The sequence below is a fragment of the Dipodomys spectabilis genome, unplaced genomic scaffold (assembly GCF_019054845.1).
Source record: "Dipodomys spectabilis isolate Male_0828 unplaced genomic scaffold, ASM1905484v1 ptg000051l, whole genome shotgun sequence".
In the NCBI taxonomy this organism is placed as follows: domain Eukaryota; kingdom Metazoa; phylum Chordata; class Mammalia; order Rodentia; family Heteromyidae; genus Dipodomys; species Dipodomys spectabilis.
In genome coordinates this window covers 3,016,106-3,304,463 of record NW_024870728.1, presented here as the reverse complement: position 1 = coordinate 3,304,463, position 288,358 = coordinate 3,016,106, and the positions used below count along the sequence as shown (strand labels likewise).

Below are 288,358 nucleotides of genomic sequence, written 5' to 3'. Positions count from 1 at the left end.
GGCATTTTCATTTTTTCAGCTAACCTAACATTCTAGCACATCACCAGGTTCAGGACCCCTCATGGAGGAAGAAAAGACCATTTTTTGTCCCTTTTGCTTAAATCAAAATATGCCTTACAGAGCCACAAAGAAAGGGAGAATCTCGGCTCTTCTATAATGGGATAGCTCTGGGCAAATCACTTGACACTCCTCAGCCTGTCTGTCCTTCTAGTTAGTAGTAACAAAGGGCAGAGGTCAAGCCTCATCCATTCTGGTGTGCTCAGTGTCTGGCCTGATGGGACTGGCATTTGACAAAATGTTTATTCTTAAACTCAGCAAGGTCCCGCATACACCCAATTTCCCTTCTAGTCTATCACCCTGGGTCTACTTGTTCACTCCTTCAACAAACAATACATTCATTCAATGAACAATAGTAATATGATGTTAATTGCTAAGCTCAGGTAGTCTCCAAGGAGCTCAGGTTGTACCTGAAGAACTTAAAAACCAAAGATCTCCATTCTCTCACAGCAGGAAAGACAGATTATAAACAATGTACTCATTAAAAGAATAATGACAGGGGCTGGGAAGGTGGTTCAGTGGTAGAGCGCTTGCCTTGCATGCATGAGGCCCTGGGTTCGATTCCTCAGCACCACATAAGCAAAAAAAGAAAAAAGCCAGAAGTGGCGCTGTGGCTCAAGAGGTAGAGTGCTAGCCTTGAGCTGAAGAGCTGAGGGACAGTGCCCAGGCCCAGAGTTCAGGCCCGACGACTGGACCCCCCAAAAAAAAAGAATAATGACAAGTGTTATGGGAAAACAGAACAGAATAATAGGATATATTCCTCCTGTATCTGTCTATTGTGTGTGTGTGTGTGTGTGTGTGTGTGTGTGTGTGTGTGTGTGTGTGTGTGTGTGTGCGTGCATGAAAATCTTGGAACTCCAGTTTTACTTTTACTATAATTTTGCCTATCACATTGCAATGTTACACTCCATGAAATGACCAGGTTTATTCTTACCAATTCCTATTATTAAAAGTGAAGGTGCCGGGCACCAGTGGCTCACGCCTGTAATCCTAGCTACAAAGGAACCTGAGATCTGAGGATTGCAAAGTCAGCCTGGGCAGGAAAGTCCGTGAGACTCTTATCTCCAATAAACCATGAGAAAACCAGAAGTGGCATTATGACTCAAGTGGTAGAGCTCTAGCCTTGAGCTGAAAAGCTAAGGGACACCGTCCAGGCCCAGAGTTCAAGCCCCATGACCAACAAAAGCCAAAAATAATGAAGTAGCTGAGCCAGGTGCTGGTGGCTCATGTTTGTAACGCAAGCTATTCAAGAGGTTAAGATCTGAGAACTGCAGTTCAAAGCCAGCTCAGGCAAAAAGGTCTATGATACTCTTATCTCCAACTAACTAGAAAGCTGGAAGTAGAGCTGTGGTTCAAGCTAAGTTCAAGCCCCAATAACAGCACAGACATGCCAAAAAAATAAATGGGCTGGAGGAATGGTTTGAGTGGGAGAGTAGTTGCCTAGCAAGCTCAAAGTCCTGAGTTTAATCCTCAGTACTATCCAACACACACCCACCCCCCAACCCTGCACCCACCCACAAAGAAAACTCTACAGTCTCTTTGCTGGGAACAGTGGTTCAAGCCTGTAATCCTAACTGCTTGGGTGGTTGAGAATAGGAGAAATGCAGTTCAACGACAACCAGACAGAAAAGCTCTCAAGACCCCACCTCTACCCGTCGCTGGACAGAATGGAATGTACCTGTCATCCCAAGCAGTGAAAAACAGGACTGGAGGCATGGTTCCGTGGTATCATACTGGTCTAGAACTGTTAGGATCTTAGTTCAAACCCTAGTACCAAAAAAAAAGACATATGCCATATTTTGTATTGGCAAAGTTTAGCATTGTTTAGTCTTTTGTTTCCTATAAGGTTGAATCTGGAGATTCAAACAAATTATGCTGATCATAACAATTTTAAAAGTAGAACAAAAGTTGCTTCAATTACCCTGAACCATATCCAACAGGGAAGATTTTTTTTTTCTTCCAGGCATATCTGAGCTTTGCAAATGTAGCTGAAAAATGGACAAAAGTTGATAAGAATTCTACTGACTGGGAGGGTGAACATGAGAGTTCTGAGCCTGGGGGGAGTCTGACAAACCCCCGCAGAGGAAGACTTCACAACTGAGAGCGAGCCAGAGCCGCAACAGAACAGAATTAAACCCAACCGTATCAGTAAGTAAATATAAAGAAATCATTAAAAGACAAACATCGCCAAACTCTATAAAATACCAAACCCAACTTCACATTCTTTATAAGAGAAGTACCTTTGTAAGATATAAATGCAGAAGGCTGCAGATGCTTCTTAGTGCTAAAGCTCTTGCTAGCCTGTGTGAGATACTGGGTTTTAGCCTCTGTATCCTATGAGTACAGAAAAATAGAAAGTAAAACAATTGGAAAATGTCATATTAGAAAAGTTGTATGTCTACGTCCACATTAGACTAAGTTAATATTAAAGTGAAATTTTTTTAAACCTAGAGCTAAAGAGATGCTTTAGTATGAGTCAACCAATTAACTAGGTAAAGATTGTGATTATAACCTTCTATGCACAAACAAGCACAAAGCAAGATTTTATAGGACAAAATAACTATCCAAATGTACAACCAAAATACCAAAATCACCTATGTTCTCAGGTTATTGAGCAATTACACTAACAATCTATTATAGTAGGAAAATCTTAGAAATGAACAAACCCTAACCAAATCTAATTAATGAATTCAAAAAATGCAAATAAGTGGTGGTGAAAATATTACATTACAAAACATATGTGGCAGCTCTAGCTAAGACTAGAGGAAAAGGTATACCAGTTAGTCATTCACATCAAGAAACTGTAGATACATCCAACTAATTAGTTAATTAATCTCATGAAAGTTGAAAAACATGAAAATAATATAAGAACAGAAATTAATAAAATATAACAAAAGAAGGATCAATAAAATCAAAATGAGCCATCACTATAGATCCTACAGATGCTTTAAAATCAGGAGAGGATGTCACAAGTAATTCGTGTCACTAAATTGGGAAATGTTTATGACATGGACAAATGTCATTTAAAAATGTACCAATTTAAAAAAAATGTACCAATTTGATATTACATAGGCTCCCCCTTTAACTGGTCCTCAGAATAGGTACTAACTTGTAGGTACTAATTTTCATTATGTATATATCATTATCCCATATTTTATCCTCAGATTTTTCTTCTCTGTGTTTAGCCATTATACTTTTGAAATCAAATTTTAATTGTAGAAACATTTACATAACTGGAAATTTTACCACTGTAGTTATTTTTAACGCTCAAGTTCTGTGGTGTTAACTACATTCAACAGTGCGGCGCAACCATCACCATCACCCACCTCCAAACCTGAGTCTACCCTAGCTGAAACTCTGAACTCATTAAACTCCAAACCTCCAGTTCCTTTCCTGGCTTCTACGGCCCTCCCGCGTCTGTTTTCTGTCTCTCATACAATATTTGTCCTTTTGTGGCCAGCTTTCTCCAGCCAGAGTAATGTTTTCAGGGCTCACCCAGGTTGTAGCCTGGCTGAGGTGTTCCTTCCTTTTCAAGGCTCAATGATATTCTGTTGTACGCACAGCCCTCATTTGTGTACCCAGTTATCCATTGACACACACTCACAAATAACACTTCCATGAACCTGACTGTATCAATATCTGTTTGAGTCCTTTGCTTTCACTGTTGTCCAGATATCCAGAAGCGGGATTTTAAAAAACAAGCACATTATTGTATTTCTGCTCTATCCATACTCATGCAGCTAGATAGCAACATCATCCTAAAATCAGTATATCTATTGGCATTTAACTGTAGTTAACCAAATTATTGAACTTTCTGTCTCAGTGATTATGCAAGTTAATTATCATTTTAATTCAGTTTATTCTTATGTTTTTCCTGTAAGTTAAAAAATAAAATCACACTTTCCACACAGCTATTTCTGAGAATATTGGTGGGGGGAAGCATTAAGCTATGCAGAATTGCTTCCAATTAAATGAAAATGATTTTATGAGTCTAGCCTAAAATAAGGGCATGCCCATCTAAGATATATTAGTTTCAAAAAAGATTCAGATGGGAAGAATGATGAAATGGGTGACACTGATCAAAATCCATTGTTTCATATACTACTTTGTTGCACAGCTATTTAAAGACAAAATAAAACGATTCCATGAATATCGTTGGATTCTACTATTTAAGTTCATTCTTCATAGCCTTGAACTGTATTTGAGAGCTTGACTAACATGTTTTCTTTTTACCTGTATTTCACACATGTGTGTGTATGTGTGTGTACTAGGGCTTTAACTCAGGGTATGAAACTCTTGTTTTTTTATTTGCTCACATCTGGCACACTACCACTTGAGCAACAACTTCACATGTGACATTTTGCTGACTGTTCAGTGGTAAGAGTCTCATGGACTTTCCTGCCTGGGCTGGCTTTGAACTGTGATACACCTCAGCTACTTGAGTAGGCAGGATTACAAGCATGAGCCACCAGTACCCAGCTTGTGCCCAATATCCTGTATGGATTTTTTTCTTGTGTTACAGAGATCAGTAGGGCAGAGAGCTGTGATACTATGTGAGGAAGTCCTTGCATTTGTAGACGGAAGATGCAATCTCAACCCACCTACTATATGACTCCAGCCAAGTCACCAAGAATCTTGTCTACTTCAGTTTCCTCACCAATCAAATGAAAGAAATGTAATGATTAAAACACATAATCTAAGGAAAGGGATCTACCCCCAGCTATTCGTGTATAGAAGCAAGCATGTTACTTGAGTCTGAATGTCCATAAGAAGACAATAGAAATCCCCACCCACAGGCCTGTCTTCAGGATTGGAAATGTCTGAGCCCTGGTCAGGAGCTGGCAAATTTAAATCCTGATTCCCACATTTATCTCGTTGGCCTTCATTACCTTCTACAAAAACTCATGAAATAACCAAGGCACACTACAACACCCCTCCAGTTCATTGCACTCAGATGCAAGTCCCCAGTGGAACGAATGAACTCTCCAGACAGTGCAAGGAGCTCATCTCTTCCCCTCTCCTGATATTCCAGAAAGCCGGACATTTCCATGTGACACCGTGAGTGGGCAGGCCTGGCAGAGTGCCAGCGGTGGGGGGGAATGGGGGGGATGGGGAGAATGGGGGGGAATGGGGGAGGGGAATGGGGGGGGGAATGGGGGAGGCTGAGGTTCATTCTGACTCTTCACCTGAGACTATGATTGTGCTGTGAGCTTCTTTGGGCCTCAGACTGGGCGGGTGGCAGAGCTGCCGGCTCATTGGCTGTTTGTTTGAAGGAAGGAAGAAAACTCTTGTGTATGAGGATTTGAACTGAGCCTACAAAACACCGCCCTCACCCTCCTTTCCAAAGTTCATTATCAACACCCCCCCCCCCCACTGCCCAAGCCCAAGCCCTGAAGATATCCACAAGGGTCAGAGTGAGGGGACCAAGGAACCCAGCCGTGGTTGCTAAGCAACAAAGGATCTCCAGCCCTTTCCCCTTGCTTTGGCTCATCAGCAAGTACAGGAGTGCCACCCCCAGCCCACTCATTTACACGGAGCTCATTAAACCTAAGTGCTCTCCATCAATCCACGTGAGAGCTAGTTCCTTAACAAACAAGGCCGTCGGGGTGGCGTTACAGCCCGCAGTCATCACTGGGGAGGCTCTGCTTCTCCCCATGATACACTGTGTGTGCTTGGTGGGAGGTCAGGCCTGGGAGGGGAAAACTGTACAGGGTCTCTGAAGGCTACCTAACAGCCTATCAAAGACCTTTCTCCAGCCCTGTGCCGATTGCCTTGCATATTAGTATTCCAATTTTCCCTCTTCAATAAAATGAGACAATTGAATCATGACATCTAAGTCCAATCCCATTGTTCTAGCAAGTTCTTGATTTTTCCCAGAGGAGCTGGGCAGGCCACAGGAACTAGAATGAGGCAGATTCACCCTGGGGAAGATCAGACTACAGAGCTGTCCAAAGCCAAGGGTGCGCCAGGAGGAAGCCAGGACAGGTGGGGGCCTCCCATGAACAGGACAGGGCGTCAGGCCAGTGACTGACTGGACAGGTCAGCGCACTGGAACTGAAGACAGATCCAGGATGAGGATCTGGGACATTATGTATCCAGATAAGAAAAATAGCAAGAGGACACCTGGCTGGCATGTCCATAGACTGCAAAAACCATCCACAAAGGATTCTGGGGTGCAGGTTGTGTAAGAAGGTAATGCAGATAGAAAACCACCTGGAAGTTCCTCTAAAAGCTAAATTAGAGGGGTTGTAGATGTGTCTCAGCCAATGAGCAAAAGCATCAGATACCAAGTTCACGTCCCAGACTCAGACAAATAAAAATAAAGGGGAATATAGATGACCACACGAGCCAGCTATTCCACTCCTGTGTATATACCCAAAAGAATTGAAAACAGGGACTCGAATACTTGTAGAAATGTTCTTAGCAGCACTATTCACAATAGCTAAAAAGTAGAAACAAATGTCCATCAACAGATGAGTTGACGAATGAGGTGTACATGTACAACTGAATATTATTTAGCCATAGAAAAGAAATGAAGGGCTTGGAGGTGTGGCTCAGGTGGTACAGTGTCAGCCAATGAGCATAAATTTTTTTTTAGAAAGAGGAAATGAAGTATTGATATGTGCTACACCTGGGTGAATCTCAAATAATATATATACAAAGATGCATATATCTGTGTGCCCTGTGAACAAAGCTAAACCCCAAAAATCACATATTATATTATTCCATTTATATGAAATATGAAAAATCAGTAAAGCCCGAGAGACAGAACACACATCTGCAGTTGTCACAGACTGGGAGAAAAGGGGAAAGCATGGGGATTAATTGTTTAATGGGTACAGTGAATCCTTGCCAGATGAAAAGTATATTTTAGATCTAGATTGTGATCAAATGCCCCTGAATTATTCCCTTTAAAGTAGTTACTTTCATATTAGGTGGTTTTCACCTCAATAAAAAAATTAAGATAACACAAAGGCCACATGTATCTCTAGAATGGTTTGTGGTACAGAAAATAGGCCATACAGGATTAGAGAAAGCTTAGGACTCTTTAGGACTCTTTACTGCACGTTGACTATAATACAGATGACAACCACTGGTGCCCTAAACCATAGTCAGGTTTGATTCTAATGCGCTGGCTCAGAGCCCTGAGAGTGGAGTATTAGAAATGTCCATACCAGTCCTCATTTCTGAAGCAGCCCTCATTTGGAGACCCTCAAAGGAGGACTGGTAAGCCCTTCCAAGAACCCAGACTCCTCCTTCTAGAAAGAGACCTGCTAGAGCCAGGAGGGAGTCTCTAGGGACACACAGGAAAGGAGAAGGAAAAAGTGAGATAAAGGGATTGACCAAACCACCCCACCCATGCCCACCCCCTGCTGGTCTCCATCTCCTGGACAGCATTTACTAGGAATCCTACGTGATGGAGACTTTCAAATATATAGGAGAAAAAAACACAAGCATGAGCCAGATGCTGGTGGCTCATGACTATAACCCTAGCTACTCAGGAGGCTGACATCTGAGGATCATGGTTGAGTCTTATCTCTAACCTGCAAAAATCCAGAAGTAGAGATGTGGCTCAAAAAGTAGGATACTAGCATTGATCAAAGAAACCAAAATAGAGCATGAAGACCTAAGTCCAAGTACCAATAAGCTCACCAAAAAGAAAAAAAAAAGCATACTTCCATATAGGAAGATCTGATGGAAGAAAAGATTAAATTCCCATCAACTCTGTCTGCCTAAAACAAACAGACAAACATCTTTCCTGCTAGGCACCGGTAACTCAGGCCTATAATACTCCTAACCATTCAGGAAGTTGAGATCTGAGGATCATGGTTTGATGACAACTCAGGCAGGAAAGTTCATAAGACTATAATCTCCAATAATCATTTAAAAAAAAAAAAAACAGCAAGTAGAACTTTGGCTCAAGTGATAGAGCTCTAGCCTTGAGCACAAAAGCTTAGGGACAGTACTGAGGCACTGAATTCAAGACCTAGGACACCCTCCCCCCCAAAAAAGATACTGAAAAAAATGATAAATCCTTTCCTAAGCATGTAAAATATCTATAGGATATACTAGTCCTCTGAAAGGAAGGGAGCAAGTTAAACCGTGCATGTTATCAACCTGTGATTTCTAAAAATGTGTCTGTATCTGATGACCAAGTAGAACAGAACATAAGACAATTTCTCCTCTAGGAAACAAATAGCTCCAAAACCCCCACCCTGCCCCATCTTACCCTCCCTTTGTACAAGAAAAAAATAATAATATTATTAAATTTACTTTTCTCCAGCTGAGAGTTTATTTTGGGCCTCATAGAAATGCTAATATTAGTTCTCATTTTTCTGTCTCTATTATTTCTTTCATAATGAGGATTTTCTACAGAAATAAATGAATTCCCTTTTGCACAGTCCAAAAAAAAAAAATCCAACGGCCAATTTTCAAGAAAAGAAATGAAGATAGAAGACCACAAAAATCCCTGGTCCGAAGAAACAAGGTGGTTCTCAAGGGAGAAAAGGCTAAAATTACAATGTGGGGATTAAGCCTTGAGGGAAATTTGCATTTTGCTGAATATTAGGCCAATTTTTCTGCCCAAGCTTGGATGAGGGACTTTTTTTTAATCAGACCATTACACCACCAAAGACTTTTAAGAAATGCTCTATTATCCAATAATGCCACTAAAATTAACTTGGTCATTTTAGCAAAATACCAAGGAAGTTATGCCAATTATTAAAGAAAAAAATGTTCACACTAATACTCTTTAGAGTGAGAGAAATAAGGAATTCCAATAAAGTGGTTGCAGTGTTCCAGTCCTAATGAGATGTCAAGACAAATTAAAATATCTAAATGTGATTTTATGTCAGCCCTTTGTATAACAGGCATAAGTTGGAGCTACACATAGTAGTGTACTTTTAGGATCCACACTTAGTACAAACCTGGCCAACATAGAATTCTTCAAAAGGAAACACTTGGCTGAAATCAGACCATACTCAGCATATGGTATCAAACATAAGGACTTTAATTAATGCTTTTCAGCTAAATAAAAACCCCAAATTACAAGTTCCTAAAGGATAAACAGTGTTGAAAATAAGCAAAATTCAAAGGAAAAACTGTGTGTAACATATGGACTACATTCCTTCATTAACAAAGAGCTAGCTAGGCACCAGAAGCTCATGCCTGTAATCCTACTACTCAAGAAGCTGAGATCTGATTATCTCAGTTCAAAGCCAGCCCAAGCAGGAACATTTGTGAGACTCTTATCTCTATTTAGCCACCAGAAAACCAAAAGTGGTGCTGTGGCTCAAGTGGTAGAGCACTAGCCTTGAACTGAAGAGCTGAGGGACAGTGCCCAGGCCCACAGTTCAAACCCCATTACCAACAACAACAACAACAAAAAAGCTATTGCAAATCAATGAGAGCAAAAAAGAAAAAAAAGCTCAACTTGAAAAGTATTAGGCAAAAATAAGAAAAGGTAATTCACAGTTTGAAAAATGCGAGTAGAGGTGCTGGGAATGTGGCTTAGTGGTAGATTGCTTGCCTAGCATGCATGAAGCCCTGGGTTCCATTCCTCAGTACCACATATACAGAAAAAGCCAGAAGTGGTACTGTGGCTCAAACAGTAGAGTGCTAGCCTTGAGCAAAAAGAAGCTCAGGGACAGTGCCCAGGCCCTGAGTTCAAGGCCCAGGACTGGGGCAAAAGAAAAAAAATGAAGGGAAAGGAGGGGAGGGGAGGGGAGAGGAGGGGAAAAGAGAGAGAGGGAGAGAGAGAGAAAGAAAGAGAGAAAGAAAGAAAGAGAAAAAGAAAAATGCATATAGAAGACTAGAAATGTAGCTTAATGGTAGAGAACTTGCCAAGAATGTGTAAGAGTGAGCACTGTAAAACAGACAGTTGAAGATATAAATACATAGATACATGCATAGATACTTAAAAATAATTTAAACATAAAAATGTAAAGAGAACAATAAGATACTATGTTTACCTATCAATTATCATACATGTAATAAAATTTGGAATACTAGTTTTAATGAAAATGTGAGTAAACAGGATTATATGCTGCTAATAAATATGCAAAATTGTCCAAACTTTCTGGATGGAAACTCATCAAAATTAGAGTACATGTACATATTCCTTATGTGCTTCATGTGTGTGGTCAAGTCAACATGAACAAATCTGCTTCAATAAAGACTGAATACATAAGTATTCATACAATGAGAGACTGGGCATGCAGCTCAGTGAAAGAGCATGTGCTTAGCATGCATGGGGCCCTGAGTTTTATCCCCAGCACTAATGGGGAATACAAAAGAAAGTGCTACTCTCCCGTCAAAAAAGTAAGTTTGGACAAACACCAGACACTTTGGACAAACACCAGACACTGGTGGCTTGCACCTGTAATTCTAGCTACTCAGGAGAGGCTGAGATTTGAGGATGCAGCAGTTTGAAGCCAACCTGAGCAGAAAAGTTTTTTTGATTTTTTTTGGGGGGGGGGTCTGGTCGTGGGGCCTGAACTCTGGACCTGGGCGCTGTCCCTCAGCTCTTCAGCTCAAGGCTAGCGCTCTACCACTTGAGCCACAGCGCCACTTCTGGCTTTTTTCTTTTTGCTTATGTGGTGCTGAGGAATCGAACCCAGGGCCTCATACATGCAAGGCAAGTGCTCTACCACTGAGCCACCTTCCCAGCCCCAGCAGAAAAGTTTTATGACACTCTTCTCTCCAAGTAGCCAACAACAACAACAAAAAAGCTAGATTTAGAGATTTGGCTGAAGTGGTAGAGAACCACTTGAGTGAGAAAAAAACCAAGCAAGAAGACGAAGCATTGAATTCAAGCCCCAGTATCAGGATGAAATTATCATCATAATCATCATAACAGAAGTTTGCTTTCTGATTAAAGACATAGAAAAATGATCAAAATTGAAAATAGTTCCAGAACATAATGCATAGATGGCTTTGCCTTTATATAAAATATTTGCATATTTGTACGTCCCTCCCCCACAGTATAACCCGTGCTTTCACTGTATTTGATGTCGGTATAATTTGTGGAGGGGAAGGGGAAAAACAAGTCGTTTAAATAGGGATACAGGTGGACCCATTGCAACAATGAGAAGTACAAGTCGTTATGTCGAAAACAAACTTTACAACTTTGGTGGGGGGGCGGGGTGGATTGGGTGGGGGGATGGGGAGGGGAGGATTAGGTGGGGGGGGCGGGGGAGGGTGGGAAGGGATGGGAAGGGGAAACAAAGGACGAGGCTACAATGCTTGATAAGAAATGTACTCTTTATCTTGCCCATGTAATTGTAACCCCTCTGTACAGTATTTTCACAATAAAAAAATAAATAAAAATTTAAAAAATAAAATAAAATATTTGCATAAACAAAGAAGTATTTATATAGCATTGATATATGTTTATATGAAGACAAGAAAATGTGAAGCTACACTCCAAATGGAAGCCTGACTGGTTCAGGGTATGAGGTTAGCAGAAGAGATGGATGTCTGCCACCAAAGAGCTTTTTCACCAAGTCTTCGTGGGTTTTTAATGCTTTGGTAGTTTAAAAGTTACTCTAAAATGGTCCATGAAGATATAAAACTGTAAGTTTAGTTCCTATTTTAAAATGCAAACTAATAAAATGTGCCTTGTGTCATTATTTGGCCAGAATTTAAGGCACCATTGATTTGCCCTTCAGAAAACAGCCAGGAACTGGAGTAGGGATTAGTCAGGCCTTTGGGGTAAAGTTGTCAGCTTTAGCAAATTAAAATACAAGCTTCCTAGTTAAATTTGAGCATCACACAAATTATGTGCATTATTTAAAATATAAACGTGTGTGTGTATGTGTGTGTGTGTGTGTGTGTGTGTGTGTGTGTGGTGTGTGTTCGCTAGTTATCTGAAATTCAACCCTAACTGAGTTGTATCCTGCAACTTCATAGTGCCAGACTCTTTTTTTTTTTTTTTTTTGGTCCGATCGTGGGGCCTGAACTCTGGGCCTGGGCGCTGTCCCTCAGCCCTTCAGCTCAAGGCTAGCACTCTACCACTTGAGCCACAGTGCCACCTCCGGCTTTTTTTTTTTCCTGCTTATGTGGTGCTGAGGAATGGAACCCAGGGCCTCATGCATGCAAGGCAAGCACTCTACCACTGAGCCACCTTCCCAGCCCAGTGCCAGACTCTTGACACTTGGCTTAGTCCCTGCCCAGAAATTCCCCAGATACTAATGCCTCATCTCCTTTCTCCATTTCAGTGGTTCTTCTGTGAATAGATGGTTTTTTCCTATAAAATCCTTTGAAGTAGTTGTGTAAAGGGGTTTTAAATTCAACATGTCTATTTCTGAGTACAATACATCTTTATTTTTCTCTTGAATTCTTTTTTTTTTTTTCAGCTCAACAGATCCATTTATAAACACAATGCATGAGCCGGGCACCGGTGGCTCATGCCTGTAATCCTAACTACTCAGGAGGCTGAGATCTGAGGATCGTGATTCAAAGACAGCCCAGACAGGAAAGTCCATTCAGAAAACCGGAAATAGCACTGTGGCTCCAGTGGTAGAGCACTAGCCTTGAGCTGAAGAGCTCGGGGACAGCGCCCAGGCCTAGAATTCAAGCCCCACGTCCAACAAAATTAATTAATTAATTAATAAACTGCATCCGGATCAATGCCACCACTTCCATCATCCCCCTCCATCCATCCCAGCCCATCATCCCCTCAAGTTACCCGGTTCCCTTCTCACATATGTACATTGAGTATCGCAACTCTTTTTGCCCACAACTCCTCTCTCCAATCCTGGCTCTCTTCTCCTTAAGCCCTACCTACCTCAAAAAAAACATAGTTTCATCTCCAGGATATTCACTGTCAGTTAATTGTTCAAAGGATTTGCTCCATTCCCATCCATCAGTGTATGGCGTATTTTACTGTTTGTGTATACGTGCATATATTTTCACGTGTTTATATTTTAGACCTTACTTCCACATATGAGGGAAAACATGCCCCCTGAGTCTCTCTGAGCCTGTCTCAGTTCATAATTTTTAGTAACATAATTTATGTCTGTATTCTTCTTCCTGACAGATGAAAGTCCCTTATACATATTATATACACACATGTATACATATATACATACATGTGTACATGTGTGTATATATGCATGCCATATATTATATACATGTATTTGGTGCATATGTGTATATAATACATATATACACGTGTATATAATATACACGTGTATATAATATATATGGCACACATGTATATGTGTATATAATATATATGGCACATTTTCTTGATCCACTCATCCACTGAAGGGCATCTGGGCTGTTTGCATAACTTGGCTATGGCAAATAGTGCAGCAATGAACATAGGTGCGAAAATGTCTTTACTGACTCCAATTTGACAGATTTAGAGGACTCACAACAGCCTAACTGTAGACTTCCAGTAGTTTCAAGACTGGAATTGGGGAGGGGGGGAACAGGGATATTTAAATTCAGTGGAATACAATAGTCTAGAGTCAGACCTGCATGTCTAATAATTCTGCACAATTTTGGACAAAGGTGACAAAATAATTTAATGAAGAAAGTCAACATATGTTCCTGGAACAACTGGGTGTCATATGCCAATACTGAAAAGCTACTGCAAAACTACATGCACACAAAACAACACAATTACTATCTGAAAATAGATTCTATATGCAAAGCTTAAAGCGGGTACTCAAAAGGGGTGGGGTAGAGGGGAAAGAGGTAGATGAATGGAGAGGAGAAGCAGGTGGAAATGAAGGCAAGAATTCAATGTGTATCCTACGAAGTTAAGCAGAAGGAAGCAAGGGGGAGGGTTGGGAGGGATGGGTGCTTCGTCAGACGTCAACTTGTTTGTACAACTGCCTAAAGGTAATACAAAAAAAGAAATTAGCAATTACTGGTTTTTAAAAAACCATGAACATGGGGCTGGGAAGGTGGCTCAGTGGTAGAGTGCTTGCCTTGCATGCATGAAGCCCTGGGTTCAATTCCTCAGCACCACATAAGCAGAAAAAGCCAGAGGTGGTGTTGTAGCTCAAATGGTCGAGCGCTAGCCTTGAGCTGAAGAGCTGAGGGACAGTGTCCAGGCCCAGAGTTCAGGCCCATGACTGACAAAAAATAAAATAAAAAAATAAAAAACCTAAAACAGAGGAAATAGGAGGGAAATTTTTGTCCCCATATTAGGCAGAGATTTCTTAGATAATTCACAAAAATAAGCACAAACCATAAAAGGAGAACTTGGTAAATTACATTTTATCAATATTAAAAATCTACCCTGTAGAGGCCCATGGGGCCTCATATTTTTAATCCTCGTTATTCAGGAGGCTGTGATCCAGAGGATCCACTCCAGGAGGAAAAGCCCAAAGGACTATTTCCAATTAACCAGCAAAAAGATGGGCTAGAGGCCTAAGCAAGCTAAGCAAGAGCTTGAGACCCTGAGTTCAAGTCTCAGCCCTAGCAAAAGAAAAAGGAAAATACATTCGGGGTGCTGGTGGGTCAAGCCTATAATCCTGAATTATTCAGGAGGCTGAGACCTGAGGATCGTGGCTCAAAGCCAGCCCAAGCAGGAAAGTCTGCGAGACTCTTATCTCTAATTAACCACCAGAAAACCAGCAGTGGTGCAGTGGCTCAAAGAGGTAGTGCACTAGCCTTGAGAGGAAGAGTTCAGGGACAGCACCCAAGCCCAGAGTTCAAGCCCCACAACCGACAAGAAAGAAAGAAAGAAAAAGGAAAACACTACCCTTTGTAAGTCTCCATTAAGAACACTAAAAGCTAGGAAATACTATAAACCATCTATGGAATATGTATATGCACAACATGGAGGGAGGGAACTCTTGCACTCATTTGAACAGACAATTCATCAAAGCAGCTGGGATGGGCAAATAGCTCATGAATAGATAGGTGCTTAACCAATAGCAATTACAGAAACGCAAAGCAAAACCACCACAAGGTACCACACTTAGTACAGTAACTAATACACAAGAGTTCACAAAGCTGAAGCTTTGTTTTTGTTTTTTGTTTTTGCTGATGGAAATGCAATAATATCACTCTTTCAGAAAACAACCAGGCAACTTCTTAGCAGCTTCTTAGAAGTTTTTAACATGAATTGGCCACATGACCTAGGATTTCCAGTTAATCCCAAGCATTTGCTCAAGAGGAATGAAAGCATATGTCCAGTATTAAAGACCCATACTCTACGATTACAGCAGCTTTATTCACAAAAACAAACCAGATGTTATCCGTCGGTGAGTGAATGCACCAGTTTCAATTGAGCCATAAAATGGATGATAAGAGAAACCAACTACTGACACCCAGAACCACAGGGATGGATCTAACAGCACAAGATGGAAAAGCATGGGGGTGGGCATATTTATGACATTCAAGAAAAGATAAAAACAAGCTGGGCACCAGTGGCTTACACCTGTAATCCTAGCTACTCAGGAGGCTGAGCTCTGAAGATCACAGTTCAAAGCCAACCACACTTTTCCCTGTGGGCAGGAAAAGTCCATGAGACTTTTTTTTTTTTAATCAGTTGTGGGGGTTGAACTCTGGACCTGAGAGCTGTCCTTGCGCTCTTCAGCTCAAGGCTAGTACTCTACCACTTGAGCCACAGGGCCACTTCCAGTTTTTTAGTGGTTTTTTGGAGATCAGAGTCTCATGGATTTTCCTGCCCAGGCTGGCTTTGAACCGAGATCCTCAGATCTTAGCCTCCTGAGTAGCTAGGATTACAGGCGTGAGCCACCGGCACCCGGCTTCCCTGAGACTCTTATCTCCAATAAACCATGAGAAAAGCAGAAGTGGTGCTGTGGCTCACATGGTAGAGCACTGGCCTTGCACTGAAGAGCTCAGGGACAGCGCCCAGGCCCAGAGTTCAAGCCCCAAGACTGACCAAAAAAATAAAGACAAAACCAGTGTTAACCCAATGAGCTCCCTTCCCACAGCTTAGCACGCTCCTTCCCCTCTCCACAGCTTAGCGTGCTCCCTTCCTAGGCAACACCAGGCCCATGTAGTAAAAGCGGTAAATAATCAGCCTCCAATCCCTTTACCTTGGAATGGCACTTCTCTGGGGCAGCTACCACCATAGAAGGCAGCAAGAGCTCCTTAGAGTGACCTTCAGGTCTGGGCAGCTGCAGGACTCTTATCTACTATTTGGACAGCAGCCATCAATCCTAGTCACCATGATGAAGCCCCTGGCCCGCATGTCCACACCAGGGTCTCCACCTCCTAGCCCCTTCTAGCCCCTCCTAAACCTCCTAGGTTATATAGGTCACCTCAGACAATAGCCAGTGCTGCTTCTCACTTCTCCCCTGTGAGAAGGGAAGGGGTCTCACTGGCCCCTTTCTCGTCAATAATTTCTTTGTTCTCTGTACCTACATGTCTGTGTGGTTTCCTGGCAAAGTCTAAAATACTCTAACACACAGTGACCGAAATCAAACCAGAACCTGTCGGGGCGGGGGCCAGGATTCACTCCAAAGAACAACAGGGCATTTTTTAGTAGCAGTTCTACAACGGCATGTCAAATTTGCACAAATAAATGTTAAAATGGGTGATTTTACTCTATGCAAACTGTACCTAATAAAAAGAAAAGTCTGGGAATCCTTTGTCTCAGGAATAACAGTGGAGATAATTGGAAGTTGATCTTGGGTTTCTTTATATCCTGTCTGTGTTCAATCTTCCCTTCCTATATGGTTGTATTTGATGTGTTGAGCATTTTTATGCCTGTTCAAATACACTCCATACTTGAAAATTAAGTGTGGAGTTTATCTTCAAATGACACCTTATAGAAATCTGACCAGAATACTATAGGTTTTTAGGAGCCTTTGTATCTCAGCCAACGTCCACTGGGCCTCATCAGGCAAACAGCTGTGGCGCCTGTATTTCTGATAGATCCTGAATAGAAGGGCTGCAGACCTTGCCTCTCTAGGGATTACTTTCACTGAAACCCAAATCCTGCTTCGAATGAACTACAACAACCAGATTTGAGTCCCAGCATTCAAATTCAAAAGGCCAGCCCCATGTACTTGGCTTCAGGAGCTTCCGCTTTCTCCAATCATCTTTCTTTTAAGGGCACTGATTTCATGTCTCAAATGCTCTCTTTTTCAAAAGCCCCATTGATAAGTAGCAGCCAGCCATGAGCCATGGGAAAAGGCAAAGGAACCTAAAATAGAGGGTGAGATCACACAGTCTCCAAGACAAAATACCGTGATTAAGACATCCCAGCTCAAGGTGACCTTGGCCCAGTAGACCAGACCTGGGGACAGAAGTTCCTCATGGGCAATCTCAATAAATGCTCAAGCCCCAAAGGCTAATGCTGCTCTGCTTACCCTAGAGAAAAGCAGCTCTCCTCTATTGAAAGTATGTCTCCAGCAGGTGCTGGAATTGTGTTTGCTGCCACAGAACCTGCCAGCTCTGCTTCCATGTGTGTCCGTCATTGTTCTAGGCCATTCTCTCCACAGTCGCTTTGCAGGACAGACAGACCTGACTGGTACCTTTGTGACACAGGAAAGGACCCTTCAGAACAGCAGAGCCTTGCAGGACAGGTCACTTCCAAATGTGTCAATGACCTAGATGATCAGTCTGCACCCTGAGCTAGAGAAACCAACACATGATGACCAGATTGCTCCCCTCAAATGACGACAGCTCCCCCAGAACCCAGGAGACCCAGAACTGAGATAACGACCTGCCAGTCCACACCTGTACCTGGGACTCATAAACTGCCCCCCAATTCTCTCTCTACTTAAACCTAATGCTCACATCTAGCCCTGAAGGTGGCATCTTTCTGTGGCATCATACCACGTAAGAATCTCCTTTCTCTGCCATATTCCTTTCCTAATAAATTTGCCGAAGACCTTCATTTTGAAGGTCTCATCTGAATTCTTCTCTTGCAGGATGCACCGGCCCGGGTAGATAACTATGTTGACCTTCCAGTAACCCAATGCCTTTACGTTCTCTTTAAGGAAGAAAAAGCTGGGGCCGTGAAGGTGGCTCGGTGGAAGAGTGCTTGCCTTGCATGCATGAGGCCCTGAATTCCTTAGCACCACATAAGCAGAAAAGGCCAGAAGTGGCACTATGGCTCAAGGGCTAGGGTGCTAGCCTTGAGCTGAAGAGCTGAGGGACAGCATTCAGGCCCCATGACCAACAAAAGAACAAGGAGGAGGAGGAGGAGGAGGAGGAGGAAGAAGAAGAAGGAAGAAGAAGGACGAAGAAGAAGAAGAAGAAGAAGAAGAAGAAGAAGAAGAAGAAGAAGAAGAAGAAGAAGAAGAAGAAGAAGAAGAAGAAGAAGAAGAAGAAAGAAGGAGGAAGAAGAAGAAGAAGAAGAAGAAGAAGAAGAAGAAGAAGAAGAAGAAGAAGAAGAAGAAGAAGAAGAAGAAGAAGAAGAAGAAGAAGAAGAAGAAGAAGAAGAAAGAAGGAGGAAGAAGAAGAAGGAGGAGGAGGAAGAAGAAGAAGAAGAAGAAGAAGAAGAAGAAGAAGAAGAAGAAGAAGAAGAAGAAGAAGAAGAAGAAGAAGAAGAAGAAGAAGAAGAAGAAGAAGAAGAAGAAGAAGAAGAAGAAGAAGAAGAAGAAAAAGAAGAAGAAGAAGAAGAAGAAGAAGGAAGAAGAAGAAAGAAGAGGAGGAGGAGGAGGAGGAGGGGAAAGAAGGGAGGGAGGGAAGGAAGGAAGGAAGGAGGAAGGGATCTTGACAGGTTCACCAACTTGAAATAGCTATACAGATGGCTGAACGAGCCCCTCTCAAACGTGTTCATCCCAGTGGTTAAGTGGGAGCAGGATAACGAGTTCACATTAAAATAACCAGAGATTACACAACAATATAGACTTTCTAGGCATGCTCAGTCCCGGCCCAGAGGCAGACACTTTGGGAAGGTACAAGCACTTTGAGGATGCCATCAGGACCCCAGTTTCACACCTTGTCTCAGAAGAAGGAGCTGCCGGTTGAAGGGCGGCCAGAGTTTTGCATTTCTCCCACTCAAGAGTCCACTAGGAGGTGCAAAACCTGTACCACTGGGGAACAGTGTCCGGCACTTTCTGGTCTCAGGAATTGGGCATGCATCCCATCTGATGAACAAGAGTGGGGGGGGGGGGGGGCTGCCTGTCTTATTCCTATCTGTGGATTCTGTAGGCTACAAGGCTCTGAGGAGAGGTGGCAGGACTCTAGGGACTCAATAGAGCCTTTAAAAGCTCCCAGGACCCAGCCCCGTGCATGAACCAATTCAGACTAGAACTGCAGCACTCAGGTTAAATCTTCTAGTAAATCTAGTATGTAGCCAGGGTCTTGGACCCATGTAGATGAATCCAAGAGAGAGAAATGAAGGCTTTCTGTGTGTGAGCTGCCATGCTGCGGGGCTGTCCAGGGGGCGGGGAGAGTCAGGACTCAGCAGTTCTGCCTCTGGATTGAGCAGCAATGACCACGGCTGTCTCCTGAGTTGTATCTAAAAATACAGCAAGTGTTTGCTTTGTGACTCAAATGCCCTTCAACTTCAGGCTAGGTTGTCTCCCTCTCTGGGAGCTTGAGAAATGAGGGCACAAAGAAGCACGTTGGATGGAAGATGTGACCCGAGACACTGAAACAAAGAGGCTGAAGATGAGAATACATATTTGTCATCACCCAAGGTGAGGAGGGTAATGTTCCTAAACCAAGAAAACAAGACACAAGATTTCTCAAATATCTTTAATAGCATCAGGAGAGTCGACTGTCACCTTCTTTTCTTCAACTTGTTACAATACTTTTGACACTTTTTTTTTCTTTCAAAGGAAATGTCAAGTCACTGAGAACTTTTCTGCGAAATCATTTATTTCAGGATGGAAGAACTATACGTCTGTAAAAACAAAAGTTTAATACAGTTCATTTCAGCCATTTGTTACACTTATGTCACAGCATAATTCATCACAGTAGAGAGAAAAGACAGTGAGCTCACTGGAGGAAAACAGCCACAAATACTGAATAAATTGGTATAATCATATTTTACACAGAAAAAACAAAAATCCTTTTGTATATCTTGAATTTTTATATCACATTTTAAAATATTTTTCAAAATAGTTTAAAATTCATTCTCATAGCAGGTGTGGTGACACATGCCTATAATTCACTATGAAGAACACTAAGGCAGGAGGTCAGCAAGCTCCAGGCTAGTCTGGGCTACATAGCTAGACCATGTCTTCAAGAAAAATTATTCATTCACACATAGTTCTTAAGACATATTGGAAGATCTAACTTACATTCTCATTTCTGAGTTTCATCATTTTGCTAACAAAAATAAGACAGGCATTACTGTCCTTTTTGAGGGTTTAGGGAGGGTCAATAACTCTCTGAAGGTCACGAAAATTTAATAGAATAAGGAAAGGGACAATATTGATCAAAATGTAATCTACTCACAACTGGCATATTGAATTGAAACTTCTTTGTTCAAATACTTAAAGATAAGAAAAAAGAAAAGCAAGAGAGAGAAGGAATGTCTTTTGACATACAGTTGACACCTGACTTTTTTGCGTGTACTATGAGATGTGTGCATACAAAGTCCAGTAGAGAAGACACTAGACAGAGAACTAGAATTCTTTCTTTGCTGTGTACATTGTTTTGCAAATCTCACGCCTGTAATCCTAGCAACTCAGAAGGCTGAGATCTGAGAATTGAGATTTCAAGACAGCCTGAACAGAAAATCCAAGAGACTCTTATCTCCAATTAATTAGCAAAAAAAAAAAGCTGCACGTGGAGCTGTGGCACAAGTGGTAGAATTCTAGCCTTAACTGAAAAAGTCCAAGCAGTAGTACAAGACAGAAAGAAAGAAAGAAAAGGAAGGAAGGAAAGAAGGAAAGAAGGAAAGAAGGGAGGGAGGGAGGAAGGAAGGAAGGAAGGAAGGACAGACAAACCTGGAATCCTCTGAAGCAGTACCATTGTTTCAAATTAGCATATTTAGTAAGGAGAGAGAATTATGGAGTCAGCTTAATGATTAGCAATAACTAGCACTAAAAGCACTTCCATGAGTGCCTTTTTTCATCCAGGAACAGACATTGACACATTTTTACTATCATTTTGAAGGGTAAGATCCTTAGGGAATAAGCAATGAAAAGAAACAACTGTCTTCTTGACTAGCCAAGAATTAGCATTAAAACATGTCTTATAAACAAAACTAGTGCACATTAAAATAATCCCTGCCTTAAATGTCAGTTCCACAGAAGGAAGCCGTTTCCTGGAGGCCTCCCTCTGCAGAAGAGAATGGTAGGCCCGGTAGTTGTCACCTCTGATATTGGCCCATTCTCCACCCTCACCCCCGCCCAGTCCCCCAACAACCAGAAGAGCCAGAGCAGCCTTGAGGTTTTTCAAACCTATCAGTAGTATCTGCATCTCTTTTACTTGGTGTCCATTTGCTTATCCTTGGTGCCAAGTGTCTTCAGTGAAGACCCAGAATGCCACAGGCTTAGAGCAGGGAAAGGAAGGAGGCTGGCTTGGGGGCTGTGCCATTACCAAGTGGGGCTGAAGGTCCACCAGTGGTGAGCAGACTAGCAGCAGGCACTGGCTTTCTTATTCGCTTGCCTCCTTCTAGGGAAGAGAAGTAGGGCAAGGAGAAGGCAAGAAAGCTGTCTGCGAAGGTAGTTTGAGGATGAGGAAACCAAGACAAAGCAGCAAAGGTAGTTTGAGGATGAGGAAACCAAGACCTAGGCAGCTCTGGTCACCTGACACAGCTGACTGAACTGGAACAGGCCGACTTCAACCAAACAGGACACACAATTCTGCTACTCAGGTGACACAAAAGCATGCCCCAGCAAAGCCAAAGACATTTGCACACACATGGTTACTAAAGTCTGGTGTGTTCAGGGGAGGATTCCACTGGGATATTTCCTCATTCCTTTGAACAAGTAATTTAGGGTTTAACCAAATGAATACCAGGAAGCTGGAACATGTGTTGGAGGGGGCTGTCAAAAGTAGGTGGGCAGATAAATGAGAGGAAAGCTGGCCAGATACCATCATAATATTCCATGTGTATATGTAAAGATGGAGGTAGGCATTGGGGGGAGGGTGGAGTTGGGGTGATGGGGAAGAACGATGGGAGGGGTGACACTGATCAAGATGATCAAGATGAACTGTCCATGTTGAATTGCAACCTCTGTGCAACTAAAGGTAATTTTTTATTTAAAAAAAAGCCAAAGACAACCTCCATCCATTTGAATTCCAACTAGTGGTTTATAGTTTTCTTAAGTTTCTCCAGACAAAAGAAAACCTCAGAGCTATGTTCTAATGCTACCATTATTAGCATTACTGCTGTGTGGTCCGGGAACTTGTGATGCTGTTTAAAAGTCTCTTTCCATTGAGGTAAAATTCCATTTCCAATCTGTCCAGGGAGCCTTAGGTTCTATTCTGGCCACACTGACTTGGCTAATCTCCTTCCCCTAATCAGTAATTGAGTATGTGGTTTTGGTCCTTTGTTTTCTCTTTCTCTCTAACTTCTCTGCTCAGATTGCCTTTTGTGATCCTGTTTCCTGTTTTGTTTTCTGTTCCCCTAGATAATGAGTCTTGAGTCTTACTGCTAACTCATGAAAAATTAAATTAAAATCATTAGGAATCAATTTTTTATGGGCTACGAGGCTCTGAATCACCCCAGTAAGTTCTTCTGGGTAACCAAGTCTGATCTGATTCCAAATTCACTAAGCTTCCCAGTTACAATGACAGTTTGTTCATTCTCTCCAACTCTGACCTCGGAGCAGTCAGTGCTGCTTCCCAGGTGGGCAGTGCCCCCAGCTGCCTCCCGCGCCAGCTACTCAGGGAACCCGAACCCATTCTGAACCACTCGTTCTGCAATATGGATGGATTTGTTCATGACTCTTCTGAATAAACTGCCGATGGCTCAAATCACTATTTAGAACACATCAAAATACTTATGCTGCTGTTAGTCATCTTCCAGGCGCACTGAAGCGCTCTTCCCTTTTTTTCCCCCCAAAGATTTCTTATATCTATTTTTAGAATCATCCCCCTCCCCACCAAAAAAAAAAAATCTGAGTTGTGTTAAATTCCCAATTCAAAGTGATCCTTCTCATTTTCCTTAACCTGGTTTGCACAATCTCCTGTCTTCTGTCCACTCCTATCCAGCCTGGTTCCATTTAAATAAGCTATTTCTTTCTAGGAAGAAATCCAGACATGTTAGTGGAACAGCAGTTTAACCGAAACAGCTCACTTCTTAAAGCAAAACACAGACAAAACATAAAGTCATAGCATCCTTCGACCAGCGGAGGAAATCAGTGCCGGCCCATTGTGATGATTTTTTTTTTAATGTACAGTTCTCATGTTTGCAAAAGCAAACCTATTCCCGTGGTTAGGATGGGCTGAACTGGAATGACTCCAAACCCACTCCTGACGTTCACACAACTCAGCGCCATCGCCATGTCCCGGGGGGGGGGGGGGGGGGCGGTAACTGGGTATCGAAACCAGTTAACAAAGAAGAAGGGAAAATGGGATTCGGGCTCGGAATTGCCTACTGAAGAAGATTCTAGGCAAATAACCAAAAGTCCGTCTGTCAAGGTCAAGCGTTCCCATCTCACTTTTAAATAAAATAACCGCCTATCATATTAAAATTTAAAAAAAAAGATGCTCTCCTCCTTTGGAGAAAGGAGCGGGGGGGGGGGGGGATCCCAAAAGTAACTCCTGGCTGTTTCAAATCCACCCTAAACGTAAAAGAGACAGCGTGTGCCCCCCTATGCGCCCCACGTTCGCGGGGCTTGACTTATTCCTCCCACATCAGTCCCCGACGCGTCCCCACCCCGGGGCGGACCCGCGGCCCGGGTCCCGAGGGGCTTCACGGGCTTCTCCCGGGCGCTCCGCGTCCCTTGCCCTCTATTTTCACGTGCGTGTCTACCAAGGTGCTCCTGGAAATCTCGAGTCCGGGGCAGCTGCCGGCCGCCTCCCATCCCTCGGCCGGCTGAGCTGCGCAGCGCCCCGCGCGCGCCCCGCCGCCGTGCGCCCGGGAGCAGCGCCCCGCGCGAAGGGCGACCGCGGCCGCCCGGACGCCCGCTCCGACGCCGCCCGGGACTCCGGGGCCAGCCCCTCGGCCCCCGCCGGCGCGGAGCCGTCCGCTCGGCCTCCGGCTGCTTTGTCAAAGCCTCGGGCGGGGAGGAAGGGAAGGAGAGCGCCCGCGCCCCCACGGCGCGCCCCCGTGCCGCGCGCGGGTCTCGGACGCCTCTCCGGGAACCCGGGGGGGGGCGACCCTGGGGACCGGCGGGCAACCAGGCGGCGGGGCTCGGCCCGCGCCACTCGGGGTCCGCCGTCGCGCCCGGAGCTCGGAGCGGAGCCGCACGACCCCCCGCCCCCGGAGCGAGAGCGGGCAGCGGAGCCGCCCCGCCGGCAGCGGCTCGGCCGGCTCCATCCAAAGCCAAGTCCGGGGCGGGGTGGGGGGCGCCAAGCCCCTTAGAGGGGAGCAGCAGAGGCGGTCGGCGGGGACCCGCGGGGACCCGCGGGGACCTCGCCGCCCGCCCGCCGCGGCCACTCACCTGGCAGTCATTGCCCGAGACGCCGGCGGGGCAGGTGCAGCTGTAGCCCGGCTCCGCGGCGGGGCCCGCGCGCTCGCGGCCGGGCTCCGAACGCGGGGTGCACACGCCTCCGTTCCGACAGGGCTGCGAGGCGCACGCTCCGGGTGCCGGCAGGGGCGCGGCGGGCACCGGGCTGGCCAGGCAGCCGCCGTGGGGCCCGGCGCCCAGCAGCAGCGACAGCAGGGCCAGCGCGGGCAGCAGCTGCGCGCCCGGAGCCGGGGCGCGGCGGGGAGGCATGGCGGGCCGGGCGGCGCGGGAGCCGGAGCTGGGGCGCGGCGGCGGCCGGTAGCGGCGGTGGCAGCGGTGGCGGCGGCTGGGGCTGCTCGGCAGGACCGGACTCCTCCTGCAGCTGCAGGAACCGTGGTTCCCCGGGCAACCGCGGGCGGGGCCGGGGGCGGGGCCTGGCGGAGGCGGGGCCTGGCGGCGGGGCGGGGCCTGGAGGAGGTGGGGCCTGGTGCGGGGCGGGGCCTGGAGGAGGCGGGGCGCCCGGCGGGAGGATCGAGGACCAGGAGCCGTTAGCCGGCCCGGGATGGAGGCCGGGCCCGCAGGACCCCAGCCCTGCGATCTGAGTCTCAAGTGTGTCCCAAAGGCGGGTCCGGGGCCTGGGCGGGGAGCTCAGCGCCGCTCCAATGGGGTTGGGGGGGGGAGGAAGAAGAGGATGTGGAGGTCCATGCCGACCCGAGGGAGGACTTCAGGCTGCTCGGAGCAGCCTCCCTGCGGCCTCCGGGCGCAGGATCTGTGGGATCGCATCCGGGACCGGCCTGACCTCACTCCCTGGGGGTCGCCCCACCCCGCCCCGCGCGCGGCCCCGAGCCCTCGGAGCTCACTCAGAAACGGGGGTCTGACTGAAAGGGGCCCCGCGGTTGAACCAAGGGGAAACAGGCCCGCGCGGGTGGGACTGGAACCCAGGGTTCACCTGACTCCCGGGCCCAGGCGCCCCGCTCTGGGCTGGAAAGACGCCGCCGCCGGCCACCCGCTCCGGGGTCGGCTCGGACCGCCCCGACCTCCCGGCCGCCGCTGCGGGGCGGCCCCGCGCCCGCCCGCCGGGCCCCGCGCCCACCCCGCCTCGGCCCCGCCGCGACCTCCCACGGGGCTGGGAAGGTGGCCCAGTGGTAGGGTGCTTGCGCCGCATGCGTGAGGCCCTGGGTTCGATTCCCCAGCACCCCATAAGCAGAGAAAGCCGGAAGTGGCGCTGTGGCCCAAGCGGTGGAGCGCTGGCCTTGAGCTGAGGAGCCCAGGGACAGCGCCAGGCCCAGAGTTCAGGCCCCGGGACGGGCAAGAAAGAAAAAGGCGGGCGGGGGGCGCGGGGGCTGAACCTCAGGTCAGAAGATCTGACTCTTTGGCCTTGGCCCTGGGGGCGAGTCCTTAGACTGGAGTCCCCAGGGTGGAGGGGCCAGGGTGAGGGTCCGGCGCCGGCCCTCCCCGGAGGCGGCCGCTGGAGCTGGGGCCCGGCCCCGCTGGAAGCCCGCCGCCGTCTCGGGGGCGCGGCCGGCTCCGCACCGGCTCCACCCGCGCGGGCCGAAACCTCCTCCTCTGAAAAAGTCTGGCGCGGCGCCGCTCGGGCGCCCTCTGCTGGCGGCAGCTCGCCGTTCAGAGAGTTCCCGCGCTTCCTGGGCCCCGCGCGCACCCCGGGCCTGCTGCTGGCGCTCGCTCTCCCACCAAGACACGCACCAATGGAGCAAACGCCACGGGCTTCGTGTGGGTGCGTGTGTGCGCGCGCGTGCGTGCCTGTGCGCGCGTGTGTGTGTGTGTGTGCGCGCGCGTGCGCTGTTCCTGGGCACTGCCCAGGCCCTGAGTTCACACACACACACACACACACACACACCAGAGTTCATGAGCTAATGAAAGTCACATTTGAGTTGATTATGTTTTCACCTCGGCAACCCTGGTGTTGGTGAATTTCCTAACACTTTGCAGTGGCGGAGGGGGGTTAACAGTGGATTTGCCTTCTGGATGCTCATTCCTGAATTTTGCAGATAATGTCTCTCTTTTAAAAGTTGGGGAACTGGTTGCCGGTGGCTCACACTTGTCATCCTAGCTACTCAGTGGCTGAGATCTGAGGATCACGGTTCAAAGCCAGCCTGGCAGGAAAGTCTGTGAGCCTCTTATCTCCAATTAACTACCAGAAAACCGGAAGTGATGTTGTGGCTCAAGTGGTAGAGCGCTTGCCTCGAGCTGAAGAGCCCAGGGACAGTGCCCAGGCCCAGAGTTCAAGCCTCATGACTGACAAAAAAAAAAAAAAGTTGGCCAGGTTCCAGTGGCTCATGCCTGTAATTTCAGCTACTCAAGAGGCTGAGGTGAGAGGATTAAGGTTCAAAGTTAGTCCAAGAGATTCTAACTCCAATCAACCAGAATGGAGATGTGGCTCAATTGATAGAGTGTCACTGCTGGGAGACAAAGATAAAGGACAGCATGAGACCCTGACTTCAAACTCTGGTACCAGGAAAGAAAAAAAAGATTGATGTGAGGTGAAGTCAAAGGTTTGTTAGTGGTCTGGCTGCCAATCCCGTCTTTGAGTTTCTGCTCTGTGTCTACTAGATGAATCTCCAGCCTACAGGAATTCTGATATCTATAGGCACTGATATCAGACATTGATCAGTAGGCAAGAGATACAACTCAGGGCCTAACACTTAGGGACACTGCACAGCCTGCAGTGCTGGGCTCCATAGAAGCTGCAGAGACACACGGATAGAGGCACTCACACACTCTGGATCATGATGTGTACATTACGTGGCCGCTGCAGCTCTCCACCAGTTCAACACCCTTGGATCCAACCAAGCATGGACCAAAGAAAATTTGGGGAACATTTATTTGGGAAAGTTTATCTGTATTAATTTTTTCCCTTTTAATTATTTCTTTTTGTTGTTGTTGTTGGTCATGGGACTTGAACTCTGGGCCTGGGCGCTGTCCCTCAGCTCTTCAGCTCAAGGCAAGCACTTTACCACTTGAGCCACAGCACCACTTCCAGTTTTCTGAATGGTTTATTGGAGATAAGAGTCTCAGGGACTAGGAAAGTCCCTGGGCAGGAAGCCCAGGCTGGCTTTGAATCACGATCCTCAGATCTCAGCTTCCTGAGTAATTAGGATTACAGGCGTGAGCCACCAGTGCCCTGCTCCTTTTCATTATTTCTTAAGCAATACTCTATACTATTTACATCTTTGATATCATGAGTGATCTAGGGATGACTAAAAAATATATGGCAGGATGTGTGTGGTTATATACAAACGAGATGTCATTTAAGGGACTTTAATGTAGATTTTTATATCTGGGGAAAGAGTGGCTGACCAATTTCCCATCCATACCAAGGTCTGACTCTGTGTGTGTGTGTGTGTGTGGTGTGCACGCTGTTTGGATCTCCTGGGTATGTGTGGCGCATGTGTGACATATGGATCACATGTATGAACACGTGACCTGCACGCATGTGTGAATGAATATATGGCATACTGACCATACCTGCTGGATCTTGGTTTGTAAGCCAGGAAGGCACTCCAGGGTTTGTAGTTTGTCTGCTCGCCTGCTTTCTGTGTGCGGTGAATGCTCATCCCAGGTGGCAGCATTTTAGGACATAAGAATGGACAGGACCCCGAAGGCCTTTTCCAAGAAGAAAGATGAGACTTTGGGTTACATTCATCAGCACCCTGGGCTGGGTAGTAGCTGGAGCAGAATGAGATGCCAAAGCCACTAGTTTCCATTCTTTCCTTTTCTTCTTAGTGCTTCTCCTCCATTTCCACAATTCCTGATCTAACAGCCAATCAAAGCAAAAGAAATATAAACGCTAACAAAAAAAGAGAGAAATATAAACCCTAGAAATATAAACACTAAGTGTATGGTCATTTAAAGTGTCTTTTGTATACATTATAGCCACAAACACCATCATGGCTATCTTATTCCCATATTTAGGAGTATCATTATAATTAGTCATTTCAGTGTTTTAGCATACATTGGGTTATTTTATCCAGAGTTATCACTGAGCCATTCCTAAATGCTATTTCAGATAGGTTCACATTTACTTTCTTCCCCCTAGACTTGTTCTGATTTGAATTAAACCACTGTTCTCGCAGCTGTTTAAAATAGTTTTAATTCCTTTTACATTATCACTCTTATATTGATTTGATCTCGGCAGGTTTAAATGAGAAATCTTGAATATAAAGACTTCAAGGAAGCCTATCTTCCCTATATAAATATTTCATAAAGCACTTGAACCACCACCAAATGGAAATCCTATCTTCGAGACTCCCAAGAGCTTGAGAATTATTTTACATTCCATAACTGTTTTTTAGTTCCCACATTTTGTTATGAGAAACGTACCGACCTGGAACACAAAGTCTTTTTGAGAGGGAATCTACTTCAGGCAGGGGCCAGAAGAGACAGAAGTTCCATCAGTTCAAGGCCTGCCTGCCCTCCAGTCCCCTTGGCCACCTTGAACTTAGTGCTGTGAGGCTCTAGTCTTTGGATTTTCCAGAGTAATTGCAACCCCTTCATTGGCTTTGGCATGCAAACTATATCATGCCTCTATTTTCATATGGAAGGGGTTTCCAGTAGTGGCTAAAACAAATTAGGGATTACTCCTGGTGCATAAAAAGAAGTCTAGAGGTTTTGGGCCCAGAGCTGGAAAGAGTCTTCTGGGTTTCTGCTGGGAGAAGCGGCCTGCCTCCAATCCAGGTGTTTGAAATGGCCAAGCCTGGTCACCAACTCTGCCTATGCTGTTGTTTGCATCACCTTCCCCCCTTCTTGAGTAAATGAGCCTTAGTTTTGCTTTGGAAGGACCATTCCCACTGGACTCTCAGTTCATGGGTGCAGATGTACTGTGACCCCACCCAATATGTCAGGTCCCCTGACCCAGACCAGGGTTGCCCAGGTAACAGACTGGCTCAGAGATGGGCATGTCCTCCCTGTTGTATTTATAATCTATGCATGGCATTAACATCAAAACTCAACAAAGCTACCACACTTGTCAAGATCCTTTAACAGAGGAGGGGTTAAAGTGAGTGGGGAAGCAGGTGGGGAAGATGGAGCAAGAGAGAAAGGGGAGGAAAATACATTCCTTATCGGCAGTGTACATTGTGATTGTGGAACCACATAACTTGAGTGTACGGATGGGAGTGAGGAAGATGGGGGGAACTTTGATCAGGATGCCTTGTACTCATAATCTGACTTAGTTAAATAAAACCCCTTTGTACAACTACTTAAAATATTTTTAATATACTTCAAAAAGTCGTGGGGCCTGGGGCTAGTGGCTCATGCCTGTAATCCTAGCTACTTAGGAGGCTGAGATCTGAGGATCACAATCAATACCCAGCCTGGGCAGGAAAATCCTTGAAACTCTTATCTCCAGTTAACCACCAAAAAGTCCTCAGTAGAGCTGTGTCTAAAGTGATAGAGTACTAGCCATAAGCAAAAAAAAAAAAAAAAAAAAAAAAACGTATTAGGGACAGTGCCTAGGCCATAAATTCAAGTGTCAGGACCAGCACGCACCCACGCACGCACACACACACACACATACACACACACACACAATGGAAGGGTATAGTGCTACACATCTGTAATCTCAACTACTTGGGAGGTAGAGGTAGAATGATGGTAGTTTGAGGCCAGCCTGCCCAAAGTTAACAAGACATTATGTGAAAAACCTGAAAGTAAGAAGCTTTAGAGTATGGCTCAAATGATAAAGCGCTTGTCTAACATGTATAAGACCCTGAGTTCAATCCTCAGTACTGAAAATTACAACATAGTTTTAGCAAAAATAATTCAACAAATTATTTTATATATTGGCCATGTAGGATTTATAAGCAGAATAAAAGCACCATTAAGGGCTGGGAAGGTGGCTCAGTGGTAGAGCGCTTGCCTTGCATGCCTGAGGCCCTGGGTTCGATTCCCCAGCACCACATAAGCAAAAAGAAAAAAGCAGGAAGTGGTGCTGTGGCTCAAGTGGTAGAGCGCTAGCCTTGAGCTGAAGAGCTGAGGGACAGTGCCCAGGCCCAGAGTTCAGGCCCCACGACTGTACCCAAAAAAAAAAAAATATCATAAAAGCACCATTAACAATCAGAAAATCGATTCCCCTATATTAGAGTTAAGGAGAAAGGCCACATGGTCTTCTACATAAATGTACATTTTTTGATAAAATTCAACAAATAAACTTTATAGTAAATACTCTTTTAAAAACAAAAAACCATAAGTACTGTTATATTAATATAACACATTATTTCTGTCAAAAAGTTAGCATCAAACTTAATGAGAGAAAAGAAGAGGTCATCCTCTTGAAGTTGAATGTAAGGAAACATTCACCATCATTGCCAATTAATATTGTTCCTGAGGTTTTAACTTACACAGGTATTCAAAGGGAAATTGACAGCTATGTAATTGGAAATACTGTCATTATTATATGCAAATTATATCATTTCATATCTGGAGATCCTAGCCAAAATAAAGATAAGAGAATTCCATGAGAAGTCTGGAAACAAATATATTGATCCCAAAACCTTGGCATACACAAATGACATGCATTTAAAAGATGTGGGAATAGGAATTGCATCTGTATTAGGAAAAAACTAGTGATAAACCTAAAAAGAAAATGGAATACTGACCGAGAAAACCTCAAATATTACTGAAGAACACAAAAAACTTGAACAAGAAGAGAGCATCCTATACAGTTATAAGAAGATTTAACATTGTGAAATATAAATGTGCCTATAAACTTAACATGATAAATAAAATCACCTATTGGACTAGTGGAGCAGGGTATGGAATTAGACATATTGATTTTGAACTTCACAAGAAGAAATAAACAATCTACAGAAGTCAAAAAGATCATGAAAAGGATTAACCAGTATTAAAACATAATATAGCCAGACCCTGGTAGATCACACCTATAATCAGCCTTGGAACTGAGACTGCAGTTCCAGGACAATTTTCAACTTCTTGAGAACAGTTTCTCAACAGAGAGTTGGACATGGCCACCCGCACTTGTTGGTCTAGATATGTCAGTCAGGAAGCCTCACATGGGCAGATCACATCCAAGCATGAGCCTGGACAGGTAGGAAACCCTATTTGAAAATAACTAGCAGGCTGGGCACTAGGAGCTCATGCCTATAATCCTAGCTATTCAGGTTGAAAGCCAGCCTGGACAGAAAAGTTCATGAAACTCTTATCTCCAATTAACCACCAAAAAGCTGTAAGTAGAGCTGTGAATCAAATAGAAGAGGGATAGTTTTGAGCAAAAAAAAAAAAAAAAAAGCTGAAACAGCACCCAGGACCTTAGTTCAAGCCCTAGGATTAGACTGGCAGAGAGAGACAGAGACAGAAATAATAAAGATGTTGGGGGCCGATGTCTCACAACTATAGTCCCAGGTACTGAGAAGGCTGAGATTTATGCAGATTGCAGTTTTAAGCCAGTCTGCTCAGAGAAGTCCATGACTCTCATCTCCAACTAGCCAGCCAAAAGCTGGAAGTGGAGGTGTGGCTCAAGTGGTCGAGTAGCATCCTTCAGTGCAAAAAGCCAAGTAAAAGCACAGGGTCCTGAGTTCAAGCCCCAGCACCGGCACATACACACAAAAAAATGACTGCACAATCTAAATTTATCATATTGACAGATTTTGCCAGGTTGCTATTTTTTAAACCTGTTTCCAGTTCACAGCCCCACCAAAGACTGGTGGAACGCCATGTCTCCCTGTCACCCAGTTTCATCTAACTTTTTCATCTTCGAAAATCAGACACGTGAATACAAAGGTATCTCAGTGCAGTTTTCAAATTTATTTCTCAGAAGACACAAAGGCTAGTGCCCCTAATCCTAGCTACTCAGGAGGCAGAGAGGATCCCAGCAGAGTCCCCACCAATAAAAAGCCCTTTTGGCTTTGGCTTTTTTTTTTTTTTTTTTTTTATGTGGGTGGTGGAGCCTGAACTCTGGGCCTGGGCGCTGTCCCTCAGCTCTTCAGCTCAAGGCGAGCGCTCTACCACTTGAGCCAAAGCACCACTTCCAGCTTTTTCTGCTTATGTGGTGCTGAGGAATCGAACCCAGGGCCTCATGCATGCAAGGCAAGCGCTCTACCACTGAGCCAGGTTCCCAGCCCACTTTAGTTATTTTTTCCAGACATTGTCTCTCTTTTTCCAGGGCCAGCCTCAGACCACCCCTGCTTCTGGCGCAGGTGAGATCACAGGCATATGGCACGGTACCCGGCCCAAATCGTGCTTTTAAGCCAACAAAATCATTGAGCTCTTACAAAAGGGCTAAAAGAAGCCTTCACGTATTTGTCACAAACCTTTTCAAAGACACTGAGAGAACAGGAGGGAGAGTTCAGGTATAATGGCTCTCAAAAGAAAAAAAAAAGAAGAGGGAAAACCATCAGGGAAAACCAAAGCGCTAGCAACCAGGAGGGATTGTCACCTTTAAGAGACCCTGGACTCCAGCTTTCCAGGCAGAGGAACTGAAGCCCTGGGCGCGTGTCACCATGGAACGGGATCCTGGTGTCACGGGTCACGTGACCGTGCATGCGTCAGGAGACCACGAGCAAATCAAACAATCCTCAGGAACAGCTGTGGCGACCAGGGGACATTCACGCCACGGCTGCAATCACTTCTCTTGGTTTGTTTAGATGATTAGCAGCTACACAGCAGCTCAGATCCCATTTGCCACTGAGCTAGGAATTAATAGACACCAGGCGGAGAACGTTTAGATGCACACATTAGACAGCTCATTAGAGGCGTGTGCCACGTGCCCAGCCCCAGGTGAGCTTCTCCTGCAAGCTGCCCAAATGAATGCTCCTGCCTTCATTTCTTTTTCACTACCCAGTATCGTGACGCTCTCAGGATTTTATATCAGTGTCCTCCTTACCAACTATAATGAATTTCAGAAATCAGATCTGCAGAAACGCTTACCACAAGATCCGTGAACCACAAGATATTTGTTTGTTATTCTAAGAGTGGTAGAACCTATTATACTGAATTATGTTTTACCCTCCAGAACCAATTCCAGCACTGTGGATAGAATCATGCTTTGGAACAGAAGAGAATTGGCCTGTTCACGGGCTGTGCCAACAGCCAGTGGCCAGGGGTCATCCCTGAGTGGACAAGAAGGAGGCTGGACTCTGGAACAGGGAATTATGGGAAGCAGAAGGCCAGATGAGAGGCTACAAAAGCTCTTGGACTGGACCTTTCACTTCCTAGCTCAATCCCACTCCTGGAGAAGGCAAAATCTGCCATGTTTTGCTTCTCCAGTATAGTGATGGGTAGAAAGGCAAAGAGTGGCAGGAGTCCTGACCAGGACTTCACCAGAAAGAGACTAGTTACTTCAGAATGCTCAACATATTTCTAAAATATGCAACATAAAGTACTGGGTAAGGGCTGGAGCTGTGGCTCAGTGGTAAAGTGTTTACGTTATAAGCTCAAGGCTCTTAGTTCAAACTCCAGCGCTGCCATAAACAGAGAACCAGAAAAAAAAGAAAGAAAATACTTGGTGGCCATCCCAAGCATACAGTTCTGCTTAAGACTAGATGATACAGAGAAAGATAACCTAAGCAATGACCTTTCTGATTTAAAAAGAAAACAGTAACCATTTTCCCATGGAAATTTTGAGTTCTAGTTACCAAGTAAATGTAATAACAAATACCAAAACATAAATTCATTAGAAATTTAAATTCCAAGTATAAAGACTCTTTAAAAATTAAGAAAAAGGGCTGGGTGCCAGTGGCTCCCGCCTGTAATCCTGGCTACTCAGGAGGCTGAGATCTGAGGATCACGGTTCAAAGCCAGCCTGGACAGCAAAGTCCGTGAGACTCTTATTTCCAATTAACCACTAGAAAACCAGATGTGGCGCTGTGGCTCAAGTGGTAGAATGCTAGCCTTGAGCTGAAGATCTCAGGGACAATGCCCAGGCCCAGAGTTCAAGGCCCATGACTGAAAAAGAAAAAAAGAAGTTTGAATGAAAAGGATGTTCAAATGGCTATGAAAAGGCAAATTAAAGACAGAAGAGATAATATTATATACACATTGATGAGAACAGTTACAATATAAAAGCCAGGCAATGACTGTTGGTGAGAAATTATTTTAGCACAGCCATATTGGATAATTTTTTGGTGACCTCAAAAAACACCAAATAAAAGCATATACTACAATTCGCCATTTTGGGGGTGGGGGAAGTCAGTCATGGGGCTTGAACTTTGGGCCTGAGCCCTGTCTCTGAGCTCTTCAGCTTAAGGCTAGTGCATTACCACTTTGAGCCACTGCATCACTTCCAGTTTTCTGGTGGTTAACTGGAGATAAGAGTCTCTCGGACTTTCCTGCCTGGGCTGGCTTTGAACCCTGATGCTCAGATCTCAGCCTCCTGAGTAACTAGATTACAGGCGTGAGCCACCAGTGCTCAGCCAATTTGCCATTTTTCTCCAAGATTTGACAGTCCATGGAAACATGGATCCCAAAACACTAAAAGGTATATGCTAAATGTTAATATCAGTCTTATTTGGAATAGCCAAAAACTATGGATGGATTATTAATGGATGGATTATGGTACAGTCTTACACCTCCGTGTGAAACATTTATAAAAATGAACAACTACAACTCTATGCAACATGGTTGGTTGTCACACAATACTGAACAAAATACAGTGTGGAAAGTCAGAATAAGGGTGTCTGTGGAAAAATAGAGAAGGTGAGAATAGAGGAGTAAAGCCGGTGGGCTGTGGAGACTGACAGTGGTCCAGTCTATACATGATGTCCCTTTCTGACTGGTCTACTTTTCTCTGGGTTAAATCCTTCATATTAAAATAAAAAGTAGGAAAACCCATACAAGGTGATTTTTCCAGAGCCTGTAAGAAACCACCAGACACTGACAAATTTGTACACTTGTTGGGTCATCAGATCCAATCACTAGATGTAACCCTTTGCCCTGTTTTTATAGCCAGCATGCATTAATTCAATGAAAACTTACAAGACTAGTGTGGTGGTACATGTACGTAATCTTAGTACAAGAGAGGCTGAGGCAGGAGAATTGATCAAGCTTGGGATATATAAGGAGACTTTGTCACAAGAAATAATTTTTCTTTTTTTTTCTTTTTGCTTATGTGGTGCTGGGGAATCGAACCCAGGGCCTCAGGCATGCAAGGCAAGCGCTTTACCACTGAGCCACCTTCCCAGCCCCCACAAGAAATAATTTTAAAAGTAGATAAATGGAGAGAGGGATGGGCTAGCATACTGCCAGAACATGAATATGAAAATGAACAAAAGAGGTTTGTGAGCTCTTAGGGAATTCATTCATTCTGGGGAAGCAAACCAGCTTTCTAATTGTATCCTCTGCTTAAGACCCCACCACACATCTAGGCTTGTTCCTATCATCTGCTTTAGTTCTCTCAGTGACTCAGTCTGTAAGAGAGTAACAGGGCTCGTAATCAGAGCCAATCCAGATGAACTGCCCTGTGCACCCGGCATGCCATCGCATGGTGTGTCCCATGAGGATTCCTCGCGACGTCAGCCATCACTATCCCATCAGGGTATCTTCTTTCTTACTTCACCCAACAATAGAATACCCATTCTTCTTAAGTGTGCATGAGGGGGAAAAAACCCTGGGCTGGCCATAAAACCAACCACAAATTTAAAAAAAGATGAAATCCACGCCCCCACATTGAAGTGAAATTAGAAATCAGTAACCAAAACAATTAGGACATTTACAAATCTGTCGTCATTAAATCGCATACCTCTGGATAATCATGAAGCCAAAAATGAAATTATAAGGTAAATCAGAGAATGCTTTGAGATAAATAAGAACAAAAGTAGATCCTAGGACAAACCCGTAAGAGGAACTGAGAGCAATACTTGGAAGAAATTGTATAGTGTCACCCCTGTATTTAGTAAGAGGAAAGATATCAAATCAACAACTGACGTTCTACCTTTCAGAAACCAGGAAGGGAAGGGCACTCAAAGTAAGCAGAAGGAAAGAAACAGCAAAGATTAGACTGGAAATAATAGTTTCATGTGCTCTCTGCCTCTGAGAAAGTGAGCCTAGGGGAAGAGATAAACATCCCCACAGACACTGCGTTGGGGTGTTGGTGGCTCCGTGGGGGCCAGAGCTGTGGGGTATTGTGTTTTCACAAGGTCTCAATGTTGCAAGGGCATCTGGGTAAGGTGACAGGATCAGCAGGTAATAGAAGATAACGGCCTCAGCAGTGCATTGCCTTTTAGCACAGTCAAGGGACAGACTCTGTGCTCTGATGCCAAGGAGATGTTGCGCCTCAGGGTGTCCCTGTTCTCATTCAAGGCCATTGTCAGCCACTTTCTATTCTGGCCATGGTGAGAGATGCCACCCCATGGGTCCCACGGTTGCATCTGTAGATCCCAGGAGTTAGGAGTGCGTGTGCACCGGGAATTCGGGGGTGGGGGTGTGCAGAGTTCTTGCAGAGGCCATGGTAAAGCCGAGGAGAGAGCCGGGGAACACATGTTGCAGAGAGGTGCAGACTCAGGATGTGAAGAAGTGGCTGGCTCTATCTCCAGCTCTGCCTACCAGCTAGGAGGCCCCAGGCTGAGGTGTCTTGCATTCAAACCAATTCCCACACTCATTCCCTGGGAATGTGAACTGAGGGCAAAGCAGTGTTTGCATGATCCTCTGCTACTGAGAGCTGCCACGTGCACCAGCTTCAAATGTCAGATGTAGAAGACAAAATATGTTTGAAATAAATATATATCGATTTGTTTTCCAAAACAAAAAGTTGTGATGAAATGTGGGGAGGACATTTTAATAAGCAGAGCTTTGAAAGAATGGATTGAACAGGGGGAGAGGGGGATCCTCACAGGACTGGGAAGCAGACTCAGCACTGAACGGCCTCCTCTATCCAGGAATTCCCAGGTGTTTGTGTAGACAGAGCAAGGGCTTTGAGCCTTGGGTTCCCTCATAGCTCTGCTACTTATGAGCCACACAAGCAAGTCTGGGAACTCTTCTCAACTTTTTTCTTCATCTGTAACATGAAGAAATTTGGATCTGACGATTGCTGAGATCCCTGTTAGCTCTAAAGGATAGAGTTCAGAGACGCTTACCCAACACAGGCTTGTTCCAAGCACCACACAGCCTTTTTAAACCACTGGACTAACACAGCGACACCTGCTATTCTAAGCGATCACAGAAATATGTGAAAGGAGCAGATATACCCGGATAAAACAGAGTGTTTCTGAAAGTACTTAACACTTGTATTCAAAATTGACACAACCCAAAAAAGGAATACGATCCAGCTGACCAGCTAATGACACCAAACTAAAACTCCAAGGGTAACCAAACCCGTTAACCAAAAGACTTACCAAAAAAAACCCCAAAAAGCCGTTGAGTGATCCAAAGAACATTTTATCACTTGTATGCACAGAAAGGTCTCTGAATATTTAAATGGGCTTTTAAAATATTAAGCATCTCCCACAGGCAGTGGAAGTGATATATATCTTGTGTCATTATCTCCCCAGGCACGGCCTGCATCTGCTCACAGTTCCCCGCCAAGTTCAAGATCCTTTTAACAGGAGGCTGATCACAGATCACAGTGCTCTTCTATCACTTGCTGTTGGCTGAAGGTAGACAGTGGAGGTAGGAGATCAGCATGGGCAAGGGCTGAAGCGGACACCTTTGGGTCACACGGGGCCTGTGGAGGAGCTGGACATGTGCCTTGACTTCTGCTTCTTCTGAATAGAAAAAAACAAATCTAACTCAAAACATTTTTTTTTTCATTTTCTCAAATTTTCTCAAATGCATACATGAAGCTATTTTTTTTCTTTAGGAAAAATACCAAACCTCCTTATTTTCTAGCTTTGATGTCAAAAAGAAAGATCAAATATTTCTGGTCATCCAGTCAGCTTTCTTCGTTACTGAGAAAAACTGTCAATTGCCTGCTAGTCCTCCTATTGTTAAGCTGAAAGAGCATGTAATTCTACTTGTCAGCTTATTTTTTTCCCACTCAGCAAGGTGTGTGTACATATCATGAGAGAACCATGTCCTTGGACCAAAACAAGCATTAACAATAAGCGCTAAAGATACATAGAGATATCTGTAACTAAATAACATTTGAAAAGAAGAAATACCAAATACCTGCCACAGAGCATAGTGTTCCACAAATGTTATTTTGATGAATTCTCACCACTCTAAGGGGAAACATTATTACTATTCCTTTTTTTTTTTACAAGTGAGATTCATAAAAGGAAAATGTGAAAGGTTAATTTGTCTTAAGTCTCAAACTTAGGAAGAAGTGTGTGTGGGCTGGGGATGTAGCTCATAGGTAGAGTACTTAGCGAGGATACACTGTAAGGCCTTGGATTCAATCCTAACAAAGAGGAGGCGCGGGGGAGTGGAATTGTTGTTTCAATGAGAGACAATCTTAGGAAGAGCACACAGTCCATCCTGCTCCCAGTACCACACTACACAGTGTTATTGGGAAGGCAATGTAGCACAATATGTCAAATCCTTTTATTGGTCAGAAGCTCAACTCAAAATAACTATGTATTTCATGCTTGCTACAAAAGCACTGGACCACGAAGTCATACTCACAGACTTTTCTTTTTTGTGGGTCATGGGGCCTGAACTCTGAGCCTGGGCGCTGTCCCTCAGCTCTTCAGCTCAAGGCTAGTGCTCTACCACTTGAGCCACAGTGCCCACTTCCAGCCTTTTCTGCTTATGTGGTGCTGAGGAATCACACCCAGGGCCTCGAGCATGCAAGGCAAGCACTCTACCACTGAGCCACCTTCCCAGCCCCACTCCCAGACTTTTCTACTCTTTAGTTTGTTTTCAGATAGGATCTTCTATTTTTGCCTGAGCTGGCCTCTGACCACAATTCTCCTCCCTCTGCCTTTTGTATAGCTGGGATTATAGGCACTCTGTGCCCTCCCTGCTTGGAGTTAAAATTTTTAAAAAAATCACTAAAAAGTAACAAATAAAACTAGAAATAGAGTCTGTAAAAGTATTTGCACTCCAACACATTAATGTGTTTCTTCTCTTCCGAAATATATAAGATCTCTACTTATAATTTTGAAGCATAGAAAAAATTGTCTTCCAAATTGATTTTTTTTTGTTTCCCCTGTAACATATCTAGAAATATTGAGGTCTTTTTTTTTTCATTCATTATTTTAATTCCAATGCCTTTTTTTAAAAAAACATTTCTTTGACCAGCACTTAGTTGCCTCCTAACTCCTAGGACATCTTACTTTGCCATGAATGTAAGCTTTCTTCTGGAACAAACTGATTTCTTTACTCCACACTGGCCCAACTGTACTATTTCACAAAAACAAAAGGACCATGTCAATGGAACATTTAGGCAAAGAATGAAGCATCATCTGCGAGGATGGGGGTGGCAGTATGAAGCGGAAGGGCTTTAGTCCATTGCTCCAGGGTCTCCCTTGTATTTTTTGTTGTTGTTGTTATTGTTGTTGTTGGGCTTGAACTCTGAGCCTGGGCGCTGTCTCTCAGCTCTTTGGCTCAAGCCTTGTGCTCTACCACTTGAGCCACAGTGCCACTTCCAGTTTTCTGGTGGTTAACTGGAGATAAGAGTCTCATGGTGGGCTGGGAAGGTGGCTCAGTGGTAGAGCACTTGCCTTGCATGTCTGAGGCCCTGGGTTCGATTCCTCAGCACCACATAAGCAAAAAGAAAAAAGCCGGAAGTGGCGCTGTGGCTCAAGTGGTAGAGCGCTAGCCTTGAGCTGAAGAGCTGAGGGACAGTGCCCAGACCCAGAGTTCAGGCCCCACAACCGGACCCCCCCAAAAATAAAATAAAATAAAAAGAGTCTCATGGACTTTCTTGCCCAGGCTGGTTTTGAACAGCAATCCTCCAATCTCAGCCTCCAGAGTAGCTAGGATTACAGGCAAGAGCCACTGGCACCCAGCTTCTCCCCTGTATCTTTACAAGTCCACACAACTGAGCACATAACTGCACCCATAGTTGTTTCCTTCTTGCCTTCTTTCTAGTTTTTAAGTAGAAAAGCTCACATTATATAAATCGCCTGACCAATAGAGAGGAAACAACAAAATAATCCAGAAGTCATCATTCGCTCCGTGACTATTTGAGTGTTGTCCTAGGCTAGGCGTCATGCCAGGCACCAAAGCTGAGGAGCAAACAGAGCCATGTGAGAGCGTGGCCCCTCTTGTGGATGATAAAGGAGAAGGTCTGACTGGACACATGAAAATATCTGCAGCACATTTAATTTGCACGAGTGTCAAATGAAAATCTCTGTGTAAAGAGGAAAGAATGTCAGACCAAGACCAGACAACCCTCCGTTTCTCTCCCTATTCACTGTATGACAAATGCCACATTTACTCAGTGACTTACAGAAATAACCTGTCGTCCCCGCAGCTCTCCTGGGGGTGTGGTGGTCAGGGAAGATTAAAGAGGAAGATCACAAATTTGTCTTTTTAATTTTTTTTTGCCAGTCCTGGGGCTTGAACTCAGGGCCTGGGCACTGTCCCCGAGCTTCTTTTGCTCAAGACTAGTGCTCTACCACTTGAGCCACAGCGCCACTTCTGGCTTTTTCTGTGTATGTGGTCCTGAGGAATAGAACCCAGGGCTTCATGCGTGCTAGGCAAGCACTCTATTACTAAGCCACCTTCCCAGCCCCACAAATCGTGTCCTTTTACTTCTAGGTGTTTTCCACCACTGAATGTTTTGAGAAGAAAACAGATTTCATATTCTCCATCTACCAGGAATGCTGTTCAGAAGAAAGACAAGAGCATGTGGTGCCCATTATAACCCAGCACTCGGGAGGCAGAGGTTGCAGGATACAGGGGTTCAGGGCAGCCTGGTCCCAAAGCAACAATAAAACAAAAGCAAACAGACAGTAGATGAAATAATCACAACATGATACTCTACTGTTGTCCACTCAGGGTGGGTAGGGGGACCTATTTTGCCCAGTCCATTAGCCTGTAACTCTTAGAGAATGATTTATTTTGGCTTAGCTCTAGAATGTTGGAAACCCTAAGCTTAAATATTTACTCAAAATCCTCAGGAGAGATATTGAACTTCTCTACCGGTTACGTGTGTGTGTGTGTGTGTGTGTGTGTGTACGCGCGCGCGCGCGCATGCCAGTTCTGGGGCTTGAACTGTGTGTGTGTGTGTGTGTCAGTCCTGGGGCTTGAACTCAGGGCCTGAGCTTTTTGCTTAAAGCTAGTACTCTACCACTTGAAACACAGCTCCACTTCTGGCTTTGTGGTAGTTCAATGGAGATAAGAGTCTCACAGTCCTTCCTGCCTCGGCTGACTTTGAACCATAAGCCCCAGGTCTCAACCTCCCCAGTAGCTAGTATTTTTTTAAAAAATTTTTTTGGGGGGTCTGGTCATGGGGCCTGAACTCTGGGCCTGGGTGCTGTCCCTCAGCTCTTCAGCTCAATGCTAGCGCTCTACCACTTGAGCCACAGCACGACTTCCGGCTTTTTTTTTCCCCTGCTTATGTGGTGCTGATGAATCAAACCCAGGGCCTCAGGCATGCAAGGCAAGCGCTCTACCATGAGCCACCTTCCCAGCCCCAGTAGCTAGTATTTTAGACATGAGCCACCGGCGCCCGGCTCCACTGATTACTTTTAAGGCTGCTTTTAAACTGGAGCAAGCAATTATCATGATGATGCCCTCTGACTGTAAATTTCTCCTAGAACTTTAAACTTGGAACTGCTAACACGTGGCAGCCTACCTCAGAGTAACAAGCTGTCTTCTTCATGATACAACACCTGTGTGAGAGGAATGGAGAAAGGCAAAGTTGGGTCTCTTTTGACTAAAAGTAACTTCCTTTCCTTACCCATCTCCTGTACCAGCTCCTAACTTCTGTAAAGTTTTGATTTATTCCCATCTCTAGTTTGGGACACGGCATCGGTCTTCATTCTGCCTGCCTCCTTCCCCCTCTCCCCCCGCAACCCAGGCTGCCTGAAATCCAGATCCTCCCAATCTCTGCCTCTCAAGCCACCAGTACCTGGCCTCACTTAACGTTTTCCAAAAGCCCATTACACAGGCCTGGGCATTGTAATGACATCAGGGACTCTGCCTGGATTCCAAGAGCTGTGTGTTTTGTCCTCAGCAACACTTTGGGAATGGAAGATAAACCTTGGAAGATGGCACAAGATGGGATGGGCTGAAGGGCTGTCTCTTTGGAGCATGTCTATGCCACATGCTCTTTCTCTGTTATATTTCTAAGAAACCCTATCACCATAAAAAAAAAAAAAAAGTCACGACAAAAGCCCAGACTCCTTCATTGTCAAGAGAGTGGGACCAGAGTGTTGTTTAGGCCACTAACTTCACAGGGAATCATTTCAACAACCAGCAGCTGCCCGTGGAACACTGGTGTTTCATTCTGGAGGGGTGTTTTCCGCTCCAATATTCCTTGCTATAATCTTCTTGGTAATAGTGCAAATTCCTTAAGTATCCCCACTGAGCATTTTGTTGTGCCACATAAAGAACGTGAATTCACGCACTTACTCCTGCTAGCCAATGTATGTATTTGGGGCACTTAAATACAAGCATCTTGGGTGTCTATCAAGGTTGCCTTAAGTCCCAGAGATTTTTGAGGATCAAATTTGTATCTAGGGGTCCCTGAAGATTCCTGACCAAGAAGGACAGCATTTCCTCCAGAGCTCAGTCCTTCTCACCTGCAGTGGGAGAGGAAGCAGATGGGGACAGGGAGAACACCAACTCATAGAATGACATCTACCCAAAGAGTTCCCATCCCTCTTTAAAGGAATCCATCTCTTTGGCTTTCCTAATTGTTTCAGAAACAGATTGATAACATCTGTCAAAGGCAGAACAGCTAGCCATAAAAATCAGGAACAGTGGCTTCACAGTGTTGCAGCCATAATTCTCCACTGAACCCCAAGGGCAAATCTCTCTCCATGAGTAAGGATCAGGGACATTTCTTTGTGTCTTTTAATGGGCATGCCTTCAAAATGTTTAAGATTAATATTAATTACCAAAATATGCTTTCCAAAACCCACCCATAGAAGCAAATACTTCTCTGAAGAACACTAATTGTGCATAATTTAATAAAACTGACCATGAAGGATAATGTTGTTTATTAAAAATATAGTCAGAAAGAAGTCAGTGCATTTATGCAGTTACATACATTTTTAGTTTGAGGTTCCGTTATTCCAACAGTTCATATAAATCAGTTTCAAAGAAAAAAAAATGTTTTACACAGGAGATCGGCAATTGGTTATAGGTTTGGTAATGAGGTTTATAGAAAAAATAAAACCATCTCTTTCATTATCAAAGAATACCTTTCTGTAGAACAAATCGCCAAGAACTTTTTCTTGTCTAAGACGTTCTCAGAAAATAGCCAATTGTTTTCTCTTGGTCTATTTTTTTCTTTACGGTAACACCAAGGACTTTCAGCAATTTCTTCTTAGGCTATCATTTACTGTGTGTGCCAGCTTCTGCAGTGTCAGACTTTAAGACTCAGACAAACCATTTCTCAGGGAATTAGAGAATCATGAGAATTTTAAAGCAATGTACTCTTTACAAAAGGGCAAACAAAATGGAACCAGAAACAAAGCCCAAGATAAATTAAAAGATGGTCGTTTTTGTTAATGGAGAATTAATTGCATCCAGAATTCCTCCAAAGGGATTTGGCTTAGGAATGCCCTTTGAGGTGTTCTTCCAACAAATGTCTTTAACTAGTTTTTCTTTGGAATAGTGACATTCCAACTCACTGAGCTCATACCTACTGACAGAATTTAAGAGTCCAACATCAATACAAAATGGAAGATCAAAAACTCACAATTTGCCCATAATAATCCTTATTGCAGAAATTGAAGTTTGATGCTATTTCTTGAATATAAAAGCTGGTGCTTTATTTATCCCTTTGTCCTTCATGCCCAAGATGCCTTGAAGGAAATCACGCTGGACCAGAAGTAGGCAACTTACACAAGCTGTACCACTTTCTGCGCTACACATGTAGCACACGAGCGCCAAACACAAGAATGAACTTCCAGCAGCATCTCACTTCTTCCCACACGGAACAAACTTCTGATCGCCAACACAGGGAACCAGAGCGAACATACAGGAAGAGGAATCTGCATCTGATTCAAGTGGTTGTGTTAGGTTTCTGCTGGGTTGAGCCCAGCAGGGCCAGGGCATCTGCTCCCAACTACACTACCTAGGAATTTATAGTCGACTTCTGAGGCGAGAGAGAGCTTACCCTCTTCCTTCCCTAAGGGCAGCAGCTAGCATGTTCTTTGCATAAAACAGATACAAATTGCCTAATAGTGTTAGCACTAAAACCTCCATCTTAGCAATTAAAGGGCAATAAAATCTCAGTACCCAACTGTCTTGTGTTGAACATACACTAAGAAAATAGTGCTTGTAGATAACGTCTGTGAAACAAATAAATTTAAGGCATAACTGGAGTAACCGCAAAGGAAATACGAACTTTTCCCCCTATGCCAAGGACAGAGTGAACTATAAATTATCATCCAAAAGTCCCACGTATTGAAGAACTAAGTTGAAAACTAAAAGCTTTTGAACATTACTTACTCTACCCACTTGACTTTGAGTGAAAATTCTCCTATGTACTCATTACATGGTGGAATCAATAAGGTCAAATCTGCCAGTGCCACAACATGGGTAAAATAGTTACTTTTAATATGAAATATTTGTTTATACAGTTGACATTGTAACAGAACTGGGGGGGGGGGGGGGGGGAGGTTGAGAATAAAATTCTGTTGTCACACAAAGCCTTTGTACTTATGTTTGTGAAAAGATACCGAAAGTGAAAACAGAAGTTCCGCCACGAATTTCACCTAAGCAGTTCCACTCTTCTAGCTGAAAACGCAGCTCCTTCTTGGACTTCAGAGCAGAGCTGCTCTGCAAGCACAGGGAGAGGAGCTTCCTGCTCCTATTTCCTCCAGCAAGTCCTTCGCACTCACTGGGTTATAGTCCGAGTAAACACAGCAGAGAATGTTCCCATATAAGGCCTTGGAGTGTAAAATGACAATAACCAAAACTAGCGAGGTCATTTCTTCTGGTTGATGGGACAGAGAAAAGGACTTCTATGTCAATTAAGTAAGACTTTGATTTCTCAAAGTTCAATGAAAGACAAATTGGCTCATCTCTCATTTTCCAAGAGATGAAATACTAGAAAATTCAAATTTATGCAACAGGCTTAATTTTGAGCCTTAGGAAGAAAGGAATCTCCTCCCACTTTCTTTCCACATTTTATGTTCAAGTTGCTATGACAAATTGTTTAAATAGAAAAATCAGCCATGACCCTAAATCACGAACACGTGATTAACTTAGAATAACTAGTCATCTACACAGTTGTGTTATACGTACAGCACAGAACTATAAACAAAAAGGTGAAGTAAACTTTATTTATTTTCAGGTAAAAACATTAACCTGATAAGATTATTGCAGATTTGAGAAATCAGCACATAAAACAAAGGGACAGCATTGTTTACAGGTGCTTTTATCTGTGGAGACCCAAGTTGAACTGTTTGTCTCAAGTGAACACTGGGAGAAGATGAGAATGAAAAAAAAAGACCGAAAACAGAGACTTAACACAAAAACACCAAGAAAAAAAAATGCTTACTCCAACAGAGAATGAAAACTGCTTAAAAAACAATAACAACAACAAAACACTTTACATCAATTTTAAATGCTCTGACTGTAGAATAAATACTGGCCAGCTCAAGCCATAGACTTTTGAAACCTACACAAAACAAATTAATGAGCTTTCCTGCCTCCATTCCAGAGGCTGTTGCTGTTGGAATCACCATGTAAACAGTCCTAGTGTGTCACCTGGCAAAAAGCCAGTAATAAACTATTAACTATATTAAAACTAAACTATAAGAAAACTCTACTTAATTACAAAGGCTAAATTATATTGACAATATTTTCAATTCAATTAATTTTAAATTATATCTTAATCTGGGAACATGGGACAACAGAAAAGCCCACACTAATGGAAACATCACAACTGAGTGTTGTTGTGTACACACACACACACACACACACACATACATTCTCTCACACACAAAACAACACAAAACAACACAAAACCCCATGAACTGCACAGACAATAATGAGTCAGAGTCAGAGTCAGGGAGAGAGAATTAGAAGAAAGTGAAAAGCATAGAGCCCATCTACTGAACTACAGTTGTCAAATACATGTGAGCTTTAATTTCTGTACTTTATGTACACGAGCTGTCTTTGGAGAAAACAAAACTGCAGACTTAGCTAGATGGATACACACAGCCCAGAATTAAACTGCACAGCGACATTTATTGTTCAGCCTGGAAAAACATCCCTTTTAAATTTCACACAGCAAAGCAAGTTAAAAACTTCACTCATCAAATAAATGATAATTTAAACAAGAACTTGCTAAAGAAACCTCATCACAACAACATTTTAGGGCCTGATCACTTTAAGTCCATGGGGCCATTAATGAATATCAACCAAGTATCTCTTTTATAATCTGCAAGTCTTTTTTTCCTACAACAAGAAGGCGTAACATGTTTCCTTGACCCAGGTGATACATTTAGAAAAGAAATCATGATTTGTTTTTCTTTTGCTGTAACAGGCAGACACTGATTTCTTGTTGTGATCAGGAAAGATGGAATGACTGCTGCCCTTCTCTCGCTGCTATCAACAGTTTGTCACGCATTATTTCAATGCTTGAGTAGTCCGGCAACTTAAGATAGTTCACACAAGTCATTACAGAAGGTAAGAAATCATCTGGGTTTTCTGTTGATTCAAATGTCTTCCGGACAATAGTCAAAGGTGGATTCAGACTCCGAAATCCTAATGAGGAAAAAAATAACAAAGCTCAAGAAACTTGGCAAATTAAAAAATGTTTCTCAGAAAATATTACACTGCTTTGATGTTAAAATATTAACATAAGCATGCACATACACTAGGATTTTTTTCTTGCTTGGCAACTATACTTGTAACACATTTACTGTATGAAACCTGCTTTTGCAACCATTTAAAAAAATCATGACATAACAGAGGCAACAGTTCTGTCTCCTGGTTTTATAGAAGCATACTATTTTAACTTAATTTTTAGAATTGAATTTTTAGAATCCCTGGATTCTTATTGCAACAAAGGAGCTGATCATCTAAGTCAGCTAAAATGTACAAACAATAAATTTGAAGCAGCATTATATGAGCATTAGTAATTCTATTTTGGTAAATTTAAGACTATCTCAAGTTTTCCTGCCAGTTATGGTCTTACTTGTACTACTAAACTGAAAGCTTAGAAACATCAGAATAATTAAGAGGAACTCTAAGTCAAAAAAGCATCTACACTGTTAGGAAGTTTCTTTGTCTCTCTGTGTCTCTGTTTCTCTCTCTCTCTCTCTCACACACACACACAAAACCATAGATATAACAAACACTAAGCATCAAAACTGTACCCACCTCCAACAGGCAATCGTGGGCTACCAGTCACAAACTGGAGAAATAACCTCTGCTGCTCATTATCAAAACTACTGAGAATCTCAAACAAGAACTTCACCGCCCGACTATAGCAAAAAGAAATAAAGCAAAATTATTTCACTGTATAAGGTACAACCTTTAATCAACTCTGACTTGAAACTGTTAATAACTATATTATCAGTGTTAAATATGGTTACATGTGAACCCCCATTACAATTAATGCGCCATAAAATAAAATTGCTTTTCTTCTGTTACAGCTGAAATCTCTGTGTACTCAGTGGATAAGTAAAATTAAACCTGTTTCACCTTACAGAAATATTAAAAAAAACCTTTGGACCTTTAAAGTTTTAAAAGAAACAAAGTAAAAGGTCTCCGAGCCTCTTTTAGCAGATAAATTTAACAATAGCCCCCCCATAAATTGTGTATGTCCCTATGTGTGCATACCCACGCATCCCGGTGAGTGCACGTGTGCATACGCAGTCACAGGGCTTGAACTAAAGGCTCAGGTGTTGTCTTGAGCTTTTGTACTCAAGACTAGCTTCTACTATTTGAGCTCACTTCTGGCTTTTTGGTGGTTAAATGGAGGTAGGGACTCTCATGGACTTTCCTGCCTGGGCTGGCTTTATACTGTGATCCTCAGATCTTAGCCTGCCTGTCTGAGCCATTGGTGCCCTCCTCCACAAATAAACTTTCATTGTTTAAACACATGCACCCTAGAGGCCAGTGGTTACCTGTCATGAGTATAGCCATGATCAGGCCTGCAGCACTCCATCAACGTCTTCGCATCCCAAGTGTCTGCTTTACTGCCACAGAGGAGCTGATCCAGCTTTGAGATAAAGGATAAAGAATTACCAAAAATAAAGTATCTGTACACCTATGTGAAAATAAAGGCATACTTGTACCAAGTTAACAGTATCTTTCAGTACCAAACCTGCAGTTAGGGATTCTGTCTAAATTATTAGAGTCTTTATTTTCTCTTTAACTGTGCATTAACATTTGCAGGGACTCTATTAAGAAAAGTCTTTAACCTCAAATCACAAGAGTCTGATACAGACCTTGAATCGGATTTTATTTTAACCCTTCTCATTATTTTAGAGGCTTTGAATTGCAAATCTACCTCCAATCATGGAGACTTTATGAATCCTGGCTTTAAAAAAGTGTATACATGGGGCTGGGAAGGTGGTTCAGTGGTAGAGTGCTTGCCTCACATGCATGAGGCCCTGGGTTTGATTCCTCAGCACCACATAAGCAGAAAAAAATGGACGTGGCGCTGTGGCTCTAGTGGTAGAATGCTAGCCTTGAGCTGAGGGACAGTGCCCAGACCCAGAGTACAGGTACCACAACCGAAAGTGTACACATGGTATATACAATTATAGAAGTCCAAAATTGTAAAACTGAGTGGGAAAGGTAAGTGGACAAGAAAGTTAAGCAAATGGGCAGGTCTTATTTTATAAAGACAGGTAGGGGCTTAGTGGTAGAATGCTTGCCTAGCATGCATAAAACCCTGGATTTTGATTCCTCAGTACCACATACACAGAAAAAGCTGAAGTGGCGCTGCTAACCTTGAACAAAAGCAGCTCAGAGACAGTGCCCAGGCCCTGAGTTCAAGCCCCAGGACTGGCCAAAAAAACAAAAGAGGGGTTGAGGTAGGTCTATATCACATGGTTGTTTGCATGAGGACCAACCTAGACATTACAGGATGAATACTGGAAATATTGCTGGACATGGTGGCTTACAATTACAATCCCAGCATTCACGAAACTGCAGCAGGAAGATTTCAAGGGCAGCCAGCCAGTTACACAAAGTGAGACAAATGGCTTTCTGTTCTGGCCTTAGAAAAACCTAACAGCAGTTTTAAATTTAGCCATTTTTCCCCTGATTATCTATTGTAAAAGGCTACAAGTATAAAGAAAATCCAATTTGTGGAAAATGAAGTTTAGTACCTACTACTATGTGCATGATTATGAGGCACCTAACTTTCTGTTTCATTGCTGCTACCTTATGTAATAAAATTGCTATCCTATCCAAGTTTTATAGATCAGTCATTATCATATCAAATATAGTAACTCGGATAAGGTCAAGCATGAAGTCCTGGTCATGATGAAAACTGGGACTCAGTCCTACAAGCCACACTTGCTACTTTCAATTTCAGTACCACAAAGTGCCTACAGGTACCAAGTACAGTACATGCCTAAATAAGCAGTAAATCAAAGTGGATAAAAAATAATCAAGTGGGGTTGGGAAGGTGGCACAGTGGTAGAGTGCTTGCCTTGCATGCATGAGGCCCTGGGATCTATTCCTCAGAACCACATAAGCAGAAAAAGTCTTAAGTGGCACTGTGGTTCAAGTGGTAAGGTGCTAGCCTTGAGCTGAAGAGCTGAGAGACGGCACCTAGGCCTAGAGTCCAGGCCCCACTACTAACTAAATAAATCAAGCTTAAAATGCTAAGTCATTCAAAATTTCCAGACTCAGGCAATGATGTAATACTCTAAAAATAGTATGAAAAAGTAAAATAAAAAAGCTTCCCATAAGAGGAATTTAACACATTTATGGGCCATTCGATATTGGTGAAGTTTAAAAAAAAGACAAAAGATGACTTAAAACACTCAGTATAAATGGTGACAAAAACAAAAACCAAAACCCACACATATCTTTTTCCATTCTTAGATGCATCTATCAACAACCAATTTATACTTCCTTAAAACTTTAAAGACTAACCTGGGTCACAAAATGTTTCATTAAAAAAAGCATAAGCAGCTCTGGTTATCCCATTCCTCATGGAGCAGAATGGGGCTGGGCGGGGTGGGGGTGGGTCTCAGTCAACAGATGATGCTATGTTTTACTCTATCACATGGAGGAGATGCCTAGTTTAATACTGTTTCTTGCTCAGGAAATTTCCTAGTCTTGCTTGAAATTCCCCTCCTGGCTCTCAAACCTCTATGGTTTTGGAACAATGAGGTCTTTGGTTACATAACACTAAAATATTCCATTAAGATAATTACAGGTAAAGAACTAGAAATTATAAGAAATGACTTACCTCCTCTGGGTAGAAGTACTGAAGATGACTGAGTGGGAAAACGGATTCAAATCCATCTCGAAATGAATCAAATTGCCTAGAAACACCTTCATTGAGTGCCCAGAAAATAACCAGCTGCAAAAAGAAAATTATTTTTAAAAACTGAAACAAGATTTCAATTTTTCTTTTTTTTCTCCCCCTCCCCCCCCCCCCTTTTTTTTTTTTACTATTTAATATATAGCAAAATAACTTTCTGGATCACGTTAAAAAGTAACAAGCTGGGCACCAGTGGCTCACACCTGTAATCCAAGCTCCTCAGTAAACAGATCTGAGGATCGTGGTTTGAAGACAGCCCAAACAGGAAAGTCCATAAGACTCTTTTTAATTTTTAAAAATTTCATTGTTTTTTTTAATGTGGTACTGACGAATTGAACCCAGGGTCTCATGCATGCTAGGCAAGCACTCTACCACTAAGCCACATCATCTGTAATAAACTACTCAGAAAAAGTCCGAAGTGGCACTGTGGCTCAAGCGGTAGAGTGCTAGCCTTAAGCAAAAGCAGCTCAGGGACAGAAACCAGGCCCAGAGTTCAAGCCATAGCACAAGCAAAAAACCCCCAAACAAAACAACAACAACAAGAAAATCACAACAAATGTATATGTTATTATTTATTTCCTGTAAAAAAGTGTAAGAGGTCAGGTGTTTAATATGTAATCTGGTCATCAGTTAAAAAAAAAAAAAAAAAAAAAAAACAACTTAAAAGATGTTGCATCTGTATTTGGTATGTTTTAAAACTTCACGTGTATAAAACTTCTCTACTATAGGATCAACACTATCTTACCCAATAAGAGATTTTCTCGAAATAATAAAGTATAATTAATGTATAAAGATTCACAATTAGCAACTGTTAAGTCTTGTTAAGTTCTGAGAACACAAGTATTCTGCAATGTGTACCTCTTATAAATAGGCAATGCCTAGACATGTAGGCACCTGAAACCAAAAGGCAAAAGAAAGCAATTCTTGTGAGTGTGTCCACACTGGGGCTTAAATTCAGGTGCTTTTGCCCTTAGCTTTATTGCTCAAGACCAGTACTTTTGAACTTAAGCCCCAGTTTTACTTTCAGCTTTTTGCCAGTTAACTGGAGATAAAGAGTTTCACAAACTTTCCTGCCTGGGTTGGTTTTGAACCATGACCCTCAAGATTTCTGCCTCTTGAGTAGCCACGAATACAGGTGCGAGCCACCAGTGCCTGGTGATCTTTTTTCTTAAAGTAGGAAAATAAGCTGTTATTATGTTGCATTCAAGTTTGAGTATAGGTTATCCAAGATAATCAACAAACAGCTGGTTTATTTCTAAAAAAAACTTAAAAAGCAATATTGAGTGGTACCAAGGGTGTGGAAGGGCTCAAGTCAAATGACCCTGGCCTGTATTCCACTGCACCAGTGAAATCTCTTTCCTCTCTTTTGCACAGGATACAATAATAGGCAAAATCCCTTATCACCACAGCCCACCTGACCCCCACACAAAGCCATATGGTTACATACTCTTAGGTACTCTTCTAAATTATGGATAGTGACTGGTATATCTTTCCCTCCTTTCTTTAGTTCAATGTTGGGAAACCCTGGCAGCGTGAAATCCAATCCTAGGTCTTCAACTGAGCAGCCATTCATAGTAAGTGTTTCCAATGCATACTGTAGACTCTCTTTGGTCTTTCAGAAAGGAAAAGAAAGGTGTTAGGCAGAAGAATTTACACTCATACTTTTAAGTTTACAAAAGAATCCTAGTACACTTGTTGAGTTCCATTGCTAACTTGTTCACTCATGTATTTATTTACTTTTGGTCAAACTCTATGCGTGAATAAAAAATGATCACAAGTGCCACAGAATCTATTACTGTGAGAAAACAACTAAAGGAAGCATATCTTCCACACTGACAAGTTGTTACTTTGGGCATACAGAAAGTACACAATGGTTTGCATAAAGGTTAACCTGAAGCAAGTGAGCTCCAGAAGCCAACGTTTCATTCATTCTACACTAGATATAAACAAAAAACTGAGTAAGACAGCAAATTGTATAAAGATAGACAATGTACTGTCCAGTCATGTTAACTAACTTTCCCCCTGCAAAACTCATCTAAGGAATCCAAGAAATGCTGTATTATACTACTACTTCAGTGTCTGAGGCATAAGCAATTTGTAATCATACAGAAATGCTATGGTAGAAAAAAGCTTCCGGGGCTGGGAAGGTGGCTCATTGGTAGAGCACTTGCCTTGCATGCTCGAGGCCCTGGGTTCGATTCCTCAGCATCACATAAGCAAAAAGAAAAAAGCCGGAAGTGGCGCTGTGGCTCAAGTGGTAGAGCGCTAGCCTTGAGCTGAAGAGCTGAGGGACAGCGCCCAGACCCAGAGTTCAGGCCCCACAACCGGACCTCCCCCGAACCCCCCAAAAAAAAAGAAAAAAAAAGAAAAAAGCTTCCAAGGAATCCTAAGAAAACCTGAGTCACATCCTGATAATCAATGTTAAATGCAGTCTTTACTACTCACTTTAAAAATGCCTAAGACACAAAGGTAGGATGAAAGAATAAATATGGTTGAAGCAGATTACATGTATTAAAAGCGAACAATGAAACTTGTTGAAATCGTTTTAGAAAGAGGGGAATGGAGGAAAGGAAGACAGAAAAATTGAGATAATTGAAATACGTAGAGAGGGGAGTGGAGGAAAGGATAGAGGAACTGAGATGATTGAAATATTATGGAAATACCGTAATAAAATATGTGTAAGTAACGTATGCTAAGACATAATAGAGGGGGTGATCTTGTTCAAGGTGCGCCTTAGGCATCTATGAAATCATCACAACAGGGGTAGAGCGATTGCCTTGCATGCCTGAGGCCCTGGGTTCGATTCCTCAGCACCACATAAGCAAAAAGAAAAAAGCCGGAAGTGGCAATGTGGCTCAAGTGGTAGAGTGCTAGCCTTGAGCTGAAGAGCTGAGGGACAGCACTCAGGCCCAGAGTTCAGGCCCCACGACCAGACCCCCCCCCCCCAAAAAAAAAAAAAAAAAAAGGAAAGAAAGGAATGACACTGATCAAGACACATTGTATTTTGTATTCATAAACTATGTTGTTAAATGGCCAACTCCTCTGTACAGCTACTTAAAGAGAATTAGTAAATTAATTAATAAAAAACTGTCTTTAAAAAAGAAATCATCACAACACAATTTCTTTGTACTATTCTGAGGTATCCCCTAAAAAGTCTCAGATTTCATCATGGCCTATATATACTAATTTTGTTTACATTAAAGTGTAGGCCAGCCATTGATGGCTCATGCTTGTTAATGCTAGCACTTGCAGGAGGCTGGGGGGTATGAAGATTGGGGATCAAAGCTAGTCTGGGTAGAAAAGAAAGTCTGTAAAACTGGTATCTCCAATTAACAACCAAAAAACCTGGACATAGAGGTGTGGCTCAAATGGTAGTCCTGGCCTTGAGCAAAAAAGCAAAGAGATAGCACCTAGCAAGTCTTTTTGTTATTTAGAAATCTATAATCTATTAATACTTACTGGATATAATCAAAAGGAATTTTAGTTTAGACCTAATGTATTACCTTAAAGGCTGAACATTTAGCTTATTTGCCATATATGAATTCAGGACCTGGGCACTGTCACTGAGCTTAGGCTAGTGTTCTACCACTTAGGCCACAGCTCTATTTTCCAGCTTTTTTGGATTGTTTACTTGAAACTTGCCTGCCTAGGCTGGCTTCCAACCACCATCCTTAGATCTCAGTCTCCTGAGTAACTAAGATTACAGGTGTGAGCTACCATTGGCTGGCTATTTTGAGAATTTTCACTTTCAGGTAGACTCTGAGCCAGGACAACTTGTCCCATGTCTGTGTATTTTATAAAGTAACAGGATAGGTTACTTCAGAATGCTACAGTTTTCATAGTCTGAGCCATTCAGCACAGTTAAACCAACTTCTATAGTGTAATATGTGCTATGCATTTTATATATTTAAACCGATCTAAGAAAAAGAACAGAATAACAAATATCAAAAGGGAACTTGTGAAAAAGCTGTGGTAACATACTATGTTTGAGACAAGGATAACTAACAGAGTTGTACAATGTGGAGAAATTTAGGCTCCAAGAATATACAGCCAGAGTTTGAATTCCAATTGTCCATGTTGTTATATGTGACCTCAGACAGGTTGCATAACCTATGTGCCCTCAATTTCTCATCTGTAAAATCAGTACAGTCACAAGTACCTAGAAATTTACAAAGTTGTCCCATAGTTTATTACTTGTAAAGTACTTTAAACAGTGCTGCAAGTTTTACTTCCTTTTTTCGTCCTGTAACTTAACAGACTATTCTTTACTGGACTGTAGGAAGTTTAAGCTTAAAAAGTTGTAAAGTTTACAATGTGCCTCGTGAAGGTTAAAATGTGTTTTTGACTTTAAGTATCACTATCCCACAATACTGTGTAATTTATGTAATCACTTAATTTCAATAAAAATTATTTTTAAAAGTTGTAAAGTTTAAGCTTAAGCAATTCTAAAACAACCTAACAGATCTTGTAAAAAAAAAAAGGGGGGGGGGGGAGGGGGCTTAGACTCTAAATATTAATTTCTCTTAACTATATTTTCAGTTAATAACTATTAGTTAAGCTCCGAGTTCCAGTGGTTCACACCTGTAATCCTAGCTACTCAAGAGGCTAAGATTTGAAGATCATGGGTTTGAAACCATCCCAGGCAAGAGAGTCTATAAGACTCCTATCTCCAACTCACCAGCAAAAGGCCACAAGTGGAGCCATTGCTTAACCAGTATAGTGCTAGACTTGAGGCAAAAAGTTAAGGGACAGTGCCCAAGCCCTGAGTCCAAGTCCCAGGTCTGGCACCAAAACAAATCAAAATAGTAGGTAATAATGATCAATATGTAAGATAAGCCCCTTACAGATCATCTTCTACCTAATATTAAAAAATACTCTAAAAACCTATCCAGCTCTCTAAACTCCTTTTTGTCTCATGAAGAAATGTGAAAAAATTACCTTAAGCAAAATATCTCAATTTGCTACTCTTACTCTAATTCAGATGGCTTTACATAACCACTCTGTTATCTGCACAAACAGAGCTATTGCCAAATGTGCCACTCTAGAAATAAGTGTTTCTATTAAATTTGGATCGAACCCAATTGAGCTATTGCTAATGTAACTTTTAAATTATAACTCAAGTTTATATAATAATATAAAGCTCAAGATTACAAAATATGGGCTATTTCTAAATGAAGTCACATTTTCTGGAAATAAATTGTCCCAAGAATATAGTTTCAATGGTTCAAATACATGCTAAAGGAATTTAATAGGATTAAGCATCTGTCCATGAAAAATTGAATAAACAAGAGGTCATATTTACGGGTTCAATCAAATGTAACTTAAACTGTTTATTCATCGCTTGGTGTTATTAATAGATGATCTTGTCCATTGGGAAATCATACATGGGACACTCTGTATGTTTCTGTGTGGGAGGGCAGTATAAGGGATTGAACTTGGCCTGCTGCTTGCTAAACAAGTGTTCTGCTGGACCATGCCTCCCAGCCATTTTGTGCTGATTATTTTTGAAATATGTTCTGGTTTCCTGTGAGTGTGTGCCTGAAGTTTAACCTACCTATTTTAGGCTTCTCATTGTATTTGGGAATAAGGCACATGCCAATAGGCCCAGCTTTTGAGTCTCTCTAAGACTTTTCTGCGTAAGACTGGCTTGCAACTGTGATCCTACCAATCTTGATCTCTCACAAAGTTACAGGATGAAAATCAGTCTCAAAACTGTGGAATGGTCTCCAACAGCCATTCTTTTATTTTCAGCTTATAATCCTAACTACTTAGGAAGCTAAGTCCAGCACCTGTTCAGTATAATAGAAATATTGAACAATTTCTTAAAACAAAATACTAGTATAAAATTTTAAACTACATTTAATATAAGCCATCTAACAAGCTTCATCATTCTACAAAATTGAACTGGTCCACTTGTAGGCCTACCTGAGATTTATCTTGTTCCAGTCTTTTCTTCTGTCTGACAATGTCTTCCAGGTGATATACTGATCTGGCTACAACAGGGTCGATGTCAAATAAATCATGTGATGTCAGTGAAGTTTCTTGCCGTAGCATCCACTTATAAAAGGGTAAGCCAAGGGGAAGGTCCACCTGAATTGCAACATGCAAAATGTAGTCATACACAATGAGCTTCTAGATTACCTCAAATCTTTGATGGATACTCAAAAAAGTCATTTGAAAAGGCCAAATTAATCCCCCAAAGATATTTATTTACAAATCATTACTCCTTTTACATGAAATAGAGTCTTAATTTGGAGCCCTAATTATGGTAACAAATTGAAAATAGTAATGAATTAAACATAAACACAGAAAAGAACTTTTCCTTAATGATAGACATATATTCTTCATAATACACTTTATAAGAGAGTCCCTGAAACACTAAGAGGTCCTTAAAGAGATTTAACTCTATTTGAACTAAAGCAGATGCAATTTAATTCCACTGCAGTCTGAATTATTAAATATTCTGAAACAAGTTAAAATGGAGAACTTACTGTATTTAAAATTTAGAAAATTTAACTTCTAAAATAATTGACAATAGTCCATTTTTCTGTTAAAAATAAAAGCTTGTAAATTTGACAGCAAATGAAAATGTCTTATGTATACAGATAAATTATCTAAGAAAATGTGAGAAGAGGAAATAAGAAAAGTCCAGAAATATTCAAACCTCCACAAACACTGATTACTTGGGTTATTTTCACAAGAGCATTCTAATAGAAATTTAATGAGGTAGAGCTACATATGATTATAGCTTTGCTACTGAATTAGAAATGTAATGTGTAATACTTTCAAAATTGTAATTAAAGCAACCCTTAACAATGCTCGCTTCTTTAGACTCTGGTTACTGAAGGACTGGGCCAACGGCTGGAAGCGGCTATGAAAATTCTGTTTTGGGAAGTAGGACAGCCTCACTTCTATCTTTCTGCATCAGAACTGGCATTTTTAAATTCCTAAGTGATTCATACGCACCTTTAAGATTGAGAAGAGTGCTCTAATATACAGCATTGAGTGCAGGAACTGAGGTACTTTCACAGAACATTGTACACCAAAATTGTAGAAAAGCAAACAATCCTAAACTTACCAATCTGAAATCCATGATAGCCTTAGCCATTAATTTTCCTAAGAAGCGAAACTTCATCTTAACCTTTGCGATATGAGCTGGCTTAGCTGTCCTACCAAAAGGAAGCGCAAACAGGCCCTGGAGGTTTTGAATATACTTGGTCCCTTCTTGGCTTCCTGTAAAATGAGCAATTCACCAAACTTCAGATGATATTTCCAAAAACAAAAAACAAAACAAGAACAAAACCTGGTAACTTAGAACATGTAAGAAATTTAACATTGCCAAAACTGGAGAATAGAAGTCCTCTAGAGCTGCAAAGTCTTATCCTATTTAATAAACAGGTTAAAAAAAAAAAGGCTTAAAGAACATGGTCCTATTAACAGAAATTAATTATAATGAGCCTTAATGTAAGGGCCCATTATCTGATCTTGAATAGCACAAATTCAGTGACTCACAAACTCAAATTACCTTTTGGATTGCTAAGAGTTACTTCTTCACCTCTCCAGAGACCCAAGTCAGCTCTCTGTAGTTCCTGAGATACAAGTGCATAAAACTCCAGTGTAGGCCCAAGACCTGTACCAACCTAAAAAGGAACAGAAACAGAATGACTCCCAAATTCTATAAAATCATGGTACTTTTTACCTGCTCTTGTATTAACAATGTGAAAACTAATAGCAAGTGTTTACCAGGAGGCAACAGAGATATTTAAAAAAAAAAAAAAAAAATTTTTTTTTTGGGTCTGGTCGTGGGGCCTAAACTCTGGGCCTGTGCACTGTCCCTACCACTTGGCCACAATGCCACTTCCGGCTTTTTTCTTTTGTGGTGCTGAGGAATCGAACCCAGGGCCTCAGGCATGTAAGGCAAGTGCTTTACCACTGAGCCACCTTCCCAGCCCCTACTAAAATTTTTTGACTGAACATTCTTTCAGTCTTAGCATGTGGAACAAAACTAGAAGCCCTTTTAGTAAAACCGCTAGTCCATGACATATGATATGAAAACAACCAGGGTAGCATTCACAGCCTCATCATTTTTTTATGTTCTAATCAAGATTCCACCAGAATGTAAAAGAAGGGAGAGAGCTAATAAAAACTTCATATCATTGTTCAGTCTGCCAGGGCTACTTAGGGCACTATTTTACCATTATTATAGTTATTGTAAAAAATGACCTACACTAGCCCTAAAAGCTGAGACAGTCTATCAGATATTCAAGACAATGTTGGCTTGGACCTGTTGACATCACTCCCATCCTACTACATTAGCTCCCATATCTTTGTTAGAATTTTACAACAGTAAATGGCATCAAACCTCACAATGAGTGCTTGAAACAAAACTTTGTAGCAAATATTGGTGCTTCTCTTCAGTTCTCCCCACAATACAAACTATAGGAAAATGACAGGGGTACAGGGGGGTAGGAGCAAGCCAAGCTTAAGTTCTTATCATAACCTGGCACTCTGTGATGCCTCCTCTTTTCCCCAGCTTCGCTGACCTTCTCCATGTTCATTTACTTAGTTCTAATCACCTTCATTCTCACGTTATGCTGCTAGAGCTATTCTTCCAAACAGCAATGACTCGCCCTTATGCTTAAATGTTGTCTTTGATTACCCTACCCGCCTGCCTTTGTCTTCATGCTCTATCTTCTTTAACCTTCTCTTACAATGCTTGTCTAGTATTTGTGTGTTTTGCTAACATGTGTATGTGTCTTTCTAAACTAAAAGAAAAGCTCTATAATGATAGGAACTTTACATATATTTTATTATCCTCTGAATCCTAGACAAGAGGAAGATGACCAAGGCAAAGAAAAGTTGTAGTAATGTTTAGTATCCACTAGATGGTGCTTAAAACAAGTTTTCTTCCCTTAACATAAAATTACCCCAGGATAAGAAGGCACTGACAAGTATTTCCTACATTCAGATATTGTTTATTTCTGCCAGTTGTGAGTGAAAAAGATAGGCAAGAGCACAAGGCCCTGAGTGCAAGTCCTAGTTTTGGCACAAAAATATACTGTTATTTCTAAAAATAAAACCGATTTTAGGTGTTTAAAAAAGTATTTCCTTTGAGTCTTTATAGGAGCTTTCTTCTTTCATAGACACTCCATTAAAAAGATAAGCTATTTTGTTTCATTTCTGTTCTCAAAGGAAAAGCATTATTTTCTAGAAACAAAACAAAAACAAAATATGGGGAATTTGTCTTAACACCAAGTCTTTTTCCCTCAAAGCTAACACCTCCACAGTAGAACTTTCTCTATGACAGGTACTACTCCAAGTGTTTGACAGGTTTTATTTTGTTGGTCATCCTAACACTATGAGGTGGAAACAATTATACCCATAGATGAGATGTAGATGTAGACAAGGCCAACTTTTCTGACCTTTACACAGCCAGTAGGTTAAAAACCACAGGCTCCACAGTACATGCTCCTAAACTTCTTCCATCATGTCAAGGAGGCTGGGACATTGGTGGCCTCAATCCCCAGGATTTGGCTAACTTTACAGTTTGAAGACTAGGTGAATTGCTCCCTGCTTTGCTTTACCAATTTATCCCAATTCAAGGTAAGTGCCATTTCTGATCAGACATTTTAAACTAGTTAGGAAGTGTTCATGAAGGCAATTGGCTGGGCCTGATTTGTACAGCTTAACTTGATTCACACCCTGAATGAAGCCCTATGCATAATACAGCCAATACTTCCAAGTTTTGGGAACCTTCTCTTTCCCCAATAAAGATAGATCTTGGAATCTTTTTCAGAGTCAATGGGTAAAACCCACCAAAGAAGTTGATTTCTGCACTAGCAGTCAGACATTGCCCCTCAGAAGGGTCAGTGAGAATTTTCTGAGCCAGTTTACAGTTCATTTAAGATGCAATTTGATTTGAACCCTAAAGGATGAGAGGAAAATTTATTCCCAGAAAGAAAAATGCTGAAATAAAGTAGCATATTTAAACAAAGTTAAGTCAACCAAGTAGGTAAGAGTACTCAGGTCTCTACCCCCATACCAGGGTTTGAACTCCAGGCCTTGTACTTGTTAGCCAGGAGCTCTAAAACTTGTTGGACACACCTAGGAGTGGCCTGAATAGAAATTCTACCTATGGATTTAAGGTACATACCACTATATCGGGCTTATTTGCTGAGATGAAGTCTTGCTAAATTTTATTTCTTCCCAGACTTGAACTGAGATACTCTCTGCCTCCTGCATAGCTGGGACAAGTATGAGCCACTACACCAGCCAGGTTTTGCAGTCTTATGAAGAAGAAATCGGAGTATACACTTAATAGCTACATCCTATTAGCAACAGCCAAGGATCCAAGTAGATTCCAAAAGTCCAAGTTTACTCCAATGGGCAAGGATCTCAATCCAATTTGGCATCTTCTTCCTTTCCAACACTCCCCGAACAGTACTCACTTCTGTTCCTTGACACCAAAGCCTGACTCTTTGAGCCTACTGGAAGATGGTTCCTGAAGCCTCCCTTGACTTCCACTAAGGTCTCAAGTCAAGAGCTCACTTCTTCACCTTTACCGGACATGTCAGAGACAAGACTCCTTGCCCAAAAGCCTCACTCACTAGTTAAACAAGACCACTCACTTGCCATTCTGTGCCCTTGTCCTGTGTCTTCTCCTACAACACTGGGAATTCTGCTAGAATCTGGATCACTAGCATGCAGCATAATTCTCAGTACACAACACCTTTTAGATTTTAATTTTGGTGACTGTATACTTTCTAAAGTTTAACAAGAAGGAAAAATGCCTAAAGCCATGATTAAGGCTACTGGGATAGCAACAGATAATTCTGTAAATTAAATTTCTAAATTTACTATCCATTACTCTGAGTCAAATATTGTTTTAACTCATCACATAAATGAACTCAGCTACAGGTTTGGGTTAGACTACTATCACCCACATTTTATACATAAGAAAATAGAAAGGTAGCCGGGCGCTGGTGGCTCATGCTGTAATCCTATCTACTCAGGAGGCTGAGATGAGGATTGTGGTTCAAAGCCAGCCCAGGCAGAAAAGTCCATGAAACTCTTATCTCCAATAAACCACCAGAAAACTGGAAGTGGCACTGTAGCTCAAGTGGCAGAGCACTAGCCTTGAGCTGAAGAGCTGAGGGACAATGCTCAGACCCAGAGTTCAAGGCCTACGACTGACCAAAAAAAAAAAGGGGAAAAAAAAGAAAGAAAATAGAAAGGTAGCTGGGGATATAGCTTAGTGATAAAGCATTTGTCTAGTCGGAGATCCGAGGTTCAATCCTCCTCATTGGGGGAAAAAACAATGGCAAAACAAAGAAAAACACACATCTTAAAAAAAAAAAAATGAGGATAGGGCAATGAAGTGGAAGCTCTGTTAAGTTTAAGTCCATGTAAGAAGATTTTCATAGAAGTCAGATTCTCCTAAGTTTTGTCTTTGTATTTTGAAACTAAAATGTACAGAAAATTGTTCCTTTAATCTTTTGGAATATTGTCCTGCCTGTTGAAAAGCATCTCAAAAGAAGACAAAGACTAGAAAGTAAAACATTTTAATTCACAGATGACAGGATTCACAGATGAAGGTCAGCTAGCTAACACTGAGTAAATTATACTTCCAGCCTTATGTCTTCTTTTGTAATGTCTGTAAACCAAGAATAACCGTTATATTTTTAAACAGGTGAAAAAAAATCTTGACTAGTACCTTGAAGATGTTGAAAATGGCATGGACTTCAAATTTAATTACTATCAAGTTTCATCGGGACATGGCCATACTCATTTATGTCTATGATCACTCCACACCTAATAAAGGCAGGTTATAGTAATTGTTGAGAGGCTACGTGACCTACTACAAGTTTGAAATATTTAGTATCTAGTTCTTTACAGAAAAGTTTCTCAAGATACAAGAATCCTAAGTCATCTATTAAAATATAACTAGATTAAGTTTATGATTGTCACAAAAACCAAGATATTATAAAATACAACTGTCCATAAACCAGCAACAAACTGAAAATGGAAGAAATAGTACCACTTTCAACACCATGAAACATTTATATATTTCTAGGGAAAATTTAACCTAACATATGCAAGAAAGACTTCTAGACATAAAATATGAAACATAGAAAAATCAAAGCCCTAAAGTAGACAACTACACTATTTTATTTTATTGAAAAATGTCAATTCTCTCCAAACTGAGCAAAATTCAACAAAATCCTAACCAAATTCCTATTAAACTTTACACTGATAGGCGGATTCTAAAATTCACATGGATGTATTAAAGAACTCTGAAGAAAAAAATTGGACGACTCATGCTATCTAATTAACATTTATAATAAAACTATAGTAAGTAACATGGTATAGAATTCTGATAGTAGGATCAAATGGAGAAATCTAGAAAGTAAGCCAAAGAGTCATAGTATCTGACACCAAATAAAAGTGCTGAGGGGAACATAACTGCCTGTGTTTAAAAAAGAAGGGAAAAGAAGAGGGAAGAGGGAAGAGGGAAGAAGAAGGGAAGGGGGAAGGAGAAAGGAGAAGGGAAGAGGAGGGAGGAAGAAGAAGAAGAAGGAAGGAAGAAGAGAGGGAGGAGGAGGAAAAGGAGGAAGAGAAGAAAGAAGGGAGAAGAAAGAAAAGACTCGGGTCTTGATATAGGTGTATGATCCTAGGAGTGTGGCAAGTTCAGTGCCAGTCTGGACTACATGGAGACAGTGTTTCAAACCAAAAGGATGAAGGAGTTAACAGATTGAACAAAAACAATCCTCACCTCCACCAAAAAACACAAAAGACTCCTCTCAAAAAAGGGGGGGGGGGGGGGGAGTTGGGAAGGTGGCTTAGTGGTAGGTTGCCTAGCATACATAAAGCCCTGGGTTCGATTCCTCAGTACCACATACACAGAAAAAGCTGGAAGTGGCTGTGGCTCAAGGGGTAGAGTGCTAGCCTTGAGCAAAAGAAGCACAGGGACAGTGCCCTAGCCCTGAGTACAAGCCCCAGGACTGGCAACATACACAAAGAAACTTAACCCCTACCCCACTCATGGCTATAATCCTACCTCACTGAGGAAGTAGAAAACAGGACATCATGGGTTGAAGCCAGTCCAAGCAAAAAGTTCTTAAGACCCCATATCTTAACTAAAACCTTAGGGTCATGGTTCATGGTTCATGTGTATGCTGCTATTTATGAGGCTGAGAAAAGGCTAAGTGCAGTGCCAGGACAGGCAAAAAAGTTCATGAGACCCCAATATCTCAATAGAAAAAGCTAGATGTGGGAGTACATGCTTTGACATCCCAGTTGTGGTAGGAAGCACGAATAGGAGGGATAACCCATGACATAAACCAGAGCCTGCAAAGACCCTAATTCAAAAATAACCAGAGCAAAAGCTTAAGCTGTGGAGTACAGTACAGTAGCCATGTAGCACGTTTGAAACCCTGAGTTTAAACCCAGTCTGTACTGATACTAAATGGCTCACAGGCTAAGGGTGAAAATAAAACCACAGGAGATAAATTTTTGAAGCTGTCAAAGTGTAAAAGCAGAAAAGAAAAATAATAAACTAATTTCATAAAAATTTAAAAGTTCTTGACCCAGGTTCATCATGTAAACTGAATGTTTATTAACGGTGGAAACAATCAGTTATTGGAGCAGCTTTCTTGATTACTTCAATAATCTTTCAGATTTGTAAAGAAGCCTAATGTAAAAAAAAAGTTCTACAATACAATGGAAAGATATTTCGTAACTGACAGTAATAAAATATTTATGAGTCATTTGAATCCACAAAAGTCAGACTCTTAATTCCATAATTTTTTTTTTTGTCGGTTGTGGGGTATGAACTCTCTGGGCTTGGGCGTTTTCCATGCGCTCTTCAGCTCAAGGCGAGCGCTCTACCATTTGAGCCACAGCGCCACTTCCAGACTCTAATTCCATAATAAAACAAAATGTGAAAAATATGTCAAAAATTTGGAGAATTTTCCAGAGATATATAAATGCAAATGTGATCTATATAATTAGCCATAAGAGAAATGCAAATGAAAATCAGACACGACTGCAAATTTACTAGGAAAACTAAAATTTAGTGTGGCCAGACGCTGTTGGCTCACACCTATAAACCTCAGGAGACTGAGGTGTGAGGATTATGGTAGCGCAGGCAGGAAAGTCTCTTATCTTCAATAACCACCCCAAAACCACAAGTGGAGCTGTGGCTGAAAGTGGCAGAGCACTAGACTTGAACAAAAAAGTCTCAGGTACGATGCCCAAGCAACTGAGTTTAAGCCTCACAACTGATCAAAACAAAAAAGTGTGCATAAGTATGTGAAACAACTGGACAGATGGACATATGGACATACATACTTCAAATGGGAGGAAATGTGAACAGCTTATAAAATTGAAATATATTCAAGTCTGGAACGTAGTTCAGTGTGGAGCACTTACTTGCCTACCATGCACAAGGTCCCTGGGACTGATACTTAGCATTGGAAGAAAAGAAAAATGGAGCTAGGTCTTGATGGCTTGAAGGCAGCAGAGACAGGAAAGTCTCCAGTTAACTACCAAGAAGCTAAAAGTGGATCTGTGGCTCAAGAGGTAGATCCCCAGTCTTGAATAAATCAGTAAGAGAAAAATAGATCAAACCTTAGTTTTTAAGCTATTATTTTCCAAATGGCTTTCAGAATTTCATAGAGACAAGGAACCTAAATGACATTTTATCCAGAGAAAAGTCAAGCTAAAAACCACTGGACCTAATAAGCTCACCTCATTTTCATACTGGATTTCTAACATGGCCCGTGAACTGCCAAGGTCCTGCATTACAGATTCGGCTTGCTTCAACAACTCCTCTCTGTTCACAGTACGCTATGAAGAAAGTAGAGATGTGAGTCAACTCCTCTACCTACATTCACTTTAATAAACTGGTGGCATTCTGTTAAGGACAATATAATTAATTAAGCAATTTGATCAGTTTAACCTCAGATGTTATTAGTAGCTCCATTGCTGCAAACATCGACAGCATCCTTGCATACATGAAGAAGAGCTAGATTCAAGTCTAATTACTAATTTATCTTGAACCCATGGCATGGTTAGAAAATTAAGGTTTCAAAGGAAAAAGATCTCTTTAATTCTATTAAACATCAACATTATCAAGGACTATCTTCATGAAATTTCCCTGGGCAAATTTATACATCAGATATGGTGAAATAGGTTTGATGATAAGTGAGATAGCTGAGCTGGAAACCTAGAGGCTCTCAGCTACAAGGCTCCTACAAGTACTGCTGAAGATGTGCCCTAATGAGATTCGTGAAGATAACACTTTGCTACCATTTCTAAAGCAGGGTAACACTGCTATTTATGGAATCTTCATGGGACGTATAGAGATAGAAATAGCACAATTACTTTTTAAGTATAGCATTTGCTTTTTCATCTTGTTTTCATGACAATCAATTCCCTTCTAATTACAAGAGGTTCCTACAAGAAGTTGGGAGGTAAAAACTGGAAGAGAAGCTTAAATCCTTAGTAAAAAAAAAAAAGAGAGAGTGGAACAGAAAAGTCATCAGTGAAAGTACAGGTCAGAACTGTAGATTGGTGTCACATATGAATCATATGGGCCTTGTGTTTCACAGCCAAACTGTGGAGCCAAGATTAGAAGCACAGAAGATGAAGTCAGCAACACTGGAGCTTCCTGGGATAGAGACTCAAAATATATTCAGGATTCTGTTTCAGACTTTTCTAATGGGAAAAATATGTTAAGGGAGAGAAGTGGATCTGGTTAAGCCTACTATTGCATGAAGAATCAACATCCTTATCATAAGAGTTACAGTAACTAAAAAAAAAACTGGAAACTATTTCAGGAACTAGCGGACTCTTAATAGAGGATTAAAGAAGAATCATAGACCAGTTTCAACAGATTAATAGAAAAGTAGAATTAACACAGAAGTGATAAAAAGAGACAAAATACAGTGGTGACTTACAACTCTAAAACCAACAGGCATAATTAGGCACAGACCATCTGTAGTTTTTCCATTAATTTGAAAAGCTCAGTTTAGGTATTTTTGGAAGAAACTTACTTTTTTTCTATCCAATCTAGGTGCAACTCTGCTATCTTGAGAATCAGACTGGTTGATTTCTGGGTTGGTATCAAGTAATCTTTGCATTGCCCGGTCTCGATCAAATGCAGTTACATAAAAAAGCATTTGCCGGGTATCAAAAGGAAAGAAAAATGGGCTGCAAAAAGATGCAATATTAACTTGTTATCTGGATAAGAATCAGAAGCCATTTAAGAAAAAAAAATCAAAATAAATTACTAGAAACACAATCATACACCACAGCACTTAAAATTTCTAACTGCCGACTAATAAAACTTAAGTACTTCCACATAAAATCTAAATTTTAATCTCCAAAGCCTTACACTTAAATTTATAGTCTACTCAATCTTTAATCTACTCCAAAGCTTTTAGAAAGTGTAACACAATAGCCTCATATGGTTGCTAAAACCCCATACTGCATATACCCAAGAACTAGTTTGTTTCTTCTCAATTTTCCTTCTAGAGTTTAGCATTTGAAGCCACCAAAAACTGCTAAAAGGCAGCTTCTGCTTTTCAAAGAAGTAGCCTTACAGCCCTATGATACAAGGTCTTACTGCCTCTTTATTCAGGTTTTAGTAGATTTTTGACATACACTTCTGTCAAAAGTACTTCCTACAGTGACCTGAATGCTTTCTATTTATTCTATTAACAATGGCAGCAGGCCTGTAATGATATAATCTATGCAAAGAAAAATATCAAATTTCCAACTTTCATTGTAATTAATAAATGAAATGTAAAAATTATCTTACCTGACCAGTGCTCACTGTATATATCAGTGAAAATCTAGAGGCTCTGGTACAAAAGGCTCTGAGAAAAACAGCCTTTTGGAATTCAATTTTATGATTTGATTCCCCATCCCATGTCATGTAGAAAGACATTCAACAGGAAAAACTAGTGCCAGCCTCAACACAACTAATCTGTTTGTATGCTAAAGCTGTATTACATTGAGTTGTGACTGAACATAACAGTTGATCAGGCATAATAAGGATACTTCCGTAAGAAGTATTAAAACCAACATTCACAAAGCCATGAAAGTAACTGTCTTACCAGGTTTTTCCTAGCTCAGTAAGCCATGTTGGGATGTTTCCTGTCATGATTACTAAAGGATCTTGAAGCTGCCTGTTTGCTTTTGCTGTCAATTTACTGTTATTAAATTCACTAGTTGGAATAATCTCCTTGCACATTGCATTCTGTAAAATGTTAAAAACAAGAACAAGTAAACAAGATTATAGTCATAATCTTTTCCTTTACCCTCAAATAGATGCAGAGTGCCAAGAATTCACCTTTTTTGTCTCCAACACCCATTATATATGTCCTCACTGTTGTGTCCCAACCCAAACAACTCTTGTAATAAATGGCTGAAACTACCAACCTCCACAAGCCAATGATATTGCCTCAAGGCCAGTTTTTTTTTCACTTATCTATATAGATTAAATATCACAGGAAATACCAGTTTTCACTCAGCTTTTTACTTCGTCTTAACTTCAGTAAATACAAATTTGGTTAATTTGTACCCTAAAGAAACATTTAGATTTTTAAATGTACCTGAATAATCTTAACTATGATAAATTTATGCTCAACTTCCATCTGCAGCTTAATTAATAGGGTTATAGCTGGACAATGTTCTACAAATAAATCTGCACAAGAATAATGTAAGAATTTTTGCCATGAAAAAAAGAAGGAGCAGAGAAGTTTCCACAGATTAAATACATAGCATATCACTGGGCTAGGATCCCTGAATTTACATGAATCACTGTTTTCATTTTGCATGCAAGACAAGATTCATCAATCAGTAAATAGAAACTTAAACTATGATATAATTTGTCATGAACAGACCATATGGATTTCAGAAGTAGACATTACTCACATCATACAAGTAATACCAGTATCGACTGACAGCATGTAAAACTCTTAAAAGGAGGATCACATCTAATGATGGGTCTTCAAAGGTGATATTTTCAGGTGGCGTGGGAATAAGGTAAACTTCTAAAGGATTTGATACTGATGGGCACACTCCATCTAGAAAACAGAAGATTACATTTTAAATTCTTATCAAAGCTATAATAGCTAAGCCAGTAGAGCCAGTCATCTTATCCCTAAACCAGCAATTATATTTACTTCTTATTGGTAGCATATCAATAGATGGTTTCTTTTTTTATCTTGTACATGAGAAAACCCAAGATTATAAAAGTTTCATTTTCTCCTCATACCCAAATATAAGCAAAAAAACAGATGCTTGCCCTGCACTGGTGGCTCATACCTGTAATCCTACCAATTTAGGAGGTTAAGATCTGAGGACTCCAGTTTCAAAACCACCAAGAACAAGAAAGACTGCAAAATTCTTTTTTTTGTCGTGGGGCTCTTCAGCTCAAGGGGAGCGCTCTATCACTTGAGCCACAGCAATAATTCCAGTTTTCTGGTGTTTAACTGAAGATAAGAGTCTCAAAGGCCTTCCCTGTCTGGGTTAGCTTTGGCTTTGAACTGTGATCCTCAGATCTCAGCCTCAGTAGCTAGGATTACAGGCTTGAGCCACAGGTGCTTGGCAAACCAGTGAGATTCCTATCTCCAATTAGCCACCATAAAACCACAAGTGGTGCTGTGGCTCAAAGTGATAGAGCAGTAGCCTTGAGCAATAGAGCTCAGGAACAGTGCCCAGGCCCCGAGGTTCAAGTGCCACAACCAAAAAAAAAAAAAAAAAAAATCAAACAAAAACCAGTACACTCTTTTACCTCTGGATATATATGCCTGCACTGGTACTGGGGCTTGAACTCAGGGCCTGGACACTGTCCCTTACCCTTTTTGCACAATGCTGATGTTCTACCACCATTTGAGCCACACAGCTACACTTCTACCTTTTTGATTAATTGGATACAAGACTCTCACGAGTTTCCTGTGCTGGCTGGCTTCAAACTACTTCAGATCTCAGCCTCCTAACTTGTAATCCTAGCTAGGATTACAAGCCTCCAGTGCACAGTTCACATCTTTCACTTATATCACAAACAGGCAGTACTACAACAGTCAAGAACAGAATAAAGTTAATCATTTAAGTGGCCTGTTAAAGAAACTTCCTGGATTTTTCATATATAGCCAGCTTGAGCAGGTGAAGTCTATGAGACACATCTCTAACTAACCACTAAAAAGCCAGAAGTGGAGGTGTGGCTGAAGTGGTAAAGTACTAGCCTTAAGCTTTTTATAGAAAGCTCAGAGACAGTGCCCAGGTTATGAATTCAAGCTCCTAGGATGGGAAGAAAAGGGGGGGGGGGGTGTGAGGGGAGGGCAGGGGGAAGCTTTTACATAAAACTTAGTTTTACAAAAAGCAAATTTGCTGCAATGCTCTTATTTCTGTGAAACAGAGGAAAGCAGTGTATGGAAGGCACTGTAATGGGAGGGGGCCCATTAATATAACAACAACCCAACTCCTAGAGTTTTTCCTGGTGTATTGATATTGGGGAAAAGGAAATGTAAATAAAGAAGGAAATGCAATTGCACTCTATAGTTGTTTTTTTTTTTTTGGGTCCGGTTGTGGGGCCTGAACTCTGGGCCTGGGCACTGTCCCTAAGCTCTTCAGCTCAAGGCTAGCACTCTACCACTTGAGCCACAGCGCCACTTCCGGCTTTTTTCTTTTTGCTTATGTGGTGCTGAGGAATGGAACCCAGGGCCTCAGGCATGCAAGGCAAGCACTCTACCACTGAGCCACCTTCCCAGCCCCTGCACTCTACAGTTTTTATATTATCTGTAATCATTTTAATTCCTTCTGCAGCTGATAAATTATAATTATAGTGACTAACAATAAAAATGAAGGACCAGCCAGGTTGCAAATGACCAGAAGTCTCTACTATTGAAATGTTTCATTCTTCATAAAAACATGAGCTGGGCATTCGTCCTCACGCCTGTAATCCTAGCTACTCAGAAGGCTGAGATCTGAGGTTCAAAGTTCAAAGATAGCCCGGGGCAAGTAAAGTCCCTGAGATTCCTATCTCCAATTACCACCAGAAAACCTGAAGTGGTGCTGTGGCTCAAGCTGTAGAGTAGAGCACTTGTCAGGCCCAGAGTTCAAGCCCCACAACCAACAAAACAAATTCTTAAAACCTGAGAGTAAGCAGTTTCCTCAACCCTCTTTACAAATTTAATTGTGTAAATTTTATAGTTTGCTACAGGTTTTCTAAGATATAGTCAAAGACTTTACAAGATTTAAATAATTTAAAAACCTTGAGCTCTGGGCTGAAAAGGTGGCTCAGTGGTAGAGTGCTTGCCTTGCATGCCTGAGGCCCTGGATTCGATTTCTCAGCACCACATAAGCAAAAAGAAAAAAGCCGGAAGTGGCGCTGTGGCTCAAGTGGTAGAGCGCTAGCCTTGAGCTGAAGAGCTGAGGGACAGCGCCCAGGCCCAGAGTTCAGGCCCCATGACCAGACCCCGCCCCCCCCCCAAAAAAAGAACAAAAACACCTTGAGCATAGCCATCTACTTCCCTCCAATCATCATCTTACCATGCCATAACTCATCATGCTTTTTTGCATTTCTGGGGGACGTTTTTGTCGGTGCTGTTTGGGCTCTTCCTCTTTTACCACCAACACAATCTTTATTACTTTCTTCATCCTCTCTTACAGGTTTGTACCTAAGGTGACCAGATAGTATACAAACAAAATGTATTATTTGTTTCACTGTTGCATTTTCATACATGTAGAGTATAATGTGAACAAATTCACGCCCTCCACCATATTCCCTTTCCTCTCACTTTTCAAAATGTTTTTGATTTCATCATGCTGTATGTACACACACACACACACACACACACACACACACACACACGTGTAATTTATTATACAAAGGCAAAAGTCCACATCACAGACTGAACATGCAGTTACCAGAATAACCCAAAAAACTACCCTCTCTATCCTTACTTTGAATTCTGAGAATTACCAATGACACACCTTCCTATAAAAGACTGCACAACCTAGCTATAGCATCACAGGAGGAAAATGTTATAAAGAATGGCTTCGGAAGAATGCCTTCCTTTATAAATAAAGAAATGAACAGGAAATGCAGGAATCTATAGCCAAATGCCTTTAAGGACCTAGAATGCCAAACTTCTTATTATCTACTGAAACATTTAATGGAGAAATTTTGTTTTAATTAGGGACTAAAGTGCATTAAAAAGGCAGATGTAAATTATTATTTACTACTGTCCATCATATGTTTTCCTAGAATTTGAGGAAGCAGGTATATATGTATACAATATATGAAATATTTTAAGAGCTCCTTTCTTCTTACAAATACCAATCATAACTTTAGTATGAATTCTATAACACATTTTCAAAGTTCACAAAACACCAGGGCTGGCAAAGTGACTTAGGTAGATGGTAGAACTCCTGTTTTGCAATAGGACTAGCAACAGGAATGGGAATAGGAATAGGAGGGAGGATTTTCAAACTTGCCATATGGTATGAGTCTTTGTCCAAATCCCAGCTCTCCCTAGAGGATTGCTTTCATCATCTGTGGATTCTCTTTCATCTTCAGCCTGTACACTGAACTGTCGTACTGCCTGATACACAGTCATATTGTATGGTAGCAAATGTTCTCCAATATAAAACTGTAGTCTGTGTCTCACATTTCCTGAATTTAAAAACTGAGCAGCCTAAAAAAGCAAGCAAAATCTATTTTAGCTACTGACATTGGTGTTTATAGAGTTCAATATCACCTGCTGGTCACAGTACAAGAATCCCAGTTAATGTCTGAAACCACAGATAGTCACCAAACCCTATGCATGACAAGTAACTTTCATCTGGTATGCTTTGGGACCAGTATTTCAGATCTCCTCTGCCCCTCCACTGGGTGCTTGTGGCTCATGCCCATAATCCTAGTTACTTAGGAGGCTGATGTCTGAAGATCACAGTTAGAAGCCAGACACCAAAGTCTTTATCTCCAATTATTAGCAAAAAACCCAGCAGAGCTGTGGCTGAAGTGGTAGAACACTGTACTTGAGGAAAAAAGCTCTAGGACAGTGCCTAGGCCTAAGTTCAAGTCCCAGGATTGGCACCAAAAAAGAATATTTGCATACTTATGCATGAGGCAATTTAAAAGGGACCAAGTTTAAACATAAAATTCAATTTATGTTTCATATGCACCTTCATACACATAACCTTTAAAGTAAACTTTATACAGTATTTTTAGTACTCTTGCTTTTTAATGCTACCTCAAAAGGCCAAGTGTGGAATTTTCTGCTTATAGAATTTAGGATATTTTGCATTTTCACATTAGGGATGTACATATATATTATATATATATATACGTAAATGTATGTAATATATTGACTAACATACTTTACAAAAATGATCAGCATTTTATCTTACAAAAATGATCAGCATTTTATCTTACCAGAGATTCGTCTATTTCCTCATCTGATCCATCATCATCACTGTCTTCATCATCTTCTCTTACTCTTCCATACCCTAAATATACACACAGACAAATAAATGTCTTGCAATTGGATAAATGGTTAACCTGGTATTTTACTTTTTAAAAAAAGTTACATATTGATCCACGGAAAAGAAAGACCAAAGAAAATTCTCAAACACAGAGTGTTCTTTCTACTGAAATTCCAACATGGCAAATTAGTTCATCACTCAAATAACCAGTTAACTTATAGGAGAGTCCAACAATGCCAATACATTAGTGGCAGGAAAACAAGTTCCTACTGTGTAGGTTTTATCAGAAAAAATTAAACAGGGTACTAGCCCATGCATTTTTCAATATTACTTTCATTGAAAAGGTATATATGCAAAGTACCTCTAACTACAAGGTATCTCTCAATAGCTTGTACCAACGCCAATGGGTCGATCTTGACAGGTCCACCCTTCCACTGTTTCACATTTGCACAATCAGGATGTCTTTGTAATTGGCATTTTAACTGATGTGTGTTGAAAAATTTTAAAGCCTGTGATCCTCTGTTGAGAGAAAAGCTCAAGATAATTTGCGAAAAAAGGTTAGTCTATTGTCACAATCGATAAAAAGAAAATACACTTCAATTTTCTAAGACACAAAGCTAAACTCTTGTGTCATATAAACGATAGTGCTAGTAACTCAAGTTACTTAATACAGTTAAGAATGAGAACTAAAATGTGAGTGTGGATTCATGCACATGAAATCAATACTTTACCTTTAATCCATCATGGAACCATGTGAGGAGAATACCATGAATTCTGGTATTCATGAAATGTCTCATTTAGGCAATTCTTTGAAATAAGATTTCTTCAACAACTTAAATACACTTCTTTAGTATTTTATCCTTTCTTACAAAATTAAATTTAGAAACAAAAACCCTGTCAAGCGGTGGTGGCTCAAGCTTGCAATTCTAGCTACTCAGGAGGCTGAGATATGAGGATCACAGTTTAAAGCTAGCCAGGGCAGGAAAGTCAGTGAGACTCTTATCTTTAATTACCAAGAAAGCTGGAAGCAAAAAAGCCCTGAGCAAAGCAAACTGAGAGACAGTGCCTAGGTTCTGCATTCAAACCCCAGAATCAGGGACGGACGGACGGACGGACGGACGGACGGACGGACGGACGGACGGACGGACGGACACACACACACACACACACACACACACACACACACACACACACACACGCTCTCTTTTCTGTTTTCAAACATTTCAGCTATAAAATAACCTTCAAATCTACTTTGCTATGTACTTAAAAATATATATAATGGCACTAGGAAATGAACTCATGGTCTCAGCCTCAAATCTACTTTGCTATGTACTTAAAAATATATATAATGGCACTAGGAAATGAACTCATGGTCTCAGCCTCCAGCCTTTCTATGCAGTAGCTATTTTCTGTGTCAGGTCTCACTTATTACCCAAGCTGGACTACACTGTAATCTTCCTACTTGTGCCTGTGTCACTGGACACCATAGGCATGAACACTATGCCTAGCAATTGAGCTTCCCCTGAAGCTGGATAACAGGCACATACTAGAACCTTGCCTTCTTTCTGCACCAGCGTCCTTGGCTCTCCACTTGCCAAGTAGCTAGGTTTATAGGCTTAAGCAATCTTGCCCAGAACTACGCTACATTTTGAATAAAGCAGTTTAATAATTACAGCAGTTGGTTGCTGGTAAAGACATTTAATCGATTTTTTTTCCTATAAGCTCTGTTTTTCCTATATAAACTCTGTTCTTTAAACATGTCTTTAAAGAGCTTAAAGTTGGTTACCTAGTGTACATAAAGCATATAAACAGGGGTATGGAAAGAAACATGCCATTACATGTATTAAATACATTTTGTATACATAAAGATAAAACTGAAAAGTTCCATGGTTTTCTTAAGAGTACTGGAAAAAGTGCGTTTATGGCATACATTATTCAAGGCTTATATAATGAGCAAAGCAAGTCAGGTGTGATGGTACAAATCTGAAATTCCAGCTACTTAGAAGGCAGAGAGGCAGGAGGATAAAGGATATGAGGCTGCCCTAAGCAAAACAAAGGACTACGATGTGGCTTAAGTAGTAGTTCATTCCCAAATACCCAAAACCAAAGCCAACCAACACCCCCAACAACACCAACAACACAAACACGTAAAAATATATAATTTCAAAGTCTATGCCATGATAGTTTTATGTATTTAAAAACAGATGCTGTTTTCATTCAACCAAATTTTTGGTGCTTTAAAATTAAATGTGCACATGCATTTGGATTTTAAAACAAATGATCACTTTCTAGACTTCTAATTTCAAGAATACTTCCATACCCCAAAATAAATTTAATAATTATTTCTATAATGTTCCACTGGTCTTTAAAATCGTATTATAGAACAAGCAGAAGTTTATATTCAAACTTCAAAATGAACTCTTAAATACAAGGTCAAAGCCAGTATCACATATTAGAGAATACAAAAATTTTATTGCCATACCCACAATTTTTTTGGGAAAAATGGTAAAGGGTATTAGTTTAATTTTTTTAAAAAAGGAAAATCAACTAGGTTTATTATTATAGTTCTCAAGTATCACTGTTTACATACTTTAAAACCTCATGTTTGAGACATATGGTATGATCTTAAGTAATGTTTTTTTTTCAGACAAAGACTTTGCCAGACCTCTTGCTTCTTTTTACTTTATCTTAATATAAGTAAATACTAAATTCCAGGGGCAAGGGTGTACCCAGGCTGTGGTCCTTACCTTCCTCCTGTCCCATTTCCACTGGGGAAATCATGCACTTTGACTGGAAACTGTTCCATTTGGCTCAGGCAGTTGTTCATCTTGTGAACTAATGCCAATAAAGGTGCATTACCCATTGGTTCTACTCGTCCAATAGGCTCTTCTCCTGGAAGCTAAGTTATAAGTAAACCGACAGGTTAAGCAAGCCTTTTAAAAAATGAAACACATCTTGACAAAAAAATTGAGAAAGCAGTTTTACAGTATTCATCTCTTCATTTTTATCCTTAATGACCAGTCTTGGTTGGGACAAAGTTTCCAAATAAATTATAGATTATTAATGTATTGCACTACAGAACTCTGGAAAGCCATTCATCCTCAGGGGATAAACCATACCAGTTGTTTGGGGGGGTGGGGAAGGGGAGATGTGGACATTCTAGGATGGTGCTTTTACACCATATCCACTGTTCCCCCAGGAGTTTCAGATAAGAGACTACACATTTAACCATAACCTCAAGCATGGTATAAAACTATATCCCAACATTGTAACACATATATTAAATCTCCAATAGATTAACAACTGTTTTAGATACCCCTGCAAGTGAAGAAGTAGACATATAAGCAGTGCTCAAAAATGCCTTTGAATCTACCATGAACAGGGTTACATAGATTTGCTAATTGACAGGAGAGTAATTCTTCATCCAAAGAGAAACTAACTTCCTGGCTAGCTCTAAAACAGTCAAATGAGAAAATATGAGTTAAATCAGAGTAGTTATGCTCTTGTTCTTACCATTGAGGATGAAGTAAGGGGAGTTGATCTTTGATATTGGCTTGAAATACTTACTATAAATGGCAACAAAATACTCTTGAAAACTATTAGGACAGTGCTTTATGCACAAAATGTGGATGAGCAATGCACAGTATCTTGATCAACACATACTACAAATTATTACTGGCACGAGAACACAAGATTGTTAGATTAAGAAATACAAGTATTATTAGATAACTTACAGGAGAAGAAAAAAATACATGAAGAAATCGCTTTAATCTGATCTCTCTGCTTACGGCATCCTTTTCACTTTTAGATGTCAAATAAAGCAACAGCTGCTTCACAAATCCACTATGCTGGATTTCAAATGATGAAACATCTGATTCTGAGACTATGCTACGGATTTCTACAAGGCACTCAGCTCCACCATCCACCTGAAACAAACAGGAATAGGATTTCTATATTGATTTAAACAATAATAAAATGTATAATTTATATTTCCCCAAAAGGAATTAAATATATTCTGAACCTTTTTATAAAAAGGTAGATAAGGAACAGGTTCATTCTTAGTACAAGGGCTCTTTTTCATGATGAAAAATATTCAAACTAACAACTTTTTAAAATAATACTGGATTCTAATGTCAGAATGAAAAGATCCAACAGAAACATAAGGTGCAGCTTTAAGTTAATACATTTAAAATCTAATGAACTGGACACTTCCTTGGGAAAAATAAGCCAGAATTACAAAGCAACATCAAAAATACATAAATAAAAATACTATGATAGTTTAGATGAATATAAAAGGATGATAAATCTCCTGCCACTAACTACCATGTGACCCTGAGTGTATATACAAGAGGTAGAGAGGCCCATCAATTCTTATCTGTACCTGAAAAGAACTTTGAAGAGTGATATGCTCAAGGGACATTTCTGAAATCTATGCATATTTATCAGGTAATGTGATGAGAAGGAAAAAAGTCAAAGATGAGATTTCTAGTACATTTAATAAAATGATGAACTATGACAGTCAAAGATCAATGTCTGATTAAAAAAGAAAAAAGTTATCTAGGTTAGCTAAACCCATAGAAAGCTAGAAAACATTTTCAGAGACTTGAAAAGGGCAAGAAAGATGCAGTAGACACCATACCTGGAGGTTGAGTTGTTCAGTTGCAGCACAAAGTCTCTGAAGGACATTCAGTGCAGGATTGCTTCCATCCATATTCTCAGAACTAAAATAGCGCTCTACAAATTTATGTGCCTGCTCCTTAATCCAACCTTTAATTTTTTCTCTTCAAGAAAGAAAAAGAGATATTAAAGTCTTATTTTTTGTACAGAGAAAAAATTTCAACTTTTGATCAAAATAAAATTCTTTCTAGCCTATGTCTGTAGAATAATAAATCCAAAGGTCACTTTGAAAATGGGCTACAATGTACCAAATCATTTGGGCCATTACATGGACAGTAAACAAGATGTTCTAATTATGGACAATCCTATAATGAAAAATCTTAGTGTTCACACCCAAATTCAATTTCACCTTATTTATTAAAGTTCAAATATTATTTGTAATGTCCTTGGATAGCTGAAGTTAGACCAGAAATATGTACCTCTTTAGGTACACAATATGCTCTGACAAATGAGACCTGGATGATTACATTACAAACATTGAAAGCTTCTGCCAAACTTCAGAAATACAGCCATCAACTCAGTCAAACAAATTATTTTCCCAGTGGCATCTGAATCATAATTTTTTTTTTTTTTGGTGGTGGTGGTGGTGGGAGGTCAGTTGTGGGGCCTGAACTCCGGGCCTGGGCACTGTCCCTAAGCTCTTCAACTCAAGGCTAGTGCTCTACCACTTGAGCCACAGAACCACTTCTAGCCTTTTCTGCTTATGTGGTGCTGAGGAATTGAACCCAGGGCCTCATGCATGCAAGGCAAGCACTCTATTACTGAGCCACCTTCCCTTTTTTTTAATTTGGGAAGATGATAATTTATAGTTGTATCTTACAGAGTCCCCCCCCCCCACCCCACGCACCAAGTTTGTTTTTTTTTTAATGATTTTAAATCCATAGTTGGTATGAAGGAGTTTATGGCTGATAAGAGTTCCAGGTTCTTACTTAAAAGCAAACAAACAACAATCAAAAAGTCCTCTCCACTAAAACAGAGAAAATGGTAACTTCTCTTTGTCTGGAATACAATTGAAAGGTTCCACAGAGAACAAAATTTGGTTTTGAACATGTATTATAGCTTCAATGATGTTTTTATGTCAGAATATAAAACTGGAACTTAGGACAAAGGATTCATGAATTAAGAATCTTGAGTTATGCCATTTCTGTGAAGTTCTATTTTCATGTATCACTTCTTTATAATAAATATGCTAAATAATGTTAAGATTTTCTGATTCAAATAGAAGCAATATAGAATTCTTCACCTCCTCGTTTCCCCCAACTTTACCTGTTATTGGATAGAGTGTCTTTTGAGGCAGCCCTGGCAAGACCACTAACTCCTGCAGTTCGTGCTGGCTCAATGTTGTTGCTATTGGACTGTGCGCTTAACCTTCCCCATGTTTTTGGATTCAAGCTGGCCAGGAAGGAAGATTTAGGTGACTGAGTGGTGGTGGGGCTTTTAGCTGTTAAAAGAAAAAAGAACTGTAGTTAAATTGGCTTACTATAGATGAAATGGCTTAGTACTGATTTAAAAAAAAAAAAAAGCAAGCAAGCAAGCAAGCAATAAAGAAATGAAAATCAGCCACTGGTGGCTCACGTCTATAATCACAGCTACTGAGGAGGCTGAGATTGAAGGATTGAAGGATAACAGTTTGAAGCCAGCCCAGGCAGGAAAGTCTCTGAGACTATTAGTTCCAATTAACCCTAAGAAAACCGCAAGTGGCTGAAAGTGGTAGAGTGCTAGCCTTGAGCGCAAGAACTCAGGGACAACACCCAGGCCCTGAGAAAGAGAGAAAAAGAGAAAAAGAGAGGGAGGCAGGGGAAGAGTGGGGAGAGGAAGAAGGAGACAGGGGGAGAGGAGGAGAGAGACAGAATATTAAATTTAAAATAACTTTAGCTGCAAGAGTTAAGAACACTTCCTCTGACCACTTATGCTACCATCTTCCCCACCATGTGCCCAAGTTTCATCTAAGAACATACCTTGATTGTCTACTTTGTCATCATCTCTTGGAGGTGAGTACTTTGGCCTTCGTGGCCCTCGTTTTGGCAGTCGTTTTCTCTTTAGAACATCACTTAATCGACTATCCCATGAAAAAATGACATTAGCAATTACCATTGAGAAAAGCCAAAAATAGCAGATATAGTAAGTTAAAAAAAATCATGTGACATGATGTTGTTCTTCACCTTTACTTAATGCTACATCTGTGCCAGTCACACTCTAGAGATGTACAAAGGATATGATTACCAAACAGAATCTGACTGATCTATGTATTCATCTTTATTAAAAGATACAATACATTAAATGTACAAAAAACACACAGTACAAATAATCTAGACAGTAAGAACTAGGTTATCACCAACTAGAAACAATATGTTCCATCTAGTGCTATCTTTCTTCCCTAACTTAAATGGCAAGAAAATACTCATGGCACCTAATATTTAAGCAATCAAAATACGGACTGTAATAACCTACAAAAAATTATTTCATGGCAGTAACATCACAAATTAATGCATTTATAAACAGTTTAGATGACTTTTACACATACACATGAATCTAATTACTAGTAAACCTATTCTGTATAAGAAGTATTAATGAGCTGTCTATAGCACTTACTCATATATATCTGTCATATATGGATGGATGTGTTTGTGTGTGTTAGAGAGAGAGAGAGATACGTATCAAGGCTGGCCTCATACTCGATTCCCCTGTGGCTACGCTCTACCTGACTATAGCCTTTGTTCTTTTTTTTTGGTCCGGTCATGGGGCCTGAACTCTGAGCCTGAGCGCTGTCCTTCGTCCTTCAGTTCTTCAGCTCAAGGCAGTGCTCTACCACTTGAGCCACAGTGCCACTTCCAGCTTTTTCCTTTTTGCTTATGTGGTGCTGAGGAACTGAATCCAGGGCCTCATGCATACAAGGCAAGCGCTCTACCACTGAGCCAACTTCCCAACCCTAGCCTTTGTTCTTAACACTAGATTGCAATACCACACTTGGCCATTGATTCAGCACTCCTAAAAACTTGAAACAGCAGTAGATTCTTATGAAAATAAAAGTACTTAAGATGAACAAAAAAAGTATCAGGTTCAGTTAGTTCAGTACTCAAAATTGGGAAAAAAAAGTTTCTAACACCTGACGTTTCTATGAAACACGATACATGGACTTCCAAAAGATAAACTTTAAATATACTTGAAAAATTTCTATTTCAAAAATAAAATTACTTAGAACTTTTCACTTGGAATGTGGAACCACTTAAGACTGAAAATATTGGAGAAAGGTACTTCCCTCTTCCTTTGGTATCATCAACTGTTAATCAACTCCAGCTCCTTAATTTAAAATGGCTCAGAAATGCGGTATCTGTCTGAGCTCTTTTTCATGATATCCTGAAATTCTAAGGACCTTACACTGTGGACACCACGATGGCATCAAACAGCAAAACCCTGCAATCAACCAGAGGGTTACTGTAGCAACCAGCATGCAAAAGTGGCTATGAGAAGGAAGGAAGGAGGGGCAGGGCAGGCAAGTACAAGCTCAGAACTGGAAAGGTCAAAGACATAAATATTCTCCAGGCCCCATTTCTCAGGCCCTGTCCTGGTAGTGATAGATTAATACCTAAAGACAAAGATTTTCCTAAAAGAAAATCACCACACCAGAAGTCTCTCTTTGTTTGCCACAAGTCACAGAACTGCCAAAATCATATTAAGGCCAGGATGGCAAACTGCCACCAGGTGGCACTGAAAAAGCAATCTTCTTAAGTAAGCCCCTTTCCAAGCTTAAAGTTTACTGAATTTACTTTGTGAATTCTACTTATTCAATACTAGTAAATTTTTTTTATCAAGATCAAAAAGAGAGCATGCAGTATTATTCTTATATTCTAAACTTCAGAATAAATTTAGTTTATTATCACATTGCGTTCATATCACAATGCTCAAGCTTCTAACAAATACTTAAAAGTAATATGCTTCATTAACAACAAAATTTAAACAAACAAAACTGTTTTCAATTTTTTACCAAATACCATTGGGGGGGGGGGGGGGGGGGAGTCCAGCTGTGGGGTCTGAACTCTGGGCCTGGGTGCTGTTCCTCAGCTCTTCAGCTCAAGGCTAGCATTCTACCACTTGAGCCATAGCGCCACTTCCGGCTTTTTTTCTTTTTGCTTTTCTTTTTGTGGTGCTGAGGAATCGAACTCAGGGCCTCTGGCATGCAAGGCAAGCGCTCTACCACTGAGCCACCTTTCCAGCTCCTGTCTTTTCAATTATTTAAAAAAGAGTACTGCAACTGAACACAGGGCCTCGCACCTGGGGCTCTATCACTTGAGCCATGCCTCTAGCCCCGTTTTTTGCTAGTTATTTTTGGACAGGAAACTCAAGTGTGCCTGTGCATCCCATAGTTTCTGGGATCACAGGTATCCATCAACACATCCAGCTTTCCTCATTGCAGATGAAGCCTCACTTTCTCTGCTGGGGCTGGCCCAGAACTTCTATCTTTACATCTCATCCTTCCATGTAGCTTGGGATGGACAACAGGGGCATACCATTATGACCAGATATTGGTTCAGAAGGAATCTCACAAGCTTTTCTGCCCTTGCTAATATTGAACCACAATCCTCACATTCTTTGTCTCCCAAATAAATAGGATTATAGGTTATCAGGCACTAGTACTCAGCAGGGGTTTACAGCATTCTTAGTAGTTCAGTATAACAAAGATTAAAAAGCTAGCAGGTCAAAGTAGAGATTTTTCCTTAAGGAAAAATTCTTAGTTAAGAAAAAGGTGTATGTGTCCACTTAACAGTAAAAGGTAAATGGAAAATTAGGTTTCTGTGTTTCTGTGTTGTTTCCAATGGGGACTTAGGAGTTAGTACGGGGGGGGGCGGGGGGGTTGAATTTAGGGTCCTTTACTTGCTCAGATTAAGCTCGGTCACTTGAACCACATCTCCAGGTGGTTTTTGCTAGTTAGTATGGAGATGGGAGTCTAGCAGACTTTTCTGTTCTGGTTGGACTCAAGCCACCATTCTCTACCTCTTAGCCTTGTGAAAAAGGGATTGCAAGTGAAAGCCAGAGGAGCCTGGCAAACTTTAAAATTTTAATATATCAAAGACCTATTTATAGTAGTTGAATGCACAATCACAATTATGGAAACAGAAACATGGGGTGAAATAGTAGCTATGTAACACTGTGTAAATCACTAATGTCTCTGAGCCTTAGTTCTCTTAGGTATCAAAAGTAATAGTGTCAAAACAAGACTGAATATAGGTTTCCAAAATTATCTTTTCCATTTTCATTGAACACCTAACAAAAAAGACAAAGGACTGGGCAATAATAGTGCAGAGGTAGAAGCACTTCCCTAGAATGTGCAAAGGGCCTGAATCCAATCCACAATACTGACTTTCCCTTTCCCACATTTCTTCAGTTTAACAACATTGGTCTATACGAGTCTTGGGTACCAAAGCAAAGCTAAATACGAAGAACATAAGAACTTTGACTCACCCTTGAGGACTCAGGTCCAAAGAATCATCTCTGCTGTGCTGCAAGCTAGGTGAGCCCAGATCAGCTGCAGCATTGGTGGCGGCTGTGGCTGTCCCACTGCTCACGGACGTGGTAGACCCCAAGGATCCTGACCCATTCGTACATGCCTTTGGTGGACTTGTCAACAAAGACTCTGACTCTGCTAAATGTTTTACTTGATGCATTACACCTTTATAATTACAAGGATGAAAAGGAGCCAATTTTAATCAAGAGGCAAAACTACTTACCCACCATTATAAAATCCCTGAATGTTAAAACACTGATATGAAGAGAACTGTTTGAAAAAAAGCTACCAAATAAGGATGGAAGTATAGACAACAAAGCTAGAAAAATATAAGAAAACTTGAATATATCATAATCTTCAGAAATAGATCATATAAAAGCCTAAAGTTCAAAATATCCATTATATAAGTAAGAATGAATTTCAGAAATCCAGTGCACCTGGTGACAGCCAGCATAGGGGAAAAGACCTAATATTACCAGTTAACATCAAGGACTAAAGGAGACAAAATCATATACTGTCATACTGACAGCTACTAACAAGCACTATTGAAGGTGAATAAATAGAGCAAAACTGTAACCTGTGAGACAGGGTGTTCCTATCTGGACTAGAACAGTGGCAGGGTACATATCTAAGTGTGTGTGTCAACAATATGAATTTATATGAGTGAATGTGCATATACTCAAATTGATCTGGTGAAGAATCTAGTTTCCATCATATCTTTCAGCAGTCACAATTTATTCCATACATACTGTTTATTATAATTTTATGCCAGACCACATTAGCACCTCGACTAAGAGGATACATTTTTTTTTCAAGAAATTACAATAAAAACTCATATGCTTATAAAAGACAATACAGTATTGCTGGAGCCGAATTAGGAGGACAGAACTCATACCAATCTTTACATATATGTTATAAAAATATGTGAGGGAAACAAAGTAACATCTTATTTTCTGAGGAAATCTTTCTAGATGAACATAAATTAGCTATATTTTAAAAGTATGATTGCTTCTGGAATTGAGGGTATATGGAAATGTCACTGACTAGTATTTACTGGTTGACATGTGAATCTCAAACAATTATGTATTTACACACATATTTTATTAAAAAAATCGCTACAAGCTATTATGGCATGTAAGTATCTTGTACTGAAAAGAAAACTTTTCATTCTGATTAAAATTTTTCGTATTGAAGTAGTATCTGGAATAAGTGAACATTAACTTATTTTCATGAATAACATTACCTTCTCTTCTGAAGTAAACACTAAAAATATCAGGTAACTTCTGCATTAAGATTTCTGCCATCTGAAGTGCTCCAACTACTATCTTCAGGTCTTGACTTGATAGCATGGATGCAATGTGACTAAAAAAAGAAAGCATTTGTATTTAAAACTTGGACTAAATTTGGTCATTAATTTTGGCCATACTACTTTCAATAAATAACTTCAGAAACTTTAACTTGTAAAGTGCTTTTAGTGTTTTCATCAACATACCTTGAAACAGCATGATTTTTTAGAACATCCTTCAGAAGCTCGGCATCCGCAAAATAAATTATCCTAAGAATTGCTCTAAGGCACTTATGTCTGACCGCAGGTCCTGCTGAGGAACTATATACTTCATAAAGAACACCAAACAATGTCTTGATAAAAGACTTAGCCAGTTCCGGATCCTCTTTCATAAGCTGTGCTCGAGCATCATCCTTCTTTAACTCTGAATATCCACCTTAAAAAAAAAAAAAAAAAGTACAATACCAAAGTAACAGACTTCAGAAACAAGCTATTAAAAATAAAGTAACCAGGTCAATAAAATTATTCCAAATACTACTAAATCTATAATAGCTACTCTATAAATGAAGGACAAACATTAAGACAAAATTTAGCCACAGAAAACTACTAGATATACTCTGGTCAGCTGAAATAACAAGGTATCACTGTGCTGACTATACCCTCTTCATTTTACTAATATATACTAGGCAAATTTCAAGACTAACAAAAATACTGTTAAGAAACAAGCAGAGGGCTGGGAAGGTAGCTCAGTGGTAGACTGCTTGCCTTGCATGTATGAGGGCTGAGTTCCACTCCTCAGCACTGCATAAGCAGAAAATGCCCCAAGTGGCACTGTGGCTCAAGTGGTAGAACACTAGCCTTGAGCTGAAGAGCTGAGGGACAGTGCCCAGGCCCAGAGTTCAGGCCCCATCACATGCATGCACGCACGCGCACACACAGTTTCAGCCAAACACAGGGGTTCATGCCCATAACCCCAGCTCTGTGGGAGGCAGAAATAGGAAGAATAATACGAAATAACGAATCAAGCAAGTTAAAAAAACCCTATTCCAAAGAACAAGCAGAAAGTGATGGCATATGCCTTTAATTACAGACACACAGAGGCCTCCACATAGTAAAGTAGGGAAGGTGGGAACACAAGACCCTATATGAAAATAACTAAAGCAAAAAGAGCTACTGTGTTGCTTAAACCTGAGAAATAAGACTGAATAAACAAACAGAAGCAGGCAGATTTCATTAAGTGGACAGTATTTCTAAAAGGTAGGCTAAAGGGTTAAACTTTGCTCAAGTGTGTATGTGTACTGAATGGTAACTGATGACATCTATATCAGAGTTAGCAATATCAAAGTATATAAACTCAATCTACTCTACTACTTGATTTTCTAAATAAATTGGAAATGTAGTCTTGTATATTTGTTTACATGGTGTATGCAGATGCAAACTTCAGTGATCATGAGACATAAAGAAATGTAAGATTTACAAAGCTGGGGCCAGGAAGGTGGCTCAGTGTTAGAGTGCTTGTCTTGCATGCATGAGGCCCTGGGTTCGATTCCTCAGCAACACATAAGCAGAAAAAAAAAAAAAAAAAGCCAGAAGGGGTACTGTGACTTAAGTGGTAGAGCACTAGCCTTAGAACTGAAGAGCTCAGGGACAGCTGAGGCCCAGAGTTCAGGCCCCATGATCACCAAAAAAAAAAAAAAAATCTACAAAGCTGTATTACTTATCTATCTGGTCCCTTAGAAAGAATACAGTTCAAGGCCAACCCAGGCAGAAAGTCCATTACCTTATGTCCAAAATAACCAGTCAAAAGCAGGGATAAGGTATGGTAAAATGGTAGAGAAAGTGTGAAGCCCTATGTTCAAACTCTAATACCACCAAAAATAGAAGTTGAAGAAAATAGTTGGAAAGAACTAATCTAGTGGATGGATACAAAATAGAGCAAGGACATATAAATAAATCATCACCTACATTGCCAGTTCTAACTGGACATCACTTTAAGCACTATATCTTGGCAGGGACACATCATATATGAATTAATGCAAATAATTTGAAAAACACAAATTAGTGTTATGCAATTACTTCAACTTCCTAAGCATATGCAATGAACCAATTATGATAATGAAAATAAAAATATTACAATAGTAGAGTTCTATTTAACTCAAAAGATACTTACTAGTATTAGTATTGGCTAAGGGGTTAGGTTTTCTCTGAATGGCACGTGCTGTCCCCGTGTCCTCATTGATTTGCTGCATAGAATTAAAATCAATAGTATAAACTCGTCCCAGAGTGGACAAGCTTATCTCATCCTCACCGACCTGATGGGCTGCCTGAGAGCAAAGAGAGAGAAACCTTGAATATAAACATGGGAGAAATTCATTACCTTAAGACACACTGGGGACCCTCTACACATTCTATCCTAAATACTCTATGTAAAAACTCAGTAATTCAAGAAACAATTTTCACCTAAACAAAGATTATATACCTCAGACCCTACCAGGCACCCTTAGAAAAAAATACAAGTAAAATTCTTAGGAAATACCCAGTCACGTAGCGGTAACTGTCATGAAGACACCATTTATCTTATTTAAGGCACTTTTAAAGACATTGCTGAGAGGAAAAAAAAAATTGTTAGCCATAGTCTTAAGTATTTTAATGCTTAGAGACATTATTTACATGACATATTCCTAGTATTGGTGAAGATATTCCTATAAACAAAATGATATGTAAAACTGCCTTTACCTAGACAAAGATATTTAAATGTTATTCTAATTATATGGAACACAACTAAACTAAGACTAACCATCAAGGTGTAAAAGCAGACATTACACTGCCTGATTTCAGAACCTAGAGAAGTCATGGAGTTATGGCAGGCATGGTGGGGCATGCCTAAGAATTATAGCTCTCAGGAGCCCAGGCAGAAGGACTATAAGTTCCAAGCTAGCTATCTAATAAGAGAGTGCTTTGTTTAAAAGAAAAGGTCACAAAATAATTTTGGGGAGGGAAGGGAGAGGTAACTGAAAATAGAATTCAGGGTGTTATGCTTGCTAGAGAATATTCATTTTTATTACACAGGCCAATTTGCACTGAAACTCCTAAGCTGAATGTAAATCTCTCAGGAAATACAAAGCATAAGCTAACAGTAAAGAATTACCTGGAAAATTACAAACAAACAAGAAAATCAAGTAGAGTTGGAGATTAAGAACATTAGCAGCTATGATCTATACTTAATATACTAAGGCTAATAATGAACAAAAGACTAGTCAAGAGTTAACTTCCTGGGGGCATAAGGAAATACCTAAGAACTGGGAGTCACATAGTATATATAATTTAATAACCTAGACATCTCTCGCCCTCTCTAAAAATAAATATTTATTTGTATACTACAAGCTGCATCTATTTCTATTTTGGCCACCGCTGGGGCTTGATCTCTGGTCCTAGGAACCACCTGGAAGCTTCCATTGCCAGAGTCAGGTGTACTAACCCATGCCGACCCATTCATAAATTGGGCCTTCTAGGCTGTGAGTTCAAATTCCAGCATGGCCAAAAAGGTCATTGTGGAGTAAGAAGCCAATTATCACGCATGTTTTCCTTCTCTGTGAAAGTCCTAGATCTCAGGTAGGGTGTCATTGTCCTATGACAATGTCATCAATGTAATAAATGCTATATGTGTCCTAATAGTCAATAAAATAAGTGATAAATAAAACAAAAAAATAAACATAAATAACTAGAGTAAACATAACAGGCCATAAACATACGTAAATAAATATATATATATCATAGAATAAAGAATGCATATGAAAAGTTAACTTCCTCATAAAAGCAAGGTGGTCCTGAAATTAAGACTTCCTCATAAGAACCCGAATTTTATAATAAAGTCATTAGCTTAAAAATATTTTTTTACAGCTTTATTAAAGAATGACTGGGCATTGGTGGATCTTGCCTGTAATCCTAGCTACTCAGGAGGTTGAGACCTGAGGATCACAATTTGAAGGCAGCCTGGGCAGGAACCAGAAGTAGAGCTGTGGGTTTGTTCAAGTGGTAGACTGCTAGCACAAAAACTCAGGGACAGTGCCCAGGCCCTGAGTTCAAGCCCCAGGATTGGTACCAAAAAAAAGAACAAACAAAACAAAAACAGGGGAGGGTGAGGTAAAAAAGAAAAAAAGAATGGTAATATAAGGACTGATGTTCTAAGAAAATTAAAACATCCAAGGAATATAAAAATGAAAAATGTGGAAAAGAAGCTACTATGAATAATTAATATATACAACATTGTTTCAAAGATATTACCAAAAGATGAAATTAGAAAATACATTTGTGATTTATAGGTATTTTATGCATTGAAAACAATAGCAAATGCGGTATAGGATCCCAAGTAACTCCACACTCTCTTAAGTTTAGGGTGAATAGTTGTTCATTTTGTTTAACTGACCTTTTCTCTTATTTTATCAAATTCCCAAAAGATTAATCTATGTTTCTACAAGTGGTTTTCATTTGGTATTAAGGATTTATCACTGTTGTGGGTGAAGATGGCATTGTCTGTTTTTGCTTTTTGCTTTTTTTTTGTTTTCCCTTGGGCTCCCCCCCCCCCCCCCTTTATGTTTATCTGTCTTTGGCCAGGAGGGACACAGAAATGGAGGGACAAAAGGTGAAAAAAATGCAGCAGTGGTACTCAGTAGATACTATGTGGAAGATGAACTATATAACTTGTAGGTGGGGATGCAAAGGAAAAACTGGGTAAGGGAAGTGGTGACATTGCTTAAAAAGAAATGTACTCATTACCTGACTTATGAGACAGTAATCCCTCTGTACATCACCTTTATAACAACAAAACAACAAAAAATAAAAAAAGACGTATCCCATTAAAAAATAAATTATAGAGGAAACGAGGGCAAAGGAAAGGAAGGGGTAACATTGTCCAAAAGAATTGAACTCATTACCTAACTTATAAAATAGTAATCCCTCTGTACCGTAACTTAATAATAATTATATTTAAATACATTATAATCAAACCTATTTATAAACTGAAATTTATCATTCACCCGTGCACGGCTATTATTTGACTTCATGCTTTTACTCTTACTAATATGTATATAACTGCTTTTTGGGAGATTCTTTTCAACTAAGATTAAGTAAGATTGGTATGTTTTAGAAGACAGCCAAATTCCTCTAGTTTCCTTTCGGGAATGAGGAAACCATAGAACAAAGAACTTAAATTACTTGCTCTAAGTCAATCAGGTAGTTAGCAGCAGAAGCAGGACTAGAACATCATGTTTTCTGACCTGAACAGAAATGAGAACCTTGTTCTCAGGAGACAAAATGAGAAAATCTTGAGTTAATTTAAAAAATGAGCACACTGAAATACACACATCCACCTCCCCATTCCATCCCTGCCTATACTAGCTCTCCATCCAAATAAACATATTTAAGTGGTACAATGAAACTACTACCTCAATGATCCGGCTGTCAATCCTATTGTAAGGATGCCAGAGGCCCCGATCATCACGCCACTGCCATATTGCACCATCTGTGTTTTGTGCATTTCCTTTCTTCAACATGGTATCAACCGCAAAAATGCCTTCTTTTGGTAAACATGGCATAAGTTCACTGAAAACAAAAGTGTAATGCTTTTAATAAGTTCTGGCCATTAAATATTAAATCTCCAAAGTGATCTCAAAACAGTTACTATTCTTACCAAATCAAAGATGTCAGTTCATATAGCTCTTGAGGACTTCGTGGAACAAGATCAATCTGCTCCTGACAACTTCCATTGGAGGCACCACAGAGGAGGAAGTGAAGCGTTTCTGCAATGTCTGTAAAGTCAACAACAAAAAACCCAAAAGCCCATTAATCTAGTTTGTAGTGCCTAATTCAAGAGGAAATAGTTCCCTAGAATTAAGTTATTAAAATTATTTTCTTGTAAGACAACATAATATGGAAATTAAAGTAAAATATCCAAATTAGTAGTAATAAAAACCTAAGGAGAGCTGGGTACCTATGGCTCACACCTGTAAATCCTAATAACTCAGGAGGGTAAAATCTGAAAATCGTGATTGAAGAGAGGTGGTGCAAAAAAGTCTGTGAGGCTCTCATCTCCAATAACTACCAAAAAAAAGATGGAAATAAAGCTGTTTTCAATTGGTAGAGTGGTAGCCTTGAGCAAAAATGCTTAGGGACAATACCCAGGCCCTGAGTTCAAGTCCTAGGACCAGCACACATGTATACATGCAAAATAGCCAGCAAAAAAAGCAGGATTGGAGGTATGACTCAAGTGGTAGGGACTGGGCTAAGCAAGCCAGTGAACATGAGGATGAGTATCAACGTCAGTACCAACCAAAACAAAAACCAAAAAAGAAAAATCATGATCACTTCCATCTCACCCATTAGAGCCCAAGAATCTTTCATTACTTTCCTTGAGGAGCACAATACTTTCATACAAAAGCACATTCCATATGCTACCATTCCAATATATTTCTATACTTGTCTTCCATTCAGATACAATGAAAATGTAGGGACAACTGGACAATGCACTTCTTGAAAGCATCTGGAACTTTCCAGGTTTACATGACAATGGTTACATGTCAACCTAATAGAACATTTTTACAATATTCTATACATAAGTTTCCATTCCTAGAGGGCATCAATTTCCAAAGTAATCTTCATGAAACAATTCAAATGCATTGACACTATGAGTGGAGGGAGCTCTTAGTCTCCACAGGTTTAGGCATTCTAATGCTGAAACCTGAAGACTGAAGCTCTCACTCTTGCTGCTTATGGTATATGTGTATTTCTAAAATTATACATATGCACAAGGTATACAAATTTACAAAGTGATTAAAAATTTTTATTTCTCCTGAAAAGGTACAGTGGTAACTTTATGACCTCTTTAAATTTTAGAACCAAAGGTATAAAATTAATCATAATTACAACTGTCTCAAATAAATGATTAATACCCCTACTAGAAATAATCAAAACTGATCTTTTCTGAAGTTCTATCATCTGACCTCAATTTACAAAATTGGTAGTCCTAATTTCATATGTGAAATGATCAAATGCAATTGGAATGCAAGTATCAGAGACATTTGTAAGCATATATAATTTCAACCTTTGTGAAGGCAGCAAAGGTTCTAGAAATTGACCAGATTCCAGAAAGAATTATAGTATCTGTTAGTGACTGTAATGAGAATCATTACATAACACTATATGGAAATCAACGATCCTGAGTCATGAGCCATAGAATTGCATAAATAACTGAATATTAGAAATATTAATATACTGTTCCAACACAAATGCATTACATTTGAATTTTTCCCCCAGTGGCTGGGTTCACAAACAGGATTTCATGTATGTTAGGTAAGCCTCTACCACAGAGCTACATGGCTACATACCTAATCTAACATTTTTCTTTTTTACCCGAGAACATGCAGATTTCTACTTGCTTATGTTGACTTATTTCTCAAGAGTAAGTCACTTTTCCTGCTTAAAATACAATAGTAAAATAGCACTTACTCTGCTTCATTAGTTGAACAGCTAGTGTTGGACAGTTGGAACACATCAGAGAAAACATCCGAACAACCATTATAAACATCCCAGAACTTAAGATCGGTGGAGTCACTACTAACAGTTGTTGAACATTTGTAAGCAGATCTTTGGAGGCAACCTGCTGTAGCAAGTTCTTCATGAATACAAGAAAAAGAAATAGTTATGTTGTGATTTAGCAATTCAACAGCTTTTGTAAAATATAGATAAAACACTTACCTCCTCATGTTGAAAGTTGTCTACTAGACGTGCAAAACAAAGGCAAGTGCTTTCAACTGACTTTTTGTCCTATATTTCAAGAAAAAGGAAATTTATTAAATATAAAGCAATTCTACTAGCAAATATCACAATTATCTTCTTCTTAACTGCAAATTCTTTAACACAACCTCACTTAGTAGATATGAGCTTTGAAAATAAAATTGAATCTAGATATAATACAGTCAAGTAACAGATTTCAAGGCAAAGAGAATCATACTGGAAGCAAACTTCCTTTTCCATTAGCTCCCTAATAAAAGGCAAAAAAAAAGAAAAAAGGAATATTAAGCAAGTTATACTTAAGAATACTTTTAAATTATACTAAAGAAAATTCTACTTTCCCTTAAAAATATTCCATGTATATGTTTGTACATGTGTGGAAATATCACAATGAAACTAACCCTTGTAAACTAATGTATGTTAATAAATTCAATATTCCAAATAGAAATGTTTAAATATTTTCGTATTTAAAAAGTAGAAGTAGTTAAGTATGTGAATCAGCCAGGTGGACAGGGACATGAATAGCCATAAATTTTGGGATCCAAAGGCTGGTGGCATTAATGTCAAAATAAGTACCACTACACAAATAATCTAAAACAGTACCACAAAAATTTTTTTTAAAGATTTGGTATAAAATTAACAATGTCAGGTGCTGGTGTCTCAAGCCTATAATACTAGCTACTCAGGAAACTGAAATCTGAAGATCACAAACCAAAGCCAGCCTGGGTGAAGGTAAGGTAACAAGTCTTCAAGGAAGAATAAGCATTCCAAAAGGGGATTCTGATCAAATCACACAGTAAAAACTCATGCTCTGGTAACAAATTTATCCTTTAAGTTAAAATAACTAAAGATTCCAAGTATGTAAATTACTGTTCATTTGGTCAAATCCAAATTTTTAATACCTAAGACAGTATTTTAAAATAACTTAATATGGTATTATGATCAGATAATACCCCCAGTTTTATTTATATATCTCCTATTAGATTTAGGACACTAGGAGACATTAGCTGAAATTACCACAATAAACTTTTTTTTTGGTCATGGGGCTTGAACTCTGGGTGTGGACGCTGTCCCTCAGCTCTTCAGCTCAAGGCAAGTGCTTTACCACTTGAGCCACAGTGCCACTTCCCAATTAACTTTTTTCTTACAATATAAAATAGCTTCATACTTTACCTGATGTGTCAGCCTTTGAGTAAGCAATGGAAGGGAATCTGCCACAAAATGAAATTCATCTGGTGTGATACTCTGGCAACAATTGGCTGCAATTGCTAATGCATTTCTTTGGGCATTTATGCTGAAGAATTCAAGATATAGCAAACAGTCTGCCAAACCACCCTGAAATGCAGGAAACCTTTTATTAAGGTGATGGAAAATACTTTATCAACAATATAAATCAAAGCTGCAGTGCAGTGCTAGTGGCTCATGACTGTAATCTTAGCAAATCTCAGGAGGCTGAGATAGGAAGCCAGCTTCAGAAGATAAATTTGAAAAGAAGCTTATTTCCAGGAAAGTAGCAAAGACCAGGACTGTAAGTATGGAGCAACTGGTAGACTGCCAGCAGGAATAAAAAACCTGAGCAAGAGAGGCCGTAAGGTTCAAGCCCAAGTACCAGCATACACACAAAAAAAGCAAAACAAAGCCAAGTACCATTATGCCAGTAAATTCTAGCCTACTCAGGAGACTGCAATCAGAGGATCACAGTTCAAAACTAGCATGCATAGGAAAGTCTGTGAGATTCTTATGTCCAAACATCAAAAAAGCTGGAAGTGAAGCTATGGCTCATATTGGTAGAGTGCTAGCACATCACTTTGTTGACATGTGAATCCTAGGGAGATTACAATAAAAAGAATTATGTAGAATCTGAAATCTGACAGTAAATGAAATATAGTCCTGCAATAACAATACTTACTGCCTGTAGAATAGCTTTACTGTGTCTCCGTGACAACATCTCCAAGGCAGTCAAGGCCTGCTCTGCCACATCAATGCACTGAATAACTTGCAGCTAGGAACATATAAATAGGTGGCTGAAGGTTAAGATATAAATTCAAGTGCTTTATCTTTTATATGAAGCTTTAAAAGAGGAGTTCTTTTCTTTCTTTTTTGGGGGAAGGGGGAGCTAGTACTTTATCTTGAATTTAGCCTCTCACACTCAGTCAGCTGTATCACTCACAGCTGGGACTCTACCACTTCCGTAATGCCTCCATTCCAGCTTTCTGGCTAGTTAAGTCTAGGTGGGATCTTGCAGACCTCAGCTGCCTCAGTAGCTAGAATTAAAAGTATGCTACTGGTGCCTAGATAGATGATTTGTTTTAGACATAGAGGCACAAGACTGTTAATTTAAGCTACCTGGTTGCAGAGGCAAGAGGAGAGGCAGAATTGAGAGTCTGAGGTCATACTCCAGGCAAAGTTAGTAAGATCTATAGCTTTAAAAAAAAAAAAAAAAAAAAAAGGCTAGGGGCGTGGCCTGAGTGGTAAACACCTGCCTGAACAATGGTGCTGAGTTTAATATAGTACCACCAAAAGAAAAAAATCAATTTGGTTTTAAATCTTCTATTTCATATTCATCAAATAAACTAAGTTGTGGGGTGCTGGTGGTTCATGCCTGTAATCCTAGCTACTCAGGAGGCTGAGATCTGAGGACAGTGGTTCAAAGCCAGCACGGGCAGGAAAGTCCATGAGACTCTTATCTCCAATAAGCCACTAGAAAACTGGAAGTGGGGCTGTGGTTCAAGTGGTAGAGGGCTTGCCTTGAGCTGAACAGCTCAAGAACAAACAGTGCCCAAGCCCAGAGTTCAAACCCCACAACCAACAAAATAAACAAAGAAAGTTTTACAACAGTATACCAAAAAGAAAAAAGGTCCACAAAAAGACCAAAGCCACATTTACCACAAACTATGTTTTACATTTTCCTTTGCCACTGATTAAATTTTACAATCTTGGTCAAGGTACTTTGTTTCAACTTTTTCAGCCGACAGTCAAAAAGTATTAATAGCTGTCAACATCACTAATATTTCTAGAAATTACATTTTAAACCAAGTGTTTAAGTTGTTCTCTGAAATGTTAATATTGTACAAAAATACAGATTTCGTAAGAGATTTAATAGCTTCAACTTTAAACTACTGGTCTGATGAATGCAAAATATGCCCTTCACGAATTGTGAGCTGAAAATATGCCCCAGTTAAGATAATCACAACTGGTATCAGTAAGTTCAAATCTTGATCCAACACGTGTATTTCTAAAGAATTGGACAAAAGCAAGTCTACCTTTTCTAAAAAGACTGGAATAGCATCTACTACAACAGCAGATGATCGAGGAAGTGCTTCCATCATGTATGTTAAAGCTCGGCAGGCATGGTTCATCTAGGAAACAAAGATATTTTTTCTCAATAAAAGCTCAAAACGAAAATTTCAGTGTTTTGAAATATAGTGTATACTTACAATATCAAAATTATGCTCCATTTGCAGTAATGTTATCTGTTAAAAACATAACAAAGTATTAGAGGCTATACACTTTGAATGAAAAGTTCTATAATTATTTTTCCACTTAAACTGAGATATTGGATAATATTAGGTAAGATTTGTGTACCACACAAAAATAAAATTAAGATAAAAACCTAGCAAACATGCAAAAGAAATGATTATACTTAGCCTGGCATTCATTGTATGCAGTAGCTCTTACTTAGCTCTATGTATTGCTAGATTATTAATCACCTTATAAACCTAAGTCAAAACGAAACCCATCACAATGCTTACAACCAGACATTTTGGTAGTCCTAACTTCCACTGAGAATCCCAATTAGTGTTATCACTGAGGACTTACAAGTGCCAGCAAATATTCAACATATAAATTAATAGGACCAGAAATACGTTATTATTTGCTGAATTAACAACTGTCAGTACAGGTATAGACCACACATACGGACAACACCATCTAACCTATAAACACTAAGCTGCAAAGCACCTAGTAATGTGAACATGAGATCAATAACATCAAAAAACAATTATTCATTAAATAAAAGCTAGTTTAATATAAAATTCCAATATATTAATAGATGAATCTAAATACCGACTTAATACCTTTTCTTGTAGAAAAGGCGTTAAGTAGATTTCAGCCATTATTTTTCAAGTGAGTGAATGCAAAACTGCTAGCAGCATATACTAATTGCCCTACTGAAGCAAATGAATTTCCTCCTTAGGGAAAGACAATATTCATCATTATTTAATTCACAGAACAACTTAGATGCAATGAATTTAAACTGTTAAGCAACTTCCAGGTAAATGTCTGACTATAGTAATATATCAGCTATTCTAATACAATACTTCTTTTCTCAGGTCTGAAGTCCAGAAGTCCACAAAGACCATCTTTGTTTTAAACAGAAAACACACACAAACTCCACCTCAGGAATAAGAAGCACTCAGATGTGTTAATTAGCTACAATACCCACTTAAAACGTTTAGTCTAAATTTCAAAGTTGTCACACTAGCAAAAAATTGGTTAGGTTCCCAAATTACAAGACTGAATGAACCCTTTTCTGGGGATGGGGGTGTACAGGTGTACTAGTTGGAACTAGGGTTTGAATTCAGGGCCTGGTTGCTGTCTTTTACCCTTTTAACTCAACGATAGAACCTAGCACATCTAGCCAAAGTTCTACTTTAGCTTTTTGCTGTTTAACCTAAGAGTCTCATGGACCTTACTGCCCAGAAAGGCTTCAAACTGTAATTCTCAAATCTCAGCCCTCTGAGTAACTAGGATTTCAGGTGTTAGCATCAGCACCTAGCTTTAATGCATCTTCTAAGACCATATTCGGAAAGGACCAAAATAGATCCATTTACCCCCCCAAAATCTTCATTTGACTATACGAATTTTTTCTACTTCAATTTAATGAACAAAAATCAAGTAAGCAAATTATGTGCCAACATTTCCAACTACCTTTAATAATCTAATAAAAACAGCATTTTGACAACATTGCTTTTTAGTAAACAAAAAGCAATGAAAGTAAAATTTAATTAAGATTGTGGATGCCAGCTATTGATCGTATCAACAATCTGAGAATGGATATTAACACAGGCAAAATACAACAGTACAAAGACTAATTCAGAAAGCTACATACAAGCATTTTACTAGAACAGAACTGGTAAGATATGAGAACTGGCTTTCATTATCTAGAGATCCAAGTGGCAGAAAGGTAAGAAGAAATGCCTGATCAACCCCTGAGAGAGCCAAGCAATCCAAAAAGAACAGACAACATAATGATTGTGTCTCATATTTGTTTTTAAGTCTTTCTGCTGGGCTCTCTTCTCAAAAATCAACTCTCCATTACCAGATGTGATTGAATAACATCTCATGTATGAATAAAAATTTCTTTATTTGGCATACAAAACAGACAATATTTAATTTCTAAGATAAATACATACTAAATGTAATGATATGTTAGCATTTAATCCAGACTTAAATTTTAATCTTAAATTATACCTAATTTATTTAATAATGTTAGAAAATTATCAAGTCACTATTTAAAAATACATTTAGTAATGGCAACTTTTGTTTTCACCTTAGATATTTAAATTTATTATGTCAATAGATCTTAAATATCCAAAGTATCAACACAAAATTGTGTTGAAAGGTCATTTAAAAAATTGGTTTCTCTCTTAACATAAAGCCTTTAAAACTAGAATTGACCACATGGTATATGGGTATGACTATATGACTATTTTTCCCATACATATGTGCCAAACATGAAACCTTTCACAAACATAAACATAACCCAACGTGAATTTCTTGAGACTACTGCCTGAAAAGGTTGTTGGTTAACAGATACAGCTTAAACATTTTACACGCTAAGAGAATCAGAGTAGTACTAATAGGCTGAACAACTTAGAATTTAAAACTGTTAAGTATCAAAATTCAAGTGATATACATAAAAATCTATAAAATTTATTAACTCCAGCTGGGGATGTAGCTGATGTGCTAAGAGTTCTTGCCTAGAAAAGAGCCATTGGGTTCTAGCCCCTGCATTATCAAAATCATCTCTAAAGGCATCTTGATAGAACTAAATACCAAATTACACAATAGAAAATGTTTAGAAATACCTAGCACTACAAGAAAATATTACTAGCAGTTACAATCAATAGCAGTTACAGTATCTATAAGGATAAAATAAAGACACCAAGCCAAACACTCATTTTAATTCTCTTAGTTCTTACTAATTTTTTTACATCATGCTTTGATATAAATGAAATGACAATACTAGGTATATATTCACCTTTTAATTCTAATGTGTTTGAGAATTCATAAAAATATTCATACATCTAATATAATTCAACAGCCTTCAAAGAACAACAATAATGTCCACCACTAGTGGCTCATGCCTGTAATTCTAGCTACCCAGGATGCAAACAAAGTCCATGAAACCCTTCTCTCCAATTAAGCACCAAAAAGCCAGACTTATATAATATTAGCTGTGCTCAAGATTATTAGCCATGAGGCAAAATGCTCAGGAACAGAACTCAAGCCCTGAGTTCTAACATAAAAAAAGAAAAATGACAGGAAAAGTATATACTTACCAAAGCTGGAACAACACTCTTGACCGGAAAACCTCCTAGCGTCTCCTCATTTCCCATGACTAATAGCTGACACATTTCAATGACTGCTTGAAGCTGCTGACTTTCATCACTGGCTTGTAGTCCTTGCAGAAGCTGCTGGGCCTTTGAACCTTCAGAATAAAAAAATCAGTATTTTTAAAAAAATATTGCTTGGTATAAGATAGAACTCAAAGAGTAGGTCTATGCTAGTCAAGGCATGCTAGTGACATATTCAAAGCAAAATCAGAGTAGTTGGATCAGCTCTGTCTTAACCTCATCTCAGTATATATCTAAACCATTTCAGTTGAGAACCTGATTGATTTTTCACAGCAAAACCAAAAATTACCCATAAGACTAATATGGAAATACCTACTTTTAATGAATGTACATAAGGAATAAAAGAGTTTTCTGTAAGAACAAACCTATTAAACAATTTCAAAGGAAATGTTATTTTTCACTAAATATATACATCAAAATAAATGGGATCCAAGTACTAGAAAAGGAGAAAGAAGGGACAAATGAACAATCAATGCACCTAACAAAACAGGTGAAAATAATGAAGTGTTCTGTAAAAACAGTAAACAGCTTTTAAATCTCTTTTCATTTCATGTAGACAGGTGACTGTTTCTAAAGACTCAGTTCCATTATACAACAAGAAAACACTGATCACTTCTACAGAGAAGTTGTCATTAAGCTGAAGCACAAAAAAAAACCCCAAAAGTGTAGGGCTACTGATATAAACTCAGAGCACTTGCCTAGAATATATGAGACCCTGAATTCAATCCTCAGCACTCTCAACAAATAAATGAAGTCTACAGATGTTTTCATTTTTCACTGTTAACAATATTCATCAAATCTGCATAAGATGTCACTTTCAAGCTCTTTTTTCAAATTATTTTTTGTATATCCAGTTGGTCTAATTCAATAGTATTAAGTATTAAAATGCATAATAGTTGGATATATGTTTGGAAACAATTTCAGCCAATGTATTATTGATATGAAAAGCAAAGTTTTTCACTGTAATTAAGCTTCATTGATCTTTTTAAGGGGATACTCTTACATAGGAAACATGATACCTTGGAAATCTTGTATTCAATTAGAGAAGATCATAATTAATGAATTCCATAATTATTGCTGCCTTTTCTATTGGAACATTAAACAAACATCTTTGGCAGTATAAGTTTTGAACTCAGGGCCTTTTCCTTTCTAGGTAGACTCCCTACCACTTGAGCCACACAGTGAGCTATTTATTCTTTAGAGTAATTAAAAGACCCTTCCAAAAGAGTACGAATCACATTCAACTCAAATACCAGATTTAAATTATAAACTTAAGTTATATCAATTTTAGACCAATGACATCATTCTTATATTTAAACAATGCAGAAATATTAAGAGGGAGAGTAACTAGTAAGAACTAAAAATAAATGAAATTTGTCTTTAAATTCATCTTAAAAGGATTAAACTGTCCATACCACATCTGAAAAGAACAATCACCTAAAAAGAAAAAATATATGCCAGCAAAGGACTAATAATAAACATTAAGCTTGGCAATTCCAAGTATATGAATCTCTCTAATAAGATCATAACCAATACTCTGGAACATCCTAAAAAGAATTTCTGCCAATTGAAAATAAGAAAAAGCCAAAATCACAGTAATATACAGTATCCCCTGATATGTGAAGAAATCCATGTCTTTGATCAGTACATGTTACATTTAGAACCTTTTTTTATACTTGTAAAAATTAATGGCAGGGTAGGGGTGTAGATCAGTGGTACAGCACTTGCCTAGCATGTGCGAGACCCTGGATTCAATCCCCAGCACTGGAAAGGAAAAAAAAAATTCATGAGGAACCCCAAATCATTTTTTATTACATGGGTTAAATCTATTGATAATTTTAAATGTTTGAAATTAAAATAGAAAATATCAACTCAATTTATTCATTACATATTAATACACATAAATTTATTCTTGGGAAAAAAGAGACCCTATTTTCAAAGAAAAAAATAAATTAATATGTTGATAAAGCAACTTAATGTTAGGTGTAATAAAAGCCATTTTGGAAAGGCTGTCTATGTAGCTTAAATTACTTGTCTAACATGTATAGGGCCCTGGGATCAAAAAGAAAGAAAGAAAGAAAGAGAGGGAGAGAAAGAAAGGAAGGAAGGAAAGAAAGAAAGAAAGAGGAAGGAAGGAAGGAAGGAAGGAAGAAGGGAAGGAAGGCAGGCAGGCAAGGAAGGCAAGGAAGAAAGAAGGGAGGGAGGGAGGGAGGGAGGGAAGGAGGCAGGGAGGGACAGTTGAATACACACTTCTATTTTCTATATATGGTGGTATGTTACTTGAGAAAAGTATAAAAATGCACCCCCCATTTTGACAAAAAGATTATTAAAAAGGCATGCCTTATTTAGCTAAACTGGAATTATTTTTACTAGAAGAAAAACTAAATCAATATATTCAATATAGAACTGAATTCAATGACCATTAGTTAAGAATTTGGAGCCCTTGCTTTGATTCTTGTATCAGCAGTTTCACCAGCAACCCCTCAGTAACTACTTTTTTTTCAGTTATGAAACTTGAACTCAGGACCTGGGTGCAGTCCTTGAGCTCTTTTGCTCAAGGCTACTAGCACTCTACCATTTTAAGTCACAGCTCCATTTCCAGTTTTCTGGAAGTTCACTGGAAATAAAAGTCTCACAGACTTTCCTGCTTTATCATGCTTTGAACCACGATCCTCTGATCTCAACCTCCTGAGTAGCTAGGATTACAGGCTTGAGCCACCAGTACCTGGCTTGCTATTATTATTTTTTATCTTAAGAGTTTCTATATAAAGATCTCAAGAGTCACAGACCAAACTTTAAGAAACACCACTGCCAATTAGAACTGACAGGCAACCATTTTCTATTAAAAACAAATTAGTAATTATTCGGAATTTTGTAAGTTATCTGGCCTTTTAACTGCAGCTAATCAATTATGATACTAGAAGCAAAAGCAGCCATAGACAATATGAGCAGACTATAATCTAATGCAATTTTATGGACACTAAAATCTGACCTTTATTTAGTTTTTGTTACAAAATACCACTTTTAACATCTTTTCATCCACTTAAAAAATTTAACAGTCATTCTTAGTTTACAGACTACTTTCATTTAAGTGAAATTATGTATGTACCTATGGAGACAGCCAGATTTGGCCACTAAGTTTTGACTTCTGTCACAGAAAATAATAGAACTTAAGTGGTCACCAGATACTTGCTCTGTTCTGAAACTGGGCAATTTTTTTTTTTCCTTTTTTGCAGTACTATGGTTTGATCTCAGGGGTTTGAGCCAGATGTCCAGGCCCTTTATTATTTTATTTTTCTAATGTGGCTTTTGTTTCTTGTCCTGGTTGGTGATCCTCCTATTTACATTTTCCATGTAGTTGGGGTGATGGTCTTTTAATATGCCCAGGTGTTTATTGGTTGTGATAGGGTCTTGTAAACTTTTAACAGACAAGCTTCAAACCATGATCCTTTTGATCTCAGCCTTCAGAATTGTTACAAATTACAGTTGTGAGCCACCATGCCTGGTTTGCATAAAACTCTATAAACAGAATAAAGTATCCTGTAGTCACAGGTTAAAGGCAAGGGCTGCTTCAAATATGCACAGAGGTAGTACCCATACACTAGATGTCTGTCACATGTTTTAATCTGCTTCATTACTCAACGATAAGGATAGAGATTTGCCAACTTGGTATCAACCTAAATTTTGACAGAACATGACAGAGTCAAGGTTGAGCCAGGGATGGAATGAATCAACAAAATTCCAACTCTGGTCAGGTATGCTCCAAGTCATGGCTAAAGATAAACTAATCTACTACTGAATCTTTATGTTTACATAGAGAAAAAGAAGAAAACACCACTGGCATGTGAAACTTCTTCAGTACTTTTATATAAAAGGTTTGCCATGTAATGAAGCAAAAAACAGAAGAAAAACAGCTTGATTTTCATAATAAAAAAAACACATCACAGAAACAGACCAACTCTTACAGAATTAGAATATAAATTGCACAACTGATTAGCACATTAAATGTATACACATTTGCACAATTAAAAATAATTTTAAAAGTATAAGCAAACAAAGAATTAAGGACCAAAGGGTTATCAGTAGAATGTAAGCTACAAAGGAATATCTAGAATTGAAGAATAAAACAACTGAAAACTTGTCAGTAGGAAGTGTTTAAAGTGAGCAACAAGATAAAGTTCTCAGAATCACAAAGACAGGCTAGATGGAGTGAACAATCAAAGATATAATAATGTAAGGGGAGACACTGATCAAGATTTATTGCACCAATAAACTGACACACTGAATTGAATGAAATCCCTATGTACAATTATTTAAAAGATTGTCACCAGCAGATTTCCAGGAGTATCTCAAAATACTGTTTATAAAATAGTATTCTAATTACCATCAGGAGCAAGAAATGACCTTAAACTGAAGATAATGTCCCCAATCTCCATTTTGTAAGTTTGAGTTAGTCCAGGCAAAGTTTAAGGGAGTTATAGAAAAATAAACACAAGGAGACATTCCGAGAGGTAGATGACAGAAAAAGAAAAAAAAATCAGGAAACACTTAAGCAATTCGTGTTTTTTGATTGGTCGTGGAACTTGAACTCAGGGCCTGGTGCTATCCCTGAGGCTCTTTGTGCTCAAGGTTAGAACTCTACCACTTCTGAGCCACAACTCTACTTCTGGTTTTTCTAGTCGTTAATTAGAGATAACTTGCTGCCTGACCTGATTTAAGCAGTTTCAACAAGGGATCCAGGATTTTCCTTCCTAAGTACATACAGAGACTATGTCAAAAAATTAATGTAAGTAAGATGTTAAACACTCATAATCCTATGCCTTTACTCACATATAAGATTTAACAATCACACAGCTAGGGATTCCCACTGGTATTATTCATAGGTCAAGCACACCATCAAATCTTCCTGTAAGGGTTCCCACAAAAGATATTGAGCCACTGGTGGCTCAATAAACAATTAAGAATAATGGAACAGGCAAATAAATGAGCAAATATAAAACAGTATGTTATTAACTATATAAAGTCTAATAAAACTACAAAAAGGTAGAATTTAATAAAACAACATAAAAGGTGGTAAAAGTTAAACAATTTTTTAAGATTACTTTGCAGTTTAAGATATGAAAAAGAATTAAAGTAGGCAATAATAAACCAAGGATACAGAGTTAAGAACAGCCTGCTGTTGGTGGCTCACGCCTGTAATCCTAGCTACTCAGGAGGCTGAGATTTGAGGAAAGCGGTTCAAAGCCAGCCCGAGCAGAAAAGTCCATGAGACTCTTATCTCCAATTAACCACCAGAAAACTGGAAGTGGCGATGTAGCTTAAGTGGTAGAGTGCTAGCCTTGAGCTGAAAAGCTGATGGACAGTGCCCAGGCTCAAAGTTCAAGCCCCATGACCAACCAAAAAAAAAAAAGAGACTAAAGAACATACATATAAAGGATGTTTAAAAGATGATATACAAGAGGCTGATAGAAAATTAGAATACTTGACTACAAATATAGAAAAGAAAAGTGAGCAAATACAGTTTTTATATATAATGTACACTTTGTAAACACTGAACTACAAAACTTTACAGTAGGAAAGAAATGGAGAAAGATGAAGGAAAAATGTACAGGTGACACTGTTCAAGATATATTACACTCATAACTTGACTTCTGGAATTAAAACCCCTTTGTTCAGCCATTTAAGTGTGTGTGTGCGTGTGTGTATATACACACACCTTTTTTTATACAACCACTTACATACACACACACACACTTGTTTTACAGTGTTTCTAGAAATAATGGGTAGGACTAGAATGAGAGAAAAAAAGGAAATAACCCAAATGGCAAAATACACTATGTATAGCCACAGAATGCAGTGATATGACACTTTCACAAAAGGAATCTTCACCGGCCCTCTTGTACTCATAACCTGACACATATGAAACTGTAACCTCTTTGTATAACTACTTAATAATAGAATTTAAGGAAAAAAATAACAGGACAGGCCATCTATTTTAAAAGGCTATTTAAGAAAAAAATAGTAACACTTTTAATAAGTTGGAATTTTTTTAGAAAGCTGGAATCAAAATACAAGACAAAGCAAATGAGTTACTATGTTACTACCACTGGAAATAAAGCTTCTAGCATTGGAGAAAGGAGATAGTATCAGTGAAATATGTGAACTGGCATTATCAATATAAATTTTTTAGAAGATAACTTTTTTTTACTCATTAAAAGGATTTAATAGTGAATAATGTAGCAGAAATGACAATGACTAGACTTTGGTATCATATCAGATAGTAACTGTGACAAGATGTACATTTACATTAGAAGAGAATTTAAGACTGTTGAGCTTAGTTATATCACACCAAAAAGCAAAGAGGTTATCAAAAACTATCAAAAGTCAAGTCAGCAAGGTTCAGAAGCTAATCTCAAAACGAGAGTCCAGCATCCAATAATGGAACAATGTATACATCAATGAAAATCACTAAAATATCTAAAGCCCCTATGAGAGCCCACTACTTGCAATGATTCATCCCCCACCAAAAGACAAAACCAAAAATCAAGTACCTTTTGTGAAAACCGACAAATAATGGGGGGGGGAGAGGGAATAAAATATCCTTTATCAACTCTTCTCCAAAGTAATATGACTTCTCATATATGGAATTATTTGTCCTAAGCGCTACCATTTTGTAACCCTTGTTATCTTGACATTGAGTTTCAAGTTTGTTTACTGAAACTTCAATCACTACCTCCTCTACCAGTTTGTGAACTCAAGACTTTAGAGTTGTTTGGCTTTTGCTCTACTACTTGTAAGTCACACCCTCCAGCCAGGGTTTTTGTTGGTTATTTTAGACATGGACTTTTTGCCCTAAATGTCTTCAAACCTCAAACCTTGATCCCTGGCTTCTTAATAGCTAGGATTATAGTAAGTGAGCAACTAGAACCCAGCTTGCTACTCTTAATACAAACAAAACAACAAAAAAAAACCCAGTATTTTTGAATTGCCTTTCTTCACTAGAGGGGGAATAAAACAACAAAATCAAATCAAAATTTTTAAAAGCCCACTACAATTACTAGTCTGTGTGTTTTGTGTGTGTGTGTGTGTGTGTATATATACACAGCGTAAGAATCTTGAGCATCAGGATGAAAGGTTTACAAGTGAGAGCATTTATCTGGGATTTATTTCAAAGCAATAAAGGAAGGTGTGATACAGATATAAATGTGTAAGTATTAGACATGAAATGGATATTGTTGAACCTGGGACATTGCAGGTGTAAGGAGTTTTATACTCTTCTCTAGTCCAAGATTTAAATATGGATTTAGAGTGTTTTAATGTTAATAGGCCCTATAATGGTTTTACCTTCCAGTCTTTTTCCTAGAAATACATAAAGAGGTAAAATAAGTAAATTCAGATTTGTCTTGGAAATGAACTCAAGAAATACACTGATGTAAAAATTATATTTGGTCCAGCTGAAGAAAAACAAAATTTTAGAAGATTTAAAACGCATGGGAATAGGGCTGGGAAGTTGGCCCAGTGGTAGAGCACTTGCCTTATATGCATGAGGCCCTGGGTTCGATTCCTCAGCACCACATAAACAGGAAAAAAAAAAAAAAGCATGGGAATATATGAGCTCTGAACTTAATACCAGGAAACATTCTCTTCATTTTTATACTTATAAATTCAAATATATGCAGATGAAATGGTATCTTAAAAACAAACGAGTTGGAAGTGGTGGTGCACACCTGGAATACCTGTACTCAGAGGTTAAAGCAGGAGGGGTCACTGGGTGCCAGTGGCTCGTGCCTGTAATCCTAGCACTCAGGAGGCTCAGATCTGAGGATTGCAGTTTGAAGCCAGCCTGGGCAAGAAACTCCATGAGACTCTCACCTCAGTTAACCATATAAATAGCCAGAAGTGGCACTGGTGCAAGTAGTAAGCACAAGCCTTGAGCAAAAAGGATCCCCGGGACAGTGCCCAGGACAGGTTGCAGGGGAGAGGGGTGTACACGTACATGTACGTACACACACACACACACACACACCAGGAGACACACACACACACCAGAAGACACACACACACCAGCAGAGTCACCAGAAGTTTCACACACACACACCAGGAGAGTCACCAGAAGTTACACACACACACACACATACACACCAGGAGAGTCACCAGAAGTTACACACACAAACACACACACACCAGGAAAGTCACCAGAAGTTACACACACACACACACACACACACACACACACACACACACACACCAGGAAAGTCACCAGAAGTTACACACACACACACACACACACACCAGGAAAGTCACCAGAAGTTGCAAGCCAGTCTATGGGAGACTACCTCTATAAAGAGACCCTAAAACACTTGGAGTAAGGAGAATGGATAAGAATATAAATGAGATGCCAACCGCTATGGATTAATGACAGTCAGCAGGTTGTAGGGGTTATTATACTGTTAGTTATGCAACTTTATCCTATCTTTTTCATAATCAATCTCATTCTCCCTTTTTTTGGGGGGATGGGGGGTCAGTTGTGGGGCTTGAACTCTGGGCGTGGGCACTGTCCCTTAGCTCTTTAGCTCAAAAGCAAGTGCTCTTCCACTTGAGCCACAGTGCCACTTCCAACTTTTTCTGTGTATGTGGTGCTGAGGAATCGAACCCAGGGCCTCATGCATGTGAGGCCAAGTACTTCTACAGCTGCCACCTTCCTAGCCCTCATTCTCCCTTTCTAAGCTGGGATAGCTCCTGATTTCCTATACTTATGGATGAATTGCCAAAGCCTCCTATTCTGATAAATCCCTGCATCTCTTCAGTTTCATCTTCTACCATTTTCCTTTCACTTTCTCATGCAGTTTCTCAAACACAAATTTATTCCCATCTCTGGCATGCCACATGTTCTTTCATGAGGACCTATGCATGGCTGGTTTCTTAACCTCACTTTCATCTCTATAAAACTCCTAAGATCTCAAGATAAGGTTTCTCTAACCAGTCTACTCATCTCCTTCCTTCAACCTACAACTGTTATTCTTTGTTTCCTTTTCCTTGTACTGACAACTAAATCTAAATTTTTAGTATAGAATAACTGTTCGTTGCTATCATCCTATATGAAAAGTCTACAACTCTACTTATCCTATTTGTAATTGAGTATAATCCCAATATCTAGTGAATGGCACTAAATATCCAATTCAAGAGTTTGTAAGAAGCCAGGCACACACCTGTAATCGCAACACACAGGAAGGAGTGGTAGGAGGATCCAAAGTTTAAGACAAGCCTTCAGGCTACATGGTAAGACATTTTCTCAAGAAAAATAAATTGAAAAGTGATCTGACTTGAGGGGGAAGAAGTAGGGAGGATGAAGGAAAAAAATGACCATCATTCACTTAATAAAAATAAAGAGAAAGAATAGGGGCAACTGGAAGCATAGCTCAAGTAGTAAAAGCATGAGACACTAGGTTCAATCTCCTGTACCACCGAAAAAAGAGGAAAAAAAAACGCTGATTTTTGCATGTTATCTAAGATCTATCAGGGTAGCACAAACAAAACAAAATACCAGCTGTTTCTTTTATTTCCTTGCCAAGTATTAGAATTACAGGTTCAGGCCTGCACTGTTGGTTACTCAGGAGAGCTGAGATCTGAGGATTGCAGTTTAAAGCCAGCCTAGGCAGAAAAGCCTGTGAGACTCTATCTCCAAATTAACCATCAAGAAAAAAAAAAGGCCAGAAGTAGAGCTATGGTTCCAGCAGCAGAGCTAGCCTTGAGCAAAAAAACCTAAGGGACTGTACCCCAGGTCCTAAGTTCAAAGCCTAGTACCAGCACAAAAAAATAAAACAGAATAAATTTAAGTTTTTAGGAAGCTAATGTAAATGATTACCTGTTAGAAATCAAGTGTAAAGTACTTCTAGTTACAATTGAGATTGTTATGTCAATCATATAAAATCCCTGTGTTAAAACACACTAATTTAATAATTAATTCAGTGACTAGAAATTGTCCTCAGGCTCATGTAAGACTGACTGCTTTATAGAGTAAACTTCGTTATACCATAAAAACTCAAGCTCTGAATCTATGAGCCCATGCAACCAGGTAATTGCCAGTAAATAATTTACTGTTCTTTAGTTCAAACAAAACATAACTTTACTACAAATGCTAGTTATTTAAAATCCCAGCTCATTAATCAAAAATAAAAGTACAAAAGAAAATTTACAGATGCTGAATGGAAGCTGAAACATACACAAATCCTACTTTTAAAAAAAAGACTGAAAGTTCATGAAAATGCCCTAATACTTATCCATCAATAAGTAAACATTAAGAATAGCACTTAACTAATTAAGAGGCTTCAAGGGGGAAAACTTTAAATATTCACTTACTAGCTCCGCTTCCAATTGTTCTATGGAAAAGTTGTGACATCCGAGGACCAAGAGGACCAAACAGGTGAGGAGGAAGACCCCTGGCCTCTAACAGAGCTAAAGAAAAAAAGAAGGGCAGGGGGAGTAGTTGAGTTTATTTAATGCAACTGATCATTTCTTAAAATGTCAAGGAACTGATTCATCTCACATAATTGAGTTAGCCAATGTTACTTTTCATTCTAAATTTCAAGAGAAACTATATTAAACTTCCAAGACCACTTGCATTTATTAATGCAGCATACATTCAAGTATATAGATGCCTATACTTCAAGCATCTTAAGTTTTATGAACTTAAAATCCAGTGCCAGCAGGAACTGTTAACTTTTTCAGGAAAAACCCAATGTAGGTAGGTATATTAAACACCCTTGTCCACTTTTTCCTGACATTGTTTCCCAGTGACATATTGGTTAAGACTCTCCAAAAACACTATGAAAATCATATTTTTTAGGTTCAAAAAGAAAAACTCTGAGTTCATAAGAGTTATAGTTAAAGACAGTTGTCATGTCTCTTAAGAACTAAAAAAAATTATTTGAAATTTACTTATAAGATTCTCATAAGCCTTACATTGAGGATCTATTACAAATCTACAATGAGACAGAAATACATATCCACCTATTAAATAAAAAGTTTATATAAAATTTAAGATTGCTTTTTGTAAAGGCTCTGACAATAAAAAAATCTGAAATTTACATATATATATATACTATACCCTTCATTTTAAAATAGGTGACCAAAAAGACAAAAGAACATTGGAGGAAAAAAAAACCTACCTTACTAAATGCATTCATGTTATTAGGTACCAAAGAACAACATATTAAGCTACTCCTTTTCAAGGTTGTTTTGTAATTTATTGTTAAAACCAGATTATGTTTGTAACCATGATAAAGATTTTTGGGAGGCTGGTTCTGGAACTTGAACTCAGTGCCTTGTGCTCTTGCTGGGCTTGCTCTAGCGAATGCTCTACCACCTGAGTCACGCCTCCAGCCCAGCTTTTTGGAGATGGAGCCTCAAGGACAATACTGCCCAGGCTGGCTTCAAACCTTGATTCCTCAGATCTCAGTTTCCTGAGTAACTAGGATTACAGGAGTCAGCCACCAGTGCCCAGCTAAGAAAATTTTAATAGTATAAAATTATCTAAGGCTTTCTAATCAAATTAACAGTAAAAATGAAGATGCAGATAGCTCATATTCTGAACTCAAGCATCATATCACCACTAAGCAGCCTTTTTAGAAGTGCAGGCACTGCAAGATGTTCAAATGAACAAAACAGAATTAATTTCAAAAGAGAACAGGAGTAGCTGGCAGCCTGTAGTAATCATTTCTTTCAGACTGTCTTTACCTTGTAATCGTCCCATCTCAGAATCATCCGATTCACTCTCCCCAGAGGTAGTCATGCCAACAGCCCCTGCAACAGAACTAGAGGCTTTTGGGGAAGGGAGGGTGAGGGTTAGGAGAGGAGCATTTAAATTCATTATGTGTGGCTTATCTTAAAAAAAAAGAAAAACCAACATTTTACAGACTTAAAAATAAAGGCAATTAAACTTGTCTTCATACCGCACACTCAGCTGCTGTTCTAAACTTCACTCTGCAGTGTTTAAAACAAAAGCAACACTGAACTACCTTAGTATTAAACAAGTATAAAAAAAATACAACCTTTGCATTTCATTCATACATGGCTTTTGACAAACTCCTCAAACCCTTTGAAAAAGTGAATTAAGTCTTGTCCTGGACTCCTGAACCAAAAGTCAATGAAGGCAATACTGCTAAAATCACTTTTATCTGTTTCCTCTAATTTCAAAAGTACAGACAGATTATATATTCTTATTTTTGGAACAAAATACTGAAGATAAAAATTACAATGAACAGATGACTTGAAAGCATTGCTCTGAAAGAGAAAACTTAATGTCCAAACTAGCGTAGGATGAAGAACTAAAGATCCAGAGGGAAAAAAAGAAGGCTCAGAGGGACATTAACCACACAAAATGCTGATCTGAACCCAAACCAAAACCAAAACTAGTGTAAGGGCATCAAGATATGACTCTAACCAGGAAAAAACAAACAAAAAACAAAGAAAACAAAAACAACAAAAACTACTGCAAAACTAGCAGCATGCTGTACTTTTAAGTGTATTCTCTCTTGGTGTATTGGTTTAAACAGATAGGACTGATGTACCTATGACCACATGATACACAATTTCTAAAACACGGTTTACTAGACAGATAGCAGAATACCAGACAGATAGTCAGAAAGACTTTTTTAGAAGGCTCATGAGTACTATGTAAATTTAAAGCTTTTCTGAGATGGCTGTGGTGGCCCACACCTATAATCCCAGCACTTGGGAAAATGAAACAGGAGGATCTTGAGTTGAAGGCCAGGCTGGGCTATGTAGAGACCCCTGTCTCAAAACATTTAAAAATAAACAAACAGAGCTTTTCTTAAGTAAAATATGCCAATGCACCAGCCACCAACTCTGAATTTTTATTCCTATTTTTCCATTGAATATTTTAAATTTCAGCGGGGTTTTTTAAGTTTACAGATTAAACAAAGATTAGCAAACTATGGCCCAAAGGCCAAATCTAGTCTTGGCTTTTTAAATACAAACTTATTATAATGTAGTTGTGCTTATATATTTATATACTGTCTAAGGCTGCTTTCACGCTATCATCACAAATTGAATTAATTGCAACAGAGACCATATGAAGCCTAAAACATTATCTGGCCTTTTATAGGAATTGTTAAAAAATGTTTTAAGAGCTAAAGGTTACCCAAAAATACTGATATTAAAGGGTTATCCAGGTTTAACCACCCATACTCACTGCTGCTACTGAAGAAAACGACAAATCAATACACTATATGATGCTACTTATAGGCAGCATTTATTAAATGTGTTCTATATGCAGCGATCACCTACATATTCCCTCACAACTAAAAAAATTTTAAGAACTCACACACACAAGAAACTAAGGCTTTGTAACTGAGTTTTCTTTCCCAAACTAGATTACTGATAAGGGACCCAAAGTTTGAATTCAAGATAGTCTGACTTTACTCATTATACTCTTCTTCTTCTTAGGTCTGAGACTAGGACTGGAACCTGTGGTCATTTTTGCTCATTGGCTGGCATTCTATCAACTGAGCCATGCCTCCAAACCTATTGTATGTTTTTGTCTTTTCTTTTGTGGTCAGTCATGGGACTTGAACTCAGGGCCAGGGGGAAACTATTCCTGAGCTCTTTCACTCAAGGCTAGTGCTATACCACTTTGAGCTTCAGTGCCACTTCCCCGATTGTACTCTTTATTTTATTATTATTAATTATTATTTATTATTATTATCATTATTTGTCAGTCTTGGGGCCTGAACTCTGGGCCTGGGCACTGTCTTTCAGCTCTTCAGCTCAAGGCTAGCGCTCTACCACTTGAGCCACAGTGCTACTTCTGGCTTTTTTCTGCTTATGCGGTGCTGAGGAATCAAACCCAGGGCCTCATACATGCGAGGCAAGCACTGTACCACTGAGCCAACTTCCCAGCCCCCATTGTATTCTTTAAAAGTACATATGATATCAGCGTCTTAGACATACTTGTCAGAAGTCCTTTTTAATAAATTAGTGTAATTTCTTCACAGTATACAGAAACCCTGTAAACAAATACTTATATTAGATATGAATTATGACTGAGCGTGTTAAAGTGGCTCTTCCAGGTATATGGAAAGCAAACACAAAGTTTTAGTATATGAAATGTTTGGCTTTTAAAAAGCACTCTGGCCAGGTACTGATGGCTAAGAACTTTAATCCTATTCAGGAGGCTGAGATGAGGATTGCAGTTCAAAGTCAGCCTATGACACTCACCTCCAAACAACCACCCAAAAAACTGGAAGTAGAGCTGTGGCTCAAAGTGGTAGAAGTGCTAGCCTTGAGCAAAAGAGCTCAAGGACAGCACCCAGGCTCTGAGTTCAAGCCTCACCATGGACAAAAACATAAATAAAAAGCACTCTTAAAAAAAAAAAGAAAAAGCACTCTGGTATTTACACATTAAAAAGCAAGCAATAAACAAGAACAACCAAAAATAAATCATACCGTTGTACAGGTATTGGTGGCTTACATCTGTAATCATAGCTACTCAGAAGGCTGAGATCTGAGGCTCGTGGTTCAAAGCCAGCCTGGGCAGGAAAGTCCCCGAGACTCTTATCTCCAATTAACCACCAGAAAACCAGAAGTGGTGCTGTGGCTCAAAGTGGTAGAGCACTAGCTTTGAGCAAAAAAGCTCAGGAACAGTGTCCAGAGTCCTAAGTTCAAGCCCCATAACAAACCAACCAACCAACCAATAGATAAGCAAATAAATAAATAAAACTACTGGGAGAGAGCAAAGGGATGAAGTCCAAAAATAAAAGTACTCTTTACCTGTCTGTATATAACCTACATAATAAAAAAAAAAATTTAAATACTAAAACTGTATTTAATACGTTTTAAATTTTTAAAAATTAGATTTAAAGTATACTACAGAGCTATCATCATGAAAGGTTAGTGTAGCACTGTAATAAATTCCACAAATTATAATTTCAAATTATAATGCCAAAAAAAGACATTAACCAATATGTAAAATTTATAGAACATATTTGAAAGTTTTGTTCTCTCAAGTTTTATGGAGCTACAGAATCAGTACAACTGTTTTACAGTGGGGGTAGTTAGCCAATTCTGACAGAAACCAGTTAGTAGAGGCAAAGGGATCCTATGACTAGCCCTTTAAAGGCAAGTGAGTTTTGTCTGTGGTGTTTGGTATGTTTTACAAAACTAAAGACAACCCAAATTAGTCTAGCTTTGGCTGAGGGGGCTGTCTGTAAACTCCTATAGAAAAGAAAATATCCATCAATACGAGCCAACTCGCAGTCAATCTTAGTTAAGGCTATCAACTTCCTCCATCACATACACCACCTTTTGTCTACAGTCAAATACAAAAATAGGATTGTGGGCAATAAAACTCAAAGCCAGATTTTCAGCAGTATCACTTTTTCTAAAGCTAGTATGTCTCCAGTTCTCTAATCTAGTGTTAACATATTACCATAGTGCTATGAACAATGTTTACAATGGATAAAAGTGTTTAAATCAGATGAAAAGTTTAAGAGCACCAAGTTTTTATACTTCAAGCATTACAACCTTTTACATAAAAGATAAAATGCTATGAAGTTTATAGAATGAGATTTTATCAAGAAATTGTTAAAAAGCTTTTAGATGCAAAGCACAGGAGGCAATAGAAGATTTCTTGCCTTCCCTATCTTTTCCTCTTCCCCTCCCTCCTCAACATGTCACAAAACTTTGAACTAATGTCAACAGCATGGTTACTAGACGATATACCTTACTAGAGTAATTATACTTTACTATGGGTTTCATCATCAGGTAATATGGTCATTATGGTACTAAACAAAGGTAAGTACAGAAGAGTTTATAAAACAAGGTTGCTTTCTATTATCTGATCTCAATTATTTCTTGGGAAATTATAGAGATTTTCAATCTAAAATTGTCAGATCAACATCTCCATAAATAAGCAAAATAGAGGAATTCCTACACCTAACGAGCCATGTGCCCTACAAATATACTAAATTTTGTGTTTATCTAATACTAATAAGTCACATGTATCTTTTTTTCCCCCCAGTCATGGGGCCTGAACTCTGGGTCTGGACACTGTCCCTCACCTCTTCAGCACAAGGCGAGCACTCTACCACTCTATCACAGCACCACTTCCGGTTTTTCTGGTAGTTAAATTGAGATTAGAGACTCACGGACTTTCCTGCCCGGGCTGGCTTTGAACTGTGTTTCTCAGATCTCAGCCTCTGGAGTAGCTAGGATTCCAGGCGTGAGCATGTACCTGGCAGTCACACGTATCTTTAATTACTAGTCACAACATATAAACTAAGAAAATACCTATATTATATTGTGTTTAGGAAGGCAATCTGACTAGACTAATGCCCTTGAATTTTATTTGCTTGAGATACAAAATTCTTGCTTCCATACCCTCAATTCTAGCTTCCAATTATCTCCACATGAATTAAACACTCCCAGGTGTATTTATATGAATTAAATACCCTTATAACCCTAAGAAAACATAGGTATTATAAATTTGTACTAAGACCTAGATTTAAATGTCACAAATCCATTCTAGCTTAGAAACCTGGGCAAGTTAACCAATTGTGTCTCTGTTAATTCCTATTTTTAAAATGGCAACAAAACCCTTACCCTAACAGGTTTTGAATGTTAAAATGAGAATTATGTGTCAAGTGTTAAATACTGTATTTGCAGTAAAGTATATGTCAGCCACTGTTAACTGCTCCAGAGTCTACTGTAAAACATTCAGCAAAACCTTTCTGTCACCCATTTGGGAACTGTCTTTCTTCCACATTCAGTCTTGAAATTAATAGACTGAGAAATAATGTACAAGACTGGAAAGAATAGAATGTGGGTCATGACATACAGGCTTTGGTGAATTTCACACAAAATGGCCTATTTTTTTTTAAGTATTTACCAATTAATATTCAATGAAATTATTCTAGGAAAAAAACAGAATGGGACTACAAAGTTCTCTCCCTACAGAAAAGCTGCTCTAAGGTTTTATCTTTCTTGCTGTTGTTTCTAATGTATTTATAATATACTGTGTGATTTTTTTGTTTCTTTTGTATGTTCTTCCCCCGTGGTCCAAGTGGTCCAATCCATTTTCACTGTATTTGATTCTGGTGCCCTGCATCTTGTATATACATTTTTCTAATTTGGGGAGAGGAAGGGAAATAACAAAATGCTGAAATAAGGATATAGGCTGACCCACTGTAACAAGACTCTGCTGAAAATGAACTTTACAACTTGGGGGTGGAGGGGAGGAGTTAAGGAAAGGAGGAGTTGGGGAGGTGGGAAGGGAAGGAATGGTAGGGGAAAAAAAAAGGAGGAGGTAACAATGCTCCATAAGAAATGTACTTATTACCTTACTCATGTAACTAACCTCTCTACAGTATCTTTACAATAAAAAAATATATATACTAAAAAAAAGTTGCTTTAAACTGAACATACAACTTATCATATGAACTGGAAAAGAGTAGAGATCCTTAAAAAAATTAACAAAAACAAGGACAGTATGGTAAGAACAGCAGTGAGCTCCAGAACCTTTCTGGCAATCTATGAGATGACCAATCACAGCTGTTAAGAAAAACTAGCACATATTCTAATACTAAATCAAAGTATATAAAATTGCTTTGTTCAATTAAATATGCCACCATCTAGACTCATGTACAGTAATCCTGATTTAAGGGACTCATACTTATGTCCATAATAATTGTAAAAGTTTTATATTTAAACTTTTGTATCTATTATTAAAAAGAAAATCAACTTTAAAGTATGTTTTCAATCTCACTAACTACAGTTTAAATAAAGTTTTGTTTCACAGTAACTGTTTTGGCAATGGTATTGGATACGTATTTAAAGCTGAAGGGAGGAAATCTCTATCAATTCTGTTACTCTAAACTAGCAAGATTGATATCCATAAAAATGTAAACAGTATTATGAAAATAGCTTAGATGAACCAAATACTACTTTAGAACTTTGAAAACACTCAATTAAAATTCATGCTTGTGCAATAATTCACACCTTATCCTTACCTTTCATTACGAACTTAATTCTTTCAAAGAATCAACTGGCAACTACTGTATGCACGTGTCAGTATGAAAAGATTAAATCAAAAGGAATTTACCCTTTTCTCTAAAGTCAGAATTTAAAATAAAGAAAAATGAATATACTCAAGTACTAAACATGTAAGGTAAGACAAAACCAAACAAAAACTTATTTGGTGGTTAACACCTAGATTATTTCTGATCCCAACACCTCATCATAGACATAGAAATGCATTTTAGGGCTAAGAAGTGTCAATCTACCTGCAGCTCCTTGGGGAGCTTCATCTGTTCTGGCAGCTGAAGAATTCACTGTTTCTTGATTGCTTTCAGGGTCTGCCATTTTCTCCTGCCGACGAGCCTCAGCTGCTCCTCTCTTGCCCAGGCCAGAGCCTCGCCGACTGCAACAGAAAAATGTCATCACAGGCAGGCTTACCAAGGCACTAGGAGCAATGTATAGACAACACAAAGCTCAAATTCATAGAGCACAAAGCCAGTTTCTTCTCCTTTTTAAATAAAAATTGTTGTAGAAAATCTCTCTGCTTAACAACTACGACTTTGTATATGTAAAATTCTTCCAAGTTATAGTGTATTCACAACACATACTTTTGTGTTTCTGGAAGATATTGGTTGTCATTCTAACAAATTATTTTAAAACACAACAAAGGAGAAAAATAACTCCTCTTGATTAGAAATATTCAGCTAACTAAAATAGAACCCCATCTGCATGCTAAAAATGACTATGACTTTGAGGTCTCATGGATCAATAGCCAAGCTCCAATGGCTCATGCCTGTTATCCTAGCTACTTAGGAGACTGAGATCTGATGATTGTGGTTCAAAACCAGCTCAGGCAGAAAAGTCCACCAAACTGTCATCTCAATGGCTCAAGTTGCAGAGTGCTAGCCTTGAGCAAAAAAGTTCAAGGCAGTGTCCAGACTTTAAGTAGAAGCCTCAGGACAATGGAAGGGAGGGAGGGAGAGAGAGAGGAAGGAAGGAAGAAAGGAAGGAAGGAAGGAAGGAGAGGGGGAGGACGGAGGGAAGAAAAAAAGTGTGTGTAGACACAGACAGACACACACACACACACACACACACGCTTGCAATATACAGACACTGACAATTGGAGAAGAAAAGTCAGGACAACCATGCTCATTTTCCATGTCCAAGAATAACTAAACTATTTCAAACCAACTATCTTAACAATGAATAATAACACAGACGTATGAAATAAAGAATTAACGACTAGCTGGTGCTGAGATCTGAGGATCATGGTTCAAAAGCCAACCCAGGCAGTAAAACCCAGTCCATAAAACTCTATCTCCAATTAAAACACATAGACAAATGCACCAGAAGTGGAGCTGTGATCTGACAAATGGTTGGATGCCAGAGGCCAAGAAAGAAGTGGAAGTTAGTCTTGACTTCAACTTTGAGGTCTACTGAAATAAGATCAATAAAAAAAAAGTTGGGGGACAGAGACAGATAGTTTTGAATATGATTTTGAGCTACTATGTAATGCTCTGATTACAAAATAAACATTTCAGTTGAAATGAACATTTATTTAATCAGAATGTGTAAAGGTAGACCTCTAAGTGAACACTAACGAGAAGTGTCAAAACAATACTAGTTGTGGCTCAAGAGGTAGAATGCTAACTTTGAGCAACAACTCAGGGGCAGCAACAATACCCTGAGTTTCAGCCCCAGGACTGGCACTTAAAAAAAAAAAAAAAAAAAAATGACAATTTTCATAAACAGACAACATTTAGAAAGACTTTTATTCAGGATAAAGACACAATAAAATACGGGAAAGAGAATAACCAGTTTTCATGAAACAAATTACATTTCATTGGTGATAATTTTAATAACTGGTAAGCAAATCAGGCAGAAAAAGATGTCCTGTTATAACTTGAAAGCGTTTAAAAAGTTTTCCAAAATACCTTAAGAATTGCAAACAGCTAATAAAAAAAACGCGATTTTTTTTTTTAAATTTTTTTTGTTGGTTGTGGGGCTTGAACTCAGGGCCTACGCAATATCCCTGAGCTCTTTATCACAAGGCTAGCACCCTGCCACTTTGAGCCTCAACTCCACTTCCAGTTTTTGGAGATGGAGTCTCATGGACTTTCCTGTCCCACTAGTTTTGAACCATGATCCTCAGATCTCAGCCACCAGCAGCACCTAGCCTCATAGTTTATGATTAGGGCTGTGGCTTAGTGTTAGAGTGCTTGCCAAATATGCATGAAGACCTGGGTTCAATTCCTCAGAAAAGGCTAGAAGTGGTGCTGTGGCTCAAGTAGTAGAGTGCTAGCCTGGAGCAAAATAAGCTCAGTGACAGTGCCCAGGCCTTGAGTTCAAGCCCTAGGACCTAAGTTCAAGCCCCGAGTCTGGCAAAAAAAAAAAAAAAGTTTATGACTAGTTTTTTAAAAAACTACAACAAAATTAGTTGTTCGTTCATGAAGGATAAAAAAGCAAGCAGTCATAATGGACATATAAATGAAGGTCTTAATTATGCTTTCATAAATAGTGAAGAATGCTCCCTCAACAGAGTTAGTTAAATCATTCACAAGTTAAGAGCTTACTCAAATCTCAATTTTACCAAATTACAAATTAGGGAGGTTCTAACTGCCCCAACATCTCACTTGGACACAAGGTTGAATACTAGACACACAGGGATGCTGACATCCAAGTGTTAAATACAACTTGAATTTAATGCTCAAATAATTCCATCAAGTTTTTTGTTTCCCTCTCATGAAGGTTTCTGATGAAGAGCACATCACTCCAGCTGAGAACTAGATAGCTGTGCACAGAATGGCCGTGTGTGCTAGAAGTAGTTTTACATGTATTAAGTGGTCATGTGTTGAAGGATCAAAGAAAATGAAAGAGAATTGTAACACTATATATTTACCTGGCTTTGATTACAGCTTAAAGTTAATTGCAACCATAGTGAATTAAGTTTTTGTATCAGTCTATACACCTTTCATAAGATTCAAAATTCAGACTACATCTCTGAGTAAGTAATTTTCAGAAATCCTTACCAAAGGATTGCTAAGAAACAAAACAAAAAGGAATTCTGCATCCACTCTGGTCCTGCCTCCCTCCTTTCCCTATATAATCTGGCTCAAGGAGTCCCTGTCTCTTTTTCTCTTCTTCTTTCCTCTCTGTTTCCACACCCCTCTATCTTGTGTGGGGCCGCAGTTTGCTCTCTCAATAAACTCTTTGCTGCTTGAAGAAAAAAAAAAAGGAATACTAGACTAGATATCATAAATAATCTGAATAACTAGAAAGTAAGTGTAGGAGCTGAGGATATTCAGTGGTAGAGCACAGATTAGTATGCATAAAGTTCTAGATTCAATATCTAGCACCAAAAAAAGAAAAAAGACAAACAAGGATTTATAATGGAGCAAGGATACATTTCTTATGACTAATGCATGGTCTTTCTTTAGGTCATTATCGTGTCACTGCTGAAAACAGAAAGAACAGTTTACCTTGAAAAACCAAATGTACTAAAGCCTTTTACCCAAGTTAGAACAGGGGAAAAAAAAAGATTATCCTATCACTTGTACTTAGTAGAAGAAACAAGCAAACTACATATAGGGAGATGGAGGAAAGAGACAGTAAAAGAGGCAACAGAAAGGGTGAGATTGATTGGAACACACTATGAAAATGTGTGGAAATGTATCAATGAAATTCTCTTCCATATAACTAATATAGGCTAATTTTAAAAAAAGAATAAAAAAGAAATCTTATATTTATAAAAGAGGGAGAAGTCACATTTGACTTTTGGATAATTAACAGAATAAATACACTTAGCAAACTGTTCAAGCCTGAAATTCTGAGAGGAAATTGTAATGGAAAGACTTCTGTTGAACCTAAGACTTTCAACCATTCAATCAAAGTATATGAATCATACCCTGTACCACATACCAAAGGTAGGGGACATTCTGAAAATGAGTTCCACAGCAACTGAGAGAAATAAAAATTAGAGATGTAAGAGAACACACATTGCCCACAGTTTTTCTGGACGTGTGTTATAAAGAAAATTAACTATGTTTTCTTCCCTTAGCCATTAAACTTAGTAACATATGCCAACACGTTCAGAAACTAATTAGGCAATATGAAAGCCACTGAAGCAGGCATCCCTTTTGATTCATTAGTCACACCACTGGGAAATTTAGCTACCTTTAAAACAACGTAAAGATGCTCATTAGAGATGAATTTGGCAAATTAGAACTCTGCAAACAATCAAATATCCAAATACTTCCTAGCAATAACTCTAGAAAATGGTGTAGTAAAAGAGGAAAAAGTGTTGTCAAAAATAAAATAATAACTAAGTGAGCTGAAAGAATGTCATGGCTCAAATATTAAAGCATTTGACTGGCAAGCACAAGACTCTCAGTTCAAGCCTTAGGGTAGATGAGGATAAATAATAAATAACACAATGCCAACTTAGTAAAAACCTAACTAAATATTGGGGGACGAGAAGAATTCACAAAAATACACTAGTGATCTTACATGTATTTACTCAAATCACTATCAGGCCAAGTATGGTAGTACACACTTGTAATACCAGCACTCAGGAAGCTGAGGAAAAAGGACAATGAGCTTGAGAAAAACTTGGGCTACATAGTGTGACAATGTCACACACAAAAAATAACTTACAAAAATGTGCACACAAGCAGAATATTAAAAAGTAGAGAGTGAAAAAGTACAGCAGCGGAAACCATCAGCTGCACTGGACATTGATGAAGATGAACCAAGCAACGATGGGTGAAGATAGGGAGGGAGGAAAAGAGAGAAGAAGTAGGGAACAGCCCATACTAAGGAAAAGGAAAAAAAGGCACTTATCACCCAACATATGTAAAGGTAACCCTGCTGAATATCATCTCTAAGACAACTTAAAGAAAAAAAAGTAAAACATAAGCTGAAACTTACCTGGTACTAGCACAGGAGCCCGTGGTCTTTTGGCGTGTGCTCCTCCTCAAACTGGGGAGCTCAGCAGGTGGTGACTCACTGCGCTTCTTGGTAGATTTTCTTAAACCTATTTGTGAGAATTATGAAAGTAAAATTTTATAAAAAATAACATCATGACTTACAATTCATAAAATTTTTTCAATAACCCATTTGATTTTAAAAGTTCACAAAACATCTTCTTGCCTCTCCAACAGTATTGCTAAATCTATTTCCATAGTTTTTTACTTACCTACTCATGGAAACTTAGGTTTCTATCTCTCTTCCACTAGATTACCAAAGTCAAGAGATTTCTAGATTGCCTGTAACCCTCAGGAGGCTGAGATCTGAGGATTACAGTTCAAAACCTGGGCAGCAAAGTCTGTGACCAGAGAACCAGAAGTGACGCTACGGCACAAAACGGTAGGGCATGAAAAAGCTCACAGTAGAGCATGAAAAAGCTCAGGAACAGTGCTCAGGCCCTCAGTTCAAGCCCCAAGACAAATCCCCTCCCCCAAAGTAAACAAAGTACAGTATTGCACTTTGTCTTATTACAGTTAAGCTGACCACCAAAGGTATTAAGAAAACAAAAATAATTTATGCCACCCTATGAGGAAGAAATTTATATACTTTAGCTAAATATCACAAGAATGTGACATTTTTGTATTTGGAGACTTTTGAATAACTTACATTTGCCTCAGCAGCTTTTTTTGTGTTACAGTATTAATGACTATCTCAAGTTGAATGATTAGAGAAGTCAGTCAAACACACTTCACATGTTTCTCTTGGAGTCATCTAATGCCTTCAGCATCTTAATAGAGTTTAAAACAATATAGCAACTATGTATTATTATTTTATCAACAACAGAGAAGTCATGATAACAATCATTCATTCACAACCCATTCTATACAGTATTAGAGCACAATTGGCATACTGGATGGGAATCTATTATTCAACAAGAACTTCTGGTGAAGTCTTCGAAATCAAGTATGGCACTATCTTAAGTGGAAAGGAACTTTTCCAGAGATCAACTACACACTTTAGATCTACTGTGTTTTTCCATAAATTTAATTCTTTACTATTAAATTTTTTAAAAGTATCTTTATTGGTCCCACTTTGTCAAAAGTACTAATAAAGGTCTAGGAGAGTAGTGGTAAAAAGCATTAATAAATTCTTGAGTTTTTAAGAATCTTCTAGTTCATTCAACTTGGGATGATCATTAATACCATACACACCAAAAAAAAAAAAAAAAGGTACTGAGGGAAATCCAAGTTATTCTCCAAGTTCAAAAATCTACAATCAGGGGCTGGGAAAGTGGCTCAGTGGTAGAGCCTTGCATGCCTGAGGCCCTGGGTTCGATTCCCCAGCACCACATAAGCAAAAAGAAAAAAGCCGGAAGTGGTGCTGTGGCTCAAGTGGTAGAGCACTAGCCTTGAGCTGAAGAGCTGAGGGACAGTGCCCAGGCCCAGAGTTCAGGCCCCATGACCGGACCCAAAAAACAAAACAACAACAAAAAAAACTACAATCAGACAGGCATTATCATTTAGAAATCCAATGTAAACCTTGTGGATCTATTGCCGAAAATAAATTTGGTCTCAAAAGTGCTGACTCCATTGAAAAGCATCAAACTAGGAGTGTCTTAATTTTTTTTCAGGTTGATTTTCAACCTAATTTTACCAGAATTATTATGATCACATATTTATACCTGATGTCCTATTCTATTCCATCTTTGCCCTTCCACACACACCCTGGTCACCTGAGAGACAGAAAATGTGCACAGTTCAATAGAACTAGCACAATGTGCTCATACTGTTTTATATATTTGATGTATTTATAAAAGTAACCTTTCAGAAAATGTTACACTAATTTTCTCTCAAACATAAGACTAAATAACTTAAAAAATGTATTTGGGGGGGAGGGGCAGGTGCCCATCCATCAAAACACCATTCATTATAAATCACCTCGAAAACCCTCGTATTACTGTCAATAATGCCACTTTAGTGCACTAATTCTAAAGTATCTTTACACATATAGTAATGACCAGAATAACACATATTTTAATCCATGTAATAATAATTAAAATATACAAAAGAATGTATTTTGAGGTATGCTTTTCTGTTTTTGCAATTCAATGGTTAAACTCAGGCACTGAAGTTAGCAGGGACTTACGTTAGCTAGGCAGGTGTTCTAGCATTTGAGAGCCATGTCTCCATCATTTTTGCTTTACATTTCAGTTGTTTCTAACAGTAGGCCTCAACCACAATTATCCTACTCCTAACAGCTGGGATCATATACATGTGCCACTATCCATAGGTGCTTGAACTCAGTGCCTCACACTATATTGCTTGGCTTACATGTCCATGGCTGCCACCCTACCACTAAAGAGCCATGTTTCTAGTTTGCTTTTTGTTTTTGTTTTCGTTTTTTTTGTCGGTCATGGGGCTTGAACTCTGGGCTTGGGGGCTATCCCTCAGCTCTTCAGCTCAAGGTGAGCGCTCTACCGCTTGAGCCACAGCACCACTTCCGGTTTTCTAGTGGTTTATTGGAGATAAGAGTCTCACTGACTTTTCTGCCTGGGCTGGCTTTGAACCATAATCCTCAGATCTCAGTCTCCTCAGTAGCTAGGATTACAGGCATGAGCCACCAGCGCCCGGCTTCTAGTTTGTTGGGGGTTTTTTTGATGCTTAACTCAAGTCTCTGGGACTTTTCTGCCTAGGATGACTTCAAGTTGTGATTCTTCATATCTCAATCTCTTGAGTAATTAGAATTACATGCCTAAACCATTGGCATAGGCACAGGTCTCACTACATTTTTGCCTGGGCTGCTCTTGAAAGAAAACCCACATCTCCAAACTTATGCAACATCACACCTGGCAATAATGGCATATACTTTCAATCCAACTTATTACACTTCTACTATTCATATCCTTAGACTTCAACATATAAATACTATTTATATGATGTTCGATAAGTCTTACAAATGTTTTCACCCACTTAACAAGCATCATAAGACAGCATTTTCACTTTATGAAGTTCTTTCATGTGAGCACTATATATAAATAGACACAAACTATACATAAATGGAAACAAAAGAGGTTGGCAATGCTTATTTCAGAAAAAGACATTATGTTGACCACTGTAAAAATAGACAAGTCATTATGCAGTGATAAAAAGGTTTCATTTCCTCTGTATATCTCTGTGCTTTATAACAGTAAAATTTTTTTTCAAAAAAGTTCAATTGGTCAAGAATGTAATAATTTAAATATACAGTGAGTAACCCAAAGTGCTAACAGATCTGAAGAGAAGTACAGAATGATAGTAGTAGCAAATTTCAAAACCTAACATTTCATTAAGATTTGTCTTTTCAATTCCCCGTATTGTCATTGAGACATTGTCATTGAGACAATGACAATACTGAGAGGGGCTGGGAATGTGGCTTAGTGGTATTGTGCTAGCCTTGTGCAAAAGAAGCTCAGGGACAGTGCCCACGCCCTAAGGTGAAGCCCCAGGACTGGCAAAAAAAAAAAAAAAAAACAATAAAGACTTGTCTAATGGACATTAACGGACAGATAAAGAAAATGCAGTCAACAGAAGCAGATTCCAGTCTTCTCATTGAAAACACTCCAGAACAAATTACACATTAGGCCACAAAACAAGTTTTGTATTCACCTATTTAAAACTGAAATCCTACCCTATCTCTGACTATAATAACTCTGACTATAAAGGCATGAAATCTGGAAAACTAAAATTGCCGTGTGTGGCGGCACACTCCTAGTATCTTATACTTAGGAGGCCACAGCAGGAAGACTGAAGAGTTTGAGACAAGCCTCAAATACACCAAAAACAAAAGCAGGGTAAATTAAACAATATTCTTCTGAACACGTGCTGTCAAAACATAACTTAAAATTGAAACACAGCTTGAGACAAATAAAAATGGAAATGAAAACTTATGGTTTGCAGTGAAGGTAATTCTAAGGAAGTTTACAGCAACAAAAGTCTACATGAAAAACAAAAAAAGAAAAGAGATATAGCTTAGTGGTTGAACACTTGCCTTGAGTACATAAAACCCTAAATTCCATCCTCAGCACCACAAATGAAGCAGATATAAACAATAAAAAGTTTAACTTCAAGAAACTAGAACAAGTCCAAAGTAGTAAGAAGAATGAAATAATGATCAAAGCGTGCACACATGCACACACACAAAGAGAACTAGAATTACACATTAAAAAAAAAAGTCTTGGGGCTGGGAATGTGGCTTAGTGGTAGAGTGCTTGCCTAGCATGCATGAAGCCCTGGGTTCAATTTCTTAGTACCACATAGAAAAAACGAACTGGTGTTATGGCTCACGTGGTAGAGCACTAGCCTGGAGCAAAAGCAGCTCAGTGACAGTGCCCAGGCCCTGAGTTCAAGCCCCAGGACTGGCCAAAAAAAAAAAAGAAAAAAGAAAAAAAGAAAAGAAAGGAAAAACAGGAAGGAAGAAGGTGTAAGAGCTGAACAAACAGTTCCAATTATTAAGAAACACTGGAAGGGCTGGGAATGTGGCTTAGTGGTATAGTACTAGCCTTGAGCAAAACAAGCTCAGGGACAGTGCCCAGACCCTGAGTTCAAGCCCCACTACTAACAACAAAAAAAAGAAAGAAAAAAAAATGGGTTTTAGATGCTACACTGACAGAAAAGCAGCTAAACTATAGAAGACAGATGACCAAATAAAGAGAATATACTACTCTATGAAACAGAAATACAAACGATCTTATAACTAAAAGATCCTACAAGGGCTGGGAGGGTGGCTCAGTGGTAGAGCACTTGCCTTGCACGCATAAGGCCCTGGGTTTGATTCCTCAGCACCACATAAGCAAAAAGAAAAAAAGCCCAAAGTGGCGCTGTGGCTCAAGTGGTAGAGCGCTAGCCTTGAGCTGAAGAGCTGAGGGACAGCGCCCAAACCCAGAGTTCAGGCCCCACGACCTACAACTAAAAATTACACAGATCAAGGCTGGCAATGTAATGTGGCTTAGTAGTAGAGTGCTTGCCTAACACACATGAAATCCTCAGTACCACATACACAGATAAAAGCCAGAAGTGGATGGGCTGGAAAGGTGGCTCAGTGGTAGAGTGCTTGCCTTGCATGCATGAGGCCCTGGGTTCGATTCCTTAGCACCACATAAGCAAAAAGAAAAAAGCCGGAAGTGGTGCTGTGGCTTAAGTGGTAGAGTGCTAGCCTTGAGCTGAAGAGCTGAGGGACAGCAGCCAGGCCCAGAGTTCAGGCCCCATGACTGAACCCCCCCCCCCCCCAAAAAAAAAAACAACAAAAGCCAGAAGTGGTACTATGGCTCAAGTGGTAGTGTATTAGCCTTGAGCAGGCTCATGCCCATGGCTCACGCCTGCAATCCTAGCTACTCAGGAGGCTGAGATCTAAGGATCACGGTTAAAAGCCAGCCCAAGCAGGAAAGTCCATGAGACTCTAACTCCAATTAGCCACAAGAAAGCTGGAAGTGACACTGTGTCTCATAGAGGTAGAGCACTACCCTTAGGCAAAAGAGCTCGGAGACCGCACCCAGGCCCTGAGTTCAAGCCCCACAAGTGACCGAAACAAAACAATTTCCCTCCCCACTCTGCAATACAATTATGATATGATAGACAACATTGGATGTATGTCCTTCCTTCCAAATCAACAGGACCATTTTATGAGACGTCAGTTTTTATATAATGAATGGTAACTCTTATTTATGACTTTGTGAGTAGAGAAATAATTTTAAAATTGTAAGATAAAATTGAAAACGTGTATTAGATCATCTCTGACACTGGATAGCCATTCTCAAATTTTTATTAGAAAATGCCAAAAATAGGAAATGTTGAACATTATAATTATTATTAGTCAAGTTGGTCAGTCATTTTGAACTGGAAAAAAACCTTTTTTATTAAAAACAACAAAAAAAAGGACGATCTACTTGTGAGTGGAACTCATGACTGACCGAAGTATTCCAAACCTCTCCAATTAACATTCTACCACCATCCTCTTCACCACAGTGACTCCCTTCAAGAATAGGTATATGGTACAAGGAAAACAGAGTCTTTTTAATAGACTGACATAATAAACAGATAGTGTCACTGGTGCTTTAGAATGGGAGGAGGTGACATAGGGCACAAGGTTTTAGACTGATAGGGATCTTCATCTGATATCAAGCCTGATGATTACATCCATTACCCTCCATGAGTACCTCCTCCATGTGAACGCTTAGATACATCATCCTGAAATTAGACAAGCTCTCGGCTTCAAAAGCCAGCTTCATTTTCCTTTCCTCCCTTTCCATTTAAGTTTGGTTGGATAAATAGCACCTATATCCCAAAAAAATCTGATTGTAAGTCACTACTGTATTCATTTTTGTCCAGAATAGGTAACAATGAAATGCAGTTTGTGGGCCAAATCCAGCTGACAATGGTTTTATACAACTGAACAGTTTTTGTGTGTGTGCATGTGTGCAAGCCAAGCCTGGACACACTCCTTTAGCTTTTTTGCTTAAGGCTGTCACTCTACCATTTGAGCCATACCTCACTTACAGCTTTTGATGGTTAACTGAAGGTATAGTCAAATAGACTTTCCTGCCCAGGATGGCTTCAAATAGTGATCCTCAGATCTTAACTTCATGAGCAGCTATAATGATAGGTATGAGCCACCAGAGCTTGAAGATTTTACATTTTATAGAGCTTCAACAGAAGAATGTAACTTTGGCCAGTCAGTAAAGTCTAAAATATTTAGTATATGGTCTTTTACACAACACATTGAGCTGTACTTTGATAATAGAAAAGGATCTGGGGCTGGGATGTAGCTCAGTGGCAAAGCGCTTTCCTAGCAAGTACAAGAAAAGGAAAAAAAAAAAAAAAAGAAAAGGAAAGAAAAGAAAAAAGAATCTGATCTTCTAAAACTGTTTCGTGGTTTTGGGAAGTTTACCTCAAGAATGGGATGCACAAACCAGGAGTTTGTGCCTATAATTGTAGCTGCTAAGGAGGCTGAGATCTGAAGATGGTGATCTGAACACAGCCTGGTCAGACAAATTGGACCCTTACCTCTAAATAGTAACAAGAAATGGCGGGTGGCTCAAGTGGTAGAGTGCCAGCCTTGAGCCAAAAAATAAAGAGTATTGAAAATGTATAGAGATACTGATATAAGTATTTTTATAATAACAGAGAAACCAGCCAGGTGCTGGTGCTTCACACCTATAATCCTAGCTACTCAAGAGGCTGAGATCTGAGGATTGCAGTTTGAAGCTAGCCCAGGAAAGTCTATGAGACTCTTATCTCCAATAAACTACTCAGAAAAAGCCAGAAGAGGCAATGTGGCTCAAGTGGAAGAGTGCTAGCTTTGAGAACAAAGAGGCTCAAGGATGCCCAGGCCTTGAGTTTCAAGCCCCAAGACTGGCAGAAAAGAAAAGAAAAGGAAAGGAAAGAAAGAGAGAGAGAGAGGAGAGAGAGAGAGGGAAGAAGAGAAAGAAAGGAAGAGAAAGAAAGGAAGGAAGAAACTAAAAAGGAGCTAAATCTCCAATAAAAATGTTCAAGCAGTTCAGTAATAAAAACAACAGGAACAGAGTTATTAATGAGATACAAACAAATGTACATTTTTACATGGCTGGTAAGAATGTAAACTCCTATTTTTTTGGGAAATTTCTAACTTTAATATTTCAAAAGAACACCACCAATGAACAAAAATATAGAATGTGTTATCTATCTATCTATTTTTTTTTTTTGGGTCCGGTTATGGGGCCTGAACTCTGGGCCTGGGCGCTGTCCCTTAGCTCTTCAGCTCAAGGCTAGTGTTCTACCACTTGAGCCACAGCACCACTTCCGGCTTTTTTTTTCCTTTTTGCTTACGTGGTGCTGAGGAATCGAACCCAGGGCCTCAGGCATGCAAGGCAAGCACTCTACCACTGAGCCACCTTCCCAGCCCCCTCTATATTTTTTTAATCTACAAGAGCAATGTTAATGTCTATCAGTAGGGAATGGGCTACAGTACTGTAGCCACTAAAAATGGTATTTTATAGGATGTTGGTCCAAGGGTAACTCGGTGACAGAACATCTGTTTAGTTTGTGTACTGGACGGTTCTAGATTCAAGCTCCAGCATCATAAACACAACTCATGTAACTGACAAGTCTGGGCAGGAAAAGTCTGTGGGAGATAAAGCACTTTTGTTTCTTTCCATATATACTATATCTCATTCTATCACTGTGAAGCATAGTCACGAATGAAGTATTCGAAAAGCAATGTCTATTGTTGCATATAAGAGTACATGGATATAAAAATAAACATCTGGAATACAACACATGCTTGTTCTTTTGTTCCCTCAAGAGCTTTACTAAAATAGCTTTACAAGCCAAGACCAGTGACTTAGACCTATAATCCTAGGTACTTTTTGAGAGGCTGAGGTCTGAGTATCAGTTTGAAGCAAGCCGAGCAGACAAAATAAAGAGATTCTCATCTCCAATTAACCAACCAAAAGTCCTTAGTATAACTGTGCCTCAAATGATAGAGTGCCAGCTTTGAGCTAACATACTAAGGGACAGCTCCCAGGTCAAGTTCAAGCCCCAGTATTATACACACTCATAGAACACAACGTAAAAACTGTTTATAAATTGTGTGCATATGTGGCACATATGCTCGCACACACACACACATGCACAAAGGTATTACAAGAATTTGAAAAATAAATCTACAAAGATGGAAGCATGGAAAGACTACAATTACAACAGTTTTACAAAGTGAAAGACAAAAGCTACTAAAACTAGAAAGCTGAAAATAGAAAACTGAGGTAAGTACCAACTAGATAAAGCTTTGATGACCCCAAAAAGCTCAGGAACTGATGTTATTAAGTATTTCTGGGGCAACTTTGGAGTTAAAACTGAGGATTAAGGGCTGGGAAGGTGGCTCAGTGGTAGAGTGCTTGCCTTGCATGCATGAGGCCCTGGGTTCGATTCCCCGGCACCACATAAGCAAAAAGAAAAAAGCCAGAAGTGGAGCTGTAGCTCAAGTGGTAGAGTGCTAGCCTTGAGCTGAAGAGCTAAGGGACAGCGTCCAAACCCAGAGTTCAGGCCCCACGACCAGACCCAAAAAAAAACCAACTGAGGATTAATTTATAGGCTGCTGCTGAAACAATCATATTCCCAGGATCCCCTCCCACTTGTACAAATGTTCAACTGTTTGTGAATGGATCCAGAAAAACACAGGGCCAAAAAACAACATCAACATCAACAAAAGGGCCATTAGTCCTTACAAAGTATACTGAAATTACTGATTAAGTACTCAGTTACAAATAGCTGTATTATACCAAAAATATACAGGTAACCATGAGGATGAAATGTCAATAGATACATGGAACACATAATACCCCACCTCTCTCCTAATATTCTTTCAGCTCAGCCCTCAGAATTTTGATAAGCCTTTACTTTGAGGCAGGAGTTTGATCTAAAATGACAGATGAAGTGTCAGAACAAAACAAAACAATCAGATCACTAAGCACAGAAATTATACTTTCAGTCTCACCTTAGAAAAGTTGCTTATTTAAAACTCAATACTCCTCCACATTTGTCCCAAATCATGTGAGAAAAGGACTATGTAAGCAAAGAAACCAATATAGTCAAGAAATAAATGCATCCAGAAGTCAAATACAGGATTAAAACAGAAACAAAAAAAAGTCAGGTAACGGGGTGGCTAACAATGTGTTTAATTCTATCTACTCTAGAGGATCATCATTTTTGAGGCCAAGTCAGGTAGGAAAGTTCCATCTCCAAAATAACCAACCAACCAACAAACAAACAAACAAAAAAAAAACAGGCTGAAAGTATACCTCAAATGGTAGGATACCAGCTGGGCAAGTAGAAAATTGGGAAAGAGACATCAAGAAAAGAGGAAGGCTTTGGGATAATTAAAGTGTCATAAAATTGTGACATGGACAAGGCCCTGAATTCAACCCACAATATTACAGGGGAAAAAAAAAAATCATTGTATTTTTCTTGGTACATTTTTAGTATTTTCTATATTTTTCTTCCTGTTTTAAGTAACTAACATTGTAGAATCAGAGCTGTAATCCTAGATACTAAAGAGGCTGATCTCTATGGACAGCAGTTCTAGTCTCTAGTAAACCATAAGAAAACCGTAAGTGGCCCTGTGGCTCAAGTGGTAGAGCACTCACCTTGAGCTGAAGAACTCAGGGACAGCACCCAGGCCCCCATGACCAACCAAAAAAATAAAGAAAAAAAAGAAAAAGAAGTAATACAGAAAGAAAGAATACAAGCAAGAATATAAAACTTTCAATTTTTAACATATAAATTCAATAAAATGTGATTTGGGTAGGTTCTTATTTTGACTTAAGTTACACAAAACCTAACACTGTCATTTAAAATTGACTCCTTTCCTCTTTCCCCTGTACTGGGGTTTAAACTCAGGGTTTGTGATTGCTAGGCAGGCATTCCTAGATGTAGGCTATGCCACTAGTCCTTTTTTGCACTGGTTGGTTTTTAGCTAGGGCTTTGCTTCCAATCAGGTGTGCACTTAAGACTACAATCCATCTATTTTAGGCTTCCCAGCAAAACTGGGATAACAGGCATGCACCAAGCACAACAGTTAGCTTCTTCTGCTGGGATGGAATTCATCAGACTTTTCTACTCAGGTTGGCCCAGAACCACAATCCTCCCTGGATCTTCAGCAACCCACTAATCTAGGATGGCATGCACAAGTCACTGTATCAACCCATTGATGGGAAAGGATCTCATCTATATACCTGGTCTGGACTCAAACCACAATCCTAATCTGCCTCCCAAATTGCACAATTACAACTGCAGTGTACTCCAATTAATTTTCTAAAGCTTCAAAGATACTCATTCTTTGTACAACTTTTTTTGGGGTACTGATCCTGGAGCTTGAACTCAAGAGCCTAGACACTGTCTCTTAACTTTTTTTTCAAGATTAGAACACTACAATTTGAGCTACAGCTTTACTTCTGACTTTGGTTATTTGGAGATAAGAATCTCCTCAGACTTCCCTGATCAGGTTGGCTTCCAACTGTGATCCTTAGATCTTAGCTTCCTGAGTAGCTAGGATTACAAGCATAAGCCTCAACTTGTGCAATTTTTTAGTTTGTTTTGTTGATTGTGGGGCTTGAATTCTGGGCCTGGGCGTTGTCCTTGAGCTCTTCAGCTCAAGGCAAGTGCTCTACCACTTGATCCACAGCGCCACTTGTGCAATTTTTTAAGTTTGGAAAATAAAGAATATTCACTATCAGTGGTTTTTAAAAATGGATACATACTGAAACTAAAACGCCTCATTATATCAAAGCCATTTCCTTTTAAGTTTTCTGCCCAACACTTCATAAGGTTTAGGGAAAAAAAAAACCCAATAGGGATGACCCTACAAGAGGCAAGTAAGTGAAAACAGCTGGCAATCTAAATTCCTCTTATCTGCTCAATTCATTTTTATTTCCTCTCTCCCTCAATGCTAAAATGCAAACTACTGTGTAAAGAGTCATAATCCAAACGGAATCACCTCCCCAGATTTAGCATCTGCGAGGTTCTTTTCTAGTTCAAATAATGGCCAGAAGCTCATATGTGCAAATCACCAGGCATGTGAAACCCAAGATGAAAATAAGATGGTAACTACTACTGCTGTGTCATTAATGCTCATGATGTCCACTTTAAATGACGAGAATAAATTTAGAGCTAAAAGAGACACAAACTAGAAATGCAATATCTTTAGATAGTTCTACAAATAATTCTAATTACTCAGATTTTGATCAAAAAATATTTTTTCTATATGTTATCACCCGGTATTCAACACTAAAACTACTACAATTTCTTTTAAAAGTTTACCTTTAGCAGGGAGCCAGTGGCTCACACCTATAATTCTAGCTACTCAGGAGGCTAAGATCTGAGGATCATGGTTCAAAGCCAGCCCGGGCAGGAAAGTCTGTGAGACTCTTATCTCCAATAAACCACTAGAAAACCGGAAGTGGTGCTGTGGCTCAAGCTGTAGAGCGCTTGCCTTGAGCTGAACAGTGCAGGGACAGCACCCAAGGCCCGCGACCAACAAAAATAAATAAATATTAAAAATGAAAAGAAGCTCAAGAGACAGTGCCCAGAAACCTTCCCAGTCATAATGTTACATTCATAGTTTTAAATTTATACCAAATATATTAGGGGAAAAAAAGTCTGTACTAAGTTAAACAGCACATTGGTACTGTAATAATTACCTAGTGTACATTAGACAAATTATCACGTAACACTCTCCTTTCAAGACCAAATGACACAAAGACTTCTGTTGGAGTCTTTTTGATGACTTGCAGTTGGTAACAACAATCCTACAGGAAGTCTATCCTTAAAGTAGTTGTTTCACTCACTCTCTTACCACACTACTTCCTCATGAGGAACCTGTTCACTGGCTATGGACAGCTGCTGAAGCAGCAAACTAAAAAAGGTCTTTCTGCTTAAGTGTCCTGACTAAACATGTCACATCACTTTCCAAAGTAGGCCACTAGCCTACGGGACACTACTTTTAACAGTTGGCCAAATAAATTAATGCACTAGATTAAGCAGAAGTTACTGTATACCTCCCAAGAGCTTTCTGTATACTAACACACACCTTGTATCTCCTTGAATATTAAACCAGATAATAATTTCCTTTACTATAGCACTCTTCTTCTACTAACCAATCTTTACCTGAAGAATCTTATTGCCAATTGATTTGCATATCTGAATCTTGAAAGTGGGTCATTCAAGAAATACATATCCAATCAATCCATTTTGTGACCAGATGTAGAGCACATTTAATAGAATTATATGGACTGCTTTGTTCATGGTTCTGTAACATTGGTAGTCACTCCCTACCAAGGAAATCCCATCAATTAGCCATTGGAAAGGAATTTTACTTTCAAAAGCCAGTTTATGTAAATAGCTGATCTCTGAGATGAGTCAAGTCATGACATCAAATACTATCTGTTATCTGCTGTGGTAACAGACAGAAAGCTGTTCTAATGAGGGAATGAATTTCAAGAATTTAATATACTCACTCCAATGCACTAACAGATTACATAGCTAGTAAGTGGGCACACTCACATGGAAATACATATGTTTTTACTTGACTTTAAAAAAAGGAGGGCTAGGAATGTGGTTTTGTGCCAGAGTGCTTGCCTAGCATGTATTAAGCCCTGCGTTCGATTCCTCAGTACCACATACACAAAAAAAGCTGGAAATGGTGCTGTGGCTCAAGTGGTAGAGTGCTAGCTTTGAGCAAAAGAAGCTCAGGAACAGTACCCTGGCCCTGAGTTCAAGCGCCAGGACTGGCAAAAAAAAAAAAAAAAAAAAAAAAAAAAGCCGGATGCCGGTGGCTCACACCTGTAATCCTAGCTACTCAGGAGGCTGAGATCTGAGGATCATGGTTCAAAAGCCAGCCTGGGCAGGACTCATCTCCAATAAACCACCAGAAAACCGGAAGTGGCACTGTGAATCAAGTGGTACAGTGCACTAGCCTTGAGCAAAAAAGCTCAAGGACAGCACCCAGGCCCAGAGTTCAAGCACCAAGACCAACAACAACAACAAAAAAACAGGAAGGGACTAGGTGGTAAACACTCTACCTGGGTTGAATTCCTCAGTACCATATAAATAGAAAAGGCTGGAAGTAGCATTGTGACTCAAGTGGTAGAGTGCTAGCCTTGAGCAAAAAGAAGCTCAGGAACAGAACTCAGGTCCTGAGTTTAAGCCCTAGGACTTGCCAAAAAAAAAAAAAAGTGGAGGGAGGAGGAAAAGGTGCAAGAGTTGGTACAAGCAGTTCCAATTGTCAAGAAACCTTGGCAGGATAAAAAGACAATTAATAGGGTCTGCTTCTTCCTCTACCCCACAGAACCTGTTAAAACTCAGGGGTCTTCCCCTTGGCTCAGCTAGCACTCTAGAACTTAAACCATACCTCCAGACTTGCTTTTTACTATTTTGGAGAAGGAGTCTGACTTTTCTCCTAGTTAGCTTCAAACTATGATCCTGTGGCTCTCATCCTCAGCAGTTAAAGATTACAGGCCTGAGCCACTAACATATAGCTTGTATTCTTTTTAACCTGGTCCATTTCCTTTTCATGTCAATATACCAATCAAGAAAATTCATTACCTGGGACTGGGAAGGTGGCTCAGTGGTAGAGCACTTGCCTTACATGCCTGAGGCCCTGGGTTCGATTCCTCAGCACCACATAAGCAAAAAGAAAAAAGCCGGAAGTGGCGCTGTGGCTCAAGTGGTAGAGCGCTAGCCTTGAGCTGAAGAGCTGAGGGACAGTGCCCAGGCCCAGAGTACAGGCCCCACGACCGAACCCCCCCCCACCCCCCCAAAAAAGAAAGAAAATTCATCACCTATATATACTCTAAGACTTAAGACTTTAGAGGAGTAGTTCTTGTTTAATGTACCAAATAGAACAAAGTTCTACAAGCTAAAAGATGTATACATTCACAATCACCTTATGGCACACATTTAATATAATATAGGGAAGTGCCTATTGCTCAGTGATTGAGCTACTACTGTCCAGCAAGTACCAGGTCCCGAGTTCAAACCCTAGGACCACCAGAAAAAAGAAAAAGAAAAACCCAAGCACACACAAACCCCACAGATATTTAATATTACTTTTCAATATTCCTGTCAGGGGTTAATAATACTTAACCAACAAAAGTAATTATACTACTAAGTATGCTAAACAGAGCTAGCCATTTTGATTCATTATTAGGTTAGGCTGATTCATTATTAACTAAATTAGAATACTAGTAGACACTATGTAAAATCTTCCAATAACAAGAAAATGTTCTATTCTCATCAAATGTACATCTGTAAAACTATTATCTTGTAAGAGGACTCAAAAGGGATAATTATGATCAAACATTTATTGAGCCAGGCATGGTGGTACAAGTCTAATCTCACCACTGAGGAGGCTGAAGCATGAAAATCAAGAATTTGAGGCCAGCTTTAAATCATTCATGGGAAGGGAAGAGAAGGGGTTGACAAACAAAAAACTTTCACGATTAAATAGTAAATGCTTATTAATTTTTTAAAAGCTAAATGCTTTTTCAAAATATTTTATTTCTTTTTGGATTTTTTTCAATTAAAAAAAAAAAAAAGCTGAGTGTCAGTGCTAATCCTACTCAGGAAGCTGTGATCTGATCTGTGATCAGGCAGGAAAGCCCTTGAGACTCTTAACCCCAACTCATTACTAAAAGCCAAAAATGACACTGTGGCTCGAAGTGGTAGTGGGTAGAGCACTAGCCGTGAGAACAAAGCTTGGAACCGTCCATGACCTGAGTTCAAGCCCTAGGACCAGCGCGCGCGCACGCACGCGCGCGCGCACGCACGCACGCACGCACGCACGCACGCACGCACGCACGCACACACACACATACACACACAATCCCTTGAGTTCAAGCCCTAGGACCAACACGCACGCACGCACGCACGCACGCACGCACGCACGCACAATCCCTTATGTCTCTCCATACAACTAAATACAGAGTGGGGCTGTGGGCCAAAGAAGTAGAGTGCTAACATTGAGTGAAAGAGTTGGGGCTAGGCCCTGAGTTCAAACCCCATAACTGACCCCCACAAAGGAAAATATTTGCTGGGCCCTGAGGCTAATATCTAAGATCTCAGTTTGAAGCCAGGCTCAGCAGAAAAGTCCCTTTAAGACTCTTATCTCCAATTAATTACTCAAAAATGGGAAGTAGAGCTGTGGCTCAAAGTGATAGTTCCCTAGTCTTGAGCAAAAGAGGGACAGCACACAGGCCCAAGTTTATGTCCTATAACCATCCCTCACCCCCACCCCCAAAAAACCCTACCAAAACCTAAATACAGAGTCTATTCTGTTATTGTTACATACAGATACAGTAATGAATCTCTAACTGGCTCAGATAAAAAAACAAAACTAGAAAGCACCAATCTGAACAACAAAGATTTTCTTTCAAGAAAAAGGTCATTTGAGAAACTTACTTGCTAACTTGGCCTGTAATCCAGAAGGTCCAGGTTTTGATGTCTCTGACTTAGAAGACCCTGGAAGAGACAGTTTTGTTTTAGGAAGGCTAACTTTAGGGCTGAAACGAGCAGCCCAATCAAATTTTGAAGAGCCACCAGTTTTACTCTGTTCCTTTTCCCTGCTACTTCTTCTGGGACTAGGACTGGATGCTGAACGGGAACGTCTGGCCTTGCTCTGGTCTTTTCCTTGCTTCACCCTGGCACCTGGAGGTATGGTGGAAGAGGCTGAGGCTACAGCAGAAGATGATGAGGAAGTTGAGGCAGCAGAGGAAGAATCAGTGATGGTGCTACACCCAGCTTTGGCTGAGGTGGCAGATTTTGAAGCCAGCTTGGTAGGTTTTGCAGATCTCTCTTCGGCACCAGTTGATTCGAACCCAGAGCCACTCTTTAGACAAGAACTCTCTGTCCTCTTTCTTTTCTGACTCCGTGAACTACCAGCGGCCCCACTCTTTCTGGTGTGAGCCTTGCTTGTTGATGGTGATTGTGCAGATTTCAGTTGTTGTTCCTGGTCTAAATGTCTCTTCTTTGACTTACTATGTGGCTTATTTGTTTCTGAGGGAGACTCAATATGCTGAAGTGCTTTGGGTTTTTTCGCAGAGCTAGGAGAATTGGTCCTGTTGTAGTCTGGACTAGCACTGCGTTTCACTCCTCGAGAATTGTCTTTCTTAGGCACCTGCCCCGTTTTTTGCCTTCCTGAAGTATTGGCTCTGTCTGGATCCTCTGGTTGTGGAACTATGACAGCAGATGATGAACTGCAGCTTCTAAGAGGTTAGATAAGAAAAGAGTTAGCAGCAGCCTGTCATTGAGTTAATGTCATGTAATACTCATTTCTTAAATGCCTGGGAATAGGTACTTTAAAAAAGGGAAGGAGGGGAGCATATTCCCAGTAAGTCTACTATTTAAAAAACTGGGGTGCAGCTCATGTGGCAAGAGTGCCTAGTATGAGGCTGGGTTCAAACCTGACCACCACCCAAAACACAAACAAACAAAAAAACCACGAAACCAAACAGAAATTTTAAATGGATTAAATTTCAAAGGAAAAGTGTTTTGAGCAGTAAATATTTGATTGGAATCTAAGGGTACTCTGTTGCCCCAAAATTACTAACACTAACTCTTCTAATCATAAATTTTAATAATTAAAATTACAAGGAATTGTTAGTGGTTCAGACCAGTGGAAACTACAGAGCCAGGTGCTGGTAGCTCACACCTGTAATCCTAGCCTATTTAGGAGGCTGAGATCTGAGGACTGTGGTTCAAAGCCAGCCTGGGGAGGAAAGTCCATGACACTGAGTCTTTGATTCTTATCTCCAATTAACCACCAGAAAACCGGAAGTGGAGCTGGTCAAAGTGATAGAGCGCTAGCCTTGAGCAATGGAGCTCAAGCCTAAGTTCCAGCCCTACAACCAACCAACCAACAACAACAACAACAATAAAAATCCTAGAATATTGCTGCTCTATTCCCAAAGACAATTGCTTTGCCAAAGCTAGGAAATAAACATTAACAAATACACTTCCCAAAAGATCATCTTAGAATCTATCTTGTTAACACTATGAAATCTTCACAGTAATATTCCTTTTCAAAAACACATACCAATCGGAACTTAAGAACCATTGCTCTGAACCATGGCTCTGAAAATAAAAACTAAAGGACAGCATTTTTAGATGCCTGTAATAGTTTTTAAGTATAGAGAACCTCAAGTAAACATACATTGTCTAGGACATGTTGCACTGATTATCACTGAAAAAAATGATAAAAGTATTAATCATAAAAAGTACACTTCGGAAAATGAAAATGTAGCACTAAGATAACCTTGAAAGCTTTAATATTAAGCAATGATTGGAATGTAACTAAGTCTGCCTTGAAAATGTATAAGCAATGTGAAAATTTACCTTTTAGAAAGGTGTCCCCTTGACAGTTCAGAAGTAGTATTAGACTGCACTTTGGGTGCCTTAGAATTAGATTTTCTACTCTCAGGAGGGCTATATCCCTTATGTTTTGCCTGCCCTAAATGTGACCTGTCAGCAGAAAATCAAAACAGAAATCTATCAGGACACTGAGATGCAAATAAAATACTGAAAATGAAATAATTTTACACTTTAAAAAGTGCTCTCAATTTGTCATTACTAGCCTACTCTTCCTCTAAGTACTCATAAAATTATTATTCTATCAAACAATCTACAAAATATATCAGCTCTAAAAAACAGCAATTCCCTCTATAGACAATGGTAAAGATTTCTTAACAGTTGTCATAATTGCATGAAATTATGTTTACTTAAGGAATAATGAATTTCCCAAACATTAAAATACCATACATCTTTATAAAAAATAATCTATAGATACTTTTAAATAGACAGAGTATGCTACTGCACAGTGGGATGACTAGATAATAGTTTATTGTATATTCTAAAATCCTACCAATTTTGAGTTTCCCATAAGGAAATCAGGTGTGTTAACCAGATTCAAACATTACACAATGTGTACATATATCAAAACATCAAATACTCCACATATTTGTGCAATTTTTATTTATCATTTAAACTTACAATTACAGTATTTTAAATAGGCAGTGAGATTGTAATTGCAATTAAGTTTATAGAAAAGGTAATTCATGATTCACATCACAATAGTTTCCAATTTGTACATTAAAATCCAGGTCAGTACATAAAACGCAAAAGGCAGATGAACCAATTATCAAAATGATTTTACAAAGAACATCAGAAGTACTAATAAACCTTTATGAAATCAAAATAGCTAATTCGCTTAGAATTAAAAATGCTAATTAACAGAACAAATCCAACATACTTACAAAATTATTGCAAAAAGTCCCAAACACATTTGAAAGACTCCCCTCATTCACTACATTATATTTACAATAAATAAAAGTTGTATGCCACCATTTACTAGATGCTAGTTTGAAAGGTATGAAGAAATTGTGTTTTCAAGTGACACATTGATTTTAGCCTCAAGCAATGGCTATATGCTATACATAGAAGCATGTTTTAATATATATAAAGGCTGGTATTATGATATAATAATAAAAGGAAACAGGATAGTTCACAACAGAAATTCAGCTTCAGAATATGAGAATATAGTACTAAACTTAATTCCAAAGACATTTACTTTTAAAAAAGTTCTTAACTAGGGGAATCATTCAGTTGAAATATTTTATGCACTTAGCATACACCACAAGAAGTCTCATGGTTTATACAGCATCATTAAAAAAAAATACTTTGTGACTGGAACTTGAATTTAAGACCTTGTGCTCTAGCTTAGCTTTTTTGCTCATGACTGGCACTTTAACACATGAGCCACACCCCTGCTTGTTTTTTTGCTAATTGGAAGTTTTTGTAGAAGTTCCTTGAGCTAGCTTTGAACAATAATTCTCAGACCTAATCCTCCTGGATAGCTGGGATAACAGGTGTGAACCACTGGGTGAGCCTCAGCATCAAGCCTACCCTCTGTTAAGTTATAGTATTGTTTTCATTTAAGAGCCCATTGAGAAGTACTTATAAATTATGTCATTCATGTCTTTTTCTGTTCTTATTTTCAGTTTTAAAAAATTATGTTGAAGAGTTATCTATCCCAAAGCTAGACAACTAGGTGAACAATAATATTTAAAACTACTACTCAGCTGGGGGGAGGGGGGGAGTGTAGCTCATATGACTATTCTGAAGGCTAAACACGGAGGATCACAGTTTAACCAATAAAAGGCTAGGATGAAGGCATAAAGTAGTAGAGACCACAGTTAAAATAAGAGTTCTACCCATAAAGTGGTGGACCACTCAATGGGAGCAATCATTGGCAAGTGAGGGGCCCTAAGTTCAAAACCTAGTGCTGTCAAAGTAAGTTTAGGGGGCAAATCTTTTTAAAATAATGTTCCTATTCCTAATAAATTATAAAAAAAAATTATCAGAAATTGATCGGTCTAATGGTCCTACAATGATGACTACAATTATCTAGGAACTGAACAGTAATTTATATTTACTTAAACCTACTCATACATTTATCATTACCTTACTAACACCTTCAATGAAGTAAAAGAACTTAGCAGGCTGGGGCAGTGGTGGCTCACGCCTATAATCCTAGCTACTGAAGAGGCTGAGACCTGCTCAAAACCAGCACAGGCAGGAAAGTCTTTGAGCCTCTTAGCGAAGTCATACTGTGGCTCAAGTGGTAGAGTGCTAGCCTTAAGCACAAAGAGGCTTGGGGACAGCATCTAAACCCAAGAGTTCTAGCACTAGGACTGGTCCATAGGAGTGGGGGAAATTTAGTAGATAAGCTTTCCTCCAGGTCACAAAAAAAGTAAACAGTATTTTAACCATCTCAGAAAATAAGAGCTCACAAAACTGACTTAAATCCAACAATGCTCATATTGACACAAGCTAAAATTATTTAAAGTATAAGATCACTGAGATTGATGAATAGTTTTAAACTGTATTTATTCTTGTATAGATCCTGCTACCTGTTTAGCAAAGAAGTCGGTCACAATGTTTAGCTTTGTAAGCAATACTACATCACAAAAGCAAATATGTGACTATATGTGCACAGCCATTTTATATTCAAAAACAGGTTCAGCCCATGGGCTATAGTTTTCCAACTCTAACTTATATCAAGGAATAGATAACCAGATGGTACTACGAAGTGACAACATAGGGATCTCTCAAAATACAGTTCTATTTTATTATATCCATTTACAAATTATTTATGCTCAGAATACTGCCAAACAAACCTCCATAAAATAGAAAACACAATGGTATACTGATAGAGGAAAAGTCCAAAGGTGTAATTCCTCTGCACAATTAATGTACTGTTTATCAAAATGAATACCAGGAAGTAAAAACGTATTTGGAGAGAACAAAGAGGGGCCCAGGAATGAAGGAAAGATGTGAAATGCAGTCATTTTATTCAATGTAAATTATTTAAAAGTTGAACTACATTAACTTAAGGGTAAGGATGGAAAGGATACCACCAGTCAAGAAGCATTACCCACAAGCTGACATGGAATTGCAATCTCTTTGTAGAACTACATAACTGTAACAATAATAATAAAATGGCCTACAGCACAAAATAACCAATTAGGATCACAGTGTTCAGACTAAGGGAGGAACCTAGGATGCCCCCAGGTGGGTTATTTTGACAACTCCCTCACTTACTGAGAACTAGTAAAATTTGTACCTACTTTAAAAGAAACTTGTGAATCTCACGGTAAAATTCCTAACTGATCAGCACTAGGAGTGTAGCACGAATGAAGACAGAAAAATAGAAGCTTCTACAACATAGGTTCCTGAAAACAACCACCATCAAAAACAAAACAAAATAAAACTAAAAATCTACCCAAAATAGTAATAGCTAATGATGGAAATAAGGCTATACAGAACTGGGCACCAGTGGCTCACATCTATAATTCTAGCCAGTAAGAAGGCTAAGGTGAAGATCACAGTCTAAAGCCAGTCTAAAGCAGTTAATTTCTTACAACTCTAATCTTCATTTTAAAAAACAGAAGCAAATTCAGGAGGTGGAGATCTGAGGAGCACAGTTTAAAGACAGGCAACAGGCAGGGCAGGAAAGTCCGTAGGACTCATCTCCAATTAACCACCAGAAAACCGTAAGTGGCGCTGTGGCTCAAGTGGTAGAGCACTAGCCTTGAGCTAAAGAGCTCAGTAACAGTGCCCTACAACGCCCCCCCCCACACACGCATACCCAGCTTGGGGACAGTGCTCAGGCCCTGAGTTCAAGTCCAGCCAGGAAAGATACTGACACACTGGCACACACACTCATTCTCTCTCTCTCTCACACACACACAGACAGACAGACAGACACACACACAGACAGACAGACAGACACACACACACGACTAAACTTGTTTTACATAGAAAGTTCTAATATAAAATTTATCTCCAGCTGGGGTACTCTGGTTAAAAATAATCTAAGAAACACCTACATACTATGCTCAAGAACTTGGATCTGACCCCAAGCATTATAATAAATAAGATTAAAACCTCAACTAACACAGCAATTATTAGTCAATCTTTTTTGTTTTGTTTTGTCAGTCATGGGCCTGAACTCTGGGCCTGGGCCCTGTCTTCAGCTCTTCAGCTCAAGGCTAGTGCTCTACCACTTGAGCCACAGCGCCACTTCCAGCTTTTTTCTGCTTATGTGGTGCTGCTGAGGAATTGAACCCAGGGCCTCATGCATGCAAGGCAAACACTGTACCACTAAGCCACCTTCCCAGCCCCTAGTCAATCTTTTTTTTTTTTTTTTTGGGGGGGGGGGGTCCGGTGGTGGAGCCTGAACTCTGGGCCTGGGCGCTGTCCCTCAACTCTTCAGCTCAAGGCTAGCACTCTACCACTTGAGTCACAGTGCCACTTCCAGCTTTTTTTTCCTGCTTATGTGGTGCTGAGGAATCAAACCCAGGGCCTCATGCATGCAAGGCAAGCGTTCTACCACTGAGCCACCTTCCCAGCCCCTAGTCAATCTTTTTAAGACTTATTTTTGTACTTCTTGTAAAAATTTAAAGACATTTTCAGACAAGCTTCAAAGAAATTAAACAATACAATTCTCAGGTATTTTTTTTTTTTTGGTCCAGTCATGGGCCTGAACTCTGGCCTGGGCACTGTCCCTCAGCTTTTCAGCTCAAGGCTAACATTCTACCACTTGAGCCACAGCGCCACTTCTGGTTTTTTCTTTTTGCTTATGTAGTGCTGAGGAATCGAACCCAGGGCCTCAGGCATGCAAGGCAAGCACTCTACCACTGAGCCACTTCCCAGCCCTGTTCTTTTTGTTTTTTTTTAACAGAAACAGGAGCAAGCAGCTTTGAGATTCTTGTTTTTGATAGTATAAATATTCTGAGTCCCTAGACTAGGTATGACTTGCACTAAATGATTTGTTTAAATCATTTCTGTAAGATTTGCAGGATTTTATTACAAATTCATTACAAATCACTCTCTTCAGTTCATCTATGCGCATTGTTGAGAAAACCATCTATGATCAAATACAAACTACTTCTACATAATACATACATCATTTCCGTAGTTACTAAGGCTATGGTTTCAATAAAGCAGACTATCACCAACTCAGTATTATCAAGAACTAGTACCTCTTGTTGACTTTTATGGATGTAATCTTGACTTTATTCTTAGATAGCTACCAAAGTGAAATCAAGTTATCTCTAGAAGAGATGGGTATCAGTATAAAGCACTTGCTTAGCATGTGAAAAACCCTGTGTTTGACTTCCCCCACCAAAACAGAAAGTTGAAGCCAGACTCAAGTGGCAGAATGCCAGCCTACCAAAATCAGGAGCTCAAACCCTAATCCCCTCAAAAACAACAACAACAACAACAAAAAAAAAACAATCCCCAAGACTTAAAACATTGTATAAAGGAATACATTCTTCCGTGTCAAGAAAAATTTATGTAAGTACTAATAACAAGTAGCTGTTCAATTCCTTATGTCATAGGCTTAAAAATGCTTAACATTGTGCTAAGTGTAATTGTACATATACAATGTGATTCCATCACTCAGGAAAGTGAGGCAGAAAGATCTCAAGTTCAAGGACAGTCTGGATCACACAGAGATTGTCATATGTAAAGCACACATGCACATGCACACATAGATTGGACTGATGACTTAATTTCATCTCCAGGAATGTCTGAGTGTACAAGCAATATACAACATGTATTTTGTTGTTTTATAAAAGCAATTATAGTTTTATCTTCTAAAAATTAACCTTTTCTTTAAAACATTGAAAAATACATGATTTAAATAGCCATTTTTTTCAGTAATCACCATGAAAAACTCATTTTCAATCACTTCTGGAAATTCACTGCTTCCTATAAAATGTACCATTACTCTTTTCACAATAGAATGAAAAAGATGTTTCATTTTTCTGGCCACATCTCTATGTTTAATTTATGGTAATACTAGTCCATAATTTAGAATAAAACCATTTCTCAACAGCAGCACTATCTCAAAGAACACGTGCCTAGGAATAGTGGTGTCATTAGGATTTTGTAAGTGTGAACTAAAAGCAGATTTCAGACAATATATAGAACAATCAGTATGTGGTTAAGTGACACAGCACTTGCCTACCAACTGCAAAGCCATGGATTCAATTCTCAGGTGTCCCTTGACCAAAATATTTAAAATAGGTTTAGAAGTAATATGTGAGCCACCATCTTATGAAAACATGTGGACATGAAACAGTGACATAGATGGAAAAATGTACTTGTAATTTCTTAGCTTATGTTTTAGATAGTTTGTATTAAATTTTCCAAAAATGCATGTGAATAAAAGATTTTGACTTTTTTCAGTTCTCTGTCATTCATGCAATATTTTCAAAGTCTACAAAAATTCTTACAGCATTTAAGTCTATCGTAGTTGTCACAGTCAGTAAACTCTAATATAGATGCAAATACCCAGAAGCTCTGACAAATCCCATCACTGAAGCCAGGCATTTACCTCCTTAAGTGATATTTGGTCATCAATATCTATATATATATATATATATATATATATATATATATATATTTTTTTTTTTTTTTTTTTTTTTTGTTGGTCGTGGGGCTTGAACTCTGGGCCTGGGCGCTGTCCCTCAGCTCTTCAGCTCAAGGAGAGCGCTCTACCACTTGAGCTACAGCGCCACTTCCGGTTTTCTGGTGGTTTATTGGAGATAGGAGTCTCACGGTCTTTCCTGCCCGGGCTGGCTTTGAACCGTGATCCTCAGATCTCAGCCTCCTGAGTAGCTAGGATTACAGGCGTGAGCCACCAGCACCTGGCTTCTATATTTTTTAAATGCTAGTATATGACATTGACATTTCTAAATAGTATGTAGACAATGATTTATACCTTTTCTAATTTCTCTTAAGATGCTAATGGGACACTGTAATGAAAACATTTACATCATACTCAGACTTTGGTTATAATGAATATGCAGAATGTAAACATCTTCATTGTATATATCATAAATTACATTACATACACTGGATCAAATATTCAGTTCACTTCTGACTACATGCAATTTATGACAAAGTATAGAAACATAGTAACACAGTCTCTCCTAAAGGAGGTCAAAGTCTTACAAAACTATGTGGTATTCTACAAAAGATCTTTCAGGAGGTCTACTGAAGTTCCCAACAGAATATAGACTTTACAGACACATTGAATCTACACCTGGCCAAGAAGAACTTTTTAAAACTACAAAGAAGAGCATTTGAAATATGATCAGAGAAGTATAGAGAGGGAACGTTAGAACTTGTATGGCATCTGGAAAATGATATAAATTGCTCTAAACATAGAGAGCCAATTGAAAACAAGGATGAGAGGACAGGCTACAACCAGATAAGTATAATTTCTATTGTCCTTGTGGGAAAGATTATGGTTTTGTCCTTATGATTAACAGTGAAAAATTAACAGTGCCAGAAACATTAATGAAAAAACAACAAGAAACATTAAGGAAAAAGCAACAAATTTATGTGTCCAATGATCTGAGTATACTAAGCATGGACAGCTAAACTATAACATTTTCGTTATTGTAGAAAGAAAAGGCAGTATGATTGAACAGCATCACAACCATGAAAAAAGATATTCCTAAAAATGTTGGAAATTGTCAGGCACTGGTGGCTCACGCCTATAAATCTAGCTACTCAGGAGGCTGAGATCTGAGGATCACAATTCAAAGGCAGCTAGGGCAGGAAAGCCCATGAGACTCTTTTATCTCCAATAAAGCACCAGAAAACTCCCAAGTGGCACTGTGGCTCAAGTGGTAGAGGACTAGCCTTGAGCTGAAGAGCTCAGGGACAGCACCCAGACCCAGAGTTCAAGCCCTACGACCGACCCTTCCCGACCTACCCTCCCCCAAAAAAACATGTTGGAAACTTACACCCAACTTAATATCATTCTCCACATCTGACAAAGTATTGGGTGATAGAAAAAAAATACTGAGGTAACTGGTGGTGATTAATGCAATACTTAGTATCTCTTAACTACAAGAACTCTTATAAATGCCTGAGTAAAACTTAAGATAACCAGAAAACAAACTTTTGCTAACATGCTCATATTTAAATCTGTATTAAACACATATATAACCTAAAGCTTAAATGCCTTGTTCCAATTTTAATCTCTTGTTCCAATTTTAAGTATATAAGATATAAAGGATGCTGACCATACATAATTCCTAGGAAGGAAATGTAAAGCTGAGTTGAAATATTGGACTAACTAAATCTGCAAATAAGCATAGGCTTGAGGCTAAGTGGTCAAAGTAAAATGCCCGAATCTACTCACAATTTTCCTACCCATTCCCCCCACCCCCCCCCCCCCCCCCGGTCAGTCGTGGGGCCTGAACTCTGGGCCTGGGCACTGTCCCTCAGCTCTTCAGCTCAAGGCTAGCACTGTACCACTTGAGCCACAGCACCACTACAGGCTTTTTCTGCTTATGTGGTGCTGAGGAATTGAACCCAGGGCCTCATGCATGCAAGGCAAGCACTCTACCTACCACTGAGCCACCTTCCCAGCCCCCTACCCACTCTTTATCTGTCCCTAATTATATGGAGATCAAAATACCTTAAGGACTAAGATGTTATAGAAGAAAATTTATGACATTTTCCTTTAGATATTCTAAAAAGGAACCTTCCCGATTTGCTTTCCACATCACAAGAAAACAGCCTTCCATTTGCAACAGAAAGCTTAGGATTCGGTTAACTTGAGAAGCATTTATATATTCTTTTTAAAATCACACTGAACCTTTCTAGAAAGGCATTCTTACTATAGATGGTTACCTGAATAAAAGCAAATCCTCAGTAAAGGATTTGAAATTCTGTAGGTGAGCTCACAACATCTTATAGCTTCCTAATACTAAGATGTAAATTCTCAATTTCACATCTAATTAAAGCAAGAAATAAAAAAGGCAAAAAAACAAACAAAAACCTTAAACATGTACAATATTGTTGGGTGCCAGTGGCTCACACCAGTAATCCTAGCTATTCAGGAGGCTAAGATCTGAGGATCATGATTCACAACTAGCCCAGGCAGGAAAGTCTGTGAGATTCTTATCTGCAATTAACCACCGAAAAGCTGAAAGTGGAGTTGTGGCTCAAATAGTAGAGCACTATCATTAAACAAAAGATCAGAGATGGTACTTAGGCCCTGCTGAGTTCAAGCTCCAGAACTGGCGCTCGTACACACACACACGTACACACACACGTACACACACACACACACACACACACACACACACACACACACACACACACACACTAATTGGGCAAGGTGTGGCAAGATTTTCAATAATCAAAGAAATATTCATTTTAGCCAAACCTTAGCTCTGTAAAGTTTTTTTTAAGATGGGATTTGAAGAAATGGGCACTGGTCCTCAAAAAATATTAAGTATTAATCTGACCAATCATCAAAAACTTTTATAACCTTAAGAGCCTACAAACCTATTTTCAGACTTAACTTGATAAAATCTGAATCTTGCTCAAGTCTAATAGGTAGGCATGGACTTATTTTTTATAGTAAAAAAATTGTGAGGAGGGCTGGGAAGGTGGCTCAGTGGTAGAGCGCTTGCCTTGCCTGCATGAGGCCCTGGGTTCAATTCTTCAGCACCACATAAGCAAAAAGAAAAAAGCCGGAAGTGGCACTGTGGCTCAAGTGGTAGAGCGCTAGCAAAGAGCTGAGGGACAGTGCCCAGGCCCAGAGTTCAGGTCCCACAACCAGACCCTCCCACCCTCCCCAAAAATGTGAGGAAAACTAGAAGCCCAAATCTGAATCATAAGCTCTCATATTTAAAATTTCCTCAGGGAAAAACTATAGAATTCCAAAAATTGTTATCTAGAGACAACTGGTCACTATACTGAATTACACTAACTTCTACTATTTTCAGGTTAGAAGCACTCATACTAGAAAGACTGCTAAGAGCATGAAATAGAAAAATGAAGCATGGTTGGTTGAGTAGTAGGATTAAAATTATGTCACTTCCTTTAATTTTTCTGAAGCTTCCAAATTTTCTTTCTTTTTTTTTTTTTTGGGTCAGGTCGTGGGGCCTGAACTCTGGGCCTGGGCACTGTCCCTCAGCTCTTCAGCTCAAGGCTAGTACTCTACCACGTAAGCCACAGCGCCACTTCCGGCTTTTTTTCTTTTTGCTTATGTGGTGCTGGGGAATTGAACCCAGGGCTTCATGCATGCAAGGCAAGCGCTCTACCACTGAGCTACCTTCCCAGCTCCCTGAAGCTTCCAAATTTTCTATTGTCCATATGAACTGCTTTTGTAATAACAATGCTGTAAATAGTACAAAAGCAATCCTAAAAATAAGAGTTGCTATAAAACTCAACTGAGTCCCACCAACATCATTTGAGAAAAACAGATAAAGTACATAGAATAATGAAAATGCTACTGCATGGCCAAGAGGGAAGGAGTAGCCTACAAATACCTGTGCTAGAAGTAGAAAAGGCTAGAAGTATCCCTGAGAGCAAGCCAACAGAGAAGCAGTGGAAGGGAGTGCTTTCCTAAAGAAGAAAAAGAGAACAGAAAAGAGAGGAACAGATCAGCTATCATCCAAAAACTCAGAGGAAAGGGAAGAGAGAAACAGAAGAGGAATAAGATGTTTAGTTCAATTTTGGACAGTTGAGGAATAGTGCTTTGGTGTATATTTTAATCTTCTTGACTATTCCAAAGATTCTACTTTATTATTTTAGGAACAAATGTAAATGATTATTTTAAAAAATGTAAGTAATCAAGTTAGGTGTGATGGGTACATGCTAGTAATTCCAGCACTCAAGAGATCAAGGCCAGCCTGGGTGACCCTATCTTTAAAAAAAAAAGGTGCTGGGCACCAGTATCTTTCACCTGTAGTCCTAGCTACTCAGGAGGCTGAGATCTGAGGATCACGGTTCAAGGCCAACCCAAGAAGGTAAGGGCATGAGACCATCTCCAATTAACCACCAGAAAAAGCCCAAAGTGGCACTGTGGCTCAAATGGTAGAGTGGTAGCCTTGAGCAAAAAGGAGCTCAGGGACAGTGCACAGACCCTGAGTGCAAGCCCTATGACTGGCAAAAAAAAAAGGTGGGAGAGACAAATGACCTTGATTTGAGAGACAAGTAACCTAGCTTTGAGAATAGTCACTGGAAGATTACCATAGAGGTTACAGCTTGATGCAGGTTTAGAAGAAACTATAGTATTTTTTGTCGCAAGAATTACAGGAGGGAAATGTACTGCATAAATGTTTAACTGAATAAATATTCTCTAAGTCCTTCATCATACACACAAGAGCCTGATATAGTCAATAAGGCTGAAATGAAGTTCTGATTATTTTGGTTTTATCAAATTGACTACCTTCCACATTTGTAAAAGAAGAGGTATCGTTCTTAATAAATCTCAAGTAAAAGAATTTGTACTATGTTTTAAATGTAAAACACTCCTCTAGTACCCTTTACAATCACTGTATTTCTATGAATACCTTTACAAATTCAAGCCCATTGGTTCTAGTTAGCAAGAGCCACACAGCAACAAACATTTTTACTTAAAAAATCTGAGCAACAAGAGCCATATGAAGAGAATGAAAATAAGAATTGCTCTCTCCTAAATAATCCCCGTCTCCTCATTCCAAAAAAGAAAATCACTAGAAAAAATAAGATTGTATCATTACTGCTATAGCATAAACTGTAATTTCAGAAATCAGTCTGGAATTTGATGAGAAAACCTTCAAAATTTCTTTCTTACCCTGAGATTCTATTGGCAGAGGAAAAAAAAAAATCAAGGTAAACTTAAAAAAAAAGAAGGTAAACTTAAGACAATCTTCTAATTTTCATTCTTAAAAAGCCAATAGGGTTTGTTTTTCAAGTTGCAATTTTTTTTATTTTTTTGCTAGTCATGAGGTTCAAACTGAGTTTGGGCACTGTCCCTGAGCTCCTTTTTGCTCAAGATTAGCAATCTACCACTTAAGCCACAATGCCACTTCCAGCTTTTTCTGTACTCAATTGGAGTTAAGAGAATCACGAACTTTCCTGTCAGGGCTGGCTTCAAACTGTGATCATCAGAACTCAGCCTTCTGAATAGCGAGAACAGGCATGAGCCACCAGCGCCCCATTAAATATGTAATTTTTTTGGTCCTGACCATAATTGTGCCTGTTCACATAAAATTTTGGGGGGAAATGTATATTCATAGTTACTATTAAACCATATTGCCATAAAGTTAAACAAACTTTAAAAGTCATATTTCAAACAATTTTTAATGTCAGGAATGATATATATGGTTCTAATAAAAAGGATATCAGAAAGCTAAAATGAGACTATAGTGGGGGTGAGGGGGCTTAATGAGGACGAAAAAGGGAACAAAAGAACAAATACAACCAAAACACTCTGTGTATGTGTGTGTCTGAGAGAGAGAGAGAGAGAGAGAAATGAGTATGTAGGGGAAACAACTAGGATGAAGGAGAATGATGGAAGAGGTGACTAATCAAGAAGCACTATACATAGCTGGACAAGTAAAATTGTAACCCCCTTGGGTAAGTAAAAAGGTCCTCTTTTTGGCGAAGACTTTTGGGGTGGTGAAGGGGGAAACACTTTTCATAGCTTCATGAGGGGTTTTATGGGACATGGTCTTACTATATTACCAAGGCCAGCCTCAAACTCCATCACCCAAGTGATGGGATTACAGAAATGTACCATTATATCAGCTCATTTTTTAAAATACATGATACAATAAACAGTAAATATCTTTTTTAATTGTACACCACACTAATTTAAAAAAAGGTAACTGTCAAAATATCTCCCTAAATTTTAGAAACAAAACACTGATAGCATAGCCCAAAATGTCAATTCATTAGATTATATTTATACTAAAGGTACAAGTTTTATTACTCCTAAATACATACATTCACAGATACAGAAATATACATTCAGTTAAAAAAGACTGAGCAGAAATACGGCAATGTCAATGAACCACATTAAGGGGATTGTGGAATTGTAACTTGGTAATACTATTCAAAAAGTAAGTGCCAGATACTGATGTAATTCTAGCTACTCAGGAGGCTGAGATCTGAGGATCGTGCTTCAAAGTCACTGTGAGACTCTTATTTCCAATTAATCAATCAAAAATTGGAAGTGGAACTATGGCTCAAGGTGGTAGAGTACTAGCCTTGAGCGAAAGAGCTCAGGGACAGCACCTAGGCCTAGTTCAAAGCCCACAACTGACCCCAAAAAAGAACAGTATCAGCCAGTTGCTGGTAGCTCATGCCTAATTCTAACTACTTAGGAGGCTGAGTTCCAAGCCAACACAGGCAGAAAAAAAACTGATATTCTTATTTCCAATGAACTACAAAAAGGCTGGTGGAGCTATGGCTCAAGTGGTAGAGCACCAGCCCTGAAAGAATAGAGCCAAGTGAGAATATAAGGCCTGGAGTTCAAACTCCAGTACCAGCACTCACACACACAAAAAAAAACAAAGAAAATAGAAAGGGGCTGGGAATGTGGCTTAGTGGTACAGTGCTTGCCTACCATGCATGAAGCCTGGGGTTCAATTCTTCAGTACAACATACACAGAAAAAGCCAGAGTGGCACTGTGGCTCAAGTGGTAGAGTGCTAGCCTTGAGCAAAAGAAGCTCAGGGACAGTGCCCAGGCCCTGAGGTCAAGCCTCAGGACTATCCAGAAAAAAAATAAGAAAATGGTTAAGATAATTAATGCTAACAAAGTCAAGGCTCCCTCACAATTCAGACAGCATCCATGTACAGTCTAAAACAATGAAGAGGAGAAAAAAACAAAAGCAATACAAATGAGGCTTCATTTCAGTAAAATTACTAAGAAAAAGAAAACACAAAATGGTTTAAAGATGTGTTAGAGAGGGCTGGGAAGATGGCTCCATGGTAGAGTGCTTGCCTAGCATGCATGAAGCCCTGGGTTTGATTCCTCAGCACCACATAAACAGATAAAGCCGGAAGTGGTGCTGTGACTCAAGTGGTAGAACACTATCCTTGAGCAAAAGCAGTTTAGGGACAGTACCCAGGTCCTGAATTCAAGCCCCAGAACAGGCAGAAAAAAAAAAAAAGGTATAGCATGAGAAGGAAAATAAAAAAATAAACAAACAATTACACACCATATGCTAACAAATCTACATTAGGTTGTTGATAAAAGTCAATGACTAGCCACCTGTTGGCTCATGTCTGTAATCCCAGCTACATAGGAGGCTGAGATCCAACAATCATTGTCTGAAGTTTGATGGGAGAGTCAAGTCCATGAGACTCTTCTCCAGTTAACCAGCAAAAATGGAGCTGTGGCTCAAGTGACAGAGAGCTAGCCTTGTGCAAAACAGATCAGGGGACAGTGCCATGCCCTGACTACATCAAGCCAGGACCCACACCCAAAAAAAAAGTCAAAGATTGAAAACTACTTTTTGAACATACTGTACGCGTAACAAAGCAGAGATTTAGGAATCACTTAAATGACTTTTGAGTTATTTGGTTCAAGAAGTCTTACTATTAGGGTTCTTATGAATTTTAGAAAAATTTAGCTTATCTAGGAAAATCCATCCAATTGTAATCACCATTCAAATTTTGACCCTTAATGAGGTTTTTCTTTTTTTTAAGTATTTTTTTTCCATCTCCTTTTAAAAAATACCATGAAATACATACCTTCCTCCTATTGAGTCGTCTTGTGGTTGGGCCCCGGCAGTGTTCCTCTGTGAACGTCGCAGTGACCCCCCTGGATTGTTATTAGGCCGGTTGGACATTGGCACCTCTCTCTTGAAGGGACATACCCTTTCTAGACACTACCATTCACTGAAGAAAAAAAAAGACAAAAACCAAACTAATTAGATATACGTAACACAGGAAAAACATACAGTGCCAAAAATGAGGAAAATATAAACACACACAATTTAATCTGATAGACTTCACTGTCTTCTAACATTGCAACTGACTTAGTAATGTGTTATAAAGTGGAATATATTCATTTCATGTGGTCAAGAATCTAGCAAAAATGGGCTGGTAATGTGGCTTAGTAGGAGTGTGCTTGCAGTGCATGCATGAAGCCCTGGGTTTGATTCCTCAGTATCACATAAACAGAAAAAGCCAGAAGTGACATTGTGGCTCAAGTGGTAGAATACTAGCTTTAAGCACAAGCTCAGGAGCAGAGCGCCAGGTGGCCCACGCCTATAATCCTAGCTACTTAGAAGGCTGAGATCTGAGAACGGAGGTTCAAAGCTAGTCTGGGCAAGAATGTCCATAAGACTCTTTATCTCCAATGAACCACCAGAAAACCAGAAGTGGTGCTGTGGCTCAAGTGGTAGAGCGCTAGCCTTGAGCTGAAGAGCTGAGGGACAGTACCCAGGCCAAGTTCAAGCCCCATGACTGGCAAAAAATAAAGCAGCTCAGGGACAGTGCCCAGGCCCTGAGTTCAAGGCCTAGGACTGACAACGACAACAACAAAGACCAAGGTCAATCTCACTGACAAAAGCAGAGATTGGCTACAATATTCAATCCTCCGATCTTGACATCTAGAGCTTGGAAACTATAGGTATACACCACACTATAGTTTTTTTTTTCCTTCAAATTTTCAATGTTATACCACATTGACATTGAAAAACTGAGGGTTTTTTTTTACAGTGAATATTTTACATAAAAGTAAGCTAATAACGTAACCTCTGTACTGTCTATAATTTTTAACTTTTGGAACAGTTAAGGTGAATCTTATTTGTTCAATGTGACCTTTCCCCGATGATTTCCTGTGGATGTAGTGTTCTTGATTTCAGATTACGAATTTGTAGTTTAATAATTTGCATAGCACTTGTACTCATTTGCTTATTGTAATAGCATAATTGAAATATATCACCGAGTCCTCTAAAGCTTTGCATTATTCCTATTTTACAAATAAAAATATTGTAGTGTTAACATCACAAGCCTATATGCAGTTAAGTAATGGCATCTGGACTTGTAGAGTCTGAGCCATAAATTATACCAGGTACTACAGATCTGAACTATTCACAGTAAACCAAAACAATGTCTAGGTCTCAGGATAAAGTACAGAAGCTAAACACATAGTATAAATTAAATTCAACAGAATTCAGTTTTAGCCTCTGGGTACTGAGGCTTCAACCGAGGTCATCACAGTTAGCACTTTCTAGCTTGAATCATGCATCCAGTTTTGACTCTGTGGAAGGAGAATGAGTTTGGGTATGGGTGTCAGTCCTTGGGCTTGAACTCAGGGCCTAGGCACTGGTCCTTAAGCTTTTGTGCTCAAAGCTAGTACTCTACTACTCTCAGAGCTTTTTAATTAGAGACACAAATCTCTCAGGTTTGTCTTCCATGGTGGGCTTTAAACCATGATCCTCAGATCTCAGTCTCCTGAGTAGCTAGGATTATGAGACTACCACAGGGGACTGGGGGTTTAGCCCAGTGGAAGGATGCCCGCCAGGAGCACACAAGGCCCTGGATTCCTGGGTTCGGTCCTCAGCTCTGGGGAGAAAAACAAAAACAAAAACAAGGCAACGGAGACTACCATGGAATTAAGCCTATCTTTACATTGAAAAGGCATAATCTTTTAAGTTTCTACTATAAGGAAGGAATTGAGAGGAACTGAGATAGAAAGGTGATTAAAACAATCATTGCTCACAGGAGCTTACTGCTCTAGATCACCCTAATTGTATTCAGTATCCTGGATCTGCTAGTTAACCCTACTAAAATCTACAAATTCTTTACATTCAAAAAATAAAATTTAGACAAAAACAATTTTTTGGCTGGGTGCCTGTGGCTCATGCATGTAATTCTAACTACTCAGGAGGATGAGAACTGAGGATCACAGTTCAAAGCAGCCTAGGCAGTAAAGTCTATGAGACTCTTGTCTCTAATAAACTACTCAGAAAAAGCTGGAAGTGGCACCTGGGGCTCAAGTGGTAGAGCTCTAGCTTTGGGCACAAACAGACTCAGAGACAGTACTCAGGCCCTCAATTCAAGCTCCAGGATTGGCAAAAATAAGTAAAAATCTTATCTTCATCTAAGTTTCTCCATTGAATTATAGGTTATCTACTTTAAGGTTTAAGTATTAAAGACAATGCATAGAAGAACCTTGCCTAAACATGACAGCTGACATTTAGTAAAAGCTTATTTTTTTTTCTTCTTTATGGTGCTGGAAATAAAACCTACAGCCTCAAGCATGCTAAACATGTACTCTACCACTAAGCTACAATACTTCCATCAATGTACATTAAGTATAATTAAGTAACAATCTGAAAGAGGAAGGCAGTCATCAGATTCCCCTTGATGAATAACCAACTGAAAAGGAATAATGATCAAAGAAACCATAAAACTATGTGGACCAGCTGAGGAGACCCACACCAATAATCACCAGCTACCTGGAGTAGAAATCAGAGGGATTATGTTTCAAGGTCAGCCAGAGCAAATAGTGAGACCCCATCTCAACCAATAAGCTGGGTATGGCAGTATGCATCTGTGAGCCCAGCTACTCCAGAAGTAGGAAGATTGCCAGTATCCAGCAAAAGCAAAACTTTTTGTCAGTTGTGGGGCTTGAACTCAGGACCTGAGCACTGTCCCTCAGCTCTTCAGCTCAAGGCTAGAGCTCTACCACTAGAGCCACAGCACCACTTCTGGTTTTCTGAGTGGTTTATTGGAGTAAGAGTCTCCAGGCCTTTCCTGCCCCTGGGCTGGCTTTGAACTATGATCCTCAGATCTCAGCCTCCTGATTTAGGATTACAGGCATGAGCCACTGGTGCCCGGCTAACCTAAATAATTTTTAAAACTTAAAAAGCCACAGAGGGGCTGGGAAGGTGGCTCAGTGGTAGAGTGCCTTGCATACTAGAGGCCCTGAGTTTGATTCCTCAGCACCACATAAGCAGAAAAGGCCAGAAGTGGTGCTGTGGCACAAGTGGTCGAGCACTACCCTTGAGCTGAAGAGGTGCCCAGGCCCACAGTTCAGGCCCCACTACTGACAAAAAAAAAAAAAAGCCACAAGAGTCAGGCACTGTTGGTTCACACCTAACTACACAGGAGGCTGAGATCTGAGAATCAAAGTTTGAAACTAGCCCAGGCAGGAAAGTATCCAATACCCAGTTAAGACTCCAATTAGCCACCTGAAACAGTGAGTGGAGCTGTGGCTCAAAGTAGTAGAGAGCTAGCCTTAAACAAAAAAGTTGAGGAACAGTGTCCAGGTCCTGAGTTCAAGCCCCATGATGGACCCTCCCCCATTCCCCCCTCCTCCAACACATGCACACAAAAAGCCCCAAGATACTACCTAAAAAAATAATGTAAAGGCTGGGTGTCAGTGGTTCATTAATGAAGAGACAAGGCAAAGGGTAAAAAGCCTTTAATAAAATTCAAAGGGCAAGTCTCTACAACTCAACTCCAAAAAAATTTTCTACAACTATATTAACACTTACTGAGTAGTTTAAAAAATTCTTCCTAGTAGAGATATGGTAATATCATTAAAGATGGAAAAAAAATCTACTGAGAGGAAAAAATGACTTGTAAATTCCTCTCCCTCCCTCATGGGAAAATATAAGACTAAGTACCTTGTAGATTTTACTAAGATGTTCCCTATGGACAAAACAAGTTCATGTTTGGTAAATGACCTTTAGAGCATACAGAACAAAATGAGGCGGTATATTCAGAATACTCTCAATACATATTCTTGTCCATGCTGTAAGCTCTACTATAATGAGATCACCTATGTCTGCTTTTGGAGAAAAAAAAAAAAATTCCCCCCAGGGCTAGTGGTATTGCTCAGTGACAATTTGCTTGCTTAGCATATTTAAGGCCTGAAGTACAAGCCCTAGCACTGCCTCCCCACCCCCCAAAAAGACTATTGAAGTAATCACAGATTAACACAACCTTTTCCAAACAATGAGTAAGTAACTTGTCATCAATAGTATTACAGCTTCAAGCATATGCTTTTAAGTTTGCTCAGAGGAAAAAAACGCTAATAAATTTAACTCAAAGGTTGGAAAAAAGAAACAGACTATAACTGATGCCAAAAGGGGAAGAAGGCAATGTCAAATGTTTGTTTAAGATCATGTGTTGTGCCGGGCGCTGGTGGCTCACGCCTGTAATCCTAGCTACTCAGGAGGCTGAGATCTGAGGATCGCGGTTCAAAGCCAGCCCGGGCAGGAGAGACTGTGAGACTCCTATCTCCAATAAACCACCAGAAAACCCGAAGTGGCGCTGTAGCTCAAGTGGTAGAGCGCTCGCCTTGAGCTGAAGAGCTGAGGGACAGCGCCCAGGCCCAGAGTTCAAGCCCCACAACCGACAAAAAAAAAAAAAAGATCATGTGTTGTCAGTCAGGCATCAGTGGTCTGTCTGACATCACCTTAGAAAATATCAAATCAACTTAATAATCCATATCAGCTAAGTGTTAAAGAATGATATGGGTTTATATGATTTTCATAATAATTGTCTATCACATTAATTCCTTTGCAATTTTTACATAACTACCATACCCCACAATTAAAAACTGCTACTCATATCCTTAGAATTCAACACTATTCTAAGTTGTTTTTTTTGGCCAGTCCTGGTTCTTGAACTTTGTGCTTGAGCACGTCCTTGAGCTCCTTTTGCTAAAGGCTAGTGCTCTACCACTTGAGCCACAGCACCACTTCTGGCTTTTTCTGTAACTGGAGACAAAATTCTCATGGAGTTTCCTACCCAGGCTGGCTCTGAACTACAATCTCAGCCTCCTGAGGATTACAGGCATGAGCCACCAGTGCTCTGCTTCTAAGAATTTTCTAGTAAATATTTACACACATGCATGATTATGTACCTAAAATGTTCCCTGCAGTGTATCATAACAAAAATGGAGATGATCCAAATAAATCATCTCTGTCAGGGAATAGTTAATAAAGTACACTGTATCAGTTCTGTAGCATATTAATTAAGGAGGCTTAAAAACAAAGTGATAGAGCTGTATAATATACAGCAGTGATATCCAAGGACATAAACAGCAGAACTCCTTCCTTCCACAACATTTCAAGATTTCTTGACAGGTGTCAACAACCTCCACCACGATAGAGAAATAATCCAACTTCACACATTGTGCCAAGTACCATGATGAATCCAACAGGAGAAAAACAGGATGGGAGTAAGAAAAAGGGAAGAGGAAAGGAAGAGCTACTTTGGGTTCAGATTCTGAAGAGGTTATTTTAAGCTGAGTCTTACAGGGTAAGAAGGTAGATATATTTGTGTTTGCATATGAACTTTTTAAGTCTGGAAAAACACCTTAGGTCAACAACACTCCACCATTTTGTGTGTGTGAACTGTAATTCAAGTGGTAGTATACTAGCTCTGAAATCAAGTCTCGGGACCAGCAAGCACAGAGAGGAGGGGAGGGGAGAAATGAAGGAGGGCTAAGAATGTGGCTTAGAAACCCTGGGTTCGATTCCTCCATACCATACAAACAGAAAAAGCCAAGAGTGGCACTGTGGTTCAAGTGGTAGAGTACTAGCCTTGAGCAGAGAGGCTCTGGGACAGTGCCCAGGCCCTGACTTCAAGCCCCAGTACTGGCAAAAAAAAGGAGCCAGGCGCTGGTGGCTCACGCCTGTAATCCTAGCTACTCAGGAGGCTGAGATCTGAGGATCACGGTTCAAAGCCAGCCCGGGCAGGAGAGACCGTGAGACTCCTATCTCCAATAAACCACCGGAAAACCGGAAGTGGCGCTGTAGCTCAAGTGGTAGAGCGCTCGCCTTGAGCTGAAGAGCTGAGGGACAGCGCCCAGGCCCAGAGTTCAAGCCCCACAACCGACAAAAAAAAAAAAAAAAAAAGGAAAGAGAAGAAATTAACATAAGGAAAGCACAGACACTGAGAGAATGGAAATACTAAATAGATACTTCTCAATTTGTGGGAGGTTCGTGTACACTGGTACTGAGACTTGAACTCAGAGATGTATTCTCTCAGCTTCCTCCCACAACAATGTTCTATCATATGAACCACACTTTCATATCCAACTTTGTGCTGATTATTTGAAGAGTCTCTTGGAATTTTCAGCTTGGGCTAGCTAGCCTTGATATACTATCCTTAGATCTCAACCTTCTAAGTAGACAAACAAGTGTTAAACCACCAGCATCTGGTAGATAGCCCTAGATATGAAAAAGGGGTTATTTATTTTTTATGTGACCATATTATTAGCTTCTATTTTAAAGAGTGCTCATTTTTTGAAGCAGTCGAATGTACTAACAACTGAAACTTGCTTCAAAGTAACTGGTATGGGGGATGACAAAGAATGTGTAAGTGGGGGGAAAAGTATGGCTATGTCGCAGACTGAAAGTCCATGTGGACTTTTCCACTGTTACTAGTCATACATTAAAAAGTTAAGACCCAAATGTACATAGATGAAATGGAAATAGGAAACCAGTAGGCAGGAAACTAAACTGCTAGGAAAGGGGTAGATAAGAGGAAAACTATGGAAGGGGCAGCTCTAAGTACTGCTCTAAATATAAATGTACATATTAAATTGCAACCCCTTTGTACAACTATTTGAAAATAACTACATATATATATATATATATATATATATATACTTATTTTTTTTATAATGGCTGGGTGCTGGTGCTTCAGGAATGTAATCCAAGCTACTCAGGAAGCGGAGATCTAAGAATCATGATTCGAAGGCAACCTAGGCAGGAAAGCCCATGAAATTCTTAGCCCCAATTAACTAGAAAAAGGCCAGAAGTACAGCTGTGGCTAGCCTAGAGTGAAAAAGAAAAAGTGTGGGTATGAGTTGATAGTGCTTAATTGGGCCTAACATTAAGCTAAAGCTTATTATACAATTACACTTTTATATCTGAAATCTTTTGTAAGAGAAGAGGAGGAAGGGAGGGAAGGAGAGAGAACTAACGGCACATACCTCTCAGTGCCAAGGCATGAGAATTGAGAGTTTAAGGCCTGCCTGTACCAAAAACAAGGACAAGACCCTATAGATCCAAACAAAAGAACCAGCAACATTAAAATGTTATTACCAAAGAAAACATGCTTTATTTGCAAAGAATCATTCTTTAGGTGTGTGTAGGCCCCAGTAGCAGGGCTTGAAGTAAGACATTGCTCTCACTTGGATTTCCTGCTCATGGCTGGCTCTCTATCACCTGAGTAATACCCCCCTATAACAGTTTATCATGTAATCAGAGATGGAGTATTGCAGACTTTTCTGCCTTTTCTGTCTCAGCTTCCTGAGTTAATATGATTCTGGTATTCCTGACTCAAAGTCACTCTCAAGCCATTTGTTTTATTTTAAAATGTCCATGGAGATTATTTATTTTTATGAGAACAAGTTTATGAATATAAAGCAAATCACCCCTAACCTAAATGTATCAAACTATACTTTGTTACATTGTAATTTAAATTGTGTCTCTCAATTCTAACAGTGTGAGATCAAAGAAAACATGTCCTTCAAAGGTAAAATACAAAAGAAAACAAATCCTATCCTCTACCATTTGAGAAGTGACCACAGTGACACTATATCTCTTTCCATAGTTCTTTTCTCAGAGCCCCCAGTATGAAACAAATTCATCCTCATATATGTTTTAACAGGCTAGGCACAAATTTTCTGGTAATTTGACATGAAAATCACCTAATAGATGTAGATGTAGATGCACCTTTCACCTGTACAGGGGAGATGCTATCTATTATACTACTCCATCCTAGGGAACACAAAATTTTCCCACATATACTTGTCACTTTCTAAATCTGAAGTATGAACTAGCTGTGTCTTATTAAACACTTTACTGAAAACAAACTACCCATAGATAAATTGCAGTAACAAATACCTTTTCATAAATCAAGCACTGGATCTCTTCCTTAGATAAATATACATATGGCAATAATGATACATTATAAAGGATCTTTGACACCCTAAGTAGGTAAGAACTAATGGTTCTCAAGCTTTTTACCCTTATACAAAAATGTCTCAGTTAAGTAGTTATTACATTCAAAACATTAAGGGAGTAATTCACTGACAGTGTACTTAAGCCTAGGCTTAAACTTAAGTCGTAGGCTCAATCCCTAGTACCAGTGAAAGGAACTGGAGAGATGCTCATCTCCACATCAACAGGACTACAGCTACTAGCCTTCTTCAAATGGACACAATCTTAAATTGAACAGCAATGGAAACCTTAAGACTATAGAATATTTTCTTCAGCATTGTTAAAATGTTAGTGAAATTCTCTTGAGATAGTCTTATGAATTTTTTTGCCCTGTTAGCCATGAACTGTGATCCTCCTGATCTCAGTTGATGTTGGGATGGACATGACACTTTTTGCTTAAACTATACATGTTTGCTCATTTGACTGCCAGTACTCAGGAGACAAAAAGGACCAGGAGTTCAAGGGCAGCCTGCAAATTCACAATCCTACTGCCTTCAAAAAAAAAAAAAAAAAAAGACAGTGACTCAGCCTGTAAATCTAGATATTCAGGAGATAAAATGAAAATTTGAATGGTTGAGACCTCACATTGGGCTGGGAAGGTGACTCAGTGTCAGAGTGCTTGCCTTGCAAGCACGAGGCAGAAAAAGCCGGAAGTGCTGCTGTGGCTCAAGTAGTAGAGCAGCAGCCATCCTTGAGTTGAAAAGCTGAGAGACAGCGCCCAGGCCCAGAGTTCAGGCCTCATGACCGGCCAAAAAAAACCAAACTTGGGCACTCAGGCTTAAGTAGTTGAGAACCAGCTAAGCAGGAAAGTTGAGCAAGATCATGACACTGAGTTCAAACCTTGAAACCTACACACACACATACACAGCTGGGCATGGGGACACACAGCTCAACAATACAGGGAACATTAAATCAATGTGTTGCCACTGGGCATCAGTGATTACATACCTGTAATCCTAACTACTCCAGGCTAAAATCTTGGTTTGAAGCCAGCCAATACAAAAGTCCATGAGACTCTTTTTTATATTATTTTCAATAAAACTCCTAAAAAAACCTTAATTGGAGGAGCTGTGGCTCAAGTGGTAGAGCACTAGTCTTGAACACACATACAAAAAGGTGTACTGTCAAGCCCAGTGGCTCACACTTCTAATCCTAGCTACTCAGGAGGCTCAAGATCTGAGAATCACTACCTGAAGCAAGCCCAGGGAGAAAAATCCATGAGACTTCATAGCACTTGCATGGGAGGCAGTCTTGAATTCAAACCATAATACTGTCAAGAAGTAAAAAGGAAGACGCTGCTTGCCTAGTATGCCCAAGACCCTCTAAGTCTTAATGCTCAGCACAGAAGGTAAAGTGAGTAAACAAAATAAATGGGCCCAGTTTACTGTGACATGAACTAGAGGATTAAGCAAATATTCTATTAAAATTTTAACTTGATTAAACTTTCACATAAATACCATAAACACTTCATATCCACATATGGTTCCAAAGGAGAATGATAATGAGAAAAAATACAAATGCTCAGGATACATTAGAGATCAGTATTACATTGGAGATACCTGATTAATTTTTCCCGTACCACCACCCAATTTCTGCTAAAACACAGGCTTTTCAACAAATGTCAAACTTTTACTTGTCACTGCAATTAAACATGTTTTCTTTCACCTTGTTCTTTAGGGACCATTTGCTTTGGATATATACTTTCACAAAATTAAGGACTGAGAAATAGCAGATCATACAATGATTTAAAACAGGAGCCAATGCCGAGCACTGGTGGTTCATTCTGATAATTAAGTTACTCAGGAGGCTGAGATCTAAGGATCATAAGTCAAGGCCAACCCAGGCAGAGTAGTCCAAGAGATTCTTATCTCCAATTAACTACAAAAAGCTGGAAGTGGAGCTGAGGCTCAAATGGTAGAGGGCTAGCCTTGAGCATAAAAGCTCAAGACAGCACCCAAGCCCAGAGTTCAAGGCCCAGAACCGGAACAACAACAAAAGGAAGGCTCAAGCCTGTAATCCTGGCTACTTGGGAGGCTGAGATCTGAGGATCACACAGTTCAAAGCTAGCCTAGGCAGGAAAGTCTGTGAGGTTCTTATCTCCAATTGACAATCAAAACAGGGGAAGTGAAAATGTGGCTCAAGTAGTAGAGTACTATCCTTGAACAAAAAAGCTCAGGTATCTTACCCAGGCTCTGAGTTCAAGACCCAAGACCAGTACCAAAAATAGTAAATAAATAGCCAGGTGCCAGTGGCTCATGCCTGTAATCCTAGCCACTAGTCTGAGATCTGAGGATCATGGTTCAAAGCCAGCCCAGGCAGGAAAGTCTATGAGACTCTTATCTCCAATTAACCACCAGGAAACCAGAAGTGGTGCTGTGGCTCAAGTGGTAGAGCACTAGCCTTGAGCTGAAGAGCTGAGGGAGAGCACTGAGACCCAGAGTCCAAGCCCCACAACCAACAGACAGAAACAGAGACACACAGACACAAGTAAATAGACAAAAGATCTAGTTGGGTATAGTAGCTTACAACTGTAATCCAGCACTGGGGCTGCTAAAGTAGGAGACAAGAGTTTGAGATTGGCCTAGGATGCATAATAAGACTATACTCCCCTTTTAAAAAAGCTCTTAAAAACTAACGCCCTAATTAAGGTATCAATTAATTATACAAAACAGTCTAAAACTCTTAAGAAATACAGACAGGTAGACAAAAAAGAGTAAGAACGCTGAGAAGTTCGTGTTTTCACAGAGAGCAATTCAATCCGACTAAAACAAGGATACAAAAACCACAAGAAACAACTACAAAACACCGAGGCCATAAAAAACAGCATTTTCCTATACTATCTCTTTACAAGCCAACTACAAGCGCTTGGTTTTTGAGAGTTATGAGAGGGATATCCTCCATACTATCTCTCTGAACCTGCTCTCTCAGGACACAAAGCAGGTTAAATTACAACCCAACAGTGAACTTCAGAGAGGTTCTCAGTAAAACTTCACTTCAGTTTCCAGGGCAGGTTAAGTTTACCAACCTGAGTACTTTTTACCTAATCTGATTTTTTTATTTTTATTTATTTATTTATTTAGCCAGTCTTGGGGCTTGAACTCAGGGTCTGGGCCCTGTCCCTGAACTTCTTTTGCTCAAGACTAGTGCTTTACAACTTAAGCCACAGCACCACTTCAGCTTTATTAAAAATAAAAAGCTTTATGGGCTTTCCTGCCCCGAATGGCTTTGAACCTCGATGCTCAGGCCTCAGCCTCCAAAGTAACTAGGAATATAGGTGTGAGTCACTGGTGCCTGGCTTAATCTGATCTTTAGAAGGTAGCACAAAGTACATCTATGTACTTGGGAGTGGTACCAATGGGTAGAAGAGATAGTTTTAAAATCAGGATAGAACTGGTTATGAGAAGCAACAAGTTGATTAAAATACACACTGAAATTTTGTAACTTGAAGTCTTGAAAACTGGCTAATAGATCCTCAAGTTTATAAACAGGTTTCAAAAATCAATCCATGGATGGAGCCAGGTACAGCTGGTGGCTCACATCAGTAATCCTAGTTAGGAGGCTGAGACCTGAGGACAGAAATTCAAAGCCCGCCAGGCAGGAAAGTCAGTTTAAACTCTAATATCCAATTAACAAAACCCTCTCCCATCTCCACCTCCCAAAAAAGCCAAAAGAGAGCTGTGGCTCAAAGTGATAGAACTAGTCTTTAGCCAGAACACAGGATCAGCAAACACACAAAATGCATGGGTAATAACACTATACTCACAGAAATACATTCCTGTCTAAAAATAAACTATCAACTGAAATAATGAACAATATTATAAAATCAATTGGAAACACCAATCAGTTCACATCATACCAAACACATTTGTATTTCCAATAGAGCTTTAATTAAGTTAAACAGGGGACATACACCTTAAATCCCATCTCACCAGAGGCTGAGGTGGCCTTTTCCAAAGGATTCTTAAATCAACTAACAAACACTACACTCAATTATTTTCAAGTAGGACACTTTTGTACGAAATAGAGGGTGTTGAAAGAGTCAACAGCCAATGCTACAGTAAAGTGGATGAAGGGCCTTCTGTTCTAATTCATCAGTCTAGGTCAATATCCTAGTATATACTACACAAATGGAAATTAGGTCCACATTTTTCACTTAAAACACACAGGAGCCGGCTCCTGTGGCTCATGCCTGTAATCCTAGCTACTCAGGAAGCTGAGATCTAAGGATCAAACAATTCAAAGCCAGCCCAGGCAGTAAAGTCCATAAAACTCATCTCCAATTAACCACCAGAAAGCATGACTAGAGCTATGACACAAAGTGGTAGAGTGCTAGCCTTGAGCAAAATAGCTCAGGGACAGTACCCAGGCCCTGAGTTCAAGCCCCAAGACCCACCAAATACCTCCCCCACACCCAAATTATTTGCCCAAGGTCAAAAATAGAAAGGGCATAGCTAAGACTGGAATCCCAGCCTTTTTCCTTCAAATTATGTAAGTTTTCATTAGTGAAAAGCACTGTTGACCTGGGCGCTGGTGGCCTGTAATCCTAGCTAACCAGGAGGCTAAGATCTGAGGATCTCGGTTCAAAGCCGGCCCGGACAAGTCCGTGAGACTCTTATCTCCAATAAACCACTAGAAAACCAGAAGTGGAGCTGTGGCTCAAGCAATAGAGCACTCACCTTGAGCTGAAGAGCTGAGGGATAGCGCCCAAGCCCAGAGTTCAAGCCCTCCAACTGACCAAAAAAGAAAAGTACTGCCGGGCGCTGGTGGCTCACGCCTATAATCCTAGCTACTCAGGAGGCTGAGATCTGAGGATCGCGGTTCAAAGCCAGCCCAAGCAGGAGACACCGTGAGACTCCTATCTCCAATAAACCACCAGAAAACCGGAAGTGGCGCTGTAGCTCAAGTGGTAGAGCGCTTGCCTTGAGCTGAAGAGCTGAGGGACAGCGCCCAGGCCCAGAGTTCAAGCCCCACGACCGACAAAAAAAAAAAAAAGTACTGTTGAAGTTTAAGTCACAGGAAGCTTTGCTCTAGGTCACTTTTAAAATAAAGTATAAACAAGAAACTAAATAAGCTTGTACAATAAATTCTTTTTTCTTCTGGCTAATGTAACTGAAAGAAAACAAAGAAACAACTAAAATCTAAAAAGTCTTAAGAGAAAAACTACTGAAAAGACTTATTTCAGTCTAGAAAGCAAACTTTTTTTTGCCAATATTCTGAATTATCAATAAAGATTCTAGACTTAAATAATGAGCTATATTCTTTTTAAAACATAAACCATTAGCCAAATTAAGTTCTCAAAACATAGGCATCACCAGTAGCACATGACTTTATCTCCCAATAAAAACTACTCAGAAAAACTGGAAGTAGCACTGTGGCTTAAGTGGAAGAGTGCTAGCCTTGAGCACAAAGAAGCTCAGGGACAGTACCCAGGCCCTAAGTTCAAGCCCCAGGACCCACCAAAAAAAAAAGGCAGAAGGGGCACTTGTGGCTCAAGTGGAGGTGCTAGCCTTGAGGGAATAAAAGCTCAGAGGGTAGCACCCACGCTAAGTCCAAGTCCCATGATTAGAACAAAATAAATAAAATTAAATAGATAAATACTATCAAGAGACTGGTCCAGCATCAGGACACTATTCATCTACTTGCCACCAATTAACAGTAAGCGTAACGTAGCAGACAAGGAGATAATGTAAAGAACTGTTGGTACAAAAATGTGAAGCTTGCATCACATTTCAAGAACTGCAAGCACTAAAATCATAGAATATCCTACAGCTAGATATACAATCTGGCCTGGACTCCCTTCAGTCTTGGTCAGAGCTGTAAACTGTAGCTTGGTTTATATTTTGGCACAGAACTGGGTTCAGCGGCTCGTGTCTATAATCCCAGCCCTAAGGAAGTGAAGACAGTAGGATCCCAAATATGGCCCATTCTGCAAGACAGGTGACAATTTGTATCTACCCAGGCATGCTGATGGCACAGATGTAAAGGGATAAAAACTGAATCAATCCACAGGTTTCTGAACCCTTCCAAGCAGAAAACTGGTTGAATATTTGACAAAACCAGACAAACACCTTCACATATACCACCATTTGACATAATCCTTGCCCTCAGGAAGCCTACACACCAGCTAGAGAAACAAAAACAAAGTATCAATAAGTATAGCCCTATAACCCAAAAATGAAGCATTATGCAGGTAATTAAGAAATTCAAGGAGAAAAAATCATAAGGTAGAAAGCAGTTTAAGGAAATGAGCAGAAAAGTGAAGAAAATTGTTCTTTACATCCTATCTACTAGGTAACTCTGAACATAGTAGGTGCTTGTGATTATAAGAGTATAAAGCATATAATTCAGGTTGTTGCAAAGGCAATCAACAACTTGAGTGAAGATAAGGAGCAACAAGTAAGTTCCTGTTTTGGGTCCATCAAATTACCTCTACAAACAGGGAACAAAGGAACAACTGGCGTCACATTTGCTCAAAAACATTCCCAATTATTCAACTACAAGGGGAAGAAAAAAAGTTCCTTTGAGTCTGTAAAGAAAGTAAAGACCAAGAATCAAACCTTTCCTTAATTGTAATCAATACCAGTGATCAATTTCAGGAGAGCCAGAAAAACCAATCACTAAAATTGTAAAGCATGTATGAAATTTTTCTAAGTAGGGTTACAAAGTATGGCTAGTTGGACATTATGTGAAAATGTATCTGACACTTGATGCATTTTTTTTCAATTTAATAAAATTTAGTACCAAGTAAGCTCCCCTACAATTTCTATTATAAAATGCTATGCATCTAATCGTCAACCCCCTTTATAAAGACCACCATTACTGATGAGAAGCTGTCTCCAAATAGCTAATACAATTTTCTAAAATTAGCACCATCTTATACTAGCACTTTGATTTTTTAACAGCCATTCTTTTGCTGGGCTTCAAAAACAGGTTAAAAAAAAAGTTACTCACACCCATTTTAAGAATAAAATGGAGACCTGCTAGGTTAAGTGCTCAAGTCAAGGTGACACAGCTACTAGTTGTCAATGTATGAATTTTCAAGCCAGTGATTTGTCTTTGTTAGGATTGTGTAGGATCATAAAATCTTACCTAGATATTACAATAACCTTAAAAGCGAAAATGGCAATGTAACCATTACCCAAATTTACATAGCTGGATGAAAGCATTGATTTTACTCTAACCTATCTGACACCCATTTTTCTAATATGCTTATCTTATTCTAGCACCTTCTAGAAGTCTGAATGTCAAGTATACAAACTATTTCAAAGTAAATTTTAAAAATGAGGACAAAACGCCTGAGCAAAGTAATGGAAGTCAGCTGAGCAGGCTTAAAAACAATATTCAAGCTGAGTAAAACTGAGGAGCAGATGGAAACAAGATAATCTTTAATTACGATTCTGTAATTCTTATGAGTTTACATTTAAAAGGTAAGCAAATACAAACCCCACAAACTCCATGTTTAAGTTGAAGTAAAATGAAACTTCCCAATTTTGCAAAGGTGAAAGAAAACCACACCAGTTCAATATTTCCCGAAGCTAAACACGGAGAGCAAGGTACAAGTTAAAAAACTGTTTGCTCTAAAACTTAACCATGTTAAGACCTATTTGAATGCTAAATATGTGAAAATAGGTCTTAATAAAGCCCTCTACAATGTACTTCCTATACCTCTGATAACTCCACTCCTCAAACAAATCCTCCCTCCACGAGATCACACACCAGGCCTCAAATACAGGCCTCTTGCCTTTTTTCTAAACAACTAGGACCTTTGTTCCTTTACTGGGTTTCTTACTCCACTCAATAGCTCTTTTCAACTTTCTACCACCTATTTTTTGCTTTGTTTTTAGACAAGCCATTCTCAGCTCGTCAGGCCTAGTAAAAAAAAACAAAAACACGAACGAGTAAGGCTGTGGAGAGGAATAGAAAGTTAAGCACACCACTAAAGGGCCTACAGACGGAGGAAAGCCTGGAGATCGGGTGGATGGGCAGCCCGGGCAGGATCGGGAGCGCCGACTAGGGAGGGAGACAGCAGGACAGCAGTTAGAAGGCCACTCAGAACAGAGTCACTGCGCTACCAACCGACCAACCCCCACCCCCACGCACACGCGTCCACACGGAAACATTCCCTCCCCCCAGCCCGCCCGCCCACCCACCCTCCCCCAACGTACGGGGCACTGCCCCGCAAGCCAGCCGGTCTCGGGCTCAGTTAGCAGCCCCCCCACACGCGTTCTATCCACGCCACCCCGGGGGAGGCAGTTCTCCGTCACCCCCATGGGTAGTTCAAACCTGTAAGTCATCCCCAACACACGCACACACACACGCGCGCGCGCGCGGCCCGCGGGTCTTTTTAATTTTTAAATTTTTTCTCTCTTCTGGGGAGACCCTTCTGGGTCTTCCCTCTTTGCGAGAAGGCAGTTGGGGACGGGGAGGGGGTCCCAACCTTCCTCCTGGGAACACCCCCCACCCCCAACTTGTTTCCTCACGTGAAAGGCCCACTCGCTACGACGGAGCAGGAAAGGAAGGCTCTGAACTGACGGCCCAACGTCCTCAGGGGCTTTAGATAATCCACACATAAATAAACCACCGGAGTCGCCTTGAATGTTAATACGATTGGGGCGACCGCGGGCCCAAGTCCTGGTGAACGCGCACCCACCCCCTTCGGGCTCCAGAGGGCCCTCCTCCTCCTCCTCCTCCTCCCCGCCCCCAGACAAGTTTCCCGGCCTCTGCCCGCGGCCGCCCTCGGGGCCGTCGTCCGCTCTCAGCCTCAACTTCCCACCGCGGGCCCGCGCCGCGCCCCGGGCCGGCCGCCCCCAACCGTCCCCGCGGGCGGGGAGCCCCTTACGGCGGCGGCTCGCACGGCGGCCGCTCCCTCAGCCCCTCGCTCCCTCCACGGTGCTCACTCGAGCGGCTCCCTAGTCCCCATTTCCGGGCCGTTCCCGGCTCCCAGCCTCTCTCGGCCGGTTTCCGGGCCCCCCCAGTCCCATTTCCGGGGAACCCAGGCCGTCTTCACACTCCCCCACCTGCACTTCCGGCCCCCCACTTTCTCTCTTCCTAGACGCCCTCCAAGCTTCAAAAGCCCACTTCCGGGCCCCCGTCAGCCTCCCCCCCCCCGACCCGCCCGTCCTACCCGGATTCCGTGAAGGGCCTTCCTCATCGCGGGGGTCCGACGGGGCACCTGGCGACCCCCACTCCCGCCGGCCGGTCCCTCAGGCGGCGGTCTCCCTCGAGCGCCTCGCCCGTCAACCCCCGGCCGCTCCTTCCGCGACGCCGCCAGCGTCGCCGCCGCCGCCGCCGCCGGGAGCAGGCCGAGCGGGAGCCGAACCGCGGCGATGACACAAGCGGGCTTCCTGGGACTTTCTGTTCCAGCTCCTCCCCCTCCCTCCCCCCATCCCACAGAACGGCCCCCTCCCCCCCCCCGGCCGGCCCCCGCCGTTCGGAATTGCGCCCCAATTACCTAGTTGTGCCCCAAAGTCTCCGGTCCGGACTCGGTGGCGCGGCGGCAACTTCCAGTCGCTCCCCCCACCCCCCCCAGCGGCGGCGGCGGCGGCCGCTCCTCAGGTCCCTTCAATTATCAGCTGAGCCGCAGCACCGCGCCGGCGTGCGCGTCCGCCCGCGCCGCCTCCTTCTCGCTGTGCAACACCCTCCGGGAACTACTTCCCCCCCCCCACCCCGGACTCGGCTACCCGGATCGTCCGCGGGGCCGGCCCCCCTGCCTACGCGAGGCTCGGAACGTCGACCGTCCCTTCCAAGCGCACGGCTCGAGTCTCCCAGCGGCCTCCAAGCTCCTCCCCGATCCCTTCGAGGGACCAGGAAGGAGACTGTGAGACTTCGCTTGGTATCCCTCCGCCGGGGTCACCCCCTCCCCTCCGTGATAGCAGGAACTAATTCCCCCTCGGGTCACCCGGGGCCTGGATGTGGAAATTTCAAGGACCCGGGTTCCTTATGACCCTTGAGGAGGGAACGGTCATCCCGAGTTAGAATCCATCTGCCATCTCAAAAGCGGGGTTCGGCTTAAAAACTAAGGTTTTGGCCCCCTGACCCCAACCAAGCCCCGCCCCTTCCTGGTTGTCTTAGCGACGGCGGTGGCGTCCCAAGATGGCGTCCTGGCTGCCGGAGACTCTGTTCGAAATTGTAGGACAGGGCCAGGCTCCAAGCAAAGACTATTACCAGTTGTTGGTCACCCGCTCACAGGCAAGTACGAGCCGCGGTTAATCCTATTTCCTAACTCCCTTTCCCGTCCAATCGGGCCCGGTGATGCGGGCCGCGCTAGGCCGAAAGCGACCGTGGCCCGCCGGAAGCTCTCCGTCCGGGCTCCGAGCGAGAGACTTGGGTCCCCGGTCACCTCGGCCCGGCGGCCCCCCCCCCCCCCCGCCCAGGGTCCGTTCCCTCCCCAGGGCCGCTCAGCCCCCCTCCCCCGGCGAGCCTGCTCCTCCTCCCCACAAGGCCGCCGGCCTCCCCGGCCTCCTACCCGCTGCGTTCCCTCCGCGCGTACGGAAAAAACGGGCGTCCCCGCCGGCGCGTCGCCTCCCCTCGGCGTCGGAAGGAGGGAAAGAAAGACTCGGGCCGAGTGTCCCGAGGAGGAGCCCCGCAGGGGAGGGGAGAGAGGGGACGGGCTCTTCCCGGGGCACAACTTAATCCTGAGGAGATCCTGAGCGGCCCGAAGGGCGGCCTCCCCGGAGGCGCGGCGGACACACCCCAGACCCTCGCTCGCCCGCGGGAGCCGACGGAGGCAGCGCTTTCTCCTTACCTTTTCGGAGCCTTGGCGTCCCCATGGAAAGTGTGCGGGGAGGGGTGGGGGGGCGGGAAGGGGTGGTACCGAAATGTTTCAGCTGCTCGGCGCGGCAGCCCCACCCATAATGACATCTGCTCCTCAACAATAAGCCCGGGGATTAGGTTATCGCCGGAGTAAAGTAACTATTGGCCTATTTTTAGGATTATTTTCCTTATTAAGGGTGGGCTTTGGGATGACTTATTGTGCCCGTGAAATGATCGCCTCGAGCTGGGCCTCCACCGGGACCAGGTCTCTGATTTCCTGGCTGTGTGCAGGCTGTTGTTCATGCGTCTTTTCCTCTCGTAGGTCGGATGTAAAATGAAATTTACAACCGTGTGTGTGTGTGTGTGTGTGTGTGTGTGTGTGTGTGTGTGTGTGTGTGTGTGGTGTGAATATCGTTTAGCCCACCAGTTTTTTCCAGAACCTTCCAACAAAAGGGTAATTTTTTCCCCAATACGTCTACAAGCATCTTTTAATAGAGAAGTCGTATGTATACATTATACTTTTTTTTAAAATCTCAACTTTAGGAATACTACTAGCGTTTCAACCTGTCACTTTCTTTTACTTTTTTTTTAAACTCTGTTTTTAGGAATTTTTATAGATTTAACTGGGAGGATTGTTTAGCTGATTGGTTGGTTGTTTGGGTTTGGGGGGAGTTGTTTTGTTTTGTTTTGTTTTATTATTTTTGCCATATTGGGAATAGAATCCAGGGCTGGGGCAGGGTGAGCCAAGAGCTCAATCATGACCTTTGGGATTTCTTAAATTATCAAATGTGTTGTTTACTGTTGTTGCTGTTTTTAACATTTTAAGAAGAATTAATTGGCTTTTTCAATTGGCTTGGAGATCAGTGAGACTAGTAATTTCTCAGTTTCTGACATGAATAAACTAAAGCATCTTCCAATTCTATGTCATTTCCTATTTTCATCGGCTGTGAAAATACTCTCTCATTTTTACCTTATACCTTTTTCCTTACTCTTTCCATCCATACTCTTTCCATATATCTTTACAATTGTCCTTTTGCACATTTTCTTTTCTTTCCTTCTTTCTGGTAGCACAAGTGTGCTACACTCCCTCTGATGTAAGCCTCAACAAGTTGACTCTGCCTGCACTTTTATCTCAGCAAATTAATATTAACAGTGCTCCTGGCATTACTTTACTTCCACACTGCTTCTGTTGTTGGCGTTTTTCAGACTTCATTCTCCAGTCCATGTTATGCTCGTGCTTTCCTTACCCTGCTCTGTTTTAGGAAATCTTCACATTTATTATCCCAGTACATTTAATTTTTTTTAATTTCTTTTTATTAACAGATCAATGACTGTGTAAAATCTTTTCCAAGATCTGGACCACAGCAAGAGTTATCTCAAATCTGATTAATTCTCCCTCATATTAAAGTAAAATTTATTTTAAAAAAAAAAGCAGGCTAAAAAATATACTTTTCAGTAAACTATCTTGAGATAATTCTGTTAAGTCTCAGTATAGGAAACCAAAGTTCTAGTAAGAGATGGCTTGACATAAATAAGTACTAAAAGACTAGAATCTTTTTTTTTTTTCTGGAAAATTGTTGCTTATAAATTTCTCTCTTCTCCCTTCTGTCTTTGTTCCAAAGAAAATATTGTATACTGCCCAACATAGGCCCCAAATTTAGACAGCTTCTTTCTTAATAAAGATTCTGAATTTTAGTCTTTCACTGAATTTTTGGTGTTATTAGCTTTAAAGTCAAATAAGTATATATTTGACAGGAATTTGAAAGCAAGCCATGTAATACCACCATTGACATAGTCCAGAATGTAAATATTATGCACAAATATTTCTTTTGCCTTTTTATTTATGCAGATAACATTTAAAATATTCTTTAGATTTATAAATACATTTGCCATTAACAAGATGATGCCACGTTGGTTGGGAATTTTGTTTTTCTTGTTTGTTTTTCATAAAAGTAAATCCTTCTAGAGTATAGCTTGGACCAGTATTACTAAATTTTCAAATCTGATCTTTTTTTTTTCTTTTGGGGGGGGGGGGGGTCCGGTCGCGGGGCCTGAACTCTGGGCTTGGGCGCTGTCCCTCAGCTCTTCAGCTCAAGGCTAGTGTTCTACCACTTGAGCCACAGCGCCACTTCTGGTTTTTTTCTTTTTTCTTATGTGGTGCTGAGGAATCAAACCCAGGGCCTCATGCATGCAAGGCAAGCACTCTACCTCTGAGCTGCCTTCCCAGTCCCTCAAATCTGATCTTTATAGTAATGATCCCAAGGCTTAGAAACACATGCACACTGCTTTGTAAATCAAAGATCCACCCACTTATTCTCACTGTGGGGTTTTGCTGTTGTCTTTTGTGTGCCAGTACTGGGGCTTGAACTCTCCCTCTCACTTAGCTTGTGACACTACAACTTGAACCAAGCCTCAAGCCCAGCTTTTAGCTTTAATTTGGAGATGGAATCTTTTGATATTTTTTTTCTGTTCTTTAATTTGGTCTGAGACCAGGGCTTATACTCAGTACCTCCAACCCCCTGAAATTTTTTTCTGCCTGGCCTACCTTCAAACCACCATCCTCTGATCTCAACCTCCTAAATAAGTAAGGTTTCTGGCATGAACTACTACCAGTACCTGGATTCCCTAATAGTGCATATATTAGGGTCTTAAAATGGATACTAATTTTTTTTTTTTTTTGTCAGTCGTGGGACCTGAACTCTGGGCCTGGGCACTGTCTCTCAGCTCAAGGCTTAAAGCTAGGGCTCTGGCTTTTTCTGCTTATGTGGTACTGAGGAATTTCCCAGGGCCTCATGCATGTAAGGCAAGCACTCTACCACTGAGCCACCTTCCCAGCCCCTAATTTTTTTAACTAATAGATTGCATAGTATGTTAGAGCTAGAAAGAATCTTGAGTATTACATAAACCAGGGGTATTTCACATCTTATGAAATCTTAGATTTTCCTGAATGAAGATTTTATCTTAATTTTTTTTTTAACTCAGTTCATGGGCCCTATCCCTTAGCTTTTTTGCTCAAGACTGGCACATTTCCACTTGATGATCCTCAGATCTCAGCCTCTTTGAGTAACTAGAGTCAATTACAGGTGTGAGCTACAGGCACCTAGCTCATATCTTAATTTTTTTTTTGGAGGGGGGGGTCCGGTCATGGGGCCTGAACTCTGGGCCTGGGCGCTGTCCCTTAGCTCTTCAGCTCAAGGCTAGCACTCTACCACTTGAGCCACAGCGCCACTTCCAACTTTTTTCTTTTTTTGCTTATGTGGTGCTGAGGAATCGAACCCAGGGCCTCATGCATGCAAAGCAAGTACTCTACCACTGAGCCACCTTCCCAGCCCTCATATCTTAATTTTAATTCTCAATTTGGTATATGTGAACAGAAGATTCCTGCCTTTGAAGAATATAACATTTATCTAATATATATATATATATATATATATATATATATATATATATATATATATATATATATGAACACCTTTTTTTATATGCTAAGCACTATTCTAGAAACTGAGGATACATCAGTGACCCAAATCTAGTCCCTCTTGTCAAGTATATAATCTGGTAGGAAGAATATCATTAGGATTTGGTTTATATAAAACTTTGCATGATTTAACTTTTGTTTATTGTTTTCTTTTTCTTTTAAGACAGGGTCTTGCTATGTAGTCAAGGCTGGCCTTGAACTCACAATCCTCCTGCCTCAATCTCTGGAGGTTCTGGGATTGAATGGGGTACACTATAAATTCCTGGTTTGTATGATGTTCTTCAGATGTTCATAAGCAACTACTAAGTTAATGAATAGTATAAACACTTTAAAATCTGAGTCAGGCAGAAACCGTTTTTTTATATAGTATAAGTAGGCACTTGTCACTACTTCACTTTTAAAGTTCCATTTTCTGGGTCTCAGTAAGTAACTGTGGTAGCATGTTTACCACTTGGAGCCTGTGGGTTTGATCCCCAGGACCAAGGAAAAAAGGAGAGAGAGAAAGAAAAGAAAGAAGAAGTGAAATGAAATTATGGTTTTTGCCATCTCCAAGTGGAAATGTTGCTTCAGGTAACCAAAGCTGCGAACTTGGATTTAACATGAAAAATACTGTTAGACACAGTAACCGTATGCTGAGGAAATGAGAATTGGCTGATAAGGCTTCTGGCAGCTAATAACACAGATGATCATCACAAGAGCATCAATGTATAATTGTCGCTCTATCCAATGAAAGATGAAAGAAGATTGGAACAAGTCTTCTTTCAACTCTTGTTACTAAATCATACTAGAAACTCCAGAAAACTATCGATGAAGCTAATCTCATTTAGGAGAAAAAAAATGTCAAAAGCTTACCCCATTCCTCCCACCCCTACCTCCCCCCAAAAAGGATTCAGGTATTTTTAAAATATTAATTGAAAGTCCCTAAGGTCTCATGCCAGTCTGTGATAGAAAGCTGTCATCTCAATGACTTCTGACAAAGAAAAGAAAACTAGGCTTGGGGAATGCTGCTTGGGAGACAACAAAGAATTGTACTTGTGCCATTGCAAACTGCAGACCAATTTGGAAGATTTAAAATTTAAATGCAGTCTCATAAAAATGTTAATATATGCACCCTTAGACCCAGCAAATACACTTGTAGGATTTAATATCCAAGAAATGCTTTCCAATGTGCATAAGAATATTTGAGCAAAAGTATTCACTAAAGAAATAAATGTAAAAATGTTTTTCCATTAAGTGGCTAAACTCTTTATGCATACCATAGAATATTATGCAATCTATTAAAAAAAACATTGTGGATGTCTGTTTGTGCAATAGATATAATATAGGAAGTTGTTGGGTTAAACATAGTGTAGATCCAAATAAGAAAGACAAAATTTGTTTTAAATAAATTGTCTTGCAAAATTGTTTTAAGTAAAAGTAAAAATTGTTTCAAGTCAGTGTTAGAAAAGCAGAGATTAGTGGACTGGGAAGGTAGCTCAGTGGTAGAGCACTTGCCTTGCATGCTTGAGGCCCTGGGTTTGAAAAAAGCTGGAAGTGATGCTGTGGCTCAAGTGGTAGAGCGCTAGCCTTGAGCTGAAGAGCTGAGGGACAGCGCCCAGGCCCAGAGTTCAGGCCCCACAACCAGACCCCCCTCCCCCCAAAAAAAAACAAAAAAAAAAACCAGAGAATAGCCCTTACAACGAGAATTTGGAATTGCTTTCCCTTTCTGCATTCATGTTTCTGAAGGACCTAAATTCTCCCCAAGAGGCATTTATTTTGATAGTCAGAGAAAAGCAGCAAAGTTGTCAAATAAAAGTGTAAATTTCCAGACTGTGTATACTTCAGCTTCCTGGAAGCTGCCTCTAATTAAATACTGGGCAGCATTGATAGCTGGGTCACCAACACTGCAAGTTTTATGGGAGGGAAACAATTCAATTCTGGAAATTTAGAGCAAATGGATTACTGATTACTTGTATTTTTTCCTTTTTGTTAACTTCAAATAATTCCAATTTAACATGTCCGTTACTGTGTATAATGCATGTTTATCAGAGTCATTCTTCCCATCATTCTCCCCAATCCCATTTGTAATTTTTTTTTTTGGTGCAGATTGTGGACTGTCCATGAATTTATGTGCTCAAGACTAGTGCTGTACCACTTGAGCTATAGTCCTACTTCTGCTTTTGGGGGGTTAATTGGAGACAAGCGTTTCACAGATTTTTCTGCCCAGGCTGGCTTCAAATCCTAATCCTCAGAGTTCTACTTCCTAAATAGCTAGGATTACAGGCATGAACCACTGTCCCTGAACATCATTTGTAAATTTTTAAGGAAGTTGTAATGTCTAGAAAGTGTACTTTTCCCTTTTGGAGAAAGTTGTAAGTGACAAGGTCTCTGAATGTCTGCAGCACAGGCTGGCCTCAAACTCTTTTAAGTGCTGGCACTAGAGACCACACTTGTCTATAATTTTTAATATAGGTAATAATTATTTTTAGGAAATAGAAGGTTGCTCTTTCTTGCCAGATTGTATGTGAGATAGTTTCAGTGAGCTTAAAAAAATGTGGAGTCATTCTTACTCCAGAGATGACCTGCTTTCATCCCACTGAAACTGTATATGTTTCTTAAAAAACTTCCTACCGCTTTCAAAAAAAATGGAGAGTAAAAATAAGACAAAGGTGGTCCATTTAATAGCTTGATGTGGCCACAAATAAAGCTTAAAAGAATTTCTCAAGGAAATTGAAATCATATTAAGTAAATGCTAGATTGCTCATATTGGGAGCTATGGGGGTACAGTTCACTTGACACTAGTGTAGTATTTTCCAAGAGGGACCCTAAAATCCCTAAATTATGCTCTACTTCCCCTCCCCCCACACACACCCCACCCTTAACTCACATGGAAGTTCAAAGCCGCAAGAGCCACATATAAGGGAAGGGAAAGGAGAGGAAGGAGATGTGAATTCCTGTTTTACTTCTGCCTATTGGCTCCTTTTCCCTCAGGGAACAGTCCCCAGTCCCCACTGATGGAGTCTGCAACCTTCTAACCTAAGTGGTCCACTCTGCCCACTGATCCCAGCCCAGTTGTTTACACACAGAAACATCTGCTGCTACTCCTTTGTATGTCCAAAAGTCAGAATAGTGTTCACTTATTTTCCTCTCTCATTGTTTATCTCTTGAATTTCTCTCCTCTCTGCTATCTTTATTCTCCTCTGCCTTTGTAAAAAACACAGTTTTCACCTTCTTAGCTGCACCTAGGAACCTTGTGCTCTGTGCTGCTCCATCCCATAGCAGGTGTGTTTCCATTTTTTCTTCCTGTAGGTCACATCTTTACCTGCTCTTCCTGACAGCAACAAGTGCAGTAAACATGCCCTTCCCTACTCCACAGGTTTGGCCAGGTGCTTAGCATAACAAAATGCTGTATTCTATTCCTTATGTCTGACACACTTTAGAAAAATGATTCCCAGCCCTATGACACTCCAGGATGTACCTAATTAGAGTTATGAAATCGCTTTTAATCAGAAGTCTTAACTACCTCTTCAGCGACATGTGGCACTTAGGAGGAAAACTATAACATGATCCAAGTAAGGCAGTTTAGCTCTTGAAAACAACAACAGTCAGTGTTTGCCATATTATAATAACCCAATCCACAAAAGGTTCCTGATACCTAGGTGGCCCTTATCCCACCACCCCCAGAGCATCTCTGTTTAGCACAGGCATGTGAGCACCTACTCAATCTGGGCAGTTAATTTGGTCTCATTCTACGTTGCCACAAATTTGCTGCATAATTATGTGGGGCAGTAGAGCACTTAATTGGGAGTCACTGAGTCATGGGTCCTTTCATTCCTCCTGCTGCTGTTCAAGCTTCTTGACCTGCGGCAAAGCACTTAATTTGTCTGGGGCCCCAGGTGCCTCATCAACAAAATAAGGTTACTAGTCTAAGAGATCAGTAAGACTTATCCCATCTCCAAAAATACACTTTCACATAAAATGGTTTTGTTGTATTTTGTTTGTTTGTTTGGTCATTGTAGGACTTGAATTCTGGGCCTGGGGGCTGTTCCTGAGCTCTTTAGCTCAAGGTAAGCACTCTACCACTTGAGCCACAGTGCCACTTCAGAAAATGGTTTTTTATATAGGAAAAAGTACTTGATTTTTTTTTTCTTTAGAATAATTGAGTTTGAAGAATTGAGGGTTCAGCTCAGTGAAAGAGCAAGGCCCTTAATTCAGTCCTCAGTTCTGTAAATAACAAAGCAAGTAGAATAATTGAGTTTAAATCAAAGACTCCATCTTGGTGTAAGACTTTACTTGCCTGATGTTCCATTTCTTCCTCTGTAAAATGAACAGTTCTACCCTGGATACTCACAGAGCCAGAACCAAGCACATGTGAAAAGCACTTCAGATCAGTGTTTCCCAGCAAGACATGACCAAGTAAGATTGGAAAAATCTTGGTTGAAGCAATACTTTTTGCTTCTCTTTACTCTGGAATTTCATGGAGATATTAAATCTTACTGTGAAAGAGAACTATTAAGGATATGGAAAGGGAAGAGGAGGATAAGAAAGAGTAATGGAGGGAATATAATTCAAACACATGTCTGAAGATGTCGCCGTGAAACTTAATACATTATACAGGTAATGTATGCTAATAAATATGTGCATGGATCTCTAAGAAGAGACTGCAGAGAGCTTGTCCTCCACACTTGACTGTGGAAGCCTCTATTCTGAGGCTCTTTAGCAACCTGAGAATCTGAATCACTTTTGTGGAATACAAGAGTATGCCTCACATATAGCAATGAATAACAAATACCAACAGGAAGCCAATCAAACCTCGCATCGTTTAAGAAAACAATTATGTAATAACTTTATCACATTTTATTTTTTTTTATACCTGTGATTGTGATTACAGTGAATGTATAGATGAATTTGTGGTGAATTTTACTTTTCTACCCAGGCTAACCTCAAACCATGATTCTCTGTATCTCAGTCTCTTGCACAGCTAGGATTATAGGCATGAGCCACTAGCCCTTGCTAATTTAAAATTAATACTAGGTTCCCAATATTAAAACACAAAACCTTCCTTTAGAAATTTTCAGGTATTTGCCAGATACCAGTGGCTTACACTTATAATCCTAGATACTCAGAAGCTGAGGTCTAGAGGATCATGGTTCAACCCCAGCCCAGGCAGAAAAGTCCATTAGACTCCATCTTCAAAATAGCCAGCAAAAAGCAGGACTGGAGGTACAAGTGATAGAGCACCAAGCAAGCACAAGGCCCTGAGTTCAAACCTCAGTACTACCCCCCAAAAAAATTAATTTTAGATATGTAGTTTTTTTAATGCTTTCTTGTAGCTTTAATATACTCAATATTCATTTTTCCTCCTCTTTTCTTGGTTGTTGTTGTTGCCAGACCTGGGGCTTGAACTCAGGGCCTGTGCACTGTCCCTGAGCTGCTTTTGCTCAAGACTAGCACTCTACCACTTGAGCCACAATACCACTTCCGGCTTTTACTGTTTATGTGGTACTGAGGAATCAAATCCAGAGCTTCATGCATGCTAAGCAAGCACTCTACCACTAAGCCACATTCCCAGCCCTCAGTATTCTCTTATAGTTTGTTTTTGTTTTGGGGGGGATTTTTTTGGTCAGTTGTGGGGCTTGTACTCTGGGCTTGGGCGCTGTCCCTATGCTCTTCAGCTCAAGGTGAGCGCTCTACTGCTTGAGCTACAGCGCTACTTCCAGTTTTCTAGTGGTTTATTGGAGTCTCTAGTGGTTTATTGAAAGTCTCACAGACTTTCCTGCCCGGATTGGCTTTGAACCATGATCCTCAGATCTCAGCCTCCTGAGTAGCTAGGATTACAGGCGTGAGCCACGGCACCCAGCTTTAGTATTCTCTTATAGACACCTGACATTTTATTAGACTTCTAGGATTTTTATTCTACTTATAAATTTTTATTCTACTTATTGCATCTCAAAATTGTGTCCTCTGTCTCTTTGTAGCTAGGAAAAAAGAAAAGCACATTTTGGGTGGAGCAAATGGGAGGGGTGGGGGGTGCTAGGGATAAAACCCAGGGTCTTATAAATGCTAGGCAAGCACTCTACCACTGAGTTATACCCCACACCCCTCAACTGATTTTTATTTTTAGTAAATTTCCTTTATGATCTTGCTAAGTCATTTATAAACTCATAAAACTTTACCTGTGGATTCCTTTAGATTTTTCATGACACATTCATGTCTATGAATAATGACTTACTGCTTTATAATCATCATGTCTTCATAATCCTTGCCATATGACAGTGGCAAAGATATCCACTAAAATGTCAAAAAGGAATGATGATACTACACATTCTATTTTATTCATGGGCTTATGAAGAAGACTTTTGATATTTTACCATAAAACATATTTGCTGTATGTTTTGTTTGAGGATTTGGGAAGAGCAGTTGTTTTGTTTGGGTTTAAGACAGAGTCTCCCTATATAGCTCAGACTAGCCTTGTCATTTAAAAAATTTATATCATCCAAGTATGCTAAGCATCCCTGTAACCCAGTATTAAAATAAGAGAGCCAAACATGGTCTCCCTGATATGTGGATGTTAAATCCAAAATGCAAGGAGATAAGACAAAGTAAACAGGACTCGAAAAATGAAGGTCCTCTATTCATCTTGTCGTATCATTCCTAAATGCCCCCATGTGTTGATCACATATATGGTATACATATGTGCACACCTCTGAGAGAAGCTTGGAGGAGGACACCAAATCAGAGGGAAACAGGAAAACATACAACAGAGGGGCTAATCAGCTGCACTGGACATTGATGAAAACAAACTAAGCAACTCGAGAGCAGAGATGGGAGAGAAGGAAAGAGGGAACAGATAATACTAAACAAAAGGAAAGAAATGTACATACCACCTAATGTGGAATAGGTGTATTGTCAAAGCTCATAGAATTCACAAACCTTATAGACCATGATAATGACAGTTTCCTCATGAAGGCTAGAATGTGTTTGTGACTTTTAAGCATCATCCCACAATACTGTGAGATTTATGTAATCATTTAAAACTTAAAAATAAGAGCCAGATGCCAGTGGCTCACACCTGTAATCCCAGCTGCTCAGGAGGCTGAGATCTAAAGATCAGGGTTCAAAGCCAGCCTGAGTGGGAAAGCCCATGAGACTCTTATCTCCAATTAGCCACCGGAAAACTGGAAAGTGGAGGTGTGGCTCAAAGTAGTAGAGCACTAGCCTTGAGCAGAAAAAGCTCAGTAACAGCTCCCAGGCTCTGAGCTCAAGCACCAGGACCAACAACAAAATATGACTGAGTTCAAGGCTAGAGTTAAGCTACACAGCAAGTTTGAGACTACAGTGAATTTGAGACTAGTTTGGGGCTGTACAACAAAACCCTGTTTCAAAAAAGGACATAAAAATAAAAGCACAAAATTGCACAAAAGTGTCTTTCAACTGACAAAAAAAAAAAAAATTGAGACTGAGCCAGGATGCTGGTGGCTCATGCCTGTAATCCTAGCTACTCAGGAGGCTGAGATCTGAGGATTGTGGTTCAAAGCCAACCCAGGCAGGAAAGTCCATGAGCTCTTATCTCCAATAAACTACTCAGAAAACCGGAAGTAGCGCTGTGGCTCAAGTGGTAGAGCACTAGCCTTCAACTGAAGAGCTGAGGGACAGTGACCAGGCCCAGAGTGGAAGCCCCATGACTGACAAAAAAAAAAAAAAAATTTGAGGCTGAGCTGGGCCTAGTGGCACAAGTATGTAGTCCCAGCTATTCAGGAAGCTGAAACAAGATCACAAGTCAAAAAAAATAATAATTTCTAATATGTATAGTGCTTTTAAGTTTAAAAAAAAAATCACGAGTCCAGGAATTCAAGAACAGACTTGAGATCTTGAAGTAGAGACTGCATCTCAAAAAAGAAAAGGAAAGAAAAAAGAGACAAGGAGGAAGGGAAGAAGAAAAACATTTGAAATTGAGACTACAAATGTGGCAAGACTATAAAAGATAACTTCCTGACATGTCTGCTGCTTACTAAGTTCCAGACCACAGAACAAAAGTAAAGCTGCTTCCTTCAAGAATCTTGCAGCCAGGGGCTGGGAATGTGGCTTAGTGGTAGAGTGCTTGCCTAGCATGCATGAAGCCCTGGATGGAAGCCCACAAAAACAGAAAAAAGCCAGAAATGGTGCTGTGGCTCAAGTGGTAGAGTGCTAGCTTTGAGCAAAAGAGGCTCAGGAACAGTGCCCAGGCCTAGAGTTCAAGCCCCAGGACTGGCAAAAAAAAAAAGAAAAGAATCTTGCAGCCCGACAGTGTGCCCACACCTGAATTCCTTTCCTCAGGGGGCACAGATTTAGATTGGAAGATCATGGTTCTAGGCCAGCCTAGGCAAAAAAAAAAAAAAAAAAAAGTAAATTACTCCCTCATTTCAACCAATAAAAATCTGAGCTCATTGGCTAATGCTGGACACTCCCGCTATGTGAGAAACATAAATAAGAAAATTGCAGATAAAGCATAAATGGGATAACATATTTGAACAATAATTTTTAAGGACTGGGAATATGACTTAAGGAGTAGGGCACCTGCCTAGCACATGCAAAGCCCTGAGTTCAAACCTCAGTATCTCTGAGCAGAAGGAGATGTGAGCTAAGAAGACAGAGAGATGGGAACAATAGTCTGGACAGAGGATTCTGATAAGCTAAGCTAACTATCCATAAGTATTGTGTTGAATACGGGAGCCACAGAGGAGCAGCCATGTTGCAGATCAAGCTGTCTGAAATCAAGAACTTAGATGTGAATAGATAAGCCAGCACTTTGCAAATCATTCCTTGGTTTTACAACTAAATGTGCTTTTAAGGTTCCCAGAGCCTTTTTGCTGGAGAATGAAGTCTGGCCTTGGACTTGCTAGGCAAGGGTTCTATGATTAAGCTACACCTTCGGCACATCCCATGATTTTATTCAAACTTTCTCTTTGGAAATATTTTTAACTAACATAAACATCGTACACACAACCTCCAGTATAAGTACCACATTTTAACATACTTGTTTTTCCAAGTTGTAGATGAGCGTGTGTTAGGAGCAAGCAACAGAAGAAAGCATCTGTCACCACTATTGGATACAGCAGTTTCTTACAAGTGTCTCATTGTTTGGGAAAGCTGAGCTCTAACCAGCCCTGGTGGATGCATGTCTATACACATTACAGATAATTGGAGAAGAGAATAAGGCTTAAAATCACGCAGGTCTCAGACATACTAGTTTAGCACAAAATCTTAGAACACTGACAGTTCACAAGAACACATCGACTACCTTGTGACAAGAAAATCAAACTAGACTGTCAACTTGTAAGGAATTTTCAATACTTCTGATCTAAGTTTGGAGGTGGGCTTGGAGATTTTGATGGAGAGGTAGGATCTGTCTCCCTATGAAGCTCAGGTTGTCCTTGAACTCACCTTCTTCTTGCCTCATCCTCCCAATGCAGGGCTTACAGACTTTGTCATAAATTTGGTACTTGTAAAAGGAGACAAGCTATGGAAAAATAATTCAATCTAAAATAAAAGTCTTATTTCTGACATTTATGAATCTCTGGAATTGATAAGAATTTCCCTTCCCTATATCCCCACCCTAGCACAGGGCCTCAGAATTCCTAGACACGGAGCTGTAGCTTCAGCTCCAGTAAGAATCATTTTTGAAAAAAAGATTGATTTCATGATGGAAGGTGTCATTCTGATTATGAAGCACTGGACGCTTAGATGGACATGTTAAATTGTAATTGTCATGTACAACCTGTTGAAGTTCAGAAAATAAAAAGTTGCTAAAAACTAAAAAACTTGATTCCAATTCATTTATTCAACAATTTTTTTCTCATTTGTGTGTGTGTGTATGTGTCCCAGTATCTGGGCTTGAACTCAGAACCTGGGTACTGTACGTTAGCTTTTGGCTCAAGATTGCACTGTACCACTTGAGCCACAGCTACACTCCTGGCTTTTAGGTGATTAATTGATGATAAGACCTCACATACTTTCTTGCTTGGGCTGGTTTTGAAATGTGATCCTCAGATTGAGATCTTGAGTAGGGTCCTTGCAAATGTATTTGTGTGTGTATGTGTGCCTATGATGGGGCTTGAACTCAGGGACTAAGCACTGTCTCTGAGCTTCTTTGCTCAAGACTAGTGCTCTGCCACTTGAGTCACAGTTCTACTTCCAGATTGTTTGGTATTTAAATGGATATAAGAATCTCCTGGACTTTTCTGCCTGGGCTGGTTTAGCCTCCTGAGAAGCTAGAATTTACAGGCATGAACCACAGGTACCTGGCTAAATGGTTGTTTTCATTTGCTTGTTTTTGTTTTTGTCCATTGTGGAGCCTGAACTCTGGGCCTGGGCATTTCCTCAGCTCTTCATCTCAAAGCTAGTGCTCTACCACTTGAGCCACAGCACCACTTCCAGCTTTTTCTGCTTATGTGGTTCTGAGGAATTGAAGCCAGGGCCTCATGCATGCAAGATAAGCGCTCTACCACTGAGCCACCTTCCCAGCCCTGAATATATCTTAAACAACCTAGTTTTGTAGGGTATGGCAATACATTCCTGTAATTCCAGCACTCAGGAGACTGAGGCAGGAAAATCAAGAGTTTTTAAGACCAGCCAGGCAATTTAGCAAAATCTTATTTCAGGAGGATAAAAGGGATGGGGAGGGGCCGGGCACAGAAGTTGGGCTATTCTGGTAAAGCTTCTACTTGCCATGTGCCAGGCCCTGAGTTCAAGCCTGAGCACACACACACAAAAAGAGACAAATAGGTCCCTTCATGCTGCGTAGAAATAGAATCAGGAGTGAGGATCAGAGGAGTAGGCAATGAGAGACAGCTTCACCCCAGCAACTCTGGTCCAGCCCCAATCTCTCCATGCATCTGCAGTGGTAGCACTTAATGGTCAAACCACTCTACCACTTTCTGGCTTTTTTGTTTTGGTTTTTGGCCTTTCTCTTTCAGTCTTTCTGCTCTGTTTTCATTTCTGTTTTGTCTGTGCTTTTCTTGCAAAAATATGTTGGCTTGGACCTTTGATTTCTTTGATTTCTACCTGGTGCCTTGGTGGTGGGTCTTTTTCATGAGAAATAAAGAGTGGCCCCTCTCAGGGGCGCCTGGACTAGCCACATGGGGAGGACTTAGAGGATCTTACTTTCCTGAGCAGCAGAAGTTTGTTGGGCCCTGCTTGCCATTCCTCCTCAGGAATGGCCAATTCCATCTCCCTCCTCTCCTTAAGAACTTGGTGTCTTGCTTTTATGGCCCCTTCCAGAAGCTCAGTTCTGGGCCTCAAGTTTGGTTTCCTCTGGAGAGAGGAACTAAGGATTGTATTCAGCCACAAGGTCCTGCAGAAGGAGTTTTTCCCCACCAAACATCCTGAGCCACAGTCAAGTCTGTGGTCTATTTCATATGTTAGGAGCTGATATTTCTGCCCCAGCTTCTGTCTGTGGTGACAGTGCCCTGATTTTCCAGAGGAAAATCAGGCCTTCCAAAACCTCATTCCACGTGGTCCAAGTCGCCACACCCAACATTCTCAGTACTCTAGTCATTCAGAGATGAATCCACTGCCAACTCAAGCTAATTATGTACCAGGCTCCCTTTTTTGTTGTTTTTTGGGTGAAGCTTTTTGTTTCTTTGTTTTGTTTCTTGTAATCTAAGGTGGCTTTATTTTTATTTTTATTTATTTTTTATTGTGAAAATACTGTACAGAGGGGTTACAATTAGATGGGCAAGATAATGAGTACATTTCTTATCAAGCATTTTCCCCTTTGTTTCCCCTTCCCATCCCTTCCCTGCCTCTCCCCGCCCCCCTCTAAGGTGGCTTTGAAAGTTAAATCCTCCAGTTTCAGCCTCACTAGTACAAGCATTAGAGGTATGTGCCACCATGCTCAGCATACTTCCTTTATCTTTTTCTTTTTTTCATAGCTCTATCACTCAAGCTAAGCACTTCCCAGCCATACCTATCTATCCATAGATAGATAGATAGATAGATAGATGTGTGTGTTGGGGGGGTGCTTGATTTTTGTTGTTGTTGTTGTTGTTGGAAATAAGAACTTGCTAAGTAGCTCAAGCTTGTCTTGAACTCCCTAAGTACACCAGGCCATCCTCAAGCTAGTGATTCTCCTTCTTTGACCCCTCAAGTACTGTGATTACAGGTGTGCATCGCCACTCGTAGCTCATCATGCAACTGTTGAGAATGGTGCCCTTCCTCTTTCCCTGGACTGGTGTAGTGGTTAGTCAGGATCTGCTTGTAGTTGTCTTGTCACCATCAGAAACAACCTGCGGCTAGGCACCAGAGACTCATGCCTGTAATTCTAGCTACTCAAGAGGCTGAGATCTGAGGATCATGGTTCAAAGCCAGCCTGAGCAGGAAAGTCCATGAGACTCTTATCTCCAATAAACCACCAGAAAACTGGAAGTGGCACTGCAGTTCAAGTGGTAGAGCACTTGCCTTGAGCTGAAGAGCTGAGGGACAGTGCCCAGGCCTAGTTGAAGCCCCACAAGTGCCAAAAACAAACAAAAAAGTGAAACAACCTGTCTGACAGATGCAACCAGGAAAGTAGCCAACAGGGGTCTGTGTCATCATTGGAGGCTTTGCAACCAGCAAGGCTTTACTATGTAAACCAGTAGGATCTTCTTTTTTTCCCCTCAAACTAAATTGAGGGGGTTTTCTGTTACCTAGTAACACTGGTCTAGGCCAAATGGTGCTATTCCGTTAAGCCTTGTGGGCACTAGGAAAATCAGCCCTAGCAATGGAGGCTTTGGGATAAGCTGTTCAAAGTCCTGCTTTTCCAATATAAATAAGGTATGCAAGGCAAGGCTGTTAAAAGTTTAGGGTTCATAAGTCACTATGGCCATGATTTCAAGACCCACTCTATCTACCTCCTCCCCCCAAAAATCAAACCTTCAAAGTAGCCTTGAAAAAGGATGCCAAGAAGTGAGTGGCATGAGAGAACAGATGACACTGCGTGAAAGGAAATGTACTTATTAACTGACGCATGTAAATGTAACCCCACTTCATATCACCTCCAAAACAACAATGAATTTTACAAATAAAAAGTTAAAAAACAGAAAAAGAAATGTATGGCATTCTGAAACCTCAGCACACTGGCAGCCTTGCCAAGTGCTATGCCCACATTGATACTTGAACGTAGAGGACTTAACTGCTGTGGGCCACTGCCAAGATCCACTTATAAAACCAGTGAACTGGTGGCTCAGTCCTGTAATCCTGTAGCTTCTCAGGAGGCTGAGACCTAGAGGATCAAGGTTTGAAGCCAATCCAGATAGACACACAAAACTCTATCCCCGATTTACCAGCCAAAAGGCAGGGCTGGAAGCATGGTGCAAGTAGTAGAGCACCAGCTAAGCAAGCAAACTGAGCCAGCTTAAAGCTCCAAGTACAAGCCCTAGTACTGGCACCAAAAAGAAACAGATAAACAAAAAAACTAGATGAGATCATTTGTATTACATTAGAGTCCTGCTACCGAGTAGGATGTGTTTGCTGAGTGATATTCTTCTCCTTTTGCTCAGAGATCATCTGTCCATTTAGTGAGGAGTCAACATTGTTTGAGAATTGAAGTAAAATGAAATTGGAACTAAGATATCGGACAAAAGACATATTTGTATAGATGGCTCAGACAAGATTGCATTCTGCATTAAAATACTTGCACCTATTTAAGTCCCATTTTAATTTTATAGTTGTTTTCTAAATGTTGCTGAGGCATTCCAACTCAATAGATGATATTACCACTTTAAACAGGAGATCAGGTGGGTAGCTTAAGGCAAAAAACCCTACATTACTATTTTAAATGTAGGAAAATAAATTTCTAATAGTTCAAACCCCACCAAAAGACTTTTTTTTTCTATAAAATAATGAAGAACATAGTGTGTTGGGAGTGGAACTCAGTGGCAGAGTGCTTGCCAGGCATGTTTGAGGCTCCAGTACTGAAAATAAATAAATAATCAAGATGAAGACTTCAGTTTTTTTCAAGGGGGGGGAAGAGTTTTAATGGTGTAGGGAGTTGTAAGCTACAGTTTGAAATTGGTTTAGACAGCTAAAATAGTTGTATGTTTCTCTTTTTTGGAAAAAAAAAATCAAGAAAAATTAAGGTGAATGTGAAGTTTTTGGCTTTGATTTGGTTTGGGATTTTTGACAGTATTTGGGGTTTGAATTCAAGGCCTGGCATTCTACCATTTGGCCACACCTCCAGCCCTGAATGTGGTTTATTATTTCTACTTTTTGTTGAAAAATAGCAACCCATGTTGGCAAGGCTACAAAGCGGGTGTGGGTGAGGAGGGCAGGGCCACAGAAATGCCATAAAGGAGAGCTTGCAAGTCAGCCATAACCAACACCTCCCATATGGCACAGTAGTGAAACACGGGTATTTACTAGTTGTTGAGCCAGAGGCTGCCCTCCCCTTCTACTTCTTCCCTTTGAAAAATAGGCTTTGAGAAAGAAATACGTTCATAAATATGAAGAACTTCAAACAATATGATGCGTATAGTAAATGCTGTTTGTGTTTCGTATTATTACTACTACTAATGAGGACTTGGTTTTGTTTTGTGCTGGTACTGGAGCTTGAGCTCAGGGCCCAGGCACCGTCCCTGAGCTTTTTCCACTCAAAGCTAGCGAGCCCTAGCTTTACTTCCAGCTTTTTGATAGAGTTAAGTCTCACAAACTTTCCTGCCTGGCTGACTTTGAACCTTGATCCTAAGATCTCAGTGTTCTGAGTACCTAGGATAACACCCAAGGCCTGGCTCTAATGAGGTTTTGATTGGAAGGAGAAAGATTTTTGTGGACGGTATCCATTACTTATTTAGATTAATAACTGTATACATAGGGGAAAAAAAAGAGAGGAAAACTTGGTATGGAGAACACATGTAGTTTGACTGTGCCAGAGTCTCATTTTGGAATTCGTCTTGTCCCTCAAATCAGAATTGGTTCTTCCTTGTTCCAGGCACAGGAAACAGATTGTGCCATTTCCTCCCCTCTGTACTGTCTTGTGTCCACCCCCCTCCCCCACCAAGCCCAGGTCCTGTGGTTTTTCCCACCTGGTCCCCTTAACCAGTGCCCTCCTCCATTGTGCCCTGAGGGGGAAATCCAGTCAACTGTAATTACAGAGCCTTACCTACTCACCAAAAGTATTGGTAACCCGTAATCTAGGGCTTCCTAGTTATTTTTAGACTGGAAAAGGTCCAGGTTTCCTCACTGAGGCACAACCAGGAGCCACATGGCTTCTAAAACAAGTTGTCCTTTTGGTGCCACATCAGTGTGTTTATTGCTGGTAATTTTGTTTAACAAGGCCCCCAGGGTAGTCCTAAACTACTATATTTCCTAAGTAAAACCAGGTGGTGATATGCCTCAGGGAAAATACATGTGTTAGATAAAGCTTCCTTCAGACCTCAGATATAGGTATGCTGACTGTGTAAGTGACTCAACAATACATATTCAGTACTGAAACAAATAAAACAAGCTGACTTGTAAATGGAAAATATAACCTGAGGCTTTCAGGAATCTAACTGTTTCCCCTAGGACAGTGGTGCACAATTTGCTAATTCAAGTATTTACAAGATTTCCTAGAGCTTAAGTAATATGAATAGTGAGAATCAGCTGAACACATATATATTCAGACTTTTCAGCATATAATTAGTATTTCATTTTACTCATGGGGTATACCATCTGTGTGTGCACATATATATACACATATATATACATACATATATATGTGTGCATATTCACTCTCCACTGGGAACTTCTCAATACTCTGTTACAGATTATATTTGAAAGCAAACTGATTTTTTTCTTTATTTTTGGTTGGTTGTAGGGCTTGAACTCAGGGCCTGGGTGCTATCCTGAACTCTTTTGCTCAAGGCTAGTACTCTACCACTTTGAGCCATAGCTCCACTTCCAGTTTTTGAATGGTTAATTGGAGATCAGAGTCTCACAGGGACTTTTCTGCCCGGCTTGGCTTTGAACCACATTCCTCAGATCTCAGCCTCCTGAGTAGCTAGGATTATAGGCATGAGCTACCAGCACTCAGCTTGTTGCAACTTTTCAACCTCAATTTAAATTTATTTGTTATTTTTATATATTTACTTCGTTAATGATACCTAGGCAAGCACTCTGCCACTGAGCTCTATCCCCAGCTCTGTTAGTTGAATTTTCTATGGGCATCCTCCACGCTTCCATCTTGCCAGACTCCCTCCCTATTGGATGAGGAAAACACTACTACAATCTACAGTAAAGAGTCCAGCAGAGGGGAGGAAAAGAAAAAGAGTTGATAATCTGATACTGTCATTTTGTACCTCTGGATCCTGTCCTGCCTGAGGCCAGCCACACCAAAGACTTGTCAAGCTACAAAACCCCAAAGATTGCTTTCTTAAACTATGTGGAATTGAGCTTCTGTTTCTTGGGGCCAGTAATCCTGAAAAATACACCCAGACCTTTATGACTTGCCTGGAATGCACTATAACTCCTCTAAATGCTAGGTTTCTCTCTTTTTATTCTGTGCAAAATTTGGTGTTCTTAGATTTTTTTCTACATACTTTCTCCTGAACATTTTTCAGTTGGGTATACTTATAAAAGAAGCTGGGAAAGCTGAGTGCCAGTGGCTTGTAATCCTAGCTACTCAGGAAGCTGAGATCTGAGGATCATAGTTTGAAGCAGTCAGGGAAGGAAAACCGGTAGTACTGTGGCACAAAGTGGCAGAACATTAGCCTTGAGCAAAAAAGCTTAGGGACAGTGCCCAGGCCCTGAATTCAAGGTCTACAACCTAAAAAAAAAAAAAAAAAAAAAAAGGTTGGGGCTAGGAATGTGGCTTAGTGGTAGAGTGCTTGCCTAGCATGCATGAAGCCCTGGGTTTGATTCCTCAGTACCATATAAATAGAAAAAGGCAGAAGTGGCTCAAGTGGCAGAGTGCTAACCTTGAGAAGAAAGAGGTTTAGGGACAATATCCAGGCCCTGAGTTCCAAGCCCCAGGTTTGGGGTGGGGGGAGGAGATATGGTGGGGGGGGGGGGGGAGTGGCACAGGGAATATGGATTAGGCTTAGTGGTAGAGTGCTTGCCTAGTGTGAATGAAGCCCTGGATTTGATTCCTCAGTACTACACAAGCAAAAAATAAATAAAATTAATAAAATGAAAGTAAAACATAATTGTTAAAATAAAAATTTAAAAAAAGAAAGAAGGTTCTTTCCCTTGTGAATGTCATCTCCACTACTGGGAAACCCCTTTGCAAGCTTTGCTTAGTTATTCATTCCATTCGTACATCTGCCTTCATCTCTGCCAGAAAGCCCCTGATTCTGACCTTTGTTTGAAGAGAAAGCTTAAAAAATAATGGGACCAGTAAAGATTATCCCAAATACTTCCTTCTTAAATACCCAGTGAGTCTCAATCCTAGCCATCATCAACAGGGAGCCCTAAAAGCAAAAAATAAATGAACATATGAATAGCTGACAAGACCCAGAGGAAAATGCCTTTCACATATCAGCCACAGGCAGTCCCTGTTTCTTAGCACCTCAATGAGATTGGTAGCTTAGAATCTGTTTTACAGCAAAGGAGATGATGAATGCCTTTTTTTTTTTTTTGTTAAGCTGTATAGACTAAGGGCTGTAAGAGCCTATACTAAGGTCTCTTCAGCTGGCATAAGGTTGTGAATGTAGCTATAGCACAATGCTGAGCAGAGTGTGAATTCACTAAGTAGTTGTTAGGTTTACAAATACTAGTCTTGTTTTCTATAGTATCATTTGGTTTCTCTCTCTCTCTCTCTCTCTCTCTCTCTCTCTCTCTCTGCTCTACTGTTTTAAGAGAAATGGCAAAAAGCAAGAAGTGGGTCAGGAAAGATTCAAGATGTTATTGCAGGGTCTGAATCTTTCAAAAGTAAAATTGCTAGCTGTTTCCCAGGGAAAGAGCCTGTGAACAGAAGCAGTTCCAGGCAGGAAGGATCCATTTTGGCAGTCACTGAATTGTGATACTGCAGTTGTGGCAGAGCAGGTGATGTGTTGAAATGTGGGGCAGAGTGAGTGTTTAGAGTGGCACTGTGCTAAAGAAGAGATAAACCAGGGTCACTGCCTGGGCCTCCCACTGCATCCCAAGGTTGTAGCCATGGGAGGAGAAAAGAAAGATCTCCCTGCCATTCATCTCTCAGAAAGAAGCTGTAGGCTGTTGTGTTGAGGCTAAGCTATCTCTGTGCAAGCATGAGGCAAAGAGCCTCTTGGGAAATGTTGTCCTGATCCTGGAGGGTACCATGGAGATGAAGATATAGGGATTGTCAAATGGTGTGAAGGAAGTGAAATTGACAGAATTTGGTCATGGAGAGTCAGTGTTTTGTGATGACCGAGTAATGAGAGTCAAGAATGACTCAGCTGCTGCTGCCAGCTGGTGCCATGACTGTTGGCTAGTTGTTACATTGTTAGACTCCTCCTTTAAGAAAACCATTCTTTAGTCAATTTGTGTAAATATGTATTTGACTCAGAATATGTTATCCTGTTTGTATTTTAGTTCTAACTTTCCAATATGAGAGAAAACATGCACCATTTGTGTTTTTGAACCTGAGTTAACTTCATTTAACATAATCCTTTCTATGCCCATCCATTACCCTGCAAATGACATATTATTATTTCTTTCTTTCTTTTTTCTTTTTCTTCTTCTTCTTCTTTTTTTTTTTTTTTGGTCGGTCATGGGGCTTGAACTCTGGGCCTGGGTGCTGTTCCTCAGCTTTTCAGCTCAAGCCTAGAGCTCTACCACTTGAGCCACAGCACCACTTCTGGTTTTCTGGTGATTTATTGGAGATAAGAGTCTCATGGACATTCCTGCTTGGGCTGGCTTTGAACCATGATCTTCAGATCTCAGCCTCCTGAGTAGCTAGGATTACAGGCATGAGCCGCCAGTGCCCAGCTTATATCATTCTTTCTGAGAGATGAGTAAAATCCATTATATATATGTACCACCTCCTCTTCCTCCTCCTCCTCTTCTTCCCCCACCTCTCATCCTCTTCCTCCTCCTCCTCCTCCTCTTCCTCCTTCTCCTTTTTTTTTTTTTTGCTAGTCTTGGGGCTTGAACTCAGGGCCTGGGCACTGTCCCTGAGCTGCTTTTTTGCTCACTTGAGCCACAGCACCACTTCTGGCTTTTTCTGTGTATGTGATACTGAGGAATTGAACCCAGAGTTTCATGCATGCTAGGCAAGCATTCTACTGCTAGGCCACATTCCCAGCCCTGTACTACATTTTCTTGATCCTCTCATACATTGTAGGGCATCCGAGTTCTTTCCATAAACTGGCTATCACGAATAGTGCAGCAATTAACATGAATGTCAACATATCTTCACTATATCCTGACTTGTAATATTCTGGGTAGATACTTGAGTGGTATTGCTGGATATTTAGTTTTACATATTTAGTTTTCAGAGGATTCTCCAAACCACCTTCCAGAATGATTGCACTAGTTTGCATTCCCCACAAACAGTGTAACAGAGTTCCCCTTTCGCAGCATCACTGTCAGCCTGCTTTTCTTGTTGTTTGTATTCTTGATACTGGCCCCTCTTACTGTAGTGAGATGCAATTTCAATGTTGTGTTCATTTTCATTTCCTTTATGGTAGGGATGTTGAACATTTCCTCATGTTTACTGGCTATTCTTAGTTCTTCTTGGAAGTCTCTATTTAGCTTCTTTGCCCATTTATTGAGTTATTGATTTGGGAGTGGAGGGGGACAGCTAGTTTCTTGAGCTTTTTGTATATTCTAGATATTAAACTCAAGAAGACCACAGGAATGCCAGGTGTCAGCAGCTCACATCTGTAATCCTAGGTACTTAGGAAGCAGAGATCTTAGTTTCCTGGTTGAAAGCCAGCCCAGGCAGGAAAGTCCATGAGACTTTTATGTCTAGTTAATCATGAAAAAATTCAGAACTGCAGCTGTGGCTCAAGTGGTGGAATATTGGCTTTGAGTAAAAAAGCTAAGGGACAACACCCAGGCCCTGAGTTGAAACCCCATTACACACACACACACACACACACACACACACACACACACACACGCATAGATGCTGGGCACTAATGGCTCACGCCTGTAATTCCAGATTCTCAAGAGGCTGAGATCTGAGGATCACCACTCAAAACTAGTCCTGAGTCTGTGAGAATTAACCACCAAAAAGCCAAAGTAGAGCTGTGACACAAAAAGTACCAGTACAAAAACAAAACAAAACCTAGATATGTAAATTCTCTCTCTCTCTCTCTCTCTCTCTCTCTCTCTCTCTCTCTCTCTCTCTCTCTCTCTCTTTTTCTCTCTCGAGCTGTGAACCAAACTCAGGTTTTGTACTTGCCAGGCAAACGTTCTTCAATTGAGCTAAATCTCTAACCCTGAAATTCTCTTTTTTGCCAGTCCAGGGGATTGAACTCGGAGCCTAGGTGCTATTTCTGAGCTTTTTTGCTCAAGGCTAGCACTCTATCTCTTGAGCCATAGCTCCATTTCTGGCTTTTTAGTGGTTAATTGGGGATAAGAGTCTCATGGGCCTTCCTGCTAAGGCTGGCTTTGAACTTAGATCCTTAGATCGCAGTCTCTTGAGTAGCTGGGATTACAGATATGAGACACCATAGCTGACACATTCTTTTTTATGCATTTCCTGAGGCTTGTGCACTCTCTGAGCTGCTTTTGCTTAACGCTAGAACTCTACCACTTGAGCTACACCCCCACTTCTGGCTTTTTCTGTTTATGTGGTACTGAAGAATCGAACCCAGGGCTTCTGCATGCTAGGCAAGCACTCTACCACTAAGCCACATTCCAAGCCTCTGACACAGTCTTATGGCAGAAACCATTCATTGTCCCCAATATCTGTTTTCCCAGTAAAGATTACCAACTCTGATCTGAACATACAGGCTTCATTTATTAAAAAAGGAAGAAAGAAAGAAAAGGAAGACTATATTTGTCAGCTCAGTGTAGTCACATGACTAAATTATGGCCAATGGGTATCAGTGGAAGGATGGTGAAACTGAGTTTTGACCCCAGGATTAAAGTCCAGGAGTCTAAAATTAGGTCAGGCCACTCACTCTCATAGACATGATAAAGAGCAGAGAAAAGAGATTTATTCCATAACATGGCACACATCTTCAGCCGTCTCCAAGGGCACAAACCTTGGATCCAGGTTAAATAGAATCTAGAACAACAACTTCGAAAGGACTGCACAGTTAAAACAATTCAAAGTCTCATGTGTGGCCTGGTTGACCATTGGCTCAGTCTGTCCTTGAAGGAGTTCTGGAGAAGTTGTGTAACTGCTTTACCACTGGAACAGAAGAGGAACAAGTTTCCTGGCCAGTGATCTCCTAAGATTTTGGCTGTTTTCATTGTTGCTTTTTGTTTGTTTGTCTTTTTGTGCAGCCCTGGGGCTTGAACTCAGGGCCTGAAAGCTATGTTCTACCACTTGAGGCATAGCTCTACTTCCAGCTTTTTGCCAGTTAATTATAAAGAAAATCTTGCAGATTTTCCTGCCCAGGCTGGCTTCAAATCTGAGATCTTCAGATCTCAGCCTCTTGAATACCTAGGATTATAGTTATGAGCCACTGACACCAGACTTAAACTTCTGTCTTGTGTAAAGCACAATACAGAAGTTGGGACTTCTGTGCTTTACACAAGACAGAAGTTGGGTATTTTGTGGTGTTCAATACCTGACTGATAGGCTTCTCAAAGGCAGTACAGCAATATTGTCAAAGTAGACTATGTACACATTTATCTTGACATCTCATTTTAGAGTATTTACAATAAGGAGATCATTATATTAGCTGGGCATGAGGGGGGGGAATTAACTAAATATCCATCAATAGAAAATTGGCTAATTAAGTTGAGAACTTGGTGGCTCACAACTTTAATCCTAGCTACTCAGGAGGCTGAGGATAGAGGTTCAGAATCAGCCTGAGCAGACCAATCTGTGAGATTCTTATCCCTAGTTAACAAGCAAAAGTCATAAGTGGAGGTATGGCTCAAGTGGTAGAGTACCAGATTCAGCAGAAAAGCCAAGGAAGAGTATATATCTCTGAGTTCAAACCCAAGTACTGGCATGCATGCACACACGCATGCACACACACACAAAGAAAGAAAGAGAGAGAGAAAGAGAGAGAGAGAAAGAGAAAAAGAAAGAAAGAAGGAAAATTGTTAAATTATATGTGTTACTTATACTTGTTAGGCAGGAGCTCTGTTGCTAGGTCATACCTACATCCTAGTTTTTTTTTATTTTTGATAGTACTGGAATTTGAACTTAGGGCCTTGTGCCTGCTAGGCAAGCACTGTATCCCTCCAGCCCATGATGCTATATTTAAACATCATATAAGTAGATGTCTATGACATAGAATGAAAGAAGACACTATAAATGAGTTATCCCATTCATGTTTAACATACATATATATGCATATATACTCACATATAGTGCACATGTACCATCAGTCTGTAAGTGTGTGTATTTTTGGGAAATGTCTGTAAGAATATAGTTTAATGCTTAGAAATAGGATTTTTAGGATTTAAGTCCAGGCCTCAGAATACCATACAAAATCTATACTCCTAAAGTATATCTCCAGGGAGTTTTTTTTTTTTTTCCCCAGTCCTGGGGCTTGAACTCTGAGCCTGGGCACAGTCCCTGAGCTCAAGGATAACACTCTACCACCTGAGTCATAGCACCACTTCTGGCTTTTTCTGTGATTAGTTGGAGGTAAGTGTCATATGGGCTTCCTGCCCTGGCTCCCCTTGAACTGCAATCCTCAGATCTGAGCCCCCTGAGTAGCTAGGATTATAGGCATGAGATATCAACACTTGGCTCTTTTCCCCATTTTTAAAAAAATTATCTGTATTAAAATAATCTGAACTATTTATAAATAGCTTTATCATTCTTATAAAACTCTAAAGTCTTTTAATTTTTAAAAATATTCCCCTGTAAAGAGCTAATATTACTAAGAAAATACAGTAATATGGGGAGTTTTGCTAGCAAACTGTTCAGGAAGAATGTAGCCATTGCTGCTAAAAGTTAAGTAAATGAAAATACTATACTTCAGGAAAAATGACTCACCTTGTTTACATTGTCCATACAAGGTAGAGATGTCCTAGCCAGCATTCTGTACCACTTTTCATTGATAAAGCAATTAAAACTCAGTTAACCTTATTAGGTCTCATGTTCAGTTTTTTCATTTTCAGTTCCTTCATTTTACTTTTTACAAATCTGGGAGGCTGAGATAAAGAAATAGTTAAGCATATTTATAGATTCAAGCTGGGCACCAGTGCCTACTGTCTATAATGTAGCTATAAAGGAGGCTGAGATCTGAGGATCATGGTTTGAAATCAGCCTGTTTCAAAATAATTTTCATTTCAGATTCTTAGTATTTATTTCTTCATTACACTGGTGTCCAGTACTATCATTAGTAAACCTACAAGCTAGTTATTTATACACATAGAATTAAAATTCACATCTTTGAAATTTTGGTGTTTTAAAGATAGGCTCTGAAGATATAGATAAAAAACAACTCAAGCTCAGATTCACTTTTTTGTACCCTTGACACACATTATGTGGGGGGTTTTCTCACAGGTAATGTGGAGGTGGAGAGCTTGCTTCCTAGGATTGCCTCTCACCTTACCCCATGTAAGTTGCAAGCTCTAGGTTGTCTTAACTATGCTTCTGACCCCACCAATTTAAATCAGAGGTCCCATGACCAATTCCTCGGATTCCACTGATTTTCTAGAGTGGCTCATAGGACTTACCAGTTTATTATGAGGCTGTACAAAAGCTACAGTTGATGAGATATGTGGGGTCGAACTAGGAGAAAGGGGTATGGTACTTGCCTGCCTCTCTTTTTGGGCATTCTGTCTGCAAGGACCTATCCCGAGGCTTTCTACTGCCTGTCCTTCCTGTCCTAAGCATGACTGAAACATGGACAACTATGTGGAAATATAATTGAATGAAAAGGGTATGATCTAATTCTAACAGTAGCAAGGCCTGTCAGTTCAGATTCTTGGCTTCTCTGTATGGCATTCCTTCCTTGAGGGTATAGGATAGGAACCTTAGGGTTTACTATCAGACTAGGTAGGTCAGAGGTTTTTGTGGAGGTTGACTTGGGGTTTGGTACAAAGTCTAACCCATAGCTTTGCTTATGCTACGCAGAAGCCTGTCACTGAGCAATATTTTTAGTCTCAAGTTCAGAGAATTTCATTGAGGCAACTCTCCCAATTCAGAAAGGTGGCCAAGATTAGAGTTTCTATGATTATTAGCCTTGGGGAAGAAAAATTCAAGTATCTAGGATCTGCCTGGAGTAAGAAGTAGAGCTCCTGAAATCTGTGTAACTACCAAAATGGTTATCATCTCACAGGTCCTCACCTAAAGAAACTATGCCCTTCGTCTCCCCATCTCATTCTGTGGTCAATATTTGTCTTCTTTTTTCCAGGAAGCCTCCAGCTTCCCAGGCAAGCACTGTACCACTTTAGATATACAACCCCAGCTCCCACTTCCCCCCCACTTTTTTTGGTCAGTTGTGGGGCTTGAACTTAGGGCCTGGGCAGTGTTCATGAGCTCTTTTGCTTATGGCTAGTGCTCTACCACTTTGAGCCACATCTCCACTTCCAGTTTTGGAGTGGCTAATTGGAGATTACAGTTTCATGGACTTTCTTGCAGGGGCTGACTTCAAACCATGATCCTCAGATCTCAGCCTCCTGAGTACCTAGGATGACAGGCTTGAACAACTAACACCCAGTGCATGCATTTCTTTTTATTAAAAATAACTTTATGGGGGCTGGGAATGTGGCTTAGTGGTAGAGTGAAAAAGCTGGAAGTAGCACAGTGGCTCAGGGACTGGCAAAAAAAAACCTTAATGAAAAAATAAGATGTGTTTATACAATCCATATCAATTAAATGGAAGTTGTAGGACACCTTAACTAGGCAAGGGTACTTGTTTGCTCAAGAATTTAAGTTTGGGGCTGGGAAGGTGGCTCAGTGGTAGAGCGCTTGCCTTGCATGCCTGAGGCCCTGAGTTTGATTCCTCAGCACCACATAAGCAAAAAGAAAAAAGCCGAAAGTGGCACTGTGGCTCAAGTGGTAGAGCACTAGCCTTGAGCTGAAGAGCTGAGGGACAGTGCCCAGGCCCAGAGTTCAGGCCCCACGACCGGACCCCCCCCCCCCCAAAAAAAAAAAAAAGAATTTAACAGTTTTAAAATTCTGTAACAATCTGCGTTTATTCCTCAGCATTGCAAACATACAAACAAAATTCTGTAACAATAAGTCATATTCCTTTTTCATTTGAAGGATTACCTTCCAGTTTGATCAGCAATAATCCGATGCCCTGCCTGCAACGTTTCTTAGCCCTTTTGTGGATTTTAATCTCTTTTTCTGATGACCACTTAGGCCATACTGCAGGATTCCTTATCACACTGTCTTTCCTACCACTTGCTCTCACTTAGCATTTCAGAAAGGAAGAAAAGCAGCGGGCAGTGATTACTGGGCTCTTCATTTGAGCCTTTGCCTGCTGTAAAACAAAGATGTGGCTGAGTTATTATAATTTTAATTTTAAGTGTATTTAATGCCATAATGTGATTAAAATACTAAAATTTCACTTTGAAAGTAGTCTTTACCCAAAGAAAAGCGATGTTGTAATCTCATAACAAATATTTCTCAGTTTTTTGTACATTTTTAATTTTTATTTATTTATTTATTTATTTACATTTGCCAGTCCTGGGGCTTGAACTCAGGGCCTCAGCACTGTCCCTGAGCTTCTTTTTGTTCAAGGCTAGCACTCTATCACTTCAGCCACAGAGCCACTTCCAGCTTTTTCTGTTTATGTGGTACTGAGGAATGGAACCCAGGGCTTCATGCATGATAGGCAAGCACTCTACCACTAAGCCACATTCCCAGCCTCTGTTTATTTTTATTTTTTGTGATAGAGTCTTGGAGCCCCAGACTTAGCCTCCTGAGTGCTGGGATTACAGGTGTACATGCAACACTATACCCAACTTTTTCTTTTTTCTTTTTTTTTAGTTAGCCATGGGGCTTGAACTCAGGGCCTGGGCACTGTCTTTTGCTCAAGGATAGTGATCTACCTCTCTGAGTCACAATGCCATTTCCAGTTTTCTGGTGGTTGGTGGTTTATTGAAGATAAGAGTCTCATGGAGGGGGCTGGGAAAGTGGCTCAGTGGTAGAGCGCTTGCCTTGCATGCCTGAGGCCCTGGGTTCGATTCCTCAGCACCACATAAGCAAAAAGAAAAAAGCCAGAAGTGATGCTGTGGCTCAAGTGGTAGAGCGCTAGCCTTGAGCTGAAGAGCTGAGGGACAGCATCCAGGCCCAGAGTTCAGGACCCACAACCCGACCCCCCCCAAAAAAAATACTTAAAAAAAAACAAGAGTCTCATGGACTTTCCTGCCCACCTGGCTTTGAACCATGATCCTCAGATCTCAGCCTTCTGAGTAGCTAGGATTATAGGCCTAAGCCACCAGCGCCCAGCTTTTCTTCAACTCTTGAGATTTCTCAGTATCTCTAGTTTCTTCTTTTTGAAATTTAAGGTAAATAAATACATAGTGAATGTACATATACATATATGTTTATATGGAGCTTTTAAAGTCTTTTTTTGGGGGGGGAGGGTTGTGGTTGTGGGGCTTGAACTCTGGCCCTGAGTGTTGTCCCTCTTCAGCTCAAGGCTAACACTCTACCACTTGAGCCACAGTGCCACTTCCAGTTTTCTGGTGGTTTATTGGAGATAAGAGTCTGACAGAGTTTCCTGCCTAGTCTGGCTTTGAACCATTTACTGATTTTTTTTTTACCATTTACTGATTATGTGTGTTAGGTAAGTCAGCAAATTAATTTATTCAATAATTCATTTTATAAGCACTTATTCGCTATGCTGTTTTCCATATAGGCTTAGCAAGTAAAGAATAGAGCCTCTAACACTTATGGATGGTTTTGGAGGTTATGATGGTCACAAAAAGGTAATTATTTATGGTTCAGTAGGTTACATGGCCACTGAAAAAAACTCTAGTAGAGGGCTGGTGATGTGTGGCTTAGCTGTAGAGTATCTGCTTAGCAAGCATGAAGCCCAAAGTTTCAAATCTCAGTACTGCCAAAAGCAAAACAAAATCTCTCTGGTAGATATACCAGAAAGATTGGAGCTTGGTAGAGGCCTTAGCAGTCCTACTAGATATTTTATTCAATGCTTTGAATTGTTTGTTCCCAGAAAAGAGAAAGAGCCCTCGTAGGGTATTAAGTGCACTACACAGAAGTAAAAATAGGTGGATATGGCCTTGTTCATGGAAAGTGGAAGGACCCTGATAATGTTTGCAAGATAGTGTCCGTAAAAATGGAGTGAATAAAAATGATGAAAACCAACAAAGAAAATAGATGTGTGTGTTTTCTCAGCTATGAAATAAGTACATAGTATATGAATGATGTTCACTCATTCACTCACATAGTTAACTTGCATGCCATTTGCTGGACTTGAAAACACTTCCAGGATCTTGTGGACTAAAATCGAATTCAAAGATCAGATGTCCTGAGGATCCACTTGTTAGAAATTCAGTTCATTTGCCTTTCAGTGCTGAGATCCTGTTAAACCATAAATGCCTTTTTGCTAAGATTAGGTTTGGAAAGAGCTTGGGAAGGTCAAGCTGAGTCCTAATAGATAAGAGTTAGCCACAAAGCAGAGCGGGTCTAATGAGTTAGTAGTCATATAGGACAGGAATTCCTTATTCTGTTCTAAATGTGGGGAGAGGTTTTCTTTCTTTTGTGTTAATGGGAACTGAGCTAACCACAATCACCACTGCCAACCAACTTGTTACCATGTAGGAAATCATCCTTTACTTGAAACCTATACTTACTGCCAGAATCAGGGAAGGCAGACAGCAGAAAAACCGAAGACCCTGAAGACAGCATTGTGATGCCGATCACACTGCACCATGCTGTGTCTGAGCCTTCCCTGCCACGCTTCTGGCAGCCAGGTAGACAGTGCTTTCTGTTAAATGTAGTCAAAAGCATGCTCATAGTTATAGGTTGATATGAAAGTAAAATGTGGTAAATCTGTGGAGCATCCAGTGTCTGGGTAGGGTCAATTCAGTGTTTATTAAGTAAAAAAATACTAAAAAATCACCAATTCCTAGATTCTTCTAGAAACAGCAATGTCTAGAGGTTTGAACTTTTTCTCTAATGGACCAGAGAAGAAATATTTTAGGCTTTGCAGGTGTCAGATAGTCTCTATGACAAATTCTCCTCTGATTGATTTTTGTATGTTTCCTCTTTAAAAAAATTGTAGAAGGGCTGGAAATGTGCTTTAGTGGTAGAGTGCTTGCCTAGCATGCATGAAGCCCTGGGTTCGATTCCTCAGTACCACATAAAAAGAAAAAGCCAGAAGTGCCACTGTGGCTCAGTGGCACAAGTGGTAGAGTGAAAGTTGGGTGCCGATAGCTCACACTTGTAATCCTAACTATTCAGGAGGCTAGAATCTGAAGATTGCGATTTGAAACCAGGCCATGCAGGAAAATCCATAAGACTTTTTTTTTTTTTTCTTGCTTTCTTCCTTCTTTTTTCCTTCCTTCCTCCTTCCTTCCTTCTTCTCATTTTCTCTCTCTCCCCCTACCTCCCTTCTTGCCGGTCCTGGGGCCTGAATTCAGGGCCTGGGCACTGTCCTTGAGCCTCTCTATGCTCAAGGGTAGCTCTCTACCACTTTAGCCACAGCACCACTTCCAGCTTTTTCTGTTTATGTGGTACTGAGGAATTGAACCCAGGGCTTCATACATGCTAGGCAAGCACTCTGCCACTAAGCCACATTCCCAGACCCTCCATGAGACTCAAATCTTTAATAAACTAACCCCCCCCCCACCAAAAAAAAAATCTGGAAAGTGGAGCTGTGGCTCACGTGGTAATGTACTAACCTTAAGCAAAAAAGCTTTGGGGCAGCACCCAGGTCCTAATTCAATCCTAAGGACCAGTTGGTGGCTCACACTGTAATCCTAGCTACTCAGGAGGCTGAGATTCGAAGGTCATGGTTCATTCATTGCCAGCCTGGGCGGGAAAATCTCTGAGACTCTTATCTCCAGTTAACCACCAGAAAAATGGAAGTAAAGCTGTGGCTCAAAGAGGTAGAGTGCTACTAGCCTTGAGCAAAAGAGTTCAAGGACAGTGTACAGGCCCTGAGTTCACAAAAATATAAATAAATAAATAAAATTGTAGGAACAACCTTAGTCAAGCCATGGACATTTATGGTCTATTGGATGAAGTTCATGGCCCCTGGCATCCAAACTTCTGAAGAAGAAATTTGGAGGATGGGCTGGGAATGTGGCTTAGTGGTAGAGTACTTGCCTAGCATGCATGAAGCCCTGGGTTCCATTCCTCAGTACCACATACACAGAAAAAGTCAGAAGTAGGAATGTGGCTCAAGTGATAGAGTGCTAGCCTTGAGCAAAAATAAGCTTGAGACTGTGCCTGAGTTCAAGATTGCAGTAAAGGTCATAGCCCCAGGCAGAGGAGCTGGGAATGTGACCAGAAGTAAACCAGTTTTGGTACATAGCTCACTCTATGACAGATTTGTGTCCAGAAAGCCCATGATAAAGGCACATCTCCAGCTCCAGCTTGAAAAGAGAGCTCAAAATGCCATCAATTAACCATCTCAAGAATGGGTTGAGAAGTAGCCAAGCAGTCCCTGTAAAAGGGGCAGACTTTGAGCAGATGCAGAGGAGAGGTAGACAGATCCAAGTGTATATACACAGAATAGGAGGTACAGTAAGACTCCACTGGACTGAGGAGGGCAGACTCCAAGAGCATTGTTTAGGCAATGCTTTGAGAGGGATGGGGCTCTTAATTTATGGGTAGAGGACTGACAAACTCATGTTGATTTTCTTTTTCCTTTGAGTGCTGGGTATGGAACTCAGCCACTGTGTGATGATTTAGGAGTTATCTACTAGCAGCTGTATGAAGGAAGACTTCCAGGAATGTAAAAAGAGGAGTAAAGAGAACATAAAATCTTTGTAGTTGTCCAAGGGAAGACACTTAAGGTTCTTAATCAGTGTTGTGCTGGGAATTGCTTTAGCCCTGGCTTTCCAAGGGAAAGCTCCTGATATATTGCCATTACCAGTTCCTGTGATGTAAATGTTTCTGTCCTGGCCTAACTAAGGCAAGTAGTGGAGTTGACTAGAGAAGTATTTAGAAATTGGAGTGTGTCTTTGTGACTGATTGAACAAGGAATAAAGTGCAAGGTCTTAAATAAAAATGAGAAATAAGCAAATATATAGTCTTTCTCCTAAGTGGAAGGTAAACTCCATTGGGGCAATGGCTTTTAATCATTTTGTGTACCACATTTGGTCACTATAATAGTGTATGGCACGGGGTTGGCATTTGGTAGGTAATGTTGTTATTCTTGTTGTATTTGTTTGTTTGTTTCTTGAGACAGGGTCTTACTGTATGGCCCAGGTTGGTCTGGAACTCAATGTACTATCATGTCCAGCTTCTAAATATTTACTGAAGAATATCTATTTCTCCATAAAACTATTGAAGAGATCATTCTGGGCCTTGGTAGCTCACACCTATAATCCTAGCTACTCAAGAGGCTGAGATCTGAGGATCCAGACTGGGAGCCAATATGAGCAGAAAAATCTAAGAGACTCTTTGAAAAATTTTAAAGAGGATGGACAGACTTAAGTTAACCAGCAAAGATCCAGAAATGGAGGCATGGCTCAAGTGGTAGTGTGTGCCAGCTGTGAGCAGAAAAGCCAAGTGAGAGCTCAAGTTCCTAGTTCAAGCTCCATGTGCATGCACACAAACACACACACACATACACCCCTGCAACACAGTGTTGAAGAGATTATGTAAGAGGTGCTTAAAAGCTGTTTTCTATAAAAGAAAGTGCTACTTACTTGGGCCTAAGAATAACTAAAAGCAAAAGAAAAGCTTGTATTTGCCTCTGTTCTAAGCCAATCCCTCTGCAGTAACTTTGCCAGCACCTTGGAATCTGGGAACATTTGGACTAATCCACAACATTTTTATTACTAGGAACCAGAACTCCCCTAAGGAACAAAAGAACATCCTCAGGACAAGACCACCCAGCAGGCAATGTAGACTTGTTTATCTTGAGCTGTGAAGACAGATACTAGCCCTTCCCCAAACTCTCTGAAATAAAGATCAAGGAGCCATACTCTGACATGGACTGTTTAACAATCATGCATACATCTTTCCTACTGCCCCCAGCTCTTTGTCTGTAAACCTAAAGCTCATGTCTGCACACTGAAGACCTGTCAAGGTTATCTGAAGTGCTGTTTTCCCATGGCTTGCTGGTAATAAACTACTTTCAATGCCCTTCCTTGTGTTTCTTTTCTTTTCTTTTTCTTTTTTTGGTCAGTTGTGGGATTTGAACATGGGGCCTGGGCACCATCCCTGAGCCTCTTTGTGCTCAAGTCTAGTGCTCTACCATTTGAGCCACAGCACCACTTCCTACTTTTTCTGTTTATGTATTAAGGAATCGAACCCAGGGCTTCATGCATGCTAAGCAAGCTACATTCCCAGCCCCTACATTTATTTTTCACAAGAGGGAAAGTAGCCAGACCTGACAAATGAAATTCTTGGAGTTTGAGCATGAGATTAAAACTCCAATTTTAATCATTGCTAACAAGCCAAGCAGTTTTCAGGAAGCTGTGTGGAGCCAGCTGTTCTGGGTTGAGAAGTGATTAGGAGCTAGGCAGTAGCAAGAGGGAGGCCCTGAGTTCAATGACTTCAGTCCCCAGTATCGGGGAAAAATTGTTGGAGATGAGAAACTTGAGATAACACTTTCATGGGTTACACTGAACAACATTTAAAAACAAAAAACAAAAACTCAAAAAACCTAGAGACACACTGGATAGCTACTAACTGGAGGAAATTTTATATCCACATGTAGTTTCAGTGGTACCATTAGCCACTTGGGGGAGCTGATGAGCAAAGGGACAAGTAAAATCACAGAAGGAGAAAGAGGAAGGGATATGAGTTGTGGAAATGAACCAAATTCCGTAGAAGTCAGAAGTGGAAATCAGGAAAGACCTCAGTTGCGTGACTTGTCAAATGCTTATAAATGATTTTACTCGATTACAAATTAGCCTAAACAGAAAGGACTATGGGATATTTGAACTACCTATGTCTGAAAATGGAACCTTGTAAAAATTATCATAATGCCTACAGCAAACACTACCTTTGTAGTCACTGATGTATCCTGGCTACCTTTGTAGTTACTGATGTATCCTGGTAGTTTTTCTTTCTTTCTTTTCCTTTTTTTTTTTTTTTTTTTTGGTAGTTAATTGGAAATAAGAGTCTCCCTGACTTTCCTGCCCAGGCTGGCTTCGAACTATAATCCTTGGATCTCAGCCTCCTGAATAGCTAGTATTGCAGACATGAGTCATCAGCAACTGGCTTGTATCTTGTTTTTAATAAAAGCTTCACTTAAGTTTTTTTCCTTCAAGAAAGTCATTTTTTCTCCTTAAGGGAACATTTCATAAATTAATTATTATATCTAATATACAAACATTTTAGGCTTTTCTGTGTGTGTGTGTGTGTGTGTGTGTGTGTGTGTGTGTGTGTGTGTGTGCGTGCTAGTACTGGGGCTTTAACTCTTGACCTAGTGCACTATCACTTCAGTGACACTTCCAGTTAGTCATTTCTTCATTTAAAATTGTAAATTTGGTTTCATGTTATCACAGCTAGATTGCAGGACAGACAAACCTTAGTTTGAGAACCTGTCCTCGATTTTTTGAATTTTCTTACTTTCTTTTCCCTCTATTATCTACGTCTTCTCCTTAAATTCACTCTATTCCTGCATAGCCTTAGGGGAGTTTTTCCAGACAACCTTTGATATACAGAGGTTGAGGAATTTAAAATTTTTAAAGCTCAAACTTTCAAGATGTATTGTGCTCAAAAACTGACATGTTGAATTTAAACTCCTTTGTAAAATTACTTATTTTTTTATCAGATAAATAAAGTTTTAAAACTTAAACTTGAGTAGGGGGTGATGTCTTAGACTTTTTTTTTTTGGTCAGTCATGGGGCTTGAACTCTGGGCCTGAGAGTTGTCTCTGAGCTCATCAGCTCAAGGTGAGCACTCTACCACTTGAGCCACAGCACTACTTCCAGTTCTCTGATGGTTAATTGGAGATAAGAGTCTCACAGACTTTCCTGCTTGGGCTGGCTTTGAACTGCTGTCCTCAGATCTCAGCCTCCTGAGTAGTTAGGATTATAGATGTGAGCTAATGGCACCCAGAACCTTAGACTTTTTGGCTCAGACTAGATTGGCTAGACTATGCCAGGAACCTCCATATTCTAACCAAGCAAACCTTGAGATTGGTAGAAGGGGCAGAGATTCAGAGAGCAAAGGAGGAGAAATTTAGATGTCTCTGCCATCTAAAATCTGGGGAGTGACTGACTGGGCCATTTCCTTCCACGTTAGTTTGGGCATGAAGTTAAGCCAGCAGACTCCCCTAATAGGTTAAAAGTCCAGGAGCTGACCAGAGGTTACCCATACCTTCCCCAACTGGTCAGACGAATAGGAGATTTGGGAGACTCTGGATGCCTCCTGCTGCCAGCCTGGTGCTACAGGAGACTGTGGATGGACAGCCCCTGAAAGTACCTTCTATGGGGACATGTGGCTCAGAGAGGACCGGGAGGAGATACTGTAGCTATGACCTTGGTGACTATATCCAAAGAACAGAAGGGCATCTCACTTCTTGTTGGCATCTCTCCTCCTCAGGAACTTGGACCAGCTCAGGTTCAGGTTTGGAGATACAGGATGGGATTCAGAAGGATGCTTTTTCCTGTTACCCTATGAATTCATGATTTGTTTTCTGTGACTTTACATTCTTACGCCACAAATGCAAACTGATCTCTTGGAGCACTGGTGGCTCATGCCTATAAACCTAGCTACTCAAAAGGCTTGAGATCTCTGAGGATCATAGTTTGATGCTAGTGTGGGCAGCAAAGTTTGTGAGATTCTTGTCACCACCGAACCAGCAAAAAGTTGGAAATGGAGCTGTGGCTCAAGTAGTAGAGCAAAAAAAGCTAAGGGACAGTGCCCAGGCCCTGAGTTCAAGCCCTAGTACCAGCAAAAAAAGTTAAATAATGACTCACTCCTTATGCCAAGGAAGTTTTCTTTTCGCCATTTCCTACTGTTGTTCCTTGCTTCCCTTTCTGACCCTGAGCCAGCACCCCTGCACCACCTGTGGGCACGCACTGAGAATGCCCAATTATTCTATCATGATGGTGAGCTTATGCGATGGACAAGGTGTTAGACCAGCTGGCTGGCTGGGACCTGAGTTTCTTTACCATTTTTTTTGTAATACATCTCACAGTAAATCTTCCACCTTCACAATTTATAATTTCCAGGATTAGCCCAATATTGGAATGACCTAACAGAGCCTGGCAGGAGGAGGGAGACAACTTTTTGGAGACATAGTGGTGTCTTTCTCCAAAAGTCATAAATATTCTCCCACCACTTATTAAGCTACCTGGCCCTCCTTATCCTAAGAAGACATAACCTGGCTGGGGAGTGGGACTGATGGACTTAAGAGCTGGATTCCAGTTCTTACCTCTACTCAAAAGGGCTCAAGAACTGAGATTCCCATACACCTCAGCAGAAAATGGGTAACAAGAGGACTCTTTCCTTTGAGATTAGAGTTTGAACTAGACTTTGTGCTTGCTAGGCAGGCACTTGAGCCATATCCCAGCCTGGTTGTTCATTTTCCCTCCTTACATTTTTATTAGCATCTATTCATTGTACATGATGATTTTCACTTTGACATGTCCATATATACATACACTGTGCCTTGGTTGCACTTACCCACACCACGTCACACTCCCTCTCCTTGTTCCAACTGTTCATTTTGTTATTGTTCCTGTTCTGGGGCTCCAGCTCAGGGCTTAGGTCCTGTTCCTGATCTGTTTTGTTCAAGTAGCGCACTGCTTCTTGGGTTCTACCTCCACATCTAGCTTTTTGGTGATTAGTTGGAAATAAGAGTTTCATGGACTTTCCTACCAAGGCTGGCTTCAAACCATGATCCTCAGATCTTAGGCTCTTGAAAAGCAAGGATTACAGTCATGAGGCACCTGTACCTGGCTAACAACTGTTCATTTTTTTTATACAACCCACCGCCCCCCCTCTTCGGTTCATTGGTTTGCAAATCATAGGAACCCAATACTTGGTTGCTTGATAAATGTGTTAGTCAACACATTTAGTAAATTTAGTAAATGGAAGATGTGACCATCACTACAGGCCCTTTGAAGGTTTGATATAAATTGTTTTGGACATCTGACCTTATATTGAAGGTTAATAAGTGTTTTTCACTGAAAGACTAGGGAACATTTTTTAACCCAGCAGAACATCTGAGTGGTAAGAGTTTTACTGATTATTATGATAATCGTTGCTCAAGAGAAGCAGGATTTTGCCAAGAGAGGTATGTGTTGGGGGTGGCAGGTGAGTTGGGGCCCTCTGTCTGGTCAGTCTTAGACAAACTGGTCTGGTTGATCATTACCACAGATCTGCTTCTTCCAGGCTCTTCTGGCGCCAGGGGATCAGGGAATGTTTGAGGGAGCAATTAGGGCCTTGTCAGATGATTGTCCCTGCTTTGGGGGTTGCTGAGCAACTTAGCTTCTGTCTTAGGGTGTAAGCCTGCAGGGCTTTCTGGGAAGGAGAAAGTGATTCAGATAGTGATCAGAGGACAAAATTCAGCCAAGACAAAGGCTGTGGATCTTCCTTCAACCCTTTATTGAACATATGGACAGTTTCTACCTGGAAGATACCCTGGCTGCTTGTCCTAGAGGCACCAGACCAGGGAGTCCAACGGGCTAGCTATAGAAAAAGTGCATTGAATATAGAGTATTTGAAGAGGTTTCATACTGGTTTCTTTGCTCTTCTCTTTTATAATCTGCAGCTTAGCAAGAAGCAATCCCAGGGTTTTTGTTGTTGCTGTTGTTGTTTTGGTTCCTGAATCAGGGCATGAGTTCAGAGGTTGTGTGCTGTGTCTGTCTCTACCACTTGAACCACACCTCCACTTCTGGTGTTTTGTTGGTTAATTGGAGGTTAGAGTCTCTTTTCTGCCCTGGATGGCTTTGTGCCAAGATCGTCAACTCTCAGCCTCCTGAGTAACTAAGGACTAAAGCCATCAATGCCTAGCAAATCCCAGGGGTTAGAGTACCAATGCTGTAAACCCCATTATTTTCCCCATAAGCAAGCTAGCCTTAGGCTTTGCTATATCACCTGTGTTCTTTTTTTGGGGGGGGGGTCCGGTTGTGGGGCCTAAAATCTGGGCCTGGGCGCTGTCCCTCAGCTCTTCAGCTCAAGGCTAGCGCTCTACCACTTGAGCCACAGCACCACTTCCGGCTTTTTTCATTTTGCTTATGTGGTGCTGAGGGCCTCATGCATGCAAGGCAAGTGCTCTACTACTGAGCCATCTTCCCAGCCCCTCACCTGTGTTCTTGCCAGAGCTACATTGGACATGTTTAGTGAACAAGCAAAAACTTTACTAGCTCCTGTGTCTCACTGTGATCAGATGGTTGACAGGTGATCTTCAGCACCAAGGTTTTGATGTTGTCATGAAAAAGAATTTGAGGACACATTGAGGTAGAGACCAAAAAAGTTTATTAGTAGGTGCTGGGAAGGTAACTCAGTGGTAGAGTGCTTGCCTTGCATGCATGAGGCCCTGGGTTCGATTCCTCAGTACCACATAAGCAGAAAAGAAGAGTCGGAAGTGGCATTGTGACTCAAGGGGTAGAGTGCTAGCCTTGAGCTGAAGAGCTGAGGGACAGTCCCCAGGCCCAGAGTTCAAGTCCCATGACTGAAAAAAGTTTATTAGTAAAACAAAACAAAGATAGAGAAATAGTATACAATCCAGACAGAGATGCAGGCGCATCTGATAACATGTACATACAAGTGATTTAATATCACCGGTATTTATGATGAAAGAAATAGGTTAGGGTTCACTCGAATTCACCTTGGGATAAGGGCTTTTTTTTTTTTTTTTTTTGGTTGGTCGTGGGGCTTGAACTCTGGGTTTGGGCACTATCCCTCAGCTCTTTGGCTCAAGGCGAGCGCCCTACCGCTTGAGCCACAGCGCCACTTCTGGTTTTCTAGTGGTTTATTGGAGATAAGAGTCTCACAGACTTTCCTTACCCTGGTTGGCTTTGAACTGTGATCCTCAGATCAGCCTCCTAAGTAGCTAGGATTACAGGCGTGAGCCACCAGTGCCTGGCAAGGGCTCTTTTTTGATTTGACATCTGGTACATTGGGGCATTCTTGCTATTAAACTGTTTATCAACTGGAGCAGAGATTTGGGGGTTGGCCTGCTCAGTAAACTTGGGTCATTGAAATTGGGGCATCCTTTCAAAGAAAGGCTGAATTCTGCCACATGCTCCCTTCCAAACAGGTGTCTGTCTTTGAGATAAGTACTTTAAACATGTTTTTGTGCCAAGAGGAGTCATTTTCCCAACTTTGTGTTTTCTTTTTCAGGATAAGTGTCATTCTTTAAGATATCCTTGGTTAGTGTGCAGAGTACCTTATTTTGGGCAAGCAAGCAAAGTCAGAGGCAGAGAACTTATCTTCTTTCTTTTTATTCTTTCTTTTAAACTATTGCACCTTCAGAGGGAGTGAAAGGCTTAAAGCAAAGAAGATAATGCTTCTGTGTTTTTAACAAAACCGCTCACAATACAGTGTTTGTCTCTGAGCTTCTGGCTGCTGTGTCCCATGCTTCATTTTCCCAATCTATCCTGCTTCAGCACCACTTGGCTTCTAAAGAGCCCAGACCACTCTTGTTAGGTCTGGGGGGCTTCTTTCATTTCTCAAACAGGTAAAAGAATTCTCCAAAGAAGGCTGGAAGCCAGAGGCCCATGACTGCAATCCTAGATACTTAAGAGATCACCACTGTAAACTAGCCAAGACAGAAAGTCTTTGAGACTTTTTATCCACCAAATAACCAGCAAAGCCTGGCACTGGTGGCTCACCCCCGTAATCTTAGCTACTCAGGAGGCTGAGATCTGAGGATCACAGTTCAAAGCCAGCTTGGGCAGGAAAGTCCGTGAGACTCATATCTCCAGTTAACCACCAGAAAACTGGAAATGGCGCTGTGGCTCAAGTGGTAGAACACTCACCTTGAGTTGAAGAGCTGAGGGACAGCACCCAGGCCCAGAGTTTAAGCCCCACGACTGACAAAAAAACAACAACAGCAAAAAGCTAGGATGGAAGCATGGATCTGTGGTAGAGTATCCAAGACAAGCAAGGATTTTTAAGGGCTGTTTGCGGGAGGGGGGGGGGAATGCGGGGGGGGGGGGGGAATTACAGGAACTGAGGTGGTAGAGGAAAACACGTGATTTTTGGTCCCTTCAGCAGATGGTAAGATGTTGATACTGTCTAGGAGTACTGATTCATTTAAAGAATAAAAAGACAGGAAGATATTTAAGAAAAACAGAGTAAGTTTATTTGAAAATGATAGAAAGCCATGAAAATAGCAAGCTGTTCATTAGGAAAGGAATCCAAGGGAGTCTTCTCCAAGGGAGATTTTATAATACAGTGATCCTCTCATATCCCTGGACTTTGCCCTCTTTTTATTGGTTAAACCAGAACCCAGCGCATTGTGGGAGGAAGAAATGTTTGATCAGGAAGAATCATTGCCTATTGGACAGGGTATGGTGTAGTCCAAGACAAGGTCTTTGGGTACTGTGCTTTTTTAGAAAAGAATAGAGAAGGGCTGACTGGGTCTGAAAAAAAATTAGCAAAATTAGATGGAAGTTTACACAAAGAAGTCCGTATATAAAATAGAACTGCTTAACTTTGTTGGCTTTACAATCCTATTAAAAATGAAAATTTCAGCCAAGCACTAGTAGCTCATAGCTATAAATCCTAGCTAGTCAGGAGGCTGAAATCTGCGGATTGAGGTTCAAAGCCAGCCAAAACAGGAAAGCCTGTGAGACTCTTATCTCCAATTATCTACCAAAAAAACCAGAAGTAGAATTTCAGGTCAAGTGGTAATCTTAAGCAAAAGAAGCACAGGGACAGTATCCAGGCCCTGAGTTCAAGCCCCAGGACCAGCAAAAGAAAGAGAGAGAGAGAGAGAGAGAGAGAGAGAGAGAGAGAGAGAGAGAGGGAGGGAGGGAGGGAGGGAACAAGGGAAAGATTCTCATCTCTACACAGTACTTTTTTTTTTTTTGGTTGGTCCTGGGACTTGAACTCTGGGCCTGGGCACTGTCCCTCAGCTCTTCAGCTCAAGGCTAGTGCTCTACCACTTGAGCCACAGTGCCACTTCTGACTTTTTCTGCTTATGTGGTGCTGAGGAATCAAACCCAGGGCTTCATGCATGCAAGGCAAGCACTCTACCACTGAGCCACCTTCCCAGCCCTGCACAGCACTTCATATCTTCATTTTTGTTTTATTCTAATTTTTGTTTTGTTTTGAATACGGGTTTCATTATGTAACTCAGGCTGGCCTCCAAGTCAAAAAACCTTTCTGCCTTACCCTCCTAAATGCATGTGCTATCACACCTACTTTATTTTTCTTCACAGCATTTGCCACCATCTGTCATACTTGTTTTATATATTGTCCATCTCCCTTTAACCTCCTCCTGTGGGGGCGGAGCTTTTTGTCTGCTTGTACCTGGTTGTGAAATGTGGGATGAATGAAATACTGTGACCTTTCAAGCAGCTGAATCACTTCTATCATGTGATCAGTACAAAACCCAGTGACTTAACATGCCAAATACAGATGATTTGTGGGTTGGCATCATTCCTTCTCTTATTATGAACAATGAATATTAGAGCTTCTTGTCATTTTGATGAGGATGACACATTTAATCCATTTAGAGGATGTAGGATCACAGACACTGAGTGCTAGGTGCTAGTGGCTCATGTCTGTAATCTTAGCTACTCGGGAGGCTAAAATCTGATCATTGAGGTTCAAAACCAACAAAGGACAGGAAAGACTGAGAAACTCTGTCTCCAGTTAACCACCAAAAGGCAGGAAGCAGAACTGCAGTTCAAGTGATAGTGTGCCAACCATGAGCAGAAAAAGTGGAGAGTTTGAGACCTGGATTTCAAGCTTCAGTACTGGCACACAGTACACACAGAAAGTAAATCTTGCTGAGTAATGAACTGTTTAGGGCATGAATAGGCTCAAACCCAATTTTCATAAACATAATAAAGCTTTTAATGGTTATTTTAACTGTGAGATAGGCGCCAATGTTGGCATTCAGAAATAAGTGTTCATTTTGTAGCTAGGAAGATAGGAAAGCAGAAACATTACATGTGGAGTGAGCATGAAAGAAACCACACTATTGGGTGAGGGGACTGAAGCAGGAAGGTCATGCGTCCAAGGCCAGCCTGATCTACACAGTGAGACTAGCTCAAATAACAAGCAAAAACAAGAACTAACAAAAATAACCTCAAAGGAACAGAAATAAAACTATGAACCATGTGTCAGTGGCTCATGCCTAAAATCCTAGCTACTCAGGAGGTTGAGATTTGAGGGTCATGGTTCATAGCCAGCCCGGGCCAGAAAGTCCATGAGAACCTTATCTCCAAATAACCACCAGAAAATTGGAACTGGTGCTGTGGCTCAAAGTGGTAGAGCACTAACCTTGAGTAAAAGAGCTCAGGGACAGTACCCAGGGCCCTGAGTTCAAGCCCTATGACCACAAATGGGTTTGTTTTATTTTGGATTTTTTAACTGGTCCTGCGGCTTGAACTCTGCCATTTAAGCCATAGCTCCACTTCTGGCTATTTGGTGGTTAATTGGAGAGAAGAGTCTCATGGACTTTCCTGACTGGGCTGGCTTTGAACTGCATTCCTCAGATCTCAGCCTCCTGAGCAGCTAGAATTACAAGCATGAGCCACCTGGCTTCTAGATATATTTCAGTAGGAGGCCACGAGGCTTGCTAGTTGACATCACTATGAAGTCAGCACAGAGCTTAAGCATATACCATGGGGATGAGGTTTGCCTTAAAGAAACAAAACTCCCATGAGCCGTAGGGGTGTGTGTTGATGTTTCACTTTAGTCCTCAACCGCCAAAGCCAGTCTCAACCAATGGAGAGCCACTTTGACATCACTCCACTCTGGATTGAGATCCTATGCTTTTAGGAAATGGGCTTGTTTCTGGGATGGCTCCTGTCACCAACTAAACAAAGAGAACAGTCCCTAAGTGTTGAATGAATCCTATTCAGAAGCCTGGAGTGTGGTGCACTCTTTACCTTCCTGCCTTTGTCACACCAAGTACATCTGTTTAAACCACACCTGCTCCCATGGGAATGAGGCAAGAAGGTACACACCATAGTGTGTGCATTCCTGGGCTCTATGTTAGGTTACATAATGAGCACAACAGTATATATGTTTTATAAAAATCTGGTCTTGGGATAAGACTCATGATTGGTGGCTTTTGTAGCAGGACAAATGTCTTTTAAGCTGCGGGTAGGTTGAAGAGATGGCAGTGGCTCTTATTTCCACATACCCAGGGCTCTTAGTGCAGAATCCTAATAGGGGCTTATCTTGATATGCTAGGACCACCTGTACTGAGGCACTGTCACCACCTTGGAGCCACAAGGTAGAGGTACAACCTTGTTGCAAAAAGCTTGTGCCCATGTAAAAAGAATTAAAATGGTCATGGTTTTATATATATATATATATATATATATATATATATATATACACATATATATATATATTAAAAAATTGATTGCCCATGTAATTGTAACCCCTCTGTATGGTATTTTCACAATAAAAAAATTGAGGGGTTGGGAAGGTGGCTCAGTGGTAGAGTGCTTGCCTTGCCTGCATGAGGCCTTGGGTTTAATTCCTCAGCATTACATAAGCAGAAAAAGCCAGAAGTGGTGCTGTGGCTCAAGTGGTAGAGCACTAGCCTTGAGCTGAAGTGCTGAGGAACAGTGCCCAGGCCTAGAGTTCAGGCCTCACAACCAGGAAAAAAAACTAAGCCCTTAGGAAATCTTATCAGGAATCAAATGGATATGAGGTTTTGTCTGTTAGGAAGAAAAGAGACAAAGTAAGTTCTACCAAAAAGAGAACCCTCTTTAGATGAAGAGTGTAATGGCTGTGTCTTTTTTTTTTTCTTCTGCCAATCCTGGGGCTTGAACTCAGGGCCTGGGAACTGTCCCTGAGTTTTTTTGGTTCAAGGCTAGCACTCTACCACTTGAGCTACAGAGCCACTTCCAGCGTTTTCTGTTTAGGTGTTACTGAGGAATGGAACCCAGGGCTTCATGCATGCTAGGCAAGCACTCTACCACCACCCAGCTTGGGAATGTGTCTACATCTCACTGTAATCCTATCTAAAAATTAAAGAATACTGTAAAATGTAGTCAGTGATTGTGTATCTGAACCTGTCTTTTGGTTCCCAAAATCACTGCAACATTTTAGTTATTATTTGTCATTTTGTTCCAGGTAGCATTGCAGGTGAGAAGGGTCCTGCAGTGTGAGCATGTCACCTGGCGCTCCTCCGTACAGCCGAGGGAGGAGTGAGGCCTTTGATGAGATTAGGTCACAAGGGCTACGTCTCATGAACAGATTAATGTTAGGAAATTAGTGCAGTGACTCTCATTAAAAAAAGAAAGAAAGCTCACTGAGTAGGCAAACACATTCTCTGCAGACCCATTGTTGAGAAATGTCCCGTGTATGACACATTTTCATACATCAAATTAAGCATAATGGTCCTTTTCCTGACTCTGTGGCTGTAACTGACACTTCCTGTGGGAAAGATATCCATCATCTTGTCTGGCCTGTTGACCAGAAAGGATGGACAGGAGCCAACCAGTTACTTTGGAATTGGCTCCCCAAGATGGTGTCTCTATTCTTAGAGATTTTCAAGAAAACAGATAAACATTTGGCACTATATAATATTATCAAATGACCTGATCTAGCTAGCTAGCTAGCTAGCTATATGGGAGTCTTGCTATGTTGCCTAGCCTGACTTTGAACTCCTGGATTCAAAGTTCTTCCTGCATCAGCCTTCCAAACACCTAGTACTACAGGCATGTGCCACTCCACTTGGTAACCTGTTAGATTTTTCAGGTTCTTTCAATAATAATAATAATTACTATTATTATTGTGCCAGTACTGGGGCTTGAACTCAGGGCCTTGGTGCTGTCCCTGAGCTTTTGGACTCAAGACTAGTACTCCACTAGAAGTGGAGACAAATCTCATAGATTCATGCCTGAACTGGCTTTAAACCGTGATCCTCAGATCTCAGCCTCCTAAGTAGCTAGGATTATAGATGTGAGCCACCAGTGCCTAGTTTAAAATTATGATTTTTTTTTTGCCAGTCCCAGGGCTTAAATTCAAGGGCCTGGGCTCTGTCCCCAAGCCTCTCTGTCTGTGCTAAACCTAGCACTCTACAACTTGAGCCACAGTGCCACTTAGGCTTTTTCTGAGTAGTTTATTGGAGATAAGAGTCTCACAGACTTTCCTGCATGGGCTCGCTTCAAATGGTGATCCTCAGATTTCAGTCTCCTCAAATAGCTAGAATTACAGGTATGAGCCACCAGCAACCAGCAACAGTATGATTTTTTTTTAACACAATCTCTAAGAAAAGTGTTCATTGATGTCCAAATGTTAGTTCTAATTGCAAAGTTATCGCTGATGTTGGGAACCTAACAGTGTACAACAATCATCTTTCAAAATCCCCAAAGCAGCCAGGTCCTGGGGGCTCATGTTTATAATATTAACTTTTTGAGAAGCCGAAACCAGGAAGATCTTGGTTTGAGGTCAGCCTAGGCATACATGCAAGACTCCTTTCAACCAGTGGCTGGGGCATGTTTGCACATGCCTGTCATCACAGCTATGTGGAAGGCTGAGATCCACAACCTGGGCAGAAAAGTCTGATTCTATTTTAGTGGAAAAAATCTAGGAGTGGTGATGTATACTTGTAATCCCAGCTATGAAAGGAAGCCTAAAATAGGCAGATCACAGTCCAGGTACTAGCTCAGGGCAAAAAATGAGACCTTATTTCAAAATAACCAGTTCATAAAAGGGCTGGAGGTATGACTCAGTAGTAAAGTGTTTGCCTAGCAAGCATGAGGCCCTGAGTTCAAACCTCAGTACACTGCCCCAAAACAACCAAAAAACAACACAGCCATCAGGATTGGAATCAGTTTTAACTTCTAGCACCTTCTCTTCAATTCCAGTTAATCTTTAGATGGTGGAAGATCTCTCTAAGGAGTGAGTTTCGGTCAGCCAAACCTGGAGAAACAAAAGAAACCCACGAAGACTTTCTAGAGAATTCCCATCTGCAAGGTGAGAAGGGAACTGTATGGGGTGACTGCCTCCAGGTGTGCCAGTTACCTGGATACTGGGTCCAGACCTAGCCAGAGGAGGATGGAGTCTTCCCCACCTTCCCAGGGTAGACCTTCCATTCCTCAGTATACATGAACAGAAAAAGCCAGCAGTGATGTTGTAGCTCAAGTGGTAGCATGCTAGCCTTGAGCAAAAGCAGCTTAGGGACAGTGCCCAGGCCCTGAGTTTGAGCCCCAAGAACTGGCAAAAAAAAAAAACAAAACCCAAACCTTCATAAGTAGGATAGTTTTTGTTGGCTTATTTGTGATGCTCTGTATGAAACCTAGGGTCTTGTTACATGCTAGCCAAATACTCTACCAAGTTATCCGCAGCTCCAGTGACAGATTTCTTTGACAGAAAGTATCAGAAAAAGGAATCATTGGAGGTACTGATATATAATTCTGTTTCTTAAATATAACAGATTGTTGGATTCTTGAAAACAAAACATTGTTAACATATCTTGTAATTTCTTTTGGAAAAAAAAATCTTAAAGATTCTAGGTTAACATGTGAATTCTTTTCTTTCTTTCTTTCTCTTTCTTTCTCTCTCTCTCTCTCTCTCTCTCTCTCTCTTTCTTTTCTTTTCTCTTCTTTGCCAGCCCTGGGGCTTGAACTCTGGGCCTTGGCACTGCCCCTGAGCTCTTTTGCTCAACTCTAGCACTCTACCACTTGAGCTACAGTGCCACTTCTGGATTTTTCTGTGTGTAATTGGAGATAAGAGTCTCAAGGGCTTTCCTGCTTGGACTGGCTTTGAACCTCTATCCTCAGATTTCAGCCTCCTGAGTACTTGCTAGGATTACATTTGTGAGCCACCAGCACTTGGCAACATGTGAATTCTATAATGAAGTTACAACATGTACATGTAAATTGTGTGTGTGTGTGTGCGCGCGCGTGTGCGCACGTGTGTGTGCATGTGCATGCCAGAGCCTGTGTACTATCCCTGAGTATATTTGCTCAAGGCTGGTGCTCAATCACTTGAGCCACAAGTCCATTTCCATGTTTTTCTGCCTGAGTAACTAGGATTATAGGTGTGAGTCACCAGCACCTGGCTTGTAAATGTAATTTTTGAAATGTTTCCTTGAGCTGGGCATGGTGATAGGCATGCTGATGCACTCAGGGGCTGAGACAAGAGTGTCATCTCACCTGCTTCATTTCTTTTTGTTGTTGTTTTTATTGGTCGTGGGGCTTGAACTCTGGGCCTGGGCGCTGTCCCTCAGCTCTTCAGCTCAAGGCGAGCACTCTACCACTTGAGCCACAGCACCACTTCTGGTTTTCTGGTGGTTTATTGGAGATAAGAGTCTCATGGACTTTCCTGCCTGGGCTGGCTTTGAACCACAATCCTCAGATCTCAGCTTCTTGAATAGCTAGGATTATAGCATGAGCTACCAGCGCCCAGCTGCCTCATTTCTTTTAATATCTGACAGAGGAATGTAGCTCAGTGATGTAGCACTTGCCTAGCATGTGAGGCCCTGGGACCACTCCACAGTCTATAAAACCAAACAGACAAGCAGAGCTGTTGCCTATAACATTACATAATAGAATGCTGTTGGGGTGTTGGGGGAGTCGTGAGGCAGGGGTTGAACTCAGGGACTGGTGCTGTCCCTGAACTTTTGTGCTCAAGGCTAGTGATCCATTTGAGCCACAGCTCTACTTCTGGCTTTTTGGTGGTTAATTGGAGGTAAGGGTCTCACAGACTTCCCTGCCCTGACTGGCTTCAAACCTGATCCTCAGATCTCAGCCTCCACAGTAGCTAGGATTACTGGTATGAGCCATTGCAGCCCAGTCGTTGAACTTTTTGACTTACTCCTGACAATGTCAGTATTTCCCTGTGAATCACTAGGTCACATTGTTTCTGAATCTCATTTGTGAAATTAGGACAATTGTAAGGTCTGCCCTGGGAAGGCAGGGTTGACTCCTCACCTCTATTTCACAAGGATATTGAAACAAATGAGTACATTTATGTGAAAGTACTTGCCACAAATACTATTGTTAACCACAGCAGTGGGGGGACTTATTTCCTGCCTCTTGAGTCAGTATCCCCTATCCAGTAGGTGAAACCCTGGTGGTTTGGGTTCTGCTTTCTTTTCTTTATCAGACAGGGTCTCACTAAGTTGTCCAGGCTGGTCCCGGAACTTGTGAGTCCACAGGAACTTCCTGCCACAGCTTTGGTGTAGCTGGAACCCATATGCCTAGCTGTATTTGGGCTTTTCTGCCGCTGGGCCAGGGAAACTGGTTAGTGTAGGTTTCCATGTCCTTAAGTCTGGTGCTTCTGGGCTAGTGACACATTTGTCAGGACTTGAGGCACTTTTCCTCTTCAATCATACTGACTCCTATCCAGTTGCTAAGCCCCAACTGCAAAAGCGCCTTATGTCCTTAGCAGGAACTATTTGCATAGGACTCATGAAGAGAGATAGGCCGAAAGCCAATGCTAGGATATGAGAGAACATAGAAAAGGATATGGAACAAAAAAAGGGAAAATTCCACTCCAGTCAGAGCCCAGGGAGGCAAACTAGATAGAGAACTTGTAATCAACAAATTAATTTCTACTATACCTTGTTGTCTCCTTCTGTACCACCCACCTCCTGCCATTCAGCAGGAAGTAGCCTGACACCTATGTTCACGCTTATCACCTAGGATTAAGTGATAAAACAAATTAGCAGTGGGGGATTTGTAATGGAAAATTTCTGTGTGTGTGTCAGTTGTGCTTTGGTGTACCGTTTCTATCAGCATAAGGATTTTTTGTTGTTGTTGTTTTGTTTTGTTTTTGCTGGTCCTGGGCCTTGAACTCTGGGCTTAGGGGCTATCCCTGAGCTCCTTTTTTTTACTTGAGCTACAGCACCAATTACAGCTTTTTCTGGGATTAATTGGAGATAAGCATTTTATGGACTTGCCTTCCTGGGCTGGCTTTGAACCACAATCCTCAGATCTCTTCCTCCTGAGTAGCTAGGATTACAGGCCTGAGATACTAGCATCTTGCTTGCCTTTACTCTTGCATTCATATAACTAGGTATCTATCAAAGTATATATAAACCTTTGTTGTTTGAGGTGTAGGAATTCAAGAATCTTGCTATGTGAGTTAGTACTCTGCTTTCTTGACCCAGAGTAACTATGCTCCCTCCCATTTTTTTTTTTTGGTGCTGGTCCTGGGGCTTGAACTCAGGGAAGGCCTTAGGTGCTGTCCCTGATCTTTGTGCTCAAGGCTAGCACTTTACCACCTGAGTCATAGCTCTACTTCTGGCTTTTTGGTGGTTAATTGGAGATAAGAGTCTCATTGTCTTTCCTACTCAGGCTGGCTTTGAACTGAGATCCTCAGATCTCAGCCTCTTGAGTAGCTAGGATTACAGGCATAAGCCACCAGCATCCAGCAACCTCTGCTCATTTGCATGCCATTCTCCACCCAGAGGTTTTAACTTCCTTCCAGCTGCCTATGCCAGGACAGACCCATCTATAGATGATCACTGTCCTCAACCTTCCAAAAACAGCTTTCTGCTCCCCCCAGGATGGGGTGGGAACAGATGCGTTTTGTCAGGAGACTTCTCCATCTCTTGGTCCTTCAGCTTTCCAGTAAAGCCTGGTGTCAACACTTTTTCTCTCAAGTGATTGGCAACCAAAAAGCAAGTAATTGAACTTGTATCCAACATCAGTTGAAGACAGATATCTCTAAAACATCACACCTGCCAGGCTCCAGTGACCACATCTGTATTCCTAGCTACTTAGGAGGCTGAGACCTAAGTGTCTTAGTTCAAAGCCAGCCACAGCCGACAAATCTGAGGGACCAATCTCCCAATAATCTGCAAAAAGCTTTTAGTGGATGTGTGGCTCAAGTGTAGAGCACTAGCCGCAAACAAGGGACAGCTGGAGGTCCTGAGTTCAAGTGCCACTACCATCACCAGAACAACAGCAGCAGCAACAACACTCTTCCGGTCCTTGGTTCCAGAACCAGCTAGGTGACAATACGAGTGACTGCAAGTTCACAGCACTCTTGGAACCAAGTGCATTGAAGCTTCCTTCCCACTGGTTATTATAGTATCATTGTTACTGTGCATGATAAACAACCATGTTGGTTTGTTGGTTTCTTTGACTTACAGTCCAAATCGCCTTAATATTTGGTGGAAAAATATTGGACTATGTCTCCAATTTGTGTGGAGGTAAATTCGACTTCCTTGAGCGGCTCTCAGACAAATTGCTCCTGAGTATCATTTCTTACCTGGACCTAGAAGATGTTGGCAGGCTTTCTCAGACATCACACAGGTTTGCAAAGGTAACAGTCTGTTCTTTTAAGTCTATGGAATCTGCCCTGTGTATTCTCAGAATAATAAAAAAGATATAGATACGTATGGGTGGCTCACATGTAATCTTAGCTACTCAGGAGACTGAGATCTAAGGATCGAAGTTCAAAGCTAAACTGGGCAGGAAAGTCTGTGAGTCTCTTATCTCCAATTAACCACTCAAAAACCAGAAGTGGCACTGTGGCTCAAAGTAATAGATTGCTATCCTTGAGCAAAAGAGCTCAGGGACAGCACCCAGGCCCTGTGTTCAAACTCCACAATAGACCAAAAAGAGAAATTGCTGGGAGGTCTTGGTTTTGCTCCTGAAAGGAAGGGGAGGTTTCAACAAGAACCAGCAGTTACTGCAGTCTAGCAATGTTCACTTCTACTAGTTCTTCTCTTCCTCCTCCTCCTTTTTCTCCTCTTCCTCTTCTTCTTTTTTTTTTTTCTTTCTTTTCTTTGCCAATTCTGGGCCTTGAACTCAGGGCCTAGGCACTGTCCCTGAGCTTCTTCTCTATCACTTGAGCCACAGCACCACTTACAGCTTTTCCTTTGTATGTAGTACTGAGGAGTAGAACCCAGGGCTTCATGCATGCTAGGCAAGCCCTCTGCCATTAAGTCACATTCCCAGCCCTCCTCCCCCTCCTCTTCTTTTTGGCAGTTAATTGGAGATAAGAGTCTCATGGAAATTTTCCTGCCTGGATTGGCTTTGAACCATGACCCTCAGATCTCAGCCTCCCGAGTAGCTAGGATTACAGGCATAAGTCACTGGCGCCTGGCGATATTCACTTCTTACACTGAATAGTTGCCTGTCCTCCATGTTTTACCTCTGCTCACAACATCCTGCCTTGAATTTAGATCAGATGTGAAACTATTCCACAACTTCCTCCTAAAATCAGACTTCTCCCAGTGTTCCATTCATCCCCAAACCAGACAAAGATGCAAGCAAAAGTGAACTAGAGACAAAATAATTGTAGGCCAATTACAGTACTGGAGCTTGAACTCAGGGATGTTGCTCTCCCCAACCCAGCACAGCATGACAGGATACTGGAGCCAAAGAAATGAAAACAGACACAGAGAGAAAGAGTTAAGCATGTGGGGACCAGCAGAGACAAGGCTGACCAGCTCTTGAACACTGGATTCCCATAAGCAAGACTATTTATTTAGTTTAGTACAGGGAAGGTTACCATAGATAGGTACATGCAGAAAACAAGACATCTATTTTGTTATAACAATCATTGACGTGAAACAGAGTCTGTGCACATATTGAATAACTGGCTCCCTAATAACTGGCTCCAACTTAGATATAACTTAGATATCCATTCTGCTTTATCTGTTTCAGCCTTTCAAAGATCCAGTTCTCAGCCTTATAAATGCTGATGAGGCGGCCTATCAACCTCTTAACCTTTTCCTGGTCATACAGCTCAGCTTCAGAGTTCCCTACTCAGGGCCTTCTATACACTCAGCCTGATTTCTTGGCTGGTACAGTTCCACTTGAGCCTTGCTTCCAGCCCTGTTTTCTTGCTAGTTATTTTGGAGACAGAGTTTTTCAAACTTTTCTAACCAGGCTGGGTTTGAACTATGATCCTCCAGATCTCAGAAGTTAGATCAAACTCTTTAATGAATATAAAAAATATACACACATGTATGCATACACATGTATGTAGAACTTGATTATAACTATGGGGCTTTGAAAGGACCAGGGGGAGAGGGAAGACAGTGATGGAGAGTGACGGCTAAAACAAAGAGGAAAAGAAAGGAAGGAGAAAGTAAAGGAAACTTTATTGTGTGTAGTTGAAGTTTTCAAGATGATGTGTTTACATTCACCAATGGGGAATGTCTAGCCTGTGGACCATACAGGGCCTTCAAAACTCATTTACAACTTCTTACTGGCCTGGCCTTTTCTGCCTGTACTGATAATTTTGTGTGGCCTTTGGTGTATTAACTATTAAAATGGCCCTTGGCAGAAAAAAAGTTCTCTGCTCCTGATTATAGAGAACAAAATGGCTACTATACACATTGCAAAAATAAATAACCAATCAGTCAATAAAATAAAGTCAGGTTTCTCTAGGTGGCTGATTTCTGCCCTCAGTGCCGTTGAGGAACAGAATTATTAGAAGATGGAACATGGCTCCGGGTTGCTGGGTTTTTCCATTCATTCCTATTGTCAAGCCAAGTTATATCTGAGCTCCATTTACCTGTGATGTCCCTCTGCAAATTACTTTCATTTAACTGCTTATATTTCAATCTGAGGACAAGTTTATTGCCAGATTATTTATGTCCATGGGCAACTCTTTCTGATCTGAGGGAGTTTTTTCTTCATCAAGGACAGCCTGTTTCCTGGATCCTCCTAGCTTAAGGGAGCATGTAGTTCAGATTTTTAACTCTTTAATTCCGCCCTATACTCTCTCTCTCTTTCTTTCTCTTTCTTTCTTTCTTCCTTCCTTCCTTCTCTTCTTTCTTTCTTTCTCTTTCTTTCTTTCTTTCTCTCTCTCTTTCTTTCTCTTTCTTTTTTTCCTTCCTTCCTTCCTTCCATTTCTTTCTCTCTCTCTTTCTTTCTTTCTTCCTGGTCGTGGGGCCTGAACTCTGGGCCTGGGCACTGTCCCTCAGCTCTTCAGCTCAAGGCTAGCACTCTACCACTTGAGCCACAGTGCCACTTCTGGCTTTTTTTTCTTTTTCTGCTTATGTGGTGCTGAGGAATCAAACCCAGGGCCTCAAGCATGCAAAGCAAGCGCTCTACCACTAAGCCACCTTCCCAGCCTTATACCCATTTTTTATACTTGTGTTTGTGTGTGTATATGTGCATGTGTGTGTGCCCTGGGAATTGAATTCAAGACCCGACACTGTCCCTACACTTTTGTGCTCAAGGCTAGCACTCCACTACAGCTCCATTTTTTTTTTTTTTTTTTTTTTTTTGTGGTTAATTGGAGAGAAGAGTAACATGGACTTTCCTGGCCAGCCTGGCTTCAAACTGCAATGCTTAGATCTCTTGTGTGGTTAGAAACCAGAGCTCTTGAGCCTGCAGAATACATTTACCAGAAACCTTATCTCCAGCCCTGAACAAAAACTTTTTTGACTTTACACTTTTCCAATTTCTCTTCTGAAAATGGTTTATACAGAGTTTTGTTCTCAGCAGATCAGCTTTATCTTTCTGATTTATAATCCCAGATAAAATAGGAAAAGTAAGGATGATATAAAGAATTTTTCTTGTGTATATGTCTGCACAAGCGCATGTATGCACATGTGCACGTGCCTACCAGTACTGAGACTTAAACCCAGGATCTCGAGGTTGCACTTAGCTTTTTTTCTCTCAAGGCTGACTGTTTAACAGCATGTCTGGCACAGAGTCAGCTCCCAGTATATTGTGGTTGTATGTTGCAATAACTTTACTAAGTCTAGGGCTGGGGCATAGCTCAAGTGGCAAAGCACTATTTTGTTTGTATTTTTGAAAAATGATATTGATTTCCTTCATAATGATGAGTTTGGAAATGTTTAAAAATTATATTTTCTAGTGGCTGGCAGACATATCACCCTTGGTCATATAATCTCTGTACCTTGGACACATAGGGTAATACAAGACACTGATTCGGTGGGTCTCTGGGATGAACAGGACTGGCCTTGGAGTGCATGTAGTGTTAGCTCACAGTAGAGGACAGATATCCATTTAGCACAATGCCACCAGCAATCAGGGTCACCAGGCCACCTGTTCTTTCTCTAACTCCATGTTGACCCAGTCCTGTGGATGGTACCAGGGATGAGGAAATGAAGATTTGAAAGGCTTGATGGTTATAGTTTTTGCATAAACAAGGAAATGTCTCTCAGAGTTTGGCTAATCTGAATGGCGAACCCTCCCTCCCTCTCTTTTTTCTTTCCTTTCTCTCTCCCTCTCTTCTCTCCCTCTTCCTTCCTTCCCTCCTTCCTTCTTTCATTTTCCTTCCCTTCTTCCCTCCTTCTTTCCTTCCCTCCTTCCTTCTCTCTCCTTCCCTCCTTCCCATCCCTTTCTCCTTCTTTCCTTCCTTGCCTTCCCTCCCTCTGTAGTACTAGGTTTGAACTCAGTTGTTTGCTGGACTAGTACCACTGCCATGTCCCCATCCCCCAGGCTGAGTTTTCATCTTCACTTGCACAGCAGTGATGACCAGAAAGCTGCAGTCCTAGTTGCTCCTCACCACAAGCCTTATGAAACACTTATCTTCTCTGAGTCTTGTTTCACCCTTTGTAAAAGGAGAAGTTTTACCTACTAGTTCTTTGGACCTCTCATGGTTCCTGTATGTTAACTTTGTACCCTACTACCAGGGGGTGCTGGGTCCATGATGAGCCATTTGAATCAAAATGGGTAGAGCCCACTTGGATGGATGCCTTGTGATTTCAATCTGCAACTGCCAGGCCAAAGAACCTCAGGGCTTGGGAATCTTAGATGGGAGTCATTTATAGACCAATTTATGAAACAAGACAATTTCAGACTAAATTGTGTTGTCATAAGTGGACATAATGCTAGTTGAGACTTTAGCTGTTTTGAAGTTCTTTCCTTGGCCCTCAAACCTTGTTTTCTCCCATCATCTCTGTTATACAAGACACATAGATATCCTGAAGTATATTGTGCTAATAATGAGATGGTCATTCACATTCATGTTAGAGTGCAGCTATATTGAAGGAGGTCCAGATCTGTAATGGTTGTTGCCTTGATGTTTATGTGGAAAGGATCATAAGCAGCTTTGCTTTATGACACTATTCATGTCTATTTGCAGTTCATTTGTTTTTCCTTATTCAAGAACTACAGAATTTAATGGTAGCAAAGTAGTGTGCCAATCCCTTCCTGTTCAAAAGCCAGGGTGGGTCTTGGGGAAGTAGAGCTGAGGCTTGTGGGTTTCTTCCCCTGCCCCAGGAAGAAGTGAAGACTTGTGAGAACAGTGCAGGACAGAGCGAAGGCCTAGCAGGGGTTGGGTGAGTGGGACATTTGGCTCTTTGGGATGGGGGTCGCTTAGGTTCTGAGAGGCTGGGGCTGGCCAGAAGAAGTTCTGTGATGTCTATCATCAGGGGTAGCTGTGGACACATTCAGTTCTCCCTCAGACAGCTGTAGGAGGACATTTGATTCCTTGTGCACAGGAGGAGTTACAGCATGGAAGGACAGCCAGGGTCCCAGAGTGCAGGACAGTCAGGCTTTCATGGGGCACCAGGCCAGCCACCCAGCTTGGTCTCTGAAAGCTCAGCTTCGCCCCTTAAGGACAGTGCTGTTGCAGCCCACAGGGCATGCACTGGCCAGAGCTGGTCTCACTAGAACATCTGGAATGGACTGTACTGGTGACTCCAGTTGTCTTCAGTCTGCTGCCTACGATCTAGAAACTTCTCTGAAAGGAGGATCAGCATTACAATTGCTACAAGGCTTTAAATGCAGCTGATATGTAGGCTGTTTCATTCACATTTCATTCTATCCTTATAGCAGATGTTGTAACTCTTTAACTGAATCTTCCTCTTTTGTTTTTCCCCATGTTGATCTTGGGTTTGAATTCAGGATCTGGGCATTGTCCTTGAGCTTTTTTATGCTTAAGGCTAGCATTCTACCATTTGAGCCACAGCTCCACTTCTGGCTTTTTTTTTGGTAGTTAATTGGAGATGAGTCTCTCATGTGCTTTCCTGCTAGGCAGGCTTCAAACTATAATCCTCAGATCTGAGCCTCCTGAGATCTGAGCTATGATTACAGGTGTGAGCCACTTGGCTCTCTGAATCTGCCTTTTTCAGTATTATCTTGTGTGGCAAATTTAGGTTCTAAAGAAATCTCTGCTTGAATAGATTAAGGATAGACAATTGGGTTCTTAAATTCATCTAAATGACAAACTGGAAAAGAGAAGTACTTCCTCTAGTGTTAATTCAGTGAACATGCATTAATCAGTCATATTAGTCTTTGTCTACAAATATATGGCTCAATGATGTAATTGTATGTGTAATAGACTTCTAATTTTCCATCCTGTGAACTATTGGCTGTTCGGGCCTCTCCAGATTCCTGATCATAGCAGCAGAATGTCCATGTGGGGGCTAACTGCTTACAGGGCCTTGTTTTCTAGTCCTGTAATAGAATAAGTATAGGAACAAGCTGTTCAATGACCATTTCCTGTTTATTAAGTACATATATTCCAGGGACTCTGTGTGTGTATGTGTGTGTGTGTGTTTGTGTGTGCGTGCGAGCCCGCACGCGCGCGCGCACGCACACACACACACTGGTCCTGGGCTTGAACTCAGGGCCTGAGCCTGTTACTGAGCTTTTTGTTCAAGACTATTACTCTACCACTTGAATTACATCTCTACTTTCAGCTTTTTGGTGATTAATTGGAGCTAAGAGTCTCATGGACTTTCTTGCCCAGGCTACTAATAACTGCAATCCTCCAATTTCAGCCTTTTGATTACAAGTATGAGGCACTTACTGGTCTTTATTTCCTCTCTACTCCTTATAGGGAATTTTTTTGAAACTAGGGGTTCTTGCTTGGCTTTTTCATTCAAGGTTGGTTCTTTTAGTCTGCACATGAGCCACACCTTTATTCCAGATCTTTGCTAGTTATTTGGATTTGTCTGCCCTGGCTGTCATTGAACCTTGATCCTCAGAGCTTAGCCTGAGTAGTTAGGATCATAACGACTGGCACCTAGCTTCAGTACCAGGAATCGAATTTAGGGCTTCATCCTTGCTTGGCAAATACTTGAGCACAACCTCAGTCCATTTGCCTCTCTTGGGTTTTGAGATAGAATCTTATGTATTTTACACAGGCTGTCCTGGGACTGCTGTCCTCCTAACCTTTGCCTTCTGATAGCTGGTTTAAAGGCATCTCCTACTACATCTAGCCCACGTGGTTTAAGCTTTTCTGTTTCTAGGCCCAGATTGCTCCCTTGCAGCCCTTCCTTTTTATCTCATTGTGTGGCCAATAGGTTCACTTAGCTGTATTACAGCTATCTCAGCTTCTAACACATCAAAATCAGACCTCGATTTTCTCCCATACATGGGCTACTCACATGCCTTCTTCTCCAAGTCTCATTATTTCCCATCATCAGCATAAGTAATATTGCTCAGGCCAAAAAGCTCATCCTTAATTTTTGTTCCCTAATTCTCCTAGTGTAACTCATTAACCAGATGGATCCTTCAATGTCTACAATCTGTCTACTTACCCCCTCTGCACATGCCCCACACAGTCCTTCTACTCATAGTGGTGCTTTTTGATCCAGCAATATTGGGATTTGAACTCTGGGCCTTGCACACTCATACCACTCAAGCCACAACCCCAGCTCCCCTTTGCCCAATATTTTGAGACAAGGTCTTCCTATGCTTCCTGAACTGGCTTTGAATTTACGATTCTTCCTCCTCAGACTCCCAGGGGCCAGGATGACAGGCATACACCTCAACACCCAGCCTATACTGCTTCTTGACAGCAGTTTTAGCCTGGCTTTAGAAGCCAGGGCCTTTCTCTCTCTTTGTCACAATTCATGTTTCTTTAGAGGTTCCGGGCTAAAATCTCTAACACCCCTCCCCTCCTTCTCCCCCCATCTCTCCACTCTCCCTCCCTCCCTTCTTTCTTGTTTTTCCTTTCTTCCCTCCCTCTCTCCCTCCCTTCTTTCTTTCTTTCTTTCTCTCTTTCTTTCTTTCTCTCTTTCTTTCTTTCCTTTCTTTCTTGCCAGTTCTGGAGTTTAACTCAGGTTCTGGGCACTGTCCCTGAGCTTCTTTTGCTCAAGGCTAACACTCTACCACTTGAGTTACAGTGCCACTTTCAGCTTTTTTCTGTGTATGTGATACTGTGTATGTGATATTGTATATGTGGCATTCCACCAAGTCACATTCCCAGCCTCTTCTCTCTCTCTGTCTCTCTGTCTCTCGTCTCTCTCTCTCTGTCTCTCTCTCTGAATAGAGTGCAATTGGATTCAGCATTGTAGAATTGGAGTTTTTCTTTTTAATCAGGCCTATTTACTTCTAATATTCACGTAGTAGCATTGCCCCTAAAAAGGAATTTTAAGGGATAAAAATAGGTCAACCTGATTTTCATTCTGTCTATACAGTAGGCTCTCTCTGTTCCCCTAAACAGGGATATCTGCCCTAATCCATAACTAGCTGATCTCGATTCGTACTCTCGGAGGGGCCTCTGAGCTTCTTGCTTATTGATCTATTTATGTCTGCGTGTAAAAGATGCCAGTTACCTGGGTGACTTAGGCATGTCCCTACAGAGGAAGGATCCAGAATGGGCCCTGATACCACGAGTACAAAAGAACTGTGAGCTACCTAATGTCCCCAACTGTGCTTCACTCTCTCTCCACTTCTGGATTTTCACATGTGACAACCACAGAATAGAAGAGATGCAAGGGAAATGAGGCTGGTGATTAACTTCCTCCATTGGCACAGGTAATTGGAGCCAGGACATTGTCCCTCCTTGACCCATGTGGAATCCTTCTAAAAGCACCTGTCTGTATTACCTGGGGTTGCCACCATGTGACACCAAATACCCTAGCACCTGCGGATATTCACATTCTTGCCTCCACTTATCTTACGAAGGTTGGAGGTAACAAATAAATGTAATCAATACCTAAGGCAAGAGCTTGACCACTGGAGCTACAGCCCCAGCCCCAGCCTTCTCTATTTGCTAGCATTTACTAGCAGAAGGTTAACAAGAATAGCTGACATAATTAATGTTGTTGGCTGAAAGGTTGAAACCCTGGATAAGTGGAAGCTGAATTTTTGCAGCTTAGAACATGGCAGGAGGACCCAATCTTGTCCTGCAAAATCACCTAGGGCTAGAGAGGTCTTGGCAAACTCTTTGTGATACTTGATAGAGGCCCCAGTCCCAGAAAACACTTCCTTGAGGTCATCCTGCACAAGCATGCCTTTCCCTGTTCCTAGACAAGACAGAATCCTTTGTTCTTCTCTGGTGTTTGTTGCCATGTCCCACACGTAGAGAACTTGGGGCAAAACTTGTGGATGAATATTCTAGACCTGGGTGGTGGTGGTGGTAGTGGTACAATCCAGGGCTACTTTCTTCCTTTGCTGTAGTTTACCCTAGTAGCTCCTAGTGAACGAAGCTGTCAACTATGCAAGCCCAGGATTCAAGAAGAAAGTCTCCACCAGGGATACGTGGGGTGACTCAGTGGTAGAGCATTCACCTCACACATGCAGGATCCTAGCTTTGCTCCACAGCACTGCAGATATCAACCAAACAAAACTCATGATTAATAAAATGGCACAATTTACCAGTGTCCCCACCAGCACTGGGGTGGTGGTGGTGGGGAGACAGATTGTTGTCAGCTTCTGTTGTGTGGGTGATAAATGCATGCTGTGTGGCCATACTTTCTGTGCCTGCTGGTCTCTCCTATCCTGAATGAGATCGACTATAGATGTTTATGTATTTGTGTCTTTCCTAAACGAAGACTCAGAAAAAAAACTCCTGTGTCTGGCACTTTTGTCTTTCACACAGGATCTTTCAGTGTCTGTCCTGTAGGCAGCAGGAACTTGCTAGCTACTATGTTAAGTGAAAACATCTGAAGCACCATGTGCTCTAACCACATCTGGCTCTTTCTGCCCACAGCTGTGCATGTCGGACAAGTTATGGGAGCAGATAGTCCAGTCGGCCTCTTTCCCCATCACGCCTGACATGAGAGCCCTGGCCAAGGACCAGGGCTGGAGACATATATACCTCACCAACAAGCTCCAGCTCCAGCCGCCGCTCAACAACAGAGATGGGCGGAAACCGAGACGGGGAGGCCAAAGGGAGAAGCACCATTAGGGACACTTTTTCCTGTGGGCAGGGAGATTTGCTGATTCTGGGAGTCATTCAGACGGCATAGAACGTTTATACACAAACGCAACAGAACCTGGCGGCTCAGTGTCATGCTAGAACCATAAGAATGTTCCACTGTGTGAAAACAAGCAATAAAGGATTCTTAGCATCTTTTCATTAGATGTTTTATCTAGGCGTTCAGAAGGGGCACTAGGGAACTGCTGGGACTCTGTCATAGGAGGCACTACAGGTGACTGCAGCCATCCTCCTCACTTTTGGCTCTGATTTTATATTCAGACCCTCACTCACTTCCTGATGCTTAATGAATCTATCACTTCTCAAAGGGATACTTATTCCCCAAAGGAGACAGACCGCTATTACTATTACTGTGTAATAGGGATTTGAGGTTTTGTTTTTGTTTTGTTTTGTTTTGCAATACCAGGGTTTGATCTCAGAGCCTGCTTGTGCTTGCTTGCTTGGTTTACTCAGCTGACATTCTACCACTTGAGCTACATATACCTCCAACCCAGCTTTTTGCTGGTTTATTTGGAGTGAGAGTCTCAAGGACTTTTCTACCTTGGTTGGCTTCAAACTGAGATCCTCTAAGAGTTAGCTTCCTGAGTAGCTAGGATTATAAAAACATTTTTGTACCAGCACCGGGGCTTGGCTTCAGGGGTTTGGCAGCTGTCCCTTAGCTTTTTTTTTTTTTTAAAGATGGTGCTGTACCACTGTGTGTGTGTGTGTATGTGTGTGTGTGTGTGTTTAACTGGAGAAGAGTCTCCTAGATTTGTCCCTTAGCTTTTTTTTTTTTTAAAGATGGTGCTGTACCACTGTGTGTGTGTGTGTGTGTGGTGTGTGTGTGTGTGTGTGTGTGTGTGTGTGTGTGTGTGTGTGTGTGTGTGTGTGTGTGTGTGTGTGTGTATGTTTAACTGGAGAAGAGTCTCCTGGATTTTCTTGCTCAGGCTGGCTTTGAACCATGCTCCTCAGATATGTCAGGAGCTGCCAATGCCCAGCACAACAATATGGTTTTGGTTTTTTGGTGTTTTGTTGTTGTTTTGTTTTGTTTTGTTCTGGTCTTGGGGCTTGAAATCAGGGCTTGGGTGCTGTCCTGAACTTTTATGCTCAAGGATGGCACTCTACCACTTGAGCTACAGCTCCACTTCCAGCATTTTGGTGGTTAATTGGAGATAAGACTTTCCTGCTCACACTAGTTTAGAACCATGATCCTCAGTTCTCAGCGGCTGAATAGCAAGGATTCCAGGCATGAGCCAACAGACAATATGGTTTTGAGGACAAAAATTCTTCCCCACTGAGGATTGTGTAAATATTCTTTCCCCTTGCCCTTCCACGATGACTGATCACCTCCAGATAATGAATCTGAAGCAGCAAATGACTCCTTGAGGTCACAGAGCAAAGCCCCTTTGCATTTGTGCACAACTTAGTAACTGACTCTTCTTTCCTGCTTCTTTCACTTTCCCAGAGCTGTGGGACCAGTGAGGGCCTCAGGATGCACCAGGCCCTCTGAGTGGTACAGAGGTGGAGGGGGGCCTGGCTCTTTGCCCCACTTGAGTCCTTCTGGGACACCTTGATACCATGGATCATTGTTGTCCAACCTGGGTCAGGTGATCTTCTGACCTCTTAAGTAGCTGGAATACAGGTGTATGCCTCTGTGCCTGGCTTCAACTCTTGTAGAAAAGGAGTGTTTTCTAAATCTTTTAGATCAACTCATGTAAATAGCAAACCAGATTTTATCTTTGTAGAGGTGGAGACCAACCCCAGGGCCTCACACGTATTATACATGAACAGGACCTCTGCTCACCAACCCTCACACTAGATTTACATACCAACCTGCGTTCCTGCCCTTCATTGGAGGTCCCACCCAGGCCTGGGTTTCCAGTGACACAAGTGTGGTGGGGTGCAACATGCTTCCTCACAGGTGAGGCTTTCCACCCAGATAGGGCAAAGCCTTCATCGCTGACAGACCAGGCCTTGCTCCATGCCCTGAGGAATGATGAGCTGGTACAGGGTGACGAGCGGCAGCACAGCATGAATGAGGGCATCCTCCCCTCCCTCCTATCCCCAGGCTTCTCCTTCACTCATGGCCTGGGTGACTGTGGTTTCGTAGGTTAATAACAGGCATATGCAGATATGACCATAATTTGCTATTCAATAGGTCTGTGCAAAGACAACTCAATGGTAGCATCACTGTAAAATGGCAACAACTTGAAGTTTCATGTGTAGCTCAGTGTAATAGTGCACACCTGTAATCCCAGCACTCCAGAGGCAGGGGGGATTGTGAGTTTGAGGCTAGCCAGGGCTACGTAGGAAGATTAAGCAAAAATAAAATTCATGTGTAGTATATTATTAACTACATTGACAGAATCTGAAAGTTGACAAGCACAAATAAGGCCATTTGAAAACACATGATATTACAGCATAATGTATATTATGATTCATTATTCTACAAATTATATGTAATATGTGAAAACGTATAGCAAACCCAAGAAAGGTGGATCACACCTGTAATGCTAACTTCACAGGAGGCTGCAAGTGGGAGGGCCACAGTTGGAGGCCAGCCCAGGCATAAAGTTCATGAGACCCTTTTCTCAACCAATATCTAGGTGCAGTGGCACATAATTGTCTCACCCTAGCAATATAGGGGGTTGAGATCTGGAGGACCATGGTTCTAGACCAGCCAAGGAAAAAAAGTTTACATTACAGGTGGCTCACACCTATAATCCTAGCTACTCAGAAGGCTGAGATCTAAGGATCCCAGTTGGAAGCAAAGCCCAGGCAGGAAAGCACATGAGACTCTTTTCTTTTTTTTTTTTTTTTGTCGGCCATGGGGCTTGAACTCTGGGCCTAGGCACTGTCCCTCAGCTCTTCAGCTCAAGGCGAGCACTCTACCACTTGAGCTACAGCGCCACTTCCGGTTTTCTGGTGGTTTATTGGAGATAGGAGTCTCACGGTCTCTCCTGCCCTGGCTGGCTTTGAATCGCGATCCTCAGATCTCAGCCTCCTGAGTAGCTAGGATTACAGGCGTGAGCCACCAGTGCCCGGCACATGAGACTCTTTATCTCCAATTAATCACTGAAAAGCCAGAAGTGGAGCTGTGGCGCAAGTGGTAGAGCTCTAGCCTTGAACATAAAAGCTCAGGGACAGTGCCCAGGCCCTGAGATCAATCCCCAGGATCGACACATACACACACACAAATTTGCATCATTCCATCCCAATGGTAGAACCTGGATGGGAAGGGGGAGGTGGCACACACTCGTCACCCCCCCCCTCCCCCCAGTGATGGAAAGTGTAAAATAGGAGGATCAAGATCAAGATCTAGGAAAAAAAGGAGACCTTATCTTAAAATAGTTCAAAATAGTATATACTGGAGGCATGATTCAATGAGACAGTACTGCCTGGTTAAGTGCCCCCGAGTGCAAATCTTCATGTGGAAGAAAAAAGATAGATAGACAGACAGATAAAGACAGACAGATAGACAGATATAGAGGTAGCTAGATATTTGTATCTTTTTTTTTTTTTTGCCAGTCATGGGGCCTGAACCCTGGGCCTGGGCACTGTCCCTGAGTGTCTTTTGCTCAAGGCTAGCATTCTATCACCTGAGCCACAGTGTCCACTTCCAACTTTTTTCTGTTTATGTGGTAGTAAGGAATCAAACCCAGGGCTTCATGTATGTTAGGCAAGCACTCTACCACTAAGCCACATTCCCAGCCCTAGATCTTGATATCTATATAGATATATATCAGAGTGAGAGTCCACGGTTAACTCAGCCAAAATCACATTACTACGTCAGCTGTTATGCGGCCTATTTCAGTACCTTACTAACTTATTATTTTGTCAGAATTCGTACAGTATCATGAACCTAACGTTGTGTCTGTCAGCAGCAGCCTCGGGTAGAAAGGCTTTGCCCTTTCTCTGCTACCTTGTTTGCCATGTGCTCCTAGGCCCTCATTCCAGCAACAGCATAGGTAGGCTGTGCTTACTGTGCCTCTTGACAGCTCTCGTGTGGATGGATAAATCTGCTTGTTTATCATGGATGTAACATTTCAGTGTGAAATGTCACAGCATTTTATAACCTTGCCCTTTCTCATCTTTTTGGTCTACTGTATTTCTGCTGTTACCATTTATCATTGAAATTGTAAAAAATAAAATACCAATTTTTTTCTGATGGTTCATTATGTATTATTGTAAGGACAATGGATTTTTTACAGTATTTTTAGTTTCTAGTGCTCAGAATCATGTGTGCATGCTAGGCAAACACTCTATCACTGGGCCTAAGCCCCTAGCCCCAAAATATTGACAACAGCAAATGTGAATAGTTATAGACTGGAAAATATTATTTTGCATAGTGTCAGCTTTTACTACTGTTTTTGTCTTGACAGGGTTGACATAACCCATGTATTACACCTCTAACATAGAATCAAACTGTTTATTTTACTTGGCCCAAGAAGTTAGGCTTTCTGAAATGATCACTTTTAGAAGGGGCAGAAGCAGGGACCAACAATACCCTAGGTGCCATGTGTTTGTTTGGTGAGCCCCCTGAGACAGTGCACACTGGGTCTCATAAAACAATCGTTCCACAAACATGAAACAAGCACACTAGTTTTGTGCTCTACGTTTTAGTGTAGGTCATCTTCAGTTTGTATTAACAAAATACAGTCTGAGTGGAGATCCAAGCTTTCCCACCCTGGCTGTTTATTTTTCTTTTCAAATGATAGGTCTTACCATTTACCCAGGCAGGTCTCAAACTGCTGGGCTCAAGGGATTTTTTTTTTCCTGGTAGTTTAAGAGATCTTCCAAGTACCTGGGACAAAAAAATATATGTCACTATGCCTGACTCCAGCCTTTCAACTCTGAAGCACTGGTTTCAATAGTTGCATGTAAAAAATATAGAGGGAGGGCTGGAAATGTGGCTTAGTGGTAGAGTGCTTGCCTAGTGTGCATGAAGCCCTGGGTTTGATTCCTCAGTGGCACATACACAGAAAAAGCTGTGGCTCAAATGGTAGAGTGCTAGCCTTGAGCCAAAAGAAGCTCAAGAACAGTGCCCAGTTCAAGCCCCAAGATGGCATATATATGTACTAAGTGACATCCCTTTGCAGAAACACTGCACCTTAGGTTACAGGCTTATCAATATGGATGAAGTCATTGTACAAAGTGTAACACCTCAGCTTCACATTTCTTCTTCTTCTTCTTCCTCTTCCTCCTTCTCTTCCCCCTCCTCCTCCTCCTCCTCTTCTTTCTCCTTCTTCTAGTATGGGCCAGGGCACTGTCCCTTAGCTTTTTCTCTCAAGGCTGGTAATCTACCACTTGAGTCACATCTGCACTTCTAGATTTTTGATGGTTACCTGGAAATAAAATTCTCATGGAATTTCCTGCCCAGGCTGACTTTGAGCCATGATCCTTGGATCTCAACTTCTTGAGTAGCTAAGGTTACAGGAGTAAGCCCCCAGCCCCCAGCTCTATTTTCTCTTGAAAAGCAATTGGGGTGCCACTTGGAGCTCTTGGGGTTAGGAGCTACAGAGGACTTCATTTCCTGCTGATCATGTTCTCAGGAACATAGTTCACCACTAGGGAAAGTTATTTTAGTCGGAAAATCTGCTCTGCCTACTCAAAAGTTCTTAGAGGCATAGACCTATGTTCATAGACTGAGTTGAAGTAACCTTAGAGAGGCTAAGAGCAGCTTCCATCTGTTGTCTGCTCTATGCCTTGAAAGCAACAGGTAGTAACCATTTTACTCTGTACTGCATTCTGTAAGAATGTAAAATGTAAAAATACTTTTATTTTTATTTCAGATTTTGGCAGTTCGAACTCAAGGTCTCATATTCATTACACAGGCACTCGAAGCCTGCTCCTCTTATGGCTTTTTGCTGGTCAACTGGAGATAAGAGACTTGCAGCAGACTTTTCTGCCAGGTTGGCTTTGAACCACAATCCTCAGATCTCAGCCTCCCGAGTAGCTGGGATTATAGGCACGAGCCATTGGTGGCCATTTTTGAAAAATGTCTTTGTATCTTTACTATTACCACAGCAGTTTCACTGCAAAAAGTTCCAACTAAAATTAAGCTTTGTTATTACAGCCACTTTTCGGTGGATGTGGCCCAGCTTTGCTTCTTCACACATCATATGAGCAGTCAGGGACACTGGCACCACCTGCCTGCCCTAGGCTTCAGTTCAAATGCTTTGATCAGAAAACTGCAAAGGTGAATGACTTATATAAATGAAGTATGAACCACTGTGAGCACCCTATAGATAATAATAGACCACAGTCCTACATGAAAGGAAATAATGTGAGTCAGAGTGAATAGAGAAATTGATTGGAATATTTTGCTCGAATATGCTGAGTGAATCTCCAATGTTATGCATATCAGTTGAGCCAGGCATGAATGAGCATGCCTGCAATCCCAGCCTCTATGAGGCTAAGGCAGGAAGATTGCAAGTTTGAAGGCAGCCTCAAACTTTACAAAGTGAGGCTGTGTCTCAAAAAATAAATAAATAAATAAATTGCCAGGCACCAGTGGCTCACATCTGTAATCCTAGCTACTCAGGAGGCTGAAATCTGAGGATTGCAGTTCAAAGCCAGCCTGCCTGGGTAGAAAAGTCCCTGTGAGACTCTTATCTCCAAATTAACCACTCAAAAACCAGAAGTAGAGCTCTGGCTCAAAGTGGTAGAGAGCTAGCCTTGAGTGAAAGAGCTTAGAGACAGTGGCTAGGTCCAGAGTTCAAGCCCCACAACTGACAAAAAAGAATTAGGAAGTGGAGCTGTGGCTCAAGTGGTGGAGTGCTCACCTTGAGCTGAAGAGCTGAGGGACAGCGCCCAGGCCCAGAGTTCAGGCCCCAGGATTGGCAAAAAGAAAAAAATTAATTGCTAAAGTTACTTAAAAGGCAGATTTGTTGGTCCTAACCTCTATAAGGTTCCAACTCACTAAGTAGGCCCAGGTAGCTACAATTAAAATAATTCTGGATGCAAATTTTAAATTGACATTTTATTAAATAAATTAATTTTGATTTAATTAATTTCAATAAAATTATATGCATAAAGACACAAAATCCACCCCATCCACCAATTTTTCTCCAGAGCCAACCACTGTTAATTTTCTTATTTCTCAGAAGTCTTCTATTACACACAAACCTGTATTATCAATCACAGAAACCATCAGATTTATATTATATATATTGATCTATTGCTAGTATCCATAGATGATCTCTCACTTGAGCCATGCCTCCAGCCCAGCTTTTTGCTTTTTTTTGGTGCTGGTCCTGGGACTTGAACACCCTGAGCTTTTGTGCTCAAGGCTAGCACTCTACCAATTGAGCCACAGCTCCATTTCTGGCTTTTTGGTGGTTAATTGGGAGATCAGATTTTCAGACCTTCCTGCCCGAGCTGGCTTAACTACAATCCTCAGATTTCAGCCTCCTGAGCAGCTAGGATTACAGGCATGAGGCACTGGCACATGACCATATTGTTTTCTTTTTAGAACAATATATTTGAAACTGTGTTCTAATTCCACATAGAATTGATCTTTTGTTTTTCTTTTTCAAAGTAATGTCATAAATTCCACAGTATGGAGATTCGAGGTATGGCTTAAATGGTTGAATGCTTGCGTAGTAATCAGAAGGCCCTGAGTTCAAACCCAGTACCACTAATAAAAATATCTATCTAGCTGATTGCAGATAAAATAATTAATAATCACTACAATTCAGGAGTATTCCCTTTACAGTCCCTCCCCAAATATTTTTTTCCTATACAAAAACTCATTGATCATCTTTAAAGAGGACAAACTTTATTTAGTTATATTTAAATAAAAATCACTTGAGTCTAGGAAGAGCCAACTTTAAAGCACATGATATAAACATACAACTAAGCCTTTGAAAGTATGTCTGGAGCTTTGCGGATAAGAACAAAAACAGGAAACTTTTGCTCTCCTTTGTATTATTGTCCTGATGGTAACACAAATACTACAAGCAGCCTTTGTCCCATGGGGGCCTCGATTCCAAAGCCACTACTGCCAAAAACACAGGACGCCAGAAAACAACTGTACAAACAGGACATGAGCATGTGTAACATGCACATAATTAAAGCTAGGTCATTAGATCAAAAGAATTTCTGATGTATAATGAGAGGGGACCAGCCAAGTGAATTGGTTCTAGCACCTCAAAACATTCAACAATTAAGTGGTGCGGTGAGACAAATGAATATAATGAAGTAAAATGTTTGGAAAAATACTCATCTTGGTGTCATCCAATCATCATCCTACATATACACAGCATTGCTTTAGCACTTAAGATCATGGGCTAAAACAAATGGAGTATGGCATGTAGTTTATCTTCTGTAATAATGCACAGGCAATTCTCAAATTATTGGAGCTAATATTAAGTGTAATATGTGTGTGCCAGTACTGGGACTTGAACTCAGGGCTTAGATGCTAACTGTCCCTTAGCTTTTCTGCTGAAGGTTGGTGCTTTACCATTTGAGTTATAACTGCCCTTCTGGCCTTTAGTAATTAATAGGAGCTAAGAGGCTTATGGATTTGTCTGCCTAGGATGGTTTTGAACCATGCTTCTTAGATTTCAGCCTCCTGAGCAGCTATGGTTACAGGTGAGAGCCACTAGTACCCAGCTCTGGTGTATTTATTAGAAGTGTTTTCATTTCTCTGTCCTGTTAGCTGCTGCTTATTGTTATTTGGGTGCACTTTTCATTGTCCCTGTACCCCATTAGACTTTAGAGAGTATTGGAGAAGTAGCCAAAGAAAATTTGTTCTTTCAATCCTTTTCAACAGCCAGGGTGAACTCAGAGTGGAACTAAACTGCTGACTGAACAACACTTGGGTCTGGGAATGTGGCTTAGTGATATGCTTGCCTAGCACGCATGAAGCCCTGGGTTTGATTCCTCAGTACCACATACACAGAAATAGCCAGAAGTGGTGCTGTGGCTCAAGTGGTAGAGTACTAGCCTTGAGTGAAAGATGCTCAGGGGCAGGGCCCAGGCCCTGAATTCAATCCCCAGGCCTGGGAAAAAAAAAAAAGAAAAAAGGAAAAAGAAAAGAAAGAATACTTGTGATTCGAATTTCTAAGAGCGTCGCAGCTTCTGATTATCAAGGATAAATGAGATTATGCCACGTTCATTTTTAGATACATTTGGCCCATCAACACCGCCAGTGATACTAAGAGATTTATTCTGTGTGATGAGCAGATTTGGAGTATCCATTTCTTGTGTGGTGGTGCTAAGGATAGAACCCAGGGCCTTGGCACATGCTGAGCTTTACTACTCAGCTCTGCCTCTCACCCCATAAATAGAAATTTGCCTAATTTTAAGATGTGTATAAACAACTACAGTAGCCAGAAATTTCAAAATGCTTCTGAGAAGAATATTCTGCAGTCTGAAAAGTGTTTGGCTTAGAAAAATAGACTTCTCAGATAAAGACAGGTATATATAGGTCGCAGACAGAGGAAATCGATGAAGAGAACTATTTTTAAAGTCTTGCTGAGCTCAGGCAACTGACTGATCTATATAACAGAAGACACTAGAGATGGGCCATGTACCACCAGTGCCCTAGTGTCCCCGGCAGACATCCAGACCAAAGGAGTCCTCTCACTGCCTTCATAAGTTTAGCAACACTCTTTAGAAATAACTTAGCCACCAACTTCATATGTTATATGAGGTGGCAGAGTTCTCTATTATACTGATTGGGCAGGAGAAACAATTTAAAGACACAGGCCAATGATATGAATAGAGTGTTTGAATTATAGCCCTTGATTGAATGGTTGTGGGTAAAATACAGGTGGGAAACACATGATTCATGTTAACTTTATGAAAGAGAGAGAGAGAGAGAGAGTGTGTGTGTGTCTGTGTGACAGTAGTGGGGCTTGAACTCACAGCCTCATGCTCTAACTTAGCCTTTTCTGCTCAAGGCTGGCACTCTACCACTTGAGCCACAGCTCCATTTGCCAGTATTTTGCTGGTTATTTGGAGATAAGAGTCTCTCGGATTTGTCTGCCAAGAATGGCTTCAAACCATAATCCTCAGCCTCATGAGTGGCCAGGATTACAGGCATGCGCTACTAGAGCCCAGCTCATTAAAATTTTTGTCTGTTGTGGGGCTTCAACTCAGGGTCTGGGTGCTGTCCCTGGGCCTCTTTTGCTCAAGGCTAGCACTCTACCACTTGGAGCCACAGCTCCACTTCCGGTTTTCTGGTGGTTTATTGGAGTTAAGAGTCTTGCAGACTTTCCTTCCAGTGCTGGCTTTGAACCATGATCCTCAGATCTCAGCCTCCTTAGTAGCTAGGATTGGCAGGCGTGAGCCACCAGTGCCTGGCTGAAGTCATCTTTTGTGACTGGATAATTGAATTGCAATTGATAGCCGATGCTGTCTCTCCCTAACTGCAGAATGCTTTCATAAAAAATATAAACCACGTTTCTTGAATTGCACTAAATTGGATTGTTTTGAAATTAAAGCCTGCCTTTGTTCTATATGGAATATCAGCAACTCCCTGTAATAATTGATTTCAGAAAAGCAGTCATATTCTGTGTGCTTGAAACCCAGTTCTCACTGCATTTTGTGGAAACATGCAGTTTTGTTTCTTTTGCCTGTTGGGTTTGAAAGCTTCCATTCTCTGTGTGTTTGTAGCTCCTAGCCTAGTCCCAGTGGAGGATGAAAGAGAATGGTTCCCACAAGTGCATCGGTATCAGTTATTTAACAGGCTATAAACACAGTCATCTCTAAAACTTAATGTGGCCCGTGATACGTGGCCCAGCACTGCCACTTAAACTTCAGCCATCACAGCGGCTCTTAAAAGTGACCCAGCCCAATCCTACAAACCAACCCCACACGGTCAGTCTCCTGACGAGGTAGGTAGGCGTGCAACTAATGAAATCAGAGATGAAATGCACATGGGACTCTCACACGTGTGCGTTGTCTATGTGTTTTCTTCTGGATTGTTCTATAATTCGAATACATGGTTGGATGAGTAAAAAGAGTATTCCTATCATGTAAAGCAATCCACATATATAGAAGGAAAAGTCGTATTTTTGGGTGATGTCGTAGATCCACCCTATAAAACAAAAAAAAATATAATCAGTGTAAGTAGCTGCCCAAACTCAGGAACACAAAGTAAAGATTTGCAAATAGTTCTTTTTTTCTTTTTTTTCCTTTTTTAATTTTTTTTGGGGGTCTGGTCATGGGGCCTGAACTCTGGGCCTGGGCGCTGTCCCTCAGCTCTTCAGCTCAAGGCTACCACTCTACCACTTGAGCCACAGCGCCACTTCTGGCTTTTTTTTTTTTTATCTTCTTATGTGGTGCTGAGGAATAGAACCCAGGGCCTCATGCATGCAAGGCAAGTGCTCTACCACTGAGCCACCTTCCCAGCCCCAGTTCTTTTTTTCTTTATTAATTTATTCTTTAATGTTTATTATGACACTTGGGCTTGATCTCTGTGCCTGATGTTCTTGCTTGGCTTTTTCCACTCAAGACTGGTGCTCTACCATTTGAGCTACAGTTCTTCTGCCTTTCTGCTGGCTAACTGGAGATAAGAGTCTCACAGATTTGTCTGTCAGAGCTGGCTTTGAACTGCAGTTCTCAGATCTTAGCTTTCTGAGTAGCTAGGATGGAAGGCGTGAGCCACAGGTGCCACTTGGGCCATTGGGCATCTCAGGAGACATCTGCAGAAGTGGTGACCTGGCTCCATGTCCTGGTTAACTCCAAGCTGCACAAAAGCAGCAGTGAAAGCTCAATCCAGTGCTTCTGCTTCTCTCTCCCTCTCCCTCTCTCTCCCCCTTCTCTTTCTCGGTTATTGTTATTGGTTGTAGAGCTTGAACTCAGGGCCTGGGCACTGTCGTTGAGTTTTTCTGCTCAAGGCTACTGCTCTAATACTCTGAGCCACAGCTCCACTTCCAGTTTTCTGGTGGTTAATTGGAGATAAGAGTCCCACAGACTTTCCTGCCCAAGATGGCTTTGAACCGTGATCCCCGGATCTCAGCCTCCTAGGATGACAGGCGTGAGCCATAGGCACCTGGCACTGTTGCTGCTGCCTCCTCCCCCTCCCCCCTCCTTCTCCTCTTCCTCCTCCTTTTCTTCTTTTCTTCTTAACAGTATAAACAACAAAACCTTTACGACTTGTGTGTGTGTGTGTTTGTGTGTATTTGTGTGTTCGCGGGCGTGCATGCGCAGATGCGCATGCACTAGTCCTGGGACTTGAACTTAGGGCCTGGGCACTATCCTTGAGCTTTCTGGCTCAAGGCTAACAGGACCACTTGAGCCACAACTCCACTTATGGCTTTTTGGTGGTTAATTGGAGATGAGTCTCACAGACTTGCCTCGGCTGGTTTGGAACCACGTTCCTCAGATCTCAACCTTCTGAGTTGCTAGGATTATAGACATGAGACACCAACACCTGGACTTTAGAACTTTTTTTTTTTTTTTTTGGGTCCGGTCGTGGGGCCTGAACTCTGGGCCTGGGTGCTGTCCCTCAGCTCTTCAGCTCAAGGCTAGCGCTCTACCACTTGAGCCACAGCGCCACTTCCAGCTTTTTTCTTTTTGCTTATGTGGTGCTGAGGAATCAAACCCATGGCCTCAGGCATGCAAGGCAAGCGCTCTACCACTGAGCCACCTTCCCAGCCCCAACTTTAGGACTTTTTAAAAGATATTTCTAGTATATATCAAAGAGACTGGAAAAAGACAGTTAAATTTCATTCATTCTGAAGTATCTGAGCATCACATAGGTTCTACAATGAACTAAAATTTCCAAGTTTGATAAAAATTCACATTTACAGTTATAAATCTGTATTTATGGGGTGCCCTGTAATGGCATATATTTGTGCATTGTATAATGTTTAAACCAGATATATTTATGTTCTTAAGCACTATTTCTCTCTGGTAAAATTTTTCAAAATCCTTTTTTGGCCCTTTCAAATGTACAGCATTTCATTGTCTATAGTTACCCTGCCCTGCAGGTGCACACCAGAATTTGTTGGTCCTACCTCATTGAAACCTAGAATCCATTGATCAACCTTTCTCCAAATATCAATGCTTAATCTTTAAAATGTTATGCTGGATATGGTAGCTCACACCAGTGACCCTAGCAACTCAGGTATAAAGTTCTTGGTTCAAGGCCAGTTCATGCAAAAGCAAGAGACATTATTTGAAAAATAAACTAAAAGCAAACAAAGACTGGAGGTGTGGTTTAAGTGATAGAGCACTTTTTGTTGAGTGCAAAGCCCTGATTCAGTCTCCACTACCCTCCCCTGCAAAAAATAAAATAAAATTGAAACTCTAAATTGCCAGATACAGAACTAAATGCTGTTATCGGTTCTTCTCAAATGAAGCTTTAACATAAGAATCGAACACATTTATATACATTAGTCTTATATACCAATAAGAAAAAAAAGATTCTTGTCAAGTTCATGTTTTCTTGGGACTTTGTAAAATGTATTTCAATTTCAGTGGTATTAAAATGTAGTTCTCAACAACTATGAAACACTTTTTATTTACTTGAGTGACTAATTCTGAGTCAATCTCTTGTTACAGTTCCCAGATAGCCAAGTATGAAAACCGACAAGACTAAGCTACAGACAAGAATTTCAATTAGGGTAAAATATAAATGCTAAAGACTACGTGTAGTGGCTCATGCCTGTAATCTCATCTACTCAGGAGGCAGAGGTCAAGGGATCAAAGTTTGTCTCAGTGCCAGCTTTGGGTGGAAAAAAACAAAAACAAAAACAAGCGAGAGTATAATGACCTGTGTTCAAAGCTCCAGTACTGGCACACACACCAAAATTAGTTTCTCATTAGTCTTTTCATCCCTGACAAAAGTTGACGCTGTCATTCAAGAGTTAAGGTCCTTGTGAGAGTCAACAGGAGTCTTAGAGTCACAAATGCTGACAGTTAAAGTAGCTTGACTATTATTAGTGCTGCTTCTCGTTGTCTTGGGAAACTGGATGGAATCCCACATGGCTGGCAAATCCCAGATGGCTGCATTTGGTGCAGTCTGTTGTTGCACTTTCCTTTGAAGTGGTGCTCAGAGCTCAGGGCTCTATGAAGTGGTCTGGCCTCCCTCCCTGATCTGGCCTCACCCAGCCACAGGAGACATTTCACGCAGCTTCAAAAGAATTCCTGGCCTGTAATCCTAGCTCCTCAGGAGGCTGAGATCTGAGAATCACAATTTGAAGCTAAGAGCAGAAAGTCCATGAGACTCTGGTCTTCAAGTAACCAGCAAAAAGCCAGAATTAGAGCTGTGGCTCGAGTGGTAGAGTGCTAACCTTGAGCACTAACCTTGGGACAATGCCCAGACCCCCTGAGTTCAAGCTTCAGGACCAGTACAAATAAAATAAGAATAAAGAATTCTTCTGTGTGCCCTCCCTCTCTTAGGGGGTCCCTGCTTGGAGAATGTCCTAGATCTCCTTCTCATCACCTGCCCCTTATCTTTTCTCTCCAAAACAGAAAAATGTCTTTAAAATATATAAGGGCCTTAAACTAAATTGTATTTTTTTCTTTAAATCTCGCATCTGAAAGAGCAGTAGGGTGAACATGACTGAGTAAACTGCATATGTGTATGCAGAAACCTGCTGAGCCCCAGAAATGGGCAAGTGAATAGATGGCAATAAAAATAAAATGAACATTGTACCTTTCCCCTGAAAGTGCAAGCATTAGTGAAACCATCGCCACCTGCCCCAAGCCTTAAATAACTCACGTCAATTTTTTTTGTGGTGGTTATTGCCACTCCTAGGGCTTGAACTCAAGGCCTGGGCACTGTGCTCAGGCTGGCACTCTACCACTTGAGCCATAGCTCTACTTTCCGGCTTTTTGGTGGTTAATTGGTGATGAGACTCTCATAGACTTTCCTGCCTGGGCCAGCTTCAAATCATGACCCTCAAATCGCAGCCTCGTGAGTAGTTGGGATTAAAGGCATGAGACAGGTGCCCAGCACCACGTGTACTTTCTTTCCAATAATATAGTAGATGTTCTGTCCAGCTCGTCTGGAACTGCAATCCTCCCCAGTTCAGCCTCTCATAGAGCTAGAATGACAGGCACACCCCCCTGTGCCCAGCTATGGGTTGAGAGGAAGTCTTATGAACTTCTCTGCCCAGGCTGGCCTTGAACTGCAATCTTCCCATCTCAGCCTCCTAACAGCTGTGATTATCACTGTGAGCCACCAGTGTCTAGCTTGCGAAGTGGAAGCTTTTTCATGTGTGGTAAAATGTGCATACCTAGCTCCTGACAGGAAACACAAATTGTTATTGATTAGGTAGTTGACTTCATGCGAATGGAAGAGACAGGTATGGATTTTGGCCAGCCCAAATCCAAAATTTGGCAGAATTTTGCTAGACTATAAATTGGAAGCATGTAAAAAACTATGTGCTATTATTACATCTTTAAGGGAGAGGTACATGCCCAGCAATATTATAGCGTAAATTAGATGGAGAAGTTCATGTTGCTAAATGATATGATTCAATTATATATTCTTCTAAATGGAAATGTGTGATTGTCTGACATAGTACTGAATGGTATGATTTTTCAATGGCAGAAGAACCTTTCTGAAAAATGAGGCCACACCTACTTCTGAATGTACTTATATAAAAAAAGGTAACATAAGCAGCAATTTTCTTTGCAGCATACCCAGCTAAGTAGTCATTTCCAGCCCACCATGAGTTGCTAGCAAGAATGTAATGTAGTTATTCAAGCTCTCACATTGCTCGTCACAGCGACTCTACAGGGCCTAAGTGCTGGGCTTGCATCTCATTTTGACATTAGCTGCTTGGCCCAGAGAGTTAATGAATAGAACATAATGTAGGCAGCCTGCCAGGCTGCTTCCCTCTTGCACAAGTTCAGTGGAAAGAGAGAAGCCAACAGACACTGAAGGAAAAGCCCTTGTAAGCCCTCTACTAGTGAGTCTAGGAAAGCACATTACTCCCGTTCCCAACTCCCCACAGTTCTAGTTAATTGGAGATAAGTGGGATTCTGGTAGAACTAAGCCTTTTCTTCCTTCTTCCTTCCCTGCTATAAGTGACGGTGTACTGTCTGGAGCCACAGTAGGTGCTTTGTGATCACAGGCAATCAGCATGAGAGCAGAGAGGATTTCAGAGTTCCATCTAGGCCCTGGACTCTATGGGTTATACGACACAATTAACTCTGTTTCATCTACCATTGTGAAGGTGTTGTAAGTAAAATTATTTGTGTGTGTGTGTGAGCATGTGTACTTGAACTCAGGGCCTGAATGCTGTCCTGTAGCTTTTCATATCAAGGCTGGAGGCGCCCTACCCTTTGATTCGCAGCTCTACTTCTGGCTTTTCTTTTCCCTCTGGTTCATCAGAGATAAGAGTCCCCCAGGCTTTTCTGCTTGCTCTGGCCTTGAACCTCAATCCTCACATCTCAGCCTCCTGAGTAGGTAGCTAGGGTTACAGGCTGAGCAGTGGCCCCTTTCAGAGGCATCTTTTGTAGTTGAGCTTTGGTTGATCAGAGTTCCTGGGCCCTGCTGGGGGGGGGGGGGGAGGAAGGGGGGGCTCACCCGCGAACGGAGGTCCCAGCAAGGCGGAGATGCCGTTGGCGCAGATGATGATGCCGTAGGCGTTGGCCAGGTGTCGGATGCCCACCAGGTCCTCGGTCACCACGGGCATGAGGGAGAAGTAGCCGCTGGAGAAGCCGATGAGGGCGCAGATGACGGCCAGGCCGGCGTAGGTGCGCAGCAGGGGCAGGAGGAAGATGCTGAGGCCCAGCGTGAGGTTGGCCAGGAGGAAGACGGTCCAGACGCGGACGCCGGGCAGGTCGGCCACGGCGCCCAGCACCACCTTGCCGGCGATGTGCACGATGGCGATGATGGAGGTCAGCGGGAAGACGTCGTTCTGCGCCGACAGGTGGTAGAGGTTGACTATCTCCGGGAGGTGGATGAAGGGGACGACGAAGCTGCTGTAGGCGAACAGCGCCCAGAAAACAAAGGCCACGAACACGTGGTTGGTGAAGAGCGAGGCGGCGCCGAAGTAGCCCGCGTGCCACTCGCGGAAGCCCCGGCGCATGCGCCCCGGCAGCCGGCCGGCCGCCTTCACCAGCCGCAGGGCGCGCGGGCCCCGCCCGGGCCGCGGCGGACCTTGGCGCTCCGGGGCCTGAAGGTCACGCGGCGCCTCCTCGTCCCGGGGCCCGCCTTCCTCCTCCGCGGACCTCACCGAGTCGGCGGAGGGCGCGGGGAGGACCCGGGGCGCCTGGGCTCCCGGCCGGGGTCCGTCCTTCCCCGCGGACAGCGGCCGCATGAGCGCCCCGCACACGCACAGGTTCAAGGACACGGCGCCCTGGATGAACATGGCGTTGCGCCACCCGTACTCCGAGCACAGGTACTTGAGCAAGGCGGTCATCAGGAAGGTGCCGAACCCCGTCCCCGTGGTGCTGAGGCCCTGGGCCAGCGCTCGTCGCTTCTGGAAATACCTCCCCACCGTGACCACCGCGGGCAGGTAGGCCATCCCGCTGCCCAGGCCTGTGGGGGGAGAGGGGAGGCAAAGCAGGCAGCCGGTGAGCAAGGCGCGGCGGGGGAGGGCGCCTGCGCAGCCCGCCCCGCTCTCCGCTGGGGCTCCTGAACCAACCCACTGCGAGAGCGCCCGGCGCTGGGGCGCACACCCGAAATCCCAGCCGCTCAGGAGGCTGAGGTCTGAGGGTGCCGGTGCGAAGGCACCTCCCCAGGGGGGAGGAAGAAGAGGAACAGGAGGAGGAGGAGGAGGAAAGAAGGTGGGTGCTGGTTGGCTCAGGCCTGTAATCTTACCTACCCCAAGAGGCTGAGCTCTGAGGATGGTGGTTTGAAGCCATCCTGGCAGGAAAGTCGGTGAGACTCCAATAAACTACTCAGAAAAAGCCAGATGTGGGGCTGTGGCTCAAGTGGTAAAGTGTTAGCTTTGAGCAGAAGAAGCTCAGGGACAGTGCCTGAGCCCCAAGTTCAAGCCCCAGGACTGGCAAAAAAAAAAGGGGGGGGGTTGGTTTTTGCTCACAGCTGTGGAGAATTGCAGTCCACGGCAAGTGATGGGAAGGTATGGCAGAACCAAAACGGCTCCCCTCCTGGAGGCCAGAAAGCAGAGAAGATAAAGAGCAGCATCCTAACCACCTCCTCCAGGACAGGCCTCTTGACCTAACTTCCTCCCCAAAGGCCTCAGGTCCTAACATCGAATCCCACAGGATACATGGCACCTTCCACCTATGGCCTTTGTGGTTACCTCAGATCTAAACCACAGTAACTCCTTTCCTTCTATTAGTGTCTACTTACATTTTCCCTTTCTAATAAAGGAATCATACCAAGGAGAAAAAGAAGCTCTGAGAAGCTTTAGAAAGAGCCTCTGCTGTTTCTGGTCCATTGTTTTTCCTGCCAGCTATTGCAGGACAATTTCCTTTAATGTCACACACAACATCTCTCAACATCTCACAACATCAGAACGTGAATTCCTTGGGGACAGGGCCATCTCAGTTCCAGCACTGCCTGGCTAGGCCTCACAAAAGTATGTATCCGGAAAGCGTTTATGTACAAGGGTACAATTTGCGTAAGATTGAGGAATGAGCCAATTGGGTCAGCAACAAGTTGGAAGACTAAAAGGAATTATAAACATAAAATATAGGTAGTTACTGGATATCAAGCCCACATAATTTTTGCACCTCTGATTTTCAATCCCATCTTTGGAAAATAGGAACAGTCCACTATTTACATTAACAAACACAAAGCTGGCAAGGGATGGATATGTGGGAGGACCAGCAGTGTGTGGAAATTACTGTACTTTCCCTCAGTTTTGCCCAGAACCTACAACTACTCTAATGTTTTTAAATTTATTTATTTATTTATTGGTTCTGGGGCTTGAATACTGGGCCTGGGCTCTGTCCCTCAGCTCTTCAGTTCAAGGCTACCACTCTTGAGCCACAGCACCACTGCTGGCTTTTTTCTTTTTGTTTATGTGGTGCTGAGGAATAGAACCCAGGGCCTCATGCATGCAAGGCAAGTACTCTACCACTGAGCCACCTTCCCAGCTCCAAAACTTCCTGCCATTTTTTTTTTTTTTTGGTCGGTCATGGGGCTTGAACTCTGGGTCTGGGTACCCTCTCTGGGCAATTCAGCTCAAGAGGAGTGCTCTAACACTTGAATCACAGCACCACTTTACAACTACTCCAAACACACACACAAACCTAAAAATAGACAAAATATATAAAAATAAAAAGTAAAATACATAAAGTGATACACTGTTGGTCAAGCAGGTCTAGTCTCATCTTTCAGAGAGAGAAACCATGAGCCTCACTTCAGAGGCCCAGTGGACCCCACTTTTTCCTGATGCTCCAGACCGCTCAACATAAAAGCAGCCTAACAGTATAAAGGACATGTCGACCAGTGTCTGTCCAGAGCTGAGCCTTTCTTGTTCAGCATGATGTAACAGGTTTAGAGTTACCTGCATGTGGGAGGGGACAGAGCAGTCGCCATCCACAGAAACAATGGCTCCCATCCTCCCAGTGCTCGCCACATGCCTGGTTCCATTTCACTCGAACCTTCCCAAGCAGCTGCCGTTTCCCCACTGCTAACAATGGAGCATCAGCCCGAGTTTCTCACAAAAGCCCCAAGAAACACTGGTGCCTCATTTACCTTGGAGTTGAGATGTTGACAGAAACAGAAGCCAGTGATCCTTCTGGCGTAGGGGGTTGGATGGATACCAGTGTTTGCAGAGCAACTGAATGAGCTTTTAAGTGACTCTCAGCAGATGGTAGGAAGTCACGAAGCCTTCTGCCAAGCCCCAGTGAGGGCTGCAATATCCCAGTAAGAAGCATTAGGGGGAAAATGAGTATGAAAAGGACTGGTAGCAGAACATGGTGGTGTATACCTGTAATCCCAGCCTTTGGGAGGAAGAGGAAGGAAGATGGAGAGTTCAAAATCAGCCTGGCTACACAATGAGACCCTAACTTTCAACCAAACTCCATATCAGTCTTTTTTTTTTTGTTATTATTACTACTACTACTTTTACTGCTACTATTTCATTGCATAATGAGTCCAATGCATCTTGGGGATTACAGGGATGCGCCATCATGCTTTATGTAGTTATTTACCTTAACATTAAGGTGAACTATTCAAAATCTAATCAAGCTCTAAGTTTCCTTCTGTAGCCTAAACTAAAATTAATTTTTAAAAACATTCCAGCTATTTTTATGTTCCTATTTGGATGTATAGTCTGTGGATTGTTTTGTCTAGGTTTTTTTGTTGTGGTGGTGGTGGTGCTGGGGATTGGATTCAGGGTCTCATACATGTGAGACTCAGAGCAAGTACTTAACTGCTAAGTTATACCCTCAGCCCTATCTAGTGTTTTTGAGAGTGCTCTGACTTAAACATCATGAATGTAAAGGTTTCATATAGGTATATCTGGGCACAGGTAACTCATGCCTGTAATCCTACCTACTCAGGAGGCTGAGATCTGAGGATCTAGGTTCAGAGCTAGCCCAGGCAGGAAAATCTGTGAGACTCTTATCTTCAAGTAACTACCAGAAAACCAGAAGTGGAGCTGTGGTTCAAAGTGGTATAGCACTACTAGCCTTTGAGCAGAAGAGCTCAAGGACAGTGCGCAGGCCAGAGTTCAAGCCCCACAACTGACCAAAAAAAAAAGAGGAAGGAGCTAATACCCTCTTCCAGAGCAGGCCCAATGACCTAACTTCCTCCCAGTAGGCCTCACTCCCAAAGGGTTTACTCCCACATTAGTCTACCTTCTACAGACCCAAGAGACATCCTGCTCTATCACTTGTATTCTAGAGAGGCCCATCCAGAACATTCTGTTTAAGAGGAAACCTCCCCCTTCTACCACTTCCATTCCCCAAAGCCCCTACCCTACTCTACTTTTCTTTGTTCCTATGGGACTGAGGCATATGGTTTACGTATTTATAATGTGTACTTTATTTGGTGGTATTGGAGTTTGAACTCAGGGCCAAGAGTTTGCTAGACTGGCACACTCTTACTTGAGCCATGCCTTCTTCCCATGGCATCTACTGCTTACGGTCTGCCCAGGCCTCTCTTTGCTAGACTATAATCTTCACAAGGGCAGGGTCTTCTGTTTTGATCGTTGTTCTAGCCCATGGCCTGGCACATAGCAGATCAATGGCAGAAAGTTCTATGGCGAGACACAATGGTCAAATTTTGATATAATAGCAACCCTTTTTTTTTTTTCAAGCAAGATGAATTTTACATCTCTAAGGCTAAAGTACAAAGAAAGCTGGCTGCAAAATAGGTGCATTTGGAGCTGGTCACCAGTGGCTCACACCTGTCATCCTAGCTACTCGGGCGGCTGAGATCTGAAGATTGTGGTTCAAAGTCAGCATGGGCAGGAAAATCTGTGAGACTCTAATCTCCAACTAAACCCTAAAATTTAGATGTGAACTGTGGTTCAAGTAATAGAACATTAGTCTAAGGACCAAGCTAAGGACCATTCCCAGGCCTGGAATTCAAGCCCCAGAACTGGTCTACACATATACACACCAGAAAATAGGTGCATCTATGGCTATTCTTAAAACACCAATTTCAGCCCTGCATTGATTAATGACAGGACTAGTCCTGAGAAATGTGTCCCTAGGCCATTTGTCATTGAGCAAACATCATAAAGGTACTTACACAATGGCAATGTCAGCCAGTGATCCAATCTCATGGGACCCTGTCATAGGTACAATCTATCACTGACCCAAATGTCATACAGTCCAGCCTGCATTTATTAAAGAACCCACAGATTCTCTGATATTAGGTATGATAGCAGTATTATCACCTCTACGACACCATTGGGAATATACAATAGAAAGAACCCAGATGTCTTGAGTATGAATCCTATTCTGCTTTCCTTAAGGAACATATGACTTTGATCAAGTCAGTTAAACACTCTTTGGCTCAGCTTTCTCATTAGTAAGTCAAAGACAACACCATCTGCTGTTTCTGTGTTGTCCTGAGATACATAGAATTTACATATATTTGCATCTATTACACATGTAAATCATATGTAAATGTAACCTACCTGTGTTGTAACAAAGGATCAATTAGTGTTAATCTCTTACTTCTTACAACAAGCTACTGGCTAATGAAACATTTTAAATCCAATTCAAAGTAAGGTTTTAACAACGATTTAATGAATTTTCATATACCCATCACTTCCACAGTTAGCAACTCAGGTCCAATTTTGTTACCACCTCCTCCATATTATTTTGAAGCAAATACTGAATATATTATTTTATGTAGGAATACTTTAGGATAAATCTCCAAATGTCAGAATTATTTAAGCAGCATAATCATATCATCTCATTTGAATAAAAAAATAAACAATTCCTTGATGTCCTCAAATATCCAGAAAATGTTCAAATTTCCAAATGTCTCATAGATAGCTATTTATAAAAATACAAGCACTTGTGTGCTTAAATCAGGATCAAAAGGAGACCCACATGCTGCTTTGTTGATACCTATGCTGAGTCTCTGTTGGCTTTTTCTTCTTTTCCTTGCAGTCTGTTTATTGAAGAAACGGGGTCATTTGTTCTGTGGAATTTCCTCACACTCCAGATTTTGCCAATGTCACAAAATAGTTTAATTAAGAACATGATCTATCAATTATGGTCATTAACATCCTACATTTTGTTTTTGTTCTTTTTGAAAAAGGCCTTAAACTTGTGATTCTCCTGCCTCAACCTCCAGAGTGCTGGGATTGCAGGCGGCTACCACCATGCTAGTAACACCTTAAATTTCATATAGCTATCGATTTCTAAGCAGCCATAGTATAAAATGACCCATGGGAACAGGACTGATGGGTATGAGCAGAACAATGTTAATTCTACGTGGTATAAAATACATGCTTCCAACAAATGCAGCAGTGGCACTCACGACACTATGTTGAAAATGATCTATACAACTTGAAGGTGGGGATGGGAGGGAAAAACTGGGAGAGCAAGGGAAAGGGTGACATTTACAAAAAGAAATGTACTCTTCATCCGACAGTACATCACCTTTATAATAACAATAAAAATTTATAAATGTTTCCACGTATGAGGAAAAAAGTCTGCATCCAGTGTTACATGCATCAGATTTCTGCTATGAAGCCCATTCATGCTCTTACCAGCATCCATCCTCCCCTTTTTTTTTTTTTCCTCCCCTTTTTTTTGGTGGTCCTGGAGTTTGAACTCAGGGCTTTGCACTTGCTAGACAATGCTCTACCTCTTGAGACATATCCGAAGCCCTTTTGGCTGCAGTTAATTTCCTTCCTTCCTTGTTTCCTTCCTTGTGTCCTTCCTTATTTCCTTCCTTGTTTCCTTCCTTCCTACCTGCCTTCCTTCCTTCTTTCCTTCCCTTCCTTTCCCTCCCTTCTTTCCCTTCCCTCCTCCCTCCCTCCCTCCCTCCCTCCCTCCCTCCCTCTCTCTCTCTCTCTCTCTCTCTCTCTCTTTCTTCTTTCTCTCTTTCTTTCCAAGACTGGGACTCATACTCGGTATCTGACGCTTCCCCTCATTGACTAGCTCTTTACTGACAGAGCCACACCCCTGCTGTGGTTACTTGCGATACAGAGTCTTATTCCTAGCCTAGACTGTCCTGGACCAGTCTGGTTATGTGTGAAATAGGGTCTCACTGGTAGCCTGAACAGCCCTGGACCGCAGTCCTCTTATTTATACTTCTTACCATAGTTGGGTGCCAGGCAAGCCTTTTCTGATGAGATAGTCTTAAGAACTTCTTTTGTTTTTTGGAATGGATGGCATAGAGTTGTGAGTCTCCTACATATGCCACTATGCCTAGCTATTGGTTGAAGGTTTCACAACCTTTATGCCTGGGCTGACCTTGAGCTACAATCCTCTCCCCCCCCCCCCCCTTCCTCCCCATCTCCACAGAATAGCTAGGATTATAGACGTGAGGGACTAGTGTGTGACTCTGCTCCCCATAATCAGCACAATTCTCACAAAAGCATAGGGGATATGTAGACTTACTTAAAGCCTCCAAAATATCAGAGCAGGGCTCTGGGCCAGCTCTTGAGACACAGTTTAAAGGAGGCATGGAAATGGCAGGTTGGGCAGGAAAGATGTCCAGAGGGAGACAGAGTCCTATGGTCCAGGTCAGCATGGACGGAGAGATAGTACCTTTAGGAGCCAGGCAAAGCTTGGCAAAGCTGTAGAAACTTGCCTAGAATTCCATGGCTGAGGCAGGTTGCTCAGAGGGGTGTCCATCTGTTTGGTTGGAGGGCATTCCCTGGCAGTTGAATTGTTTAAATACTATATATAATATTTAATATATAGTAATATATAGTTTTATATATATATATATATATATATATTATATAGATCTGCTTCAAATGCTCTTTGGAATGAAGAAGACTATCAACAAAGTCTCTCCTAAATGTAAATCATGTGATTTTTCTTGTCTGTACATAAGAATCAGACACCAGTGGGTCTCACTGATGACCACACAGTGACACTTTGCATAGGGAACCCAAAACTGCTTTGGCTAGGTTTTCCATTTACATATGTGCTGATTCCAGAGGCTTCCTCTGGATTTTCCCTGGGAAAAAAACTTGGCCAGAATAACATCTTTCCAAAATGATCTTTCTAGCTAAGAGCTGGTAGTTCATGCCTGTAACCCTAGCGACTCAAGAGGCTGAGATCTGAAGATCATGGATTGAAACCAGCCCAGGCAAGAAAGTCTTTGAGACAATTAACTTCATTTAATCAGCAGTTAATCTCCAATTAATCAGCTTTGGCTCAGTGATAGTCCTCTAAGCTTTGAGCACCAGAGCTTAGGAGCTAGTGGCTCACACCTTTAATCCTAGCTACTCAGCAGGCTGAGATCCAAGGATCACAGTTCAAAGCCATCTTGGGCAGGAAAGTCTGTGAGACTCAGAACAGCATCCAAGGGCTGAGTTTGAGCATCAGTACTGGCACCCCCAACAAAAGACCAGAATTCCAAACCAACTCCCCACTCCTCCCCACCTGTATTGGGGATTGAACTCAGGGCCTGATCATTGTCCCTGAGCTTTGGTGCTCAAAGCTAGCACACTCTACCACTTGAGCCACAGTGCCACTTCCAGCTTTTTCTGAGCAGTTTATTAGAGATAAGAGTCTCACGGACTTTACAGCCTGGGCTGGCTTTGAACCATGATCCTCAGATCTCAGCCTCCCGAGTAGCTAGGGTTACAGGCATGAGCCACCAGTGCCTGGCTCAAACCAATTTTTAACACAGGTCCAATTTGTCATTTATCAGGGGGACTGTAGCTCTGTATGCAAAAAGGATCAGGCTGGTTTAGGTTCTTTGACACATAATTGCAAAGGGAAGTAACTCATTAGGTGTTTGAATGCTGTACCTGTTGATAAAGGAAATTACAGCTGGGAAAACATTTCACAGTACACAGCCAACTACTGGGCAGTCAATTTCAATCTGTCCCTGGGATGACACCTCGCTGAGCTCACGATTTGCTTCTTAGAATCCCTCCTTCCTGCGTGTGCGTGACTTGCTCCTTCATTAATTTCAACTGCCCGGAAAGCAGAGTCATTCTGTGATTCATCCTCCATCTGATTAAATGCAAAAACGGTTTTTCATTTCCTTAACAACTTATCTATTCCCTGAACTAAGTGTCCTCAACTCTTCTTTTCCTCTAGGAGAGTGGTCTCACATTTCCAAGCTGGTGTAGGAAGTTTAAAGTTGACTTTGGTTCTTTGAGAGGCCAGGTACACAGTGGTTCGGTCAGTTTCCCACCCTGAAACCACATGTGACATCAGAGCTATGGGGCGGGGCTGGGGAGCAGAACAGGAATGTGTTAGTGTGTCTCTTTTCTTCACCACGAAGTCCATTGCCCAAATGCCCAATACAACATATAATACAAAATGATAAAAAGAGGGCTTGGGGGCTGGGAAGGTGGCTCAGTGGTAGAGTGCTTGCCTTGCATGCATGAGGCCCTGGGTTTGATTCCTCAGCACCACATAAGCAGAAAAGGCTGGAAGTGGTGCTGTGGCTCAAGTGGTAGAGCGCTAGCCTTGAGCTGAAGAGCTGAGGGACAGTGCCCAGGCCCAGAGTTCAGGTCCCACAGAGTGTTTGCCTAGCATGCATGAGGGCCTGGGTTGGATTCCTCAGTACCATAGAAACAAACAAAAAACAACAACAAAACAGCAACTAGCAATCATTTAAACAGATTATAAAAAGAACATGCTTACCAGCGGTCACCCCGAAAGTAATGAAGAGATATTGCACGTTGGCTGCATAGGCGCTCAGCACCCAGCCCAGCGAGTTCAACAGGCCTCCGACAATGGTGGTTTGCCGACACCCACAGGTGTTAATGAACAAGCCGATGAAAGGCCCTGCCACAGAGCATCAGAAAAGAAGATGACTAGGTTTCTCTGCTGCCTTACGAAATCCTCATGCCAACACAGAATAACACCTTAGGGATGTTTTAAATAAGGCAAAAACAAGCCAGGCACTGGTGACTCATGTCTGTGATCCTCGCTATCCAGGAGGCTGAGATCTGAGGATCCTGGTTCAAAGCCAGCCCAGGGTAGATAAATCCAAGAGACTCTTATCTCTAATGAACCACTAAAAAGTCAGAAGGAAAGCTATGCTCAAGTGATAGAGCACTGGGCTTGAGCAAAAGAGCTAAAGGCCCACTACCCAAGTTCTGAGTTCAAGCCCCAGTACTGGCACCAAAACAAGGAAAAACAAAACAAAAAATGAAAGTATGAAACCCTTTTAACATGCAGAGAGGGAAGGGAGGGAGAGACAGAGAGCCATCAGACAGCAGCAGGAATTGATAATAACACACACACACACACACACACACACAGAGGCTCATTCCTCAAGTGGTCGAGGCGCTATGCTCATTCTGTAGATGCATTTTTCTGACTCCAAACAAACTTTGGAAAACGTTTGGAATCAGTTGGCAATATTTAAACAGTAAGAAAAATTCACATAGCAAAACAAAACACTAATGACAACCCAAACCAGCTTTTCACAGAGCTCCAGGCAGCTGGAGCCATGGTGGTGTATGGCCCTGTTGGGCTGCGTCACAGTCTCGCCCCTTCCCCTGGCCTCATACTCGCCTCCCTGCCTCAGTTGCCTCATTTATTTGCTCTCTTAACTTATCTGAGCTTTTGACCCCATGTCCAAAAAGAGTACAAGGAGGGAGTTCTCTGAACTCCTTTGCGTTCAGCCTGTTGTCATGACAACACAAATCAAGCTGTAAAGTACTGATTGTCATTGCTTCAATAGTCCTTGTTGATTCTCCAGGTCCTTGATTGGACCTGTTGTCATGACAACACAAATCAAGCTGTAAAGTGCTGGTGATCATTGCTTCCACATTCTGTCCCTGTTGACTCTCCAGGTCCTTGACTGGACCCAACAGGCTATGCATTTAAGACAGTGTAGAAACACAGGAACTCACCTTGTAGTGCAAGGATGTACACTATGCAACTGGGTTGCCTAGCAACCAGTTCTATATAATGTACTACATGCTAATCCCTTCCTTAGCTCTTCCAATCTGGTGCCAGTCCTGGAGCTTGAATCTGGAGTCTCATGCTCTTGCTTAGATTTTTTTTGCTCAAGGCTAGTGCTCTACCTCTTGGGCCATAGCTACACTGCTAGCTTTTTGCTGGTTTGCAAGTAAGAGTTTCTCAGCTTTGTCTACCCAGATTGTCTTGGAACTGCCATGATCCTGAAGATAGCTAGGATTGTAGTCTAGAGCCACTGGGATCTGCCTGCAGCTTTGGTTTTTAAACATGAGTCTCCTTGATTTTTCTCCTTGGTTTTGTGGTGATTTCTGATTTCTTCAAAGCTGAATGTTTGCCTTATGATCAATAGTCTGTGCTCAAATAGCAATCCAGATTTTACCAGTACAACATGATTCAGAAAGATGGCACATTCTGAACAGCTCCTTATTTTTTATTATTGTGTTGTAGATACTGGGGTGAGAGAAAACTCAAAGCGCTCTACCAGTTGATCCACACCCCAAACGCTTTGCTTTCGGATTTTCAGGTAAGAGTCTATTGCGTTTGCCCAGGCTAGCCCGTCGCTGGTCCTCCTTACTATCGGACATTACAGGTTTGTACCACCGTGCCTGGCTTGCTGCTGAGATAGTCCCCAACTGAGATCCCACGGTGTCTGCCTCTTGATTGGATACAGGGGGTTACAGGGATGCACCACCATGCTGGGCATCATACTTTATGTAGTTATTTACCTTAACATTAAGGTGAACTAGTCAAAATCTAATCAAGCTCTAAGTTTCAAAACACTTTAGTCTAAACTATTTTTTTTAACATTCCAGCTATCTTTATGTTCCTATTTGGATATACAGTCTGTCAATTATTGTCTAGTTTGTTTTTGGGTGCATATGTGGTGCTGGGGATTGGATTCAGGGTCTCATGCATGTGAGACTCAGAGCAAGTACTTAATTGCGAAGTTATGCCCCCAGCCCTAGCTAGTGTTTTTGAGACTGCTCTATCCTAAACATCTTGAATGTAAAGACTTCTCATATATGTAGCAGTAGCTCACACCTGCAATCCTAGCTCCTCAGGAGGCTGAGATCTGAGGATCATAGTTCCAAACCAGCCTGTGCAGGAAGTCTATGAGATTTTTTTTTTTTTTTTTTTGCCAGTCGTGGGGCCTGAACTCTGGGCCTGGGTGCTGTCCCTCAGCTCTTCAGCTCAAGGCTAGCACTCTACCACTTAAGCCACAGTGCCACTCAGCTTTTTCTGCTTATGTGGTGCTGAGGAATTGAACCTAGGGCCTCATGCATGCGAGGTAAGCACTCTACCACTGAGCCACCTTCCCAGCCCTCTATGAGATTCTTATCTCCAGTTAACCACCAAAATGCTGGAAGTAGAGCTATGGCTCAAGTAGTAGAACATTAGCTCAAGAACATGGCTCAGGCTCTGAGTTCAAGCCCCAGGACTGGCACACACATACAATGTAAATTAAGCCCATGGATATAAAACTCTGAAGGAATCTGGTGGTTGGGCAATCAAAAATTCCTTAAGTTGAAGATATTTCTTTCATTTTTCTAAATCCATATTCACTTGACCAAGCCAAACTTGGATGACTGACCATAAAAAGAAAAATGCATGATTCATTGGTGTGCCCTTTCAAGATATGAAAGGTCAAAGGTCACTGTGCAATAGCTCAGTGTTTTTCACATTACAGAAAATTTTCTGATGCTGATGTTTGTGAAATACGATACTAACAAGGCATTTGAGGGAGGAAAGAAATCCCATCAGTCAAATATATGCAGAGGAGTTTTATAAATCAGACAGAGGGTATTGACTTTACTGATTAAACCATATGTAGTTAACAGTCTGTTGTGTTTATTTTTGTTTGGGCATTATTGGGGATTTGAACACAGGGCCTCGTACTTGCTGACTAATATTCTACCACCAGACCCAAATTCCCATTCTTAAACTTTTAAGGTGTGTGTGTGTGTGTGTGTGTGTGTGTGTGTGTGTGTTGTTTTGTGCCAGTCCTGGCTTAAACTCGGCCTGAGCACTGTCCCTGAGCTTTTTTGCTCAAGGCTAGCACTCTGCCACTTGAATCACAGCTCCACTTCTAGCTTTTCAGTGGTTAATTGAACAGAAGAATCTCATAGATTTCCAGCCTAAGCTGGGTTCAAACCCAAATCCTCAGATCTCAGCCTCCTGAGTAGCTAGGATTACAGTGTGAGCCCCTGGACCAGACTGCGTGTAGTTTTAGTTTAGTTTTGTGCTGGCTGGGGCGCTTGAAGCCAGAGGCTTAATGCTGTCCCTGAGCTTCCGTGCTCAAGGCTAGAGCTCTACCACTGGAGTCATACATACTCTCACTTCCAGGTTTTTTTTTTTTTTGCTGGTTATTTCTAGAAAAGAATTTCACAAACTTTCCTGCCCAGGATGGCTTTGAACTCAGATCCTGAGATCTCAACCACCTGAGTAGCAGGATCACCTCCTAAGTAGCTGTGATGATAGGTATTCACCATCACACCAAGACCAACAGCTCTTTCATGCTTGGCACGTCAGTTCTTCTCGATTTGCAATTGGGCAACCTCAGACCAGAAATGCTGTTATGAAATAGCACACATTAAAAAAAATAACTCAAAGCCAAGCTTTCTAGCTCATATTTTCTAACCATTGTTCACTGATGGCCAGCCACAATGCCAAGATCCAATCATATGAAAATGAAAAGAATTCCCTTCACACTTTGCAGTGGGAATAAGGAAAGCGAGAGACAATGCTCTGGCCATGCCTCCCTCTTTGGTGAGCAACTGGATGAATTGGAAGGAGACTGCAAGCATGACTCCAACTCTACAGAAGAAATCTGAGTCTTGGCCATTTCCCACACAGCATAGGGTCCAAAGGCTGTAGGAAATTGCTTCAGGAAGGCATCTCAAGGAAAGCATCTGACAGGCTGCGAAAAGCACAGGAGAAGAACAACAAGCTGAGGTTTTCCCTGAACCTTGCCAGTGGTCAGGGGGGAAAGGAAAACCAATCTTTTGAAACCTAGGTCTCTTAGGGTAACTCTTACTTTGGTGATGATTTAAGTACTTAAAAATCAATGGCTCCCAGCCTTAGCTGAACACTGGAGTCACTTAGAAACTTAAACAAAACAAAATCTTTTTACTACTTGGAGCCTATCTTTGGGGATTCTGGTTTCATGCAGCCTGAGCAACAGGACTTTTGTTTTTGTTGTTGTTTGTGTATGCCAGTACTGGGGTTTGAACTCAGGTCCTGGGCACTGTTCCTTCGCTTTTTCATTCAAGGCTGGTGGTTTACCAGTTGAACCACAGCTCCACCTCCAGCTTTTGGGTGGTTAATTGGAGGAAAGAGTCTCACAGACTTTTCCTGCTTCAGGCTGGCTTCAAACCATGATCCTCAGATCTCAGCCTCCTGAATAGCTAGAATTACAGGTGTGAGATACCAGGTACCGTCAGAATTTTTAAAAGCCTCCCAGGTAGTTCTGATGTACATCCACAACTGGCAACCACATCATCTTTTGTAGCCCATGGGTTTCCCCCAACAAATATGGCACCCAGACTTATTCCAAGAGCCATCTGGCAGAGATAGGAGCTGGTTACATTTTGTGAAAAGTTGGGATACTGGGAAACCCATACTAGTAAAGAATGAATGAGCCAGGCAATTGTGGCTCACGCCTGAAATCATAGCTACTCAGGAGGCTGAGATCTGAGGATCATTGGTTCAAAGCCAGCCTAGGCAGGAAAGTCCGTGACACTCTAATCTCCAATAAAACACAGAAAACCAGCAGTGGTTGCTGTGGCTCAAGCGAGCGTTGAGCTGAAGGGCTGAATGTCAGTGCCCAGGTCCAGAGTTCAGGCTCCACAACTGACAAAAAAAAAGAATGAATGCATGCATTTATTAATTGACTGTATGCAAATCACTACCAAGAAAGAGATGGCTTTCTACTACATTTCTGGATTATTATTTTTTTTTTGCTCGATTAGGGCAGCTGCATGCACTAGGTGGACATAGCACAGTGAAACCCCTTTGTGCAACTAATATACGCTCATAAAAATGGGAGAAAAAGAGGTAACCCCAGACTGCTTCCAGTGATCAGACAATGCAAACAATTTAGCCTTAGTCACTTCAAATCTCTGTCCAGCTCTCACGTGCGGGGGTGGGAGGCAGAAGGCAATGGAGAACCAGCATGGCAGGCCATCCCACTCACTCACTGGCTGACCCCTTTGGGAAGTTACTTAGTGTCTGCGAGCAGCACCTGTTCTTCCTCTGTTAGGTAGAAATGACAGACCGGCCTTCTGCATCTGGATGGAGAGCGGATGCTAAATAAAGGAGAGCCATCATGCTGGTTCCTGAGTTGGAAAAGTTCTGTTTCAACCTATCTGCAGCCAGCCTGTACCAGACCGCTTAGGATAACGAACAGTGATTGCTGGTCACCCTGCTGTGTTAGGATATCAGAGCTCCAGGGCAAACGAGGCTCATCCAGCAGGACGCTAGAAATGTTAGACTAGGCCAGACACCAGGGGCTCACGCATGTCATCCTAGCTACTCAGGAGGCTGAGATCTGAGGATCTCAATTCAAGGCTAGCCCAGGGCAGATAAATCCAAGAGATTCTTATCTCCAATAAACCAACAAAAAGTAAGAAGTAGAAGTATGGCTCAAGTGGTAGAGTACCAGCCATGAGTGAAAAAGCCAAGTAAGAGTGTAAGGCCCAGGGTTCAAGTCCTAGTACAGGCAGAGAAAAAAAAAATGATCATGCATTTCACCATTTCTGAGTGCATCTCCAAAACCATGTCCAACCACTTCAGGACTGGATTCTTCCTGCTTCTTTCTATAGCCCGTGAAACAAAATTGTATCCAAGACAACCTCGTTGGATAGTTTGAAAATACTGGCCTGTTCTAGTTGGTTGTTTTTTGTTGTTGTTGTTTGTACATGTATCTATTTCTTAGGTTGATCTATATTTTGTAGAAACATAATGGTTTTTTTCTTCTGTAACTATGGAGAAGACAGAATGACAACCCACATAAATCCCAGAACATTCCCCATGATAAGATGAACTTGTCTGCAATTGTCATATGATAAACACTCCCAGTATTGTGTGTGTGTGTGTGTGTGTGTGTGTGTGTGTGTGTGTGTGTGTGTGTGTGTGTTTGGTATTGGTGTTTGTGCTGGTACTGGGGCTTGACTCAGGGCCTCACATTCCTTGTTTGGCTTTTTCATTCATGGTTGTTGCTCTATTACTAGAGCTACATCTCCTTCTACAAGTCCCAGTGTTAACAAAACCAGCATAGAATCCAAGGAGTCTGTTAGTAATATTTCAGATAAAAATGATTCATCAGTAATTCTCTCACACCCAAAGTCGTGCCCTTAATTTGAAAGCCAGCTCAGTATTAATTTTATTTCTTATTTTTTTTTGGGGGGGGAAGATACACATATTTGCATACCACAGCGTGGAAAATAACCTTTTGTCTTGTTTTCTGTCATTAGCACTGCTGTTGTCATTCATGTTGTTTCATTGACAGAATAACTTATAGTAAATGCCAGCCAAGAGGAACAGCTCTCTGAATTATAATTGAGCAATTAATTAGTAGTGTAGAAATCAGAGATTCCAATCACACATGCACATGCCTGTCTAATACATATTCACAAAGCCAGAGAAGCTCAGGAGGCCTTTAAAAGTTTCCTGTATAAAATAGGAAAATTTTGGCCAGGTACTGATGGCTAATACCTGTAATCTCCTAACTACTCAGGAGGCTGAGATCTGAGGATCCAGGTTTAAAGCCACCCTGAACAGCAAAGTCCAGAATAATCTTTTTTTTTAATGCAAGCTTGCTTGCTTGCCTTTTTTTTTTTTTGCCAACCTGGGCACTGTCTCTGAGCTTCTTATGCTCAAGGATAGCACTCTACCATTTGAGCCACAGCACCACTTCCAGCTTTTTCTGTGTATGTGGTACTGAGGAATTGAACCCAGGGCTTCATGCATGCTAGGCAAGCACTCTTCCACTAAGCCACATTCCCAGCCCCCAGAATAATCTTATCTCCAATAAACGACTAAAAAAAAAAGTCAGAAGTGGAGCTGTGGATCTAGTGGTAGAGCACTACCCTTGAACAAAAAAGCTCAGAAACAGCACCTAGGTCTTGAGTTCAAGCCCTAGGATTGGCACACAAAAAAAAGGAAACTTTTAAATTAAAAAACCCTATCAGAATTTTTACTTTCAGGTGAAACAACTGAAGATCATCAGAGAATAGTGGTGATAATTACCTCAGAGGATTGCCAAGAGAGTGAAATAATATTAAATGGGACAACATAAGGGAAATGACCACATACGTGATCATTGTTGCCATAATAACATAATAAGTTCCCGGTTTAGAATCTTTACCTATTTAAGATTGCTGAATGGTTAGGCTCATTAGAAAATACAAGAATAAACTAGGCACTGGTGGCTCATGCCTGTAATCCTAGCCACTCAGGAGGCTGAGATCTGAGGATCATTGTTCAAAGCTAGCTAGGGGCAGGGAAGTCTGTGAGACTCTTTTCAATTAATCAGCAGAAGGCCAGAAAGAGAGGCATGACCCAGGTGGTAAGTGCCAACCTTGAGCAAAAAAGCTAAGCAAGCTTCTGTGCATGCGCGTGCCACGTGTGCATGTGCGCATACGCATACGCATGCATATACATACACACACACACAGAGCTTTATTCAGGAGCCAGAGCATCAGGACAGGGTTTAGACATGCATGTGAACCTAAGCCCTTCCCCACACATTGTCTGTGTGACTTTGGAGACCAGTCACTTGACTCTCCTAAGCTCTTTTATGAAATGGTTGCAATCATTCTCTCACCATGCTGTTAGGATTAAATGAAATACATCAACAACTACAGCAGACCCTCCTACTTATTTTTGTTGTTCATTTTTAATTACATTTAAATGGCAGAGAAAGAGGAAGCACGGTGAATCTGAAAAAGCACTCATGGTGACTTATTTTCCTCCCAGTTCTGGTTTGGGTTTTGGTAGCTATTAACCACATTAGAAGAAACCCACCATTTTAGCTGCAGGTCAAGGAAATTGTGTTCCTGCTCTTCACTCTGCTCATCTTGCTAGGAAATGGCCCTGGTCTGCAGATGGGCAGGGAGAGGCTCTGGCTCCGTGCAGGGGCCATGGCGTTTAGTGTCTGGAGTCTACAGATGTGCTACTGACTTTCCTCACAGCCACAAAGAACATTCTTGACAAAGGATTTGATCAATGAAGAAAGAGTTTCAAGATGCAAAATCAAAATCAGAGAAAACTAAGCATAGAAGGTAATATTCAGAAACAACTTTTTAAAAATCCAAATGGAAATAACCGCAGTCTCTATTAGTATATGATTAGCATACACAAACACTACATTATATACTATATATTCATCAATATTAAATAGAACTGGGCATAGTGGCACGTGCCTGCAATCTGAGCACTTATGAGACTGAGGCAGAGGGATTTTGAGATTGAAGGAAGCCTGGGCTACATAGTAAGACCCTGTCTCAAAAACAAAATAAACATTAAAGATAATACATGATTATAATGATTCATAACACTTCAGAAATTAGATTTGGGACAAAAGAATGTTTTTAAATGATTACGTTTTAAAATCCTTCCAATATTTACAACATTCAAGTAGTTGCATCACACTGAAATGACAGTGTACCATTCTAATTCCACAGACAATGCCAAGAGACAGGAGATGGAATGGTGCAGCAGGTGGAGTTCAGGTGGGAGCTAGTACTCAGGATGGATGGTGATAGTGGCTACCCACCTTGTGAAGGAATTTAATAGCACTAAACTATACACCTAAAACATGGCTAAAATGGTGGTGTGTGTGTGTGCGCGTGCAACACATCCATGTGCCAGTCCTAGAGCTTGAACTTAGGGCCTAGGCACTGTCTACGAGCTTTCTTCCAAGGCTAGCACTCCAGTTGAGCCACAACTCCACTTCTGGCTTTTGTGGTGCTTAATTGGTGATAAGAGTCTCACAGACTTTCCTGCATGGGTTGGCCTTGAACAGCCATCCTCACCTTTCAGCTTCCTGAGTAGCTAGCATTACAGGCATGAACCATGGAGCCTGTATATTTCTATGAGTGACATGGGTAACACCTCCTGTCCAATGGCTCAGCAATAGAGAGCACTCTTGGCAGTGAGGCCTGGCATTCTACAATCCCTGCTCTAAGACAGTTGCCCAGGAACATACCCACGATCAAGGTGATGCCCATGCTCAGAGAGCTGACCCAGGCTGTCAGGCCGCGGCTCTGTTGGAATTCCTCCAGCCACTCCACATTGAGGACTCCGAGGGCCATTTGGGAGCCCATGATGAGAATGTGCACAAAGAAAGAAGAGAGGACCATCATCCAAGCCCAGCCGCCATCAATGTCCGGGTGGGGCTTGAGTGTCTTCTTATCCTTGGGGTCATCTTCAAAATCATAGCCAACATCTTCGTGACTTGTATACATGGTCCAAGCTTTTCTGAAATACACAGAGCAAACAATTCCACTGACTGTCAAAACCAAAGAGAATCCCCATCATCTTTGGATACCAGCGCGACCTTCCATCCCCAGCCCGACCTTCCATCCCCAGCCCGACCTTCCATCCCCAGCCCGACCTTCCATCCCCAGCCCGACCTTCCATCCCCAGCCCGACCTTCCATCCCCAGCCCGACCTTCTATTCCCAGCCCGACCTTCCATCCCCAGCCCGACCTTCTATTCCCAGCCCGACCTTCCATCACGCGCCAAGTGCCTCCAACAGCACCTGGGGTTCAGCTTCATCACTGCCATGTGGATTCGGGAATGCTCCTTCTCACAGGTCACGTGCTCTTTATGACACCTGTTTGTTCTTTACAGTCATCCCATATATAGGCATCCTATGTAAGCATGATTGATTGTGCCCAGTCCTGGGGCTTAAATTCAGGACCTGGGCACCATCCTTGAGCTTTTTTTGCTCAAGGCTAGTGCTCTATCACTTGAGCCATGGCTCCACTTCTGGCTCTTTTGGTGGTGAACTAACAATAAGAGCCTCACACACTTGCCTGCCCAGGCTGGCTTTGAACTGCAATCCTAAGATCTCAAGTAGCAAGAATTACAGGTGTAAGCCACAGGCACCTGGCTATAATCTTGGAAAGACTCAGAGAAAAGAAGTGACTTCCCAAGGAGTAAGAGAAAGAGATGAAGAGAGAGGGAGAGAAAGAAGGAAGGAGAAAGGGAAAGGAGAAAGAAAGAGAAAAACAGATAGTGACTTCAGATACTCAGCAGGTAGAGATCAAGAGGAACATAGTTCAAGTTTAAGCTAGGCAAAACACTGCACCCGATCTCAACAAACAAATTGGGAGTGGTGGTTCACACCTATTGTCCTCATTTTCATGGAAAGGTAGGAAGATCCTGGTCCAGGGTTGGTTCTGTAGAAAAGGAAAGAGACCATCTAAAATTTAATGAAAGCAAAAAGGGGGTGTAGCTGAACTTGCCTAGCAAGTGTGTGGCATATCTCAGTTCCGCCAGAGAGGGAAGGAGAGAAGGGAGGGAGGGAATGAAGACGTGAAGACATCAAGGATACCAATTGATTCTGGAGCCCATGGGCTGTGTTAGTCTTGATCAGGAGGAGCGATGGCAGAGGAAGGCTAGATGGAGCTAAGATGGCAGACTGTCACTGGTGAACAAGGGAGTTAGGCCACTGCGGGGGCCTCCATGTTCGCGGTCAAGGAAGTGATGCTGCCTAGAAAAGTACATGATCGCTGGGCAGTTCCAAAGACCCCACGGTGGGCTACAGGGCTGCACGGTGCCAGCCAAGGGCACTGCCCCACACCGTGCAATAGTCAGGTGTGTAGCGCATTCCAACCCGCATGCGCCTCAGTTGCTCTGCTTTGCTTCATTAAGTGCCAGCAGCTCTCGACAGTCCCGGGTGATGCCCCCTCCCCCTGAAACAGTGCTTGCTTTGCTCCTCTAAGTTCCAAACAAGCATGTTGAGTTTCACATGTCTTCTTAGGCTCTTTCATTCATCTATTTTTGTTGTTGTTGGCTGTGGAGCTTGAACTCTGGGCCTGAGCGCTGTCCCTGAGTGGAGCCGCAACTCCACTTCCAGTTTTCTGGTGGTTCATTGGAGATAAGAATCTCAAGGACTTTCCTGCACTGGCCGGCTTTGAACCTTGATCCTCAGCTCTCAGCCTCCTGAGTAGCTATGGTGACAGGCTTGAGCCACCAGCGCCCATCTCATTCAATGCAAATTAAATACCTATTCCAGTGCTCTGCTGTTCCCAAGTAAATATCAGTATTCTTTGGAGAATTTCTGTTTTCACTTTAGACAGGAGGATTGAATTGCATTAAATTGCACAGTGCGTATAGTAGTGTCGGCGCATCTGGCACCTGGGCTAAAACTTACAATCACTTTTTTTTTTTTTTGCCTATAGGCAGCAGCACAGCATGTTATGGTTGTGACAAAATAAAAGTGATCTCACCTCCACCACTACGCCCCACTTAAAGATTTCATTTCTGCTGAAGGTTTAAAGTAGTAAAACCTAGTACAAGGCTGGGAGGTATAAACCTGGTGTGGAAACGTAGCAGGGCTTGTACTCAGGGCCTTGTGACCTTGCTTGGCTTTTTCTGCTCGAGACTGCTACTCTACTACCTGAGCCATACCTCCACTTCCAGCTTTTTGCTGGTTAAGTGGAGATTAGAGTCTCCTAGATTTTTTTGTTTTAACCTGGGCTGGCTTCTAACCTTGATCCTCAGCTCTCAGCCTCCTGAATAGGTAGAATTACAGGCGTGAGCCACCATTGCTGGGCTTATACTTTTTCCCCCCTGTTCTAGGGCTTGAACTCAGGGCCTCGTTGATTTCAGTTGGCTTTTTGTTGTTGTTGTTGTTCATGGGGCTTGAACTCTAGGCCTAGGCTCTTCAGCTCAAGGCCAGTGCTCTACCACTTGAGCCACAGCGCCACTGCCAGTTTTCTGGTTGTTCAATGGAAATGAGTCTCATGGACTTTCCTGCCTGGGCTGGCTTTGAACCACGATCCTCAGATCTTGCCACGGCTACTCCGGTGGAGTCTGTTTAGCATGGGAAACCTGCTTTCAGATCTGAGAATGGGGTTTCAAAGAGGCCTACCTCCTGGAAAAGGCTGGCAAGCCCCTGGGAAAGATGTGTTGCTGTTTTTCTTTTCTTCGCTGTATAGGAGCGCCTATTAATCTTTTACTGTTCCTGTTGCTTATTGTACTTACTCATGCTCAACGTTCCTTTATTCAAGGCTCTTTCTTAAAAGTGATGATGACTCTAACATCTGATGAGTGTCCTGAGAATATGACTAACTCACCAGAGTTAAGTGCTACCCTGAAAGCCCCTCTTATGGAGGCTAGTAGACAAGTCATAAGTAAATATAAAAGTATTGGGGGTTTCATGACGTCACTTCAGCAGAAGGAATTGTTTGTAAGAGATTTACAAGAAGCTGTAGGCACGGCTAGAGCAGACAGAGTGTATGGCTATTGGAGACTTCCCTTTAATCCTAAAACATATACAATAGATTCATATAGATATCCTGTAGATAAGGAAGATGTAGAGGGATATTTAGACCAAAAGCTAAATAAGATTCCTAAAAAGGTTGGTAGATAAAAGGTGGCAATGGCTTATCAGAGGAAAATGGTGGGATCCTCCATTATCTAGAGGACCCCAGAGACTTCCCCCAGATCCATAGCCTGTTACAGGTGTGTATAATAAGGATGGCAACCGTTGGGTAAACTACTTAGAAAAAAGAACTTCCTATTACTCTCTTTCACTTACTGAGAGACTTGCTAGATCTAGGCCTCCTTGGTGCTTACTATTAAAGAAGGAATAAGAAAGATCTTACGAGACAGTTAAGGCCTCTATAGAAAAGAGTAAACGATTATGTGAAAGGGTTACAGAAAAGACACTATGAGCTTGAATTTGACATATGGCCAGATTTAACTAAGTATACTGAATATCATGATTTTTGGCCACAAATTGGGAACCCTCTAAGCACAATTGCTTAGAAAAGATTTGAAACGTATAAAGTACAAAACTAAACAAAAGTAACTATGAAGTACTAGAGTTCATGCCTTTCTGTTCAGCACCCATATGCTCTGGTTAATGGTTAATAGGTGATAAACATCGAAACCCATTGTATTTCTTAAAAATAGAGGTAAAGCCGAAAACAAGTGCCTATTGTCATAGCTCCTCATCCAAAAAACAAGATCAGGCGACCAGCTGGTGACCACCCAAGAACGAAGCCTTGCAGCAAGATTGTGTAACCTTTTCCCCTTTCTCATGGAGACTTTTGCTATAAAAGCTTGTTATCCTCTGCATTAAATCGCACTCAGCATCCACTCCTCTTGTGTGTGAGTTGTCTGTTTGCCATCTCCCCACCTATTCCAGTTCCTCCACTAGGTGTCCTCCGTCGTCCCGACAGAGCCGGTCCGCAGCAAGATCTCAGCCTCTTGAGGAGCTAGGATTACAGGCGTGAGCCACTGGTGCCCAGCTCAGTTGGCTTTTTCTGCTCAAGGCTGGTACTCTACCTCTTGAGCCATGCCTCCACTTCTGGATTTTTGCTAGTTATTCAGAGAGAAGAATCTTACAGATGTCTGTCTGGCTAGGATGGCTTCAAATCTTAATCTTCATATCTTGACCTTCTGTGTAGTCTCTTACACTTCAAGCGTCAACTAGGTTAACCAGGCACAGGGGTTCATGCCTGTAATCCTAGCTACTCAGGAGGAAAAAATGAGGAGGATCATGGTTTGAGGCTAGTCTAGGCAAAAGTTGGAGAGATACCATCTCAACCAATGAAAAGTAGGGTATGGTAGTAGTAAGACTTGCCATTCTAACAACATAGGAAGAGTGTGTAAGTGGCTAGAAGTATCGGTTAGCCCAAGCATAAATGTGAGAACCGGCTTGAATAATGATGAAAGCAAAAAGGCTGGGGTTGCAGCTCATGTAGTAGAGCACCTGCCCAACATGTGCAGGGTTCTGAATTCAAATCCCAGTGCTGCCAAAAAAGAAAAGAAAAAATATCCAACTGAACTTCTAAGAGTATAACCTTGCAATAATAAAAAGAACCAACCTGAAAACATTGCTAACACCCAACACCAAGGTACTGTGCCGTTAAACTAACCAATTATGAGCTAGCTCAACAATGCATCTGTGAAGATAAGAGAAAGGCCAAGCCAAGGTGGAACTCGGGGCAGGGATTACAAGATGTGCAGATGCCACACCTCCTTCCCTGTGGAGCTGTGGGCCAAACCTATCTGCAGAAAAGCAGCCGAGAGCCACACAGGGATTAGTCTCTCCATGGGGATGGTCTTTCAGGAAATGTCTCCCTTCTTACTTATTAGCAAAAAGAAATCCTAAATAAATGTATATTGTTAAGCAAATAGGAAAATGGAGGTTCCTTTCCATCTTTGAAAAATCTAAGTCTTTTGCTTCTAAATAAGTAGCTTAATCATAAAAGAGAGAAAAACGATATAATTCAAGAGACATTTGTCTTTAGAAGTCTTCCAGTCTATCTTGGGTTTGAGGCTGGAGTCGATGTGTGTATATGTGTGTGCAAGCATGTGTGTGTGTGCGTGCACGCTCTTGCGTGTGCCCCTAGCTCCTTCCAAAAGTGGGAGCCTGCCTAGGGCTAGAAAGGGAGTCAGACCCAGGTGCTGGTGGCTCATGCTTATAATCCTGCTCAGGAGGCTGAGATCTAAAGGATCACGGTTCAAAGCCAGCCCAGGCAGGAAAGTCTATGAGACTCTGATCTCCAACTAACCACTAGAAAACCAGAAGTGGAACTGCAGCTCAAAGTGGTTGAGCACAAGCCTTGAATGAAAAAGCTCAGAAAGCCAGGCACCAGTGGCTCATGCCTATAATCCTAGCTACTCAGGAGGCTGAGATCTGAGGATCAAGGTTCAAAGCCAGCCTGGCAGGAAAGTCCGTGAGACTCTTATCTCCAATGAACCACCAGAAAACCAGAAGTAGTGCTGTGGCTTAAGTGGTAGAGTGCTAGCCTTGAGCTGAAGAGCTCAGGCACAGCGCCCAGGCCCAGAGTTCAAGCCCCAAGACCAAAAAAAAAAAAACAAAACACAGAGACAACACCAGGGCCCTTAGTCACTACCGATGGGGGAGGGGGAGGAGGGAGGGAGGGGAGGTGGTAATCCTAGTTCTCACCAGTTACATGCAGAATCCCAAGGAACAAGAACGAGAGGTGGGCCGCTTGACACCGCTCTCAGAGCCCCTCGTGAATGACTGTGTCAACTTACAATAGAAGGCAAGGCTCAGCTGTATTGAAGAAGATATTTTCTCAAGTCCATTTACAACTAGAAAAAAAAGTCTGCAATACTGCTCCTGCTATAAAGTTGCAGCTTTTCAACCCACAGAAAAGTATTTGATGTATAAGCACTTTTCTTGAAATATTAAGTGCTTTTCTAAGGCAATGTGATGAACTTTATATTCTTCCTGAATTATTTATTTTATGGGTTAGGAGGTACAGTTGCCATCAGAATGTTCTGGGCATTTCCAGTTATCTATTCATAAATTAATGACATTGAATATCACTTAGCAGACCATTTTTACTCAAGAGGCGTAACAATGGGTTCTAGCCAGTCTCCACTGCAGCCTGCTACAGAAGGATAGGCTGGGCAGGAAGGTCTTTCAAGATAGTTGTTTGCATTTTACTCCTTCACGGGACACAGGGCTGCAGTGGCTTCACCTGCGCCCTCATTCCCCCCCCAACCGGCCCCTGTATTGGGGACTGAATTCCCACATATATATAGTATATTTAATATGTAATATGTACAACATAATACATATGCATATATAGTATATGTATATATTTCTAATTCGTATATAGCTAGTATATGTACAACACATACGCTATATTACATATTATAAATATCCTTAAATGCTTGCACAAAGGTGTTTCAGTTCAACTTCAGTTTGTGAGCCCAATCACTGGATCTGTGTCACCCCTTTATTGTTGTCCCTTATCTCTCCCAACCCCACCCATCCCCTCAATTTACCTAGTTCCATTTTCACATATATACATTGAATATTATGACTGTATTTGACCACTTTTCCTCTCTCCATTCATCTGCCCCACCCCGTCCCTTGGCCGAACCCACGTTCCAGCGTTCTGGTATTCATTCCGTCAAGCTTTAAGTTAGTTGTTCAAAGGAGTTCACTATTAGAACCCTCCCCTGCATACACCACACTGTAATTACTGTGTCTGGGTGGATAGACATATGACCCTGCATATGGCCACACATGTATGTATAATTTAGGTCTATTCTTGGCCTCCAGTCTGTAACGCAAACGCTGCGCAACTTGGGCCACACCCCGTACTTTTTCTTCTGTTTTGTGTTTTAGACGGCCTCATTTTTGAGTGACATCCGACCCGCTACCTTTTGCCAGAGGTATTTTGGCCAGTAGAGGGCGCGCGCGGGGCCCAGCGCCCCGGTGGCGGGAGCCGCGGGATCCAGGCTGGGACGGCGCTGCAGTACTCGGCCCACCCGGCTGCGCGCAGAGGGTCTAGAAGAAGCGACCCCGCGGGTCAGGACGGTGCCGGAAGGCCTCTCCACTACCATCCTTTCCAAACCTCTCCTTTCACCGAGGAACCGGAGCCAATGGTCCGATGGAAACCCTGGCCAGACTGTCAGGAGCGGGGCCCACATCCGAACCCAGGTCTGCAGGATTCCAGGGCTGTCGCCATCTGCCCACCCACCTGTCCATCCGTCCATCCATCTATCCGTCCAGCCTCACACACACACACACACACACACACACACACTCGCACACGCACACACACTCACACTCGCACACGTGCGCGCGTGCGCGGCGAACGCGGGTCTCCGGCTGCCCGTGCGCGGTCCTCCCGCCCCGCGGCCACCCTGGGGGCCGAGCCCGCATCCAGGACTTCCTCAGTGAACCGCGCGGGGCTCCTCCGACGCCGGCGGGCTGAGGGAGCCGGCAGCCCCGGCCTGGCCGTCTGGGTCGTCCGCCACATTTTTGTCCCTCGCCCCACGTGGGTGCCTCCTCCGATCCCGGGTCTTCGCCCCGCGGGACCCCGGCGCCCGCATCCCCACCCAGGGCACCCCGCAGCCCGGCAGCGCCGCGGAGAGCCCGAGCCATTCACACCGCCCGCAGCTAGTGGGGAGCCAGCCCAAGCACCCCCAGCCGCAACCCCCTCCCGGTCTCCTCTCCGCCTCGGCCCTGTCATGTCGGGGTCCCCAGCTAGGGCCTGGCGCGCGGCGGGGAGCGAGCCCGGGCGGGGCGCAGAGCGCGCGGGGGTGGGGGCAGCCGGTCCTCGCTGCCCGGCACCCCACCCCTGCGCCCCTCGCCCTGCCAGCCCCTCCCCGCGCCCCTTGACCCCCTCACCTCCCTCGATCCCTCGCCCCCCCCAGCCACGCTGCCCTGGGCTCGCCCCGCGCCGCTGCATCCGGGGGTACTCACCGCCCGCGCCGCGCGGGGCTGCGGCCTCACTCGGCTCCCGGCCCCGACCCCCGAACTGGCTCGGCTCCGAGCCCCCCGGGCGGCTGGCAGTGGAGATTCGTCTGCAGGTGGCCAGTCATCCTGAGGTGCGGGGCGCGGGCGGCCCGGGTCTGCACCCGGCTCGGGGCGCGGGGCTCCCGGGCTCGCTCGCTCGCTCGCGGCGCGGCCCGGCGAACGTGGGGCGGCGCCGAGGGTCCGGGTGGCTTTAAAACGGGTGCGTTCGGCGGGGCCCGCGCCTACCCCCGGCTCTCTTCCAATCGGCGCGATTTCAGCCCTCCTCGCCGGTTCCTTCTCATACCGGCTAATTCTGGTTTGGCCGGGGGGAGGGGGGTGCGGGCACCTCACCGGCACACTCTTGTGGCCAGCTGAGGCGCGTCGCCTTGGCTGAGACGGCCCGGAGGCTCCCCGAGCTCTAACCCGAGCCGACGACCAGACACCCAGCCCGGGCGCAGGGGAGCCGACGCCCGGCCTTCCTGCCTCCGCGACGGGAGAGGCGCCACGACCCTCGGCCCGAGTCCTAGCCGCAAAATACCGCCCTCGGGTGGGGCGGATCCCAGAGCGCCTGGCTTCACTCTCGGGCCGAAGAGGCCGGGGAGACCCCGCATCAGAGCCGCGCTTCCTAGTTTTCCGTCCGAATCCATGTTACCTCGGTGCGTGAGCTCGAGGCGCACGTTTGGTCCCTGATTCCACCTTGGCTCTCCACGGGGCCCTCCCCCCAACCCAAATGCTCTGCCCTTGGAAAGTTCTCGTTTTTCCTCCAGTCAATGCGTGGATGATAACGCCAGGGCTCTCGTCCACCGTCTGAAGAACCATTGTTTACTAAAATTTTCATCTTCTCTCTTTCCCCTTCCTTTCCTTTTATTTTGGAAAAAAATGGTCACATATAGTCTCTATATTTTTTTACATCAATATTTGTTGGCCCTGCTTTCCTTCTCTTTTCTTTTTACGGTGCCCTGAGGCACTGGAAGTATCCATGGGTCATCCTAAGGCTTTGGAAATCATAGAAAGAGAACTGTCATTTGCTCAGAGATGGGAAGTTGCCAGAGACCGTTGAGCTCCGCAGTGATATGAGTAGATCAACATTTGCTAAGATTCTATTAGCAAAGAAATCATTTGAGGAGGGACAGGGGCAGAAACACACCAAGTTAGGAGATAATGACAGCAATCCAGGTGTTGATGGGTGCTTGAAGCCTAGTGGTGAGAGGGAATTGAATTCTGAATGCACTTTGAAGGCAGAATCCAGAGACTCTCATGTAGGGTGAGAAAGGAAACAGTCCAGGCTGACTCCAAGGATTTGGCGCTCATGATGAGTGGAGCTGTCATTAGCCACAACAGGAAGGCTGCAGGAAGTACTGACTTATGGTAAATTTGAGTTCAGATTTGGGCTTGTTAAGATTTTGCTTTAGTATGGCTCACATAATAGGCAGACATTTAAATACTGTACAGCAATGAAAAGGCTTAATCCCATCAACATACTCTAATATCTTTTTTTAATCTTAGCAATCAAATATTCTTAAATATTTTATTTATTTTTGTCCATCGTGAGGCTTGAACTCTGGGCCTGGGTGCTCTTCAGCTCAGCTCTTCAGCTCAAGAAAAGCGCTTTACCACTTGAGCTACAGCGCCACTTCCTGTTTTCTGGTGGTTAATTGGAAATAAGAGTCTCACAGACTTTGCCTGCCTGAGCTGGCTTTCAACCGTGATCTTCAAATCTCAGCCTTCTGAGTAGCTAGGATTACAGACATGAGCCACCAGCGCCTGGCTTGTTTTCATTGTTATTATAAAGTGATGTACAGCAGAATTACAGCTTCAAAAGTCAGGTAGTCATTGCATTTCCTCTGGGACAATGTCACCCCTTCCTTCTCTCTCTCCCAGTTTTCCCCTCCCATTCCCACCCTCATTTTCCACATAGTGTCTAGTGAATACCACTGCTGCATTTATTCACCCTTTGCCCCTCCATTTCTGTGCACCCAGCAAATACTAAGTGGGGAAAGGGCACAGTTTTTATCTACATTTTAAGGAGCTAAGACTTAAATTAAGTCCAAGTAAGTTTAGGAATATGCCTTGATGCAATGAAACTTTCTACAGAGCGGAGGCAGGGAATGATGAATATAAGACCTAAAGTGATAGCTTATCAGAGTGATGGGACAGGAAAATGGCATGGCTGTCATGTTCTTGATTGTCATGCTCCTAACTTTTGTGTGGGTGTTGAGTTCATGGACACTTCATTTCTAAAATATAAAAAAGCTGGGCATGGTGGTACATGTCTATAGAATCCCAGTGTTCTGGAGAACAGAGGCAGGAGGATTAAAAATTGGAGATCAGCCTGGGCTATACAGGAAGACCCTGTCTCAAAACACCAAGGGCTGGGGCTAGAGTTCAGCAGTAACACACTTGACTAACATTCAAAAGGCCTTGGGTTCAATTCCCAGCGAGAATGTGCATGTACACACACCAATAACAACCACAACCACCACAACAACCAAACTTCCTGTGATCAAGTGGGACTAGTTCCAGTAATGCAAAGTTGGATTGATATCTGAAGATCAATTCATGTGATGCACTCTGTCAGTAGGATGATGTGTCTCAATTGACACAGAAAACCATTCAACAAAATTTAATATCATTTCAGGATGAAAACACTCAGTGGGAATAGCAGAGTTGGGGGAGGGGCCATTGGGGCTCAAATGCTAAAGTGCTTTCCTAACGGGCTGGGAAACCCTGGTTTCAATCCCCAGTACCAGAGTCCCCTTACTCCACAAAGAAGTGGAATATCCACATAAGGGAACTCCCTCATCCCAAGAGAGGGTCTCAAGGAGAGCCCAGTGCCGCACATCACACTTGATAGAGGCAAGAAGCAGAATGCCCCCTGGGAGGAGAAGGATGTCTACTCTTTGCTCCTGTCTGCTGCTGTGCTAGAAGTTCCAAACAAGGCAGTGAAACAAACATCACAGTTAATTACGTTTTTTTTTGGGGGGGGGGTAACTTTTTATTACATTGCAAAATAATCAAACATTCCTTTGTGGCAAACACAAAAACAATAGATAACGTTTTCATCTTCTCACATCTCTAAAATCTACGATCAGCATTCACCTTTTTTTCCTTTTAAAGAATTTGGCAGGGGCTGAGAAGGTGGCTCAGTGGTAGAGTGCTTGCCTCGCAAGCATGAGGCCCTGGGTTCAATTCCTTAGTACCACATAAACAGAAAAGGCCAGAAGTGGCACTGTGGCTCAAGTGGTAGAGTGCTAGCCTTGAGCTGAGGAGCTGAGGGACAGCTCCCAGGCATAAAGTTCAAGCCCCACAACCGACCCCCCAAAAAAAAAATGGCATTTTTCTAGCCTGCACTGACACTTCTGGATTTTCAATATTCCATTAATACTCATATCAAGATTACAGTCTATATTTAAAAAAAAAAAAGATTGGGCTGAGATGCCAATAATGGTCAATTACTTTTTAAACGTTATTTTTTACAAAAAATAGAAAAGGAAATAAAGGGTATACAGAGTGGAAAGGAAAAAAACCCCAACCATTTCTAGCTGGGTGCAAGTGGTTCACACCTGTAATCCTAGCTACTCAGGCTAAGATCTGAGGATCAAGGTTCGAAGCCAGCCTGGGACTGGGTCCCTGCTGGGCTTTTCAACCTCTCTGCCTGAGAAGATGCAGCAGTATGAGTGCCTGGAGGAGGCGTGCCAGGGGGACAATTTCAGCACTGTGTAGTCAGGGACGAGGAAATCCATTCCCTGTGGCAAAGCAAGAGCCTTGTGTGGTGGAACACAGGTGTTTTACATTCTTGTAGGCTAGACTTGAGCTAGACAGGCTGCACACCCTTTGTTCAGGCCCTCCCTTCAAGAAGCTGAGTCAGGTGACTGGGAATGTGACTCAGTGGCAGGGGGCTTGACTGGCATGCGTGAGGCCCTGGTTCTCATCCCCAGCACAGAGAAAGAAAGAAAGAGAGAGAGAGGGAGGGAGGGAGGGAAGGAGGGAGGGAGGGAAAGAGAAAGAGAAAGAAAAAAGAAAGAGAAAGGATGGAAGGAAGGAAGTTAAGAAAGAAAAAGAAAGAAAGAGAGAGGGAGGGAGGGAGGGAGGAAGGAAAAGAGAGAAAGAGAAAGGAAGGAAGGAAGGGAGAAAGAGGAAGGAAGGAAGGAAGAAAGTTAAGAAAGAAAAAAAGAAAGAGAGGAAGGAAGAAAGGAAGGAAGGAAGGAAGGGGCTGGGAATATGGCTTAGTGGTAAAGTGCTTGCCTAGCATGTATGAAGCCCTGGGTTCTATTCCTCAATACCACAGACACAGAAAAAGCCAGAAGTATCTCTGTGGCTCAAGTGGTAGAGCTAGCCTTGAGTAAAAGCAGCTCAGGGGCAGTGCCCAGGGTGAGTTCAAGCCCCATGAATGGCAAGAATGGAAGGAAGGAAGGAAGGAAGGAAGGAAGGAAGGAAGGAAGGAAGGAAGGAAGGAAGGAAGGAAGGAAGGAAAGGAAGGAAGGGAAGGAGGGAAAAGGTAGGAGTCAGTATGATGAGAGACAGGTTCAGGAAGGGTACAGGTTAAGGGAGATGAGAGAGACATGACCTTTTAAAGCAATGGATGACCTTGGCTTGCTTTTCCCCAATTATAGTGGGACTACTAGCTCAATGTGATGAAGGTCTGGAGATTAGGTAATAGAACTGTAACTTTGTTAGCTTTTGGAGCTTGGAAAGCAGACAATGGAGTACTGTGGTATATAGAAGGAAGCTTTTAAAATTTTTAAAAATCTTTTAGGAAATGTCCAACTAGGAGACTTAGGAGAAAAGGGCAATGTATGAAGGATGCTATGAGGTTCTTGGAATAATGTGGATGCCTAGGTCTAACATGGATGTTTGCTGTTGTTTTCGGCATTTCTGAAGAACTGAATTCGGTGTAGTATCAAACTGTGCTTTTGTGACCTTTCAACAACAATGTTGCAGGAAACTGGGGAGAATCTTAACTACTTTTCTTTTCCTGTTTTCCAGCATTTGGCTTTGGATTTTGTGTCCTTCCAGAAAATACAGGAAAACTCCAAGGACTTTGCTTGGCTCACAGTAGCACACCTCCCCACCCCTTGGCTCCTCCTGCCTGTGGTTCAGTTTTGGACTCAGACCATAGACAGCCCACCTGTAGTCCCAGGTGGTTAGGACCCCTCCACCCTGACAGAGCCACCCTGTGCACCACACAGAGGCAGTGGCTCTCAGAAAGATGTCATTTAAACTGTCTGCTTTGGCTCCCTCTACCCTATGGATGTTGGATTCATTGGGTGATAAATAAAAATGCCTATCTAAACCATGGGCTTATTCTTGATTCATCGTGTGAACAGCTCCCCAGGGACCCAAGTTGCCAGGCAAGAGCAAAAGAGCTTATCTTTCAAAATCTGCAGTGTGGTAGTGCTCACCTATAATCCCAGAACTTGGGAGATTAAGGCAAGAGGATGAGGAATTCAGGTCCAGCCTGGACTACGTAATGAGATCAGGTCTCAAAAACCAAACTGAAAGAAAAGAAATCCTTGTCATGCACGGATGGTTCAATCCTTTTTTTTTTTTTCTTTTGGGTCCGGTAGTGGGGCCTGAACTCTGGGCCTGGGCGCTGTCCCTCAAGCTCTTCAGCTCAAGGCTAGCGCTCTACCACTTGAGCCACAGCGCCACCTCCGGCTTTTTTCTTTTTCGCTTATGTGGTGCTGAGGAATCGAACCCAGGGCCTCAGGCATGCAAGGCAAGCGCTCTACGACTGAGCCATCTTCCCAGCCCCGGATGGTTCAATCCTAAAGCCAGCCCTCTGGTGACTTTTGTCTTGGGATGAGCTGAGCTCATGGCTGGGATTACCTTGGTTGGGATACAGATGAAAAGGACCCACCTACTCCCTGGAGTGCTGAGACAATGAAGCATTATCAGAGCACTATTAAATATGCCAAAAGCACGGTTCCTGATAAGACTGTATTGTAATCACCCCTTACATTGTTTTATTATTTTTTTAAATATGTTGGGATATTCAGGGCTGGGGAAATGTAACCCTCTGTGTGAGAGCTGTGAGGCCCCTCCCAGAGACTCTGGCAGCTGGGAGCAGTCGGCCAGTGGGATTGGCCTCCCATCGGCCTTGGTTGCTTTGAACTTTGCAAAGACATGATGAGGAAGTTATGCAACAACCCCAGCTTGCTACTGAAGCACAGCTCTGGCTCCTGAAGGCACTGTCTCAGCAAATTACAGATGCCAATTTTTTTTTTCTTGCCACCACAAGCCTCAGTGAGTTCTAGATGACCCTGCAGCCATTTGCACCCAGGCCAGAGAGGAAGATGCTTCTCCTGGCGGCCCAGCAGAAGTTCTGTGATGGAGGCAAATGTAGTCCTTCAATTGTGTCAGGGACTGTGGCCATGAGTGGTGGTGAGGACTGGGGTCAATTGCTCCACTGCAGTGAGGGGACTGCCAAGATTGGTGTCACACCCTCTTTCTGGCTGTGTAATTGAGCCATTTAGCTCACTTTGTGAGTCATCTTGGAAGGAGGCAGCATCCTGTGCTGCTCCCTGGTTTGCAAAACCAGGTCAACAGATGCTTCCTTGGGTGGTTTGTGTGTGTGTGTGTGTGTATGCACGCACCCTGCCAAAACTGGGCTTGAACTCAGGGCCTCATACTTTCATTTAGCTTTTATTTCTCAAAGCTGGTGCTCTGTCAAATGAGCCACAGTCTACTTCTGGCTTTTTTGCTGGTTCATTGGAGATAGGAGTCTCATGGGCTTTTCGGCCCAGGTTTCCTTTGAACCTTGATCCTCAGATCTCAGCCTACGGAGCAGCCTTGATGACAGGCGTGAGTCTCCAGCATGGGATTTGAGTGGTCTTTCCACCTATTTCTAATTCACATCATTCATAGAGCTTCTGAGCACAGGAACATGAAGAAGAGACGAAGCCATGGCAGATCCAGCAGCCATGACAGAGGATGTAGCCAGGGCTGCTCAGGGTCCAGCCTGAGGCCAGCACAGCAGGTGATAGAGCCCCCCTCCCCCCTTTTGCCTATGCCACAGCCTGCTATTGCTCACTCAGATTGCAAACATCTCCCCCCCCCCCCATACTCCCCTCCCCAAGCCAGGGCCTGGGCCTGGAATAACTACAGGAAGTTCTCCTCACTGTCCCATGATCTCTATACCTCCAGGAGGAACGAAGGACTCCAGCCAGCTGGTTTATGCCAGTTATTTGACTGCTCCTAAATGACATACAACAATCAAGCTTCATGAAGTACAGATGTGTAACTAGCCCGAGGCCCCTTCACCTGGAAGGCAGGAAGGTCTTCAGAATACTCAGAGTCAAAACAAAACCACAATAAAATGTACTTCAGATAGGTTTAAACCTCTTTTCTGCCAATGGGAAGAATGAAAACAAAATGATCTCAGGATCATGGTTCAAAGGCAGCCTGGGCAGATAAATCCTTGAGACTCTTACTCGATTAACTAGCAAAAAGAAGTGGAGCTGTGGTTCAGATGGTAGAGGGCTAACCTTGAACAAAAGAGTCAAGTGAAAGATGAGGTCCTAAGTTCCAGCTCCAGTACCTACACATGCATGCACACACACAATGTCTTGGGCATTCTGAGTTTGTATGTACCTTAGAGGAAGGAGAAGCAAATTGTTCATGGAAGCCATTCTCCCTGGAAAAGCGGGAGGAGAGCTTCTTGGCTTGCAGGACTAGCGTCAGAATGATTTGGAGCAATGTCTCCCAGCGGGAGATGTGAGCACTGGAGACTTGAACATTAGCAGCACCAACACAGTTTCCTTCTCACAAGACAGCAACTCCAACAACTTCATGTTTCTCACTAAGCAGTAGGAGACACAGGCATTTCCAGTTCTTTTTCACTCTGTTGACTAGCCAAGGAGAAAAAAAAATCTCTTGCAGAATGCAAAGGTCTTCAACATGTATCTACTTTGTGAAGGGAGAGAGCAGACTTCAAGCTTAGAGTCACCAACAAGTAGGCCTCCCTGGATGGAACTTGATCATTGTGTTCATTCGTGTGAGTGATTCCACTAATAATGCTTTCCTATATAAAAACCAAGTTCCTCTTCCCTTGAATTCTTTCTTATCTTTCTTTGGTAAAACTAAGAAGCTACCATCCATCTCCCAGAATGATAGAAAGAGGTTAGGTGGTTAATGAATCTCATGGACTTTCCTGCCCAGACTAGCTTTGAACCGTTATCCTCAGATCTCAGATTCCTGAGTAGCTAGGATGACAGCCGTGAGCTGGCTAGGGGTCAGGTTCTCAAAGCTAGCCCGAAGATGGCAAAATAGCTACTTCTCGAAGCTCCAGGCTGAGGGGAAAGGGTTTGGGGGAACTCAAGGATCCTGGAGCTTTTTTTTTTTTTCTCCTGGGGTTTCAACTCAGAGCCTGGGTGCTGTCCCTGAGCTTTTGTGCTCAAGGCTTGTGCTTTACCACAGAGCCACAGCTCTACTTCTGGCTTTTTGGGTGGTTCATTGGAGATCAGAGTCTTAGGATCTTTCCTTCCTGTGATCCTTAGATCTCAGCCTCCTGAGTAGCTAGGATTACAGGTGTGATCGGCCAGCACCCAGCTTGCTCCTGGAAGTTTTATAGAGAGGGAAAGAGGAGTGGTCAGGAAGGCTCTGTGCTGATCACGGTCTTCTTCATCCAGGACAGTGTTTCCTTTCTCCTTATCTGACGGAACCTTTCAGTGGACCGTGACCTCGTGTCATCAGTTCCTGTGCTTCTCTTAAACCACACAAATTAATTTCCTGCAAAACATCACAGCAATTTCGA

General features: G+C 41.5%; 3 protein-coding genes and 1 long non-coding RNA gene across 27 annotated transcripts; 1 reads left to right on the top strand and 3 right to left on the bottom strand.

Annotated features, from left to right (window-relative positions):
- Nucleotides 1-47,020: 47,020 nt before the first annotated feature.
- Trip12 (thyroid hormone receptor interactor 12) lies at nucleotides 47,021-172,774 on the bottom strand. 23 transcript variants are annotated; one of them, XM_042678967.1, is made up of 44 exons: nucleotides 172,694-172,771; nucleotides 155,018-155,164; nucleotides 140,290-140,415; nucleotides 138,505-139,160; nucleotides 138,358-138,417; nucleotides 122,357-122,462; nucleotides 117,697-117,833; nucleotides 111,134-111,217; nucleotides 109,757-109,852; nucleotides 101,126-101,161; nucleotides 99,323-99,471; nucleotides 96,197-96,232; nucleotides 96,023-96,118; nucleotides 94,669-94,761; nucleotides 93,933-94,094; nucleotides 92,724-92,792; nucleotides 92,475-92,640; nucleotides 90,661-90,778; nucleotides 90,413-90,572; nucleotides 87,142-87,295; nucleotides 85,179-85,407; nucleotides 84,930-85,048; nucleotides 83,644-83,851; nucleotides 80,142-80,242; nucleotides 79,450-79,624; nucleotides 78,146-78,287; nucleotides 77,241-77,432; nucleotides 76,254-76,405; nucleotides 73,868-74,040; nucleotides 73,457-73,530; nucleotides 72,517-72,716; nucleotides 71,569-71,696; nucleotides 68,950-69,101; nucleotides 68,130-68,272; nucleotides 67,065-67,221; nucleotides 65,758-65,856; nucleotides 58,535-58,649; nucleotides 58,088-58,242; nucleotides 56,935-57,099; nucleotides 52,457-52,621; nucleotides 50,935-51,048; nucleotides 48,629-48,723; nucleotides 47,880-47,983; nucleotides 47,021-47,261 (listed from the first exon to the last, which is right to left on the bottom strand). In XM_042678967.1, exons 2-44 carry the CDS (start codon nucleotides 155,113-155,115, stop codon nucleotides 47,065-47,067), a joined length of 6,156 nt encoding a protein of 2,051 aa, XP_042534901.1. In that variant the 5' UTR covers nucleotides 155,116-155,164; nucleotides 172,694-172,771; the 3' UTR covers nucleotides 47,021-47,064. The 23 variants fall into 23 exon arrangements, with proteins under 23 accessions (XP_042534901.1, XP_042534890.1, XP_042534894.1 ...); XM_042678956.1 differs by having other exon boundaries at nucleotides 138,358-139,160; XM_042678960.1 differs by having other exon boundaries at nucleotides 73,868-74,025; nucleotides 138,358-139,160.
- Nucleotides 172,775-172,912: 138 nt separating this feature from the next.
- Fbxo36 (F-box protein 36) lies at nucleotides 172,913-235,872 on the top strand. The gene is made up of 4 exons (XM_042678984.1): nucleotides 172,913-173,430; nucleotides 221,549-221,657; nucleotides 225,784-225,956; nucleotides 235,512-235,872. Exons 1-4 carry the CDS (start codon nucleotides 173,335-173,337, stop codon nucleotides 235,707-235,709), a joined length of 576 nt encoding a protein of 191 aa, XP_042534918.1. The 5' UTR covers nucleotides 172,913-173,334; the 3' UTR covers nucleotides 235,710-235,872.
- Nucleotides 232,164-244,611, bottom strand: LOC122107341. The gene is made up of 3 exons (XR_006147346.1): nucleotides 243,973-244,611; nucleotides 239,823-239,829; nucleotides 232,164-232,175 (listed from the first exon to the last, which is right to left on the bottom strand). It is a non-coding gene; the product is annotated as an uncharacterized LOC122107341 (long non-coding RNA).
- Nucleotides 244,612-246,302: 1,691 nt separating this feature from the next.
- Nucleotides 246,303-279,765, bottom strand: Slc16a14 (solute carrier family 16 member 14). 2 transcript variants are annotated; one of them, XM_042678982.1, is made up of 5 exons: nucleotides 279,571-279,762; nucleotides 271,345-271,616; nucleotides 261,852-261,995; nucleotides 252,214-253,170; nucleotides 246,303-246,765 (listed from the first exon to the last, which is right to left on the bottom strand). In XM_042678982.1, the coding sequence occupies exons 2-5, from the start codon at nucleotides 271,601-271,603 to the stop codon at nucleotides 246,614-246,616; spliced, it is 1,512 nt and encodes a 503-aa protein (XP_042534916.1). In that variant the 5' UTR covers nucleotides 271,604-271,616; nucleotides 279,571-279,762; the 3' UTR covers nucleotides 246,303-246,613. The 2 variants fall into 2 exon arrangements, with proteins under 2 accessions (XP_042534916.1, XP_042534917.1); XM_042678983.1 differs by lacking the exon at nucleotides 261,852-261,995 and having other exon boundaries at nucleotides 279,571-279,765.
- Nucleotides 279,766-288,358: the final 8,593 nt, after the last annotated feature.

Bases quoted from the DNA above. Each gene is read 5' to 3' on its own strand.
- Trip12 (XM_042678956.1), bottom strand. From the start codon at position 155,115: ATGTCCAACCGGCCTAATAACAATCCAGGGGGGTCACTGCGACGTTCA. The intron at 85,049-85,178 runs GTATGTTGATGA...TTCTTTTTTTAG, and splicing joins AAAAATCATGCTGTTTCAAG to TCACATTGCATCCATGCTAT. The intron at 69,102-71,568 runs GTAAGATGATGA...TCTGTTTTCTAG, and splicing joins GCATGATGAGTTATGGCATG to ATGGAGTGTGCCCATCAGTA.
- Fbxo36 (XM_042678984.1), top strand. From the start codon at position 173,335: ATGGCGTCCTGGCTGCCGGAGACTCTGTTCGAAATTGTAGGACAGGGC. The intron at 173,431-221,548 runs GCAAGTACGAGC...CTTCAATTCCAG, and splicing joins TGTTGGTCACCCGCTCACAG to TTAATCTTTAGATGGTGGAA. The intron at 221,658-225,783 runs GTGAGAAGGGAA...TTTGACTTACAG, and splicing joins AGAGAATTCCCATCTGCAAG to TCCAAATCGCCTTAATATTT.
- Slc16a14 (XM_042678982.1), bottom strand. From the start codon at position 271,603: ATGTATACAAGTCACGAAGATGTTGGCTATGATTTTGAAGATGACCCC. The intron at 253,171-261,851 runs GTAAGCATGTTC...CTCCCCCCACAG, and splicing joins TACTTTCGGGGTGACCGCTG to GCCTGGGCAGCGGGATGGCC. The intron at 246,766-252,213 runs GTGAGCCCCCCC...TTTGTTTTATAG, and splicing joins GCTGGGACCTCCGTTCGCGG to GGTGGATCTACGACATCACC.